The 277,016-nt window shown below is 39.2% G+C and overlaps 31 protein-coding genes and 4 long non-coding RNA genes across 77 annotated transcripts; 16 read left to right on the forward strand and 19 right to left on the reverse strand.

Moving 5' to 3' along the window:
• Window positions 1-80: 80 nt before the first annotated feature.
• On the forward strand, window positions 81-4,370 carry LOC135586992 (lipase-like PAD4). The gene is made up of 5 exons (XM_065140369.1): window positions 81-270; window positions 1,212-1,268; window positions 1,365-1,713; window positions 2,491-3,222; window positions 3,300-4,370. The coding sequence occupies exons 2-5, from the start codon at window positions 1,231-1,233 to the stop codon at window positions 4,134-4,136; spliced, it is 1,956 nt and encodes a 651-aa protein (XP_064996441.1). The 5' UTR covers window positions 81-270; window positions 1,212-1,230; the 3' UTR covers window positions 4,137-4,370.
• A 2,234-nt stretch (window positions 4,371-6,604) lies between these two features.
• LOC135584614 (amino acid permease 4-like) lies at window positions 6,605-9,009 on the forward strand. Its single transcript, XM_065138756.1, has 7 exons — window positions 6,605-6,740; window positions 6,959-7,097; window positions 7,194-7,427; window positions 7,499-7,592; window positions 7,676-7,890; window positions 7,963-8,102; window positions 8,184-9,009. The coding sequence occupies exons 1-7, from the start codon at window positions 6,732-6,734 to the stop codon at window positions 8,838-8,840; spliced, it is 1,488 nt and encodes a 495-aa protein (XP_064994828.1). The 5' UTR covers window positions 6,605-6,731; the 3' UTR covers window positions 8,841-9,009.
• Window positions 9,010-10,024: 1,015 nt separating this feature from the next.
• LOC103976556 (WEB family protein At1g75720-like) lies at window positions 10,025-10,883 on the reverse strand. Its single transcript, XM_009391801.3, has one exon. The coding sequence runs from the start codon at window positions 10,837-10,839 to the stop codon at window positions 10,186-10,188; it is 654 nt and encodes a 217-aa protein (XP_009390076.2). The 5' UTR covers window positions 10,840-10,883; the 3' UTR covers window positions 10,025-10,185.
• A 4,929-nt stretch (window positions 10,884-15,812) lies between these two features.
• LOC135584617 (U-box domain-containing protein 25-like) lies at window positions 15,813-17,671 on the forward strand. Of its 2 annotated transcripts, none has more exons than XM_009391803.3 (2): window positions 15,813-16,035; window positions 16,241-17,671. In XM_009391803.3, exon 2 carries the CDS (start codon window positions 16,359-16,361, stop codon window positions 17,562-17,564), a length of 1,206 nt encoding a protein of 401 aa, XP_009390078.2. In that variant the 5' UTR covers window positions 15,813-16,035; window positions 16,241-16,358; the 3' UTR covers window positions 17,565-17,671. The 2 variants fall into 2 exon arrangements, with proteins under 2 accessions (XP_009390078.2, XP_064995307.1); XM_065139235.1 differs by having other exon boundaries at window positions 15,814-16,191; window positions 16,260-17,671.
• A 1,577-nt stretch (window positions 17,672-19,248) lies between these two features.
• Window positions 19,249-27,706, reverse strand: LOC135630864 (transcriptional corepressor SEUSS-like). Of its 4 annotated transcripts, none has more exons than XM_065138119.1 (10): window positions 27,398-27,706; window positions 25,795-26,832; window positions 25,559-25,678; window positions 25,304-25,352; window positions 24,923-25,137; window positions 24,748-24,816; window positions 24,526-24,623; window positions 22,651-22,744; window positions 21,719-21,788; window positions 19,249-20,504 (listed from the first exon to the last, which is right to left on the reverse strand). In XM_065138119.1, the coding sequence occupies exons 2-10, from the start codon at window positions 26,827-26,829 to the stop codon at window positions 19,603-19,605; spliced, it is 2,652 nt and encodes an 883-aa protein (XP_064994191.1). In that variant the 5' UTR covers window positions 26,830-26,832; window positions 27,398-27,706; the 3' UTR covers window positions 19,249-19,602. The 4 variants fall into 4 exon arrangements, with proteins under 4 accessions (XP_064994191.1, XP_064994194.1, XP_064994192.1 ...); XM_065138122.1 differs by having other exon boundaries at window positions 27,604-27,701; XM_065138120.1 differs by lacking the exon at window positions 27,398-27,706 and adding an exon at window positions 27,025-27,153 and having other exon boundaries at window positions 19,455-20,504; window positions 25,795-26,938.
• A 17,655-nt stretch (window positions 27,707-45,361) lies between these two features.
• On the forward strand, window positions 45,362-45,904 carry LOC135631640 (cell wall / vacuolar inhibitor of fructosidase 2-like). Its single transcript, XM_065139378.1, has one exon. The coding sequence runs from the start codon at window positions 45,362-45,364 to the stop codon at window positions 45,902-45,904; it is 543 nt and encodes a 180-aa protein (XP_064995450.1).
• Window positions 45,905-46,482: 578 nt separating this feature from the next.
• LOC103976560 (zinc finger protein GIS2) lies at window positions 46,483-49,978 on the forward strand. The gene is made up of 4 exons (XM_009391808.3): window positions 46,483-46,585; window positions 47,807-48,018; window positions 48,807-48,899; window positions 49,223-49,978. The coding sequence occupies exons 2-4, from the start codon at window positions 47,915-47,917 to the stop codon at window positions 49,755-49,757; spliced, it is 732 nt and encodes a 243-aa protein (XP_009390083.2). The 5' UTR covers window positions 46,483-46,585; window positions 47,807-47,914; the 3' UTR covers window positions 49,758-49,978.
• Window positions 49,979-52,555: 2,577 nt separating this feature from the next.
• On the reverse strand, window positions 52,556-58,791 carry LOC135630942 (uncharacterized). 3 transcript variants are annotated; one of them, XM_065138269.1, is made up of 12 exons: window positions 58,579-58,791; window positions 57,781-57,805; window positions 57,598-57,712; window positions 57,185-57,357; window positions 55,103-55,512; window positions 54,932-55,016; window positions 54,442-54,782; window positions 53,880-54,298; window positions 53,658-53,796; window positions 53,318-53,479; window positions 53,139-53,227; window positions 52,556-52,859 (listed from the first exon to the last, which is right to left on the reverse strand). In XM_065138269.1, exons 1-12 carry the CDS (start codon window positions 58,774-58,776, stop codon window positions 52,709-52,711), a joined length of 2,307 nt encoding a protein of 768 aa, XP_064994341.1. In that variant the 5' UTR covers window positions 58,777-58,791; the 3' UTR covers window positions 52,556-52,708. The 3 variants fall into 3 exon arrangements, with proteins under 3 accessions (XP_064994341.1, XP_064994343.1, XP_064994342.1); XM_065138271.1 differs by having other exon boundaries at window positions 58,458-58,704; XM_065138270.1 differs by having other exon boundaries at window positions 57,598-57,805; window positions 58,458-58,595.
• A 270-nt stretch (window positions 58,792-59,061) lies between these two features.
• LOC108952183 (uncharacterized) lies at window positions 59,062-62,377 on the reverse strand. Of its 4 annotated transcripts, none has more exons than XR_010494169.1 (6): window positions 61,997-62,377; window positions 60,966-61,113; window positions 60,621-60,779; window positions 60,441-60,514; window positions 59,477-59,595; window positions 59,062-59,353 (listed from the first exon to the last, which is right to left on the reverse strand). XR_010494169.1 is itself a non-coding variant. In XM_065138210.1 (6 exons), coding segments are annotated over exons 1-5 (363 nt in total). In that variant the 5' UTR covers window positions 62,370-62,376; the 3' UTR covers window positions 59,062-59,353; window positions 59,477-59,594. The 4 variants fall into 4 exon arrangements, 1 of the variants encoding a protein (XP_064994282.1); XR_010494171.1 differs by having other exon boundaries at window positions 60,721-60,779; window positions 62,294-62,362; XR_010494170.1 differs by having other exon boundaries at window positions 62,294-62,362.
• A 1,406-nt stretch (window positions 62,378-63,783) lies between these two features.
• On the reverse strand, window positions 63,784-64,446 carry LOC135631174 (ethylene-responsive transcription factor ERF021-like). The gene has a single exon (XM_065138635.1). The coding sequence runs from the start codon at window positions 64,412-64,414 to the stop codon at window positions 63,920-63,922; it is 495 nt and encodes a 164-aa protein (XP_064994707.1). The 5' UTR covers window positions 64,415-64,446; the 3' UTR covers window positions 63,784-63,919.
• A 2,510-nt stretch (window positions 64,447-66,956) lies between these two features.
• LOC103976562 (putative 12-oxophytodienoate reductase 5) lies at window positions 66,957-68,501 on the reverse strand. Of its 2 annotated transcripts, none has more exons than XM_009391812.3 (5): window positions 68,443-68,501; window positions 68,218-68,358; window positions 68,018-68,148; window positions 67,747-67,920; window positions 66,957-67,676 (listed from the first exon to the last, which is right to left on the reverse strand). In XM_009391812.3, the coding sequence occupies exons 1-5, from the start codon at window positions 68,499-68,501 to the stop codon at window positions 67,084-67,086; spliced, it is 1,098 nt and encodes a 365-aa protein (XP_009390087.2). In that variant the 3' UTR covers window positions 66,957-67,083. The 2 variants fall into 2 exon arrangements, with proteins under 2 accessions (XP_009390087.2, XP_064994578.1); XM_065138506.1 differs by having other exon boundaries at window positions 68,218-68,334; window positions 68,443-68,462.
• Window positions 68,502-76,178: 7,677 nt separating this feature from the next.
• LOC135631182 (putative 12-oxophytodienoate reductase 5) lies at window positions 76,179-77,899 on the forward strand. Its single transcript, XM_065138644.1, has 5 exons — window positions 76,179-76,380; window positions 76,566-76,706; window positions 76,785-76,915; window positions 76,993-77,166; window positions 77,237-77,899. Exons 1-5 carry the CDS (start codon window positions 76,322-76,324, stop codon window positions 77,827-77,829), a joined length of 1,098 nt encoding a protein of 365 aa, XP_064994716.1. The 5' UTR covers window positions 76,179-76,321; the 3' UTR covers window positions 77,830-77,899.
• Window positions 77,900-77,935: 36 nt separating this feature from the next.
• Window positions 77,936-80,398, reverse strand: LOC135631183 (uncharacterized). Its single transcript, XR_010494314.1, has 3 exons — window positions 80,085-80,398; window positions 79,191-79,466; window positions 77,936-78,513 (listed from the first exon to the last, which is right to left on the reverse strand). It is a non-coding gene; the product is annotated as an uncharacterized LOC135631183 (long non-coding RNA).
• Window positions 80,399-82,988: 2,590 nt separating this feature from the next.
• Window positions 82,989-84,365, reverse strand: LOC108952150 (uncharacterized). Its single transcript, XR_010494201.1, has 3 exons — window positions 83,775-84,365; window positions 83,512-83,647; window positions 82,989-83,299 (listed from the first exon to the last, which is right to left on the reverse strand). It is a non-coding gene; the product is annotated as an uncharacterized LOC108952150 (long non-coding RNA).
• Window positions 84,366-85,656: 1,291 nt separating this feature from the next.
• On the reverse strand, window positions 85,657-92,301 carry LOC103976566 (diacylglycerol kinase 2). Of its 2 annotated transcripts, none has more exons than XM_009391817.3 (8): window positions 92,177-92,301; window positions 90,289-91,446; window positions 88,344-88,719; window positions 88,167-88,243; window positions 87,251-87,370; window positions 87,000-87,164; window positions 86,639-86,776; window positions 85,657-86,105 (listed from the first exon to the last, which is right to left on the reverse strand). In XM_009391817.3, exons 2-8 carry the CDS (start codon window positions 91,411-91,413, stop codon window positions 85,953-85,955), a joined length of 2,154 nt encoding a protein of 717 aa, XP_009390092.2. In that variant the 5' UTR covers window positions 91,414-91,446; window positions 92,177-92,301; the 3' UTR covers window positions 85,657-85,952. The 2 variants fall into 2 exon arrangements, with proteins under 2 accessions (XP_009390092.2, XP_064994477.1); XM_065138405.1 differs by lacking the exon at window positions 85,657-86,105 and adding an exon at window positions 86,113-86,378.
• A 4,949-nt stretch (window positions 92,302-97,250) lies between these two features.
• LOC103976607 (uncharacterized) lies at window positions 97,251-99,391 on the reverse strand. The gene has a single exon (XM_018822108.2). The coding sequence runs from the start codon at window positions 99,340-99,342 to the stop codon at window positions 97,345-97,347; it is 1,998 nt and encodes a 665-aa protein (XP_018677653.2). The 5' UTR covers window positions 99,343-99,391; the 3' UTR covers window positions 97,251-97,344.
• An 852-nt stretch (window positions 99,392-100,243) lies between these two features.
• Window positions 100,244-104,399, reverse strand: LOC135631763 (protein FAR1-RELATED SEQUENCE 6-like). Of its 3 annotated transcripts, none has more exons than XM_065139636.1 (7): window positions 104,187-104,399; window positions 101,825-103,939; window positions 101,611-101,718; window positions 101,418-101,519; window positions 101,147-101,215; window positions 100,911-101,074; window positions 100,244-100,739 (listed from the first exon to the last, which is right to left on the reverse strand). In XM_065139636.1, the coding sequence occupies exons 1-6, from the start codon at window positions 104,247-104,249 to the stop codon at window positions 100,946-100,948; spliced, it is 2,586 nt and encodes an 861-aa protein (XP_064995708.1). In that variant the 5' UTR covers window positions 104,250-104,399; the 3' UTR covers window positions 100,244-100,739; window positions 100,911-100,945. The 3 variants fall into 3 exon arrangements, with proteins under 3 accessions (XP_064995708.1, XP_064995707.1, XP_064995706.1); XM_065139635.1 differs by having other exon boundaries at window positions 100,244-100,755; XM_065139634.1 differs by having other exon boundaries at window positions 100,244-100,761.
• Window positions 104,400-106,756: 2,357 nt separating this feature from the next.
• LOC135630680 (uncharacterized) lies at window positions 106,757-108,177 on the forward strand. The gene is made up of 2 exons (XM_065137808.1): window positions 106,757-107,359; window positions 107,519-108,177. The coding sequence occupies exons 1-2, from the start codon at window positions 106,808-106,810 to the stop codon at window positions 107,534-107,536; spliced, it is 570 nt and encodes a 189-aa protein (XP_064993880.1). The 5' UTR covers window positions 106,757-106,807; the 3' UTR covers window positions 107,537-108,177.
• Window positions 108,178-112,283: 4,106 nt separating this feature from the next.
• Window positions 112,284-127,568, forward strand: LOC135584662 (CMP-sialic acid transporter 5-like). Of its 3 annotated transcripts, none has more exons than XM_065140618.1 (16): window positions 112,284-112,546; window positions 113,622-113,893; window positions 114,482-114,598; window positions 116,035-116,091; window positions 118,092-118,169; window positions 118,339-118,383; window positions 119,002-119,061; window positions 119,325-119,447; window positions 121,680-121,757; window positions 121,859-121,928; window positions 124,796-124,903; window positions 125,030-125,163; window positions 125,239-125,315; window positions 125,674-125,722; window positions 125,802-125,909; window positions 127,151-127,485. In XM_065140618.1, exons 2-15 carry the CDS (start codon window positions 113,723-113,725, stop codon window positions 125,850-125,852), a joined length of 1,218 nt encoding a protein of 405 aa, XP_064996690.1. In that variant the 5' UTR covers window positions 112,284-112,546; window positions 113,622-113,722; the 3' UTR covers window positions 125,853-125,909; window positions 127,151-127,485. The 3 variants fall into 3 exon arrangements, with proteins under 3 accessions (XP_064996690.1, XP_064996689.1, XP_018678212.2); XM_065140617.1 differs by lacking the exon at window positions 127,151-127,485 and adding an exon at window positions 127,546-127,568 and having other exon boundaries at window positions 112,292-112,546; XM_018822667.2 differs by having other exon boundaries at window positions 112,292-112,546; window positions 127,135-127,156.
• A 1,263-nt stretch (window positions 127,569-128,831) lies between these two features.
• Window positions 128,832-132,087, reverse strand: LOC103976609 (PTI1-like tyrosine-protein kinase 2). Its single transcript, XM_009391875.3, has 6 exons — window positions 131,834-132,087; window positions 131,575-131,701; window positions 131,195-131,468; window positions 129,932-130,064; window positions 129,434-129,523; window positions 128,832-129,033 (listed from the first exon to the last, which is right to left on the reverse strand). Exons 1-6 carry the CDS (start codon window positions 131,984-131,986, stop codon window positions 128,923-128,925), a joined length of 888 nt encoding a protein of 295 aa, XP_009390150.3. The 5' UTR covers window positions 131,987-132,087; the 3' UTR covers window positions 128,832-128,922.
• A 2,415-nt stretch (window positions 132,088-134,502) lies between these two features.
• LOC108952203 (uncharacterized) lies at window positions 134,503-143,342 on the reverse strand. 3 transcript variants are annotated; one of them, XR_010494356.1, is made up of 7 exons: window positions 142,088-143,342; window positions 141,391-141,562; window positions 141,082-141,277; window positions 137,828-137,914; window positions 137,669-137,749; window positions 135,069-135,441; window positions 134,503-134,949 (listed from the first exon to the last, which is right to left on the reverse strand). It is a non-coding gene; the product is annotated as an uncharacterized LOC108952203 (long non-coding RNA). The 3 variants fall into 3 exon arrangements; XR_001976873.2 differs by having other exon boundaries at window positions 134,503-134,946; window positions 141,391-143,342; XR_001976872.2 differs by having other exon boundaries at window positions 141,391-143,342.
• On the forward strand, window positions 139,284-141,378 carry LOC135631346 (protein VERNALIZATION 3-like). Its single transcript, XM_065138942.1, has 4 exons — window positions 139,284-139,544; window positions 140,183-140,244; window positions 140,336-140,376; window positions 141,094-141,378. The coding sequence occupies exons 1-4, from the start codon at window positions 139,353-139,355 to the stop codon at window positions 141,321-141,323; spliced, it is 525 nt and encodes a 174-aa protein (XP_064995014.1). The 5' UTR covers window positions 139,284-139,352; the 3' UTR covers window positions 141,324-141,378.
• A 599-nt stretch (window positions 143,343-143,941) lies between the features above and the next one.
• On the reverse strand, window positions 143,942-152,839 carry LOC135631899 (3-isopropylmalate dehydratase large subunit, chloroplastic-like). 2 transcript variants are annotated; one of them, XM_065139989.1, is made up of 16 exons: window positions 152,747-152,839; window positions 152,582-152,648; window positions 152,376-152,507; window positions 152,109-152,279; window positions 149,717-149,869; window positions 149,556-149,624; window positions 149,357-149,473; window positions 148,937-149,011; window positions 148,732-148,809; window positions 148,565-148,660; window positions 148,313-148,362; window positions 147,559-147,613; window positions 147,279-147,410; window positions 144,640-144,687; window positions 144,403-144,561; window positions 143,942-144,284 (listed from the first exon to the last, which is right to left on the reverse strand). In XM_065139989.1, exons 2-16 carry the CDS (start codon window positions 152,627-152,629, stop codon window positions 144,144-144,146), a joined length of 1,524 nt encoding a protein of 507 aa, XP_064996061.1. In that variant the 5' UTR covers window positions 152,630-152,648; window positions 152,747-152,839; the 3' UTR covers window positions 143,942-144,143. The 2 variants fall into 2 exon arrangements, with proteins under 2 accessions (XP_064996061.1, XP_064996062.1); XM_065139990.1 differs by having other exon boundaries at window positions 152,582-152,654; window positions 152,747-152,816.
• Window positions 152,840-154,627: 1,788 nt separating this feature from the next.
• Window positions 154,628-162,272, forward strand: LOC103976610 (argininosuccinate synthase, chloroplastic). Of its 3 annotated transcripts, XM_018822461.2 has the most exons (10): window positions 154,628-154,830; window positions 155,178-155,236; window positions 155,340-155,421; window positions 156,302-156,464; window positions 156,920-156,968; window positions 157,849-158,031; window positions 159,410-159,484; window positions 159,566-159,751; window positions 160,465-160,553; window positions 161,471-162,272. In XM_018822461.2, exons 1-10 carry the CDS (start codon window positions 154,776-154,778, stop codon window positions 162,021-162,023), a joined length of 1,494 nt encoding a protein of 497 aa, XP_018678006.2. In that variant the 5' UTR covers window positions 154,628-154,775; the 3' UTR covers window positions 162,024-162,272. The 3 variants fall into 3 exon arrangements, with proteins under 3 accessions (XP_018678006.2, XP_064995917.1, XP_018678007.2); XM_065139845.1 differs by lacking the exons at window positions 155,178-155,236; window positions 155,340-155,421; XM_018822462.2 differs by lacking the exons at window positions 154,628-154,830; window positions 155,340-155,421.
• LOC103976573 (uncharacterized) lies at window positions 162,065-172,641 on the forward strand. Of its 2 annotated transcripts, XM_065139843.1 has the most exons (5): window positions 162,065-162,193; window positions 162,503-162,708; window positions 170,311-170,586; window positions 170,673-170,810; window positions 170,889-172,641. In XM_065139843.1, exons 2-5 carry the CDS (start codon window positions 162,598-162,600, stop codon window positions 172,434-172,436), a joined length of 2,073 nt encoding a protein of 690 aa, XP_064995915.1. In that variant the 5' UTR covers window positions 162,065-162,193; window positions 162,503-162,597; the 3' UTR covers window positions 172,437-172,641. The 2 variants fall into 2 exon arrangements, with proteins under 2 accessions (XP_064995915.1, XP_009390103.2); XM_009391828.3 differs by lacking the exons at window positions 162,065-162,193; window positions 162,503-162,708 and adding an exon at window positions 168,090-168,792.
• Window positions 172,642-175,367: 2,726 nt separating this feature from the next.
• LOC135631848 (probable pre-mRNA-splicing factor ATP-dependent RNA helicase DEAH4) lies at window positions 175,368-196,090 on the forward strand. The gene is made up of 17 exons (XM_065139844.1): window positions 175,368-175,655; window positions 178,290-178,382; window positions 178,525-178,629; window positions 179,804-180,021; window positions 182,181-182,233; window positions 182,430-182,546; window positions 185,431-185,522; window positions 186,603-186,689; window positions 187,042-187,256; window positions 187,463-187,555; window positions 189,053-189,176; window positions 189,801-189,948; window positions 191,456-191,525; window positions 193,334-193,494; window positions 194,641-194,816; window positions 194,970-195,179; window positions 195,486-196,090. The coding sequence occupies exons 1-16, from the start codon at window positions 175,456-175,458 to the stop codon at window positions 195,124-195,126; spliced, it is 2,109 nt and encodes a 702-aa protein (XP_064995916.1). The 5' UTR covers window positions 175,368-175,455; the 3' UTR covers window positions 195,127-195,179; window positions 195,486-196,090.
• A 625-nt stretch (window positions 196,091-196,715) lies between these two features.
• On the reverse strand, window positions 196,716-203,497 carry LOC135584677 (uncharacterized). 4 transcript variants are annotated; one of them, XM_065139839.1, is made up of 8 exons: window positions 203,397-203,474; window positions 203,094-203,297; window positions 202,380-202,718; window positions 202,161-202,266; window positions 201,737-201,857; window positions 200,892-201,629; window positions 197,562-199,407; window positions 196,716-197,438 (listed from the first exon to the last, which is right to left on the reverse strand). In XM_065139839.1, exons 3-8 carry the CDS (start codon window positions 202,576-202,578, stop codon window positions 197,017-197,019), a joined length of 3,432 nt encoding a protein of 1,143 aa, XP_064995911.1. In that variant the 5' UTR covers window positions 202,579-202,718; window positions 203,094-203,297; window positions 203,397-203,474; the 3' UTR covers window positions 196,716-197,016. The 4 variants fall into 4 exon arrangements, with proteins under 4 accessions (XP_064995911.1, XP_064995912.1, XP_064995913.1 ...); XM_065139840.1 differs by lacking the exon at window positions 203,094-203,297 and having other exon boundaries at window positions 203,397-203,497; XM_065139841.1 differs by having other exon boundaries at window positions 196,716-197,435; window positions 203,094-203,466.
• Window positions 203,498-204,997: 1,500 nt separating this feature from the next.
• Window positions 204,998-210,024, forward strand: LOC135631775 (transcription factor GTE9-like). 2 transcript variants are annotated; one of them, XM_065139654.1, is made up of 10 exons: window positions 204,998-205,170; window positions 205,920-207,204; window positions 207,297-207,449; window positions 207,990-208,051; window positions 208,213-208,282; window positions 208,388-208,468; window positions 208,563-208,678; window positions 208,784-208,850; window positions 208,936-209,066; window positions 209,155-210,024. In XM_065139654.1, the coding sequence occupies exons 2-10, from the start codon at window positions 205,938-205,940 to the stop codon at window positions 209,401-209,403; spliced, it is 2,196 nt and encodes a 731-aa protein (XP_064995726.1). In that variant the 5' UTR covers window positions 204,998-205,170; window positions 205,920-205,937; the 3' UTR covers window positions 209,404-210,024. The 2 variants fall into 2 exon arrangements, with proteins under 2 accessions (XP_064995726.1, XP_064995727.1); XM_065139655.1 differs by having other exon boundaries at window positions 204,998-207,204; window positions 207,297-207,437.
• Window positions 210,025-211,470: 1,446 nt separating this feature from the next.
• On the forward strand, window positions 211,471-216,243 carry LOC135632023 (F-box protein SKIP14-like). 2 transcript variants are annotated; one of them, XR_010494577.1, is made up of 3 exons: window positions 211,471-213,076; window positions 214,997-215,795; window positions 215,881-216,243. XR_010494577.1 is itself a non-coding variant. In XM_065140296.1 (2 exons), exons 1-2 carry the CDS (start codon window positions 212,309-212,311, stop codon window positions 215,483-215,485), a joined length of 1,257 nt encoding a protein of 418 aa, XP_064996368.1. In that variant the 5' UTR covers window positions 211,471-212,308; the 3' UTR covers window positions 215,486-216,243. The 2 variants fall into 2 exon arrangements, 1 of the variants encoding a protein (XP_064996368.1); XM_065140296.1 differs by having other exon boundaries at window positions 214,997-216,243.
• Window positions 216,244-216,965: 722 nt separating this feature from the next.
• On the reverse strand, window positions 216,966-229,654 carry LOC103976579 (zinc finger CCCH domain-containing protein 65). 10 transcript variants are annotated; one of them, XM_009391845.3, is made up of 19 exons: window positions 229,161-229,639; window positions 229,013-229,045; window positions 226,018-226,077; window positions 225,790-225,849; window positions 225,500-225,559; window positions 225,240-225,287; window positions 224,941-225,000; window positions 224,784-224,834; window positions 224,318-224,350; window positions 223,060-223,104; window positions 222,750-222,803; window positions 222,466-222,525; window positions 222,177-222,299; window positions 220,916-220,975; window positions 220,567-220,626; window positions 220,102-220,161; window positions 219,842-219,958; window positions 219,386-219,688; window positions 216,966-217,532 (listed from the first exon to the last, which is right to left on the reverse strand). In XM_009391845.3, exons 1-19 carry the CDS (start codon window positions 229,527-229,529, stop codon window positions 217,365-217,367), a joined length of 1,824 nt encoding a protein of 607 aa, XP_009390120.2. In that variant the 5' UTR covers window positions 229,530-229,639; the 3' UTR covers window positions 216,966-217,364. The 10 variants fall into 10 exon arrangements, with proteins under 10 accessions (XP_009390120.2, XP_009390118.2, XP_009390115.2 ...); XM_009391843.3 differs by having other exon boundaries at window positions 216,966-217,529; window positions 223,042-223,104; window positions 229,161-229,638; XM_009391840.3 differs by having other exon boundaries at window positions 223,042-223,104; window positions 229,161-229,638.
• A 7,143-nt stretch (window positions 229,655-236,797) lies between these two features.
• On the reverse strand, window positions 236,798-238,715 carry LOC135631851 (uncharacterized). The gene is made up of 4 exons (XR_010494531.1): window positions 238,694-238,715; window positions 237,495-237,543; window positions 237,275-237,376; window positions 236,798-237,170 (listed from the first exon to the last, which is right to left on the reverse strand). It is a non-coding gene; the product is annotated as an uncharacterized LOC135631851 (long non-coding RNA).
• A 2,833-nt stretch (window positions 238,716-241,548) lies between these two features.
• LOC103976613 (uncharacterized) lies at window positions 241,549-243,833 on the reverse strand. Its single transcript, XM_065139856.1, has 2 exons — window positions 243,710-243,833; window positions 241,549-243,545 (listed from the first exon to the last, which is right to left on the reverse strand). The coding sequence occupies exons 1-2, from the start codon at window positions 243,779-243,781 to the stop codon at window positions 241,743-241,745; spliced, it is 1,875 nt and encodes a 624-aa protein (XP_064995928.1). The 5' UTR covers window positions 243,782-243,833; the 3' UTR covers window positions 241,549-241,742.
• A 428-nt stretch (window positions 243,834-244,261) lies between these two features.
• Window positions 244,262-248,531, forward strand: LOC103976578 (mitochondrial inner membrane protease ATP23). The gene is made up of 5 exons (XM_009391839.3): window positions 244,262-244,468; window positions 244,558-244,682; window positions 246,229-246,366; window positions 246,492-246,575; window positions 248,080-248,531. The coding sequence occupies exons 1-5, from the start codon at window positions 244,339-244,341 to the stop codon at window positions 248,212-248,214; spliced, it is 612 nt and encodes a 203-aa protein (XP_009390114.2). The 5' UTR covers window positions 244,262-244,338; the 3' UTR covers window positions 248,215-248,531.
• A 5,379-nt stretch (window positions 248,532-253,910) lies between these two features.
• On the reverse strand, window positions 253,911-268,427 carry LOC135631850 (uncharacterized). Of its 8 annotated transcripts, none has more exons than XM_065139848.1 (24): window positions 268,270-268,427; window positions 268,122-268,154; window positions 265,078-265,137; window positions 264,850-264,909; window positions 264,560-264,619; window positions 264,300-264,347; window positions 264,002-264,061; window positions 263,845-263,895; window positions 263,379-263,411; window positions 262,121-262,165; window positions 261,811-261,864; window positions 261,527-261,586; window positions 261,238-261,360; window positions 259,977-260,036; window positions 259,625-259,684; window positions 259,158-259,217; window positions 258,898-259,014; window positions 258,442-258,744; window positions 256,736-257,136; window positions 256,574-256,671; window positions 255,969-256,259; window positions 254,623-254,671; window positions 254,403-254,504; window positions 253,911-254,298 (listed from the first exon to the last, which is right to left on the reverse strand). In XM_065139848.1, exons 1-23 carry the CDS (start codon window positions 268,336-268,338, stop codon window positions 254,411-254,413), a joined length of 2,289 nt encoding a protein of 762 aa, XP_064995920.1. In that variant the 5' UTR covers window positions 268,339-268,427; the 3' UTR covers window positions 253,911-254,298; window positions 254,403-254,410. The 8 variants fall into 8 exon arrangements, with proteins under 8 accessions (XP_064995920.1, XP_064995919.1, XP_064995923.1 ...); XM_065139847.1 differs by having other exon boundaries at window positions 262,103-262,165; XM_065139851.1 differs by lacking the exon at window positions 264,850-264,909 and having other exon boundaries at window positions 262,103-262,165.
• Window positions 268,428-268,713: 286 nt separating this feature from the next.
• LOC135631699 (transcription factor TEOSINTE BRANCHED 1-like) lies at window positions 268,714-271,894 on the forward strand. The gene is made up of 2 exons (XM_065139475.1): window positions 268,714-269,240; window positions 270,825-271,894. Exons 1-2 carry the CDS (start codon window positions 269,128-269,130, stop codon window positions 271,864-271,866), a joined length of 1,155 nt encoding a protein of 384 aa, XP_064995547.1. The 5' UTR covers window positions 268,714-269,127; the 3' UTR covers window positions 271,867-271,894.
• Window positions 271,895-277,016: the final 5,122 nt, after the last annotated feature.

The raw sequence follows: 277,016 nt of genomic DNA on the forward strand, positions 1-277,016 counted from the left end.
CTACATAAATGTAACCCATACAACATAAATATAACCCAACAGCTTGTCTTTTTGTGCAGTATGTATCATCTTCCTTTGTGTTTCCTTAGAGCAGTGTCTCGTGTTCTCGGTTTTGAAGAAGGAACACGACTGCAGACTCAGTCTTATTCATCAGAAGGTGAAGATAGAATGAGATCAGCAGTGTATACAGAGATCGGGTCCCCGGAGCCATATAGGTGGTGCATTCTCCATCCTCAATGGTTCTCACTGCCTCAAACCTCACCATGGCAGGTACTTATTCCTTAATATGAACACGATTTTTTCTATGTCATTATTGTGTATGAATTTATAATTCCTTTTATCCATGAGAAGAAAAGAAGTGGAATGTTTTCATTCTATTGTAGCCAATTGAGTTAAAGAATTCTGCAGATCCCGTAAATTTATGAGAATGTTTTCATTCTATCAGTATGTAGGATACATAAATGATTTTGTTCACAGCATGTTCATCAACTATGTATGGCCTTAGATATGGTTCTTTAAATTATACCCCAACTTGGCACACTTATCAGATCACCATAAATTTTTTAGATTAAAATCTACCTTCATCATTTACTGTTTATCAATACAAAAAAAAGAAACATGAGGTGTTGATGAGCCACAAAGCATGCATAGAACTTGCTTTTCTGATATATTTTTTTGTAGATCTTATTTATTTGGCACACATTGTTCTTTCCTCTTCCTCCCTAATAAAGTTTCAGGTCCTGTTATGGCAAAAAGATAAGAAATTTTGAGTGGGAATTAATCCATAATCCCCATAGAAAACTCTCAACCTAAATCACTATTCCACCTATATTGAGGTTTTCAAATCCCATTCCATAAATTTTTGAAGGATTTCTGTAAAAGAAAGAAAACATGCAAGATAATTAATCTTTGGTGGTTAACACTTGTTGTGATCAAGTAATTAAATGGAAAACTCATACTTTGGTCAACTCCTCTTACCCTAATTCAGATTTAATTTAAGCACCACTACTTTATATGAAGAAGAAAATAGGGAAAGAATTTACCACTAATTTATATGAACAAAGAAAATAGGGAAAGAATTGTTGACTGGTGTAACAAAGCGGTCAAATCTTGAATTCCAATTGTCAATCCCATCTTTGACCACAAGTAGTATGCATCTTAAAAAGAAGAGTAAGACTGAGAACCAAACCCACTTCTTGTTCTTCTCGCAGTAATCTCCAGTGTCCTGGGATGGGCACGGATGCCAGTAGGGAAGAGGAGCACTGCATGTAAGTAAACTAAACTATCCTCTCTCTCTCTCTCTCTCTCTCGGCAATAGAAGGATCTGATGTAGAATTCTCGGGACTTGCTCTCATGGCCAAAAGCTTCGAGACAAGCCATGTCTTGGGGGCACTCCTGGCGTCCTCCCCGCTGCTGGTACGGTCCTGGAGTCACTGCACGCACGCCAATGCCAGCAACTCGAGCTTCGTCGTCGAACACCACGACGACACGGTCTACGTCGCCTTCTCCGGGACGCAGACCAGCGCTCTGTCATCGTCGGTGGCCGGAGGCCTCGGTGGCGAATTCTTCGGCCCGGTTCCTATCTCCACCGGCGGCGGGCAGGAGCTATTTGCGCCACTGGTAGGAGGCAAGGGGGACGACGCGCAGCCGGTGCTCGTCCAGGCCGCCGCTCTCCGCCTGTTTCTCTCCTTGTACAACAGCTCTGAGTTCCAGGTGAGCTCGTCACTATCCTAGTACGATTAATTCACTATTTCTGAGTTGAGAATTCTTCTGTTAGGTTCTCAATTCATAATTGGGATCCAGAGAACCATTAATGAGATATGCAAGGACTCCCTTTTCTTGAGTCAACAATCACAGCATGCGTAATTGGGATCCAATTATGAGTTGAGAATTCTTCTGTTAGGTTCTCGATGCATAATTGGTATCCAGAGAACCATTAATGAGATACAAGGAATCCCTTTTCTTGAGTCAACAATCACAGCATGCATGTTCTATAACCTTATGAGGTGATTCTGAATTCCAAGTCTAACATCATGAATTCTTCTGATATGGAAGATGGCTTTAGCCATGCCATCCTCATCGTTCTTTTGCAAAGCCAAATTACATGGTGAAGAAGATAGACAGGTGAGGCATCCTGTGGTGAAAAGCTCAGTCAACAAGACTGGCAAGACCCAAAAGTTCTGGTCAAAAATGGCTTCTCCACCAAAACAAATGCTCCCAGTGGATGTTGTTCTTGGTGTGAAAGGTGTTTATGATGACACTCGATCCAAATTTGACCCTCCTTTCCCAACAAAATAAGTTTGTCATGATTTCAGTTTGTCTGCATGAAGACATTGACTGTGATCTCAGGGTCAACGCCAGTGGCCATGGTGGTTGATTCCCTTCAACACCAGCACATGATCTTGTTGTGTTCTTTGGATTTTGTTTGGTGCTAAGCACCAATCGTAGTTGACGTGGCTTCTGATCTTTTCTTTCTTCTGCGATGGCCAGCTGCTGGTGTCGGAGACCAGAAGCAAGTCGGTGGTGCTCACCGGCCACTCCATGGGAGGTTGCGTCGCCTCCCTCGTCGCCCTTCATTTCCTCTGCGCCTCCTCTGGTTCCAGTTCCCCGTCACCTGCTTCCCTCCTCTGCATCACATTTGGGAGCCCGCTGCTTGGAGACGACGCCCTGTCGCGGGCGGTTCTGCGGGAGCGATGGAGCGGGAGGTTCTGCCATGTCGTCGCGCAGCACGACATCATGCCGAGGCTGCTCCTCTGCCCTGTGAACTCCATGCCGCCTCGTCTGGTGACCTCGGTCTACGATCTGATGCAGTCATGGCACTTCGCCGTGCGGTATCCTGGATTCTCGAGGCCTTCGTTTCGGTTGTCCGATGACCAGAGAACGGAGTTGCATCGGTTCATCGGAATGCACGTCGCAGCGGCGGAGCAGCAGCAGATAAGCCCTTATCGCCCGTTTGGGAACCACGCGTTGTGCTCAGCAGAGGGCGCAGCGTGCATCGATGACCCGTTCATGGTGGTGAAGCTGCTTCACCTCACGTTCATGGTGGATCCTGGGAGTAGCAGCATCGAGGAGCAGCATATCTCGTATGGGGATCTCGTAGCGGAGATCTCACAGAATGTCCTCTCGAAGAAGCGCATCCACGTCGAAGAAGAGCCAACAAGATCATCTGGCTATAGCGCCGGGGTGTCGATGGCTTTGGAGGCATCAGGGATCCGAATCCAGGTAGACGACTGCTCTGTGCTCTTCATCGTCTTCCTCGTATTTCCTCTGTCCGTGTTGAGCTTCTGAGACGACGACAGGACATGGGTGCGGCGGAGGCTCGAGAGTGCCTGGAGACGAGGATGTGGCGGCGGCCGAACATGAACTGCGCCAGTCTCGCCATCAAGCTGGCCAAGGTGACGCCATGCCGCGCCCAGATCGAGTGGTACAAGACGCTGTGCGACGACGACATGGGCTACTACGACTGCTTCAAGCACCGGAAGGCCGCCAAGAGGGACGCCAAGGTGAACATGAACCGCATCAAGCTCGGCCATTTCTGGGACGGCCTCCTCGCCAAGCTCCAGGACAACGAGCTCCCCCACGACTTCCACAAGCGGAGCAAGTGGGTGAACGCGGCGCAGTTCTACAAGCTCCTCGTGGAGCCCCTCGACATCGCGGAGTACTACCGGTGCAAGCTGCACGAGACCAGAGGCCATTACCTGCCCCATGGACGGGAGAGGAGGTACGAGGTGTTCGACAGGTGGTGGAACGAGGGGAAGGAGGAGGTCCGGGAGGCGGCGACTTGGAAGAAGAGGAGGAGCAAGTTTGCGGGGCTGACGCAGGACTCCTGCTTCTGGGCGAAGGTGGAGGAGGCGAGGGAATGCGTGAAGAGAGCTCGGGCGGAGAAGAACCCCGCGAAGCTGGTGAAGCTCTGGGAGAGCATCAATGGCTTCGAGAGCTTCGCGAATCGGCTGATGGAGAGGAAAGAGGTGTCGGTGGACGTAATGGCGCCGCGATCGAGCTACAGCTTGTGGGTGGAGGAAGTGAAGGAACTGAAGCTGAAGCAGGCGTGCTCTGTTTCTTCCTCCTCTGGTTTGGTTGGAGTAAGCGGAGGAGGGCACGTAGAGAGCGATGAGCTTAAAGAGCTCCATTACTGATCTCAAGCTTACAGTCCATCAGTTCTGCTGCAACAACAACAACAACATCAACAACAAGAAGAGCTGCAACAACAACAACATCAACAACAAGAAGAGCTTCTGATGTTATTGATGTATGTGTTTTGTTAATGAAAACTGAGTCTGAAAGAGGATGTAGTATTTGACTGCTAAAAGAAACAATAAATATTTGACATCATATCAGAAAAAGACCAAAAAAAAGGAAAGTATTTCTTATGTCTTTGTTAGATCTTCTCATATCATATGATCTACCTTTCATCTCACAGAGGGGCAGATATTGATCCCAAGGCAGTGTAATTACACTTGGGAAAGTATCCACAAATCACACACTATTTGTCTTCTTTTGCAGAACCACTTGGACCTTCTTCTTGGCTGAAGCTGATGCATGATCATGATATTGGACAATTCAAAGACAGAATCAATAAAGATGATGATTCCCTTGTAATATAATTTGAGATTGAGATGCTTGATGCTCATCACCTTGCCTTTTGAAGGACAACTGAAAGCTTCTCTTTTTTTCTTATGCTCTTATTCTTGTTGGCCAGGTTTGCACAAGTTTTGTTTGATGACTCCACTGACTTCTTTTCCTCCCCCTCCCCCCCCCAAAAAAACACAACCAAGGAGAAGGAGATAGATATGAGCTAAACAAAGCAGAAAGGCTCAGATGTGCAACAAAGAACAGTGGAGATTTACATCTGAGAGATTACTCCTCACTCATTATCTCTGTAAACTAAAAAAAAATTCTCATTCAGGTTAAATCACATACCAAATGGGCCATTTAGGCATTCCCATGTAGTCCCCCATATTCCATCATGCATCACATGAAAAGGCAGCAAATTCTGAAGGACCACACTAAATGTCCAATGTTATCAAACATCAAAGTATAATCTCATGTAATTGATGAGACACATCACATGTTCCTACCTAATTTTAGGTGTGGTGGTCAACACCTAGTAAAGAAAACTAGGTTCCCTACACATCAGGGCACCAATTCCTTGCCTATATATATGCAAATTAAATAATTAGATGTTTTCTTCTTTTTTTTTCATTCATGTTGAAGGAGCTATCAATAGGAGATTAACCTTCACCAACAGTAGTGACCATTATTTATGATGCACACCTCAAAAAAATTATTGTGGAATAAATTGACACCATTGTGAGTGTAGGCATTCATTCATCTCCACTTGTTGATTTCCTGCATGAACATGAACATGAACATGAACCTGAACCTTCTTCACCTTCACCTTCCCAATAAAGTCATTCTTTTCAGCCAAAAAAGTTGTTCAAACCTCTGTGTGCTCCCCACCTCCAAAGTGGCATGAGGAATGGTGAAGTGAAATGTATGAGAACATATCATATATTTTATCATATCTTTTTGGGTCCTTCATCCATCATCATTGTCTACTTTAGCTTCTGCTCCTCCAAAGTGCCATAAGAAATGGTGAAATGCTTGAGGACATATCCACAACTACTCTGATTCACTTGCAGCTTGTCCACTCAATTCTAATCATGAATCTGTTTGCTTTTGATAATATAGAAATATACTTCCAACCTTTTGCCAAATGTATCAAAACCAAGGAAGAAGAATCAGACAAAGTGTTACAACAAATTAATTGGTTCATTCTTGATTGTTATCATGTCCTTGTGCTCTCTATGAGCTTGACTCATGAATTAGGTTGGTTGAAATAGTAAACAACATCTCATTACACTAAAGGAGAAAAAAAAATGACACACACACATATATATATATATGGTCACATTATTAGAAAATTTGAGTCTCATATAATGTCATATGTTAAAATAGATAATTATATATTAGGGATTATAGTTTTGAGATATAGTGATATCTAATTTTTATTCTGATGTCTATATAGGATATTATACCTAATTTATTATTTTAAAGTTAAAATATTAGTCTAATAGTAGTGTACAAGATCTATTTATTTGAGACTTTATCTGATTTAATGGTGTATTTACAAATTCATTTAATATTTTTTTTGTGAATGTAAACTAACTTAGCTAATAAGACTTTTACCATTGATAGACAATCAGATAATGGGATTGAATCTAATCTTCACCTCAAACATATGCAAAAAAAAGAAAAAGATTATTCAGCATTTGTATGATTATAAGTAGATTATATTCAACAAATTGAGATTAGAAATCATGTCTTATTTATATAGTCAATCATAAAATTCTTGTATTGTTGGATTATTGTGGTAGTTTTTTGTGTTTGGGTATGACAGAAGAAGAACATCAGCCAACACAACACAAGCAATTAATAGCATTAAATAATTATTGGGGGGAATCCGATTCCCCTCCTTCAGGGATGGACCAAAACACTACCACGTGGGAAGGGAAGCTCTGCAGAGATCAATGCTCCGTGTGGGCATTGGACACTGATGCCCGCTCCTCTCCCTCCCTCCCTCTATATATACCGTGGCACATCGCTGCTTGCCTTCCATCCATAGCAACCAGTAACATCTCGATCAACTCTCCTCCCTGTGTTCTTCCTGCTGCTGCTGCTTTCATTGCATTCCCTGATACCTGCAAAGAAGTTGCAGCTGAAGGAAGAGAATGCAACAGGTAAGAAGAGAAAAGCTCCCTCCTTTTTGGTGCTTTCATGCACATACTCCATCCGCCACCTCCTCTCTGTCTACCCTCTCTGCTTCATCACCCTCTCTTTCTGTGCTTTGGCATCCATTCCGAGCCTAAAGTTGTCTCTTTTACTCTCTCTCTCTCTCTCTCTGTCTCTCTCGAAGATCTCATCTTTTGCCTCTGTTCTCTCTGTTTCTGGACACAAGATGGGGGAGACCGGCAACGCCAAGCACTACCAGCAACCGGCGGTGGTGCCCATGAACGTCGCGATAGAGCTCGGCCACGCGCATCGGCTCGAGAAAGCCTTCGAATGCTACGACGACGACGGCCGGCTCAAACGAACCGGTAAAGATCACTACTTTGCGTCTTCTTCCTGTCGGCTCCGGGTTGGTGCTTTCTGCGTCTCATGGAGGAAGGGTTGGGTCTTCGTTCACGTTGCAGGGACGGTGTGGACGGCGAGCGCGCACATCGTCACGGCGGTGATCGGCTCCGGCGTGCTGTCGCTGGCCTGGGCCATCGCGCAGCTCGGCTGGGTTGCCGGCCCCGTGGTCATGCTCCTATTCTCCTTCGTCACGTACTACACCTCCACTCTCCTTGCTGACTGCTACCGCTCCGGCGACCCGATCTCCGGGAAGCGCAACTACAAGTACACGGATGCCGTCCATTCCTACCTCGGTGAGCTCGCCAACCCCTCCCAGAGAGCTTTACCGCAGCGGTAGACTAACCCTCTACCTTCTCTTCCGCAGGTGGGCTAAAGGTCAAGCTCTGTGGATTCATCCAGTATGCCAACCTCTTCGGCGTCGCCGTTGGCTACACCATTGCTGCCTCCATTAGCATGATGTGAGTGGAGTCCAAATGAAGAAGAAAGACGAGTCTTCCTCCTTGTGGGCGTTCTAAATGCGTGGTTTCGTGCTGTGGAACAGGGCGATCCGGAGGTCCAATTGCTTCCATGAGAGAGGCCACGATAACCCCTGCCACACCTCGAGCAATCCTTACATGATCATGTTCGGCGTCGCGGAGATCTTCCTGTCGCAGATTCCCGACTTCGATCAGATATGGTGGCTCTCGATCGTCGCCGCCGTCATGTCGTTCACGTACTCCTCCATCGGCCTCGCCCTCGGCATCGTCCAAGTGATCGGTATGGCCTCCAACTCCATCCCTTTTTGGCCATGGTGCACGGTGTTTCCTCATCTTCTTCGTTTCCAAGCAGGCAACAAAGGCTTCAAAGGCAGCCTCACCGGAATCAGCATCGGCGTCGTCTCCCCGACCCAGAAGGTATGGCGCAGCCTGCAGGCCTTCGGCGACATCGCCTTCGCCTACTCCTTCTCCCTCATCCTCATCGAAATCCAGGTAACTTTTGGCTGCCTGATGAGCTCGACCGATCGATGTTCCCTCCACATGCACACTGCAATGGCGCTCCTGTTCATGCAGGACACCATCAAAGCTCCGCCGCCATCCGAGGCGAAGGTGATGAAGAAGGCGTCGCTGACGAGCATCGCCGTCACCACCATCTTTTACATGCTTTGCGGCTGCATGGGCTACGCCGCGTTCGGCGACGAGGCGCCCGGCAACCTCCTCACCGGCTTCGGCTTCTACAACCCCTACTGGCTGCTCGACGTCGCCAACGCCGCCATCGTCGTCCACCTCGTCGGCGCCTACCAGGTCTTCTGCCAGCCCCTGTTCGCCTTCATCGAGAAGTGGGCGCTCACGACGTGGCCCGACTCCGCCTTCATCACCAAGGAGGTCGCCGTGCCCCTCCCCTCGACCAAGCGCTACCGTCTCAGCCTCTTCCGCCTGGTGTGGCGTTCCGCCTTCGTGGTGCTGACGACCGTCATCTCCATGCTGCTTCCCTTCTTCAACGACGTGGTCGGCCTGCTCGGGGCGCTCGGCTTCTGGCCGCTGACGGTGTACTTTCCGGTGGAGATGTACATCGCGCAGAAGAGGATCCCCAGGTGGAGCACGAGGTGGGTGTGCCTGCAAATTCTAAGCTTAGCCTGTCTCGTGATCACCGTCGCAGCCGCCATCGGGTCTGTCGCCGGAGTTGTCACCGATCTCGAGGCCTACAGGCCCTTCAAGAGCAGTTACTGAGACGACCTCCAAAAACTGATGAAGAAATAGTTCATATAAACGCATCAGAAGTTGCCTCGTAGTACTTATTATTAGTATAATTATACTTGCGTTTCTACCTTTTTGTTGTCATTTATGTCACTCCGCTTAATGATTATTAATGATGAAAATACCTATTTCATTTGTGACATTGTTAATTTTTCATATCATTTTAGTTCTCATTTTCATAAAATATTAACTTATTTCAAGGATGATAACTCGTCTTGATGAGGATAGTAATTATGATAAGACTCGACTAACGTCAGATGACGCCTCACGCAATAGCACCTGGTCAATGCAGACCGGAACGTCGATCGAGGCGCATTAACATCCTGTCGAAGCTCAATTCTTCACGCCACGCCAACACAAAGTCAAACGCTACCAGCCTGCCCCTTGCAAGCGGGCAGCTCAGGAAGCAGTATGCTTCCCTATAACTACCCTCTCGTTCATTAGAAAGAGGGGGGGGACCAGACACACAAAAACCCTTCTTCATCTGAAACCTCCTCCACATCTGCTAACTTGATCATCCGAGGGGTCGGACCGAGAGCCTCGGCTCGACCTTTGTGCAGGTGCGAAGCCGAAGGTCCCCTCTGGACGCGTAAGCAAGGAGTTCCTACCTGGAGGAGACGGCTACACCGTCCCGATCGGACATCGCACCCGATCGTCTCAGCGAGCTCAAGGAGCGCCCCAAGGAGATCCCCGTCGTCCGGACTCGAACCGAGCCGCGTCGACCCCGAGGCCACGGCTCAAAATTGTTTCCCACAACACGTCCATATGAAAAAATAAGAACTATATATATATATATATATATATATATATATAGAGAGAGAGAGAGAGAGAGAGAGAGAGAGAGAGAGAGAGAGAGAGATGATCCCTAACTCAAGCATGAATTGATGTGCTTTAGATGGGACATTAGACCTGTAAGTTTGGTAAGATTGTCTCTTCTATGGCTGTTGCTATCAATGGTTTGCTTTGGCATAAAAGGGGGAGGTGGTGAGAGGTTTGGGGGTGGGGGGGAAGGCCACCTTTCGAGGTTGATGTTGGGAGGTAGATGTCGAACCAATGTTCTAAGTTACTTAATTCAAGTCGATTTCGGTTCAGTATAAAATTTTAATTTTTTTACATATAAAATAAAAAAAATAATTAACATCATCTAATTCGATGGAATAATTGATCATATTAATATGATAGATATATTGTACACCACATATCACTCTTCTCATGATCATATATATTGAGCACACAAGCAGAAGAACAAGGCAAATGCATGCAAAGAAGTACGTGGAGATGATGAGCTTAGAACTGTTGAGAGAAGTCCGTGGATCGATCATCCTTTCTTCTTGGAGAAGATGTCAGGTATCAGAGGAATGATGGGCTTCTTCTTTGGCACCTCTCTCTTCCTTCGTCCACCGAAGCCTTCTTCCAGCCCTGCAAGGCCGAAAGCTTGAGCCAGAGTTGGCAGGTACTCCAAGCTGGCTTTGAAGTCCTCCATCCTCTCCTCCTGCCACCGCTCGCTGCGCACCCTGCACGGCTGCGCCTCGTCTTCCATGACCGCCTCCATCTCTGCCAGCTTGGACATGCTCTCGCTGAGCTGCGCGCTCAGCGACGCGACCGCGATCTCCGTCTCCGACTCCCTCCCTTTCAGCAGCACCAGCTCTCGCTTGGCTTCCTTCAGTTCCGCCTCCAGCTTCCGCAGCGAGCTTAGGATGACGAGCTCCTCCTCCTTCTCCTGGATAAAGTGAGAAGCTGAAGAGGAGTACGAGGGAGGCGAGGAAGACGCCGAACTGGGTTGCTTCGGGGGTGGCACGGAGATCACTGGCCTCGACCAAGTGTTCTTCTGCGAACGACCGTTGCCGGCGAGGAAGCGGTCGCCGAAGACGGCGACGGCCTCCTTGACGGAGCGGAAGGGGCGACTGGTGTCCACCTCTGCGCGGTCCGAGACGATGACAGAGGGAGGAGGAGAGGAGAGTTGGCCTTCCATTGATATGCCAATGCAAGCAATGGAGAGAGAGAGAGAGAATGCATATATGTGTGGGTGGTGGTGAGCTTGATATCTTTGCTTCCACTGCAAAGGCGTGCAGGTAGAGAATACTGCCATGGATTCAAGGAAAAGGAAGTATCATATATGGATGGATGGAGACTTTTGACCTAAGGCTTCCTGGTGGTGTTGCCATTAACGAAGAGTAGAAAGGAGGGGAAGGGAAGATCATATTAAGCTTCATTGATAACAAGGTAGACTTTTATATCATGAGAACGTGTCCATCCAAACTCTTTGGTTTTGATATCTCAATGATAATGATCAATATGAAGGTATCATGTAAATTTTCTGTCCTTGAAAACTAATAGAACATGACACAATTGACATACCATGCTATGTCTCTACTCTCATAGTCCTTTTGTATCTTAAAATTATAAACATAAAAATAATAAAATACTACTATTATGTAAAAAATATTAATATCAAAATCTGAAATTAAATAATAATATATTTAAATTTATAATGTATACTTTTTGATAATTTTCAGAAAACCTTTAATCTCATATATAAGTACAGCATCGTTGAATCCGAATACTATGATATCGATATACAAGGAGAATTAGATTCACTTTCTTTTCTCTTTTTATCTTTTACAAGACCTCTATGAGCGATCGATTTAATGACAAAGGAGAAATGAGATAAGATCTATAATCTCACATGTCTTTACTTATTCACATATTCGTATATCCAATTATACAATCCATGTATCCAATTATACGAACTGAGTGAGGTCAGGTCTAAGAAAAGTAATTAGGAGAGTCTTTTTTATCAATATAATCTCCTAAGGAATCCTATTATAGTTAGATTTTTTTCATTAACCGATAATCGTAATCGGATACAATCATATCCATAATATATCTTACCTAATTAAATAGAACAATATAATCTAACATAAATATTCTGATATCACTTGTTACAATCCAATTTGATAGAATATATAACACATTAGATTGAGTTTCACATTTGATGTGGAAGAACTAAGTTTACTTGGCTTATGATCATCACTATGACAAGAATTGAGTTTGACTTGTAATTTTTTGTCAACTCACAATACAAAAAGGTCACCGATGCATTACGTGAATCCTTAATCTGCCTCGTGTTCTTCAGTTGTGTTTATATCATGTACTCGGGTTCCATTCATGTAAAATTTAGATCATGAAGTAAGATCTTAAAGCTCATAAATATGTTGTGTCTTTTCCTAAACACAGCCAAAGATTTTGGAGAGAGAACTTACAAATACGAACAAAATTGACCTGAACATATCAGTACAATTTCATCCGATGATAGGTTGTGAAGCAAAGCAAACTATAATATTATGAAACCTCGAGCTCCCATCACGAGATGAAGTTGAAATAGACATTACTTTGATGGATTGATGGCTCGGTTGTTTAGGTATAAGGTTTGGGAGTTGGCTGCTTCCATCACATCACATCACATCACAGAGGCCGTAATATTCATGTGATCCAAGTGGGTGATGCAATGTGTCCCTCTCGAAGAGATGTTGGATGACCAAACCTTTGTCTTAAGAGTCAAAACACGTGCATGCATCCTCGGACTGATGTGATGAATCCAACGCATTCCTCTTCGATCTTTGATTTTAAGTGAAAGAAAAATGGAACTCGATGAGCTCAATTCCCAACCATACTTTGAATTGATCCACTTTCGCCGTTGACTCTCTCTATCTCTCGATCGATCGATCGATCGATTTGGAAGAAATGAGTCACTTGCTTTGACTGACGATCACAAAAAAGAACCTGTTTGAATTTGACCATAAAAAGCTATGGATCTCCACGAATTTTACCTTGTCTCATTTCTAATATGTATAGTTAATTGTTCCAATCTATCCTAAACCTAATTATAAACCAAATTGAGTGGATCCTAACTTAGATGGAGAATATATTTGACAAGACTCTTCCTACAATCTGATTTATAGACATAAAAGTTTATTTTGAGAGTTCAGTTGTGAAAGAGTTTTTAAGTGGACATAGCTAAGGACCTTTTAATGGATAGTTATTTCGTAGTGGATAATTTTATCGATATTATTTGAATATGAATAATCATCTAAATCATCGAATAATATTATTGATATTGTGTGTTGACCAAACATCCAACGAGGGGATGATTATGATGATTGATAGGGGTGCTACGATAAAAGGGACTAGGGTGCTACGATAAAAGAATAACTATGAAACGGATGGAGGGAGAAGAGGATGAGGAGAAAGAGATAAGAATAATCATCGTGATTTACTGTTCATCGTTTGTAGTCATTGATTGTTGAAAGAATCACCGTTTGCCAATAGAGAGAGAAGAACTAACGAAGATAAAGTCAAACAATCATCATGACGCCACCTGTGATTATGGATTAAATGCATGCAGTGTATGAGGCCACAGGGAGGAGTTATTATTATTGAATAAGGAAATATTTTATTTGATTCAAATGATTCTTAATTGAATCATAATCGATTTAATCAATGTTTTGTTAATCTAATTTTATCAACAAAAGTTTAACTTGTCTCGCATCTTAGCCCACGTATTATTAATGGGCTATGCATGGGTGAATGAAGAGTGCTTTACCCATCTTTGTCCCGTATTTATACGAATAACATCAAATATTTTTTATCCTCATTTATTTATTTTTATTTTTGCTCCAAAAGAGATGGGTCTATCCAAACCCACGTATATAATTAATATCCCTAACTAAAAAAACCCATAAAAGTGCTTTGACCGACACCACCGACTGATATGAGAGGGTGAATGCAGTCAAAGGATGAGGGCAAACGCAAAAACAATGAAAGAGTAGACGGTGGGGGCATTCACACCACCTCTTGTGGAGCCCATTTGAACACTATATTGTCTGTCATTGGCAATCAAAGCCTAGAAAAGTTCATGAAGATGGTCAGTTTATGTCCAAATGAGATCAGCAGTTTGGAACCTATTGATTGGGTCCTTTTGATCCCACATATATAATAATGCTTGATGGTCTAATCTTTTGACAAACCTGCCATTAATATTGTCATTGATCTTGTTCTAGAAGAGTAGTAATGATTCTCACAATTAGATTCATTTTTTCCAATAGAAACCAAATAAAGGTTCTTAATTGGAGAATTGAAGAATTAGGTGTAGACTGTACCAAATTGAAATGGAGGAATGGGTGTGGAAGTTGGCATCAAGCCAGTTGGGCAAATGCTTTTGTAAATAAAATTTGTGTTTTGGCAAGTGATTTAAGAATTTTATTTTTCATCTTAGATGATAAAACCATCTGAAATGTATATCAAAATCTATTTGAATTGATAATTTTACGAACTAGATTTTTTTTTTATAAATTATGATCATCCATCTTGAATATACACAATGTAAGTGTAGATAATGACTGATTTGACTATTTTACTATCGTTAATTTTGATCGTAAACATGATGAAATAGAAATTGATCTGATCTTTCCGAGTGTTATCACATTTGGAAGAGGATAGAAAATTCTTCTCGAGGGAATATGGTCTAAAATCATAACTCGATCGAGATGCACCCGAAATAAAATCTCTCCAAAGATCAAGTCAGAATTTATTTATTGTGGATGAGAAAAGTTTACAAGGAGTTTGAGTGTTTATTATTAATTCTTAGCTCATAATAATAGTATATTTTATAATCATTATCAATTATAATGGATTGAGTGCTTCGACAAAGAAATATTCTTCCTAGATGTCATGTTGATGTAACATACTTAATCGGTGTACTATCATATTAGGACGAAGTAGGTTATATACGTAGGTCGGATTATGAGTGACAGAAAATAGTAGCCATACCATTTCTAAACTTCAAAGGATAATTGAAAAAAAAAGAAAAAAAAGCTATCAAGTGAAGTCATCTGCTTTCTTTCTCTTCAAGTGTGGTCATTAAATAACTCATAACATCATAAGTAGGCCACAGAGTTTGTATTAATCATTTTGAAACTTTGATAATAAAAAAATAAAATCCAGGTCCAATCATGAATAATTGTCAATTCAGGCTGCTAGTTTAGACTCAAAATGTCTTTTATTGCAGAAAGATATTAATAGATCTTGAATGAAGACTAGATCTTATGTTTGCATGGACAGGAGCTTTGATTTCACACAAAACTCCAAAGGCAACTGTCTAATGATTCAAGCCAAAAGAGTCTAACTAAGGAATAATTAAACACAAATTAAATTTCTTTAGTCTGGTAAACAAAAAAAAGAAAAAAGAAATTAAGATTCTTTTAGGAAAGGTTCACAATTTCATGTGTCTATGGATTTTACCTGTTGTGTGTGCTTCTTGTCTCATGCAACCTCTGCAGCAGAGGAGAGATGTGAGAATTCAAGACCTCCTACAATGCATCCAAACATCTAAATTTCTTTGCAGTAGAGAAGGACAACCTAAAGTTAGATTAGCTGCCTGAGCCTAGCTGAAGTAACTTGGAAAAGTTCCTGATGAAGCCACAAAGATGATGCTGGGAAGAACTCTAATTTAGGGTCAGCTGCTGGCCTCACTGGGTGCAGAACCATGACACCCAACTCAAAAACTTTGTTATCCTCATCCCTATTTTAACCATGATCACATTAATCTATTCAAGTTAGTGGCTCAATGCAGGCCACAAAGATTAATCTGTTGAATTATGAATCAATGTTACCCCTAATATTTCACACTACTACTCCACAATGGTTGTCTCTGTCATGATCCTACAGTCATGTGACCGCAATCACACCTCTCTTCCTCCTCCTCTTGCTTGTACTGAAAGGGAAGAAGAGGTGAAGGTCCCTTTTATATATCTGGTTTTGACTGCCATGTTGTGTGCATATTTAGTGATCTGAAAGCTAAATTTCCATTGCTTTCAGTCTATTGTGGTCCTGTAATATATATATATATATATATATATATATGGATTTGGGAGGATGCCTATGATGTGAGTCAGCCTTTTTTCCTCTTCTGCCAGCTATCATTTGATCCTCACATGGCTGTCATGGCTTTCCATCATCTTTAGAACTCTGACCAAACAACCTCACCTGCAATTTTTCTTCATTGCCAGTGACATTTCACCTCCTCCGATCTCTTGTTACCTTCTTGTTTCTAGTGCTAGTCCTCTCTGTGACTGTTTCATCAGCCAGATCACTGTCGAGGAAGAGTAGGGTAAGCATCAGACTCCTGTGTTTGATCTCCTTTTATGAGCTTCAAGGCTCTGCTATCCAAATGTTCTTAGAAGATTGGGCTCTGTGAGAGTGGAGGAGGAGGACCTCCACATCCCACCTTTTGTACTCCAACAACCCTCAATGTCCTCGCATGAGTGTGAGTACCACTAACGGATCCTTCTCCTTCTTCCCCATACCTCTCATAGGTTTCAGTGTCTGTACCAGCTTTTCACCATTGAAGCTTTGGAGCTCCTGTTATGGACCTCAAAGCCAAAGCTACCATGCTTGCTTAGGCTTTCCTTGGATGAGCGAGAAGAGACGCAGATGAGCATCCCTCATCTGTTCAGGTGTCCGATAAGCCTTGATCTGTTCACCGATCCAGTCACTCTGAGCACTGGCCTAACCTACGACCGGCCGTGCATCGAGCGGTGGCTCGCCGACGGCAACCTCACTTGCCCGGTCACGATGCAGAGGCTCAGCGATGCGTCCTTGGTCCCCAACCACACCCTGCGCCACCTTATCGACCAGTGGCTCATCGCCGGCGCCGCCGATTTCCACTGCCGGACTATGCCCACCAGGTCGGTCAACGACAACGAGCTGTCACTGGCTGTGGTCAAGCAGAAGCTCCAGTCTCCGGACATAGCTTCTGCCGCAAAGCTCCAAGCTCTCGACAAGGTCAGAGCGGTCGCGGTCGAGTCCGACATAGGACAGGCCTGCTTGATCCAGCTGGGCTTCTTCCCCCTGCTGCTGCAGCTGCTCTTGCGAGCTCCATGGCCAGCTGATTCGGAGCTCATCGAGGTCGCTCTCGACTGCGTTCTCAGCTTCTCGCCTGCCTCCCCATTGGATTCTCTCAACATGCTCACGGACAGCTCGAATCTGGACTCTTTGATGCTGCTGTTAGATCAAGGCAGCGCCAGGATCAAGATCAGTCTCTGCCATCTCCTCGAAGTAATCGCTACATCGGGGGCGACGCAGGAGCTGTCCCTAATCGTCGGACAGTCACCCAGGGTCCTGCAAGCACTCGTCTTCCTCGCGCAGAACAAGCCCGATGGCGCGGCATCGGAGGCAGCAGTGCGAGCAATAGCTGGTCTCTGCTCCTCCGAAGCCAACCGAGGCAATGCGATCAGAGAAGGCGCAGTGGACGGCATCGTCTCCTACCTATCGAGCTCTGCTGGGAAGACCGACGCACGGGCATTGGCGGCGCTGGAGCTGCTTCTGGGACATGAGGAGGGCAAGAGGGCGGCAGTGAGGAACCCGAACGCTATCCCAGTGTTGGTGAAGATGGTCTTCAAGGTGCCGTCCGACCACAAGGGCGGAGAGCACGCCGTGGGGTCGTTGCTGACGGTGTGCTGCGACTCGACGCCGGCGACGACGCAGGCGGTGGATGCCGGGGTGGTGATGCAGCTGCTGCTGCTGCTGCAGAGCCAGTGCAGCTCCAAGGCGAAGGCGAAGGCCCGGGCGCTGCTGAAGCTGGTGAAGTCCATGTGGGCAGCACATGCAGGAGGTGGTCAGTGTAACAACGACAAGTGATCTGAAGCTATATTTTGCTCAGCATAAACCATTTTAGATTCTTGGAAACCACTCGATCCTACCTTAAAAGATCTCTCATTGGATGCAAATACATACTTTTTGTCTTCTGATTCTGATGGTCTAAATTTTACATGAATTTTTTTCTTTTCTAACAAATGGTGATCGAGAATTTTGATCGATATGATTAATATCTTTTTATCAGCCAAGCTAATTAGAACCTTAGATTTCGGATCTTAGACCAGTTCATTGCACTATAATTGGAACTGGTCTAAGTAGATCAGTTATCATATTAGATCAAATTGACAGCCAGTATCTAACAAAGATCTAAAAGTTGTCACTTAGTGATGGGTTAGTAATCGGATCTATGCATCTAACAGTCAAAAGTTTCATTTGTTCCTTTCGGTCATTGGTCAATTGGAAGAATATATTAGACTCATGATCTGTTTCAGGTCAAATGCTTGGTTTAGAAGCTTACATCAAATTTAGCTTTAGATCTGACTTGTGGTGTAAGGATTCCAAACAATGCATCAACCATAAGCATTCACCATATGTTTATTGCCACAAATTACAAGCTTCAAAAGTTGGCTCTCTCTACTTTTCAAATGTCGTGGTTAGATTCCCCAATTTATTGGCAGATTTTGCAACAAGATATGAGTATTTTGAGCATTAATGTACTGTGATATGCATAGGAAGAAAAAGCAGTTCTTCCTATAATAAGTTTGATCTTAATCAGGCTCAGTGATAATCCCTACATGCATTTGTATTATGACATCTAAATTAGCATTGGAAACTCCAATACAGCAATTAATTGCCAGATAACTCACTTGCTTCAAATCATTCATTCACAAAAGTAGTATAAACTTCAGCACCATGTTCAACATTTCATTTAGACCAAATCTCTGGTAAGTGTTATTAGCATGCAACAGCATTAATGTGAGTAATATTACTATTTGCATCAATATAATCTCCACAAATTTCTTTGAAGATACAAATACAACATCAAAGAACTCATAATACTCCCAGCCAACAAACATTCAAAACTTCTTACACCTCTTGCACATCTCACTTGGTTGTTCACATATATGAAGCTACAGATCACAAGAAGCTGCACAGATAACTGATGGTTGATGTGTATAATGGAAATCAGAAGCATATATATATATATATATATATATATATATATATATATATATATATATGCAGAGCACCGGCCATGAACTTCCACAGATTTAATCATCTCATGTCTACAGCACGAAGGAAAAAATGACCAGAATCAAACACCCCAATCCCAACATTAATTTAGTGCGCAAGTAGTTATTCCAATACCCAAGAATTCACCAATGTGACTGATGCCACTGAAATGAGCACAACCATTTTCCACATACAGTAAATCAAATCCCAATGTTCCACTAAAGAACAAAGGTCACACGCCAGGAAGAGAGACCTGACATGGGTCTCAGACAAACTCTTACCTGAGGGGTGGCTCACATGCAACATTTATCTAACACCACATTATTCATGAATAACATTGACAATAACATAGCTAATTATTTGCAGATGACATCGATGAACCTTGAGAACTCCAACTTTCATCTTTGCCAATATAAAAAAATCGATGAGGAAAAAGCAATTCTTTACAAATTTTTGAGAAGAGGGTAAAAGATAAAAAAGAGGCATCCCTCCATATCCAAGCCATCTCGTATCTCATCTTTATAATTGAGAAATGGCTACAAGCAATACCAGGATCTTTCGCTCCACAAATGCACAGGTTTCCCATTGATATAGTAGATGTTCCTTGGAAGCATAATACACAATATGCAGCATTACAAGTGGCAGTTAGAAGACATGAAATTGGAACAAGAACTAGGAAGAAGCTATCATGTGTTATCTTTCGGAGGAATTAGTTGAGAGGCTTCCAAAAAAGTGGGAGAGGAACTGAAATATTTGATCATGTGCAGTTTGACGATTTATCATTTGCTCAAACCACTTTTGTCCACTTGAGTAAAAATATCAATTCGCCAACACCTATGCTTCACTTCTATGGGGAGGACTTCCAATCAAATTGAAGATTGTTGAAGTTGGTTACTGCTCCTAACCTGTCCAGCAATCGATTTCCGATATCTTGCTGCTGACGGTTTATAGCTGTTGGGTCTTGGGAAAAGTGATTCATTCCAATCCTCCCATTCATAGCCATAGCATTATTTGTCATTGCTGCTCGCATTCCACTAGCAGCACCAGATAGACCAATCCCACCAAGACCTGTAAACCCTGTGCCACTTATAGCCGAGTCATTGGATATCCCATTTCCAACTAAACAGTTTCCCCCACTCAAAGCTGGTGTGACACCACTAATCATCTTTGTCTCGTTCCCCAAGGAGCTGACACCATTTAGCTGTGATGACATCAACTCCTGTAAAATTTTCTGGACAGAGCTCTGTGAATCACTTGGATCAGTTTCATGCAACTGTGCAACCGGCTGTTGCATTGTAGACAAACTTGCACTCGAATTTGTGGAGCTCAGGTAAGTAGCATTATGAGAGGTTGCTGTTGGGTTGTCACCGGAAGCAGGTTTCAAAGGAGGATTGGACTGGGTTGGAGCTAATGAATTTGATGAGCTGGAAGACGGAATTTGAACATTATTCCCACCAAAAGGGCTGTTCACTATATTCATCTGGTTTTCTTGCCTGGTATTCGTAGAATTCTGATGGAGGATACCAATGATGGTGGACGCAGAGGTAGATGAAGCAGCATTAAGTGAGTTATCTACACCAACAACATTATTGCTGCCAGCGGAAAGTGGTACATTGGGGGCATGAACAGAGCCCTGATCATTATGGTTTGAATTCTGGGTGATGGGTTGCTGTTGATCAGGTTGTTGGGCTTGCTCAGCTTGAAGCCCTGACGAAGTGGAAGTCCTCCGAGGGAAGTTAATCAGGCAATCTGAACCACAGAAATAAAAAATAAGTTAGAACCTTGGAAAAAGAATTTGCACCAAAAGTATGAGCATCAATCTCCACTATCTCGAAACCATCCAAAGACAATGTTGAAAATCAAGGATCATGGGATCATAGTTAAAATAAAGATCAGCTTGGGTATAAGGTTGACCAAATTAAATAGGAGAGATTGGAACAGGCCAGCGAGAAATATAGAACAAAATAAATTTAAAATTATGTATGCTAAAAAATATTACTCACATGTTGCAAAAACAACCTTTCAAATCTTAAAAATTTTATTTTCTTGAAGTCACTAATTGTGTGTCGACTATCTATTGAACTTTACCAAAGGGATGGAGAGATGAATGACCTTATTATGCTTGCAAAAATGGACATCCAAAATTATTTATGTTTACTTTAGATTTGAAATCATCCTTTACGGACATCATCTTCTAACCATTTGCCCTTTTGCAACCAATAGCCAGCAATCCAACATACTGTCACCTCTCTTCTTTCCCCATTTCTCATGCTGCAGCAGCTGTGGTAAGATTAATTTAATCTTCCCATGTTTTGGCCTATTCTATAACTACAAACCACTGCAGGTCAGTACGCGGGTTAACTGGACAGTTAGGTTAAACGAACCCAATCTTTAAAAGGTTCATATCTGATGTATTAGAACTCACAGGGGTAAATATGAACTTCACAAAATGTACAGGAACAAATATGTGAAAAAAAAACTTTTTTATTTAAATATTTACTAGTGGATACTTGAGATCATTTAAATAGGTTGGGACCAATTGTGATCAATTCTGATGACTTCACAAGTAATTGAGCAATCAAACCAAGAAATTGGCATAAACACGATGAAGTTGGCTGATCAGGATCCAAATTAGTTAAATATGAACAGAATCAGTGAATCCTGTAAACCTTGTCATAGTAGCAATAATTAGTCTACCCGTCTGCGATGCTAAGATGGACATATTTTCATATCAACAAGGAATAATTGGAGAATTGGGGGTACAAGAGTATCCAAGCAACAAATAGCATTTAGTTTCCAAATGATGTAGTTGCACTAACACTAATCTCTGCATTAATAGCAAATATCATACCACAGAGAGATACTGCAAACAATCAAGCAATATTGCAGTAGCTGAACATTATGCAGCTTAATGTTATATGAGGCAGGCCATGAAGATGCAACCAAACCAAGAAGACGCTTACCAATAGGTCCAGCCTCAGTTTGTTTGCTATAATCAATCAAATCCTTCATACTGTTAACCACTTCAGATATCTATCACCGACCAAAGGAAAAGAATCAGTAACAGAATAAGGAAGAACAAAGGTGTCTGCTCTTTAGGGTGCTGTATAGTTTCTCTCATGTCAGCAATACAATAAGAATCACAAAAATCAAGAAAAACATAGAGGACAAGAAAAGGAAAAAATATAATTAAGGTATGCACAAAAGCAATGACAAATAATGCAGTGTATCTCTGTTATTTCAGAGTTAACCATGCAGATCTTTTAAGACAATTGTTTTAAGCAAGCTATATATCATAGTATATTGCATTGTCCCAGAGCTCAGTAGAAGCAAAAGATCCATGCAGCCATCCCCAAATAGTTGGGACGCTTGTTGTTGTTGTATACATTATAGCGTACATCAGTTTATCGTGAAAGACCACCTTTTATCATGAATAAACAAACCAAATCTACATGCAAAATATTCACCATCTCGTCAGGCTAATGTTGCTTTAGCAGTAACACTCAGCGTGTTGATTGCAAGCATTCATCTATAAATTTGCCAGAGAACTGGATATCATAAGATCCCCTGGTAGATAAGAAGAAAATAGTTTGAAATTCCCCTTTTTTTATTTTCTTGCTGACAAGTATTATTCTTAAGCAGTTATTTTGTGGTTGCATAATAAAGTAGACAACAAACGGACATTAATATCAGACATAACAATTTATATAGAAGGTAAATTTCTTGAGCAAAATTTAGACAATTTGAGATCACAATCATGAAGTCAAATAGGGTCAAACATAATCAAACAGCCACCACATAAAAATGTCATGAAAAAACATTTCTGAAAGCAAATTGTTGCCAATGATAACCATCAAACAAACTCCAATAATAAAAAAAATGCAAAGAAGTCTACCTGAAGGCAACGGACATATCTTTTTGTGTACCCTAAATCATTTACCAATGGCACTTCCAAAGCTTTAGCCAACTGACGAGCAGATGCTACAAACCTATCACAAATTTCACATACAACAATATTTTAGGTTGTAAAAGAGAAACATGATAATAGCAGTCTACTCAAATGATTGTCATTGTAGATAAATGAATGCTCAGACACAATTACACAAATATAAAGATACAAGGACAAATGGATCCACAGACACACATTGCCAGGCATATACATGATTGTATTATTGTATATACATGCATGTGTACACATATAAATCTTGAAGCACCAGATTTGACAAGAAAAGGTTTTAAGAAGACAATCATATTTACTTTAAAGATGACACTAGAATGTACAAACTGAGAAACGATGAGGATGCTATATGCTAAGCATAAAGCATCCCAGAAACTTTCTCTTTAACAAAAAATTTGCAAAAATATACTAATACTAGTGTCTCATTGCGTTTATGACAATAAAGTGTCAAACATTAGTGCAATTTCTCAACATCTACTAGCTTACATGCCCCAAAATTGCTTAGTCTCCTTTACACACCTTAGTCTCCTTTCAGATCAATGGTTTATTGCTTCATAAGGTACACCAGAAATGCCAGAAAAATGTGTATTCTACTATCATAAATGATATATTAGCACAACCATTAGCTTTTGCCTGGACTACAGAAAGTTCATGGTCCATCAATTTCTTCATAGCTCATACATCAGAATGAGAAAATATGTAAATTACATGTTCCTAAATTTCTTATATAAGGTTATACAGAAAATATCATATTCTTCAATATTAAACTCCACAATCATACTTATCTGAAGCTTCTCATACAAAAGTTACTATTGATAATGAAGATAGACTGGTTTTTGAGAATAGTTTCCATAAGTTCTTCAATACATAAACCTGAAAAGTTCAATAGCATATGATTTGAGCAAATTTCCGATATACATATACACCCACTGAAACTTTTTTTTTTTATTGCTCCTCTATTTCTGCCATTGTGTTCCACAAATTTCGTGAAGAAAAAAAAATGGATGGGATAAAATAACCAAATTTGTGATATTACGGTTCACACCTTCCACTCAACCGATGTTGTGACAAGCAAAAAATTGTGATTAAGAATTTTCCTCATAGGCAAATTATGATATCTCCAGTAGGCAGTCTAACATGAAGGATAGCACAAAAAGAAGTTTAACAGGGAACACATGCAAATTGTAATCAGCCAAGGGCATATATTTATATAGACAACATTTTGCAAAAGCCAACATGACAAAATCACAATAAAAAGACAACATTTTGCAGAAGACAATATGACTTGAAAGAAAATATATCTTTTATTATGCAAAATATTAAGCCCTAAAAGAAATGAGGATGATAAAAGTAGTAATAATGGAGACTTCACTAGCTTCCAAGTGAAAATAATCCTAATGTTGGGAAAAGTAAATATCTGATTCAGTAATCAAACAAATTTAGAAAGGCTTACATGATAGATGATGGAAAAGAGGCCAAAACATCAAGTGCCAAGATATGAAGAACAGACAAATCAAAAAGCACATAGCATCTATGTTGGCAACTAACAAATGTCAAATACTTTTATTAATGTAAATGCATCTTTTCTAGCACAGATTCTTTTATGGCATATGAAAGCACATGCTTTTATTAATGTGAATAGTAGTAATAAATCAAATAGCAGCCAGATAAAATATAAATTTCCAAAGAGTTATAATGTACCAAACAGATAAATTCACTTGACTGATAGATGGCAAAACAGAAGCTAATTAAGTAACAAAAAAGTTGACTTATGAAACAAGTGTCAGTATTAAACAAACAAAATGGACTTACGAGTTACATGTGTTCTGTAAATCCTGTGTGGATAAGCCTGATGATGCATTTTGAGCTGCAGCCTGATATCTCTGCACCACAACACCAAGTTGACTAACCTGTCCAGCAAAATTATTGAATCAGACATCGAAAAGGAGTCAACAGCAGCATGCCAGCAAGTGAAAATAGATGACAGAACATCATTTATGCAAGCTTAAACTAAGACAAATTGTGACCCTGTACCTGAGGAGTGATAGCTCTTCGAGGAATAAGCTCCTCATGGCGCCTAGCGCAGAACTCCCAAGAAGAAATCTAATGAGAGAATACAAAAGAAAATGTCTGATCATCCAAAGTATTCAACAGGAAGGCTTTTTAGCAAAATGTCCAGTGTAAGTAACCACTTGCAAGCACTAATCACCTTCAGATCAGGATTAAAAACAATCCGTAGTTGGCCATCACGCACCACACGCAATTGCTCGAAGACACTCTCCTGAATTGCCTTGGCATAATCCAATACAATTTGACCTGAAGCATTCTGATACTCACGGGGCATGTCAACATACAGAAGTTCCTCTAAGGTTCCACTAGCATATTTTATTTGGAAAAGCCTGGGTAAAACCTCAACTGTGGTTTCTGTAAACAAAGAAAAAGGAGAACAAGTTAGCGAGCCCTCAAAGTGGAGCTTCAAGAAGCCAATAACCTAATGGTCCATTAGAGTTACATGTACTAATACACTAGATCATTCGGATGACTGCAGACACTAAAATCCAAATCAGATGATTAAAGATCAATTACATACCAAAACCACGTCCAGGCTTATGGTTGCATATCTCGCAGTGCCACACATCCTACAGGATTCATGCAAAATCTACCTCGGTTAAAGAACATGAACAAAATAATAAAATAAAACGAAGATTCTTCAAACTACCCCAATTCAAAATAACCATAATCACTCCCAGTAACAGACTTTATAAATTTCCATTGAACAATTAGAAAACAAAAAACATGTAGACAAAAGATTGCACCACATATCCTAATTGGCAGTAAAGGATACCTGTGGGAAAACACCAGTAGTTTGACGGCCACTTCCATAAAGAGAAACACACCACCTCTTCTTGGCATTAGGAGCAAAGTACTCGGCTATAAATTTCCTCCAAAATTCTATGTTGTTATCCTGTATTTTAGTTTTATATAAAATGAGCTAACCAAAAAAAACACCTAAGGATCAAAGAAATTTTGCAACTTCCTCCACTTATGAATTAAAAAGGAAATTTCCATTAGAGTTTTTACCTGTGGTCGGTGCTGCTGGTGGCACATATACTGGGTTAACCTCCGAGCACACATCCCCGGCTCATATGTCGTAGATCTCATTGGAGGCCTAACTGGAACATTGTGCTGGAGAAGCTGCTGCTGCAACTGGCTTCTTTGCTGAGGGAAGGCCTTGCCAATCTGTTGCTGTTGCTGTTGTTGCTGCTGCTGTTGCTGTTGTTGCTGCTGCAACTGCAGCATCCTTTGCTGTTGCAAGATATTCATTTGTGCAGCTGCAACCTGAGAGTTCTGCCTTGATAACTGCAAAATCTGCTGCTGTTGTTGCTGCTGCTGTTGCTGCTGCAGAAACAATGAAGGATCTGAATGTTGAGTTTCCATTTTGACAGGACCCATGCTTCTAAAGGATTGCAACTGCTGTGGCTCCATTTTTACTGCATTAGTTCCGCGTAACATCTGTAACTGTTGTGATGGACCAATCTGATTGCTAGGACCAATTTGCGGCTCCAACTTGACAGGCCCCATGTGTCCCACATTACTAAATCCTCCTCGAAGTAGCAGCAGCTGCTGCTGCTGCTGCTGTTGCTGTTGACTTTGAGGAACAGAGAATTGTTGCTGGAAATTCTGCACTGCATCAATTTGAGACTGTGCTTGGTCTGGACCAAGCTGGCTGCCTGAAGGGTTCTGGAAGCATTGTTGTTGCTGCCCTTGGTTTTGGCCTGACGAAGACGTGAACGATGACAGAGGATTAGGCTCGGAGCTGACCGTATCAACTGCACCACCAAGACCACCTCGCTGTTGGAGATTCATTGGCATGGAAAGTCCACTAACAGTCCCTCCATTTCCAAATGAATTGTTGAGGGCTGAAACATTGGATATGTTTCCAAGAAAGCTGTTACCGTTGAACTGGGTGCGAGGAGAGACCAGAGAAGAGAAAGGGGTCTGTGATGGGATTGAACCAGGCTGGGATCCTCCAAGCAACCCTGAATTCGACCGCAGAAGGGAAGGATTCACTGACTGAGATCCGCCGATGGGATTCGAAGAACCTGACGGCACCATGTTCTGGAAAGCAAAAAAAGAGTAACTGATACGGAAACACTGCTTAGATCAACACGGTTTTATGGTCTCAACATTACATATCAGCACTGACAGGGGAAGAAACCCTTTCCTTTCAAACACAGAGCAAGACGAGGGAGTCAGAGAGGTGGGATCAAAACAAGAACGGTCCATCAAATTCTCCACAAAATGAAATACCTTATCGCTTCCTCTCGCTGTCCGGAGCAACCAAAATGCCCACAAAAATCAAGCAGACATAGCGAAACAAGATTAGATCTTTTCCTCGGGAACGGAAAGCAAGGACTCCAAATGAGTTCAAAATCCGATCTTTTGTCCACTTCCCCTCTCCTCACACCGATCTTCTCCACTTGGCCCGTTGGAACCCGAAGTAAAACCTCAACACCCACTCCGACACCTAGGGCATTCCACACCAGTACCGAAAACTCCGGCCCAAATCGAACCCCACGCTGTTTCTCCCACCTCGGATCACGGCGTGTAGACCCAAAGGAGCCAAATTTCTCAAGGATCCAAAGGAAAAACTAGCAAGAAAGAACAATCGAGACGGACTTACAGCGTTCGAATCCCCCCCCGGCAAGATCGACGGAGAAACCCCAGAACTGAAGCCAAATCTCCACCATTCCCCCACCTCCTCTTGAGCTTCCACAGCTCCCACCCGGTTATGGACTTAGGGTTTGCCTTAAATATGATTAAAGACTGTTCGACTTCGATTTCGGTTGCTTCTTCAGCGGGAGAGAGAGAGAGAGAGGAGAGATCTACCCGTGCCCTGGCGGACGTCAAACGTTTCGTGGATTTGATTAATGCCTTAACATCTTCTCGCTTGGTTTCTCCTCTCTTCTCCTCCTCCTCTTCCTCTCCATGTGAATTGTGAAGTCAACAGCTGCTGCCGCTTGTCCTCATGTATATGTATGTATGATGGGCATCACGGCGTCCGTCATCATCTGAGGGACAGCCACATCCATGATGCATGCATCCATGTGACGCTACCGCACATAAATATTATATGCGGTCGGGGTGCGGATGAACGGGCATGATGGGCTCGCTTAGTCGACGTCGACGGTAGATAAAGTGCCAGCACAAACATTGATATACGTGCGCGTTCACAGCGAGTAAGGGGACAAAAAGTGGGTGGGGCAAGTACTATAATATCTTCTGAGTTACCAAATAACCCCTAGCATGACTTTGAATAACGAAAGAGGGCCCAAGCGTGAATCACGAGGCATCTTCGTGTCGCTTTACCCTGTGATCGTTTCAGATTCTTTCGGTGACGGGAAGGCAAACGTCACCGACCGGTCCATAACCAATATCAATTAATACTATTTTGTTTCGTCTGAATTTTATAATGAAATTATATAATTAACATTCAATTAAATTGATGTTTTTTCTGCTTATCCCTCTAAGATTATAATTTATAATATATATATATATATATATATCCACATTAAAAAATGAAACAATTTCATGTTTGCTTGTTAGTTAGTTTTCATTAGACTATCATTTGCTATAAGAAGCAAAAGATTTAAACTATCATTGATATTAGATATATCTTATTTTTAAATTTACAATTGATGTTGTACGTGGAGAATTTTGATATACGGAGAGAAAATTTGAAATTCTTTATCATATTAGAATAATCAAAATATAAAAATAATGATTTAACCTAAATTGAGATCCTTTATATACCTTCTCACATAAATCCTCAATATTTTTTTTCTCATGTCTCTAAATTTTATTAATATTATATTAGTAACACATTTTTCAAACACTAACATAATGATAATATTATGCTCTGAATATCGTTGATTGTGGGTCGGTACAACCTAATATTGTCCCAAGGGTACAAGATCATCTGAGGAACCCTTGTGGCAGTCCCAAGCAATAGTTGACGTAGCATCAAGATGTTTAAGAAGGCTTCCGAGATGGTCTTCACGGTGGCTTCTAAGGATCCAAAATGGTCCTAAAGTCGAGCTGAGGTGGATTTCGATCACCTCGATAGGTTCATGCACAAAGGTCAACATCGGGAGGGAGCTTCCCAATCCGACCACTCTGATGCTAAGTTAGCTCATTTGGGAGTTGTATAGAATGTGAAGGGTTTTTAGGGAAAAGGTTCGACCCTTGGGTAGGTGCTGGGGGTTAGATTTTATACGTGGACAATCGAGGGGATCGCTTGTAACCATCGTAATAGCCTCCCTTTAGTGTTTTGCCTACAAGAGCGATAGGCCTGAATGACCTCCTGTGAACTATCATCCACGAAGGCCAACTGAGGGGGGACAAGCTTGAACGGTCATTTGGGGACCACTATCCACAGCAATCGATAAAATCAACCTGAACTGCCTCCCGTGGACTATCGTCTATGGAGGCCAATAGGACATTATTGCCCCCATGTCACTGTCGAGTGGGGAATGACTTGGCCCTCGTTCTCCACATCGATGTCTTGGTGGTAACCAACTGTCAAGCTGGTCTAGTTTACCAAAATATTTTATATCATTTGTCACCCCTCGAGGGTATGCTTAAGAATTCTTGAAAATGGATTCGAGGCATGCCTTTCAGTTTATTCAACATAAGAGCATTTTGGGTCTTATCTTACGAGTCGGGTTTTTTAAATTTGGACTATCTTAGGGTGTATTAGGTCTGCACTTCCGTCATGGAAAATTCCTCTTGATACGGGTCGAATTTTTCAACTCATATATCTCGAGTACATTTAGCCCAAAGGATCCATCGTAGCAGTTATCTTGGCACAGGTCAAAATTTTCAACTCATACATCTCGAGTATATTTAGCTTGGAGGCTTCGTCGTAGCAGATGCCTTGACGCAAGTCGGATTTCCCGAATCACATAACTCGGGCATATTTGGCCTAGAAGCTCCACTGTAGTGAATGTCTTAGCATAGGTTAGATTTCTCGACTCACATACTTCGAGTATATTTGGCCTGAATTCTTCATCGTAGCGGATGTTTTAGTGCAGGTCAAATTTTTTGATTCACACACCTCAGACATCTTTGTCCCGAATGATCTGTTATAATTGATATCTTAGCATGGGTCAGATTTCTCGACTCATATGTCTCGAGCACTTTTGTCTTAGAAGGTCCATCATAGTGGATGTCTTAGCATATGTCCAATTTTTTGACTCACACATCTCGGACACATTTGTCTTGGATGGTCTATCGTAGCTAGTCTTGGGCTCTGTTGTAGAGGGTCTTCTTCCCTTCTCTATCATAGCGAATAAGGGCTTCCATCATGGTGGGCCTTCCCTTCTCCATTATAGCGGATCTTGAGCTTCCATCGCAGTAGATCATTTTCCCTTCTCCATTATAGTGGATCTCAAAATTCCACCATAGCAAGCCTTCTTCCCTTCTCAATCGTAGCAGATCTCAGGCTTCCACTATAGTAGATCTTTTTCACTTCTCTATCATAGCATATCTCGAGCTTCCATAGTAGCAGGTTTTCTTCTCTTTTTCACCGTAGAGGATCTTGGGCTTCCGTCATGATGGGCCTTCTTCCCTTCTCTGTCGTAGCAGATCTTGGGCTTCTGTCATGACAAGCCTTCTTTTCTTTTTCGTTATAGCGGATCTCAAACTTTCGTTGTGGAGGGCCTTCTTCCCTTCTTCACCATAATAGATATCGAGCTTTCATCATAGTGGGTCTTTTATCTTTCTCTATTGTAGTAGATCTCAGACTTCCAGCGTTGTGGACTAGAACTCTCACTCAACATGATAGATTTATCTACTCATTCTATTATAGTGGGTTTTGAGGCTTGCACCATCATTGCAATTTTCAAGGCATCTCGTATTATTGTATGCTTCACGGTTTCCCACCATTGGGAGTTTTTTGGGTTTATTCTAAAGAGGACACTCATCTCTATTGGTTACAAGTGCCTTGTAGGCCAATTACGTGAGTAATGACATGTTACACAAAATTTTTTATTATAATAATAATAATAATATTATTATTATTATTATTATTTATCACTTTATATTGGATGATGTATATATATTGTGATATCTTTATATTTGTATAATGAAAATTAAATCATGATAGTGAGACCAATTCCCCTATAAACACAAGACCCTAAATATTCCTGATTATAGGTTACTTGAGAGTGACATTGAGATAACTGGATAAATCGGTATTCTATATACCCATCCTTAGATGGAGGCAGCTAGTCTCATAGCTGTCTATGTGGAGACACTAGGGATATAGTGCATATGCTCATTAGAGAATGAGTTCACATAATAATCCACTTACAAAATGTTGGTTGGTTAATAATACCTCCCAATTAGACAATAATTTTATAATTTTAGTTGTGTGTCTAGTCATTAGACTTGAGATATCAAAGATGTCCTATATGAGTACTCCACTCTTTGATACTGGATTTATAGGTTTGGAAGTTCCAAATCTAACACAGTCGATAATCGGGAGTAATAGCCAATCTTACGAGGGTAATTGAGATTCAACAGATGATCATCCACTCTCGGTATTATAAGAGAAATATCTCATACATTCTTACTCAAGCAAATCCCTAGTTAGAGTCGATCGAATTATAATAAATCTGATAACATAAAATTCAGATCGAGATCGGAGTTCTTTGAGAGAATCCGATTAAAGTGAGACTCGAATAGATTTTATATAAGTCTAAAAGCTCTATGCTCGATATATGATCTTTGGGATATTAGATGGATGAGAGACTATAAATATATGGTAATTAAGGATAGATAAGTCCAATGGATTAAATCCCCTATACCATCTTGGGACTATGATGTATTAGCTTAGTATATTTGTAGTCGATGAGTTGAGTGAATTATTATGAGGATAATAATTCTCTGAGTCGGAAGGAGTTATGACATGTGCAACTTACGACCAACTCGGTATTGGGTCTAAAGAGTCATACACATATGATGGATGACACGACGAATAAAGAATTGGATATGTGATATCCAATAAGCCTATGTTTTATTAGATCCGTTGGGTGAAACTCAATAGAAGCTTAGAGTTAATATTTAGATAGAGATCTAATTTTTATTAAGCTACGGATGATTGGATGGAGATATAGTGTCCAATATGTTAGGGTAATTGGATGAAGATCCAATACCCGATAGGGTAATATTTATTATGGTTAAGTTGAAAGTGTTATATATAAATAAGAGAGGGACTAAATGGTCATAGGCTAGACTCCTTTAGCCGCTTACCTCCTACCTCCTATCTTTTCATCTTCTTTTTTTCCTTTGCCACCAATCCCTACTTGGGCATGAGGATAGTAAGAAGGGTCAACCCCTTCTTGTTTTATTAATGTATAATGGTGCGCGAAGACGAGAAAATAATATGTTACGAGAGGAAGTGCATCGTCGCTTCATCCATCATGTGGATCACTGTTAGAGAAGAGTTTGTGAGAGTGTCTCACATATTTTAAGTAATTTTTTTATTTTTATGAGTTTTACACTCCCAAACTTTGCATGATAATTCGATAAACCTATTTTGAAAAATTGGTTTTTGCTTTTATTTTTCGCTATGCATATGATTCTCCTCAAGATTACCTAAAAGTCTTAATTGTGAGAGGAGAGAGATCAGTCACTCCTCCTTAAATCCCTCGTCCACTAAGGAGTAGGCTTATTTTATGGCAAGGCCTGTAACCTCCAAATTCTCTTGGATTTCAAGAGCTCTCATCTGTTCTCCTAGAAAGGATCATTTTTTACATTACCTTGGAAGGGCTAGTCGGTCTTCATTATTCTCTTCTCGTCGTTGACCCTACTCTCTCATTTTCAAGTCAAGATGTCCTTCCTTTCTCACACTAGCTCCTTTGAGTTTTATAGTCACTAGTCTACTAAAGACCATGCTTCATCCTCAAGCAGTTCGAGGGCAGAGCAAGTCGATTCGTCCTCAATAAGACCATAAAGTCTTATCATAAAAGAAAGAAGAGAATGAGATGATCACTTTGAGAGGATCGATCTCCTCGATCACTTTGAGGGGATCGGCCTCCTAGGGTTTGTCTACAGACTGAAATTTGATTGATAGATTGATTAAAAGAAAGGGTTACATCACTATTTATAGAGTTTCACCTAGAGTCTACTAGGACTTCGACTTTTAATAATAATTAAATATTAAATAAACCTCTACCCAACTCTAACTGAACTAAACAAACTCAATAAAAAACTAAACTTAATAGACTCAATAAATATTATTTAAGAGCTCAGAAAAAAGGTCATAACAATCCTCTTCGGGGGATGCATCTCCTGAGAACTCGAGAGCTCTTCAGGACCTAGAGTTCATGATGAGCTCTCAAGACTATGATTGGGTGGTAAGTACACCCTTTTTGGATCACCTACAATTATGTTATTACTTCTCGATCGACTTCAAGTTACATATTTCCCGACCTGGGCAATGCCCCTTTCACTTGATTCTAAGGGGCTTTTACTTGTCCCGTGTTGCCCTCGAGGTGGGACTCAACCTCTCGCTCTATTTGGTCATTGTATCATACCTCTAGTGGTGGAGGATTTTGCCTTCATAGATGTCACCTAACTCATGATGCTATCTTGTTGCATTCATCGAGGAGTGTCGAGGTACCTGTATTATCCCGACCCGCACCCTTTTCTCATTTCGCTTTCGATCGCGCAAGGGACAAAGTGGCTATTACTTGGCTGCTTGAGGAGGTTTTAGGTTAGGTGTGTTGGAAAACTTGGGAGAGCATCATATACGTAGCGGAAACACAAAACAGAAATCAATTTTTTCATAAATAGATTTATATCAAATCATGTGCGACGATTGAGAGCCAAAAAAATTATAAAATTAAAAATTGCTTAAGACACGAGACAATCTCACTTAAGGGAACTTATATATCCCTAATATGTAGATCTCAGTCTATGGATAAAGGAGATCTCACATTCTCTTCTTCAATGGTGATCCACACGGCGGATGAAGTAACAACGCAATAGTGGTAGTCATTCTTGCTACCCTCTCGCACTAGAGAGAGGGCAGTCGGTTGAGAAAGAAGCAGGCATAAAAGGATAAGGGGCGGTAGGTAAGGGTTCTTGTCTTATAACCCTTTTATAGAGAGCTCATATAGCTAACTCTAATAAATCCTACCCTATTGGTTATTGGATCTCTATCAAATTATCTCTAGTTTAATGAAAATTAGATCTCTATCCAATTATCTACTATAAGCTCTTATTAGGTCTCACCCAATAGATCCAATAAAATAGGGGTTTATTAGATATTACATATTAAATCCTCTATTCGTCGTGTCATCTATCATATGTGTGTGATCCTCTAGGCTCAATGTCAAGTTGCCCATGAGTTGCATCTGTTAGAACTCATTCTGACTCAGAACTTCTTTTGATTCAGTGAATTATTATCCCATAATAATTCATTCAGCTCATTGACTATAGACGTACTATGTCATTACACCATAATTTCTCAAACGATACATAAGGATCTAGTCCATTGGACCTATCTACCCTCAATTACTATGTTTTTATAGTCTCTCATCCATCTAATATCTTAGAGACTGAATACTGGGTTTGGTGCTATCAGGCCCTTACTCGAGTCTCGCTCTAATCAAATTATCTCGAAGAACTCCTTTCTTAATCCAAATGACCATAGCCATAGATTTACTTAAGTGAGAACACATGAGACATTTCTCTCATGACACCAAGAGCGGATGATTCTTTATTAACACTCAATTATCCTCGTAAGGTTAGCTACTACTTCTGATAACCGATTGTGTTAAATCTGAAACTTCTAGATCTATAAGTATAGTATCAAAGAGTAGAGCACTCATATAGGGCATTATTGGTATATCAAGTCTAAAAACTAGACACACAATTAGGACCACAGAATCATTTCTGATAATGAATATCATCAACAATCTAGCATTCCATGAGTAGATCATTCAGTGAACTCATTCTTCAATGAGCACCTACACTATACCCCTAGTATCCCCATACAAATAGTTATAAGACTAGTTGTCTCCATCATGAATTAGTATATAGTACACCAGTCTAATTGGTTATCTCGAGATCTCTCTTGAGTAAGTTATGATCAGGAATATTTAAAGTTTATGTTAATAGACGAATTGGTCTTATTATTATGATCTCATTATGATCCAATTCCCATTGTACAGATCCAAGGGTATCATAATATATTTATCATCCAATATAAAGTAAAAAAATATCATCATAATAATAACCAAAAAACTGTATAATGTATCACACGTATCATCACTAACATGATTGGCTTACAAAGCATATGTAACTAATAAAATGGTGCCCCTTCAAACAATAAAGGTTCGAAGGAGCACTACTTTTTCATAAGCATCAGTCGAGAATGGGGATTCACCCTCACTTTGTCAACATGGAACACTGATAACACTCTTTTTATATTGGATGAGGAGGCGATTCATGTATATCACTTGAGAGAGATTCTTTCTTCTTTCGAGATGATAAGGAAGATGAATGAGGATTGGTTAGTCAAGGCAACCTCAACTCAGTCCCATGGGGTACGACCCAAACCTTTTTTTTTCTCTATTTGACTTTTGTTTTTAATCTTATATTGCAGCATGAATTGTCTCTAGATATGCACTTACAACACTTAAAGAAGGGGTCGGGCTCCACGTCAAGCATTGCATGGCCTCGATCAACCTAGGCGACCACCTGAGAGCCATTTGTGGAGCCAATTGATCCACCTCGGTTGGGTCGCGATAGTGTTGAGTGACCCAGAAAGACGCTCAAGGTCTTATTGTAGAAGGCCCCACATACTAAGAAGAGGAACATTGTAGAAGGTTCGGTTCAAAGAATCAGCTCATTCCTCTAAGGCACCTATAGGAGGCTGAGGTTCTATGCCCAAGGGTTCAACTTGGGGAATCGAACACCTCCAACTACTCCTGTAGGAGGTCGAAATCCCATGACGGGTTTGGGAAAGAAGATGGTGAGGCTACGATCAATGTGGGACTTGTATAGAGGTAAATCCCTACCCTTCATGACCTTGTAGATGGTCGACCTCACTGAATCCCCTCCGAACGCCGTGTTGGAACCCCGCTAGGAGGGCCTTAAGCGGGCTCAAAGGGTGTGGAGTGAGGGCACAGTCACAGAGTAGTGTTGTCGAGAATTGCTACGCTCAGGTTTAACAAAACAAATGTATTATCCCCCCTTAGAGATCTCGATTGATACTCGCTCTTGATTGGTAACATCATCACTACATGACCACTTTGATAAATAGGGTTCAAGACACTAGTGCTATGATCAGCCAACAATCTTCGGTGATCGATAACCTCCATGTCAAGGTCAAAACTCTGAAGAAGGGGTCTACCTAGGTCGTTATTGTCGATGGTAACTTTTTATCCAAGGTCTTTAGGGCTTTTATGAGTAAAATTTATTTACGGGTGACTTGTGTGTGGTGTGGGATGCCTGTAGGATACTCGGGGGTTTATGCTAGTTTAAGGTGCTCTACAAGCTAGTCACATGAGTGATGACACTTATAATTATGCACAATCTCTTTTGGTTAATAATAATAATGGTATTTTCTCATTCTATATGATAAATATATTTTGTGATAGCCTTAAATCTATGTAATAGAAAATTGGATCATGATGAAATCATGATAATAAAACCAATTCTCTTCAAACACATATTCTAAATATTCATAGTCATAAATTATTCGAGAAGGACATTAAGATACTAGAAGAAACTAGTGTAACATATATCTGTCTATATGACGGAGGCAGTTGGTCTAATATCTATTTGTGTTGAGACACTAGAGTTATAGTGTAGGTGCTCATTTGAGAATGAGTCTACTAAATGATCCGCTTATAGAATATTAGATGGTTAATGATACCTCATCGTCAAATAATAATTCTACAGTCCCGGCTATATATCTGGTCCTTGGACTTGAGACACCAAAGATGCCTTGTTTGAGTACTTTATTCTTTAATATCAGACTTATAGATCTTGAAGTTATAGATCTAGTACAACCGATTATTGAGAATGATAGTCAATATTACGAAGGTAATTATATGTCAATTAAGGATCAGCCACTCTTGCTATTATGAGAAAAATATCTCATGTGTTTTTACTCAAACAAATCTCTAGCCAAGGTCAATCGAATTAAGAGAGGATGAGTTCTCTAGGAGAATCTGATAAGAGTGAGATTCAAATGGATTGTATTTGAGCCTGATATTACCATGCTCAATATTTAGTCTCTAAGATATTAAATGAATTAAGGACTATAGATACATGGTAATTGAGGATAGATAGGTCCAATGAATTAGATCCCCTGTATCGTTTGGGGACTATGACATAGTGACCTAATACAATCATAGTTGATGAGTTGAGTGAATTATTTATTGAGTCAGAAAGAGGTCTAAGTCAGAAGAGATTCTGATATATACAACTCACATCCAGCTCAGTATTAGGGCTAGAGGGTCATACACATAACGCAAACGACATGATAAATAAAAGATTGGATATGAGATATCCAATAAGTCTCTTTCGGCCTTTTAATGGATCCAATGGATGAGACCCAATGGAGCATGGAGCTTGAAATGGTTATTGGATAGGGATCCAATACCCATTAAGCCTTTACATCAGAATTAATTAGGGTTATCTAGAGGGATTCTTTGTAAATGAAAGTGGTTCTCCAAGGGTCATAAGTTAGACCCTTTTAGAGAAGCTAATCTTCCATCTCCTTCTTTCCATCTCTCTCTCGTAACCTCCCTTATATGAGTGGAGAGCAAAAGGGCCACTCCCTTCCTTGCTCAGTGTTGTTGCCGCTTTACTACTGGGTGGAGTGGCATCTTAAAGAGAAAGTCTGCTACGAGGAGGAGTGTCGCCAATGTTGTCTATCATGTGGAATTTCGCTAGAGAGGAGCTCATGAGAGCTTCTTCACTCGGCAAGCCAAGATCTATGCTTGTAGATATACGAGTTCTCCAAGGTGAGAACATCTCATCCCTTATATGAGATTTTGAGTTTTTCTTCTAGTCATCTCCCGATCATCCAACGCTATTCTGTTTGGGAAACTTTTTTTTATTTCCACTACACATGTGATGCCCATGGTGTTTCCTAACAGTTTGTCCACCTAAGTACCATTTGCTTTGACAACTCTCTTCTTCAATCCCTCAAGGATAGTTCGATTGGTGACCTCGGCCAGACCATTGGTTTTAGGGTGAGCCACTAAGCCGAACCTTAGCTGGATTCCGTTAGACCAACATAACCCTTTGAACTTTATGTTGTTGAATTGAGTTCTATTATCAGTGTTGAGAGCCCTTAGGTTCCTATGTGGGTGATTATATTATTTCAGACAAATCTTCAACCTATTTCTCAATGATTGACGCTAGTGGTTCAGCCTTTACATAATAAGGAATATCCTCTATCTCGATGCTAGTGAGAAGGGCCTTAAGAGGTCCATTCCCGTTGGGTGAAGGGTCACACACTATCGATTGAGCCCAAAGGGATTTAGGCAAGTGTTGCATCCAAGTGAACCTTTGGCATCGCTAGCACCTTCGAGCATAGACAATTGCATCCTTACGCACGGATAGCCAATAAAATCCTTGTTGAAGAACCTTAAAAGCGATGACTCTCCATAAATCCCTCGTGCACTTCGGCTAATGCCCTCTTGACCTCTTATGATGATAGCAAAAAAGGAAGGGTTGGCTAAAGGATATATGGTATAGATGATTATTAATTATACAATACTATGCTTGGTAGCATTTGACCATTTGAGTCATGAGGTACAAGCTCAACACTTCGCCCAGGATAGAAGACAAGAGCTATGACAACCAGGCGAGGTAACGCTTTAGTCCTTCGAATACCTCCTAACATGCCTTGATCTATAGGAAACTCTTTGGATTCTATGGTGCTTGGAAAAAAGATAAACACTTATCTCGATAGAAACCAATTGAACACTGCTAGTCATCCTGTTAATTATTGTGCCTCCTTCACGGACCAAGGTGGGTGCATCTCGGTTATGGTATAGATCTTTATGAGGTTTGCATCTATTCCCTTTTGTTAGGGAGGATGTTCAAATTGTGTTGGGCGACATCTAGATCAATGCCCAGCATGTCCTTTGGCAACCAAGTGAATACCTCAGAATTTTTTCCGAGGAAGTTGATTAGTTATATATGCTCCTCCTCGAGGAGAGCTGCTCTGACCTTAATGACTTGATCAGGTTAGGTCTTGTTCAGTGGTGCCTCGATCAGTTGTTTCTTCGACTCTGGGTGCAGGAGTGACTTGTCAAAATCTCAAGGATCCATCGGCAATGACTCGGACTTGGCTTTCCTCGATAGTGAGTTTGCCATCATGTAGCATTGTCGGGATCCCCTTGGGTTGTTCATTAGTTCTTCGACACTAGCCCTCATTGGGAACTTTATCATCATGTGATATGTGGATAGCATCGCTTTTAATCGGTTGAGAGTGGGTCGACTGATAATTACATTGTAGGTCGAGGGAATGTCCACTACAATGAATTTGGTCGTCAACGTCTTGAAGTAGGGTTCCTCTCCGAAAGTGATATGTGGGTTCACAGTCCCAAGCAGGCAAATAGAATTGCCCATAAATCCCATCAGCGAAGATGATATTGGGGAGAGGTCGTAAGTTGATAATCTGAGCTTTTGAAATGCATCGAAATAAAATATGTCAACGAAGCTATCTGTGTCGATCATGACCCTTTTCACCCAAGCGTTGATCATCCTTAGAGACCACTAATATGTCATCATGGTTTGGGTTGAGGTACTTCATCTCCTTTTTTAAAAAAGTAATTTCAACACCGCTTTCTTTTCTCGAGTGTTTTTCGATGGTAGCTTGGGCATAAGCTTTGTTTCCCGAGGAACTGCCCCCCCACCCCTCCTTCGGTGGATCCACAAACGATGATATCATTTTATCTTTCCACCGGGCCTTATGAGTGAGGCAAGGGTTCTTAGGGTTTATAAAGGAACCTACCGAGATGCACTAGTAAATGAGCTCCTTAATCTAGTTCTTTAAATTGCGACACCTTTAGTGTCATGATCTTAGTCTTGGTGGAAGCAACAATACTTCGATTTGTCTCTTTTTTTTCAAGGGGCCCTCATCGATTGTAGTTTTTTTATAAATCCTTTCTCCCTTATCTGCAAGAATAGAGCGATATTTAAGCTAGGAAAGTTGTGGTGTGCTCCATTAGGTTAGAGCGACCGTCAAAAGCTTCTAGTGATGGAGGCAAAAGTTCGTCATGATTGACTTCTCCTGAATGCTTTGGATGAATGAGAAATGACTCGAGGTGGGGTTGTTTGCGCCTTCCCCCTTTTGATTGTTAGAACTCTTGTCGTATTTTTTTCTAAATGCTAATCCATTTGTCGTAGTTGGGCTTTTAGGGAGTCATTCATCGAGTTTGTCAATTAGGTCTCCAACTCGAGTAAGGTTGGCCCGTGATGCAGTGGTGCACTGAATTCTATCGTCGGGAAGCGTGGTGCTTCGGCATTTTGGGTGATCGGGGGTAGTCCTAGGCTATCGACATTGGGTCGATTGGGAAAACCCTAGAGGGCATGGGTGCAAGTGGTGGTTGAAGCATTGGTCACGGTTGTGAAGGTGGTGTTGCATGTTGAGCCAACTGGGGCAAAAGCGGGGCAATGGCTTACATCATTCTTGTAAGGGTCTGCACTTAGTACATGAGATTTAGAAAGGCTTTGACAACCATGTGTCCCATGCTCGCCCTGGGAGGCGAGAGTTCAAGGTTATTGAACATGTGTTAGTAATGCCTCGATGTTTGAGTTGAGATGATGCATCCACATAAGGTAAGGAGGGCAGCTGGCCTTGTTACATGAAGGTACTGTGGGTGGGTGGTGGCACTTTCTCACTAGAGCGCTTGTTGAGAGGGTTCACGGGTGAATGCTCTTGCGACATTTAGGGTCCTCTTTCTAGCGCCAAAATGTTATGGTCTAAATACCATCGATCGTGAGTCGACATGGCTTGGTCTTATCCCGAGGGCACGAGGTCATCCGAGGAACCCTCGGGGCAGCCCTAAGCAACAGTTGACGCAGAACTGTGGTGGTTAAGATGGCTTCTGGGGTGATCTTCATGGTGGCTTCTAAGGATTTTAAGTGGTCTCAAGGTCGAATCGAGGAGGATTTTGGTCTCATCGGTGGATTCTTATACAAAGGTTAGTGTCGATGGGAGCTTCTTGACTTAATCCCTCCGATGCTCAAGTTAGCTCTTTGGGAGGTTGTATAGAACATGAAGGATTTTCGAGAAAAAGGTTCGACCCCTACGCAAGCACCGAGGGTTGGCATTTATACATTGGTGACCAAGGGGGTTACTTGTAACCAACATAACAATCTCCCTTTAGCATTTTGTCCAAAGGAGCGATAAGCTCGAACAACCTCGGTTGTCATCTATAATAGCCGGTTGAGGGGGAACATGCTTGAACGATTGTCCGAGGACCACTATCCACGGTGGTCAATAAAATCAGCCCAAACGGCCTCCCATGGACTATTGTCCATGGGCCCCGACAAGTTATTATTACTCCCACATCGTTACCGAGTGGGGAATGACTTGGCTCTCATCCTTTAGGTTGGCGTTTCGATGGTGGCTAATTGTCGAACTGATTTGGTTTGCTAAAATATTTTTCTATCAAATACTAATATATTTATTAAAAAAATAATTATGTTTGACAGAGTTTGAACGTTCATTTGTTTTTGTTTTTGACATTGATTCCATATGGTTTTAATAGTTATTAACATATTAATATATGGTACACCAGTATATATTATGAAATTATTTTCAAGACTTATGTATACATATAGCAAAAATCGATTATCAAATCGATATGTATTGATTTGAATAAAATAATAAATATAATATAATTTCTCATGATAATGATTTAAACGTTCGGTGATGCATCCCCCACCGCACAAAACCTACGTACGATTTTTCAATCACAATAAATGATTTCTAGAGGGAGAGTTTGGGGGTTGGGAGTGCCAATTATATGAATAGCAATTTAAGAAAAGGAAAGCATGGATCAAGCAATAATACAAAAGCATTGGTTGGTGGCCTCTTATTCTAAGATGGTAGTTGCACACCAATCGCGAGTTTTGATCGACAACATTCCATCTAATATTTCATAAGGAGAGAGAGAGAGAGAGGAGAGAGAGAGAGAGATTTTGCATACAACGAATACTTTGTGTTATAATGATTTTAAAATATTTTAACATTATGTTATATTATACCATTCTCTTATTCCATGCAAATGTCCTTTTGGTAAAATTTATGTTTAATATTTCAACTAAATATATGTTATTATTCGAATTGGACAAAAGTTTTCTTTACCTATTAAAAATTATACGAAGAAAATTATCACATTGATGACTCTATGTGATCCAAAATAATTAAAAGATTATGATTTTATTATAATTATCATATGTTTCGATGGTTTTAATACTGAATTATTATTCAAAATAATATTTTTTTGACTATTAATGTCGATATAATGATTACCCAATTCTAACATGTGAATTCATTGAATTTTTACCAAAATATAGTGATGAGATAGATGTTTGGTCGATAAGGAATTGTTATTTTATTTTATTTTTCATCAAAATTAGAAACCGCGATTTACGATAGTATATTTTTCTTTAAAATAAAATCGAAAAATATATTAAACCTAAATTTTGATGTAGATAAAATACCATTAACAGCCCATTGAATGTGTCACTATCTCTCATTGCCTTCAAAAAAACTTCACCAACAACCTTTCATTATTTTCTTCTTTGCTTCCCCTCTCTAAACTTCATCAACAAGAAGGTCCCCATGGAATCATATGCATGGAATCAATTATCTGGCAATGGTGAGGGTAAAAGATGGAATCATAAAGCATAAAGCCACCATCCACTATTGCACTCTAAGTTGAAGTGCCATCTAAATTGCACCATTAGAGAACATTTCTTGCATGGTTCACATGTTATTGGTTTTATCCAAATGGTGCAATTGGGATAGAGAGAGAGATCCTTTCTTTCTTCTTCTTTTATTCTTTTTAGGGTCAACATTGTTATGATCATGAGTGGGGTATAACTTAACCTAATTAATTGGTTAAATCAATAACTGGAAAAAAAACAATCAAAATTTTCCATTAATGAGAAAAAAAACTATATTTATTATTTATGTAAGAAATTATTATTAGGTTATATGCAGAGGGCTTAAAAAGGAAAGAAAGAAAGAGCAAATAGTCAAATATATTGTACCTGTTTATCAGATACCCATATTTTACCCTCCGGGGTTGGACGGGTAAGGCGGGACCCAAATTTAGGGCCTCGGGAATTCCATGGAATGTCCCCATCGCTAAATACCTCATCATCGTACAGTTTTGCTCAACCCGTTTTGCGTATACCCCTTACCGTACCTTCCTATTAGTGGATAGACAAAAAAGCAAGGCCCACGTGGCGAAGCCACAGATCCTCTCAGGTACGCGTGGGAGTGAATCGATACTTGGACAATACGCGAGAAATAAAGATCATTCCCAAAATGGCCCTCACCACAATCCTCTTGCGCTGCGCGTGTCTATCCACCGCACCTCACGTGTTATATGGAATGACAAAACTACCCTCATCTTCCTATCCCGTTCTCTCTTCCCCCTCACCATCATGGTCATCAGGACGGCATGGATGCATGCATGATGATGACGGACGGCAGGACATGATGGCATCCATCATCCGCCCATCGAGCCCACTGTGTGCCGCGATGGAGATGGGAACGAGGAGCGAGCGGCCGCCGTTTCGTGGCACCTTTTGTTGGGCCGTGCTTTGTTGACGCTGTCATCGTTTTCCCCACTCCGTGACCGTCAAAGATAACGACCGCAGGAAGTTTCCGCGTAATATTTTTTTGGCCCTTTTTATCCATTATATATTTTATATCCTTAATTTCAATTTTCTTCTAATGAAATATCTCTGATTTTAGAAAGAAAATTAAGCATTTATTAGTATCATATCCTAAATATTTGATCGACAATGGATGAATTATAGCAGAATATTTGAGATGTTGCATGAATCCAATGATAAATAATCTTAGGATTCTCCATAATTAATTTTGCAAATCTTTTATGGTCACGTTATTGGTAGAGAGTAGAAAAGTCGAATCACAAGATTTTATTCCATTGTGTCTTTTTGTTTTTAATGGCCAATAAACGCATTGACTAATATTGAGATTAATTGACTGCATTGAGAATTCCTAAGTCTTAGGATTGATTGGTGTGCTCAACAATCTAAACATTAGAGTCAAACCAAACCCACTGGGATCTCAAAGTCAAATTGTGGTGCTGCTGCCTTATTTGGGATGGGTTTGACTGCCTACTATGTGATTCTTAGAGAAATAGAACACCATGACCATCTTAAAATTATTTCTTTTCTCTATAAACACATGCAATTGGGCTCCAAAAGGGGGCCCATGGGCCAAACTTATTGCTGATGATGTCACATATATATTTTTTTAATCTTATAAATCTCTTTATTCTTCTTTTCTTCTTTCTCATCGTATTGTCGTTCGTTTTCGTTACGAGATCTTATTACCTTTGCTTCCAATGTCGATTTCTCTTTCTTACTAATCAACTTTGTCCGTACCGTTTTTGCTCCTAACATAGCTTGCCCTTCCTCACTTACTCCTAACGTTGTCGTTGTCGCTTGCTTTGAACACCACCCTATGTCCAACTTTATTTCTTGCATCTCGAGGGTGGATGGTGTCACACAAAAGCGATGAGACCTCGTGACAGAGAAGAGGTGACGAGATGAAGAGAAAAGGCAAAAGCATTTATGAGATTATATATAAAAAATATACCATATAAGAAAACTAAAATCATGGATACTTTTTGTTCGATGAATATCCATTGTCACTCTAAATAAGACATACTAAGGTCATTTATTTCACCCAAAGTAGATCATTGGGATCTCCATGAACAGAATTGAACTCACCAATCCTTTAGGTTGATTAATTCTTCCGAATTATTAGACAATCTCCTATTTTCATCCCAATCACCTTTTTAGATTCAAAGAGGTTGTACAGCCACAGTTGACTATCAAAGAGGAGAGTGCAGATCTCACATAAATTAGTACCAGAATGTAGCATTTTCTTTGCTTGATCGAAGCTTGAGATCATAAACCAAAACCAGTAGTGGAGGTGTACCAATGATCCAGAAATATGAACACACACACCCCAGCTATGAAGACCATCGCTTCCTTTTCTACCTATCACCTTTTGAATTCGAAAAGGTGGTTGTGCGGCCACAGTTGACTGTCATAGATTGCGCATCTCACATAAATTAGTACCACAAGGTAGGCCAGATGCATCATCTTCTTCTTTGCTTGATTGAAGCTTGAGATCCTAAACCAGCATCGATCAGTGGAAGTGTACCAACACTTGCAGGAATACATGTGAGCACTTCCTCCGACCTTCTTGCTGAGGAATTCCGTGTGGGCTCTGTGGACACGCTTTTGGTGTACCAAATCTCTCCTCCACAAGTCAAATCTTGGAGACTATAAAGCCATCGCCTTGGCCTGCTCACTCATTGCTATCATAGACATGGCTTCCTTTCTCTACTTGCTCTTCTTCTTCTCTCCCTTCTTGTCGTGCTCACTGGCCTCTTCCCCATCTCCATCTCCGTCGAGCTTGATCCAAAGCACCTGCAGCTTGACATCCAACTACGACTTCTGCGTGGCGACGCTGCAATCCGACCCGCACAGCCTGAAAGCCAACGACGTCAGGTCTCTATCCACCATCGCCGTCACGATGGCTTCCGCCACGGCGAAGAGCACTTCGAGGTACGCCACCGCCCAGGCCAAGAACGCGACGGAGGCTGCGGCCGCCCGGTCGGGGTTCCGGACCTGCGCCGAGAAGTACAGGTACGCCGGGGAGGCGCTGCGGTCGGCGCTGGACTCGCTGGCCGGGGAGAACTACGACTACGCGTACGTGCACGTGAGCGCGGCGCAGGAGTACGCGAGCGCGTGCGGCAGGCTGTACCAGAGGAGCTCCGGCGTGGCGTACCCGGACGCCATGGCCGAGAGGGAGGAGGACCTCAAGCGCTTGTGCGGCACTGCCATGGACATCATCTCTCAGCTCGGTTGATATGATGATGGCACAGCGACCCATGGTCCGTGACGAGGTCGCGATAGCAATTCTGTTGATTCAATCTTCTTTTGTGTCAGTGGTGAAAGCTGTTCTCTTGTGCCCTTCAATGGTGACAGTGTGGCTGTGTTTGACTTTGTGCACCATGCACGAATTGTAATGGCCATTATATTAATAAGACTAAACGGACGGCGCCTTTTGACTTCACATCTCTGCTCTTCGAGGAGCCAACATATGGGGAGGATGATGATGACGGTGATGAAGACTGATGAGTCTTAGTCTTCCTCCTAAGCCCCCGTGCGTTCGTCTTGTACTTTGAGCTCGACGGTGCTTCATCAGCTTGGCTCCCTTCCCTGTTTAACCCATACATGACGAAGGACAGAGATTGGATTTAGCAGGAAAGCTATCTCGTGGAGAGATGAGGAGCTTGCAGATGGTTCGGTGGCCGTCGTCGCCGGACGCATGTCTTGATGTATGTGGGTGTAGATTTTGGGTACCGGTGTGGCGGGTATCGGTTAATATTAATCACGTCCGGTGGGGCCGCCGAAGATGCCCAAAATAGACACGTAAGGCGCATAAGAATGTATGAGTCGGATAGAAAGAGAGGGTTCGCACGACGGAGGGAGTGCGGAGGAGAGAAGGGGCGGTGGGAACCCTAAATCTGCGTCGCGGCGATAAGAGGTCGGTATCTTTCGTAATCTGTTCCTTCTCGTCGGAGGGGCAGAAGGGAGGTTCGCGCAATCTGAAGGAGATCTCCTTTTCTCCTGAATCTTAGCTGTTGTGGAAATCTGGGAAACCTAAAGGGTCGTTCTTCTTCTCCTGAATCTTAGTTATTGTGGAGATCTCTTGGTTCCTCTATCAGGTTTGTTAAGGAGTAATGCAAAGGGAGGGAAAGAATTAGTCTTTGGGTGGTTGGTTGAACAATCGACGTGCAAGACACGGAGGGAAAGAGGGAGGGAACATAATCTGAAGTGATAAATCGTCTTCTTTCTCGATTGCGGTAGGAACGGAGTACTATTATATTAGTTACTGTGGTGGATCTCTGTTTTCATTGATTAAATCAATAAAGGAGTAATTTGCATGGGAGGGAAAAAGATTATCTTTGTGTGATTCTTCGAGCAATTGGCAACGCAGGATATCTTGAAAATTTAGGTTGGTCTTATTTGATCAATAGGATGATATTATCCATTTTAGATTCAAGACATATTGGGAGATATAGGTCTCTCTCTCTCTCTCTCTCTCTCTCTCTCTCTCTCTCTCTGTGTGTGTGCTTTTCTTAAGTTGTGTGGATAATTTTAATTGATTAATTTTATAACTTTATGGATGCGCTGACTGATTAGTTTTGTTGGATCTGGAAATTTCTTTTCAACTTGATTTGATTTTCTGAGGGAGCAGATCATCAATCTTTTGGTATTCGATGCCATAAAAAGAAGACCTAAATACTTTTACAGATAGGTTTTATTTAATATGGTCGTGTTAGATTTCCCATTTGCTTTAGTCTCCTTTTATGGACTTTTAGGTGTATGTTTGTTCATCTTTTTGGCTCTTTCAAGAACATACTGGTACAATATATGGTTTTATGCTGATTCTTCTAAGTACGAAGTAAAAGAATTTGTTGAACGTGGTCAATTGGAATTATGGATTGTGTTCCTTTGTCGTGGGTCATGGTTGTTAATGATTGGAAATAAGAGAAAGAAAGCTGAAATGGTGACTAAAATTTGGTGGGATCATGGACAGTGATGTACAAGTAAGTTGGCATGGAAAATGTGCTCTGCATGTTTGGGGAGACCTCTCTTATGACATCCAAATTTGGTTTCTTTTCTCTTTTCTGGAAGGAGAGTGTTGGTGGTTCTTTTCGGACTTACGGAGATGTCTATCAATGCATGGTTTTGTGGTGCACAGGGAGGAAGGTGTTGTTGTCGTTGGTGGCAGTGGTGGTAGTGGTGGTGGTTTGTGTTGTGCTGGTGTAGATCGACTGCAACCATTGGCATAGAGGAAACACATCTGAAGATGAGCGAAAGCAGCCGTAGTCCTCCGAGGGATCGCAAGATGCGAACAGAGCGAGTCTCATATCGTGATGCACCATATAGGAGGGACTTCCGCCGTGGCTCAAGGTTTCTGATTGCTCAATCTTTCAGTTTTATGCTACATGCTTACTATAGTGGTACATACTGTTCCATAGTGACAGATAAGCTGATCATTATCATGGACAAGGAGCTTTTTGTTCTCTGCAAAAGGACTGCATCTTTTCAATTTAGAACTTAGTATGCTGAATGTGTGTATGTTATTGTTGCATATAATAAATGGGCCAGGGACATCCCTTAGATTTTTTTGACCAAAGATGCCTAATTCCACAATTTGCTTCATCCTTTTGTGATCACCAGTAATGAGTAATTCCTTGTATTGGTGGACTGTATAGATTATTAAAGTGCATGCGTTTTACTTGTATGATCGTCGTGATGGTTTACATGTGTATGTAAAATACCAGTGTGATCTTTTTCTTGTTGGTTACTTTTTTCATTGTATTTCTCTGGTGCACATTTTGACATCTCACTGATATATACTACTACAAAACGTATAATGCCTTATTAGATGGTCTAAACCAAAATTGGTTTATTATTTGGTGTATTAGTTGGTAAATATCAGCTTTGTTGCCCAGAAATTTGTTACTAATCATATGCTTGCCTTAATATTCTCATTGTTCATACAAATTATGTATGTATAGGTGCTGCATTAACACTTTTTTCTTTAATTATTAGTTGATTTTCTTATTGTTGTATCAATTACAATTCTGGTAGAAAAAAAAAGTATGTGAGTATTGTGAGTAGTCGAAGGTCTTTCGGATTCATATTTCTTCAAATGATTTTTCGCAAAAAAATATAACTATTCTTCTTGATTACAGGAATCTTGATTTGTGCAAGAACTGCAAACGGCCTGGACACTATGCGAGAGAATGCCCAAATGTGGCTGTCTGCAATAACTGTGGCCTTCCAGGGTAATAATCAAAATCTCTCATGCCCATGATTTTTATTATATATAATTCACACCAGTCACCATGTAACTTCTAGACTTGTACATCTGACCTTGCTGGTTCTTGATGCTTCCGTTTACTCGAGTGAAGTGCATGATAATGAAGAAAATGCACAGTATGTTGGGCAGTCACCTTCTGCGCTAATAAAAGAAGGAATCTTGTGATATTAAATCTGGATATGTGCTGCTATAAGATGCATTCTGATGTGTAAGATATAGTACAATCTGAATGATTTTGTCATTGTTATCTGCATTAACCGACACCAAATGGTTTTTGCCTCTGTTCAGTCATATTGCAGCTGAGTGCACCACAAAGGCATTATGCTGGAACTGCAAAGAACCTGGCCATGTGGCAAGCAATTGCCCCAACGAGGGCATCTGTCACACCTGTGGGAAGACTGGCCACCTCGCAAGGGACTGCTCAGCTCCTCATCTTCCTCCTGGTGACCTAAGAATCTGTAACAATTGCTACAAGCAGGGGCATATTGCAGCAGACTGCACGAATGAGAAAGCATGCAACAATTGCAGGCAGACCGGTCATTTAGCTCGCGACTGTCAAAACGAGCCCGTCTGTAATCTTTGCAACATAGCAGGGCATGTGGCCAGGCAGTGTCCGAAGGCAGGAATGCTCGGCGAAAGTGCCGGCGGTGCGTTTCATAGCAGATTGCGAGATGTCGTCTGCCGAAGCTGCAACCAGGTTGGCCATATGAGCAGGGATTGCATGGGTCCCCTGATGATCTGCCACAACTGTGGTGGGAGGGGTCACATGGCTTTTGAGTGCCCATCAGGGAGGTTCCTGGACCGAGGGTTTCGTAGGTTTTGAGTAACGGATGGCGAAGACTGCCAAGGCACCCGTTTTGCATGAGCTTTTGAACCTGTTTGATTTGATGGATATTAGTTTGATTAGAGAATGTTATTTATGCAGTAGATTATTCGGCTTGGAAACCTTTGGGGTGATCGTCTGTATTTGAAACCGAGTAACTTTGTTTAGTCATGTCGTTGTCGTATTGCCAAAGGAAAATAGTCGTCGTTTCTGGATCTCAATTCAAATCCTATGAACTTATGCATCCAGATGATGATGATGATGATATATAACATAAGATTCATGCATGTGACAGGGTGGGAATAATTCACTGATGTCGTAGGTTACAGTTTTCTATGGTCAGCCTGTGCTTGATAAGGAAATGAAGAGGCATTAAGCTTGATTTAGCTCCCTATTTATATGGCTACAGCTAGCTAGCCATTCAATTGACAACAAGATAAATGGCTTCGAAGAGAAGGGTCATGCTGGTTCGTGGCAATTACGACTTGAGTTCGATGAACATCGAGCTATTTTGAATCGACTCATTATTACCTCTAATATCATTATTACCATTATTTGATTTAATACAATAATCGACTCATTAATGATCTGAATGACTAACCCAAAATGTTTAATCCATGGTAATAATATTTGACTAATCTGACATTAATTTGATGGACCTGAACCAGGATGCTTCAAATTCAAACTAATATTAGCATCCTCATCTGGTATCCATAAACCAATGCGAGTCTTAGGCTTCTTTTATGCAGAACTATACTAGTATAGTTATTACGATGGACAGGGAGAGATGTTGAAGGGTCGAATTACATGTAGTTAGTTCTCTTTAATATTTTAAAGGGTCGATCATTATATTTTTAAATTTTATATTGAAATCCTTATAAAACTAAACATCTAAACTTCATTTATGCTCACACCGTTCGTTTTACCGATAAAAAGTATACAAATAATAGATAAAAAAATAATTTCAACTTATTTTCGATAATAGAGTAACGTCACTCTGCATCGACACCGATGCAAATGTAGAGCGGCAGTCTACTACGAGCTGAAAGCAACCTTCCTTTGTTGGGCATGCGACGTATCCATCCACGACATTAACTTCCTCATGACTTATAATATTTACCACTCAATGCTAGCTGCGATGTTTCCAACGCAGGTCCGTGATGGGTCCACCCCCTCTACACTTCCTATGATCTCGTTCTTGCTACCTCCCCTTCGCACTATGTGCCCTCCTTGTCCTCTAGCTCTTGCCTCTCTACCTCCGAGTCCACGACGATGCCACAGGCGAAGAAGCCCGTAGATCTTCGACGGACAACCACGAAGCAACGACGTGGAGTGGTTGAGGAGAGGGTGGAGACTGTCTTACTAGGCTTGGAGGATGGGGCTGCGAAGTGGACGATGATGCATAGAAACGATAGCCCACATTAGGAAACGATCGCGAACTTGCCACTACAAGTGGCGCTCGCAACTGCATTGTGGTTCGCCATCAAACTTCGAGACCAGGATGTGATAGTGGAAAGGGGTAGTTGGGTGACACTCTAGTGATCGAAGGAGTGCTCCAGAGTGCTTACAAGGCTAATCATTGTTGTCGCATCGCGAATCGTCGAGGTTGCCAAGCGCGAAACCCAAGTCACCGACGCAATTACCAAGCGACACCAACGCAGATATAGAGCATCGCATCGTCCTCTTCCTCTTTTTATTTATTTTAACTCTCGTCGTCACTCTCCCTCCTCATCCACAACAACCACCCACGACCCCCAATAATATCATCGTCCATCACCATCAAAAACATAATTAAAATGTTGAAATTATATTTTTACCTATCATTATCGATAAAATCGATAATATTATGATAAATATAATTGAATATTTCACTTTCATAATTATAGATATTTCGATGTAAATCTTTTAGGTATAAAGACCGGGATAGTAAAGAAACTAAAAAAGATAATCTATAATTAGCTCGATATTAAGGGTGGAAACTTAAAACCAAAAGTAAATCTCATCCATGTTTTATCAGATACATTAACAAAATAGAAGTTCTAATAAAAACGACAACCTCCGTCAACATTTTGTAGAACAGATCAACACCACCACAGTCCACAGACATTACCAATAAGCCAATGTGGACTTCAAAATGCCCATTTCCAAGGTTGTGTTTTCGGCTTAGAAAGTGCATATATAACTGTACATGGCAGGGAGACTACTACTGCATCATAAAAGTTTCATCTAGATGCTTTGGCTCGAGGACAGTGTTTAGGAAGGAAGTCAAACACAACAATTACACATCAAAAGAAGAAACTACACATGGCCAAATTTCAGAGTTGACAATATTTTCATTATTTATGTAGATTCACTGATCTTTCTTGTATGCTTCATTATTTATCTGGAGATGACATTAATATGTGCCTTCAAAAGACAGACAAGAGCACCAACCTATTACTAAAATTTGTATCTGTTGTCTGTAGGTAATCAAATCCACTAAATAAACTATACACATTTATCACCGGTTTATAAAAAAAATATATGGGCCTTCTAAACTGATCAAATTGAAGCAACATAGACATTATTATTGCAGGCCTATAGCAAACCTTAACCTTTCAGCATAAGGTGAAAGTTAACGAATAAATCATTTGTCCATCAAAGCTTTACAAAATTTTGAGTGTGAATCAGAAAAGCTTTTACCGAGAGTAGCGGTGATAACATTGGTTAGATTATATCATCCGTGGGATGTCCTTACATCCTTACATATCAGGGATGAGATGGACAGGCACCCTAGTCATGAGTCTATATTTCTCATGTCCCGAAAATGAAATGTCCTTGGATAGAGTTATACATTAAAATGAGAACTGATGTGTCCAAAAAAATGAGGTCACCCATATACAAATTCACGAATGGCATACCATGAAAAACTGCTACATTTTTAAAATAGTGCTACCTGAAAATGCGGTAGATCAGTTCTCCTTCCACTTGTTCTTGTATCTAAGAAATGCTGTAGCTGAACTGTCCCTAGGTTGCGCACGCACACGTGTAGACCTCCGAAGTACGTTTTCCTCGAGTAGGACCTTCTGAGCAATATCTTTTGATCTCTTCTGTAATGCCAAGCTAAATAATACAAAGCACAAGAGGCATTCAAAAGTCAGCCAATAATTTAGAACAAGGTCAGTATGTAAACTTGCTTAAAGAGAGATTCTGTAGATGGTTATGTTTTTCATAAGTTCCATGTAATGGTTATGGATTATTTAAATTATAAAAAGAACACAATCACAATATACAAGCAAACAAAGGTAATTAGACATTCAAAAGTCAAATCAATAATTTAGAACAAGGTCAGTATGTAACAAGCATGATAGAGGATACACAATCAGAAAATAACAAGCATACCTTATTCTATTGTAGTATTTTTCAAGCTGCCTTTTAAGGCCTCTTTCCCTCTCACCTTTTGGATTGAGCGAGCCCAAAAGTGCATCAAGCTTATACATAGATGGCAAGTAAAGTCAGCATCTTAATTGGAGACCAAAAAATGGATGTAACATAATTACACAAGTCCACAGAATGATCACCTCTTCCTTAGTGGAATAGTAGCCCCACTGCATAGAGTCTGAGCTCTCAACAAATAGTCTTCTTTCACGCCGGAAGAACCAATACCTATTGTGGTTTCTATCTTTCCCTAAAGAATTAGTCCGCACCGATAACTTCTCAATTTCTCTTTCAAGGTGCTCTTTCTGTAGCATTGGACAAAGTAAAATAAACATAAGCAAGCATGTAATATTCGTTCTTCCAAACACCTATGCACATTGAGTCACAAGAACAACCACCCACGTGCACACACCAACGAAACACAATCATGCCTGTACATAAACACATTCATATGCACATGCAAAAAGACACAGTTGAACAGACCGTGGCTTCAGGCTTCGGAGTCTCTTTGTCTTTATCCTTTCCTCTTCTTTGGGCCTTCATACCTTCTGAATTACACCCATCTCCCATTCTCAGCTTCTTTGCTGCTTCTGCTGAGATGTAGGAATAATGCTTTTTTTCTCTGTCACATGAAAAAGTAAAAAGCGTGCTCTTTCAGCATCTATAATACAATGAAGATATTAGTTATATCTTCTTAGAGCATACCGATTTTCTGCAATATGATTTTTATCAGATATATGGACCTCATCAACATAATCTACATATGATTCACTTAGAGTCATACTGTGATCGTTCCTGCTGCCATTTTCTAGTATGTTTCCTGCAGCTGTTCCTTTATTGTCAGAATTTTCCATTTTCAGCAATTCTTCTTTCTGCCTTCTGGCTTCATCCCTTTTTACAGCTGCAAGTGCTTGCTGCTGTTCAACCCGTTCCTCTAAATTAACTCTGATAGCATCAGTTCCAAGAGCCTCCGCAACCAGTTCCCTCAATATACGCAGCTTTATATGAGCTTCTAGAAGACCATAATGCCCACGTTTGATAGTTCCCACATAACCTGATAGCTCTTCACGATCTCTCATCTCCACAAAATCACATAAGAACTCAGCCCAGTTGATTAGTCTGATCTGAAATTTATAAAATGTCAGAAAGCACTCTGTTATTTCTGCTAGAAAACTGAAATAGAAACTTGGTGCAGTTGATCCACGAAAGAAAATATTTTGTCAAAAATCTTGCTGCAGAAATCTAGTAACTAGCAAAACTAATTCACCTTTGATTTCCTTTTTTTGTCCCTAGTGACCAAGAAATAGTCACCCTCATCCTTGATGAGCAATTGCAGTATCGATGAGTGCAGTTCTACTATCAAAGTAAGATTGCTATCCTTGTGACAAATTGCATTCTCCAAATCATCAAGACTGAATGGCCATAAATGCAACAATTTGCCAAAGGTGCAACAGAAGTCCCACACCATAAGAAGGTCTCCCACACAGTTCATTGGCACATTAAACTCCAATGACAAAGGAGGTCGTTCAGTAAAAATAGGATCATCAGGAGCAGGGCACACTAAAAGGTCATCAATAGGATATCTGACTGGCTCAGCATTTGGATTGTCTTCATCCGTGAATATGTAGACCATGTAAGAAAAATTAAACAGAAAATTCTTAAATTACTTAATAATCCAAAAGACAAAAAAGACTAAACAGATTATGCAGTTCCATACTGACATACATTACAAGAATGTCCAAGTTTCTTGAAGATACCTTTCTTTATTTTTTTGTCTGGTCCTGCTAAATTTCCATTTTCAGCTTCTTTTCTTTTCTTGTTGATTTTGGAATTTTGAAAATCCTGAGGATAATGTGAACCTTTGGAGCATAAAAATAACAGAGAAAGCAGGTATAAAGATGGGGTTAGAATATTATAGAAATACTTACCCACTTCTTCTTAGTACTCCAAATCCTTCCATTTTGAAGAGTAAGTATGTCTCTCAATTCTTCTGGAGGTTCAGTCATGATCCCGTGCTTCTTAGCAACATTTTCATGAACCACCCATGGAGAAGTCTGATAAGTTGATTCTTTAATGAACTCCTTCAGTACTCTCCTACTAAATGGCCTCTTCTTGTGTATCAGGTCTTCAGCTTTTACTATGGAAGAGTCGATTATCTTCTTATCTTTGTCAAACCAACCTACTTGGTATTGGACAGTATTTTCATCATCTAAAATTTTTAGAATTTTACATGAATAAACAGAGTCATCTTTCCTTCCCTGCAATTCTAATCCTTCAAAAAGGCTTTCCTGTAACTTGTAATACATTTCATTCACAAGATCATTTAAGGTAGATGTGCCTGCAAAGAACACAGTTCATAAATTAAAATGAAGTAGAAAAAAGAGCATGGAATAAATATTCAACAACAGAATAATTCCATAAAATAAGTTTCCCAAAGAAGATTCCAGAGCATGTAGAACACTTACATTCCACTTCAATAATTTGCCTAAAATGGATATAATACTAATGCAGGCTGAGTAACAGGGATGAGAAAAGGCCTTCGGAGAATGTTATTCAATCACCATCGGACACATAATCCATTAAATTAACCAAAGTACCATTTTTTATTTCCCGACTTACACCACACTGTCAAATCTAACTAACAGGTGGAATAGCACCCAGAAAATAAAAAATAAATAAATAAATATAAATCTCACATGTATACATCAAAGAGTGAACACACGCATAAACATCTATACTCCCACAAGAACTAGTGAACACAGCATGAGAAAGAAGTACACTTTCTAGTATAACTAATAGGTGGAACAGTACCCAGACAAACAAAAATAAATAACAATAACACTCACATGTATATCTCAAATAGTGAACACATACATCCAAGTATGTGCTCACTATTTGGAGGTTGTGTTTGTAAGAATTTGCTAGCTAAGACAATGAGTCAGAAGTCTTTAGCAACCAGCTGCAATTTTTCTACACTACTCCATCCAAGTATCTATATTTCTTCTGATAACTATTTGTCCATCACCTGATTGAATACTACCTGTTTATAACCACTCACACTTTGGCAATGGCAACCCATATCAGATGTCCCTAACAACATGTTGCCTACTAAAAAGTTCATAAAGTCTTTGTTTTTGTTTCCACTGACCATATCAAGTTGTCGACATAAAACCACAAGTGTTAATTAAAATGTAGGGTCATTTGCTATTTATAGCTCACAAGGTATTGTAGTTCATTCAAGATTAATGTCAGCAGATGATACCAAATCCCATAAAAATGATTACCAAGAAATGCAAGTGGAACATTACAACCAAAATGAGGAAATATAAATTTTTAACTATCACTAGAACACCACCTCAAAACACCAGGAACTTGAGTAGCCTTTGCCTCTAATTGGATTGCCAGACTTCAGTTCATCTCTACTTCAACTAGCTATCTAAGTTCCCGAGATTAATGAATATAAATGCATTTATCAACTATAAGCATATTCTGAATTCTCAACAGTTAATTAACCAGCTAAAATGTTTTTTGTTAAAAAGTTTTGCATCAGTCTTTAAGTTCGCATATGATACTGTCGTATTTATAGGTACCACTATCTGTCCGACCATAATACTTCCTAGACAATCAGTCTCTTGGATTTTCTCTCTTTTCTCCCACCTATATACTACACTACTATTTCAAGTCACAATGATTATAGCACCAGATGCACATTACAATATCTTTGTTAATTTATCTTGAATTTTGATGATCACCTTAATAAATTAGATAACAGTGCATAATACAAAAAGGAAAATATAAAACAAACCATAAAGTGGTAACACAACGTTAGTCATCAATGGATAAGCACTCAAAACCAGCATACAGGACGAAAAAAATGCTAATAGAAAAAATCAGAAGAAAACAACCATCTTAAAATGCATAATAGAACATTATCATCAAAGAACAAGAAACTGGAGTTAGAAAAGTTATCAATTGGAAGAAATAACTGCAAGCATTGTTTCTGTTCTTACTGAATTGGATCATGTGAAGCACCCGAGGCATTAAATCCTTAGGGAACTGTTGAACATTTTCAGTGGCACGATGCTCAGACACCAAAGCTTCCTCGTAAGTCAAATTTGACTTCCCAGTAACTTTACATCTCCACACTCGTTGGCGATAAAGATTCACTCTCTTTAAATAATCTCTAGAATATGTTAAAGAAAGAGCAACTATTGGCATGTCATCATGAAATACAACAAAGTTGCCATTTTAATAAACAAACATCAAGAAATCTGAAGTGTCATTACTTGAGGTTTATTTCAAGTTGCCAAAGAAAGCTAGACAGATATTTTTCTTTACTTTGTTTGTTCTAGACAGATTTTTCTTTTTTTACTTCAAATTCAGGTAGATAGACTGCAAAAGAAAGAATCAGAGAAAAGGATACTCATAATCCCTGAAAAGTTCCTTCGTGAACCGAACTTGGAAGACCGGCTCATGTGGGTCCAAATCCTTTGGTGCCTCCGACATGGATAACGGTTTTTTTTTATAGAGAGGCATGTCTGTTGTTGAATAACTTTCTTTGAACTATATAAAGATCCTGAATCGAAAAAAATATAAATCTCCTAACCTTCAAACGGCAAAAACTTCAGCTCCTGCAAAAAAAAATGACGAATATGCTCTTCAAGTTTGTACAGGCACGCAGAGACAGAAGGAAAAAAAAAAGAGAGAAAGGAAAAGACATAATAAACAATCACCAGTCTCAAATTAGTATCTTTTCTTATTGACTAAATGCTAACTATGCATTGGAAGAAATGCTAAATACCGAACGACCGTATCATGATAGAACACACAAAGTAACAAAACCCTAACACCAATTTTCTAAATTGTCAAGCAAAGGCAGCCACTTGAGGAATAGATACTGATCGCAACGAAGACTTGCCTTCGGCAAGAAGATACACATAAGCAGCACATCGAACAAATAACATCGTACACGATTCAATCCTCGAATATTAGACTTGGCTCAAAAAGGAAACATCCGAATACAGGATTTCAGTCGATCAAGGAAAGCACACAAGATCAGAAAGATCCAATAAGATAACCAAAGAAATAGACAAAATTAAACCCTAAATCATCCGACACTTCTCTGCTAAGCATGTTATCGGAGACGCAATACGAAGCTGTTCGTGACGAATCCACTACGAAACGGCAAAATCGAACAAGATTCCAAAGAAAATCCGAAAAGGGGAAAGAACATTGAGAGTGTAACCAACTCCTGATGACCGAACGACGCGGAAAGATTTTGACCTAGAATTCGCGAAAGCTGCCAGGTTCCGGCCGCGAAGAGGATCGAAAGACAGCTCTAGGAGCGGCGATGCGAACGATGCAGAGTGGGAAGGAATAGGGAAGGGGGAGGGAGAATCCGAACCTCCGGGGATTCGGTGGAGAAAGGAGAGGGGAGGGAGAGGAGGCAGCGGCGGCGGCAAGGGGTGGGGGGAGCGAAACCCACGACGCGCTCGTTTTCGATCCCCCTCTCTCTTTCTTGGTCTGGGGAGAAGCGCTCTTGTTTTCGACTTATATGCCCTCGCTCGCTTCGTTTTGAAACGATCGCTACTTTTCCTTCCATGGTTTTTTGGCCCCCACGCCGAACAAGAGACACCGAAATGGCCCGTCGTGAGTTGAGCTTCCGTCACGTGTCCCGGAGGACGGCTTGAGCTGGACCACGAGCTTCCTTTCGCGTGTTTGGGCCGCCATAATTCCAAGTTGGTGCGAGATGCGAGCCCGGCCCACTACCAGCCGCCAACTACGACATATTAATTCGATCCAATCAAGATCAAAGCTTTTTGACAAATGATCTCTCGTAAAACACCGATGCGGTTCAATCGGACCGAATTATATGAGTCAATCATGCTGACCGAGACCATGGGTTGGACCTTAAATAGTGTATACATGACATCGACATATTACTTAAGAACACGATTTATGGCACGAAACATAGTGGGCAACAAGACCTCATTATTGGTCAACGTCTGAAGGGATTAATAGCTGCTACAGCGACACGAGAACAGAAACAAAGGATTAAAATCACACCGCTCACATGATGAAATATGTATATATATTTATAGCAGTGCTTAAATGACAACCTATAAAAGGAGGTCTTTCATCACACCGACAAGCGGTTACTCTTTAATACGTCGAAGAACCTGAAAACAACACCAAATGCAAATGAGCAGCATGTACCACATACAATCTCGACACAGCATACAAATGCAAGAACTCATCTTGTTCACGCAAGAATTGTAATCTGTCTTAACATTAATAAGCACCTGTGATTAGCAAAGAAGCTTTTTCTGACACCTTTCGAAGATTTTGTAGAGCTTCTCTGGAGAAGCAACCAGAGGAAATCTCGAGTATGAGATGGCAATGAAGCCAAGGTCTGTTCTATCTGGAACAATATAATCAACAAAATATCTTAAACAAGTGCATCCACAATAGTAGCATGTAAATATGAACACCATTTTCAAGCCAGAGAAACTCAAAACTGATTTGGAACTTATTGCATGCTTACAAGCTGCATGATGCAATATTTTCTGTAAACAGGAGGTGGTGGCAAGTCTGATAACTAAATGATTCTTATTTCACTTATCTGTTTCATGAAGTTTGAGATAACATCACAGTTTGGTGAACCATTTAGAGTTTGTAACTAAACCAAGTAATTTGGAAGAAGTCAATGAGTGAAAAAAAAAAAAAAAAAATGGGGAGAGAACCTATCTCCAGCACACTTAATTGACAAAGGAAACTATACTAATATATTGAACTGATGAAGCAAAAAGGTCAGCGATAAGGCACATATTGATCACAATGTATATTGCTTTTAGTCTCAAATACCAGACATTTATGTAGGAAAGACTATGAATGATGGTATAGCCTAGCAAGGTTTGGAGAACACCAATATATACTCTCTAGGCTGACTGGTCTTGAAATAACAGTGATATAATCTTATAGTACATAAGCTATGTCATCTAGGAAAATATATTCAGCAAGTAGTGACAAAGGAAGAATCGAACAGAAGTTTGGTCATGGGTAACAACAATATATGCTGGATGGTTTATTTCCTGTTTCTTCATCAACTACATCATATTCTCCGGCACCCTTATGCACAATTAAAAAAACTTCAATTTCAAGATGAACATCAAATGTTATTCTGTATATTAATTGCACAGACTAGGCAAATATTCAACGTGAACTAAGCGAAAGCTCAATCCATAACAGTATAGTGGCATGACTGACCAGATGACATGGTGGCCTGCAATAATTATCTTGTTACTAGAGAAAGAATGTGATCCAGTATCCACAAATCCCACCTACATAAGAAAACCATTAAGCCAAATATAAATCTGACTGAATATCCAATCAATTTTTCAAAAAACAAGGAAATGAGGGAATTAAAGATAGGTAACTCTGAACAACCTATAACTGCTAGGTAACTCAACACTTGCATCACGGACTGTCATGCGGCCCCATGTTGAACATATCATAATATTCTATGCATAAGGGACTAACACTTTACCAAAAACACACACATGTATGTTGGGCAACACTGAGATGTCCGTTGGCGTAGACCCCATGCTGCAACACATAACATAGCAGTGACGTTAAAGAGCATCAATTCAATGTCATGCAGAACAAACGCTCTAGGATCCATCAATTTGATGTCCTCATATAGAGATATCACAGATGCGATAAGGCTACTCTATCTGCACTTGAATATGATGGCTTAATGCATGAGGCCATTGCTAATACACGCAGTCTCACCCTTATAAGCAGAAACACTGTTTCTATGACTCGAATCTTGGTAATCCATCTTGTCAAGGAGGAAAGTAACCGCAATACCAAGGCTCATCCTCTCCATGTGTACTCGGATCAATGGTATAGTCCGATGATATAATCTTTTGGCGTGCACCTTTACTAGAGGGAAATTGCACATTGTAAATTCCAAGATTTAATCTATCTGAACGTTAAAATACTAGCAAAACTTTCAACATGTAACTAAGAAAGCAGATGAGAAAACCAACACATGGATATAAACCAAGAGTTCACAGATGAGAAAACCAGCATATGGCCATACACCAAGGGTTCCAACAAAAGATAAATTTCCAAATCAAAACAAAACATGCATCACACATTTGCTCAAGTGAAGATTTATTTTATCGTTCTCGAAATTGTCCAGGTATCTCAAAATGGGACAAAACAAAAACAAGAGGAATGGAATGGGTTTACAAGCTTTCCACTTGACAATTCTATCAAATACAAAACTGGAGCCATAGAGCCAAAATATGCAGATGGAAAATAAGCTAAATGAACAAAGGCATTTCTTATGGTGCTATTATTCTCTCAACATTTTTCTGTCCATGGAAGTACCAAAAGCTTGGCACAACATTTTCTATCATGATGATCCATCATGACAGTTTATTATGAAGAATAGTTTCTTCGGATCTTTGATTACAACTATTTATTGATTAAAAAAATCAAATTGACCTACAAAGAGAATAAAGAATTGATATGCAAAATCGTTTACTGTAACAAGTTTGGACTTGGGGAAAGAAAATGAAATTTCAAGAAGAAAGAAGCTCGTCTTAATTAATTCTAGAAAGCAGCTTAGCTTAATTCATTCGGCTCAGAATGCTGGCATTTATCCTCCTGTTAACAGACTAGGACCTGATCAGGAATGATACGAGACAAGTGCCTTTCATTCAGAATACTTAATAAAAGAGACGGAAAGGCAAGAGGGCAAAGAAGAAGAAGAAAGAGGGAGTAAATATGAGGAATAACAATATGCTTCCTACCGTCATCAACAGAAACGCCAAATAAATCCATTCGAGAAGAGTATCGTCATTAATGTGGTCAGTTCAAGAAACCCTACGGTGCACAAGTCTCAGAACTGAAATCCATCCAGACGATCAACTCCGACAAAGCCTCGGCTGCTCCGGAAATCAAAAGGGGACGGTAACGAAACCCCATCCAAGAAACCCACAACTCAAAGAGTCCACACCGAGACTGTTGGAGCCCGCTTCTTAGAACGATCAAACGCAACGCCGAAAGAATCTCGATGAGACTCCCTCAAGGGTTTGTCGATTGCTTACGCAGCGGAAGCGACAGATCATAAACGGAGCTTGAGACCGCCGTCCGGCTCCGCCGTCGCCAAATTGGCCCACCCATGTGTGAACAGTCGCGACGCATGAAATAAATAAATAAATAAACATGTATATTGATTTATCGGACGTATCGCGTGCGATGCACGTGACCAGATTGGCCCACCCATTATTATTTTTATTTGTTTTTTTTACTTTTATAGGGAGAAATTTTTTTAACACATTATTTATTTTTCCAAGTCTAAAAATTTTCGACTATTGAAAAATTCATATATATATATATATGTTTTGAATAATAATGTGTAAATATATGGATTTCATTCAGAATTCTCAAAGTGCGACAATTTAGCCTGCAATTAATTGTTAGAGAGTCAGTCTTAAAAAAGACTATCAAATTGGAGACCACATCATACACAGCCTATGATTTCATGGACATGTAATGAATGGTCCATTGTTGCAGTTTACCAGATTAATTATTTGAATTTGAGTTCTGAATATTGGCCAATTGAACATTAATCAAATAGACATTGTAATGGATAAAGACATTTACTACACCTATATAACCTAAATTGACATCAAGTTGAAATGCATCAGCTGAAAAGTGCTTCATGTAATGTCACATAATTGGGAAATTGTAGTCCCTATCTCTTCAAATTGCTCACCATATATCGATTTCATGAGGTCGCTTCCTCGTATATGTGCTTTATTTTCTTTCTTCATGGCCGCATCCACACACGATGTCTCGATACAATTCGTAGTCCCATCGACCCCTCCAGACATCCTGCTACTCCAGCCAAACCAGGATCCAGCACCCATGACCACACGAGACTGTTGGCCCCACAGGCCAAGAGCACCCCCGACGCTGCGAAAACCCACCCAGGAGGTTCTGTTCCGCCCGACGCAGCGGATCCTCTCCCGACACTGCACGTCGTTCGGATCTCATGTCACCATCACAGGACTGAGATGGCATCGAAGCCTAATCCTACGATGCAGTCGCAGTCTTTGCAGCACCTGCAAGTGGCTTCCATGCATCCACCTGTTTGCTTTCCCTGCACTTTTAGCTGTCAGAAAAGCGAGATGCGTGGCCTCCTGCTACCATGTCTCTTTGATCTTCCCACACAGCAGTCAAAGTTGGAACAGCGTTCTCCGAGAAGACGAGGCTCGCTCATACACATTCACGGTGGAGGTGTTATGACTCGATCAAAGTGAAGCAAAGAACCCCCAACTCTATACTTGGATGTATCAGATGAAATCTTTCTTGGGTCGTCTCACCTTGACTTCGTTCTTCTGCAAGTAGACTTTGGCATCTGGAAACCCAACTCGTTGATGGAGATCACAAGAAACTGTCGGTGTTTCTGCTATCTTATCAGAATGCTATTTAGGAGCTTTATGAATGCTGTTTCTATGTATTATTTAAGTGTTTCTGCTGTCTTCCTCTCGTGTCTGTTTTCACCGCAACCAGATGGTGCTGAAGTCTAGTGTTGGAGGAAAGGGTAAGCATTCATGCATTAGCAATCACGTACATTTACAGAACTTTTTGGAGTGAAAACACTCGGTCATTCTCGTCGAAATCAAGGACGAGAGTTGATGCAGAGTCTGTGAGGGAGATGGAATAGTTCACAGAAAGGGATCCCACAACGATCCGTGCTGTTCCCACTCCTCCAGCTCGGTCACCTCAGTGGTCCAGGCGGGTGGGCTCAGGAGCAGAGCCTCCGCCAGCTCCGCCCACAACCTGGGCGAGTCGAGGCCGAGCTCGTCGTTCCCCAGCCGCTCCAGCCCCGCCGATATCCCCGCCCTGGCGGTGGTCCTGCACCGGAGCCTCGCGGCCGCCTCGAGCGCCGCCGACCGGATGTCCTTGGGTTCCGAGCTCCTGGGCCGCGGCAGCTGCTCTGCCGACTCCGGAAAGTTGAGCTGCGCGTCGCGCCCCTTGAGCCGCAGCGCCGCCACGTCGTGCGCCACCGCCGCCATCTCCGCCGACTCGAAGCTCCCCAGCCAAATCCTGGTCTTCTTCCCCGGCTCCCGGATCTCCGACACCCACTTTCCCCACTTCCTCTTCCTCACCCCTCGGTACTGCACCGCCAAGTCCGCTCTCATCTCCGCCAGCTGCTCCATTGCTGATCTCCGCACCGAACTGCTCAGCTTGCTAACCGGATGATGATGATATGAGATGCTAAGAGTGTTCATGGAAGTATAAATAGGCAACGGGGATGAGCTTAATGTACAGATGGAGCTCGCTTAGAGGGGGAAGTGAGCTTCCTAGTAAGTGCACGAGATGGGTACAGATTTGGTGGACTCCTCCAATCGCGATCCTCATTCGATCCATACTCCTATTCGATATTTTACGCACCAAAGCGAAATCTGAGCACTGAAACATATAGCACAGAAGGCAGATGTGGATTGGAGGAATTCAGAGGACTGCGCATCGCTGGTTTTACTGCACCTGCGCCCCACGCACGTAAGGAGGAGAGATCTGAATCAATGATTACGTGGTCTGTCCAGATCTTTGGATTTATTGCATGCATTGCATCAGGAGAGGAGGAGGGATAAGGTCTGCTGTCCCTGTTGAAGTAATTGGCGTGACAGCTGGATCGTTCTCCTGCTCCACTGGCGTCCATTGACGAAGGATGGAGAGCTTGTCGGATGGCTTGGGGATGTTCCGAGGCGAGTGGCGAGGGGGAGTGAACCGGCGGAACGGCGGGTGGGGCCCCAAACCTTGACCGTGGCACGGAGGGTGTACTGTGCCTCCGTACGACCCCGGCCGTCGTCTTCTTCGGGAGGGAGATGCCACCAAATGGGTTAGCGACTTGGGGTCCGACGGAGCCACATTGCGGAAACATAGGGTCAATGTGCTTGGGTGAGTGCAGGTCCAGCTCAATAATGCAAACTGAACACATTGATGATGAACAGGACATAGTTTCGGCTACGGGTGGCATTAACATGGATTCGTTTAGATCCGCTGCATGATAAATCTGCATCCTATAAATGCTACGTGAACTCCACCTGCATGCCATTTGGAGGCATGCGGAGGACACTGAGGGCCTTTAAGTGAATCCATTGTCAAAAGAAAGGTTCCGCAAACATGTAGCAATCAGAGTCAGAAGTGACGTGAACGGTGTGTGATGGAGACATCGACTGTGATTGCTGGAGAGAGGAAGAAAGAAGCTTCCTTGCTCTTCATGCATCGATGGAAACAGCTGCCCTTTTGTTGACTGAAACGGGCAAATTGCACTAAAGGGAACTCCCATCTCCTCTCTACAAAAGTGAAACGGAGCTTTCGAAGCGGTTGGTGGAACTGTGAGGCGTCAGTGTTCACTTGTTGGTAACAGTAGCAGTGCTATTTGTCATGGTGATGATGAAGGAACAGCCATATCAGCGAGGGAGGAGATAAAGACGTAGGGAAATGGAGCACTGGGGAAGCCAATCAATGGCTCTTTCCTATTTGTGATGCATGCAGAGATCTCGAGTATGAAGTGTACTGGATTCAGGACTTGTCCTTTCAAGCATGTCATTGCTAGTTTCATGGCTCCAGGTTTCATCCTGTAAAGTTGCAGTGCAAATGCTGGCGATCATCCAAGTTTGCAGCCAGCGCTGGGCCCATGAGAGAGAGAGAGAGAGAGAGAGAGAGAGAGAGAAAGAGAGAACTTGTTTTGATTTTTTGAATTGTTCAAAAAGCTTTTCCCCCACAAAAGGAATCGATTGTTGCAAAGAAATTGCCTCTTCACTTGCATTTTCTACAGCAACCATATAAATACTCTCTCAATTCTTCTTTCCTTTGCCACAGAAATTATGTTCAGATTTAATGAAGCAAAGCAGTAGAACACCGTCACCTCGGAAAGCCTTCTTTCGGACATCTTTTCAGCCACTAATACTCCACATCTCACTACCTGTTCATACAACCATCGACATCCACCGGTTACCAACCTTCTGCAACAACGTGGAGTTCTTGCTATCACGGAGCTTGTTGTGTCACCAACTATCACGTTCTGTGAACACTATTTGCAGGAAGGAACACCACAGATTCATGGGGAGGAGAAGGATAATTGTTCCAAATAGTCAAACACTATTCAAGGTCACACATCACAACTCCCACTAATGATGGATCTACATAATATTATGACTAGCTGCTCATCTCCAAACAGACATGCATTCATGATACAGAGTCGAGAGAAGAATTTTGTACGTGCTATCATCTATCAGAACACATAGATAAACCTAGGTTCTATAATTGCCTCTCTGATTGCATGAATTAAGACCAAATCATTCTGTTTTGTGTCTGCATGCCATGTCATGCACAAAAATGTAGGCGAGGATTATAGGACATATCATCCAAGCAGAAACGAGAAAAAGCTCAAAGTCTCATCTAACATTTGCAGTAGGATATGCACCAGCAATTTGTGGACACTGACAAGTGGTTGATGTGAGGTTCAGTGTGAGTGCAGCATGTGAAACTGTGATCAACGATTACGTTCAATATTTGCTTAATCTCAGTGCACAATAACAAATAAAATGGTATCAGGCAAATCTGAAAGACTATCTATCCACCAAGTGTGAAGCTCAAAATTACGTAGAACATGAACTATTTGCTTCGATAACAAGCACTACACCCAACTATAAGCCATTGTAACAGCTCTTGTATGAAAACATAGAAAGTAGGAAAGTGATGATGATTTTGCTTTGAATTATTGTGTTGGATCATTTATTGTATCCAATTAACACACGGTAATGGCGTTATATTGAGTATGGAAAAAAAAGTGGAGTGGAACAAATCCGTCCTCTACTGTTCATGCAGAGTTCTCCAGGAATGGGTAGTCTGTGTACCCAACAACTGGATCAGAGGTGTAGAAGGTGTTCCTGTCATACTCGTTCAATGCAGCATTCAGCTCAAATCTCTTGGGCAAGTCAGGATTCGCCAAGAACAGTCTGCCAAAAGCCACCAGATCTGTGTATCCCTCATCCACAACCTCGTTACCTTCGTCGCGATCGTAGCCTCCTGCGGCGATGAAGGTTCCCTTGAACGCCTTCCTCATGGGAAGAAGCCGGTGAGGGATGTGATACCTGCCACTGACCATGGCCATCCTGGGCTCTATCATGTGGCAGTAGAGGATGCCGTGCTTGTTCAGTTCTCGCACCATGTAGAGAGCAAGTGCCTCGGGGTCTGAATCCCAGCAGTCCAAGCAGTCCATGAACGGCGACAGTCGCATCCCAACTCTATCCGCTCCGATCTCATCGGCGACCGCTTCGACTACCTCCAACGCAAAGCGACATCGGTTCTCCAAGCTCCCGCCGTACTTATCGGTTCGGTCGTTCACGCTATCTTTCATGAACTGATCGATCAGGTAGCCATTTGCGCCGTGGATCTCCACTCCATCGAAGCCTGTGTGATTCTCGGCTGTCAAGTGAATGCATGAGAAAAAGAGGAGCTTGTAGTAGCAAAAGCATCTCACCAGCTTCGATGGCGTTCCGGGCCGCCAGTCTAAAATCCTCGACGATTCGAGGGATCTCTTCGGTCAGTAGTCTTCGAGGACGAGAGTGCTCTTCGACGGAGGCATCGTCAGGCATTTGTGATAGAACCTGCTTGTCAGTGCTAGAGATTGGATGCTGTCCATTAGGCTGGTAACCTGCACGCAGATTTGTACAAAGGATCATAAAAGGAAGCATGATGATGTAAATGTCAGGGTTCTACTTTAGAACAGGAAGGATAGGACAAAGCAATACTAGTGTCGGAGACTCTGCCAACATGCCAAAGCTGGCAGAAGAAGACTCCACCCTCGGCATGAACAGCGTCTACGATGGGCTTCCATGCCTCCACTTGCTCTCTTGTCCAAACTCCAGGAGTATCAGGATATCTATACATGAAGAACCACCAAATTGTAACCAAATAATAACATTTTTACTTTGTCTGCAACAAATCGTACCCCTGAGCAGTGTCCGAGACTCCTGTTGCTTCTGCGATGAGCAGGCCTCCATCGGTGGCTCTTTGAGAGTAGTAGACAGCAGCATGAGGCTGAGGAACACTGCCATATGATCTGCATCTTGTCAACGGTGCCATAACAACCCTGTTAATTCGCAAGCTTTATTAGATTCAGGTTTCATTCAAGGATCGACATAACTCTGCAATGGAGAAGAGTCTAATGACTGACCTGTGGGAGAGATCAAACTTGCCCATCTTGTAGGAACCGAGAAGAGGGATGGCTGCCATGCTCAGAAATTTGGAGGAGATATAAACCAAGTGGATCCTGACTGTGCGTGCAGAGGATGGGGATGAGTGCTTGGTCTTTGTAGGAATGCAAGGGTGGAGCTTGAGACTGAGGAGTAGCCCAGTCCGATTTCCTTCATTTCTACTTCACGTGCATTGATTACTACAGGACTACCGGCGTCACTCTACCGTCACTGCGTGAGTTCGATGGTCAACCTCATTCCTGGCGTTATGGTAATTGATGATGTGATGATTCATCTCAACCCTCCATCACTGATATGATGATGGAGAAAACGAGCGACGTCGCTAAACTTCAACAAACGTGCCAAAGGAAAAGGAAGAGTCTGCCATGGAGGCCTCCACATTCTAGTTTGAGCACCTTTGGTCAAGACCAAGACAGGCGGCTGGCCATAGCCGTCACTGAGAAAGCATCGCCTCCTTTTCGTTGCTCAGTCTGCGACATCCATGTAGAAGATTCGGATCCTCTCCAACCCCTACCAATTCGATTCCCCTACAATTCTCTCATCTCCACCCTCCGTCTCTCTTCCTTTGAGATTGATCCAACTTAGGTGTGCTAACCGATACCAGATATTATTACTATAATAATAATAAGTGGCATGCATTTAATCGAAACTATATCATATGACGCTAATCTAAATCGAACTAACCCACCTAAGTCTTCGACAAGTCACAAGCACTGCACATGCCTATTCCAAGTAAATTGAGTTAAGTAGAATAGGATAGATAAAGGAGCGACGATGTGTCTAATGTCAATCGCATAGTTCGCATAGTTGGGCAAGCTTAACTTTATAGACTAGACTAAGTATCACTTATAAGTTAGGCAGAGTTTTACTAGTGAATTAGGCCATGCTTTGTTCACGAGTTGGTCGTACCTAGACACATGAATTGGGGTCGAATCTGATCACATTGACTGAGTCATACCTCTGGCCCATGCCTGACCACATGGTTATATCGTACCTTACCACATGAGCTGAGTCATATATGATCACATAGACTGGATCATACCTACCCACATGGGTGGGTCATACTATCACGGACAAACTTTGAAACAGGATGTTTGATGTAATGCTTATATCTGTCCGTGTCTGTTGGCATGTTCATGCCTTGTACAGCGTGTAGAGGGGCAGCCGAAGGCTTATAAGTCTCATTTTAGTTGGGTTGGTGACCTCTTTAGGCTTGTAAATAAAGGTAGTGTCATGTGGACACGTGAGAGAGCTTTTCGGTCTGTAATGGACCATTTTACCCTTTGTTGTGCCACTGTTCAGAGCTTGTAAAGTCTGTTTGTATTTTGCATTGTCTATAAAGTGTTTTTCGGACATGTTTGCTTGTGGATCCCGATTGAGGCGTTTTCTTTAACCCGTTCTCTCTTTTGTTGGTCCTAAGGGACAATGGGAGGCTTCGGGGAGGCTGACCTTTGCGGACGGACGCGCGAGGGTGCCGCACGACTTAGGCAAAACCAGCTAAGTCCGTGTCATATGGTATCAGAGCGGGACAAGCACTCATAGAAACACTTGACATGCAAACGTGGGGGACCTAGCGGGGCTGCGTTGAGGGCAGTCAGCACACGCGCGACCGTTTGAGGGAAAACGGGCATGGAGATGTAGGGAAAAGAGTCGCTCAGAGGAGCGGGTATCTGAGATTGGCATTCAGAGGAATGGCCAACCCTTTGCGCAAGAGGCACCACGAGAACAGGCAAGCTTGGAAGAATTTGGAGCGCACAAAGGTTGGGATGGCTGAGTTTGAGCTACGGCTCAACATTGACAACTATACTTGATGGTGCTCTAGGCAAGCGAGGCTCTTGGCAAGAATGAGACCATCCAAGGTGGAATGAGTTGCTCAACGACCAAAAGAGTTATGCAAAAGCTCACAGAGGTGAGGGGAATTGCTAACTCGAAGAATTTGGTACTCATGCATGGGCTTGTATGCGGACGATGGAATGTTCGTGGCCATCCCAAGGCGACCGAGACTCGGCGCCATGGAGCATTGAAACTTTCTCTTCGGCATGCGAAGGATACGTCCGTAGGAGGCTGAAGTGTGCAATGAGTTCAGCATGTTGCTAGGCCTTGAGGGGTGCAGTGGGGGCTGTATTGACGTGGAGTCGCAATCTAGCAAGTGCGTTTGCAGGAGGCAGAACAATGCACAGTTTGTTCAGCAGATTGGAGTAGTCCAAGGGGATGGTGGTCTCCGAAACGAAGAGAGATGTTGCTCCAACGGGATAGTTATCCAGGAGGGATAAGTCCTGGCTCTCCAGAGGGAGAGTCATGTGAGACAGATCTCACATGTTGAGGAGGAGTACCTCAACAAACAACAACTCCACGAAGCTCGATAGACTGAGCAAGCGGCGAGGAGTTGTCGCATGATCTCGCTCGAGAGAATGCATTGGTGGATGCATTGCGAGATCAAGTGGGGGAGCGACCTAAAGCAACTTAAATGAAGGCACACTTGGAGTCGATGTGGAGATCGGACTCAAGGGAGGGCTGACCCGTGGAATGGTGGGCACGAGGGCCACCATCGACTCAATGCAAAAACGAGGAGCAGAGCAACTTGGGTGTAACTTGGCGAAGTACCCAAGCCGCATGAAGGGAGCCAGCATAGAAGTTGGAACATGGAGCAGAGGCACAGTGCTTCCCTAGACAGAGGTCAAGGACATGAACTCTTGCAGAGGCAGGAGTAGGATCATGTTGTTCCATGGGTCCTTCATTCTGACGGAGCGGACTCATCTTGCATGGTGCCAAAGACGAAGGGAGCTTCGAGGCACATGCACCTTATCTCGGAGAAGCATTTGAAGGAGGAACTAAGGCGACTCAATTTGCGGAGGCGAAGTTGGGTACAGAAGGCCTTAGCACGGGGCAAGAGGACGCAGAGGCGGGTACTCTTGAAGAATATGCCACAGTGTCGCCATTCGAGTTGCTATGAAGGAAGCGGTGCGCAGCGGAGATTGTGCTGGTAGGGGCAGAGGCCCAAGATCCAGACAATGGTGCACAAATTATAGTGAAGTCGGTGGACTTCGGGAGCTACTAGGCGACGGACTGTCCTAGAGCAGTGCTTCATCTAGGTGTGACCCAAGAGTGGGTGGATGAAGGTCGATTGCCAAAGGAACGAACAAAATCGAAGGTGGAGGAGACCCTGCGATGTATTGGCAGAGGCCACACATGGAGGGTTCACAATTCGAGTTTATTCCACAAGGATCAGAATGCAATGGAGATGTCACCAGGAGGCGACATGGTGCAGCGGATCGTGGTGGAACAGTTCGTGACAATGCGATATACACAACAGAGTCCCGTGAGGGATGAGATCATATGGAGGTATGATCGGGAGCTACTGGGAGCTCCGCTTTGGTGAACAACACGACGGCAAGAAGGGCTATGGATTCAAGGAGTGAAGGCCATGGTACCGCAGAGGCGGGTCTTCCGGGCGTGCACCGAATTTTGCATCGGATGAAAACCTTGGTCATCAGCATATGGGGGCTAGGTTCCACCAAGGGAAAAGTTCGAATGCAAGTACCAGTGAGTCCCATGGGAGGGACTTGATCATGCAGAGGTATGATCGAAGCAGCTGGAGGTGAATCACAGTAGCTAACTCAACGCAAGGAGTGCAAACACTTCAAGTGCTTCAGAAGTGTGAGCAAAGAGCAGGCGAAGGCCAGTAACCAGCTCGATGCATGAAGTATAACCTCGAGGAGGCGGGCGAAGTCACGTAACCTTTGCCTTCTCAACTCTTAAGAGAATGGGCGAAACCGAGTACCCCAGTTCTCTTATCTATCCAGCAGAGGAGCTCTGCACAAGTTCAAAGACCCTTCGAAGATAATGGAAGACAATAGTTGTCAAATCCTCACCAACGGTGATCAGTGCTACTGAGAGTAGATTGTCCGCTTCATTTCCCAACGAAATGCCAATCGAAAGCGGAAGTGATGCGAACCTACTTGGATGTGACAACTAACTGAAAGAAGAGTCAATGAGCAGATTTTGTGGAGGAAGGACCCAAAACTTCAGAAGTTTGCGAGGCGATGCTCGTTAAAGCTCCAACAAGCATCCACCCAGTTCAAGCAGCATGTGGAAATTTTGAGAAACTGGCGCAGTAAGAATGGTCTTTTCCTTCATTTGGTGGATCCGCAGGAATCAACGAGGATCAACACAACTCAGCCAACCCCACACTAGAGTCAGAGTCATTGGCGAGTTGAAGCAGCATGGCGGATCAAAGGTTCGACTACTCAAAAACAGCAGCGGAGAGCAGCTGGGAGCTAGGAGGCGCATTGCAGCTGGAGCGGAAGATTGAAGACTCAGCAAAGGCGAAGAGTTACAGTGTTCACAAAGGCTTCGACGAGGACGTCGAAGGGATAAGTGGGGGAGAATGTCACGGACAAACTTTGAAACAGGATGTTTGATGTAATGCTTATATCTGTCCGTGTCTGTTGGCATGTTCATGCCTTGTACAGCGTGTAGAGGGGCAGCCGAAGGCTTATAAGTCCCATTTTAGTTGGGTTGGTGGCCTCTTTAGGCTTGTAAATAAAGGTAGTGTCATGTGGACACGTGAGAGAGCTTTTCGGTCTGTAATGGACCATTTTACCCTTTGTTGTGCCACTGTTCAAAGCTTGTAAAGTCTGTTTGTATTTTGCATTGTCTATGAAGTGTTTTTCGGACATGTTTGCTTGTGGATCCCGATTGAGGCGTTTTCTTTAACCCGTTCTCTCTTTTGTTAGTCCTAAGGGACAATGGGAGGCTTCGGGGAGGTTGACCTTTGCGGACGGACGCGCGAGGGTGCCGCACGACTTAGGCAAAACCAGCTAAGTCCGTGTCAATACGTTGCCACATTGGTTGGCTTGTACTATGTCACATAGGTTGAGTCATCCCTAGTAGGTTGTACTTGGCCACATGAACTATGTTATACATGACCACATGAGCTAAGTCAATTCAGTCTGACAGATCAACTTGACTAAAGTTAGATCCTAATTAGACTCATCTCATCAAATTAGATTTCAATATTTAAAATTATTAAAGAATGACTCAAATATATTAATAAGAAATTTTAAATTCATGATCTTAAATTTAAAACTAATTATATTATAGAAATTCACATATAATTCTTGAAATATATATATATATATATATATATATATATATAATTAAATAAATTAGAACTATTATGCTAATCCAAAAATAGAAAATTTAATAATTAAATTAATATTAAAATTCACTTTAATTTAAGATATCAACATAAAATAAAGAGTCATTCTAACATCATAAAATAATTATCATTATTTATTAATCATGAAATTTTAAAACTAAAACATCATTATGCATCATAAAATTTTAACAATCTCAACATCAATATTTCAAAATATAAATCAAAGTTAGTTAAAAAAGATATGATCCTACCTTTACTCGACTATCCTTTCCTCAATATCATCCTCCTCATGAAGTCCTCTTCACAATTCTCCCATTATTAGGTTTGATGGGGAATGAGGGAGGAGTAGCCCCTTTTATATAGGAGAAGATGAGATCTCCCCCAAAAGATAAGTAATAATTTAATTTTTATTTTTAATTTATTTTTCTTTTACTTTTCCACACAAAGAGAGTAATATAATATTTATTTCCTATAGTTCACATATAAAAATTGGAATATAAACTATTTACCTCATAAATATCAAATCACTTATTAAGTAATAAATAAATTAATAATTTAATTGATTAGTAGAATTTATAACTTATTCACGTGATTAAGAAAACTAAATTTAATTAATTTCTTAACTATAGTATATAAATATATAAGTTAATAATAAGGTAATATATTATTTATAAGTAATTAATTTATGTTAAGGGAGAAATTATTGATGATTACAAAAGGCCTCTAGATGATGAAGCCGGTTGCACCAAGCATTGCCCACCTTTGCATTGATGAGCTCATAGACTTTGTATATGTACATAGTTTGAAATCGTAAGGCACAAAAAAAAAAAAAAAAAAAAGGAATCGAACACTAAAGATTTTATAGAAATATAAGCGGAGGAATCAAACACAATTATGTTTGTTTATTTAGTATACATACCTAACGAAATTTTACGGGATTTTGATCATACACCTCTTTGAGTCTTTATGATTTGTTCGTCAAAACATCTCATAGGGAGTAATTAAGGATCAGACTCTCCCACAAGTGGAGAAGGCTAGGCACTAGCTTAAAGAGGTCAGGGGGTGGTGTTGCTAAGGGTGTAATAGGAGCGTAAAGCCACTTATACCTAGCCCCCCAATGTCAAAGCTTGAGGGGTGCTTTTGATGAGGTAAGTATGAGGCTAGCCTTTGTCCCTTGGGAAAGGGAGAAGGGGTTCTCCTTGTCTTAGGTGTTCATTGGGAAGAGTAATAGAAGGGTGTGCTCGTGAAATTTGACCCTCCTTCTAATACTAAAATGATGGTTCATTGATATCGTTGATTGATGAGTCAGTACGGTTGGTTCACTTCCAAATGCATAAGTTTATCCGAATGCCTCTTTCTAGCTGACATGGAAGACTTAATGAGGTGAAATCGCATGAGCGACCTAGTCGGAAGTGCTCTTGTCGATGAGAACCTAGTTCGGGATGACCGGATGAATAGTTCGGGATCTTCTTAGTTGCAAGGTTACTTCTCTGGGTCGGGTCATCTGAGTGTCCTCGAGAGATGATTTATCTTGTGGTTGCGTGTCTATGTCTTGACAACGAAGTTACTCGCTCTTTATCGATGATCTAGCATGACATGTCAACGTTGGGGTTGCTCGACACAAACCCTTCTATGCTTAAGTCAATGCAGGAGAGCGAGTAGTCATGTAAATTGTATGATTATATTAGTGTGTAGAGAGTTCCCCTCGAGCATAACCTGATAGTATTTTTTTATACCTAATTCCGAGACCTTTCTTGTTGACCAGTTCTAATTGATCTCGATAAGGTGATGATTATTGAAATGCACTTTCTGCTATTTTGGGTTACTGACATGAAGTCTTACTTAGATGAGCTGACATCCGACAAAATGACCCCTATCAAGCATCTTTGGTCAAGCTAGTCATAGCCGTCGCAGATAAAGCATCGCGTCCTTCTCGACGACAACCATGTAGAAGATTCGGATCCTCTCTGACCCTACCAAATTGATTCCCATCCGATTCTCTCATCTCTACCCTCCATCTCTTCGATCCTCAATCTCAACCATCGATTGAGATTGATCAGACTCGCGGTGTGCTAACTGATACCGGATATTATTACTATAATAATAATAATAAACCAATACCTGATATTATTACTATAATAATAATAAGTGGCGTGTCTTCAATCAAAGACCGTGTGGTGGTTGACGATGACATTTGCAATGACGTCAGAAGGAATATGATTACGTGGGGCGGCTATTCCAATTGCGCGTACGTGAAAGCCTCTGCAAGAAGAGAATACGTAGGCAAATACGATACGCACACGAACGTTTCAGGGAGATGCAATCTGCACATCACCACCGACAATTATTTGATTCTGTAGCCAAGCTTTGTAGCCTCCACGCTTGAAGCAACGGCAAGGGAATCATCCAGGAGAGGAGAGGGGGTTGAACTTTGACCACTTGAAAGCATGGAACCTGCTTTGTTAGACCAGAAACATTGCACTGTAGAGACGGAGAGCGCAACAAGTGCACGTTCTTGTTTTCTCGGTCAACCTCAGGCCTCCTTCCCTGCATCTACAAATACGCAGCACCCACCGCATCCTCTGAGCACTAAGGCGGATAGTTAGAGCAAAAGCAAGGGAAAAGGAAGAAGAAGAGGAAAGAGAAAGAGCATCCACTTCTTGTGTGCGCTAGTAAGAATGGCAGCCATCCCTCTGCTTGGTTCCTACAAGATGGGCAAGTTTGATCTCTCTCACAGGTCAGAACTGCTGCTTCTTCTTCTTCTTCTTTGCTTGGGTTGTTGACACGTGTGTGGGTGTTGAGCTTAATTCTTTGATCGAATTGTTTGACTACGGCAATTTGTCAATGCTCGTTGAGATTATAATTCCCCTGTTCTTCTTGTTGTATTCACCAAAGAAGTATTTTGGTCTTCTGCTGCAACAGGATTGTTTTGGCACCGTTGACAAGAAGCAGATCATACGGTAACGTTCCTCAGCCACATGCTGTGGTGTACTACTCTCAGAGAGCCACCGATGGAGGCCTTCTCATCACGGAAGCGACAGGAGTCTCAGACACTGCTCAGGGGTATGATTCGTAGCAGCCAAAGTAAAAATGCTATCATTTGATTACGGTTTGGTGGTAAAACTTGTTCTTCATGCATAGATATCCCGATACTCCTGGAGTGTGGACAAGAGAGCAAGTGGAGGCGTGGAAGCCCATCGTAGACGCCGTTCATGCCAAGGGCGGAGTCTTCTTCTGCCAGCTTTGGCATGTTGGCAGAGTCTCCAACACCGGTATTGCTTGGTCCCGTCCTTCCTGTCCTCAAGTAGAAGCTTGGCATTTATGATTCCTTGTACGAATGTGTGTGCAGGTTACCAGCCTAATGGACAAGATCCAATCTCGAGCACCGACAAACAGGTGCCGACACAAGTGCTTCACGATGGCTCGATCGAAGAGTACTCTCGTCCTCGAAGACTAAGAACAGAAGAGATCCCTCGAATCGTCGAGGATTTTAGACTGGCGGCCAGGAACGCCATCGAAGCTGGTGAGATGCTTTCGCTACTTCAAGTTCCTCTTTTTCTCATGCATTCTCTTAACGGGTCCGAATCGTGCAGGCTTCGATGGAGTGGAGATCCACGGCGCAAATGGCTACCTGATCGAGCAGTTCATGAAAGATAGCGCGAACGATCGAACCGATGTGTATGGCGGGAGCTTGGAGAACCGATGTCGCTTTGCGTTGGAGGTGGTCGAAGCGGTCGTCGGTGAGATCGGAGCTGACAGAGTTGGGATGCGGCTGTCACCGTTCTTGGACTACATGGACTGCTGGGATTCAGACCCCGAGGCACTTGCCCTCTACATGGTGCAAGCACTGAACAAGCACGGCATCCTCTACTGCCACATGATAGAGCCCAGGATGGCCGTCGTCAATGGCAGGTATCACATCCCTCACCGGCTTCTTCCCATGAGGAAGGCGTTCAAGGGAACCTTCATCGTCGCAGGAGGCTACGATCGCGACGAAGGTAACAAGGTTGTGGACGAGGGATACACAGATCTGGTGGCTTTTGGCCGACTGTTCTTGGCGAATCCTGACTTGCCCAAGAGATTTGAGCTGAATGCTGCAGTGAACAAGTATGACAGGAACACCTTCTACACCTCTGATCCAGTTGTTGGGTACACAGACTACCCATTCCTGGAGAACTCTGTATGAATGATCAAATGATACATCTGTTCCACTCTACTTTTTTTGTATGCCCAATAAAATTTCATTAGTGTGTTAATCGGATACAGAAAATGATCAAACACAAGAATTCAAAGAAAAATCATCATCACTACACTTGTTTCTAAAGAACTGTACACGAGGTTTCGTACAGAAGCTTACAGTGACATTTTGCATTGCCTCGAGTGATTTCATCGTTTTACATGGCATAGAAATCATGGAAGAAAAAGCAGCTGGGAAATTACAGTGAGCAAATTGTTTCTGAATGGTTCACTCGGATGTGTCATCAGGTTCTCCACTGGCACTTTCCCAGTGGAATAGGCCTGCAGGAAGAGACCAAGCATTGCGAGCATCGCTAGCCGCCTGCTCTTAATCTCCTTCACCTTGAGCAGTGCAGCTTCGTTTGCCAGCCCCAGAGGATCAAATGGACCTCCAGGGTTGAGCTTGTCCTCCAAATCCTTCTAATATGAGCAGTCTGGTATCATCTAATTTAACAGAACACAAAGTAAATGACTGATTTCGATGTTGAGGTCTTCCTTACCAGTCCATTGATAATTCTATAGTATTCAGCACCTCCAACCAGCACGATCTCAGCAATGACAGCAACCACAAGATTGATTGGAATGTTACTTCCAAAATAATTCGATGTAATTCCATCTAGGAGAAGAGCACCATCTGCAAAACACATCAATAGGCCACCAAATTAGTCAGCGGCACGAACAGACAGCCATTTAGATTTGAAGTATGCTTTGGATTAAGAGGATCATATAGTCAAGAGACACATGAGCAAATTATTTCATGCATTTTAGCACAAATATCTATTGCCTAGAAAGGTGATCTTGTAATTTTACTGTGCATAAATTCCAACAAACAAAGTATATCCACCCAGCAATGCAGGATAAGGATGATCGATGTACATAGTCATACCTCTAATATAGAGAGTTATTTCCCTAGCTTGAAATCTCCTGGATCATAACGAAGCAACCTAACTATATATATATATATATATGTAGATATATATATATATATGTATATATATGTAGATATATATATATATATGTATATATATATATATATGTATATATATGTATATATAAATATATATGTATATATATATATGTATATATAAATATATATGTATATATACATATACATATATATATTCTAATACTTGAGGAAATCCATAGATAACTCTAAGGAGGAATTGGTCCATAGTCTTTAGAAAAAATGGCCTGAGCAGACACTATAGATGAACATATCACATAGTAGATGACAGAAGGTGCAGTTCAAAAGTGAAGTTGCTTGAGCTATGAAGATTGTCAGGTACAAAATAAGCATAATACTAATAATACCTTGAACCAGACAGCCTCAGGACCACAATTTGCACCATAATACTAATTGTGGTGCAAATTTGCACCGAAATAAGCATTGCCCACCTTTGCATGGATGAGCTCATAGACTTTGTATCTGTACCGTTGTTTGAAATTGGAAGGCACAGCAGCGAAAAGGAATCAACACCAAAGATTTTGTAGGAATGCGAGTGGAGGAAGATGACTTGGTTAATCTGGCACACATACTTGGCGAAATCTTCTGGCTTCTTGCTCATCCCGAAAGGATCATAGCCAAAGCTGCAAGGAGGTCAGAGCATGAATGATCCTTCAGGTATTAGAAATTTGAATACAACACCCACTCCGGTCAATATTCAAGTTACCCAAAAGCATACGTTATGACACTACTTTGGGGTACCACCGAGACAAAATAATAGCTCAATGTGGAGCTGACTGAGCTTGTTTCTGGTGACATAATAGCTCTTTGTAAGAAAGAGGCAGCATCAAATCCTTAATTCTACTTAAAGGAGTATGTATGATCGCCACAAAGAACAACTGAAAACAGGAATTGTCAGAAGCATCTTCTATTGTCAAAATTGTATCCGATAATTTAGATAGGTATAAATCTAAATGAGTTCGACAAATTTTATCATCCTCGAGATCCCTACAATGAATGTGATTATATACCGACGAACGGGGATGAGTAGAACATAACAGGCAACAAGTTCAAGTCCATTGAGATATTTTAGAATCTCGTACCGTTCCAAGAGGCCTACCAGCAAGAAAATATTTTTATGCGATCGATCGCGATTTTTCGCATTAGTTGACAGTCCCAAGTGCGTAATTCTATCAAATAGGTTATGAACACCATTAATTAAGCAAAAGTATAAGCCCGAGATGTCGAACAGTCAGTCTCACCAGACTACTTCATGAGCTCCTCATGGGGGAGAAACAGCAGCTTGCTTTATCTGGGCGGATCTTAGAGAAAAATGACGAACTAAAATCGCAAAGGCCGAGCGACCGGTGGTGATAGGCGTGCACGGAGGATCTCGGACGCTCCGAAGGAGACCAGTGCGGCCGCCGCGATGAGGCCACGGTGAGAGGCGTGCACCGAAGATCTCGGACGCTTCGAAGGGGGCCAAGCGGCCGCCGCGATGGTGGAGGCCACGGCAGCTGTAGAGGAAGGTTACAGATGGCAGTGGCGATGGAGTAACAAAGCTAAGCTGTACTTCGCTCTTTATAAATAAGTGACAATCCACTCTATTTTTATAAAAATAAAATAAATAAAATGCTTTTTTAGCCCATTTAAAAACTTTCTTTTATAGTACATAAAATATTTTTTTTATTGTATTCCTTTTAATACAAAAAGAATCATGAATCTAATCATAACTTTTATTTATTTATATATCAAAATATATGACTATTAAAAATTTATAGTCAAATTTATTTATAGTTTTCATGGTGTTCATAATAATGTTAAATAATCTCAATCAAAGTTATAAAAGCCAAGTGTTATTTCCATCCTTGAAATTTCTTTTGAAAGACTTTGAAATTATTTGATGAACTCTCCGAATCATAATTCCTTGTGTCTTCGTGCTCATAAATTATGACTCATCCAATAACATTCGATTGAAGAGACCTCAATCCCATGCTTCTTAAATTGTATTCTTCATATTATAAGTTTATTCGACTCAAAATTTTTTTTTTTCCAATTCAATAACTCATTTTTGTCTAAAGTATAATTTACAAATTTTTTTATAGTTATTTGAGAAAAAAAAGGATAAGCTATATATCCTTTACCCTTTTTCTTAATTAAAAAAATATTATTTTTATTTGTCGTCCTTAATAATTCCATCATTCTATGACTCTCGAAAGGGATAATCAAAATTCATAAACTATATATCATGTTCTAAGCTACATTATATAAACATAATGTATCAGAATTTTTTCTAATTTTCTGGTTTGGTCTAATCTGTAAAATAAAAATAGATTTTTGTCCAACTTTTGAGAACTTATTCACATTCCTCTCTCCACTGCTCAAGTTTGTGCCAACTCCTTTTTGCCACTGAGTTGGGCAGGATTCCAAGAGTGTCAAAGAGAATATTAATGCATAACAAAGATGTTAATGCATAACAAAGATGTGATTCACAAACCAAGAAAATTATTGCTGATTGATGTCATGTGAAAGATGCAAAAACATTTTTCAGGGTACTCAACATGATCAAGGAGAGTATGCTAGAATTTATAAGGAACTGATAAGTATATTATCATTAATTTTGACTTAGATATTTTGAGCTTAGTATTAGTAGTAGGCAAAGGATTACTACAATCTTGTGTTGACTAACAATAATAAAATAAATAGATATCCATAAACATGAGATATATCCAAGTAGGCATATGCATTTAAATTTCCACTGATTTATAGAAATGCTGGCATCATATAATTCAAGTATTCCAGGAAGAACCATTCTTGCATGAACATTATTATCATTGTGAAAAATCAACAAAGATGATCCCCAAAAATCCAGAACAAAGATGGCCTGTTACCAACAAAAGCTTGACAACAATTTGGAAATGTTCTCCCCAATCTTCATGCTAGTGGAACAAAGTGAATCCTGAAATCATGGGGAGAGGGATATGATTCATGTAAGAGGATGTCTCCAGAAAGCATAAAAGAATAGGATATCTGTTGAAGAACAACTTGAAGCCACTGCCTTCCTTGCACCAAAGTTGGTGAGAAAGACAAGCTGTGTCAACAACAATTTTGGATCAAGCACAGAAAGTTATGGATCCATCAGTACATGTTGAAGCTCAAAAAAACTCAATCACTGCACAGCAGAGGATTCCAGCACAGGATAGGAACTCAAGGAATTGGTTTGATGATAGTAATCACCACCAAGAACCATGATTTCTTCCATGTGTGTGTCATAAACCCTAGTCTTTGATTTAGTCACATTGAAGCTATGATCAAGTCAAACCTTCACAATGGGGTTCATCTAATCAAATGACTAGTTGTTAGCTTGCTGAAAGTAGTAGGAGGGGGGATGTATGTGAAACATATGATTCTATGTCCTATTTCTAACCATGATGTGTTCTCTGCCTTCAATTCCAGATAAGGATTATGATTCTTCCATACTTTACCTGTTTCAATAGCACTTTACACTGGCAAATCAAATTATTCTGTTTTACTCCTATGCAGTTGTTGTTCTTTGCATAAGAGAAAAGAACAAAGGAAAGTTTCAAGCACACATTTATTTCCTCTGGCTATCAAATGTTTGTGGTTTCTTAGGTACAAAGTAGCTGTTACATTCTAAATGAGAAGTTTGAACCTAATATTCTACATCTACACAATATTTTCATGCTCAAGTAGTCTGATCTTGTTGTCAACCTATCATCAAAACTTTTGGTGAAGCATATACAGAATGATTAGAAATATGTTACATAACCATTTTATGCATTTACATCAGGAATGAACAGGAAAAAGACTCATTCAAGCAAGACATGAACACAAGATGACAATCCACAACTCATTCACAGGGGCATGCAATCTTGCTTACATCCGAGGGCATAAATGCCAAGATCATGAGCAAAACGAGTATGCCGATTGGGAGTAGGAGTAGCGCAAGAGGTGGCGGCGGCAGTGGAGGCAGTATCACCGGAAGTATCAGCAATGAGGCAGTGAGGCAAAGAAGTAGCAGCAATGATTCTGCACTAAAATATTTAGAGGGGGAAGATGTATGGCTTTGTTCTCGTGGTGTGGTGGTGGATCCTCCATAGACGGTTCTTGAATCGGCTGCGAGATGATCCTTCCGAGTTCTTCCTTCCATCGAAGCACCTCGGTCAAGCTGTCTGCCAATCTGAACTTTTGGCGTTCATGGATGTTACCTCGTCCCAAAGTTTCTCTCAGGAAGGACAAATCATCGTCTTCAACTCCCACCAATGACGACGATTCTCAATGTGGAATCTTACCAAGTCAAATGAGTTCTTTCCAGATTAGGATCGGAAGCTGAATCCCTGAAACCGAGAGGACGAACTGCTAACTCGGTGGCTGAATCCCTGAACGAGGAACCGAGAGTCCAAGATGAGCTCAATCTAAGCAATAGTGTCCGAGCTCCCGTTGCAGAAATCGTTTCCTGATCACGTTGGCCATAGGAGAATAGTCAGTTCCGTGAGACAGAAACTAATGAAGAAATTTAATCTCGAAGGAACACATATTGGATCGAGCAAATGTCCATCAAGCAGTGCATTCATACTGCTTCATAAACTCCAAGATCGAAACCTCCATCAATTCTTTGAAGATAGATTGATTTCCTCCCCCTCAAATAAAGAGAGCAGAGAGTCTTACCAGAAGGAAACATGAAGGAGAAAGTCTGAATGGAGACCATGCTTGAACCTCAAAGCCAACATGACAACAAGGTTTGATCTCCTCAGGCAAAAGAAGAACTCGAGTGCATGTGTTTGTCCGTGCTCCTCATGCTTTGCTGCTCACATGCATGTATGAAGGGGAAAAGGATGAGAAGAGAGAGAGAGAGAGAGAGAGAGAGAGAGAGAGAGAGGAAAAGGCAACACCAGATGTGCTTATGGTGCTTTGCTTTCAAAGAGAGAAACCTGTGTAGGGTTCTGTGGGTGGATGCATTGCATCCCATTTTATGGTCGACCCCTCCCTCCACAGCTCCAACATCCAGGAAAGTTGGAGTGGAACATTCCACACCCGTCCTCGTGTCACGACATAGCCGACGAGAGTGTGAGGATCTCCATCTGTAGCAGCCAAAGGAAGGAAGCCTGTGACACAAAAATGGTGTGCCATGCACGGGAAGCAACATTAGATGATGCCAAAGATAAACTAATAATTCATGATATAGTTTGTGTTGTAGTCGAAGCCCTTAGAACATCCTTTCTTCCTTTAATATGAGGTTGGTGTTGTGGCTACTTATGCACTGCTACAGTCTCCACCATGCCATCATAATATGTAATCATGACATGATCCTATTTTATTTTGCATGCCAAATTTAGGGGACATGAGTGGTGTTGGATTTCTTTTCCTGTTGGGATCGTAAACAAAAACTATATCAGGATTTGTGAATCCCAAACACATAATTTTCTGATGATATTTATTTAGATTTGTTGAGGATGGAAAGTCGTAGAAACGAATGTAATAATATCTTTACAAACTCTCAACACCCATGAACAAGAAAGTAGAGAGAGAGAGAGAGAGAGAGAGAGAGGGTGCAGAGGTAGGAGATGGCTTCTGGGAAGGGCCAAAGGGGGGGTGTGATAGATGTTGAAGGTTCCCTTCATCTGGCCACCCTCTATCTCTTTCTATTCTGCTCCCACCACCTCTTTCCCCTTCAATGCTTCTTTGTCATACAAAGCTTGCTTGCTTGCTCCCAACACAACAAACTCTTCCCTCAGCTCCAATCATATACACATTGCATGACATATATAGTTTTTTAAAGATAAACTAATAGCATTTTCTGTTTCAATAAAAAAAAATATAAATTAGTATATTAAAGCTCTTATTAATGTGAGATATCATCATTATCTACAAAGTCTACAAGGCAGACAAACGTGTTTATCATACCAAAGTGTGACACATTTTATCTTAAAAAAAATCTTGTTAGTAAGTTTGGATTCGTGAAAGAGATATTATATCTATCCATCTTATGATGTTGAACATTATTATCTTATTTTTTAAATTTTTTTAATAATAACTAACTAAAAATTTCTAGAATTATATTGAAACTATGTATCTTCTTATATATATATATATATATATATATATATATATATATATAAACATGAGTTAATATAAAATGCTCATTTTTTTTTTTTGCTCTAAACTCTCTTGTTATTATTTTTTGTTTGTTTCATCATGTACAACAATAAGCACTCATCCTCCTACCTATGTTCTTTTACTTATTGATGGTATGGTTAGTATATTATTGGATCGGTGACTCTTCTCTCCTCCATAAACAGTTGTCAATCTCAATTATAAATAAGAAATGACTGCATCGATCGATCTCTCATTTATGACCTCATCACATCATGTGACTCATTTCTCATGTTATTATGTACCAATTTTCAAGTGACAAATAGCATTGGTTATCCAACAAGGGGAGGGGAAGAGCAAATCATGGACATCTTTGCGCCACATATTCCACAAGGTGGCAAACAACACTAGTGCGTGCTGGATGTGGCCACTGAGAAGGACAAGATGAATCTGGTCCGGAACATGAACGCAGCTCTCACTCTCATTGGAACTATTTTAATTCGTAAAGATGTGCACAAAAAGTCACATTTTGTCATCCATCCATCCAACCATCCATCCACTAAAAAGAACCCTCTCGATTCGACAACCATCACGTTTCGTTGCATTGTTTCTTTAGAGATTAACATTCCATTTCTCCTCAAACAAATAAATGTTATGCTTGCAGATGAATGAATGCAAGGAGATCAAGTTTATCCCTGGAACGGATTACTTTCTTCCATCTCAAAGTCAAGCCTCAAAATTGTTTTTCTTATCTATTTCTTTCCTTTCCATGTATCCATCCAGCTCATGATCGTTGGTGTCGATCTAATTACAAAATTTGGCATGTTTCAACTTGCACTCCCACCTGGGAAAACCTAACCAAGTGAGGATTAAAAAATAAAAAAACTACTCATTCTTTTCTAAACTATCTGAGTTGACAACCCATATGAAAGGGGTTTAAAGAAGTATATTGGTGATGCTGAAGGATGACTTATTCTTGAGCTCTCCATCGCAACAAGCTGATATGAGAGTCGATTTTAGGAGGATAGACGAAGTGCCATTTGCTGGAGGAGCACTCTCTTCTGGGCAGTATTGATGAGGCCACTGCACTCGGCATTTACAAGGACCTCTGTCATGATCGCGGCAGCATGTCCGGTAGGCTCCTCAGATGCCCTCCTCAACATGAACGCCTGTAATGGTGATTTATTGCTCCCTTAGGAAAATTAATCAGTGCATACGATAGATCGACTATAACTAAATGCCCCTTCCCCAGAATTGTCTACAAGTGTTATAACAGTAATCATTTATAAAGATAAAAGAAATATTGACTTCATAAAGATGAAAAACACCTTTGTATGAACAAGCATAATAGTTCTGCATATAGCAGAATCACTGCATTATCTAATATTTGCTGCTTCAAAATACCAGCTTGGTAAATACAAGTACTTCAACAGCTGCACCTTCTGGTCAGAATATAACAAGTTTGGTAAATGGTAATGCCTGAGGGTTGTGTAAGATAGAAAATTTCTCCTATTCACCACAGAATGGCATATTAACAGTAGAATGCACATACTATGGAAATCCAAAGGAGTTACTAACATTGTGTATCCACATATTTAAAGATTTGTTCATGCAATCCATAATAGAGATAATTCTTCTATGTTTACCGTAGAAAGCATTAGCAGCAAGCAGCCGGTGCACATATAAGGAAAAAGACAAATACCTGTCCATGATGCATTATTTCAAGGCAACCAGGTTGCTGGATCCACGGTTCCCCATCAATCTGAACAGGAAAGGGACTGTCCATGTGTAACCTTATTACTTTTCCTTGGGCCAGTCTTCGGGCTTTTGAAAGTCCTACCTGTTTTACCATTGAACAGATCAAAATTCTTTCTGATGACCTATGAAAAATATGTCCGAATCTTTCAAGATTCTACAACACTTCTCTTTTTCCTATTTAATAAAAAGAGTATTTGCTTTTTTGCTTTATCATTTCCTTATTTTGTTTCCTCCAAATTTACTAAGAAGTCATAGCCGAAAAAGAACAATATTATAATGAAAATCAGAAGAGAAGAAAGTAAAACCTGAAGTTTCCCAAGGTGCCATGCCCCAGATATGCATACAACTTCAAGTGTTTTATCATGCATCGACTGCATGCCAAAATCATCATCATGCTCATAGTCATTTTGCCATAGATCCACCCCTCCCATGTAGCTACTGATATTTAACACAAGCACACCTTCTGCATCCTGGGAGAAGTGCCAAAGATAGTGAAATAAGATAGACCCTAAAGAAGATAATATGGAATAGCTAGAAAACAAGAGTGTAATTTCACCTCTGGGATTTCAATTTCGTGACCATCGACTTCAAGCTTTACTTCCCATGGTAAATTAGCACATGTTCTGTCCATGATATCCTTGGCACCCTCTTTAGCATATCGCAACTTGTTTAGAAACTGTAAAATAGTTATCAGTCAGACATAAAATTTTAGGCCCATAATTACATTATGACCACAGCTTCGATGAAAATAAAAAGATCATTTTAGTAATGGCATCATAAAGCATGCAGCTAACTATGAGAAACCTTTCTTCCACTTCTGTAGTTATGCTCTTTCAAATTTGGAAAAGCTAACAGAAGTTCTCACAAAGTTTAGGTTTATACTGCCAGTGCTCAAATATCATGACGACTTTCATGGCATAATGCCTCTCTCTTTGAACAAAGGGTAGGGGGTCATCCTAAAAAAGCAGGACACATTCATGTTTCATGGTGCAATACGACGCACATGCTTATCTAATACGAAGCATGTGCATATTCTTTAAAAGCAAAGGTACAATAATGTATTGCAGAGAGCATTATAACTACATTGATAGTGTTGACTGTTTAAGATAAATGAACATATTAGACCTTTTGACCAGACAGAACAAGTACAATTGCTCATTGTTCAAAAACAAAAGCCAAACTTCATTACTGGGTCTTAAGGACCAAAATAGTTGTGTCAATTATATGACACCGCCAATTCAACTTATAAAAGGAATTTTATCTATCAAATTGCTTAAGTGCAACTAAAGCAGACTTCCATCTTATATTTTTTTGCTTCTAGACAAGTATAATGCTGAAGCAAAGTCAACCAGTGAAATGATAACCCCAAAGAAATATAAATAGAAAAGTTAATAAAATAGAATACCCTGATGTCTAGCTGAAATCACCTATAAAGAAAATACTCAAGGGATAAAAAGGGCTGAAGAAATTACCTGGCTATAGAACTTGTCAGGTCTTTCTTCCCGAGTCATGTGGAAGTCATATGCTACCTTTGCATCACATCCAATGCCTAGTTGAGAATGGTGGAAGAGAGAAACAGAAAAGAATTCAAAATGTTCTAGACTAAACTCATTGCTGATCGAAGTGGCCAACAGTTTAAGCAAGCATACCAAGATAGTTTGTCATGAACTTCAACTGCTTTACATTTTTGCCTTTCTCCATATTGTGTTCCTTAATTGTGACACTCCAACGATCTAACATAGTAAGTGCTGCTTGGTCGATATCATGAAGAAGGGCTTCTAAGCCACCTTGCCCTTCAATTGAAGACAAGCCTCCTCCCCATTGTAAAACTCGAGACAAGTCATTCCCTGTGCCAAGTGGAAGTATTGCAACAGGAGGAGGAGATTCAAAGTTTTCCTTCTCAATGGCATCAAGAACCCAGGCTACGGTACCATCCCCACCACAGACAAGAACTCTGAAGTATCGGATATCATGGAACATTTTCAATGCAACTTCAGGTCCCCGCATAGCGCTTAATCCAAAGATCTGAAATTATATACTTTATAATTAACAGAACTACTAATTCATTGGATACTATTAATTTAAAACCATAGAACTGTGTTGGTCAATAATTCCAATCAAACTTTAATAAACAGTAAGTGTTCCATGTTAAAGTCACTGATAAAACAGATCTATCATAAAGGCTATCAAATACTCCTTCGAATATGTATTCGTTCAGGTCAGGAAGTGCTATAACAGTATCCAAAAATATAATTATCCAGTTTTGAAATATGATTGTCCATGAACAATCAAGACAAAACTTTTTCCTATTATTTCAATTACAAGGATATTGTTCTAAAAAGCAACCATAGCAGTCACTATAATGGTCACTATGGTAGCTTATAGTGCTATGCGCCAAGGTCTGCCATACCGGATCGTACCGCCCGGTACGGGCGGTACATACCAGTCCGACAGACCAGCGGTACGTGGACCGCACCGTACCGACACTGTAGTAGCACTGTAGCTGGGTGTACCGCTCGGTACACCATACCGTACCGATACCGAACCCGGGTCGAAACGCCGGTATGGTACGATACGGCGGACCTTGCTATGCGCCATCATTTGCAATAGTGTAATATTGCGATTTAACTTACAGCTACTTTAGTAGGCTATAACAGACTAGTGGCCATTGAGTTCCGGGCTCTAGCAGGTGCTCCAAGCCCAATAACCCTTTTAACTAGCAGGTTGATATAAATCTGTTAAGAAAAGGCTAAGTTAACACAAGGTAAATGTGTTTCTAGGTTTTCAAGTAACAATGTCACAATGAAAAGATTTTGACTTTATCTTCAACCCAGCAACAACTTTTTAACTAGCAAAGGCGATTGTTCACCTATCCCACCTTGCTACTCCAGGGCAATCTCTCTCCTCTGCATGCTCTCCCTTCCCTGCACTTTGAATCCTTGCTCTCTTTCTCTCTCTCTCTCTCTCTCTCTCTCTCTCACTCTCTCACATACAGACTATAAGTGGACATCACAGTGCATTTTAATATTCTGATATTACATAGCATTTCTATTTATGTGAAACTTGTGGTTGACTCAATATGAACATTTATTTGAACCTTTGTTATAGTAATCATTGACATATTTACATTATAAATTAATTATTTCTGCCGGTGAAGAGAGTGAGATGTAACATCCGACGAGGTTGCTTCTTTATGATCTAGGTGATCGAGTTTTGAGTCACATAATGTCTCTATGCTTCAAAGGATAATACTGCAAAAATTGACCATCTGTATATCCTGCATTGGCAAGAGCCTTGTTCAATTGGACTTCCCATCGTTTTTTATTATTGGTGAACCGTTTTGTGCTCGGAGTGCCTAACATATGCTACCTTCCTTGAAGATCATCTACCACTATGGTTTGGCACACACAATTTACAATATAAAGGTAAAAGAATTTTAAAAATAAAAAACAGAAAAATAGAAAATAAAAATAAGATTATATTCAGAACATATATGCTTTCACCAAAACATCACTACCAAAAAACATGATATGGTGTATAAAGAGAGAGAAAATACTAATTAAATAGCCAAGAAACAACATAAAGTACACTGACCTGTACAGGGTTCAGTAACATGTTCAATCTCCTTCTTAGAGAAGTTCCATTCTGACCACCACTTTTGGCATTAATAAAAACAAGAAGTGGTCTGGCATCCTGCGGCAAATCAACCACCTTATACTTGTCTATTCCATCAACATCAACAGTGTACTTGTTTTTCTTGTAGAGAACCTTGCTAGTGCTTCTAAGATTTGCTGATCCATCGTCCTGATTGTTCTTTTTGTTGGACTTGTTCCATCCAGCAAGCCTTCTAAGCATTGATTCAAATAGCGAGTTTTCCTCCATATCATTCTGCAATTTACTATTAGGAATTCCAGAAGGCACTGGATGGTTGTTGCCATATTTACTTCGGTTTTGCCGCCTTCTCAAGCCACCCCTCATTGATGAAGCAATTATCTCTTCCTTGATAGAATTCAACATACCACTAGTTGTTTGTCTCCCATTTGGGTTTTGCACAGAAAGAGGAGAAAGGATAAGTCTTCTTAGAGGGCCTAAATCACAAACATTACCAGTCTCTTTCAGTAATTTGGCATGACAATCAACATGTACAAGGCGCTGACACCACAAGCAGCACCAAATGGGAGAAGCACCAAGAAAAGGTATGCCACATAGTTCATCACAGTAACAGCAAAAACAAGACATCTCGGGGTTCTCATCCGAGTTCACCCATCTCTCCGACCAATGATGCAGCAGGTGAGATGCACCAGCTTGTGCTACAAGTTTGCAGTCTTTTGTGGCATACTGAGAACAGTGAAAATGAGCTGCAACACCACAAACAGTGCAACGGTGAATGAGACCATTCCCTGTCCCATTGGCACCACAAGTTTGTGGGGAGGCTAATGAATACAAACAAACAAAACATGTGGATGGTTGACCACTATGAGAGCAGTCTTCGGTCCATGCATGAGGCGCAGTTGGACATTTTAGATGTGCCCATGCTTTCTTTTTTTCTCTAGCTGCGGCTTTAACCCAGTTCACAGATGCCTGCCTCTGCAACTTTAGGAACACATAAACAACAGCCAGAAGTCCAAATGATCCAGCAGTGACGAGCCAACTAAAAATCCCAAATCTGAAAACCACAGATTCAGTAGCCATTCTTAAAAGTGTGGCACCAAAATCCATAATTATTAGCCTCAGTTGGATCCAAAAAAAAATCTGAAAAGAAAACATGATGACCACTAAGCAATTCAGTTTAAGTACACATAATGTCATTCCTCTCTCCAAGATGAACAAGTTAAGTTGATTGAAGCACCATTCAAACATCATATAACAGCATTCATTTATGATCAAGACATGCAAAAAAGACTTTGTCATTGCTGTTCAATGGTGTCAGAAAAAATATCCGGAATTATTTATGACATGCACCAACGAGGAGAAGACATTAAGCAGAAATCATATGGGTTCTAAACTTATATAGAAAATTATTCTGAAGTTGTCTAACTAGTGATTCAACAAACAATTCAAACATCCCAATAAGTCCAACCTTCCAAGATATGTATGTAGGTAATTGCTGTTGAAAGACTGGAGTTCATAGACCAAATATAAGATGAAGAACTTTTGTCATTATTACGACAGGCGAATCAATTTTAAGCTATGGAAACTTCATGTCAAAACGGAAGTCCCATCACGAGAGCACCTCAGAAACGACAAGCAGAAGAAGATGCAGAAGTCCACAATCAAGAAGGAAACGCCAGTCAAAAGCCCAAATCAATCTACCGAAGCTACATCCGACGAAAGACAGCAAAAACCCTAACAGCGATTCAAGAATCATCAAGCCAACACATAAACCGACACAGCGGCAGCGAATGCCCATAACATCGGGGCCAGATCTGATCCTACATTACCAGAACAAAAAAACTGCAAACACAGACAACCAATTACGTACCTCCAAAATCCAAACCCCTCAATTCCTCTCCCGCACTCTATCGCTCTCTTCTCTTTCTCGATCGCCTCTTCCTTATAGGCGAAGGAAAGAAGAAGAAGAAGCGAAAGGAAAGGAGAAATGGCGACGGAACCAAGGCGGGTTTGGCCGTCGACGGCTTTATATCGTTGCATCACATGGGATACGATGCGCGCACTCACGATGTCCATATACACGTATATAAACGCATGCGTAGCGGACGTGCGACTTCGTAAAACAAAGCAGGGGAAAAGTGTTTTCTGATTTTTTTTTTGTTTTTTGCTTTTTTGTTTTGGAGAGAAAACAAATCTGATCTGGTCAAACATTTATACGAATATATATAATTAATAATAATAATACTAATAAACAATAATAATAAAAGAAAAAAATACAAAATAAAAAGGTCAATATAAGCCAATAATGTCTTACAGAATGAGAGATAATAATGATGAATTATCATATTCTTAATTCCATAATTACTCAACAAAAAACTAATTATATCTTTTAGTGTTTCATCTTTATGATAATTGGTACATTGGTTATAACATATTATAACAATCAGATACATAATAATATCATAAAAGTAATTGAATGAGAGGGAGGGTTAATAATTAATTACTTATGATAACCTTTATAGAATATTGTAATGAGAGGCAGAACCTGCAATAAAGTGTAGAGATTCTTCCTGATTAAATGCAGAGAATCTTTAGCAAAACTTTGGGAGATTAAAAACAGAAAAGAATGCCTAGAGATATATTAATAACACATCTTTAATGTAGAGAATCAAGTCCATGCATGCTTCTTGATGCCTTGGAAGAATCATATTATGTTGCATATAAAGTGGCCAAAAAAATTCATCATTTTCTACTATCAATCTTTATTTTATTCCATTAAAATGCTGAGAATATTAAAACAGGAAGAGAACATTCAGGTGGGGGAGGAAACAGAACCTTCATTGTTCTTGCTGTAGTGGCCCAGACCAAGTGTTCCATGTTCTTATTGTTGTCGTATACTCCTGCATACAATCAATTCAAAACTGGTTGGAGCTAATTAGTTGTCCCAATATCTAACAGATGATCTCATTTATGAACTCAGAAAATGATAGATTCGAATATGAACTCACAGGCCAATCTTGTCACTGTTACAACAATATCATGCAACAGGAATGATATAAAAATTACAGTTGAGATCCAACACTCCTGTTCAAGCCAAGCTCATGCGACCTTATGCTGCCGTCCTCACCATAAAGAAAGAAAAAAGGTCATGATGTATGGGCATCACATGAATATGACATTTTCTTCACGTTGCAGCAAAGTAAGCAAGCTTATTCAAGGCATTGGCTTACCAGATCATGGAGTTGGAATGGGAAATGGCAGTCAAATGGCAATGATGATGGATATATAAGCCCAGATTTGTGAGCTAAATTAATCTCACCAGTCCTGAAAGAGACAAGCATGCAAGAAGGATCCAAGTATTAATCATGATAAAGAGTGCAGTTGACTGTAGTTTTCAGGCTAATCTAAAATCCTTAAGAGACGAAGAAAGGGAAGTGGCAGATGAGCAACCTAACAACCAATTAACATACCTGTCTCGACGATGACCAGTTCCAGTTCCAATCACTGCTTTAAATGGTGTCACAATGAGGACAACTTATATGAAACAGTTTACAGATGAAGCAGGAAAAGTGAAGGGAATCCGATAAGTTCTACTTGCACATGAACAAGTTTAGCAGTCAGAAGAATGATTTTCCATCCAAATTGTAAACGGCACAGGCAAGATGTGGACTGCGACCATAGACTATCTTGTGTTTTGCGTCATCGTTTGATCCAAATATTTGACCTGGTAAAAGAATGCATGCTTGGTGATGCTTCTGGTTCTGGAAGTCAGAGGAAGAAGACTTCTGGTTCTGGAAGTGGCAGATGAGCAACCTTACAACCAATTAACATACCTGTCTCAATGATGACCAGTTCCAGTTCCAGTCACTGCTTTAAATGGTGTCACAATGAGGACAATTTATATGAAACAGTTTACAGATGAAGCAGGAAAGTGAAGGGAATCAGATAAGTTCTACTTGTACATGAACAAGTTTAGCAGTCAGAAGATGATTTTCCATCCAAATTGTAAATGGCACAGTCAAGATGTGGGCTGCAACCATAGACTATCTTGTGTTTTGTGTCATTGGTTGATCCAAATATTTGGCCTGGTAAAAGAATGCATGCCTGGTGATGCTTCTGGTTCTGGAAGTCAGAGGAAAAAGACTTAGAAGTAGGAACACATTAAATTGCATACAACAACAATGACAACAACAATACTATTTGGGGTTGGCTACATGGATTTTGTTCATCATCAAGCTTGTCTATGACAATGTCATTGGCCACACATGATATTGGTATCGCATGAGACCAATGATTTCAAAATTGAGATTTTTTTTCTAGTTGTTTTGGTATTAGAAGTAAGCAAATTTCCAATATATTTCATTTTCGTGAAATTTCTTAGAAGCATTTTAGTTTACTTCTTATATATGAGAAGAGATCACCGAGGAAGAGGTTGCATAGGAGCTTCACCAACTCCCAGCTAATATCAAGATCATATATACAAATATACAAATATGGTTAGATGTACTGGTACATTGAAATGATCTAGAGTATGAAGGAAGCAAAGGCAGCACATTGAGAAAATACAGCCGGCCCAACTTCTAAGCAATACCTAATGCACATGCCAGATGCTTGTACAATACTAAAGCAACACGAGTATTAACCATCAAGGAGAAGCAACAAATCCATAAATATTGTGCTCGAGAAAAAACCTCTTATGGTAATTCTCATAACTCTGTACATAATTAAATCCGGTGTTCTCCGAATAGAACAATTTATTTGGAAATGAAAGACCAACAAAATGAAATTAACATGAATAACACACTCCAACTACACCCTTTTCTTTAGAGAAAAATGCAACATAGACCAAAAGAACTAATAGAAAGTCATTCTAGAATTAGCTTAAAAACATGGCCTCATGGTAACTGGCATTATTGTCATTACTGACACCAATATTTCAAGTCTTCTAAACACTTCAAGATAGAAAGTTTAAGGGTTACGTCAAAAAAATGCTACATGCTTTGCATGTTGAAACTCCCCAATAAAATCCCAAGGAGAATGAGGTCTGGAATTTGGAACAAAAAATCCATGCAAATTTGCAGAAGATACAACAACAACAACAACAAAACTGTGAATTTGCAAAAGATAATAATGAAATTATTATCCTTTTTCTATTTCTATTTTTTTTTTAGTGCAAACATGTAGACTATTACATGGTAAACAATTCTGTAGATAAGCATCAGATTTGTGAATCAGGAAATAGTTACTTGATACACTATTCTAATCTCTTTAAATATCTATAGAAAAATGAACCAAGGGAAGGATGCAGTCAAGTATAAAAAAAAGCACTTAATTTTGTCATCATCGAAAGAATGCTCCTGAGTTTCAAATTATGATGTCTGATTTTAGGATGTTTTTTTCTACTAAATTCTTAAATAGGCCTGATCAAATCCAAATTCCAAAGCATTCTAATGAAGTAGAAGTATCCAAATGATCTCAATTTCAATATGTACAGATATACCGAGCCTGCTCGTTATGGTACGTACTGACCAGTACACCTCAGTAACGATCAAAATCCAATGTGTACCGATCGGTACCAAGGCATATTGGTCAGTACGCACCAAATTTCGACTATTATCGCCCGGTATGGACCTCGTAGCGCCCAACACGAGGTCAAAACACCTGTACTGCCCGGTAGAGGGTGATCTGCATACCGGTATCCTCTCGGACTGGTACATACAGCCCGTACCGGGCGGTACACGTCGAAATTGAAAAACCTAGAAGTATCCACTCAAGAAGTCCTCAAATGGAAACCTTTCCATGACTAAATTCAATCTCATAGGAGTTGAAGTGACAAGAAAATAAGCGCAAAGAAACATGGGTAACAATGATGAGGATAGTAATTGGTCTTTAAAGCAAGAGAGCATCTGACCCTAGTCATGTTTCAAATCTTGGCATATACAGCCAACTTAGAATTGCGGTCCTCATAAAGAGATGAGAACTTGTTTAGAATTGTCTTGTTAAATGTTTGCATTTAGAAATCATAAGAGATCTTAGCTTGGTGACCAATGGTAAGGATCATTCACGTTTAGAAATGGGAAGCATGAAACACCTGTTTTCCACATACCTCAGATAAGGCATTTGTATCATAATTCACAACCTAGGAAAAAATAGAGCCATTCAAGATTTTTATGAAGGCATATAGTACAACTTGTACATGCTACAATTTCCAAACTGCTCTTTATTAACTTTAAACCCCATACTAGGCAAAGCATAAATTTGATTAGTGTACAACAGTACAGTCACTAGCAAGACAAGATGTAAAACACTTGAGCAAGAAGCTTCAAGATTTGGTTTAATTAAAGCCCATGAGCACCATATGTTATCTGCAAAGACTGTAACAGTAACACCCTTTTTAGTATATGAGAGTGGCAGTTATCAGATAGAATCCATATTAAGTTGCAAGTGGTAGATCGATAACTAAAATCCAAGTCTCCAATCACATAACTTCAGAATTGCATAAAGGCCCTAAATTTGAAGAGGTAGAATGAAAGCTCTGCAAACATTAAAAGCAGGCTTATGAGGGAGACAATTTTCTTGTCAATTACTGTATCTAATATTAATCATGAAACTCAAAGGAAAATTGGATGAACACTAAATTGAAGGAAAAATTTCTTGTCCATTAGCAGTAGATTGACTAGCATAGCATGACTAAAGATAACACTTCATTTTTTTCCTTTCTACAACCAGGTGATCTGAGTAACTGAAAATTTCTAATGCGGTAATAATGGATTAAGCCTCTACAAATATCAAGAAACACATAATTTGTAAACTTTATGTTTTTGTTTTCTATAGCCAACAACACCTGCGAGGGAAGTTATGTAAGTAGCTCAAATCATTTAAGTTAATAATGTACTACTATACATGGATAGAATTTGAGAACTAAACTCATAGATCATTGCAGGTAAAAATTTAAGATAGTTCTGGACATTTAAAAGCTTGATCTAATATTCTATCAATACATGGTGTTGGAGACATGAGCGAGAAAAGCAAAGCATCTCACACTTCAAATAAGTGGTTTTTATAGAAAAATTTCCAATCAGAATCACCAGAAGAATCCAACACAAGTCCCTCTATGCTAATGGATTCGGCACATGAGGTCGGTCCTTCTGGAGGAACTTTTGCTTCAACCTTTTCCGCATCAAACACGAACTCAATAGACCCAAAACCAGCTGTTGCAATCTGTTCATTTTGATTCTTTAGAATGGAGCTGCTACTTCTGGGTTCAAACTTAAGATTGGCAATTGGTCCTGCTCTGTCTTCTTCATGGTGATTGAAGTTATCCTCATCATCTGATAGCCACTGACTGCCATCCAGTTCACCCATCTCAAAGATCCTACTCACCAGTCCTTCTCTCCATGATATCCTTGTCTGAGAACTTGGAAATACCTGTTCTTTAGCACAAATATTTTTCACTGCAGAGTTTCTGTCACATGATGGATTTTGAAAACGATTTAGATCAACAGAGTTTGATGGGGTTGCCAGGCATCCAAACTGGAAATTGAGCTTGGTTGATGGCACTTGACAACTTGTCTCGTTGCTTACTGGCTTTGGTGACCAGCTGATGTTCTCGATAGCTTCTGCCATTTTGTCAATCTTCAAGTCAGACAAATTTAATTTCTTTGTTGAGCTCGAGGAAGATGATGGGGTGCAGATAGCATGGCCTTCAATCCAAGAGTTGCCAGAAAATGTTGAGCTCTCCAATGCAGAACCATAACGGTGTGCTCCCCTCTCTTGTTGAGGCCTAAGAAGTTTGCTTTTAGATGTCTTTGCAATCCTTTCTAAGATCATAGAGAAAGGACTAATACTACCACCAGTAGTAGGGGTTTTCTGAATTCCAATACCAGATGATGGTGTTGCTTCTAGACCTGGAGGCTTGAAATCCAACAACCCCCTGAGGTCAGGTGAGTTCACCATGTTTGAATTATTAGGAGAGAACCCCCAAAATCCATGATCAAGTGAAGTTCTAGTCTGCAATGAGAACTCATCTCTGGGCATGCTGTCTCCACCTTCACAAGTGGGAAGAAGCCAATCCACGGAAGCTTCAGCAGGGCGATGCACCATATGAACTTTCGAGCTAGAACTAACACTGCTACCAAGATCGGAGTTAACCTTCTCTGAGGGTGAAGACAGCCAACGTATAGATGCCACCGCAAGAGGAGGAGGTATTGCAGAGACCCGAGTTGGATCGGTACCCCCAACATTAACATCTTCGATGTCCAATCCACATCCGCCGATAGTCAGTATGCCTCTCGGCCGGCATTTCCTCCGGTCGTGCACTCTGGCGATCACATGGCCTGCGGCAAAACAAGCAGGTGTGGCAGCCACCGCAGAAGCATCCACGGGGACCTCGGGCGAAATGGACGCTTGAACGGGAGGTGTGGTGGCCGAAGTCGGTGTGAGAGTTATCATTTGTTCCACTTCCTTCGCTGCCTCCAAGACGACATGAGCATCAAAACCCTGAAGTGTTTTCTCAGGAGTCGAAGCCAAACGAGAACCTACCTTTCCCTCCGAACCCTCTTCAAGATCGAATTTTGAGTCGGGGTTTTGTTCGTTGGAGGCAGGTCTTCTCTTGTTCCAGAGCTGGAGGAGGTCTGGGGTTCTCGGTTTCGAGGGTTTACTCGATCCGAGCTGCTTGGGGACACCAGGACTGGATTTTGATTCATTCTTTTGGGTCCGGTACCTGGAAGGGTTTGTGAGGTTCCTGGGATTGGTGGCGTCGTTTCTGGGATTGGAAGGCGCCGATCGGGGAGTTCTTGGACGCGGCTTGGATCGGGCAAGCGGCTCCTTAGCAGAGGAGTTGGGGAGCAAGAACCTGAAGCAACCCCCTTTGGGAGCCTCGGCGGAGCCAAAAGGAGGAGGAACGGAGCCACTGTTGAGCTCCTTCAGTGGATTTCTGGGGCTCAGCTTCTTCTTGGCCTCAAATTTCTTCGCCAGAGACTCCTTCGAGCTCCTCCTCTCCAGCTTCGGAGGCCCGTTCGTGACATCTCGCCCCATTCCGTCGACAGATCCGTTGGCAACGTGGAATCTTTTTCAAATGAGACGACGAGGGTTCCTCCGCCTTCGGCTCGATCCTCGACGTCTGCTCGATTCAAATCGTTCTACATGCGACGTGAGGCAGAGGTAGGCAACGATCTGAACCGTCCATGATGCGGACACGATTCATATTGGGCGGTAGGATCTCTGACGGCAGCTTGAGATTGACGGCGGTGATCGGCTCGGTCAGTCCTCTCGACCTTACAGATAATGCAATTTTATTGATATTAAATGATTTGATGAAAATTGTCAACTTGACCTTTATTTTGGCAGCTAGTGGTCGGTGCTATTGACTTGAGTCGAATGTTGACCAAATAATTTATTTTTTTTATTTATCAGTTAAAATCGATTAATCGAATCGAAATCGAAACTGAACACTTCGGCAGAACCGTTTTGGATTGTTAAAATTAACACTTTAAAGAATAAAAAAAATATATATATATTTTAATTTATCAATAAAAATCGATGAATCGAATCGAAATCGAAACAGAACACTGCTGCATGAATCATTCAGGATTGATATGATGCATAACAATTACCAATCGGATTAAGAAAAAGTAACAAATATCAAGTCATAAAATCCAATACCAACACATATGTATTGTATCAGTGAGAATAAGCAAGAAATTGTTTGGTAAAATAAGCAACAAACTGTAAAAACAGTAGTGAAATGCCAGTGAGAATCCAATCAATTTGTATGGCATGCCAGCAGCATAACTAGTTACAACACCACATGTACTCACTCATCAATTCCTGATGTGCATCAATCCAACAATCATAAATATTAATTATCAAACAAGTTCATCACACTTGCAAGAATTCAGCAGAGAAAGAATAAGAAGGAAAAAAGTATACACCGAGCTATTCATAAGACAAGCAGATTAAAATTCTTGGAAAGCTAGTCACAAACAATCATTATAAGTAATTAAACCACACCTATTTGGAAATGCTAATGTCCATGACATCAAAGGCTTCCTTGGCACAATCAACAAACTCCCACAATTTTACAGCTGCAAGGCTATGCAGATAATTTGCCTCCTACCCACGGTAAAGGTAGAATTACATTCAGGTAATTAACATAGACTTTAGGGAAACAGGCAACTGATACAAGCTTCCAACATGAATTATATATTTCCAGCAAGCTCATTCTTCAATAGATATAGAAATATCCCATAAACGAGACTTCTGAAGAGCCGACATATCCCAAAGTAGTGAGACTTGGGAGCTCCTCCAAGTTGCAGGTTGTACCATGAGTGATCCCATATAAATTGTGCCTTGATGCTGAAATCTTGATTTTCCCTCAAGACTTCAATCTTCCTCCAAATGCACATTTGGATCTCAACTGCTTTTTTACAGACCTAACATACAAATGTGCTAAAACTGCAAAAGTAAGGCTTGCATGTGATGCTTGGATATCACATAATATCATAACATGAAAAGCAAGGACGAAATGAAAGAATAAGATGCAAGACATAGCAAAAATTTGAAATTCATAACCAAACATGTTCTGGTAGGATGCGTGGACACACCTAGGGCTATATTCTACAACTTCATGCACTTTCCATTAACCAGTTGCACCAGAAGTTTCTTTTGGTTCTTGAGTTGCTTGCAAAGACTTGTGGCCACGATACATCTTTCGTCTCTTTGGTGGGACAACTGTCGGAGCAGGCGAATCCTTTGGGTTCTGAGTAGCCTACATGTTCTCAGATTATCTCATTAGAAAGAAATACAGTAAGAAATATTCCATGCAAGCAACTAAATTAACCTGGAGCATTGGCTGATAGATCCATGGCATCATAGGCCCGTTTCCAAAAGTCTGAGGGTCAAACCCACCCTGTAATGCATATACCTCCCGAATTAGAGCTGGATAAGGCACTTCAAATAATCTTTCAATAAGAGAAACAAAGAAGCCATGCCTACATCCTCTTTCAGGGCACTTGTTAATGTATAGATGAACTTTACATAGCATTAAATTAACATTACAAGAAAGATAAAGCTCAGGGAGGCAAGAAGAAGGGGTGAAAGGAGAAACAAACCGGGAACATGTATACTATGCCTGGTCTCATTGTTGTTTGGTTCCCATTCAGTGGTATACCAAAATGACCACGAGGAGGCAAGACAGCTGTGTTTCCTCCTTCCTGCCATAAACATCATTGCCAATGAAAATGAACAATTCTATATAGTCTAAGAAAACAAAGATAAGATGCAAGACACTAAAATTATGAGAACCGTTGGTCTCGTGTTTGGTTGAAGCCTGATTTGGGTGGCAAGATACGGAGTCGGAAGACCTTGGAACTCATAGCTACCATCAGCAGCCTTTGTGATTCCATGAGGAGGCTGTTCATACAACAAGGTTAAAGAAAAAGTTAGCAATATAAATCAAGTAATGAAACTGATATAAATGCATCTAATTAATCAACCACTGCATTCATATAAACGTAACCTCTACATGGGCCTCATTCATTTGTGGCTGCCCACCAAGAAGTTGCACTGCATTTCCATTTTCAGAAGCCACACTCTTTCCAGCATTTTGATTGTGATTCCGGTTCAATCTGTTTGCTTTGGGAACACGAAGCTTAATCCTAGGTTGTGTATCATCATGTGTTTTGTCACTAAGAAGAAACTTCTCCACCTCTTTTATCAACTTTAGAGCAAGTTGGTATTTATCTGAAAGTACTCCAACTTCAACCAGCTGAAGGCATCGCATTGATAAATAATCATAACGGTCAACTCTATTATTAGCGATCACATCATCTGAAGATCGAGCCAGAACATGCAATCGCTTGAAGTCCTTTTTCCACCGATCCAGAACATATTGAGATGGAATTTCATGCACTTGTTGCCACTTTAATACAGACAAAGCGTGCCTGCATAGAATCCCTCTAAACTGAAAAGAACCACATATGCATTGAATCTCCTTCTCTTCTGTGTTGTATAAAACTCCGTGATTCTTATTCATTGTCCTCTTGCCATCATCAAGAAAGATACATTCCTTGACATCAAAAGTAGATACCGGCCCATCTACATTGACCAGTGATGCATGACAGTACATTATGGCCTCAATCTCATCCTGGAATTTTTTAAACATATTAAGTGTGTATACTCTGGACAGTTGCTCTTCCATGTGAAATTTTGAGACAGACGGTCGTCTCTTATGAAATGTCTCAAAATCTGCTTGAGCTTCCTTTTCGTATTTATCCAGCAATGCCATCTCATATTTACTAAGAAATTGCTTCAGGGAAGTCTTTGCTTCCACATGCCCATCAAAAAATGCAACCATAGTTTCGTTACGTTGGGTGGTCGACATACCTGCCCAAAATGTGTCTTTTAGATAAACAGGGACCCAAGAATGTCGGCATTCATATAATGACCTGAACCATTCATTACCATGAAGTCCATACATCTCAACCATCCTTCTCCAGTCGTCCTCAAACTCCTCAGCTGTTAAAGAATCATAAACAGCCTTTTGCATTGCCTTATTAATAGCTCTATACTCCGCTAATCCACCTAATTTCTCAGGAACTTTTTTCATTATCTGCGACAAGCATATGCGATGACGAACTTCAGGGAGCACTTGAGCAACTGCACTCTGAATGCTCTTAGATTGATCGGTGATCAGGGCCTTAGGAAACTCCCCATACATACATGCTATCCATGCCTTGAACAACCATACATAGGTCTCCATGGTCTCATCCGAGAGCAAACAGCAACCCAAGAGCACCAACTGACCATGATGGTTCACCCCAACAAAGGTGGCCAAAGGCAAATCATATTTATTTATCACATAGGTCGTATCAAGCACAACGACATCATTATAGTACTGATAAGCAGCTCTTGACCGTGCATCTGCCCAGAATACATTCCTAACACAGCCTTCCTCATCCAAATCAATGACATTGAAGAAATTTGTATTCTTCGCCTGCATTCTAGTAAAGAAGAGACGAAGTGCCTCGGCATCACCTTCTCCGAGCTTCAATCGACCCCTTTCCACAAAACTCCTATGTTCACTCTCACTAAAAAGTAGTTCTTCAAGCGCGCTTAATCGCTCAATGGGCATCCTTGGAGGCAATCTTGGCTGTACTGTCTCTCCATCCTTGTTACGCTCAGCGCGCTTCTTGGCAGCACCTGATAGCTGCCTATAACAGCTCAAGAACCGTGCCATCGAGGGGCTGACCGGATGGTTATGATCAATATTAGCCACGACCAAGTGCAGCATCCCATCTCCCCACAGCTTCACCTTGATTCTAGCTGGACAATTCGTCTTTGCTGAGTTCCTTTTCCGGTACTTGGCCTCAGGTCGATTCCGACCTCCCTTGCAGCACATCAGCTCTAGGTACAGGCAGTGGCCGTCTTCAGTGAAGGCAGATCTTCTTATCGCAATGCCAAACCCCACCCGGCGAGCATACCTCTTGTAGAATCTGGAAACCTCTTGATGATTCTTAAACACCATGCCCACCTCAGGCACTCTGTCATCGACTTCAGCCCCGGCATTACCATCATCCAACTCATCATCCTCCATTCCGTCCAGCCCTTCCAAACCCACGTCTCCCATCACATCCTAAATTGGCATCAAAAGAAAGCCAAGAAACACTATAAAAGAACGCTTTTTTCGGGGACAAAATTGCACCTTTCAAGCTATAGATTTATTCTGTATCTCAAGTTACAATAGCCACGCAAAACAAAAGGCAAAACCGGAAATCTGAAGCAAGTAACGGAGAAACTCTTGAAAGGTACAAAGGATCGAAGTAGAGGGCAAGAAACAGGAGCAGCCAGAGGAGATCAATTGTAGGGGAGAGAGATCCGACCTGGGAGTTGAGAGAGAAGGGCTGCCTTCTAGGTTTCTTCGACCGGGAGCCGTGTCCTTCCATCACCTCCTCCTTCGCTTGCTTGCGGATCGGAGACTGGCCCTGCCGCGGATCTCCGGCGAGGCGGGGTCGATCCTTAGGGTTTCTTTTCGGGAGAGGGGGCAAATTAGGGGGCGATACAGGGCGGACGGTTTCCGGACCGCGCGTGGTTGTTTTCTGCTTTCATAGGTGAAGGGACCCACCCGAGATGTATGGAGGGTAAAGCTTTGGGTAGTCGAATTAAAAGAAATTGCATAAACATCCTTTTAAAGCTTTTAAATCACACAAATATTCCTCCAATGTTTAGAATTTAGACACCTAACTAAACACCAATGATTAATTTCATTGTATTAAAATTAAACAAAATTGTTTAGAGGGTTAAGTCCATTATATTAAAATTTAAAATTCTAATTAATATTTTATCAATTTATCTAACTTTGTTATAGGATAGAGAATATAAGAAGAAGATATTTTAGTAGGTCTCTTCTATTGGCAATGGATTTTGATCAAGCTATTTGATTGAATCCATTAAGATTATGAGGTGGCAATTTGGTTCACTTGTGAGTCAATTGGTGCATAATAACATCATGAACAAACATCTTAAATTGGAACTAATATTATAAATTTAACTTTAAAAGGTCAATGTTCTGTTCATCAATTGAATATGAAAAAAAGGGCAACACCTACACATGTTTAGTGCTTGTGATTGGAGTTCAAGGACCCACATATGGAACATTCATGTAAGTGGGTAAGATTTTTTTTTTAAAAAAACAAAGGTTGTGTACTTTTTCTTTTTTTTTTTAAGGTGTGTGTGTGAGTGGGTGAATGACATGGCATCATTCATGATTCTAAATCCATGATCATAACCTAGGTTTTTTATATGAGTTTAGGTTTAAGATACAGTAAATTCCAAGTTAAAAGATAATATTTCATTTTTGTTTTATTTTCAAAAGCAACCCATATTTTCTAATAGATAATAAGATTACCTTTATATTTACTCCATGATAGTTGTCTCTAACTTTCGTCATTGTTTACCGTTTTCACCCCGTTACAAGACCCTATCACTATTTGATGGTGTTGAGGTCGGGGATGAGATTGAGGGCAAGAAGGTAGCCATGGTGTTGCCTCATTGTTGGGCCCTTCTCATGTATCATGATGGTAAACTTCAATGAAAAGAAAAGAGATGATTACGATGAGACTTCATTTCTCTCCTCTCCCAAATGATCCATCGCACAAGGTGCCATTGGTGCTCCTTCTCAAGTTACTATGCTTTCTTGATCGAATAACAACGAAGAATGAAAATGAGTAAGAGTATACTCATTTAACATGATGGCTCAAAATTTAGGAGGTGAAGGAGATGGTTGAGAATGTCCTCCTTAAAAGATGGTATAATATGAGGCATTTGACATGGAAATGAGAGGAAAATGACTGCAATGACATGAACTATGATAAAAATAGGAGGATGAGGGCAAGAGCCTCGTGATAGGACTTTAGCAACACATCGATAATAACAGACAAAGGCACAAGGACAATGATAACAATAAGATATAAGCGTGAAGGTGAAGGTAGTAGACGAGACCGTGATAACAATGGTAGATGCGAGATAGAGACAATAACGATTGGACGGAGGCTAGGGGTAATACTATCTTTTAAATAATAAGGGATATTATATAAGAATAAAGAAAAAATAATACTTTACGGAAGAAAAAAATAAAAACATGAAATTTTTTAAAAAGTTTACTCATAATTTTTTATATTTTATTATTTTGACTCCATGAAAAATTAGATTTTTTCTAGTTATACATGTATAGAACAACAAAAATCTCATCATCTTCTATCTATAAAAGTCGAAGAGAAAAAAAATATCTTAATATATATCTATGTGAGGGATTATGAGTACTTTCTTGAATTTTATTATTCTCACAAAGGATGATGAATCACCTAAATCTTGTAATTACTATTTTTCGTTTTATTTTATTTTTACATTTTCTTGATTGTCTATTTGGTATCACAGCATTCTTCCCGGACACCAAACATTCTTCCTGACTCATGAATTTTCTCAAGTTGACTTAATGTCAACTATCATGTCTCTTTTTATTGCAAAGGCAAGAGAACAAATAAACTCGAGTAGATGTGATGGTTAATTGGCACACTAACCCATAGTTCCTCCCCACTCATTTTGTCAAACATATATTAATCATTCATATAGAAAAGATCATAACATTATATCTGATTTAGAAGAGTAAACTGAGATCATATATATATATATATATATATATATATATATATATATATATATATATATATATCGAAGAAAGAGTATAAAGTGACCAACGGTCGAATTCTCGAATCCCGCCTTTTGAGTATAACAGCCGTTGTGCTACTTCACCAGGTGTCATCCTCTTCCAACGGTCGAATTCCCAGCGCTCCTCCGCCCACCCGCCCCCCCCACCCCCCTTCTCTCTCTCTGGCTTACAATATAAACCCATTTGCTCTGCTTCTCTCGCAGTCATCTCTCTCTCTCTCTCTCTCTCTCTCTCTCTCTCTCTCTCTCTCTCGCTCGCTCGCTCACTACAGAAGCCATGGGGATGATGTCCATCGCCTCGTCGCCACCGGAGGCGGCCTCGCCGGCGCATTGCCGCGCTCACAAGGCCTTCCTGCTCTGCAACTACGTCCTCCTAGGGGCCGCCTCCAGCTGCATCTTCCTCACCCTTTCCCTCCGCCTCATCCCCTCGGCCTGCGGCCTCCTCCTCATCCTCCTCCACGCCCTCACCATCGCCTCTGCTATCGCCGGGTGCGCCGCCGCCTCCGGCTCCTCCAGCCGCTGGTACGGCGCCCACATGGTCGCCACCGTCCTGACCGCCATCCTCCAGGGCTCCGTCGCCGTGCTTGTCTTCACCAGGACGTCGGACTTCCTGGCGGATGGCCTCCGGTCCTACGTCCGGGAGGAGGACGGGGCGGTGATACTGAAGATGGTGGGGGCGCTCTGCCTGGTCATCTTCTGCATGGAGTGGGTGGTGATGGCTTTGGCCTTCGTGTTGAGGTACCACACCTATGTGGATGGGAGCGGCGTGAGGAGGAGCGCCAAGGTGCAGCAGGAGGGGGATGTGAGCAATTGGCCATGGCCTTTACAGGTCTAAGCAATGCTCGCTTTGGCTATTGATTGGGTCCTCAGCTAGTTTATTTGCAGATTGCTTTATGTCACTGTGATTCTTATTTATTGTTTGTTTAAGCTCATGATTTGTTGATTTATATGTATGTATACACAAGTTTGAGTCCTATTATTCTTTCAGAAAATTTATGGAGCTTGATACAGCCAACCAGCTCAGAGTTGGTGGAAGATGATGTTTTAGCCCATATCAGTATCTCTTTCCCAAGTGCTGAAACAAATTACCAGAAAAATGAAACAAATCTAAGCACATTCAGTAAAAAAAGGAATGCAGCAGTCATGTAGTTGGCAATCATAATTGACACAGCAGATCAAATAAATATGGATGGTTCACCAGCAGGGGGGGTTACTTCAAGGAAACATGAAGATGACAGCACCACCATGTTCATCTTGCAACATAAGTCAACAGCTTACAGTAGTATCGCAAGCACAAGGATGAAATATGGGAATATCATTTCAAGAAATGCTGAATGATTTCTCAGTGTTACTTGATCTAAACCGAAACTGGAAAACTTGTGTACAAGAGTTTTATGCCCTGAATACATGAAGACACCAAACTAGGATCCATACTTCTGTCATCAGCAGCATTTTGAAAAGTATCAATGACATGGCAACTTTCTTGAACCTTTGAAAATAGCATCATCCTTTGCAGATATTGGTTCAAAATCGTGGTGTTGAAGATCAAATTGGATGGTTCCATCTTTCTCGGTGTGAAACAGCACCAGGCACAGCAGCCAATCATGTTTTAGGTATGATCATGGATGAACTGATGTACCCAGAATCTATCAGGCGTTGTAGCATAACTTGGCTTCTGGTTCATCCTAGTAGATCTTGATTTCCAGAACAACTGATGAGTTTAAAGCCATCATGGTACAATTGATAGAAACTTGACGGACAGTCTATCAACAAGCAGAGCATTCATATTCAAGTCATGCAGCATATGGTCATAAAGACCCTTGAATTTTAGCTGAAGTGAACCATCAAACCGTCTTGAACATCTAAGATAATATAACCTGGAATTTTAGATTTGTTCAGAATGATGTCTGCTAACGTGCAGCTCTAGATGAAGAGTCCAACACCTGCTTGGTCCAAAAACAGTTTCGCCAACTGCAAATAGGTGCATACAAGTTGATCAGAGCCAATAACTTCACATTATAATGTAACAGTAGTAAATAATCTAAATTAATTGATAGCTACCTGATTAATAAGAGGTATAAACTTATCATCCCCCAGTATGAACACAAGATTAAGCAGAAATAAGAGATCATAGGAATTCTGAAATTACAGTTTGGAAAAACAAATGACATATAGTACCTTCTTTCACAGGGAAAAGACCGTAAATGAGCATGCAGAACATGAATATAGATATTGTGTTCTAAATTTGCAGAAGTACACAACACCATGAAACTCAGACTCAACCAAAAACCAGGAGAAAAGTGTGTTTGTAGGTAAATGAATGTAGGGAGAAGACTGACAAAACAGTTCCCTCTGTAAACACATGCAAGGTACTTACATAGAGGTGACAATATTTGAAAATGGAGGTCACAGGAAGTTTGTTAACAGGAGTTCCAATCAACATAAAATTGATATCTATATCTGCTGAATGTAAGGATGACAACATTGGCCTCTAACTTCAAGAAATAATGCTTCGATTGCCATCACAACAATTCTTTAATAACTCAAAGATTAGCAGGTGAGGTTTCAACATTATGTCTCTCTGCTTTTCATGGATTTAGGCAATTACTACTTGCTGAGCTGCCGACATGATATGACATAGCGTATGCTTGAAGCTTCACTCTGTTTGATCTGGTATAATCCAATACCTTCATGCGCTCCTGCAGATCCGCATCGGTCACTAACATCACCTGCTCTTCCTTGTCATCCCTATACTTTAGCTATAATTTCCCAATTGGCAATTGGCATCCCTTTCCTATTTGCTCAAACAAGTCGTTGAAGCCTGTCATCTTTGTAACTAGCCTTTACTATTAGTGCAGTAACAAAAATGTGTTCTTTTGATATTTTGACAATATGCCAACCTGAGATGCTGGCACTAGAAGAATCTGTAATGCTGGAATAAGGGTGACTGTATTCTATAATTCCATCATCAGCCTCTACTTCTAGATTCATTTTGACTTGTCGTCATGGCTGCATTCTGTGACATGAGCATTTTTTCATCTCTTTCATGTTTAAGCAAGACGGGGGATTAACTGACTTGTTGCCACCATCTGGTGCCTGCCAAGGGAAGAAAAATGTGGTTCCACAGTTCCACTTTCCATGCAGATTGTCAAGGTTCAATGTCAGTGGAAGAAGACAATGGCACAAGATTCTTGTGTATTGGCTCTGAGGTCATAAATGCCTGCTTCCTGGGTGAGGATACTGCCACAATAAGACAATAGCAGGATCTTACTTCACTCCTTCCTAACCTTGCATATCTTCTGTAATGAATGATTGACCTTAAATATCTTGCGAGAAAGCCATCTTGAAATCCCATGCTGTCTGGATCTCCTTTTCAGTGTTGTGGGACAAACTGGTGCAATTATAATAAGAGAAGAAAACAATCTTTTACTTGAGCATCAAAACTAAAATTTTCTAGTTGTGCCTGGAAGAAAACCAACTCTGCGTATAGACCCTCTTAATATGAGATTAGCATATATAACCAACCAAAACTTGAAACCTGGCATACATGTCATTGTAGTTAGTCTCTATTGGTTATTGTAATTTATATAAACACCTTTTAAAAACTTTCATACATGTCAGTGTTGATGCACAAAACTAGTTTGAAAAGAACATCTGATTTGGGTAGGTGTGACCTGCATGGAGGAAGAAACACTCAAGACAGTCACAAAACCAGGGTCTCAGAAGCGTCATCCACATTGTTGCTGGAAGGGGCAAATCTCTACCAAAGCTGTGGCATAGGGTGATATCAAAACTGCTGTTTCCTGAAGATCTAAAACATTGTCTTCTTTTGTGGCCATTGATTAAACATAAACCAATCATAAATGGATATCTTTAACCTTCTTCATTGTGCCCTCATTTTCTTCAAAAAAATTGTACATCAGAGACTGTAAAGCTTCATGTATCTAGGTGCAAGCTCTGAAGCCCACAACCGACAGATGCAGCCATGGTAATGACTCAGCAGCACACTCAACCTCATTTCCATAAGCCAGCAACACAGTGCAAGCAACCATGCCGCAAGACAATGGTGAAAACTTTGTTGATTGGACACTCTTCTTTCTCATAATATCAACAAATGATGCCCTCATGGCCAACAAGCTTGATCTCTCAGTTAATGCTGTCAGAGGGTGGGTAATGGCGAAAGTTTTCTTAGCTGATGCTGTGAACTTTGAGGTGGACGCCTTGGCTCCAGTGTCTGCGAGCCCATGTGTGAGTAAATTTGTTGAGCCAAGGAGCTTACCAAGTCCGATAGTAGCTGCCTTTTGCAGCTGAGCTAAGCCAAACTTTAAAGTAGCAGGAATCTTATATGTTGCAAGCTTGATAAATGTAGATGCACAAACAACATTTGATGATGATGATGCACCAAGAACTGCTGTGACTCCTGGACCAACAGCTATGGTAGACATATCTGCTAAAAGACTTTCTTTCATGTTCACCAACACCTCTTCATCATTTGCATCATCATCATAATATAACTCTACGAAACATGGATTGATTGACTCTGCAATCTCGAGAGGCCCAGATGCGTTCCAATGCCTCCCGAGACCAGCCAAAATTTGCTTCAACTACAGCCACCACAGATCCGAACTTTTTAGTTCGGCTCCTTAGAGCTTGCACAAAAGCTCCGAATTTGTCGAGTTCCTTTTCTCGGTTCTTTCCATAGGACAGCATGCAGCATTGTTTACACTGGCTCTCCGTCATTGATATCAGCAAGCACTTCCTGTACAGAAACCATAGTTTCTCTAAAAGACGGAAGGCCAATGAATAGGTCATGGAGATCTGCCAATAAAGAGTAGAAAAGATTTTGCAAAATGGGGCACTTTGTAATTAAAATCTGTGATCTTTTCCAGATTCCCGTCAAATCACAGTCAGATTGACCTTCTTATAAGACCATTAGCTCAAGAAGTGGAATCACTGACTCAGTCTCAATCATCTATGACTGAAGTGCATCATCAAGGCAGTAATTTAGAACTTGAGTAGATGGCTGAAGTAACTCAATCATCTATGACTAGATCACTGCCTCACAACAAGAAATTACGCCACGAAACAGGAAATCGAAAGAAGATAAGGGCATCACCAAGAATAAAAAAGAATTGATCCGACTCCAAACAACAGAAATCATACCGATTAAGCATCAGAAATCGATCGCTGGTCGGGGAACTCCGCTTGAGAGGTCGAATCGATCGGCAAAGAGGATCTTGATCGCACGCAATCGACGCCGTAGGAGCTACAGCGAAGGCTTTTCGATGCTTCGCGATGGCACCTTTCGACGAGTAAGACCAGATATGAATGGGTCGGGTCGGCAACCCATCATGCCCGATCCGGGAAATGTAGCATCGGAGCCAACCCGATTTTACTCCTACCCTGCTTTTACCCGTAATCTAATTGGAAAAGAACAGGTGGGGTTTAAAAGTAGAGCCAGCTTCCCTGGAGGAGATTCAGGGTAAGTTTCATGACAGTGAGTTAATTTTTTGTTTGGTTTCATAGAACAGAGAAGAACCGGTAACCCGATCCGGGATGTAAAGCGTCCGATCCGACCCGATTATTCTGTTACCGAACACCGGTACTCTGATTGGCTCCGAAAAGGTGGGCTCCGTCGGTGGAGCCCGCTTACCTGTGGGTAAGGCTGGGGGACACTGGCACAAGGGTGAGTCAATTTTTTTATGTGGCCTTATATAAATAGGAAGAAGCTCCTAGTTCTTCCCCACATCGTCGCCTTCGCCTCTCCCGCTTTCCGGTTATTCTCCTCTCCTGTCTCTTCGTGGCGTCCTTGGAATCTGGATCTTAAGAACCCTACTGTTCTCTGGATCCCATCAAGAAGTACTCCATTCTCGTGATCGCGGCCGGATCTGAGGGCTGTGCGGGTTAGATCCCTCTTCCGATTGGGCTCGATCGGATCAGATCTGGTCTCGGGCCCTTTGGTTCTGGGAGGAATGCAATTGAAGCTGCGCTAGGTGGATCTGGATCTGGAATCTCGGTCAGTTCTCGGTTCCTTGTCTCAATTCTGCAGTGGCTTTAATTTTATGTCGTCGAGCAATGTTCATAATTGGGGTGGATTCACGGTGGCGGCGATGCGGTTTCTTGTTTGTGTTGATTATCTTTCGTCTTGATGTAATCGGTTCGGCAGGAAATTCGAGCTGTTGTGATGTTGGTTCTTTCTGGCAAGTTGAGAGAAAAGCACCTTTCCAATCACTGCTTCGTTACTGAAACGGATAGTCTAGTGTAATAGGATCCATCATGAGCTTCGGGGAGAATTTTATGCTTCATTTCAGTTTGTACGATAATAATTGTAGTACATATGAAGGTCATTTGCAATTTGATTTGGAGATTGAGGAAGATGGAAATCGTATGAGAAAGGGTGGGCTTTGGTAGAACAGTAAGGTTGCTCCCTTGTGATCTAGGAAACGAGGGTAGTATCGGCCTCTCTAAATATAAAGGTAAAGCTGCATACATTGACCCTCCTCAGACATGCAATCGCGGAAGTCCCATACACTGGGTTTGCCCTTTAGAAATCATGAGCAAGCTGGTTTTTATTTTATATACTGTAGTTACTTCTCAGGATTGCTGACTTTGATATGACAACAACAGCTTTGATTTCTGGATCTTGGCGTGTTATTGTGGATATGCAATTTTCTTTCGTTGGTTCTTTTCCTTTGTCTATCTTTCATTTTTTGGGATGAAATTCATGTCGTTGTGATATTTGACCTTGATGGGAAGGTGGAAAAGTTTTTTTTTGCATTATTTTCATTGCTGCTACAGGGAATATGGATTAATTGGATTGTTCATGAGATTGGGAAGTAATCTGTTTGGTTTTCCATGTCCCTATACGAATTTCAATTTGCAGTGTTATTGTTCTATTTTATATAAAGGTCACTTGCTGTTTGATTTGGAAGTTAGGGAAAACAGAAACTATATAAGCAAATGACTTACTCGTTGGGTTCAATAGTAGATTCCTTTGTTTGTTGATTTTATGAGAGGTTCTACTTCCCTTGTTGGCTGATTTTTTACTTTCTAAATTGTGATGATTTTATCATATTCTCTTATGTTGTCAGGTTTGCTACAGTTTTGACTTGATATCACGAGAACAGTTTGATTTCTAGATCTATTGGCCAGGTGGTGGCCAAGTAATACTTGCAAAAGGTGTACTTTTGAGATGCTAAAGAACGGGATGGTAGAATGCAGTGTTTGTCATTCCAAAATAGTCTCGCCAAGCCCAAGATCTGTATCAAGGGCATATGATAAGCATAGGAGCAAAGTATCATCCAGATATCGTGCTCTTAAATTTCTTCTTGTTGTGGGTGATTGTATCTTGGTTGGTCTTCAGGTACTTTATTTTGAAAGATCTTCAATTTTTTTTTCAGATTTATTTTTCCTTTTGAAATATGAGTGGCATTTATCTTTTGGCCAAAGGTTTAACATCTGTGCTCAGTGACTGTCTCAGTCGGACTTTTGGTTGTAGTATTTGCCTTAGCACATGGGTTAAAACATTGGCAACTTGTTACATGTTTTGTTTATTGAATGATGTGTGAATAGCCAATGAAACTTATGCATGCTTCAGATGTGATTACAGTTGATTTCATATGCTGGATTTTTTTAATTACTTGCATTGTGCTTTTACTTCTGATTTGAGAGACTGAACATGGTATGCTTGGCAGTGCATAAATATCTTTCACCAGTGAAAGTTGTGGCATGACACTTATCTTTCACCAGTGAAAGTTGTGGCATAACACTTGCTGCACAAATGACAACATGGTACAACAAAGATGTTCCTTGTTATAAGCTGGCACCTGTGTAGTCCTTAAGTATTCAAAGTATCTGAGGCAAACTCTATGTTGTAGGCTTTTTTTGTTTATGCAGAACTTTGCGGAATTTTGTTGGATTGTGCTTAAGCAGATTTTGTAATTTGTTGCAGCCTATACTAGTCTATATGTCCAAGGTGGATGGGAAGTTCAAGTTTAGTCCCATCAGTGTAAATTTTTTGACAGAAGTTGCAAAAGTTCTCTTTGCCATCATTATGTTATTATTCCAGGTTTGTCTTATAACCTTATTTTTATAGTAATATTATTTTGTGGGATACTATGAACAGATGGCGCTTGCAATTTTCCATTTTAGAGTATTTCCAATTCTAAGTTATTGTAGGAGAGTTACTCGCTGGGTGCATCATGTCAAACAGCAACTAATAAGGCCTTATATTGTCCAACTAGGCTTTTTGTCAAAATAGAAGTCCTTTTTCTTGTCTAGACTTGCCTTCATTTAGGAATTTGCACATTTATGATCTGAAACCCAATCATCTACTCTATCATTGATGATTGGTCGAACCAGTAAATACTGGTCTGTTCATACGAATCTATCTGTACTTTATATCATGTGGTGACCATATGATTGTTTTCATATTTTATATAAATCAATCTGTATGTTAAGAAAATTTGTGTTCATATTTTGAGCTAAATTGTTTATAATAACGCAACTTTCAAGTTTGCTACAAATTTGAGAGCTTTTCTAGTTATAATCTGATATTCGTGGGTGGGAGAAGATAGTATATCACATGTGCATAGATGAAATAGAATGAAAAAGCCAAGTGGTGTATTCTTTGAATTATGTTTCCGAAAAAACTGTCGCCAATTAATAGGTTTAGTTGCCATGTGCTTTGATTTACACAGGTTCTTATTAAAAAAATCAGAAAGGGCAAATATCAATTTGAAATCTTGAAATGTTCCAATTAAGACACTTACAAATGAAAAGAGCCTTCTTCACATCAGCTTACATAATTTAAAAACACTTGCTGCTCCTGTTATGACTTATGTGGTAGTAGAATTAGCCAACTACTACCATTCAACCTGTTGAAAACCCTTGTTGCTTCAGAATTTGAATTTAAGGACTCTTAATATTGATTACCAGTCATTTATTAGATAAATCAACTCATTAACTTTTTAGTGTCCAATACGTCTAAAGGTACTCTTAATAATTTCTCATTAGAGTAAAAAATAAAAAGAAATCCTAACTGCACATAATTCCAAGATAAATAAAAGTTTCCTGACAGAGCTGGTTTTCTATAGTATTGGGCTACTTGGATTCAAGATGTCAAATGTTAGAACTATTAGGGATGTGCATCTCTTGGATAGATATCTTTCTTTCTAGGGAATCTATATTAAATAAACAGACATGAAGTTGCCAGATTTATCTAGAACTTAAGAAAATCATGTCGGATATGTAGTCAACTTCATTGGAAAAGCAAAGAACACAAGTATCATATAATAAGTCACTTATTAGTTATTGTAACTACTGATGGTTCTACATTTCAATTTTTTCCTTTTATTTTGTGCTGTTTGATTTTCAGCTTTTTGCTAGTAGTATTAATGAAGTATGAATCCCATTCTTCTAGTCTTATATTTTAATGCTACCACAATGTTCTGTTTCAATGATAATATTTTGCTACAACCAGAGCTGATATTTGTAACTAAACAGGGTAGACGCCAAAAGGTTGGAGAGAAACCCCTTCTATCAATTTCTACATTTGTACAGGTAGAGTATCTCTGCACACCAATATTCATGTCATGATCATTAAACTCTTTTATCTTTCCATATTTTCTTGTGATCATTCTTTTTAATTTTCTTTATTTTGTAACATCCAATATTTAGCAGTTAATTATGTCAGTGGATAGTGCTTCTTGCTATATTGATTTTATATATGGTACTTTTTAACAATAAGTATTATGATCCTTAGGTTATATTAGGATCTTCGCTGTATTGAACTTCTAACTGCTGTAGAATTCAACAACAGAAAGAATATGAGAAGTAATGTGACTAAATTTTGAAAATCTCCTGGCTGACTGAGTCTATATGCTTGCCAAAACTATTTCCAAGACATCTTTTGGCAAGGTATTCCTCAATCTGTATTGGTGGACTGGAGTGCTTTACTAAACTTTTACTTGTGAGTTGATACGACACCATGGACCGCATCTAACCTTGAAAAAACTGCATTTGTGGAATGTGATTATTATTTAATTCCACAACAGGCATTCCACAGTTCTGTTCATGACTCCAAACTTCTAACACAGGACCGTTTATTTGTCAGTAAGTAGAAGAAATTCATCAGTCTTTAACAGGAAGAAGATTTTAGATTAAATGTCCCCTCTATCTTGGCCTTAACGGAGAGCAATTCTGTCCAACTGCGAAATTAATTTCTATTCAATATAAGCCACTAAAGAGAAGTATGTGTTGCTCAAAACCATTTTTTTGCATTATTGTTAAACCTTTCAAAGTAGACTTCTTCAAAGGCAGAACATGTTGTTCTGGGTTGTATATGGCCCCAGGTAAATACAACTCCTAAAATGCATTTGCAAATGGAATATAATCACCTCGTATAGTGAGTATGGATCGGGATTATTTTTTGAACTTAAAGTTGTGTATGGAGTGGTGAAGAGTTAAAGTTGTAGACGTGTAAAAGTAAGAATTTTTTTTTGTATGTTCCAAATTCTTAGATGAAATTTCAATTGTGGCTAGTAAAATTGATTCGAACTTTTAAGATGCATTGATCTTTCCACAAGGTTATAACAAAACAAAGTTTTGGATACTAGTTTGACTGATATGTTTGCTAACCGGTATTGCTCGGTCCAACTAAACACTACTATTGGAATATATAGCTTGATAGTAGTACATGCACCATATATTCTTTTTATTTTATTCAATGATACAATAAATAGCTCAATAATGATGCATATACCATTTAGTTTTTATTTTATTCAATAATACCAAGTGATATAGGTCAATATATCGGCTGACATATAATATTATACCAGGGCAATAGGTTACCCAATCTGATATTGGTCTGGTATTCAAAACCTTGATACACGATGTACCTATATCATTTTCATAATTATGGATATATAGCTCTTTTTTAAATTTTTGGTTGGTTTATCAAAGGTTAGAAATGGAGGGGCTTAGAGGATGTTTTAAGAATGAAAGTTTTGCAAATTAATCAAATGTATGTGCTTTTAAAATTGTTGTGGAAATAAAAATTTAAACAATGATTGTAGATCCTTCATTCTTTGTTCATTGGTTTCAGTTGCAAAGTAAGAAAGAAATCGGGAAGGTTAATGTGACTTTTTCCTGTTGTACTTTCCTGCAAATTAATTAAAATTGTCTTGTCATTAAGATGGTTTTGGTAGTAATACCGATATGATAATTTGGATTCAACTTTGATTATCCTGCTGTCATCGAGTCCAGGGTTCTTCATAACCTAGAGAGTTATCAAGTAATGTAATTCAGTTTCTGCCTGTTCAATTCAGACTTCACTTACAGAAAGAATCTGAAAATAATGTGACTTTCCTTAGGTGCAAACTCAATTAATTTTTATCCATTTTTGCTGCCGTAAAAGAGTGTTCTGACTTCTGAGTGCAAAAGAAAACAAAATAAAAATAAAAACAACAGACAAATGCAGCAAAAACGGATAAATATCTGTCTTTTTTACATCATGTATTCATGGTATGATCTGATTCGAAGTTTATGCCTATATTTTGCAGGCAGCTCGGAACAATGTCCTTCTTGCTGTTCCTGCTCTTCTATATGCAATCAATAATTATCTAAAGTTTACCATGCAGGTGTGTTTTAGCTTCATATCATATGAAAACATTTTTCTAGCTTCATATATTCTGACAAAAAATTACCCAACAATTTTCTTTGTGTGTTTTTTTAGCTATTTGTGGTTTGGACTTTGGAGTACTTGATATGCTTATGATTGTCCTTTTGTTATTTTCTCTCTCTTTGCAGCTATACTTCAATCCTGCTACTGTGAAAATGTTGAGCAACCTGAAGGTAGCACTCTATAAATCCTCGGCTTTATGTTTAATCTTTTAAACCATTCATTTCAATGTAGGTTTTCTAACATAAGAATTGTTTGCTGTAAGCCTGTAATAATAATTACATTGCAATATCTGTGCTGAGGTTAATGTAGATGAATAGATTAGTATTCATGGAACTTTCTCTTAAAGTTTTTTTTACTCATAGATATTAAACCATAACATTATAAGTTGATATACTGATTTTGCTTGGTTAATACAACATATCATATCAGTGCCATAATTTGCCTTCTCTAGGCAAATGGAGTTGATGGACATGAACATGTTTTGTAGCATGGCTCCTTAGATAATTTTTTTCTTTTTTTACTAGCTTGATGTATGTACAAAACAGAATATATCTATATATCTGGCTTTCCATGCGGAAGAACATTGTGTATTTCTGAAGCATGTTTTTTAGCTGTTTCCATTATTGTCAGTCAAGAAATTTCAAGGATATGTTCTTTAATTCTATTTTGAATGTATATTGTGCTCTTCCATCGTTTGCTTGTCTTGTTCATACAAGATGCTGAAAACTGAATTTTTTCTTGAAGCCAAATCATTGATATTGTGCTACCTTTATGCAAATTACTTGTAGGTTTTGGTGATCGCGGTCCTTTTAAAGATAATAATGCGGAGGCGTTTTTCCATAATTCAGGTACGTTTGGACTCTAGAATCAGTTGCATTCATGTTGCATGATGTACTTTAGTGGATAAGACTTAGAAAAGTCCACTGTCAAATTTTAGATGTGAAATATGTTATACTAGACATATAAGTGCTTGTATGAGATGATCATTTGTGGCAACCTAATTATGTTCATATAACTTCTCAGCAACGTCTATGATTTCTTATGTCGAATGATAATGTTTTATTATTGGTCATTAAGTTTTTTCCTTTGTTTCTTTTTTACTGATGGGCAGTGGGAGGCTCTTGCGCTTTTGCTGATTGGGATAAGCGTAAATCAACTCCGATCACTGCCTGAGGGTTCCACAGCACTGGGTCTTCCAGTTACGATGGTTGCTTATGTGTATACATTAGTTTTTGTAAGTTTTATCACTCACATCATTTATATGTTTAACCATCGTTGTTTCTCTTTTTTTCATTGATTTATTTTTTTCTTGTTTCTCTTTATTAGAGTCTGATAATCCTTTTGGAAACTTTTTTACAACTTGTTAATAATTGATCTACCATAAATTTGATAATTGGAGCACCTTATATATATTATATTTATTGTCCCAAGAATTGATGTTTTGTAGTATGGGACCTATGGGTGCTTGGTGACAACTTTCTTGTGTGGTATTAAGTTCTGTCATGCAAATGGTATGTCCTTGTATATTGGCACCTTCACCATGTATTAGTATAGTACTTGACGATACTTTTCTATCATAATATGGGCTGATCCATTCTGACTGATGCAGTACCTGACGATACTTTTCTACATAATTGTCAACTTGAGTATAAAATTCTAAATAGCTGGATTTTACTTAAAATTGTTTATCATCACAATAATACTTCTCTTAGGTTAACATCCCTAATTTACAAACAGTAATTTTTTTATCATATGGTTTTAAGATGTAAATAAGTTGTTATCTCCTTTATCTGGAATTTGAGAGTTTTGATGTGAACATCTAAATATGGAAAAGTTCAGATTTGGTTAAATTTTGGTGTCATACAATTCTTCTTATATAATAGACTACTTCAAGTGTTATATGGCTGACTAATTCATGAAGTTGTGTTACAACACAACTGAAAGGATACTAGACTTATTACCGGTCAAAAATACTTAATTTTAAGTTAATTGTAATACCTTACTAGCTAGTTAAGTGTAGTGATTTAAAAAGCGTTAGGCGTCAAAAGACGTCAAGGTGCAAAACTGCCCGAGGCACTGGACGCTCGCCCGAGCGAAACGAGACGCTAAAATATAAAAATATATAAAATTAATTAATAAATATAATTATTTAAATAAAAATATGATATTAAATAAAAAATCTTACAGAATCACAATATCACATTAACAAAAAATCTCAAAATTCAAAACAATAACAATAATTTTAAATAAATAAAAATTAGCAGTATTAAAATCAAAATAATATATTATTAATCTAATAAATAAAAAATTATTGTTACTAGTATACAGTTAATATACTGTTAACAGTATACTATCAAGTCGATGTGAGTAGAGGGAGTAAGAGTAATAGTAGTGGCAATGGCAACGGGAGCGGGAGTGATGATAGTGGCAAACAACGACAACGAAGACAGGCAACGATAGCGGAGAGAGGCAGCGGTAGTAGAGAGGAAATGTCAGCGGCAGAATCGCGAGCAGGGTTAGGGTTGGGGAAGTCGCGAGAGGGATGTTGGGAGGCTGATATCAAAGCTTTATTTGGTTTAATCGAACCAACTGAAGCACCGGAGACCGAACCAAACGTAAAACACTGGTTCGGTCGCCTGGTTGAACCCGGGCGCTTGCTCGAAGCACCCGGCGTCTGGGCTCGAGCAAGTGCCTCTTTGAAGCGAGGCGCTCGGGCCTCGCTTTGCCTCGCACGAGTGCCTATTGAAATCGCTGGTTAAGTGTTTGTCCATTTTCGATGTGGGACTAAACTAGGGTTACAATAAAAGTTTTATTAAAGGATTAAACATGAATGGAACTAAAGGGTTTATCACATCGTGGAGATATTACTAGGATAGGCCTCACATGGATCATGCTATATTGGACATGATGAGGGGCCCAAGTAGAAAAGGATTAACCATGGATGATATCGAAGGATACAGTATAACGTGGAGTCATCATTAGACTATATCTCATGTGGACATTTGACGAGAACGTCAAACCCTTAAATATGGGAGAGATCCTGAAACCTTAATTTAGTCTCAGAATGGAAGTGGACATTTACTTAAATTGACTCATGAGGGTCTAGTTTGATAAGTGCACTATTATTAATTTAGGCTCATGTCTTTCGGACTAGTAGTTTAGGCTCAACAAAGTTAATTAGTTAGTTATCTCATCATGTCGAGTAATGATAAGTAAATTATCAATATTTTTGCCTTGCCTTTGCTTTATAGTCCAACTGGTAAATGTGACCTCTTGGAGTGTCACCATCCTTCCTAATAGCTTTGTTTTTTGAAGTTTTCTATTTTTAACAAGTTAGAGAATGAACAATTTATGTGTTTTGAACAAGCTGCTTTTAAGTGAAACCTCAGATGTACAGAGATTCTTGATGGTATTGGTTATATAATTAGTTCTGCTTTCATGTTCACTTTGTATTATGATGTTGCAGGTTACTGTTCCATCAATGGCCTCCGTCTACAATGAATATGCTCTGAAAAGCCAATTTGAAACAAGTATTTACCTTCAGGTGACTGGCTTTTTTATAACTGAACGTATCCTTGCCAATTACTTTTTCAGCAGGTGAATAGCTGGAGGAAGAGAGTCATAATATTTTATTACATCTTTCAGAACTTATTTTTGTATGGATATGGTGCAATATTCAACTTTTTGGGCATTGTAGGGACTGCCCTTTTCAAAGGTACATGATCTTGCCTCTAGTTGATTAAAAAGTATTATAAATATTGGCTAGACATAGTTGATATGCATTTGAGGATCGATCATTTACACGAGTTGAGTGGATCTAACTCTGACTACATTATTCTTGTGCTTGCTATACTAATGTGTTCTTAGGATATATAATAGAATGATAAAGTTTCTATACAAGGTTGCATTAACATTGTCAATATATACTGTTGGCTCCATATCCATGATCAAGGACGATCTCAATAGCCCTCAACTGAATTGGCCAAGCTCTATTGATGGAACTCATGAAATCTCAAAGCCTTATTTGGCCAAGCAAAGCCCATATCATAGCAGCCTACTAATCTCAATCCCAATCTTAGTTGGACTAGGATTAGGGCAGCCCTCACCTAAATAAGGACAACCACATGAAGATGGTGGGGCCAACTCCTAATAGTAGTAGAACTTCCATGCGCCAACGCTAAACAAATCCTAACAATATTAGGACTTTCCAAGTCTTAAATATATTAGGACTCAAAAGCATTATGACTCTCTAAGTCTTAACCTAGTTAGGACTCTCTAAGTCCTAACTGCATTAAAACTCTCTTAAGTCCTAACCTAGTTAGGACTCCACCCCTTCCATAACGATAAAAGGAGGAGAGCCCCATCCAAAGCATCCCCCAAAGCAACCAAGAAGCCATCGGTAAAGAGCCCAGTCGGCCCTAGTTTTTCCTGCCTTAGAGCAGTGAAGAACAGCGAGAAGAGAAGGGAAGAATTCTATGCAGTGCAGCCAGTTCCTCTCAGTCGTAGCCTTCTTCTGCAAGTTCCAGCAGCCCAAAGCTCCACCCCAAAGCTTCGTCCAGCTGCTGTGAGAAGTCCTCAATGCCTACTGTCTACTGTTTAAACCTCAGGAGGAGGTTCCTGCAGTGAAGAGATGAGACCAAAAACGACAGTGACCGCAACGTACCGGGGGTGCTGTCTAAAGACAACCTGCATTCTCACGCACCCATAAACTTACTATCACGTTTTTTATTCCATTGTTTCAAGCCTCGTAGTTAGTACTTTGACTTTACAAACAATAGAAGCTGTTTTCTTTCAGTTTTTACGCTTGGTCTTTTTACCATAGTTCTCTCCCTCGCCTCCATTTGAAAGTATCGAATCGACAGATTGTCGAATCCAAACCCCATACGGATCGATCCATAGCTTGCTCTACTAAAGGCAACTTGACATTTCCCTGAATTCCTCAGCCCTTTTTCCTATGCTTCTAATGTTGGGGCCAACCCAAAGTAATTTTTGACCTGGCATGCTCATAAAGAAGTGTCAGCAAACATGATTTTTGAAGGGAAGAGAGATGTAGCCTGAAAAGAAGTGATAGATCGTCAAGGTTGAGAATCAATGATGTCTGTTATTTATGACTAGAAACTCGGCAAATACACCAACTGAACTACATTTCTATTTAGTGTAAGCTTTGATAAATCTATTTAGTTTTGGTTATAGATCATAGTTATAGATCAAAAAGGCTCTGTCATGGTTTGTTAAATTTGTTGGTTAGATGTCAATGTGTGACATCAAAACTCTTAAAGATTGTGCCAAATTTGTGCTTATCCAAATTCTAGGCAGAAAGGTGACTCATGTGAATATGTATGACCACAAATACAAACAAAAGAAGAAAAACCCCGAAGGAGAACAAATTGTTAATGTGTAATTCAATCTGGATATTAGACTCATTTAAGTTCCTTTTACCTTCTTTTAATGATCCTAAAGCAAGAAAATAATTTACTTGAATTGATGGATTTTTCAAAGATAGAAAGAGGTATTAGGTGGTCCTTCATTTTTAGTAGTAGGAAAATTCATAACTAATTACCATTATAAATTCTGCTTCACATCCTTCATGATTCAATACATAGTAATCCATATTCTGATGCATATTCTTCAGTCACTAATATAAAAATCTCAATGGTTTGATTGACAGTTGGTGGTTTCATTACTTAAACCACAAAATTTCAAACTATATGTTTTCCTGTAAAGGCTGCAGCTTTTTGCTGTTCATATATCTGACTCATGAATAAAGTAATTGCATGTGCACAATGAAGCCTTAGGGGAAGGCTTACTTGGTTTTATGATCTCTTTTCTTGTAAAAGTTGTACAGTCAAAGGCTTAGTTAATTGGAAGTTTACTTAGTTTTATGATATCTTGAGTTCTTGGTCCAGTTGCATTATCTTAGATCCAACTCCCTGCAGTTTCATTGTTTTTGGCATTAAACCTCTTATAATACCCTTCAGCCGATGCATTTCATTCTTGTTTATATGTTATGCTCACAGCTAAGAGGTCCTAAAAGTTGGGAATATTAAATTAAATTAGTTTAACTCTTAATATACCAACAAGTTCATATTCTTCTGATTGGGAACCTTTTTAACAATCACCAATATTCATTAATATGACTTTTGCACCTCTTGTGTGGATTTATACCAAGAATCTTGCCATGCTCTTTTAAATGGCCTTTGGTGTAGGTAACCATAAGATGCTTATCTTCTCCTTCATATTTATATGTTGATTTGTTGATTGTTGGTTAGTTTTCCTTCTAATTCAGAGTTTCAGACATAGAGGTTTCTGTCCATTATATATATGTACTTACTGGGTGGAAGGCACACAATTGGATATACATACATCAGTAGTTTAATATTCTTGTTTTCTTGTCATTTCATTCCATCAGAGATTTGGTTTGGTTGGATTGCTAAGAATTCAATGGATACATGTTCAGTTAATTGTTTGTAATAATTTGTGTTTTAATATCTTTGCACGCTGTTTGCAAGTTGCCGATACCTTTTACTAGAGATCAGAGATATTTGTTTTTTTTTTTTGTTTCACTTTTTTAAACATTTACAGGACCTAATAGCTTTAATATCCTCGAAGGCCACTCAAAGGCGACGATGTTTTTGATATTTAACAATGCAGCACAGGGCATACTTTCATCATTCTTCTTCAAATATGCCGGTATATTGCTATGTGCTTTTTGTCGTTCACTTACTGCTAAGTACTTTTTTTTCTTTTGCAAATATTTGGCGTGTTTTTTCCCCTTTTTTTTCAGACTTAACCTTTCTGTGCTAATGGTGCTTGCAGACACAATCTTGAAGAAGTATTCATCTACTGTTGCCACAACTTTTACTGGCATCGCATCTGCTGCATTATTTGGTCATACATTGACCATGAACTTCATCTTGGGGTTATCCATAGTTTTTATATCTATGCACCAGGTATTTACCAGGCTTAGGTTTTAAATTTATTCCATGTGTTTGTATCTTTGAAAATCTTGACACATTTTCTGTCAGTTCTTCTCTCCGATTGCGAAAGTAAAAGATGAGACACCACTTAGAAAATTAGAGATGATGGAAGATCAACATCCAAGGTACATCCTTTCAATTTTTTAATTCTTTGACCTTTTCTGTCTCAGAAGTGATCTTGACAACAACAGTACCACTCGAGAGATCCTAATCACCTATTTATTTGATTTTATCATTTTTTTTATATGTTTCTCATTGGAAATGGTCTTAATATATTTTATTAACAAGTTGGTCCAACCACAAAGTAATTATTGGAAATAACTTCACTTTGCAGTTTAAAGATTTGGTCTCAGACTTTGAATTGCTTTTTAATAAAGAAATTTCAGATTTTGAACATACTAATTTACATTTGTTTACTGATAAAGTACCTTTTCAAAATTCAAACTACTATAAATTACTAATTTTCTTGTGTCTGTTTTTAAGGTCAAAGGAAGCTTCTTTCATAGACATGACTGCTGGTGCTGCTGAAGATGTAAGACAATTGTACATGTAGCACAATTGGTTAATTATGAATTGGCAAATCCTTATGCATGATATCTGCTTTCTTTCAGGCCAGCCACCACATTGGACATGATGAGAGACAGCCTCTCTTGCCCATTTGATGTCATGTTTGAGGCATCACTCCGATCCTTATAAAACTTAACCATATGATAATTAAGGTGTGTTTATTAAAACTAAGATGCATATTAATGTGATAATAATAGCGAAGCGTTTTGATAAGGATTAATATTAATTGAACACCATTGGTGCAGTTCATTCATCTTATCTTATTAAATTGCTTTTAGCTATGTAGATTGTGAATATGGATGTGTAGAGCTAAGTACTTATAAGTACAGCATAATTTTTAAGTGAACTTTGTTTTGTGCAAAAACACTGTTTGTATGGGAGCCATATCCTGGGCTAGTAACTTGGTAGTAAAAGGGTCAAAGTTATATTTAATATGGTACATATTCATTCTTATGAATTTCTTATATTCGTCTATGAACATGTTATGAATTTAAGCAGCACATATACTGTGTCGCTTATGTATTTTGTGCATGTGAGACAGGTTAATTTACAATGTCTTTATAAAGTGCTTTTATAAATTCATCTTTCTGCCATAGGAGTCAGGGTATGTTATATAATATTTTCTAAGTATACTAATTATAACATCTCCCATCAAATGTGTTAGTTGACACCAAAAAAAAGAAAGGATGAGATGACGTTCTGCTGAGTTTGTTGTCCCTGCTGCCAAGGCACCTAAACTACTGCCTAGGCTTTAAGCTGAATCCATTGTTTTGGGGTTTCCTAGGTTAGTTTTTAATTTAGTAGGCAAAATTTGAAGGACGAACAAATCAGGGGTCTTAACAGATATACTTTGGTTGTCCATGGATGAGGTGGGTGGTTCTAGTGTTGAAAAACAGGAAACAACCTTTGGAAATGAATAGTGCAAATGGATTGAAAGTTTTGCATAACGAGAGCTTAGTGTATTTTGTTCAGATAAGTTAATTCTTCTTTTTTTTTTATATCTTGTGCTTTCTATCTGACACCCAGCTCAGGTATAACTTGGCAATTCATTTGCACAGGTATTCTCTTATATGGATAGAGTTGAAAATGTTGCTAGCATATAATAGTTTAGGCACATTTAGCATGAGATGACATTTCACCAGAATTAATGCTTAATTCTAGTCAAAAACAGTAGAATCAAGCACAACTTGGCAAAAGAAAAACTTATTTTAAAGTTGAATGATCATGTGAATCGAAAAATTAAGTATTGTTTGCTTTGTTAAATTTCAGCAGAATCAAGCTGAACACTTACTGCACTCATTGTGGCTTGCATCTATACTAAAAACTCAGTTGATACTTGGATTAAATTTGGAGATGCTCAGCATATTCACTTTGCAGTGGCTTTTTGTAACAGGTATACTCGGAGAGTTCTTTTTTATTGACCTATAGAACATAGACGAGCTACCGAGTGGATAAAAAAAATACAAATGAGCTACCAAGAATAGTTTTTTTTTGGCTTCTGTTGGAAAATTTTATTGTGATCTGATGAACAAAGTCAGCAGTCATAGCTTATAATTGTGGAGGATACAAAATGAAGAAACTCGAGCAGGTTGATCAAACATCAGTCATGATATTCAAAAAATAGACCTCTCCTAGCAACATATTGTTATTTCAGCTATGTTTACGTGAAAATATGGAAGCACATTTCTATATTCTTTTAATGGATTAATTACTGCAGTTACATTGATATATGTCTTGTGTTCTGCTCATGGTCTTCACATCTTTCTTGCTGGTTCGTGGATCTACAAGGTTTTCAATGGAAATCAGAAGTTGGAACCACTACATCGCCTTAAAATTACTTGAGAAAATATTGGTTTTCTTGCTCCAGTGTGTAACAGAAGCAATGGTCCTGACTCTCTTTCTGCCATGCATTTATTGCCTTCTTTGGAAGTCAGCATGCTGTGAAATGAACTTTTCTGCACTCGGTAGTGATTTCTAAAAGCCTACCTCAAATGTACATTACATTTTAGCTCAATCATTTCTATCTTCTCCCATTTGCTAAACCTTATTCTTTAGTCTATCTTTTTTATTTCTTAACATGAGATGGGAATCTGAGCAGTGACTGATATTGGATGTCCTAATTACAACCTTGTGTGTTGGATGAATCTTCGTATTGATGTTTCACAGTAACAACTCTAATTGAATACTTGAAGCGCTCCTTCTTTGATGCAAGTACAATTATGTTAAGAGCGGGTTCTCAATTTCTGTGTATATCGATCGGTACCGAGGTATACCGATCAGTACACCTTGACATGATAGACGAAAGTATTTTTAAGGTTTTAGGGTGTACATGGGGCGTATCGACGATATATATATATATATATATATATATATATATATATATATATATATATATATATATATATATATTCACACACACAAAACCTATGTAATTTCGTCAAATTATAGTATGTGAGTTCTCTCTACTGAACCTTATATCTAATGAGTTTTTATTTGGATACATCACCGAAATAAATTATTGCAAAATTTTACTAGTGTTTTCTATAAATCTTTTTTACAAAAGTAGTTTCATATGTAAACAAACTATTTCATTTTAATTCAGTACAAGTGATCCTTTATAGAACTTGTTTTCCTTCAACTGCTCATCAGCAGAATCATCTAAGGCCTCGCTATATTATTTCCGTTTGAAGTATTGCCACAATATCATCCTCATTCCTAAATATCAATATCAACATCATATAAAAGCCTTATCTAAGCAATACATTTAGCAGTGAAATAAATGGCAGCTCATAAATTGTTTGGATCACACAACTCAGATGCTACAATAAGCATTACTAATTGCACACTAAGACTTGTTAAAAAGGTAATTTCTATCTTGTTAAAACATGCTAAGAGAGGAAATAATTCCTCAAGCCAATACTTGTTTTTTTTCATTTGTGTGAAACACAATTTTATTTCTGGACAGCTATAGTTGTTCTATGAAGCAGCAGAAGAGGATTTAGTTAAGATGAAAGATTAAGTGATTGGCAACCATGAAAGAGAAGAGAAAAAAATAAAATAAAATAAAATAAAATAGTATAGAACAATCATGTAGCAAATTCAAAAATAAAGTTCATCTTCAATTCAGCTTGGCGGGTGCAGGTACAAAAGCTCAACGATGACAAATCATGGCAGCGAGAGTTGGACAGCAATCTTCCTAAGTTTCTTGACCACAGAGGTCATGTCTGGCCTGTGATCAGCTTCATACTCCACACACTCAGCTGCCACTTGTGCAAACTGCAGAGAATGAAACCAGTCAAACTGATAGCTCCTGTAGGAAGTTCATAATCTAGTTCAACTTTTCTTGAGAAAGAACTAAATCTCATTGATGACCCCTACAAAGCAGTAGATCGATTGAAACAACCAAGAGAAAAAGAAAATGCAGCTTAAGGTATCGGTCAGTGATGTTTGCATACTATCAGATGGGATAATCTATTGACTTTGTTGAGACTAAATCACTGATCTAAAATATATAACCAATTTTCTTGTGATATACTTCAAATTATTATATACTAACTTAAGTCTTTTTTCACTTTTGACTAAAAGAGAGAAGCTAATTTATAGTGCAATTCAATGTTGTTTAATGAATCTAACCAATATAAAAGCATGACAGGACACACATGGATATATATTATACCTGTGCAGCTGCTGCAGGTGGATAGAGTCCCTTCAACCTTGGATCAACACATTGTTTGACCTTATTCTTGTCACCCAACCTTGGAGTTGCCTACATTGAAGGGAAAAAAATTAGCACTTATCAAATAAGCTAAACAAACTTTTGAAGCCTTCAACAGAAGAAGGACAAAGTTCAATGTGCATCTATTTTTCTGAATGGCAAACTGAGGTTTTAGGTTGCAACTTGTAAAGAAAGACTACTGTGAGGCTAAAATAAGCAAGATTAGTGACCATCTGAGGAGGAAGAGAATGGCATGCTAATTGTCTCTCCAAGTTATGTATGTAGTAAAGAAGTTGCTCATTTATGGTTTTGGAGAAAAGAATGATGACACACCATTGGTTTTCTTTCTTTGTTGTGTGACATATTGGCAATGCTATTATATGGATGCAGGAAGCAAGAAGAACATGTCAAATGAGAAGAAGAAGGGGAGGGGGGAGGGATGCAAGACAAAGAAATCACCCATGTTACAAGGCTCTGCTGACCGCGAGGCATGGAATGATCCACCGGCTTCCTCCCTGTTAGAAGCTCTAAAAGCACAACTCCAAAACTGTAAACATCACTCTTCTGGGTCAGTTCACCAGTCATTGCATACCTGCATCAACATCGAACATTACCATCTCATATGGTTTTTACCAGCAGGACAAACAAGCTCCTAAAGAGTTATCAGCTTCTTCAGAAATGATGGATGGAGAAATCAGCATTTGTTAGTCTTCAAAAACTCTTATGATGAATCAAATTATGTATCAGAATCATTAAGATCATATCTTCCCTTTTGGTTTGATGGTCATTAAGCACTAATCCATCACAAGCCAAATTCAATACATGTCATCCAACCTAAGTTTTGATGCAGTAATTGCTCTGAACAATTCACTTGTCATCACCCCAACCTAAAGAGAAGGATTAGAGTTTCTACCAGCACAAGATTAAGGAAAGGAAGAGACTCAAATTCCATGGAAGAACCAAATGAAAGATTTTGTGCTATAATAACTCAACATTCTCATGCCGAAAAGGATGCAAAAATCTCCTACAAACTTCTTCAGAAAGGAATTTGAATACTAACATCTATCCAGAATCATCAGCTCTTCATGGTGAGAGAGGCTGGTGGTTTCTCTAGTGATGAATTTTCTTAAGATTATCTATCAAAAATCATAAAGATCACCAATCTGGAGACAAATTATTTGACCACAAAGCTGTCTTCCATCTCCACTGTCAGCCAAAGTCAATACTTGTGATCCCACCTAAGGTCTGATGCATCGATTGTTCTAAATGTCTCACCTGTCATCATCTAATATCTAAAGAACAAGTGCATAGAATTTCTACATTCACAAGATTGAAGCAAGGAAGATAGCCAAATTCCAAGGAAGAACCAAATGAAAGAGCTTTTATGTTATTACTCCTATGCTTTTTACTAGGAGAACAAGTCCAATAAATTTCTGATACTAAAAATGATGCAAGAATGTCCTAAAAACTTCCTTCAGAAATAAATCTGAATCCTAATATCCATTCATTCATCGTGAGATTATGTGACTTTTATTGTCTATCAGAATCATTAAGATCACCATAAAGCCAAATTCAATACATATCATCCCACCTACGTTTTGATGCATTGATCACTCCAAAAAAATTCACCTTCCTTCATCTATATCACGATATCAAAGCAAGGAAGATGGTATAACTCCATGAGAGGAAGAACCAAAACGAAAGAGATTTTTGAGCTATTACTCAGGAGCATGATAGCCAAAGGTTCCCAAAACCCGCGAAGAGAGAAGGCGTGTAGCCATATCAGGAGCCTGGTTTAGCAGATCGAAGTCTGCAATCTTTGCTCTGCAGTCATCAAATATGAGGATGTTGCTGGATCTGATGTTCCTATGCACAACAGGTGGCTGAACCATCTCATGGAGATACTCCAATCCCTTTGCTGCATCAATCGCAATCCGCACTCTCTGTTCCCACCCAAGAAAAGGCCTCTGTTGTGTTCCCAGAGCACCCCTCCTTCCTGCAACATGGAATCATGCGAATGAGAGGAGGAGGAGGAAGAAGAAGGTGCAGCCAAAGCTTCCAACTCATGCAAATGAGAGGAGGAGGAAGAAGAAGATGCCGACCGTGCAAGATGTCTTGCAGAGATCCCATGGCGGCAAACTCATAAGCCAGCAGCCTCAGATTTCCCTCCACATAATACCCCAACAACTGTACAAAATTCCTGTGCTTCAATCTCGATGCAAATGAGAGCTGACATCGAGAGATGAAGTGCATGGTAAGAACACAACATAGACAAGTTTGAATCTTTCATACGACGATGAAGATTCAAACTCCGATAATATTGTATCTCAACTTATATTGTTAATCATTGCAGCAAATCACCTGTGACATGAAACCAGAATTGGTCTCATGTTTCTGTGGCATGTCAAGCTTTTTGATTGCAATTTCTTTGCCGTTTAGAACTGCATAGTAGACTCTCGCATGTGATCCTTCCCCAACCATTGATCTTAACCCAAAATTGTCAGTGTTCTCCATCAGTTCATGCAAAGATAGTTCAGGCACAGCAGCAATAGGAGTCGGAGGATGGTCTTCGAGTTCACTACTTCTCGGCGTAGAAGATGCCTCTACAGAGTCTTCTGTGCCTGAAGAAAATTAAGACAAGAGAAAAGGATCAGTAGTACGATGATTCCATGAAGAGAAGGAATACAAATGCATTTGGTATGCACCAATTGGTACTTATCAATCCGATCAAGAGCTGACATCAAACCATATAATTCATCTTATTTTTGGCTATTATTGGATTGTAGAATTCACAGTGATACCGTATCGGTCGGTATTAGTGTGCCAACACTTAATACATATCGATCCTTAGAAAAAAGACTAAAAATATTATAAAAATTAGAAAAGATTACCCGATATAGAGCTTGCATTATCCGATACTATACCAACCGTATCGGGATACGTATACCCGAGTCCATAAACAGGTATATATTGCTCGTACTGTGTCGTACGAGACGGTGTTGCAAACCTTGCATACCGTATACTGATCTGATACAATCCAAAAACATTGTATTATTTTTATACATCATATTCTTAATTCTGGGGCCAAATTAATCTCTAATTCAGCTATTATTGGTAGCTTAAACTCTTTAATATTGGATACTGGTCCTAAAAGCCTTTTATCTTTCCTATAAATTAATAATGTCATTAAAGTGATCTAAGAGATTTGAAGAGAGATCATATGGATAAGAAAGGAATCAAAGACAGCAAGAACGAGAAGAACCACAGCATCAAGCCGACACTAAATTATACTCAACATCAGATTCGAAGTCCACAGAAATCAACATACCATCATCATCATCCTTTTTCTTCTTCTGCTGCTTCGGTTCTTCCTGGAACTCGTTCTCGGTGCGAGGAAGAGAGTCCTTCTTCCTCGTGTTTCTGGCACACGAAAACCACCTGTAGATCCTTGTACTCCTCCTCTCTCTCCTGTATCTCTCCTTCAAGTTCCCAACAAGAGAACGCAAGGCACGAACGGGCACATGGATCTGCAACGAGTCCAACATCAGTCAAATCCATCACACAAAATTCTACCGACTCACCGAACAAATTACAGAAAAGGAAATCAAAAGCATCATAATGAGAAGGAAAGAGAAAATGGCACCACCTTCAAACCGTATTTTTTGAGGCCCTCCATTGGAGCACAGGAAAGCAGCAAAGAAGAGACACCGAGTTGATGATGAGATATGTAAAGATCGGCAAAACGAGAAGACATCAACAGGGAGCAGCTGTTTGATCCAACTTCCGGAACGATATCGACCGCGATTGAAGGAAAGATATGTAGAATCTTACCAGAATCCAAACATCCCCAACACCTGCTGACTGTTCACGTAGATATGGCCAACTCAGCTTCGGTTCTCTGATATTGTATTCTCCGAATCTCGATTAACCCAATCCTTTATACGGTTTCGACTATTTAGAATTATATTAAGCTTATGAACTTTATCTCATTTCATCCTTTTCTTCTTTGTCATACATTTCTTTAATGTTTTTTTGTTTCTTTCTTTCTTTGGTGCTCATTTTTGTTTAGTAACTGTGATTAATAGCAAGAACTCACTAATCAGAAGTTGATCCTAATGCCTCCTCTACGAGCATATGCTGTAGGAGTAACTCGAATTGTCATGACATGAGTTGTAGTAAGGTTCAAGGATCGAGTTCTAACCTCACCCCTTGTCATTTACCAAAAACCAACCAACCAACCAAAAAAGGGATTAGAGGATTCGAAGGCCATTACGATTATCGAGGCTTAACTCAAGACTCCATTCATCGTATTTGGTTTGGTATTACTGTCGGCATATGAGGCATGATGTTTATGTATATTGTCATTAAGGTTCGTCGTACCGTATCGTACTGTATATGTATGTTTATGTATTACTGTCGGCATATGAGGCATGATGTTTATGTATGTTTATGTATTACTCCATTCATTAAGGTTCGTCGTACCGACGTTTCGACTTGGGCTTGGTACGATACGGTATCAGTGTACCGAGCGGTACACCCTGGTGTACCGAACAATTTTTTTTTTTCATTACTGTAGTACTGTAGTGGTACCGAACGGTCCACGTACCGGTATGCCGTCGGATCGATACGTACCACCCATACCGGGTGGTATAATTCAGTATTGCATACCTTGGTCACTACGACATTAAGGCTTCCGAGGTTTAACCAAAGCGTTGGGTGTTAATTCCATGCATGACTCCAAGAATTGTAACATGTGAGGATGTCAATCTTGCTTACAGGCTAAGAAATGCATGGTGTTCTTAGCCACAGGAGAACCAACTCCAGTTAGGGTTTGTGTGGATGTATCCTGCATCAGTTCCTGGACTCGGTTGTTTGAATAGTTTTGGGCCCCATTGCCCATAAATAGATGTGAGTTGATGGAGTTCTGAAATGTGGCAATTGACAATGAAAATGACTTTGCACAACAGCTATCATAGCAACATCAACTCCAAGGAGAAAAAGAATTGGAAACCCATTTGTAATGTGGAAAACCATTATTCCTTCAACTCAAAAATGGATATAATCCCTGTCTGCAATCTTCTGATATATTAGTCTTACATTTAGCTCTGTGGCTGTTCTTCCACAATAGAACAACCAAAATATCTCTTCTACTAGTAGTTTGATCGAGAAGTTCATGAGAAATGCCCTGCTGATGAGTTGTGATACAAATCAATGGTAGAGCTTCCTCAAGCACAAAATTGTTATAGCATCCTCCAGCGATAGTAAAAGAAAGTTAGTGTCAAGGTGACTGCAACATAAACAAGGCATAAGGTTGCCTCTTGATTCCAATTATCATCTGCTACATACACTGACAAGCTTGTGATGGAATACTAAATTAGCTGTTGCAGCTCTGAAACTTTTATGTGGGAAGAATATATATTTGTTTCAGCCACATTGCAGTTGCCTCCAATATTTCAATCTTTTCAAACAAGGATCTGCTGAGAAAGAACATAGTTTATGTTAAAATGGTGGTGCAGCTCACATGTGAAGTATATACACAAGTAAATGGAATTCTTGTCAATTGTACTTTCACAGAGAAATTGTAGGGCAAACTCACAAGTAAGCAAGCAAGAGTTTGGTTTTAGTCTGGGCTTCCATTGCTTTAGTCTTGATATGCTCTGTTTGGAGAATCAACATCTGGCTGCTTTTGTATACTTTTTGGTGTAGTAATGTTCCTTGAGAATATATCATCTAGTCAACAATCCTAAGAGCACCTATGTATTTATTGCCTACTAAGATTGCATCTTGTCCTCTGATTACAGTGCAGATTCTACAATAAAATAGAAGCCAAAGGAATATAATCCTTCTGTGGATGCTGGTTTTGATAGTTATAACAGCAAGTCCAATAAAATGCTATCTCAGCATATCAGCTTGGGATATCCCAAGCATCTCATAGCTAGGGTTTGCACATCATGACTAGCTGTTGATTGCTGCAGGAAAAAATGAGAACATTACTCATTGTAGGAAGCTAAGAAAACTCGTAAACCAGCTTTTTGATAGCTAAATACCTGGAATAATCTGATATAACACTTCCTAGGCTAGTTAAAGGTTTCTATGACAGCCAAAAAAGGAATCACTGAGCATTACTGTTGTGGAAGAAACAGTAAAGCTAGTAGATCTGTAGATGATATAGACCTGTAGATCCAATCATATGCATGACACAGCAACTCATGAATAAACTACACATGCAAAGACCCACTAAACCTGATTAACTGCATCTAATCTAAGTTAAGAAAGCTAGGTAGAACAAGTCAGGAATATTATTCTCCGCAGCTCAAGGCTTTAGCGGATCATCTGTCTTTTTGATGATTGTGAGCTGATGCCCATGCAATCACCTCCTTTATTCTTGATCACTATATCTTTCTAAGATTTCCTAGAGAACAACTGATGGATTCTCTTTTGCTCCCATGTAACATCTTTTCATCCAGCTACAATATATGATTCTGCCGCCACGGAGTTTGGTGAAACCCACTGATATAAACTAAGCACACAACAAACCTTTTTTTTGCTTCACCTTCCTTGCACCTTTGATGCATGAATTCAACAAAAACCATCCCAGTTGCATCTGATGAAGTCTTGTCATTTGATGAAGCCAATCCAAACTGATTCTTGTCATATCTGAGTAGGATAAATGCCTCAAGTTTGATAATGAGCACATACCCAAGTAAGCATATCTTAACTTGGTTTAAGCTTTAGGTTTCTTCTAGCTGACTCTGATACAAGTCATTCCTGAGCCTAAATTGAGTTATTTAAGATTGAAGTGAAGTAATTTGAGAATATATTGGTGACAAGTAGTTCCAGAATGCATAAGTTGCTCATCCATCCTTATTTAGAATTGGAAGTGGGACAGGAATCGGAAGATTTAGAATAGAAAGTTCGTTGGTGACACTTTGGTGACTCATTCAACAAATGCTCATCCTTATTCCCATGTTTTCTTTCTAAAAGGTACACGAGACTCCCACCAATTTTAGCATAAATTGGTCTTAAAAGTAGAGAAGATTGATCTACTTCCTTGGTTTATATTTTAGCATAAATTAAATTCTCAATGCTCATCAATATGTGATTCAATTGTTCAGTTTTCTTCCCATTCCAAAGTTGCTTGGAAGAGTACGAAGAACTTCTCTATTAAGTGATCTAGAAAATCAAGAAAACCTTCTAAAATTAAAGAATAATTTTAAAAACTCACAAAAGCTTTTTTTTTATTTTTTTTAAATAATTATATAAATAATATCTAACACTTAATAGAAGTAAAGATATATAATATATTTTTATAAATCCCAGTTGTTTAACTTTCTAACTTTCTAAGATAGAAGCTTCTGCAGCTAACTTGTTTGGTCCTTCTATAAACAAGACTTCGGTAACACAGAGTCCTACAGAAATGACTCTAATTAATCATATTTATTTTCTTTTTTATGTAATTTTTAAAATTATGGTTTTATTAAATTTAATTGATTTGGAATTATAGAATCATTCTATAGACAGGATTTGGTAATATGGAGTTCTGCTATAGAAAGGACTTTAATTATTCATGACTAATTCTATTTTTATTTATTTTATTATTTTTGAAAACCATCATATTAGATGCCTAAATGTGATACCTGATAAAACTGATGTTCTATAATTTTCCATAAGTATCTGAACAGTTAGATTGCAAAGTGTTAGCTTGGATTTTTTAAAAAATATTAGCATGTGTTGATAATTATTAAAAAAATATGATAAACAGATAAATAATCATATATAAAAAAATTGCAACAAGAACACAAGTAATATTAGGTCAGGCCATGCTCAAGAATGCCTCTCCAACCACACTCTCAATATTAATTTTGAAGGTCATCATGCTATATCTTCACTTTCTTCCTTGTGTTTTCAAAATATATTTTACTTTTCATTAGTCTGTGATTGGCTTATATTGCTAAAGTATTGTGTTTTTTTTCCTTTTACTTTACCTTATAAAGAAATAATCTCTGTGTACACTAACCCTCCTCGGACTCCGCATTGATGGGATGCTCACTTCATACTCTATGCAGAAATAATCTATTTTCCATTTGTGAACTTAATATATATTGAGAGGGCAATCCAACACATTCAACAACTTGTTTTATGGTTCATAAATTACTTCTAGCTCTAGAGTTAATACATCTCAGTTAGGTGGATTACCAGAGAATATGTTTGATCGAAAGCTTGTTCAAGCCATTCTTTACTTCCACAGATCTCAGATGTCTTTGATGGTACATAAACCTGCAATCCATTTCTTTTTTGTTAAAATTTGAACTATATTGACCAAAAAAAACAAGTTGTTAATTGTATAGCAGTTACCTTGGAAGCTGACATATAATTCTCTTTCTATTAGATTGACAGTTGGTAATGTTTGGCCTTGAATGGAAAATGGGAAACATAGATCACCTGCCATTGCATGTTGAACAAGGATGAAGTGACAACAATCATAAATAACATGTGACTCAAGAATATATTCAAAGATTTTAAATGAGCTTGATATATCAAGTCCATTCCTTGAAAAATTTGTTGACCATCCAACATTTATTTGCTCGTAAGCAGTTAAACCACCTGAGAACAAACCAGATGATTATCCAGCTTAAGAAAATACAAGTTCAAAGGAGCTTCCATTGGCAGAGAGAATATAGAGAATGTATGGAAAAAGAGCATTTCGAACTGGTACTGGTGGCATGCCCGCAGTTTTCAAGCACCTCAGAATGGCCAAACCATGATCTTTTTCCTTTAATGGATTTCATCTCTCTCTCTTGTGTGTGGTTGATTTCAGATATACTTTTACGTCTGAGAATACTAACCTGTAGAAACTTTTGCATAATTCTTCTCCTAAGAGAAAGCGACAGTTTTACACGATTTATTTAGAAATGATGAATGCATTCCCCAAAACAAAATAAGACATCACATAATGTCCACCCCAAATCAGAAAAGATACAACCCACCTCTCATCCTAAGCTTTTTTACACTGTCCTACACCCACATGACACTTCTTAAAAGGATCTTTCCAAGAGTGTAAAATGAATAGGGATTTCTTTATACAATTTTTTCTCAACTTACACTGTTGTTCAGCAAGAATTGATCATTCTCCTTGTGTACTCATACAGTTTACAGTCACTAACCCAAGCCCAAAAAACATGTTCATGTTCTGAGAACCACAATCCTGCAAGAAAAGCATCTTCCCGCCCTGGTTCACTCATGATCTCTTTTTAGTCACAATTCAACATTGCTGCATAGATTCATCCTCTTTACTACACCATTAAATGGAATGTCATGCTTGACCTGAAGTCATTTGCCATGGTCTCAAACTATAAAACACTTGGTAGGTCGAAAGAATCCCCCCCAAAGCAAAAGCTATCAGATTCTTACTTGCCAAAGGAGCTCACTCCCCTTTATTTGAGACCGGGGACGACCGCCATGGCCGGGTGGATCCCCGAGGAGCCATTTAAAGGTATTTAAAGGCAGGCAGACAAAAGGCAATCCACCTCCTCTCCATTGGCATCATCTCTCACTCCCCTTCAAGAGTATCCAGATCTGGAGAATAACTCTGCCAGATGATTTTATTCACAATGGTGTCATGCCCCATCCCCACTCCCATTATCCCTTGTGGAGGCCCATGGGGTGGATCCTCTTAAAATAATTGCATCCACAGCTATCCATATAAATGGATAGATTATAATTTGATTATAACCAGATTCTTGGACCATTACTAGGCTCCTCCTATATAAATGGATCATCACCCTGCCACTGCCAAGGCCCAACTGAGCTCCCCAGCTAGTTCAACAACACTCGCTCTCTTGTTGCAACCGTGGTGGTAGTTAGTCCATTCTGGTTGACCATGTCGAGGGACCCACTTGTCGTCGGCAACGTCGTAGGTGACGTGCTGGACCCATTTGTCAGGTCGGCAACGATGAGGGTGTCCTATGGCAACAAGGAGCTGACCAATGGGTGTGAGCTCAAACCATCAATGGTTGCGGTTGAGCCAAGAGTCGAGATCAAAGGACGCAACTCGAGGATCCTTTACACTCTTGTAAGTACCAATTGAGTTTAATCTGTGGAGTCTATCAAGATCAACAGTGAAATGTGTTAGAGTTGCATGTGTCCAATTCCAACTAAATCTAATCCAATTGGAACAACAAGCTAGAGTTAGCCCAACCCTGGTAAAGATTTAATGTTTTCTTTCTGTGGCAAGGACAGCAGTCAAAGAATCTTCATTGGAGTTTGCAATCACTGTTCAGGCCTTTTCTTCTTTGGATTGATAAGTCTGTTTGACTTTATCAGTCCATGGGAATAAATCCTCACTTTTTCAACTTTGTTGGCTAAAAGACCAAGGACAAGACAACGGCCAGAGACACAGAAAGCATATCAACTTATAAGTAGAAAAGGGAAATCTTGGTTCTAGGAAACACCTATCAGCAACCCTAATTCTTTACCATGGTCAATCCATGTGGGTTGATAATGAACAGAATCCAATCTAACTAAGAATAGTTGGTAATGTCTGCTTCACTAGTAGTAGAAGGATGAGTTTTGCTACATGATCGCTTCTTCTTCATGTCAGTATCACATTACATTGAGTTAGCAGATCCTAAGATCAAGTACAACATTACTTTTCTGATGTATCTTGTCATAAACAGTCTTGCTATTTCCTAACGATCATGATATAATAAGGTGATGGTGGACCCTGATGCACCAAGCCCTAGCAATCCAACAAAAAGAGAGTACCTGCACTGGTAAGATATACATGTTACGATTGCAAGTAATTCTCTCATATAAATATGGTGAGAATTAGGATATAATAATCATTCTTTTGTTGTCTGCTAGGTTGGTGACAGATATCCCAGAAACATCAAATGCAAGCTATGGTGAGTGAGAAAACCACCATAAACTTTTTCATTAACAAATAAGCATTAACACAAACCTCATAACTCGGTCATATTTTTTTCTAGAGAAAACGCAATGCTCACTACTCACAATATGACATGTAATACGGGAGTTATTTGTAATTAAATGACTCATTAATAAAATGGCTAGTTTATTATTTGCAAATATAAGCATTAATTTGCAAAGTAAGATGCTCTACCTTGAAATGGAATAATGGCTGATCTTTTAAGATCAACCCACTCAAAAGCTACACTAATGATCTTATGCCATATTGAGTTCATTTACACCAGCATTGTGTTTAAAAAATAATCGCAAATCATGTTTCAATTTTCGAATAAATTTCATTATAAGGTTTAGAGGTTCTGTCAAAACTAATATAATAATGTTGAAGCTCCAAGTGACATTAATACCCTTCAAAATTATTTCATATATTCCAAAAATAAGTAGCTTCTTAAAGAAAGTATCAAAAATATTTAAGCTACTTCAAAATTCAATATTCTAAAAAAATATATCTTTCTTCAACTAGTGTTAACGGCAGTTGCATATATGATTTTTTAAATATTTTAAGTAATAAATAATATAATACATGCAATGTCCAAATATTTGGAAGGATATGTACACTATGTTAAGTATAAAGCTCTATGAGGGTATAACTTCTACAAGTAAAAACTGCAATGAATTCTGACCATGTGTTTTAGGCAATGAGATTGTCTCCTATGAGAGCCCACGGCCAACTGCTGGGATCCATCGCTTCGTGTTCATTCTGTTCCGGCAATCTGTCTGCCAAACCATGTATGCACCTGGATGGAGACAGAACTTCAACACGCGGGATTTTGCAGCAGCTTTTAACCTTGGGGATCCTGTAGCTGCAATGTTCTTCAACTGCCAGAGGGAGAATGGATGTGGTGGAAGAAGGTATATCAGATAAACAAATAAATATATATATAAATAAATACATATATATATATATATATATATATATATATATAAAACACCTGCCTAAACTTCCAAGGAATCATCATTTGGAACTGCACATTGTTTTTGGGGATCTGAAAGGATCTTGATGATACCAAATACCAATTGACATATCCCAGATCGCTTGATGGTAATTCAGTTATTAGCACCTCTTTACTGGCCTTAACAATTTCTAGGTCACTTCAGCCCTTCCTGTCATGAAGTCATGTAGAGAGACCAGCACAGTAGTTAGAAAATTGAATAAAGCCTAGTTCTGTTAGGATCAGTAATGGCACCGATTTATTGGTCAGTTCAACCCTTCAATCACAACCTTCATTTCTTCTGTCACAATCACAAATGCTCTCATAATACAATCTCCTAAAATACATCCTCAATGAGCTTTTACTTGCATTTGATTTTGTTCATACTTAAGTTCCTTAAATTTGAAAGCCACAAATGTTTCCTCTACAAATACTTCTGTAAAATAGAATTAGTTCTAAAATTAAGAGAAATTAGCTGAGCTCTGATCTGTAATTGTTCAACTTAATCTAGAAGGAAGAAAAAGAAAATTTAATCCAGAAGCACTGAGACATTGGCAAAACATACAAATTAATGTCAACTCCATTTATCAGAGTCCTATAAAGAAAAAGATATCAAAAAGCAAACTGACCTTTTGGAGTGTTTGTATTAAGAAATAACACAAAAAATCATTAAAAATCCATACAGGGGCTCATAAACCTTATCTTGCTTGAAAGGTACCAAGCCGTCAGCGGATGGATGTGATGGTCTTCTTTAAACTGCAACAGTTATGGAGTTACTCAATTCTGACTAAGAGAGACCTATGCTGCACCATGCAAAAAGTTGAAATTAGTGATGACATATTATCCTACGCATGATAAGATGTGTAATGTGAAGCTTTCCTACCTACTTCGTGTGTACATCATAAACTTTGTGTGTGCAAATTGATGGTGAAGTCCCATGATTATTTTAAGCACGATATTATTTCTAGTAGACAAAAATCATTCCATCTATTTTTTAAGTCCAATCATTTATCAAAAAAACATAGCATTAGCATCTGAAATTGCATGAGAACCAGAATTGTTGTTCTGAAAGTCATTTATCAATAGAGTTCCACTGCAACAGTCTCATCTTAACTATGCAAACTTTCTGTACATGTCTCTTCATGATCCAACGCTCATATGCATCAAGAATGGCTAGCCTAACAACTCCCTTATAAAAAATTTGCACCAAGTAATTACATAAAATTCTTGAGCTCCACTTTACTTTAGCCATTCATTGCTTCTTCTGGATGCTTGCATTGCACTATCCCACTTATAAAACTAGTCCATGGGACTATGCCTCTCAGAAAGCTCATAAAAACTCTTGCACCTCAAGCACATGCCCAGAATGCTAACCAATGTCCCACAGATGTCAAGGATGCTAACCAGAGTCACATCGTCCTGCTCCACGTCCTTCAAAGCTATCAATTCCAGTGGCATACCAAATAACCCACCTTTCATATACCCCGAGACCAACCGACCCAGGAGACCACGTCTCTGATGAGCATTTCATCAAACAGAAGCCCTGCTTCGATGTATTCCCCACGGACCGTACGCACAAGAACAAGCATTCTACATAAAGAGAACAAAACCGGGAAGGCGTATCTGTCAGGAAAAGCACCATCAAAATCAACCACCATAAACTTATGCACGACTAAGACCAAATTGGAACGCGTGCTCTGTGCATCGAAGAGGTGATGGTGTTGATCACTTTGGACGCGTTGGATCTGCTTAACGGCTTGAAAGGCGATGGGAGAAGCAACAGAGACAAGCAGAAGCACGGCGGCCTCGGCAGCAAGGAAGGAATAACTGGTGACGCCGGAGACGAGGAGAGTGGATGTGGTCCAAGGATCGGGTGCACTCGGGTCAGCGGTTAGCGGGCGGAGGAGGCCGAGGACGGTGATGTCAAGAGGGTGGGCAGAGGCAACGGTCGAATGAAGGCACCGTTTAAACGGTTAAATATACACAACCAAAATTGATCCTTAAATCTTTAATTTATATTACGCATTTATTATTATTATTATTGTTATCTAAACACTGTAACGATTAATATAAAATTTTATAAAAATATAAGATTTCATGAAGACAAATAAATCTTATCTCTTTTAATTATAAGATTAGATACAGTGTATGATTTCATGAACGAGCATTTTATTATAAGCGTTAGAACATATAAATTGAAAATTTACTAATATAATTAAATAGTAGATTAATAATAGTATATTTCATCATTGTCGATGAAATTGATAAAAAATAACATGATAGAATTATTTTTCTTAATTAAAATATTTGCTCATTTAAGGTAAAATGATAAGTAACATATGAATCAAAGATCTAACTTAATTGATAAACATCTTGATAGTTCATAGTATATTTCCAGAAGTATAGTATATTGACACTGAAGAAATCCAAAGGTAAGATAAGGTAGGAAGCCTATACCATATCAATTTCCAAAGAATAAACTGCAAGGACATGTTTTCAAGTTCCTGATTTTGAACATATATTCATAAAACTCCAAATTTGAAAGGATATATAAGAAAATGAAACATAAATTTGGAGGCATAAATAGCAAAATCATTGACTTCACATAAATGTAGAGGTGACTGTCATGACTTCCATGATTGCTCTGTTCAAAATACTTGTTTCTCTAATGTTACATACTGGATGAGACACCACATGATATATCATCAAACAGACTCTATGATGATGGAAACAAACAAACGATATCATTCCTTTTACAGGAGAAAGTCCCTGGGATCAGCAACATATCCTGTCAAAGCTGAAGCAGCTGCAGTATATGGTGAAGCCAAATATATTTGGCCTTCTCTGTGACCCATTCTGCCAGGAAAGTTCCTGTTTGTGGTGGAAACACACACCTGAAAGAGACAAAAGAGCAATTGGATCAAAGACCGAGATGCAATCAAGATCTGATCAAACAAACCCAATGATTTCTAAGAGGAGATCGATATGCAGCATGAAACCGCTGTAACTTGCCTGTGGCTCGTTCATCCGCGCATAAGTGTCGCGAGGGCCGCCCAAGCAAGCCCCACAACTAGGGCTAGCTGGAACATCACAACCAGCCTCCTCGAATATCTGAGAACAGGTCTTCCCACCTGATCCTGGTACCGGGAGGCTATATATATCCATCCATACCTACAGAAGTTGATGATGAACTCATTGATTTGTAGGTAGTTTACACAGATTCAATCGGACATCATGTTTTGCTACTACCTTTTGTGTGGCAGGAACAAGAAAAGTGGGAACTTTAACCTTTTTCCCCTGGTCATAAACAACAGAATCATCACTTTACTTGTGCAAATCAGCTATAAATGTTACAGATAAAATAATCATGACAAAATGCATGGACAATCTTCAAACTTCAGGAGACAGGTTCTAATATGCTCCCTCAGCTAATCTGATGTTTCAGATAAACAAAGAAAATTCGAACTACAAGAAAGGTGATCCAAAATGAACTCGAAATATGTATGGACAGACACAACATGCATAGGACATGACAGAATGCAACAGCAACTAGTAATTGCTTATTTTCAATTTTCTTTGATATTAGGCCATCTAAGATCATTCATTATATATAAAACTTATAACAACCAATCATATGAGTAGAATACAATCACAAATATTGATGTCCTCCAAACACAAATATTGATGCTAATTTTTTATGGTGATCATGGTTAGTGCTTCAGAAAGTAGTTTATACAAGGAATATATATCGCATGTTTGCTATGTTTTGGAATCATTGAAGTCAAATAGATCAGAGACAGGAATTGATTTTTCAAAGGTTTGTACATCTAGAGTCTAAAGAAATGCCATGAAGGTCCTGACTTTGTTGTTATTGAAACTGATAACAATTTGATATTCTATATATTGTGAAACAAAACTCTACTGTTGTTCCGAACCTATGGTTTATTATGTTTCAACATGTATCAATAATCCATAGCAAGTCCAGACTCCCACTCATGCTTCTTGTTAAGGACAAGATATCCATTCCCTGAAGATAAGATAAGATCTAGGTCAAAGCTTGCCCTTCAATTAGATACCTACAAGCCAATACAATCACATTTAAATTATCTTCCCTTGAATTTAATAGAATAGTTGTTTGTAGTAAGCTAAATTAAACACAAGTTTTACTAGATACTCTGGAACATTATACAACATCTCGGCTGTTAATAGTAAACTACCATCCCAGTCATCCCTTTTTAAGAATACTGTTTAAGTGCAGAATTCTCATACTGTGGGCTATCCAACACATTGATGACCTGATCATAACAAAAAGTTTTGCTTTCTTAATTTTTTAGTTTACCCCTTTGTTTACTTTTTGACAAGGTAATTGGAGAAGGCAGGATTTAATCCCAGACCTTGCTATCAGAACCAAGGCCTTTACCAACAAAACTAACTAGCAATCATACTCTCTCATTTTTTTGGTTAAACTGTTTGGTAGGGACTAATCAGTATTGGCGAGTCGAACAAAACTGGCAAATTTGTGACTCACTAGTCCTGGATCTATTATAAAGGAGTGGCATCCACAAAACTTCTCTTAGCAAACCAAACATACATGTTCAACTCTAAAATCTGGCCACTTCTTGGATACAGAAGATAAATGAGACTCATTTTATGCGTAAGCCACAAGGAAATCTGCTTTGAGGATTCAAGTATCTTCCCTACCGAAGACCAGTCCATTGTCACACAGCATAGTAACATCATGAGCTAATTACAGATACCCTCTTTAGTTAGCTATCTTTAACATACCGGTCCCTACACTTTAAAAGATTATATTGGCATCCCCATAGTTACAAAAGTGAAACATCTAAGTCCATTTATCCTAACGTCATCGGTTTTACCAACAAAAACAAGAAAACAAAGGGCAAAAAGATAATTTTAACATTCTAGTTGGTGATGGTGGACGATGATACTGTTAGGGGCCGCGGGTGGTTGTTGTGGATGAAGAAAACGACAACAAGAGGTGAGGGTCACTCTGCATCTGCGTCGGCATCGTCGCAGTTGCCAAGTGATGAAAGGGCCGCCGATGCAGATGTCGAGTGGCGCAGCTCAACAACTACGTCGACGCCAACGTAGATGCAAAGCGGTGTCGCTCTGCATCTGCATCGGTGGCCATTTCATTACTCGGTAACTGTGTCGGCACTGATGCAGATGCAGAGTGTCTCTCACCTCTCGTCATCACTCTTTTCATCCACAATAGCTACCTGCAACTCCCAGCAATGTCGCTGTCTACCACCACCAATTGGAACGTTAAAACTATTTTTTTACCCTTTGTTTTCATGTTTCTGTTAGTAAAACCAATATCGTTAGGATAATTGGATCTAAATGTTTCACTTTCATAACTATAAGGATGCCAATGTAACTTTTTAAAACGTAGGGGCCGAGATGCTAAAGATAGCTAACTACCGGGGTAATCTGTAATTAGCCCTAACATCATACAGTACAGTATACTAATACTTCAATATCATCAGCATACCATGTACCCATATGAGGTCGGATCAACAAGTACCAGTTTGTAAGGTCGATACCATTTGGTACTTGAATCCTTGATCTGCATAAGCTTGGGAGTTTCAAATCAAAATTACAAGACATCAAGAAAGAGCTTACTTGAAAGATATCAACGCAAAACATGAGCGAATTTCAGGTTACTATTGAGCACGTCTTAATATGCATTGTGATATAATCAGTCATGTAACTAAATTTATAAATCAACTGCTGGAAGCAGAATGCAGAATCAAATGTGCAAATCTGAATGAACTACAGCATTGTCTAATCATCCTTTTCAGCAGACAGAAGATATCCTTCAAGACAAACTAAAATCAATAAAATGAAAAAGAAACAAAGCCCCTTACCGAAGCTAGGAACACCTTTGCAGCAGCAAAAAAATCCTCCGTCTTTCCGCCAGTACAAGAGCCTATGTAGACCCTGTCAATTTTGACATCCTTGCACTCTCTTGCTAGAGCACGATTATCAGGAGAATGTGGCTGGATATTAGAACAGAGAGTCAAGGAAACTAGTTAGCATGACAGTACTCGAGGATAAAAATTATGCTTCATGTTGTTGAAGGTGGGACTCTAAATGTAAAATAACCACGAGAATCAAAAAGAATGATTCAGTAAAATGTTTACACACCTTTGCAACCAGTGGTTCCAACTTGGACACATCAATTCTATATTCTTGAATAAATCTGCAAGATAGATTATAATTTAATAAACAAATAAGATCTTGGAGATTGACCGAACGAAAGTTATTTGTCTTAATTAGCCTGACAGGATTAACATCAAAACATAATAATATACAAAAAGCAGTTGTTACTTCCAGAACCATGTAAGAATATCATGGTGGAAAAGTGAAGAATGGGCACAATTATGACAAGTGAATTTTTTAGGAACAAAAACTCAAATTCAAACAATAAAAGGATAAAACTGGCAACTGATGTAAGATTGTCTGCTTGGAAGGAAGATGCATGGTAGTCTTCTACAACAAAACAAAACATGCAGGGATCTACTCAAATTCATAACTCTCTCCAAGTCCCATGACTTCCAACACCTTAATTACTTGTAAATGACTAATGAGGTTGAGAAAAAAAAGTCTATGATAAAATTCTTGGGCACTATATTATTAATGCCTTATCCCATTAGATGCTTTAGGAAAAATGGTATCAGTAGATCAAAGTATACATCTCTAACTCTAATTATAAATTACAATCGTCATTAATAGTTCTTGGGGATAATTTTGTTTGGTTATCAGAATCATTTACCAATTGAAAGCAGCATCAGAATTAAGTTAAAAATAAGTCATAAACAGGATTCTTTCAAGATGAATGACACACCGATGGAACCTCTATGGAAGGAGGAAATTACCACAAAGTTAAATTCACAATTACCTGGCATTATCATCACTATACACTGGCTCAAAATTCTTGGAAGTTTTATCCTGAAACAGGTAAAGGTAATGCAATATTTATATCAGGCAAACAGCTCACATAATTGCACAAACTATGGAGGCCTGTTCAAATGTATATCTATCTTTAAAAACATAGAACTATAAGAACTGCAATCTAAACAAGTATGTCTAGCACATACTAACTAAACATTGACCGGACACATTCACATCATAGCAAGAATGACATTCATACCTCAAGGTACTTGAATGTAGTTTCATCAGCAGGAACAACCCCATTTTTTCCCCCAGCTTCAACAACCATGTTGCATAAGGTCATCCTCTCCTCCATCTTAAGCAAAATTATCATAAATCAATTGTTATCAAATAAATTCATAAAATGTAGTATGTTGTAGCACTTACATTTAGTCCTTCAATAGTAGAGCCAACGAATTCCATGGATTTATATGTTGCACCAGCAACAGTTATTTCACCAATAATCTGGATGACAAGAGCAAAGTGAGAAAAACAAATTCTTAAAGAAAAAGATAGATAAATTGCCCTTTGATCCAGAAGGCAACTAGCCACTATCAAGGACTCAACCAAAGGTAAGAGTAATTTAACTTACTTGCAAAATTAAATCTTTGGCAAGCAAATAGTTCGGCATTTCTCCATCTAGTATAAACCTTAGGGTAGGAGGAACCTGAAATTATAGCCATTAACAGTTAAAGGAATTATCATGTAATTGATACAACATGATCAAAGTACCAAGAGAAGGCTTAATGGAGAGTGAACTATGAATTTGAACAATAATAGTTCTAGTGAGAAAAGACAAATATATGCTTTTAACTGCATTTCCAAAACTCAAGTAATTCCAGCATAGTCTCCCAATACTTCACACTCATAATCATTCATTCTCGATTGACAAAGATGACAGTTACTAATGTTAACAACCAAAGTAAGCTATTCCAGATCTTCTGTAGAATCTTCCCAGATCATATGGTTTATTGAAAACATTCATGAACATCAAAATGGAGACTTTTCAGACCTTCAATAAAATCTTCCCTGTTCCCATTACAAAACCTGCATCAGTGTTGCCAATTCCAGTAGCAAATTGCCCAAAAGCACCAGCAGTACATGTGTGTGAGTCTGTGCCAAGTAAAACCTGTACAGTTGAAGCCTTTAGAACATAATACGATATAGATCATGAACCAAATTTGATATGACTATTTTAAAACACTATAAACCTCTCCAGGTCTGCAATGGCCTTCTTGTGCCAGCGCAATGTGGCATACACCCTTGTAATCTGGATTGGCCTGCATGTTTAAAGAAGGAACTTATACATAAAAGTAACAAGCATGCCGGGAAGAATTCGATATTCATCCAAAAAATCAAGAACATCCCATACCCTGAAATCACCAAGATCCTTGATATCATAAAAATACTTAATGTTCTGCTCCAAACAAAAGTCTCTCAAAATATCCACATTCCGGTTTGCACGTTCATCAGTAGTAAAAATGTAGTGATCTGGTATTATAACAATCTTCTCACGATCCCAAACCTGGGATTCACAATTCAACCAGTGCTAAGAAGAGAGAGCACATCCTTAAATGCCACAACAGAACAGTATACAGAAAGCATAGCAACTTTGAAATGCTGTCAAAGTTCAAACACACATTTTCATAGTACTGTAAAGTGCAAACTGCAATGCATGAGAAAGTCGGACAGCACAGAATAAAACCATAAGAACACCAACAGGCAATGGCCTGAGCATGTGCAACTAGACAGAAGCTCCAAAGCTTTCAATGTACCCTAAGAAAAACACTAAATGAATAAATTCAAAGATACCACACAAGAATCTCAAGAAGCTAGACTGTACAAGGATGCACATTTTGATCATGGAGGCTGACTTGCAAAGTGCCAGCATGGTATCAGCAAGGTAATCCTGAGCCATGACTACGTGTTTGGGCATACCCCTAACTGAGCACCTTGCTTGTGTCAATTGGCACAACTCCATACTCTATAGTGTCATTAGATATGTGACATGTTGGGATGTCATCGACATGCCTGCCCCATGATGGTGGAACTGAAATATCTACTACAATTACATATAGTTATTTCATTCCAAAGTATATTATTGATGGCAAATTTTCTGTAGATATTTTGCTAGACATCATTAAGTTGGCAACAGAATGTTGCAGTTCAGAACACAAACAGTTGCAGTCATCTTAATTTTCAAATAGAACAAGAGAATGACTGGATCCAATTGATCATTCGGAATTAAGGTAAGCAGGTTTATTGCCTAAATCTCTATTGACTCAACACTTGGCACAAGATCTAGTGGGCTAACCTAAAGTAACATTCAAACAAAAAATAACCAAAAAACTTCTCAGTTTTGAGCAATGCTGTAAAGCTAACATAGCCATGATGATTGAAGTTCCTATAAATTTCATATTGATATTCCAAAAGAGTGAGAAAATGGGGATGGTTATAGTAATTCTGTAGATTTTCAACTTCTAAATGATAATAAGTCATCTGCGACAGCATGCAAAACTGTTATTTTCTTATTTTAGATGAAGGAATTCTCAATGTAATCGTTACCAGCTGAAGTCCAGAAGAGGATGCTCTCAAGATCAACTTCATTTTTTTTAATATAGTCCTAAACTCGGCCTCAACTTCCTCCAAGATAAGCTTGGTTGCTTATGCAATTGTCATTTGAAGCTTACAATGAAACTGCAAATATGCTGAAAAAAATGGGTGCTTCAAGGGACTGCCTTTTTTTGTTATATACGTGTACATGGCCAATAGAATATGCCAAAAATCCTTTAGTAGGAGTAGTGAAGAACAATGTTCCTAGAAGTTTTTAAAGGAATGCCAGTATTTCAAAAGGCAAAACTATCTCTTCTGCATACTTAGCTCGTTTTCATTACTTGAATGTGGAATTTCCTGCCTTCATGTCAACATCAGGAAGCAAGAACCAGGGAAAAAAAATGCTACAACACAAGACATATTAACTTAATCAGACAATCACTTTCATGACGGAAATATCAAAAAGTAATGAGGGTACTGCTCTACAAGTACCAGTATACCTGCCAATTGAGCTGCAGAGGTCACCAACGACCAATCTCACAGCATTATTTGAATGTTCAAAACTTCAAATCATATTCTAATTGTTGTCATATAATTCGTACATGCACTTGGTAACAGTTATATTATCAGCAGATGTTCATAAGAGTGGAACACCAACATGTGAATATACACAGGAGTAAAGATACACAGCAATAGACTAGGATAAGTATCATGCCATTTTCATGTTCAATGAAGCATAAAATGATTCACTAAGATTTCTAAAGAAAAAGAAACAATGAGATGACGCAAGCATATGAAAAACAAGCTTTAGCGACAGAGGAGGTTCGTGTGCATCAGGATTTTGGCAGAAGAATCACCTGAAGTTCATCGTGGTCATAATCATACCAAATAAGTAATGGTGGAAATCAAAAAGAAAAAAAAATGTTATACCGTGAGCAATAACTACAAGATTTGACCATGACAGACCATCATTTTACATCCTACAGATACTACTGCAAGCCTGTGCATGGGTGATGAAGAATAACGATATGGTTTTCCATGTGGAGACATAACATCAGCAAGATAGTGTATCATAATTTTCCTAGCAATTCGTTTGCTTCAAAGGTAATTTCATGCAGAACCAGTTTCGCAACTAAATTGGGTATAAGAGAAGTCTAAGACTCCTGAACCATAACTTCAGCACAACCATAGGAATCAAAACTATTCATTACCTTTGCATTCTTGCCAAACTCTTTCTTAAAGATCCCAATAGTCCCGGGGCCACAGACATCATGAGTCATCAAGACATCAACATTCACCCAGATATTCTCTCCAGGCTCCGGATGAGACTTCTCTGATGCTCGTGCGAGAATCTTCTCCGTCATTGTCATCGCATGCTTCACCTGCACAAATGGAACGTATCCTAAGCACCATAAACCCAGCAAAAGGGAACGTCACAAGCATTCGAGACATCCGAATAAAAAGGAACGGTTCCCGACTGATCCAGTGGACGATGGAGAGCGGGGAGATCGCGCGGGCGCCATGACTGCGAGGACCTTGTTCAAAGCATGCTTTCGGAGGCTATGTGCTCTAATCGAAGGCGAAAAACACGAGGCGAAGCTCGATCCGCTCTGCAGACCAAGGAAGAGACCAATCAGACACTTTTTTCCAGGTATGAGATGGGCACCGTCGAGAAAGATCGCACCTTTGCGCCGAAGATCGATGAGCACGAAGCCATGAGCGGCGACGCCATCAGCAAAGACCAAATCTTTCTGATCCTTACGAAGAAGAAATATTAAACTCGACACCACGAGAACGGATTGGAGAGACGGAATCGATATTTCTGCGAGGGAGAAGAAATCGTTCTCACCTTGACGACTTGCGATCGAGGAAATGAATCCACCCTCTAGGGGAGATGAGATGGCTCGGGGAGGAGGAGTCGTCGAGCTCGTTGCTCCGCCGCACAAGATACTTAGGGTGGACATACGGGTTGCGGGCGTAGGAGACGAGGATCCGAATGGGGGATTTGGATCCACTCGGAAGCGTATCGGATCGGTGTGCGGCGGCGGCGCCTCCGAGATGCTGAATATTCCTAAATTATAATACATTTTTTTTATTTTGAAAAATTAGAGGAAAAAAAATGGTTTCGTTCTTCGTTTGTTGGATGATTCTTGAATGATGTGGGTTGATTAACTTGATCTAAAAGCACGTAAGAAATTTGCAATGTACGATGATTGTTCTTGAGCAGCGAGAAGCTTGATGGAGAAGATGATTATAAAGTATTTTCTTTTTTTAAAAGGTGATTTAATGAATTATTTTAGGGTGACGTGATATATATATATATATATATATATATATATATATATATATATTCCGTAGTATTTATAATGAGATATATAGTTATTTACCATTGGAAATATAATAGAATGAATACTTTTAATCAATCGAGATTTTACGTAGACATCGGTATAAGAGAAAGAAAATAAAATAAGTCACCGAGACTTATCACGATATTGTGTATATCGATAAAAAAATTATTATATAAAATAATATATATATATATATATATATATTCACTAATGTGATTTATTTTATCGTACGAGAGTCATATTCAACCGATCGATTTAAACTCTAATGGTTAAGGTTCATTTTAAACTCTAAGTGATTTTACTGATACATCACTTAGTTTTTATAATTTACTCATATCTCGGATAATTTTTATATTTTAAAAAAATATAATATTTAAACTCTTTTCATCAACTTTGAGTTAACAGATGTTAAAGTATACTTACATTACATGTTGACTCATAATAAATTATTAATATAATGATACATATAATTTAAGTTAAAAAAATCTATTTTAGCCCTTGTAATTTTCGTCATGAACCATTTAAACTCTTATGATTTTGTTTGTGTCTAAAATAACCCATATAATTTTAAAAATATAGTATATAAGTCCCTCCCGTCAAGTTTGAGTTGAAAAACGTTAGAGTTTGCTTATATGACAGGCTGACTCATAATAAATTATTAATATAATGATATATGTAATTTAAGTTTTAAAAAAAAATTATCTTGTCGATGAAGAGGAAACGACAGAGGCCATAGCGATGGATGAAGAAGAGAAACAAATATATGAGAGGTCAAAGGTAAAGGTAAGAGAGAGTTGAACCACTATATCATAGGCACGATAGGTGGACACGTTAGAAAATACAAAGTGAGAGGCAATGGAAACATAGCCACCCAGGAGGAGGTAGAAGGATTAGTAAATGATTGCATGCTTAACATTTGACCGGGCGACACATATCCATTTAAGATAGAACCGAAAGCTCTTAAGCTTATTGTCGAGCTGGGAGAAGTTGTGTGCGTATAATGCCCTGCTAACCAATAACAGCTCGGTACTATTGCTGGTGGTTGCTTTTATTATAACACCTCCTGTCATTGATGATGATATCAAAATTTCTATTTTAAATTATATATATTTATTATATTAATAAATTATTGATCATAAATAATAAATACAAGTGGCTCCATTAATTATATCCAATCAAATGTACACATCAATTATGTACAAATTTACTATGAACAAATAAGAAAAAGAAGTCTATATATAATTTACACCACGAATGGATCTACACCGTCCATCGTCGATCATACGGCTCCAATTTACGACAGCGACTCGGGATGCGACTTTGGAGACTCATTGACGTGGCAAAATTGACTCGGGAAGCGACTTTGGAGACTCGTGTCAGATGAGGCCTGTCGTAATCTCAATCGTTTCGTAAGTCGTTCCCTGAGGATTCAACGTTGGAGAAACCCTAATTCCGGCTGCGCTTGCCTTCGCGCCTCCTTACTCTTTTTTATCGCCGCCGACGTCCTTCGGGAGATGGTCCTTCGTGGGGATGTCTCAGTTGCTGGCGAACAGTGCTTGTTCATCCTCCAAGATCGGGTTCCAAGGTGACCCCAGATCTCATCCCCGTTTCTCCTCACCCTTCTCTCCGTCTCTGGGCTTCTAAAAGTGGGTTCTCGACGGTGATTTGGTGCATGTTGATGCCATATTGACGTCGAAGTTCGCATTTCTCTGCTCCATTGGAACGCTTCAATTCATTCTCGAAACATTTCTCAGTTCCTTTTTTGGGTTTCAACCGGAGAAAATTTTTGCCGAGACAAACGCAATATCATATATGCACCTTCTTAAATCTTCTCAAATATACTATAAACTGCGCTTTCTCTTTGTTAACCGGTGCGTATTAAGGATGTTTTGGTGCAATATAATTGAAATATATGCATCGAATGTGATGTAGGGACGCCAGTCCATCGGAATAACTTTGGCTGCCAGAGGAAATTGTGCTTCTTCCAGGGGGTACTGAAGCCATTTAATCTGCTACTTCAAATTCTGTTCATTTTTTTATTGTACTTTGTGCATTTAGAACAACTTATTAATAGTTAAGCTCACGTGTCACTAGATTGGTGCAAGTTCTAGTGGATTTTACGGTAAAGTGATGAATTATCAAGGTCTACAGAAAAAGAATGTACCTCGGAATCAAGGTATAACCACTCGGATGATCTTCTTTCTTTTTATTTTTCTACGTGAGATATCAGCATGCTGCATTTTGTTTGGCTATTCCCAAGTTCCAGCCAGTAATCTTCTCTGAATTTTGGGGAAACAAAAAATAGTGATAACCATGCAGAACGGCATATAGGTAAAACCGTCGTGTATCTCTTTAAACTGAAGTCAGTGATTGCACTAGTGTAAATAGAAGTGTCTGTAACTTGTTGTTTAAGTGCTTACACATTAGCAAAGTACCTTCACGTAGTTTGCTCATTGTCATATTTTTAAATACATACGCAGAGGGAGGCCAAAGAAGATATAAAGAATTTCCATAATTATAGTTCCTTCAGAAGGAGAACTTTATTTTGTTATCCTATCGAGTGGTGCACTCATGATTGGCGATGGTGACTTGAAGATATATCCGTGCTTTCGTAAAGGATTTTTTAATCATACGGATACAAATTCATGTATTGTAACTGCTCCACAAGTATGGACGCATCCGAGATCATTCCACGGCCTTTGGCTGAAAAGATTCAACAAATTCACCATAACATTAAATTTGATTGTTGCGACACGTGGGCAAGAAACAAACTATAATGTCATGGGCATATGATATGTCAACCATGATATAGGTGATGTCGTATTGACATGCTGGCTTATGTTTTCTGGCATGCACCGGCATAAACAAAACATATCATGCTCAAATGTATTGATAGACATGTGAGTTGATTGTATTGAACCATGTTAGAGGTACTGATATGTGACTAAGCCATTTTTGGCATGTGTCTGCCAATACAATATGGTATCATGTAATGCCAAAAAGGTATCATCCGTGTATTATGGATTTTTTAATTTGTTTGTTTTTGTAATATGCAGGTGTTCAAAATGTTATGGCTGGTGAAACAAATCAAGACGTGCTTTCCAAAAATACTGATGTTTTTGGTAGCAACAGTGGTGGTGGATTGCGTGGAAAGTTGAACAAAGTGGTTTTAGCTTATAGTGGTGGTTTGGACACCTCAGTGATAGTCCCTTGGTTAAGGTATAACTTGTCTTTTATAAGAATATTCTTTTCTACTAATGGATTCACTATTGTGGTTTAGAGGAGGAAGTGAATCCTTGGCTCACTTATTTTGAGGTAATTTAAAATAAGAAAAAAAAAAGGCCTGATGCACTGCCAAACATATTTTGGAATACATGAAAGACATGCCTTGAACTCAATGAAAAGAAAAGATGCTTGTAGCTCGACCCAAATTGGGACATCACGGCCTCTTGTTATATTTTTATACAACATATGCCTTAGTGTACCATGCTTTGGATTTTTGTTGTTTTGTCCCCTTGAATTGCTGTTGGTTTTTAATTCTGATATTCCAGAAAGCTTCTTCAATTTTATTGGGTGGATAAGCAGTTGTTCATGATATTTTGACTTGTACGTTTCAAGTCCATATGCCCATTTTAACATTTATTGAATCATTTTCTAACATTTATAAATTGCAGGGAGAACTATGGATGTGAAGTTGTGTGTTTCACTGCAGATGTTGGACAAGTGTGTAATTTATATTTCTATGTTGGTACATTATATGTTGTGTTTTACTAAAGAAAAATGCGCTTGTATTATTACTGATTCAGGATTTTAGGTTTTTAATGTGTTATAGCCTAAAGATTTCATTTTCTGATTGTGCTTTTGGTTCCCTATAAATCTTTCATGTCTTCAAATTTTAATTGCCTCCTTTATAGGAGGCTACCTAAATGTTTGACACAATTTTGTTTGCTCTTGTGTGCTTAACTAAAGTAATGGACTTGCAATTCATTAGTTAGGGAATCTTGGGTTGAAGAACAAGTGATGAATTAAAGGACTTATCCTTTAATAACTAATGAAACAACTGCCCTGTTTTAACTAGTTGATTGGATATAGTTAGTTATTTGGTCAAATGGTGTAATCAACAGATTATTCTCCCATAATGATAACACTAGCTATTCCCTTTTGTTTAAATGGATATATTTTGTTTGTGATTTTTTTAACCCAACAAAGGTACAAGTAATTAACTTATTTGGAATAATTTACTTATTCTCTTTAAGAATTCTTGAATTAAATGGAACCTTATTGTCGGATTGGTCCATTTGCTTCCATCTACATTGGATTATTCTTTTTCATGTTAGCTATTCCCTTTTGGTTAAATGGATATATTTTGTTGGTGATTTTTTTAACCCAACAAAGGTACAAGTAATTAACTTATTTGGAATAATTTACTTAATTCTCTTTAAGAATTCTTGAATTAAATGGAACCTTATTGTCGGATTGGTCCATTTGCTTCCATCTACATTGGATTATTCTTTTTCATGTTAGATTTAAATACATTAGTTTCCCACAGATGTTAAATACATATCATTTATTTTTTCCTTGTGTGTTGATTATTCCTCTACAGGGTGACCTGGAGATGGATGGCTTGGAACAAAAGGCCAAGGCTAGTGGTGCAAGCCAACTTGTTGTAAAGGATTTAAAGGAGGAATTTGTTCAGGATTACATATTTCCTTGTTTGCGAGCCGGTGCAGTGTATGAAAGAAAATATTTGCTTGGAACTTCAATGGCTCGGCCTGTTATAGCCAAGGTGATGCTTATGCTTGGGCATAAATGTTGTCAATTAAGAATTTTCGAGGAACGTATTGGTCTCAACCAGTTGTTTCAAAGAATGGTCAGTTGAAAACAATTGGTTCCTGCCTGCTTATATTAGGCCATCAATCCAATTCTTACAGCTTACACCAATTCTTGGCTCCACTTGTTCTAGCCGGTTCCTGGTTGATCTGGATATTCTCGACAATTGATATATCTTGCCCAGTTTCTTTTATTTCAGTTGTTCTCCACCTATTTCTGACATCTAGCTGATATTTTGTTGTCGAGGGACGAGGGCACCCAAAAAAACAAGCAATGATTTATGGCCAATCCAATTACTTATTGTATTCTTCTGATACGTCTTCAGGGATTATGTTATATTGTCAATGTAGTTGCACCTGACACCTAGACGTACTTACATGATACACTTGAGCTTTCTGAAGAAATAATCCAGAAACTAATACTTATTGATTTACATGTAGTTACTGGGAAGGATCTTTTGAACATCATATCATTTCCAATATTCATCATCCTCCTGACAAATATGTCTTCTGTTTTCTTATATTATTTGATTTTGTTGATCCAAAAATGTTCAGAAAAGTGCTAGACGCTGGCATAATTTGATGAAGGCACTACAGAGCGGTGAGCTTAAACTTTCTTGGTTGTACCTTCAACAGTGAGAAACCACCAAATGTTTTTTTTAGGATCTGAAATTGATAGAATGCAAATGTTTGAAAAAGTGCTAATATGTGAACATAACTTGATGAGGTTAGTTCAGAGAAGCTATTAGTTTAGACTTTGTTGGTCTTTGGGGTTGCAATTTGGAGAAACCACTAAGTTGTTAGAAAGATACTGAAAATGAAAAGTTGGCACAAAAATTGTGATCTACAAGATAGATTTAGGAGGTCATGATTGGTTGGTTTTGTACAATGAACCTTGAGAGTGATGTCTGAGGGTGAAGACTGAAGAGAATCTTACTAAGATTTGGTGAGTCAGTAGCTGTTACTGGTGCAACTAATAAATGACATTCTTTTAATTGCCCTCCTATGGTTTCCTTTTCTCTTTTGATGCTGCAGAACATAAAAACTAAGTCCTATGCGCTATGCATTAATGAACCCATTTCTTGGATGCATATAGTTATGTCACAATATGACATGGCTTGTGGCACATCCTGTTGAACTGATGATGACACGGTCAGCATGCCACTCAAACAAAGTGTGCACCCACATGCTATGTGATAAGGCATGGTGATATGAATGACCAAGTGATAAGTGATATATGTTGACTATGACTGTATTAACATATGAATGACCAAGTGATAATTACTCTTACTCCTGTGACTGATCACAAAAATGAGAACTTTATTTTATTGTCAGGCAATGGTTGATGTTGCTAAAGAAGTTGGTGCAGATGCTGTTTCACATGGGTGCACAGGAAAAGGAAATGATCAGGTATGTACTTGTAGTTCAGTAATTGTGGTCTTCTAAATGTATGCCTTGTTCATTTTTGTTCCATCACAACCTTGGCCACAGGTTCGTTTTGAGCTCACATTCTTTGCTTTAAACCCTGAACTTAAAGTTGTTGCACCTTGGAGGGAATGGGAGATAACAGGGAGAGAGGATGCTGTTGAATATGCAAAAAAACACAATATTCCTATACCTGTTACAAAGAAATCAATTTATAGCCGAGATCGGAATCTTTGGCACCTTAGCCATGAGGTATCTCTGCCACTTCATCTTTTTCTATGATGTTATCAAATTAAGATGGAATTGTTCACCATAGTATCAAAAATTTATTCGTCTTGGCTAATCTTCTTCACTTGCTTTGGATGACTAGCTTGGGTTGTTATACTGTCTATATCTATTTACATGGTTTAATTGAATCTTAGTGGTTTAATTGAATCTTGTAGACAACTGAGTAGCTTGCTTTCCTCATTTATTGAACTCTGTGCTTAGTTTTGTGACGCTGTTTGTATGAAGTGTCTCTAAGCTGTCCTTTCCTTTCAGTTTCTTTATCCAATCACTTGTTTCTTTGTCGGCATTTGTATTAAGTGACAAAACAATAAACAATTGAAAATGGAACAAGTTAAGACTAGTTTGGGGTGATGGGTGCATTCTTACATAGTATACTTAAAGTTGCTGACAATAGAATGAATAGTAGAAACTGTATACCTAAAGTTGCCGACACGAGTTTCTATTATTAACTTGTGGTTTAACTGAGTTTGTTTGCTCAAAAACCAGTTAATAGAGGTCAATACAATGTACCATCCCTTGATTCCAATTGAATACTTTTGGCTCCAAGAACTATGCTAGTAGATACAAGATATATTGATATCACTCGACATAGTCTTTATGTGCAAATACCAGAGTGTGTAACAAGATTAAAAAACATTTTTTATGTGGCCATTGTAAGTTCATTTTCTGATTTGAAGGGTGACATTCTTGAGGACCCAGCGAATGAGCCAAAGAAAGACATGTACATGATGAGTGTTGATCCAGAAGACGCACCTAATCAACCCGAGTAAGTGGGGCCTTTTCCTGTTGTGTTTGTTTCTCACATTGATGATACTTATGATATTGTGCATGTTGATTTGTAGATAATGTAGATTTGTGGTTGTATTTCATTGTGAAACCTTGTGGATATATATCTGAAGTTGAAGATTTGATAAAGCATGATTGTTTTATGGGAAACTAAATTTTAATCTACTGGTTTTTTTTTATAATATATTTGATTGATAGGCTTTCATCTTTCTATAATGATAGTATTTTCTTATAAAGGTGGAATCTTTAATCAAAAGATTTGTAATCTTCAATCAAACTAAAATTTGATTTCTTTCAAAAATTTCCTCATTGGCTTTGTTGTTCTTCTGCTTGAGCAATGTGGGAAACTGAAATAGACACAAAGTGTTCTGATTTCCATCAAAGGGGATACCTTGATAAAGAACTAGAATTGGTTACTTGGAGGACTTGGAGGACTTCTAGGTAGCCTTGTACAAGGGGTGCTTGGAGGACTCTTTTTCATAGATCCTTCAACCTTGAAATCGGCCTTCTAGGTTTTATTATAGGTAGTCCATCTAGAGCTTATGAATGTTAAAGCAGAGGACGCTGGATAGAATATCACAAACTTTCTTGGAATAGTCTCTTGATTAACTTTACCTTTAAATTATTAAGAGTGTTTTATTCTTCACATCAGTTGTGTCACCATAACCATTATGCCTAAACAGACCGACAAGTAACTAAGCCATGCTTAGTGTGTTCATAAGCGCTACTATAAGCTATTAACTATCCATAAGCCATGTTTCTAAAACATTCAAAATGTGTATATGTGACGTGTTAGAGGACTATTGATGGTATGATGTGTATGCTGGTTATTTGACTATTCAAGCATGCCATGCACCTTTCCCTTTTCTGTTAAATAATTAGTGAAACATCATGCAGATATTTGGAAATTGGGATTGAATCAGGCATACCTGTTTCCATCAATGAAAGAAAGCTGTCCCCTGCATCTCTTCTTTCAGAACTCAACGAGATTGGTGGAAGGCATGGTATTGGACGTATAGACATGGTTGAGAACCGTTTGGTTGGCATGAAGTCCCGTGGTGTCTACGAAACCCCAGGTGGCACCATCTTGTGGGCGGCTGCTCGCGAGCTGGAGTCCTTGACACTCGACCGGGAGACCATACAGATGAAAGACATGCTTGCACTTAAGTACGCCGAGCTGGTGTATGCCGGCCGATGGTTTGATCCCCTTCGACACTCCATGGATGCCTTCATGGAGAAGATCACAGAGACCACTACTGGGTCTGTGACCCTTAAGCTGTACAAGGGGTCAGTGACCGTCGCATCACGGAAAAGCCCGTACAGCCTGTACAGGGAGGACATCTCATCATTTGAGACTGGATCAATCTATAACCAGGCTGATGCTGCTGGATTCATCCGACTATACGGGCTTCCTATGAGAGTCCGCGCAATGCTCGAGAAGGATAAGTGAGGTTTATTCTCGTTTCTATGCAGTAGAAAAACAGTCAAAGAGACGGATTGTAGGATTTGTCTGATCTTTATCTGCTATAATTTGTATGCAAACCCAGGCACTTGGTTTGGACTTGCAGCTATTGGTTTGCCCATGTGGTACTTGTGGTAATCTACTAGGCACAAAATAAGGTACTTGTCATCTTTACCTTCTGTAATAGTTGTCTGCAAACAGTCGACTGTTTTAGTGTGTCATCTATCTTTGGTGTTATGCTTTTTGTTGAATCATTTCTTGATATATGTAGAATATAGGAAGTTTATGCAACAAAAACCTTCTCGTAAAGATAGCAAAATCTCGTAAAAGAACAATGTTATCATACTACCTGTATTTGGCATAGTACATAGTGAGAGACATAAAAAGCGCTCTTTCAGTATAATTGCTAGTATTATTATATATTATTATATATTGCTGATGTTGGTTCGTCTCGGATTGGGTTGTAGTATTGATTCGGAGCGCAACCCAAGCGACCAATTAGACTACATTGGAACCGTCTTTGAGCCGAATCCATCCCCCGTTGCAGCTCTAACCACGCAAAATGGATTGGCGCTGCTTGGCTCGCGTCCGCTACGGCTTTGAAAGGCCGTCGAGCTTTGGGGAATCCCTCCGCCCGCCATGGTCTCCGCCTGGGCAGAATTCTCCGAACCCGGTATTCCCCTCCTCTCCTCTGTCGGTTTCTCTTTTTTGTTTCGTTTAATCGCTCAAGAAAACGGGTCCAGAATCGCGAGAAACGTCTTCCGTCTTCTTTCCATTATTACTTCGTGCTCTGGACCGAAGTTCATGGAGTCTTTCTGCCCTAGATCACTTCTCTTGCTTTTTAGTGAACGGCGTGGTTAATCGAGATTCAAGCGCCGGTGGATAGGATAGGGCATGATTCTACATTGAGATTGCTCAAGCTTAAGGTTGTTAGTAAAATACGATGATGATGAGGACGACCAAGGAATCGTTCCACATCGCTAGAGAGCCGGACGATATATATTAGGTCTGTGGCTTAGACTTTCGTTGAGACATTCTCTCGAACACTTCCCTTTCTTCCACTTCCAAAGATTATTAGATACCGTTCTTTCTTAGAAGTTAATCATATCTTAGTGGTTATGAATAACTGATGCTATTTGTTTTCAGCTGCGGCTAACTGTTATCAGATTTAGATACCAGTCACGAAAAATCGACAAGAATTTCTGCAAGTATGGTGCTGTGACCGGAACATTAATTTTGTTATGACCATGTCACAACTTGAGCACATACTTTGGAAATATAAAGATAGTTAACTAAGGTCCTTACACTTTGTTGGATCCAAGATTTTTGGAGTCTACTCGATTCATTAAACACAGGCTTGGATAGAAAAATAGGCGCCTAATTCCCGGATAGCTTAGGTACTTAGCCGGGTTAGTATACTATAAAATTTATAGGCACCTATCCCTTTGTCATTTTATTGTTGAACAACAACAACAACAACAATAGGTTGTGTTCTTTTTCTCTACTAAACCATTTAAATCAGATTCAAGTGCTTTAAGTAGGATTTGGGATGAGTTCGGGCTTGAGTGAAATCTGAGTTCTGAACCATTAGCCAGGTTTAGCCATTTTGTCCAGATTTATTATGACTTCTTGGAAATAAAGTGCATTGTTGACATTTGACTCCTTGGTGGCAGTTCTTTACTTTTCTTGATCTTTTATGACTGTAGAGGTTGAAGTAGGAAAGATGCTGTCTATGAAGGGCAGGTCATGGCTCAAACTTCAAACATGTTTACCACAACAGTCTTGGAATAGAATAGCAAAAGAATCAAATGAAGTCTTCCTAACTGTCAAATTTTATATTGGCACTCTGAGCAGATTCTCTTTGGGAAAGAACCCACTGAAACCCGGTTTTATAGATGAAGATGGAGGCACAGCAAGTTAAGTTAGGTTACTCCTGCAATGCTCCACCTTCCCTTCAAGATCTTTCAGGAGGACTGTGCATGCAAGGGTGTAGCACTCCATGAGACCTGATGGCCTTCGAAAGAACTTCCACGTCTAGCATCATGAACTCATTCAATTCCATTGAATGAGGAATCATGATTGTTTGTGTATTTATTTTTCCATGGTCTGTTTCTACAGTCATCTCTGTTTCTGTTGAGTAATGTCTCACACATAGTTCCTGCATTAAAAGGGGAGAACAAGGAGGACCACATTGAATGGGAAGACTGAGTGGGAATGATATTTGCTTGGGCTTGGGAGCTTTGGTACACAAGCAAACATGAGTGGAGACCCTTTGGGTTTTTCTTTTTCACCTCAGTTGCACTTTATGCAATCATAGGTTTTTCATGAGCCTCCAATATTATATAGACCCAAAACACCATGGAAGGGACCTTTTTGATGGAACCAATGGATTAGCCATGATTTTGTCTCCATCTCAAAGTTGGAAGGACCATGATGACACCCTTCAAAACCATTTATTTATAAGAGGACAACTTGAGCCCGCACTACTGTAAGCACAACAAGTGTCACCATGATCTAGTGAAGTCTACCTGTAATTCACAGAGCACTTTCTTCTTGTTAAGAGCTACTAGAAAAGGAATTGGTGGGAGTGAAGTAGGCCTGAAGTTAGGTGATGCTTTGGCCAGTGGGACAAAGATGTCCTGCTGAAGGTCTCGAGATACATGCCTACAAGGCTAGATTAGGGTTTGGGCCTCCTTTAACAAGGGCATTTTATTCCATAGGGTGAGCTGAAGGCTAAGGGTTAAGACCTAGAGTAGTTGCCAAGATTTTGGAAGGCCACAAATGAGAGGCATGACACAGTTTTTGACAAGCTAGTTATTCTTATCTGTTTGGATAACAAGTGCTTTCAAGGTCCAAACAGGTAAGGCATATGGTCTAGACCATAGGCTTAGTCTAGATGGTACATCTAAAAGCATTAGGACACCAGAGATTTATACACAACAAGAGGAAGAAGTTGGCTCAGGCATTGCTGCTACAAACCCTAGAAGTGTCATACTTTGTAAGTTACTTTATGGTAGAGTAGAACATCATTTTTAACTTAGAGAAGACAATGGAATTGTGCTGTTAAACGTGTGCTGATGCAGAGAGATAATGAAATGGCAGCAGAACCTGCATTTATAATCTTAATGCTTGCGCATCTCTATGCATGATCATCTCTATCATATAATGGTAATGAAATGGCAGAGTCCATGTTAATCTTTGATAGAAAACCATGATAAGAGAGAGAGAGAGAGAGAGAGAGAGAGAGAGAGAGCTAGTGTTTGATAAGGAGCATAGTCCACCTTGAAAGGGTAAAAAGCCCTTGCAAGATTCTCCTTGAGTGCTTGTGTCGATGATACCTCGTGATGAATCTCATCAAATGGTGTCTCCTTTAGGACTAGAATGCACTTGGTGCTATGATAAGATCGCATTTAATTCCCCATTAATTAGAGCACAACCAATCGACCATCAAAATGGGGATAACCTTAAGGAGTTCATGCAAGCAGATTGACGAAGATAGCACTCGACACAAGTTTACGGGAGAAGCTTCAACGGAGACCATCGCCATGATGAAGACGACTCTTTTCCTGCCATGTCGATCTCCTCTCACCGTAAACCAATCCCAAGGCAATAAATGCGACAGAATTAAGTGCTAACCCAGTCGTAATGGTGCATGTGACGTTCTGCCCCCTCCAGATCTTAATGACCATAATCCAGCTTACAAACACATCAACCAAGGTATATATTCTAAGCCTTTATCTTCCATGATCTGGTACATATATGCATGGATAGGTTTGACTTATTATGAGTGCGTATCGACATTGAGGCATATGGACGTACGGTGGTTGTTGGAGGAGGGTGATGGCATGCAGACCCATGCAAATTATAAGGTGGCTGGGAATATTATCTCCTGAGATGTACTGACACGCTGCATGTGAGTGCACACGTCTCCTTTCTCGGGGATCCTATGCCTTGAGATACTCTCCTCCTCAGGTCGATCGGCTCCTGGGTCACGATTCCAGATCTCCTGTGGTTATAGGGTTCTGGTTTCCCATTTGTGTGGTATGAACTGGGGGAGTTGTGAGTTCAGTCAGATTGGCCGTTGGGTAGAACTGAAATCAATGACCCTTCTGATCATCACTTCTAAAATCATCCTCATATCTTGATTAATCGACAAACATGTATATATTTTTCCGATGTATGAGGAGTTTTTTTCCTCTTAATTTTTAATCGATGTCATTCCATCTAAGACTTCTTTTGATTTATGCTTTTCACACTCTCTCACGATGGTAGATGACTCAACCCATCACATAATATATATTTTTATTTATATATAAAGTCCAATTCTTTTTTTCTTCTTATTACTGTATGGATTCACCAATTATGGTAAATACAGTTAAAATTGACACCGTCATCCTTCTTCACATGTTTCATCGAAGACTAGTTGCAGACAGCGAGGTGCACTGCACTGCAGCTTCCTCCTATTTCTACGGTGAATAACTCCAATGGCCGCATTTGTCACACAGGCAGAATGACACACGAGATCCGGCCACAAAGCCTGTTCCGTTCTCTCCCTTCATACATATATTATTGGCCTGCAGTCTCCTTCTGCAGTCCTCTCCCTGACCTATTCTTTTAATGAGACAAAATCTTGGAGAGACCGAGAGAAAGAGGGGCGATGTTATCCGCTTCAATCCTTCATGTCTTCCTTCTTCATGTGCACCGCAGACCGGCGGCAGGCGAACCCGGCGCTTTTAGATTTCCGGGGACGACGACAGCCACGTGGCTGCATCCGCTTGCTTTACGGGCACTACAACGTGCTTTGGAACTCGGCTCGGCTCGGCTCGGCTCGGCTAAGCTGCAGCTCCATGAACCCTCAAACAGGTGTTTGTGGACCTATCATCTCCTGATTATAAAATCCAGTTAATTGGATCTTAAAAATCGAATAACACTTTCGATTGGTTTGGTTCACTAATTAGATCATCTAAATCTTAAATCGATTAAAATACCATCAACCTTTTTATTTATCATCAAAGATATTTGAATATTTTAAAGAATATTCATGTGTTCTTATTATATTTATTATTTTCTCAGTGTCTAGATGATATTCGACTGTGATGATTATTATGCTATAAACACTACTCCTTAACCAGTGTGATATTTTTCTTAGAAGAATTTGAATGTTACCCTATTGCATGCAAGTTTTTTCTTGATTGTTGTGCCTATAATTTGTGAAAAGAAATGTATTGGAAAGAGTAGGGTGGATGGTAAGCTTGAGTCCTGAACAGAGGGTTAGGGTTGAGGAGGGACTTCCCAAAGGCCATTGGGATTTTGTTCCTAGGGGAGTGAACCGGGTGCCATCAATGGCAAGAGAGCACAGTGTAGTAGGATCGGACAGGTACCCACCGAAACAAGAGGAAGAACAAGGTGGTACAGGGCAACAATAAATCATAGTCCCCAATCCCCATCCCCACCCTACGAGTAGCACAGCACTTCCTCACTCCAATGTCTATTGGTACTTCTCATCTGGACAAGCCTGCCTTTGTTTTCTTTTCTTTTCTTGAAACATTGGAAGTTTTATGCCGAGCAATGCCTCTTCCTGCCTTGGGATGTTGTGTTTGACCAGTTTAAGATTCATAGGTTGCGTTCTGGCTTTTTGTTTTTTAGGCCATACACTAAGTTGGTTTGTTATAATTCTTTCTACCGTTTGACATTTTTATTTGGTCATAGAAAAATATTTGACGGTTCCTGGAATTCTTTCTGTGATCACATACACGAGACTCGTCCACGTCCATAGTGAAGCTTAGAGACAACTGTTGACATGTTTGAGTAGGAACTCCGATGAAGCCATTACCAGCATGGGAACAAGTGTGTTGCAACACTCGAGCCTTAGGTGAAATATTTCTTCATAAAAATTTTACTTTCATACTAGAAAAAAATTTATTTACCAGTTAAAGACATTGGAACAATCAAATAATTTGTAATTAATTTATTTGATTACCAACCCAATACTTGGTTTCGGTCAACCGACTTACAAAATGTATTCGAAAAACCGGGTCAGATCTGGAGCCGCCTGAGCTGAAGCCGGCTCCTTCACCACCACCAACCTACTCCGTACCAAGAATCCCGCAGTGGGCCCCGCCGGTCGCGCCTGCTTGCGGGTAAAAGAAAAGGTAGAGAAAAAAAAGAAGAAAAGAAATAACTCTGTTGCCTCGTTCATTAACCGCGGTTAACTCTCCCACTATAAATTAACTCCCACCCCCCTCCTCTTTCCCCTGCCGCCCTCTCCTTTCAAGTTTCCCGAGAACCGTAACCCACCGAGGCGAAAGAGAGCACAGTAGCAGTAGAAGCAGTGGTAGTGACCCAAAGATCTACAAGGGAAGAGGCGGAAATCGATGTGCTAGGGGCGACTCCTGAGCACATGCCTCGTCGGTGGCCCCGATCGGTGGCGGAGATGGCGGTATTCTCCCACTCGACGGGCAGAGGATGCGGAGGAGGAGGAGGTTCGGGAGGTCGAGGAGCGGCAGCGGCATCGCAACGGCTGGTGGAGGCGGCGCAGCGCGGAGACGCGATGGCTGCGGCGGAGTGCCTCGCGGACCCGGCGGTGGATGTGAACCACGTCGGGGCGGTTTGCCTGCGGGGACGCTGGGTGGAGGTGGCTCTCCGTGAGGAGGCCGCCGACGAGGTCCGGGTGGAGTGGGAGGAGCTTCGCACCGACGCCTCCGCTCTCTTTCTCGCCGCCCAAGCAGGCGATCTCCCCTTCGTCCGCACTCTCCTGGTGCGATCTCCTCTCCCCTACTTCGAATTCCTTTTTCTCTTTCGAGATCAACGTTTTCTTCTCGTATATCAAACGGAGATATATTTTTTATTCATTTATTTTTACTCTTCTTCTCGATAATTATTGCGCTAATTTCTGCATTTATTCGCTCTCTTATTTACTTAGAAATAGGCTCGAACTCGGGTTGGGTTTCCAATTCCAGTTTGATCCGAAATTACACATCCCTCGTACATAATGGACGGGTTATCGGGTTCGGATCTGATCTTAGTTACACCCAATTAGTGTATTCTTCTTTCAATTTAGAGGATAAGCCTCATTTTCCCCATAAGAAATCCATCTCCTTCTGTTCCGTTATTCCCAATTTCCCGATGCGTCACCGTCGTCCACTTTGACGCCGATGCTATCTTCCGTGGCAGAATCTTGGCCGTGCATTCTCTGCCTCGTGATTCGCGTAGCCTCGCCTGCGACGGACAGGGGTGGAATGCTTCCACCTAGCTGGCAAACTGTGCCCCCGTCTCTCTCTCTCCTCTCTCTTCATTTACTAGCATGTATTCATTGCGGTCAATTTCGTACCATCCTTACGGATTGATTCCTCCTAAATTTCTAATTTGTTGAGGAAATTAATGAAATGGGGGGGTGCAATTAGGGGCTTCTTGAGTTCCGCAGTAGCTGCGACTGGGAGTGCCCCGGTCACGTGGCTTATCCACTACGTATTCGGGCTGAGGAAAGCGATGGGAGAGGGGACAGCGCACGCGGTGCCGTATCACGGGTTACCGACCTCTCATCTGGACCGTTCGATTGCCCTCCTCTTGTTGGACGGCGACATGTGGAGCCATCCCGAGATCTCCTCGAATCCTTCGCAGACATCATCCTGGTCTCCCTCTTCATCTTTAATGCGACTCCCATCCCTCTCCTTTGGGTACTTCCCGTCTTCCGCCCTGCTCAAAACTCCATCGTTGTGATTGCTCCACAGTTTTCCAATAAGATTATACCTCTTGATTGACGTAATGTGGTAGCCCAAACAACGATTAAAGAAGAGAGACAATATAGTGGTGAATAGACCATCGAACAAACTTGCACTGTACGATTTCGTACGTTTGTGGCTCTCTGGTGTCATGCTGCCTCCAGCTGTTCTCCTTCGGAACGCCTGCTTCGATGAAGAGATTGGTGTGTTCAGCGTCGGCGCATGCAGACACTGCGTCTTAAATGTACAGTCCGGTGAGGGATACAGAAATGTATCGATATCTTTAGTTGCTGGCTTCAGATCTCCGGTCCCATACCCCCTTGTTCCGACTCTTTGTCATAGTTGGTACTGCCCAGAATGATGAGCGACCAAGTAAAGAACAAAGAGACAAAGGGGGGGAAAAGATCATCGTGCTACAGTCTTGGAGCTCCTTTTTATCTTACCAACGACTTCTTTTTTATGCTTTTGCTGCTTCGATTAGCGGAGTTATGATGTAACTCGGGCTTAAAAATCTGCTCTTGGTGGCTTCGATTGCTGGGCGGTGGTGCGTAAAGGAGAAAGGCGCTGACGTGAACCAGAAGCTGTTCCGGGGCCACGCGATAACGGCGGCGGTGAGGGAAGGCCACGCGGAGGTGGTGGAGGTGTTGCTGAAAGCCGGAGCATCGCAGCCAGCATGCGAGGAAGGGGTGGTGGAGGCGAGCCTGCACGGGAGGGCGCGGCTCGCGGAGCTTCTCATGGGATCCGATCTCGTGCGCCCCCGCGTCGCCGTCCATGCGCTCGTCTCGGCTGCCTCTCGGGGATTCGTCGACGTTGTCGATGGCCTCATCAAGGTACATGTTTGCCACCGTTCCATCCGCGATTGCATTTAGTCCACCAGCGGAGCTTGGGTTGATTTGCATGGGGGATCTGTTTGCAGTGTGGAGTGGACGCGAACGCGACATCTCGTTTGCTGCTACGTTCACTGAAGCCAGCGCTGCACACCAATGTCGACTGCACCGCGCTCGTGGCCGCCATCGTCGGCCGTCAGGCTGCCGTCGTCCGCCGGTTGTTACAGGTACTTCCCACACTGCGACCACTCATGCAACGGTAGAGTACGTGAATGGATGGATTCATGATGAGTCCGTTGATCCAGGCCGGAGCGCGGATGGACGCGAAGGTGAGACTCGGTGCGTGGTCGTGGGACGCCGCCACCGGTGAGGAGTTCCGCGTCGGAGCCGGGCTCGCCGAGCCCTACACCCCCGCGTGGTGCGCCGTCGAGTACTTCGAGTCCACCGGCACCATACTCCGCATGCTCCTGCAGCACCACTCCCCTAATGCTCCACATCATGGCCGGACCCTCCTCCACCACGCCATCCTCTGCGGCAACCCTCGAGCGGTCGACACCCTCTTGTCCTGCGGCGCCGACTGGGACCTCCCGGTCAGGGCCGGCCGGAAGACCGAGTTCCGGCCGATCCACATGGCCGCGCGGCTCGGCATGGCTTCCGTTATGCAAGTCTTGGTCGATAAGAGGTGCGACTTGAGCTCGACAACCGACGCCGGTGAGACGGCGCTGATGCTATGCGCACGCTACAAGCGCGGTGACTGCCTCAGAATTCTTGCGTCGAGCGACGCCGATCTCGGTCGAAAGAGCTTGGCCGGTGCCTCTGCTGCCGTAATTGCTGCTTCCAGTAATTGGAGCGTCGGCTTCCAACATGCTGTCCTCGATGTGATTCGCTCGGGAACGGTTCCTAGATCGAGCGATCCATCGGTCTTCTCCCCGATCATGTTCGCAGCCCAGCACGGAGACGTTGCGTCCTTGCAAGTGCTACTGACACAACCGGACATCAACATCGACCAACGGCATGGGAATGGGTACTCCCCTGTCATGGTGGCGGCCAAAGAGGGTCACGTGGAAGCCTTCCGCGTCTTGGTCTTCGCCGGCGCTAACGTGAGGCTCCTCAGCGAGGCAGGAGAGACGGCCATTGATCTGTTCAGGCTGAACGAGAACCATGATATGTTCGAGCAGGCGATGCTCGAGCTCGCACTCGAGAAGGGGAGTGCCGGGGGGTTCCACGCTCTCCATTTCGCGGCTCGGCGGGGCGACATGGCCGCGCTGCGTCTCCTGACGAAGACGGGGTGGGGCGTGAACGCCCTCGATGGAGACGGCTACACACCGCTGATGCTCGCCGCACGCGAAGGCCACGCGGAGGCATGCCATCTCTTGATCCTCCAGGGCGCCAGGTGCGACATCGAGACGCGCCGCGGCGAGACGGCGCTCTCGCTGGCGAGGAGCAACGCGAAGCTCGGCAAGGAAGCTGAGAGCGTAATCCTGGACGAGCTGGCGCGGGCGCTGGTCGTGCGCGGCGGCCACGTGAAGAAGCACACGAGGCGCGGGAAAGGGCCGCCGCACGGGAAGGTGTTGAGGATGGTGGCGGCGGCAGGGGTTCTGCGGTGGGGCAGCTCGGGGCGGAGGAACGTGGTGTGCAGGGAGGCGGAGGTGGGGGCGAGCCCGGCGTTCGTGAGGAACAGCAAGGGGAGGGGCGACGCCCGCGAGCCAGGGCTGTTCAGGGTGGTGACCACCCGGAAGCGGGAGGTGCACTTCGTGTGCGAGGGAGGGGAGGCGGCGGCCGAGTTATGGGTGAGGGGGATTAGGCTCGTGACGAGGGCGGCATCGGGGAAGGGAGGGAGCGAGCTCAACTAGCGGTAGGAAGAAGAGTTGTGTGTTGCATTGACTTCATCTTGAAGTCAGAGCTCTGTTGATAGGTTTCTGCTTGTCCCATACCTTCAAGGTTAGATATTAGTTTTCTTGGGGTCTTAAGCATGTAGAAATGCATCGCTCGTCTCGAGTGAATCAAACTACTCTGTAGTAAATATATAGGGCATAATTTAAGTCAAAGAGTAAATAAGTGTGTATGGATTTCTATTAAGAAAACTAATAAGACATTAAAACAACAGATTAAAAGGATAAAGTTTAAAAAATCTATTGTAATAAAATTTTGAGTTTTAAAATATAATTTTAAATATTCATATCTTAATTATTTTATTTAATCAGGTAAAAAACGATGGAATAACATGACTAATTCATCCAATAAATAGATCATTTTTATAAGATTTAAATTATGTTTCTTTAACTGTAAGATCATTTTTATAAGAGAATTTATAAGATTTAAATTCGCTTTATTGGATTTCGAGGGAAACAATGAGATCGAAGGTCTATTTAACTAAGGTGGTATTTGGTATATTATAATTTGAAATTTATTAATTTTTAATCGGATTATAAATTTAAGGTGGTCACCCGGCTTCACCATGATTCTAATCCAATCCTATTTTTAAAATATGGCAATTTTATCTCTTACCTCGGCATTTTATTTTAAAAATCATCCTTAATGTTAGATTTTTATCAAATGATGCTCTTTAATTAATTTTTATCTGTAATATTTTTGTAATCAATTTGATAAAAATATTCTTGACACTTCACTAGTCTTCGTCACCCTCAATAGTTGTTATATCCATTATCGTCGTCACCATCGCCTCAACCCCCAACTCCCATCAAGAGCGATGTTACCCCCTTAGTCTTTGCCACAACCTCCCTTGCCCTTCCTTGCTAACTTCATCTTCTCTTTTTGTGACCTTCGACTCCCCTCTCCACCTTCTAGCACTGATGCCATCGCCCTGTCCCCTCTGCCTTCTAATGCCACCATAGTCTCGCTCTCTACTGCTCCTTCGTCCTTGCCCGTGTTGCCCTACGTCATACTCTCTTCCTCATAGTCAAAGAGATCCCTCCATGAGAATCGTGAGGAGGAGTGACGATGGTAGTATTGGAATCACGATTGATGAGCTATCATTTTCCTCGTGATCAAAGAGCTCCTAGTCGAGGGAGCACGACAACCTCCCCATTGCCTCCTTGAATCTTTCCCATGATCTCATCATCGTTGTCGACCTCTCCAAGCTCTCTATCATCGACCTTTGGGGAGACCACATTGTGTTGTTAGCTCTTTGCCCTCCCCACCCTCTATTGCTCCTTCTTCCTCATCTTTTACCTAATCCCTCTCAGATCATTTATTAAAGAATTATATCATAATTATTTTTTTACTAACAAATAATCATAATCAAAATATGATTAAATATATAATATATTTTATTTAATTAAATAGGGATATATAATTTAACATCCTCCCCCCTTCTCACTCTTTGATCAAAGGTGATAGAGGTGCCAACGAGGGACAAATGTGAGATGATGAGGCGAAAGTTCTTATTGATGAAGATGGTGTTTGCACTCGAAGAGGAATTAATTGACACTCGAAGAAGAGAACGGGAAGGGAAATGAGGAGATACTACTCTTAATGGGAGCAAAGACAATGACAACGAAGGTGATGACATTGACAATGGCGAGTAGTGAGTCAAAAATATTTTTATCAAATTGATAAAAAAATAAGCGTCATTAAATAAAATAAGCGTTACCCTTGATAATTGTTATCTCCAATATCATCGTCATCATCGCCTCAGCCCCCAACTGCCACCATGAGCAACGTTGCCCCCCTTAGTCTTTGTCACACCCTCTCTCGCCTCTTTCGCTAACTTCACCTCATCTTTTGTGACATTCGGCTCCCCTCTCCACCTTTTAGCATTGTTGCTATCGCCCCGTCCCCTCTCCCTTTTAATGCCACCATAGTCTCGCTCTCCACTACTTTATCTTTGTTTGTGTTGCCCTTCGTCACTCTCTCTTCCTCACAATCAAAGAGATCCCTCCATGAGGATTGTGTAGAGTAGCGATAGTGTTGGAATCACGATTGATGAGCTCCCCTTTTCCTCTTGATCAAAGAGCTCCTTATTGAGGGAGCATGACAACCTCCCCATCGCCTCCTTGAATCTTTCCCATGATCTCATTATCGTCGTCAATCTCTTCGAACTCTTCATCATCGACCTCTGGGGAGACCACATCACGTCGTTAGCTCTTCGCCCTCCCTACCCTCCATTGTTTCTTTTTCTTCATCTCTTGCCTAGCTCCTCGATCATTTAAGTCTATATTAATTAAAATTTTTTTTTACTGAACAATAATCATAATCAAAATATGATTAAATATATAATATATATTTAATTTAATTAATATAGAGATATATAATTTAACATCTTCCCCTTTCCTTTCCTTCTTTCTCATTTTTTTCTTCCCCCTCCTCCCTCTTCGATCAAGGGTGATGAAAATGTCGATAAAGGGCAAAGGTAAGATGATGAGGCAAAAGTCCTTAATGACGAAAATGGTATCGATCCCGTGGGTGCTTATGCTCGAAGAGGAATCGGTTGACGATCGAAGAGAAGGGGAAGGGAAACGAGGAGATACTACTCTCGATGGGAGCAGAGACGGTGATGACGAAGGCGATGACATCCACGGATCAAAATAAAAAAATAAACATCATTAAATAAAAATCAATTAAGGAGGAGTTATTTGCTAAAAAAATTAATAATAGGTTTTCCTAGATAAAACATCTTGTACGCTATCATTATTATTATAATATTAATAGGTATTGGATTATGTCATATACGTGGCGATGGATAGAGTCAATCACGTCGGTGTCGATGTTCGAAGAGTTCCATTTACATCTTTATAGATTAAAAGAAAAAAATGTGTTGGTTGTGTGGAGCCAAATCTATAAGACAAGCGCAAACCCCCCAACCCTAACTCTGCCCGCGTCCGACCCATCCTCAACCGTCTCTCCGCGTCCATGGCGGTCCTCCCCATCCTCCAATTCGAGGACAAGATAGCGGAGACCGTGGCGGAGAACCCGGTGGTTGTGATCATCGGCGAGACGGGCTCCGGGAAGAGCACGCAGCTCTCCCAGATCTTGCACCGTCGGGGGTACACCCGTTCCGGTGCGATCGCCGTCACCCAGCCTCGCCGGGTCGCCGCGGTCACCGTCGCGAGGTAAAACCCTCACGCCTTTCTTGCGGTCAAGAAACGCGCGCGTTCTGGCGCTTGTTTGTCCGATGGAACCATTGCTGAAGATGGAGTTTCTGAACTCTGAATCCGCTCTAGGATTCGAAAATTCTCTTTCTCTTCATTTTGTTTGTATGTTCTGTCGTAATGAATCAACTGCTCAACAGTGCGCTTGCCACCAGGATGTCTTAACAGTTGCCGCGTTAACGATGATAGTAGGGTAGGATTCATCTAAATTCGAGCTATGAACCAAATATGAAGTGCAGCTTTAACAACTTATAGAGAACATTTGAAGGTGTAGTTGCCTAGTTGATATACATTTATAAGAAACTTTGAAAATGTTTTTAATATCTTGGACGTCATAATCAACAAAAAGACTAAGATTGAGAAGATATTGTTTGCAGGACTGAATGCCGAGGGTTAAAAAGGGAGAGGGCAGAGGCATTAAGACTGTTTTGTAACTGGTGGTCTAGTATCCTGTAGATTATTAGCAAGAACTAGTGTTAGGCAGAAGATAGGCAAATTAAAGAAATCTATTGGAAAAGGAAATGACGGACAAAACACCAAAAAGTAGTTGCTTCCCAAATTATTTTTCTAGAACTAACTAGTAGCTTAGTTATTTCATTCAATTCATGAAGTAGTTTTATCAAACAAATTGATAAGCTTGTTTTTAAGAATCATTTTATAACTTACTTTTCAAATTCACTAAATGCAATCTTGACTAATAATAACTAACTGATTTATACGTAGTTTTTTTTAATGAGTTTTACGATTCTACATTCATTTAATAATGCTGAGCCTAAATCCTAATTGATGGTAAGCGAACCCTTAATCAACACTCAAAATTCAATATATTGTACTGTTATTTAAAACCAAATCCTTATTAGAACAAGAGTCCAAATCTCAATTTGGTTTTACTTTCAGTAACTTACTGGACCGTCATGGTATAGATATATCGAGTACTATACCAACTTGTTACCCAGTGTGATTGAAAAGAAAAAAAAAAAAGATTGTGCTGCAGCAGTATTTAGCTATATGTTTAATACTGATACTTGGTTGGACTGATAGAGAGTAGAGATTCCAAATTTTGATTAGGAGAACCCCTAATTGGTGCGTTAAAGTCAACTTTTACAAGTCTATTATATATTCTATAAAACGGTTAATAGGTTAGCTAATGTTGGGACTACAGATGTTGCCACTGAATGATGGGAGATGATCCATGTGGCAAACTTGAAATAGTTGGGACGTTGGTGGCTTGTTGTTGTTGTTGTTATTATAGCTACAAGGTCACCTATGTTTTGTCATTAAATTTTTTGAATTATTAGGACATGACATATTAAAAAAGTTGATGTTGCGGAGATGATGTGTGGTTTTACCATGAAAAAATGACATTTGAAATAGCACAAATCAGGGACAAAATTAGGGAAAATTGTTTAATGTAATTTAGAGTTGTGCATGAAAGATTTATGAGTGCATTGCTTAAGTAAGATGTTTGACATGAGCTATCAGTATTGGTGGTGCTAGAGAGGAGGGATACCAAAGAACGCTTTGTTTGAAACAATAAAAATAAGAGAAATTTTGATGTCTCAAACTTAAAGTATATTGGTAATAATGAATCATCATGACTGTCAAATCCTCGGTTTTGATCACATATGGCTGTTTTCATATGCAGTCTTATGCACGAAGTCCTTTACATTTTAGTGCGGATTCTTTATTTCTTTGATATTTGTTAAAACATGTTCAATATCATCATAATTATATATGAATTGGAGTAATTGGTCAATCTTTCCATATATTCAATAAACTGCTTTTTTCTCTTCAAGTATTGCATAATTATCCATCACGTGGCCTTCCAGACACTGAGTTTTCCTTGAGTGAAAAGGAAAATATTGAGTGATGGAAACAAATTTCTCTTTGTACAAACAAGAGATACTATGTTCCTTCTTCAAGTATCTGCAAAAACCTCTTAAGTTCTCTTTCTGACTTAACCAGTACTCACATCAAGCATTTTCCCTCTCCATCTTGAATTTACGATATGAGACCCTTTTTGCAACAATAAGATACAATCAGCATCCCCTCTCTTCTTCATGACAAAATTTTCTAGGTCTTCTTGAAGTGTATTAAGTCGAGTAATTATATCTTCTAAAGTGAGTGGTAGCAGTTTTCATCTACCAACATTAGATGTTTACTGGATATCTATTTTTTGTTGTTTTTCTTTTCAATTTGTATGATTATGTTAATATTTAGATGACTTATTAACATAATCTTGTCATTTTGCATATGGAATTTGGAAAGTGAGTCGTTTGATAGCCAAAAATTGATCAAAACAGGACCAAGCAGGCAGTCCAACTTTTTTTTAGGTTTAGGGTGATTGAATAAGGTAGAGCTTCTAGTTTTTGCTTTTTATCCTTTGCTTTTCATTCTTCATAAGTGGTTCTCTTCTCTATCATATTACTTGTCAAGTTTCTGTGAAATAAATTGCGCATTGGCTTGTTTTTCTAGAGGATTTCCCAACAATAATTTTGTAATGTAGATTTCACATTTGTATTGATATTACTGACATCCATGCTTTTTGCTGTAAACTTTAGTTTAGGATTAACAAGTTTGTTTTGTCCTCCACAGGAGGGTTGCATTTGAACTAGGTTCTCGACTTGGTGAAGAAGTGGGCTATGCAATTCGTTTCGAAGATCGGACTTCTGATAAAACCTGCATTAAGTAAGAAATTATTTGTACAATCTGGTGAAGAAGTGGGCTAAGCAAAAGATTGGACTTCTGCTGAAAGCATTTATATCTGGATAAACCTGTTCTGGTCTATAATTTGGATATTGCAATAACTTCCATTTTACACAATGCTCAGGTATCTAACTGATGGTTGTCTTCTTCGAGAAAGCCTATCTAATCCAGAACTTAACCAGTACTCAGTTATTATCTTGGATGAAGCTCATGAACGCAGTTTGAACACGTATGACACTTGTTTTGTTCAGTCTTATAAGTGACTTTTTCTTAACTAGCACTACACAAAGTTCAAGGTATTAGAATTTAGAATTTTGGGCATGTTTTTTTCTTTTTCATCTGATGAAAGGAGTGGTTATGGTTTCTGTGTTTGTTGGAAGTAGTTTTATATTCGTACATTGTACTCCATTTAATGAAATTAAATTGCTTAATACGTAGCATATGTTTAAATAGTTTTCTCTAATTTTATGCAAAACCCCAAAAGTAGTGAGCAATATATGCTCCACAGTTTGTGTGTAAACTTACTGTTCTTCAGGGTCATCAGTGTCTATCCTAGATGTTTGAGGAAACAGGAAAATGTAAGAAAACTAGACTATAGACCTCATGATCTAGGGGCACACATGTGCATCTAAAGATGATGCTTTGAAAGCCTCTATTCTCGCAATAAATTGTATGTGTTAATGTTAAGTAACAAACTTATGTTGGAGGTTTACTTAGCACTCTAAATTTGTTTAGTTATAGAAAAAGGGTCTTGATTAGGAACATGGACAAGATCTGTATATAAATATTTTCAAGAATCTTTGATCTGTCTTAAATTTGAAGTAATTAAGCAATAAGAGATCCAGTCTATCTCATATGAAATTGAGCTGCTGTATGAATACAAAATGTTTTGGTGTCTTTCAGTTCTAGTTATTCCAACAGTTCAATATGTTGACTAATAGAACACCCCCACCTCATCAAGGCCTATGCTGCTTGAAGAGTTAATAGTCATTTATTTATATTCGTAAGCTTTGCATTTTGTTTGAACACTTGCACATTGATGAATAATGGAAAGAAAACTGCTCTTGTGTTCTAATGTTAGCAATTGAGTTACCGTATCATGACATCAACCTGGTATTACTCTATACATTTTCATGCGATGCTTCCTCTATGCTGGCTAGGTTTTCTGATTACTGCATTTGTTGGCTTGGTGCTGGCATGTGTAGTGATAGTTTCAATGGCATGTTATGACACTGGGCAAATTTTCTTTATTAAGTGCAAGCAGGGTCTCATTTATGCATTAAATATGTGAATTCCACTGTTCATTGTTAGTTATTTTCTGCTTAGTAATTTATTACTCTTTCGTTATTGTTGTTTATGCATTCTATAATTCTAGTTTTTTATTATGGTGTTCAATTTGGCAGTGACATATTGCTGGGCTTAATGAAACGCTTAATAAATAGACGCTCCTCAAATTTGAAAGTTCTCATCACTTCTGCAACCCTTGATGGTGTCAAAGTATCTAGATTTTTCTCCGGATGCCCTGTATTAAATGTCCCAGGGATATTATTCCCTGTGGAAAAATTATACAGCACTGAACGACCCACAAATTATGTCGAATGCTGTCTGAAGACTGCTCTAGGTAGGAATAAAATGCCCACCATATTCTTTGATTACCTTTTCAAATATATGAAATTCATAGTTTTACATGGTGGTGTTGATTTCTGAAAAAAGCTTGGTTCTTATGTTCTTGTTGCTAGTATGTTTTTGTTTTATATCATATGTCATTATACTTCCAAGTTCCAATAGCAAAGTAAATAGCAAGTGATACAATTCTTATCGTAGAAAAAAAAAAAGAAACCAAAAAGACCATGTCACCGATATCGTTTTAACAAAACTTGGTCAAGGACATGGGAAATGGTTGATATTTTTTATGAAGCACTATAGATGCAACAACAACAACAACAAAGCCCTAAATCTCAACTATTTGAGGTCGGCTACATGAATCATTTGACACCATTGAGATATATAAAAAAGCTATATGTTTAATTATGTTTAGAGTACTTAAATATTTATTTATAGTTTCAATTAAAGTCTTTTTAAGCCTTCCTTTACCTCTTCTCATACCACTAATGTTAATTATTTCACCTTTTCTGATTATTGCATTTGGAGGTCTCATAACGACATGCTTATAAAATCTTAAATGATTTTTTCTTATCTTATCTTCTATCGAAGCGATACTTATCTTTCCTAGTTGTTCACTATAGATGCAACATATGAGATTTTATGAGAAAACCATAGTGACTACTGACTACTTGCTCAAGAAAGTAACTATATTAAAAAATCAGATATTGGTTGCAAGTGTTGTCATAGAGTGAGATGAATGTTGACAATGACAGTAACCAAGCATAGTTAGAGAATTTGCTTGATTTGCTGTTATGGCTTTTGCCCTATCATCAAATTTATATGTAATGCACATGGAGAATTCAATACTAATGTAATTTTTTCCTTAGAACTTGTGGTTGCAATGAAGATTGGGATGGAGAGAGGCAGAAAGAAGGAAAGTGATTATTACGGAATGGGCTAAATACTAGTTAGTATACAGCTTCTTGAAATTAGCATGAGCAGTACTTAGTGATACAAAAATGTTCAATGAAATCAAACTTCCATCCTGTAGCTTTATTATCCATGGTTTACAATACCATACGTCACAGTTAAGTATAACTGTCCAATAGCTTATCAGTATGCAGACATCAGGTAAACCAGGCGGTAAACCTGGTGTAGGGCCTGTACCGTTCGGTACACCCAGTACGACCTGTGAACCTTGTTATTATACGCAGAGGTATCATCTTTGAATTGCTGATTCTGCTTCTTTAATGTCCCCTTTCAACATGGGAATTGTCAGTTCGAATACTGGTCCAATAGCTTATCAGTATGCTGACATAATCCAGGTGGTAAACCTGGTGTAGGGCCTATACCACTCACTACACCCAGTATATCCTGTGAACCTTATTATATGCAGAGGTATCATCTTTGAAGTTTGAATAGCTGATTCTACTTCTTTAATTGTCAGTTTCAATGTAATAGACTGTCTACAAGTTGGTAGGATTTCATAATTTTACTCCAGAACATACACAGAATTGGAAATGATTTCACAGAAAGAAGGAAACAACAAAGAGAGAGAATTGGAAATATACACATTTTGTTATATATATATATGTATATACATATATATACATGTATATATATATGCCACTGTTTATGTAAGATTTTCTCAAAAGAACCAGCAACAATTTTGGTATAAAGTATAAACTATAGAATTTTTTTTTAAATCTAATATTTTTTGGATATATGTATATCACTTAGTTTTTAAAAGGGTGGGAAACAACTCATGGCACAGTAATCTAGCCTAATCTTAATTTTTGTTCAGTTTTCTGTTTCATTAAGTGTACAAATATGTGTAAATTTTGTGAATGATGCTACTTTTCATGTAAGGTTGGCTCAAAAAGCCAATGATTTTTTATAAATGTAGGAAAGTTTAAAACTGAAAAACTAGTTCTTTGTGGTATATAGTGTATATATTGCCATTACTTATTTGATAAATTATGCAATTATAGTACTCAATAATTACAAATATTTTACTTCTAAGAATATGATGACAACTAATTTTGCCTCTGGAACCTGTTTGATAATTCCATGTAAGAGGCTTGTATGTTGACATGTTTTGCCTATTAGATTTTTTGTTATCTTGTAGGTTGTGCTGTTATATCTTATATCAACCATCGATATTGCTCTTGACAGATGTACATGTCCGTGAACCGCCTGGAGATGTCTTGATTTTTATGACAGGACAGGTGAGCTTTTGCCTATGAGTTTTTCTACATATTTTGATGGTTTTGTTGGCATAGCACCTCTCTGCTAATTTTATCTTCAGATAACCGAGTTATCGCCATGCAATATTATACTTTTACCTCGTGAAATTGACAGGAATTATTGCTTTCTTTTCTTGTTATTATATTTATAAACTAAACAAATTTCTAACTAATATAGGATGACATTGATAAAATGGTGTTTAAGCTGGAGGAGAAGATTCAAAACCTCGAGGAAGGTTCTTGCATGGATGCTATAGTCTTTCCACTTCATGGTTCTTTACCACCTGAATTACAGGCAATATCATCTAACTCGATCATAGTTTTGGTTGATCTAGCTATTTTTTATAATGGATTTTTAATTGAATGTCTTGCAGCAAAGTACCATTACTGTTGCTTTAGTATCAGTTACCTACATTTTCACTGGTTACTCTGCTGGGTGTGTTTACACCAACATGTTGGTTGTTGATTACCTTTGAGCAATTATAGCATATTCAGTTGATTTTATTATGGGCCTGAATCTCACTATCCAATAAAATGCAGTTGTCTGCATTTAGCAACTCTATTTACTATAAAAAGTTAAAAACATTGCATGAAGGAATCTTTTAATTTTTTAGTTTTGATAGTTGAGGTGTTTATAATAGATGTGTAAACTTGTGAGATCAATGGATCCTTTGATGGCCTGTTGTTAGGATTAAATGAATATTATTATCTATATTTGCAATTATATAAAACTGAGCCTAAGAGATAATTTAGTTTGAATATTGCTTTCTAGTTTGTACTTTCATGAAGATGAATAAGGCTGATGCTCGAGAGCTTGATATATTTACCTGAAGCTTAGACGAGTACTTGAATGCTTCTGGGGAGGAAAGCGATAACTGATTGACCCACACAAACAGCTCTGAAAGCCAAAACATTATAGTTTCTATGGTTCCTTTATTCGTGCTACATTCAGACTTATGCATGCGAAAACTTTATGATAGTTCAGAATTATTCAGTCTTTGAATTTTAGATATGTGGGAGTGTCTGGTGCTTTATTTTGGTTAGCCTGGAAGTGGTTTTTTCTTCAATTTTCTATAAGATTAAATAATGACTCACATTGATAAAACTGATTTTTAGATTTGTGTACTTCATGGACACATCACTTTATTGATATAAGTTATAAGTTATAACCATATGCAGTTAAAATAAATTAAACTGTAAGAGTTATAGTTTCATTTCTTTTTAGTTTCTGAAAAAATATAAGGTAGATATTAGGAAGTCACTTTAAGTTTCTGACATGAACATTAATTTAATTGAAAAAAAAAACGGTCAGCTGCATAACTGTTTGTGGTGTTGGTGTCATGAGTTAAAATGCATGTACATGTTTCATTTGAGCATGCATATCCTCAGTTGAAATTTTACTGTGATACACATTTATGCCTAAATCTGTTTTGTATGTGCTCAACCTGATGTAGCACATAAATTTCCTTTTTCTTCATGTATTATAACCTTGTTCAGGGATTTGATCAATTTCATCAAAAGGCATGGTTGTTTATTCCACTGACATAAGACAGTGGGTCTGGCTTCCTTTTAGTTTTCAAACTATAAAGAATAATAGCGTTTTTACCGTGGCAAGGATGCTATTGTTTCACAACTCCTCAAGTTAGATTGTATAAATCCTTCTCTGCTGTATTTAGGTTTATGTTCTTTTTCACAAACTCTAAACAGTCTTGTTCTTTCTCTCATCTGTTGTGGCAACTTTATTTTTACCTATTCACTTAATTGTCCTTTGTGACATGTTCAAACCTTTTCAATTGTTTTTCCTCACTTTTAACTGATTCTCTTTCTAATTTACCATATAAACCTTCTCAAATTTTTTTCCTCACCTTCAACTGATTCTAACACTAATTTACCATGAAAACAATTATATTATGTTTCACCTTTCCCATTAAAGCCACTCCACTTTAAGATCTACAATTCATTATGGATTTGCCATGTCATAACCAGCAGTTGCTTCTTTTTTGTACGTTTCATGTTTGCCACAGCCTTACACTGGGTTTGTATTCATGTTCTGAATCTAACATATTGCGAACATTGACACACCAATTTTCATGTACAACCATGTCAAACTATGAAGGCTAGCATGTGCCTAGCACATAAGAGGCTGAGCACAACAGAGTACATGGAGCATATGTACCAGTCAGCATTTGGTAGATGCATGGCTAGCAGCCCAACCTCTTATATATATTGTTTCTCATTGGCTGTTCTGTAACCATACAGCGTAGTTGGTGTCAAGGCTATCTTTTGTAGCTTTTATGACATCCAAGTACATGAGTCAAAACACCAATATTCTCTTTAAAAATGGTGTTTCACATTTATTCATAATGTCCCATTTATTTCTTGTTGTTAATAGTTGACCCTATAGAATGCACTGACATCTAAAGGCAACAAGTTCCATTACAATGTGATAGCTAAAGGCAACAAGTTCCAGCTGTACAAATGATAAATACTACTCTTATGGACCCACTAGAGAGCATTACTTTGATTTAGTTAGTACTGTATTGTTAGAACTGATTGCATAACCACTATCACTATGGAGTAATTGATGGATTTTATTTCTTACAAGTTACAACTGATCTTTAAACACCAAAAAATCTTGCACCATTATATTATAAAATCTGCATTGTGAAAGTAAAATTTGTAGTAATGCTTAAAATTAAACAACTCGGTACAATTACAATTACACTTACATTTTTTTTTTCTTTTTCTTCTTTTCAACATAATTAAATAACTTGCTACCACTAGATTTTGCCTTGCAGTTCTTCAGTGATGAAAAAGAAACAGATGTTGTGCTCACGTAAGTGAATATGTTACGCCATATAAATTCTATGGACAGGATGACATGCATTTTGCATGTAGAATATTTGCGTTATGTATACATGTGCTGATATTTGTGATGCTTCAGCTGCATTGCATTTCTTTTTTTTTTTTGATTGCTTTTTATATGAAAACCATAATAACTTCTGAATGTTGCATTGTGTAACATGACCTGTTAAAGTGGCATGTAAGAAAAAAGAAGATGCTTTTCTGACTCTGTTGCTTGTCTGTGAGATATTAAACTTGGTAGATATATCTTAAGATCATTGAACCTTAAAATCAATATTATGGCTGATATCTCACATTTGCTTTTCATAATGTAGATTCGTGTATTCAGTCCAGCACCACCAAACTGCAGACGGTTTATTGTTGCTACCAACATAGCTGAAACTTCTCTCACTGTTGATGGTATCGTGTAAGGATCTATTCCATGTAGTTATTTGTGGTTAGATTTCATTTGCATTTGGTTTCTTTTTTGAATTAATTGCTCTTTCATGTATGATTAGTCATATTGTGCATGACATTTGTTGTTACTGATAACAGAAGATATCACTGGCACAACAGAAATGTATATCCAGAAATGTTATTTGAAATTTGTTATTGAGAATAATGTGTTTGAGTTGAAAGAACCACTATTGTTGTTGACGATTGATGTATAAACTATAAAAAACCATTATTGACAAAAATATTTTTCCTTGTAATTGTGGAAAAGCAGTTTTAAATGGAGGTTACTTTTTTTTTTTTTCGGACAAAAGATGGACCTTAGTTTAATATAATCTTCATTGGTGGGTTGTGTTATGTAACTTATGTGTGTTTCTGCTAGGATACTCTTTTGAAGTCTTGTAATCAATTTTCTTATCTGAAAATATTTTACATCTATGCTCTAACGTAATTTGTAGTCTTAATTTGTTGCTTGTCTCAGAAATTTATACAAAGAATTGTTGAAACTAATTGGATTTCTCACGACAGCTTGTTTGACTGGATTATTGTCAATGTATCAGATTGTACAATTTTTCTTGGTTGAACTCTCTTGTGTTTCTCTAGTGTCTCAATAATCTTTGTGTGTGGCATGATGTTCATGGGTAAATCTTTTGTGAAAATCAGAGTTTTGTCTAAGTTGTATTTGCATAATTATGACATGTTTGACATTCTTAATAAATTTGGTAACTTAATGAGCAATCAGTATCAAAGCAAACAACATCCTCATCACTGCCTGCTGTATTAGATAATCAATAATTTGTATATATATCAGCTGTAGCAGATTTCATGTTATGATTTTTAACCAATTAGTGGCCATACTAGATATGTTGCGCTCATTCCCACCGGAAAAGTCCAATGGTAGAAACATCTCCTTGAAAACAAATTTAGATATTACTCCAATTTCTTTTAAATGAATAATGTGTTCCTTTATGCATATACTATATTTCCTCTTGAATTAATGGCTTTGGATTTAAGTTAAGATCTGCATAATATTTTGATTATTTTCTTATGCTAGGTATGTCATTGATTCTGGTTTTGTGAAGCAGCGCCAATATAACCCCTCGACCGGAATGTATTCTCTTGATATCGTGCAGATAAGTAGGTTGGTTGTGTCCAGATATTTTGTCTTGGTACTCTATTCACGTTCTTGTCCATTCGTTCTATAAGTGATGCTATATTGTGCATGTAGGTTGTTGTAGATGGTTGATATTTGTTGTTATTTTTGTGCATATAGGAAAATAAAAAACAATAAATTTCTTTCCATGGTAACAGAAATGGCTTGAAATAAAAAGAAAATGCTACTCATGTTGGTTGGAGAGTGGGAATGATGTTACTCACTATTCTTGTGTTTGGACATGATGTTTTGAAATTGAACCATTAAGCATTTTAGGTATAATCAGATTGGCTGTCAGACAAGACTCATTGATTTGAATTGTTGGTGTGAATTGTTGTAGAGTTCAAGCTGATCAACGAGCTGGGCGAGCCGGAAGGACTCGTCCTGGCAAGTGTTACCGGTTATATCCTAGAACTGTTTATGATGAGGAGTTTCTTGATGCAACAATACCGGAAATTCAGCGATCATCTCTTGCTGGAAGTGTTCTTTACCTGAAGTCATTAAGTCTTTCTGATATTGATATCTTGAAGTTTGATTTTCTGGATCCACCATCACGTAAGAACTTCATTCTTTGTTGTTGATCTTGTATGAGATTGTTTATTCGTTTAGGTGCTTATATTGTTGATATATTGATGGTTTGTTCACCAAAATTAATAAGTTGATGTTGGAGGACAATAAAATTCTCTACAAAAGTTTCTCTTTGAAATGGACTTCTTTCAATAACCTAATTTTAGAAATTAAGCTGCCTATTGTTTCCGCAGGTGAATCACTGGAAGATGCTTTAAGGCAATTATACCTCATTGATGCAATTGATGAAAATGGACAGATAACTGAGATTGGAAAAGCTATGGCTGGTAAGAGTTTAATACAAAATATTCATGCCTGAATGCACTGATGATTTCCCTGTTTTCGGCCTTCATTTGTTTAGGATGAAAAAAGGTGCTCGCTTGATGATTCTAGATAAAACAGTTTATTTCAAAACATAAGATGATTGCATACAAATTTTCTACGAATCCATTGAACTGGGAACTGCATTTCCACAAAAAAAAGACACGCTTATCTTATTCTTTAAAGAAAAATAGATGATATAGATATTGATAGTTTTGGTATCCATTTGTCACTTAACTGTCTCACTTTACCTGTGATTATAGTAAGCAATGACCTGAAATGTAGGTCGCACATTGGCTTTGCCTCCAATCATAAGGCAGGTAGGTAGATGGGTAAGGTATAAATGATTTGGAAAGCATTGCTCTAAAAATAAACAACAAGAAGATGTACTAGAAAACTTATGCTACAAAGTCACCATGTTCTCAAGTGCACTAAATTAAAAATAAAAGGTTTATGCCTTTCAAATATTCCAGAGCATATATATGCAGCATAGAAATATTCCCAGAAAGACTGATATAACCAAATATATGATCAGGAACTCATGGAGACTGCTTGAAGTGCCTCCAAACCAAGACACAGCTTGTAATAGTTGTCGCAAAACCTTACACATTAGAAAGTTGAATTCCTGTGACAAGTTGTTTGAACATAAATAAAACTTATAAAAGGATCATGCAGCTTAACATTTTAAGCTTTCAGCAAAGGATTTGGAGATCCATGTAAAATTTTATAATTTTGTAGAACTTTGAAACATTCAAAATTTTATTAAAATCTGAAAAATGTCAAAATATCACAGTCTTTGGTTTGTTGATATGTAATTTTAACAGAATAAAAGTATAAAAATCAGGCTTTACATTTCTCATAAAGTTGAATAGTTTACATAATTACAACTATTTACCAAGCACCAGTAAATATCTGAAGAAATGTATACTGGCCTGCAGTAAATATCCATGCATGTATAATATTTAATGTTAGGACATAAACTATCTGAATCATGACAACTGAAAAGGCATTATGTTGATGTTAGGTTACATTGTACATATCAAAGAAAAGAAAAAACTGTAGGGGTCAGCTACAGATTAATTTAGGATATTGTCATTGGGGCTTAAGCTTCCTGCAATATTTCAAGTTGCACTTTCCATGGGCAGATAGTAATCATTTTCTCTATAATAGTCAATCTTTCTGATTGACAATTGTAATCATTTTCTGGAGATCACTTTTTGAGTTTCTTTTAATCAAGGAACGGTCCGAACACTCTTATATGTAAACCTAGTAAATGTTGTTAATTGAATGATTTGCTATAGTAAACTGGGGTTGTTTTAATTTGCTAGGAATTCATGTATGTACTCTTAATCTTCTATTGCATGAAACATTTCATGAGTGTGGTTATATGGGTATAACTATCTGGATCATGCACATCTGACACTTTCCCTAGACTAAGTGCCATCCTTTTGGTTATGTTGTAGAGCTTCCTTTGGAACCCTCGCTTGCAAGGACTTTAATCGAGGCAAATGAGTTGGGATGTTTGTCTCAGGCTTTGACAGTCACATCTATGCTATCAGCAGAAGTTGCAATTCGTCCTACTCACAGGTGAACCCTACTCATGTTGTGATTCATCCAAGATATACAATTTCATACGGGATTGACATGTACTGGCCAGTATTTACCAGTCCAAGCATGAATTGGCATGCAGACCATCCAATTTTGGATGGCCCACATACCGTACAGGGCCTATCGTCCGGTTCTATTTTTATCATTTTTAATCCTAAAATGTCATAGTCCATTCTCTTGTGTTGTCTGTCACCCCCAGCCTGTCCTTAGTACTTGTCTCCTCCTCTTCCATTGTTCCCATTGCTTCCTCCATTGTTATTTTGTATAATTCATAAGTTGAATTTTCTGGAATGTGTTGTGTGTCATTAACTCATGCACTTCATGACGAATGACATTAAAAAGAAAAAAAAGCATATAGTTAGCAGAATATGAATCCAAAGATGCTTGTCAATCATCAGTTATTTTCTTTGAACATCCACAAAAGTTTCTCCTGTACAGTTATTCATTTTTTTTCTGTGACAAAACAATGAAATTATATATTACTTTGGTGATATTGTTTTGGATTTGAAATATATGGATATTCTATAACTTTTCATGCCTAAATAAACTTTGTGTAAGAGCTGAATGACTTGTTGCATCTTGCACCGTACAATACATGCACAGTAAAAACAAAGAGAAGAAGAGAAAACAATCATTTTCCAAACTACCAGATGGTTCTGGGTGGGGTGACCATATACAACTGCTTCAAGTATATGAAAGTTGGGACCGAGCCGACTATGATCCAAATTGGTGCACTGACAATGACTTGCAGGTATATTACAATTTTTGTTACTTCAAAAATTCATGGTACTTGATGGTTATGCATAGATCGAAGATTTTGGAGAGTTATCTTACCTGAACTAGTCTTCTACTAGGTCCACATGTAATATCAATGTGAAACCAACATCCATGATGATGGCATGTTTTCATGTTAGCTTCGGTGCCAGTTCTGTGATGCCATTTGATGGACTAGGAATGCTTTCATGATGCTGTTGAATCACCAGTTTAGTCACATTCTGATCATTGGTATCTGCTTGAGAAGTAATTTCTACGTAATAAATTCAAGGTTTCACGTACCTGGTTGATTCTTAATGAACGATCAACAGGATTTCTCTAATGGAAGAGGCCATCTATTTTGTTCCACATTCTGGAGTAGCTCAATTGTGGCTTTGGTGTTGTAGTTATGATCCCAGATTGTAAGTCAAGTGACTCAAGATAGTTCATCGATTTCTTCTTGATACAGTATCTATTGGGTTCATTGTGTCCAATATGGATTAAAGGTTATAAATTGGTTTTGGTTCTTCGTTTGGATGAACAGTGACTAATTCTAACCAACAAGTATGCAGTTGTTTGGCCATGTAAGGTCTTGATGCGAACAGAGTTATGGAACGGCTTCTGTCTTGTTGATCTTCAATCCATATGTCTGAGTTTTGTTCTTTTACTGCGATCAAGTCTATCATGTGACATATATTTTTTTGTCCGTAAACAATATCTAAGCTCAGTACTGCTGAAAAGCTGATGATCAACTCTTAGGCTATGGAGTAAGATTAGGATATCAGATTTTTTTCTTTGTTTCTTCTCCAATTATTATTTATATTAGAATTCCTTCTCCACATTTTTGAAATTTAATTTTTGTCTACTCTGTTTAGTTATCAGAGTGCGCATATTAGGCTGGTATAATGGTGGTAAGTAGCCAGACACGGTTATCTAAGACCTATTACTTGTGCCCTTGGGCCTTTACCTTGCTTCCATGTCTGCTTCTGTGATAGCTCTGTCAAACCTTCAGATTGCTTAAATGTGCGAGTATTTGTATAGTATTTGACTTCTTTTTATTCATTTTCATATGTTGTTATATCTGCTTGTAATATTCATTTCTTTCCAACTAATAATAAAGCTCACCTCTACAACATAATTGGTTATACTTTCTCTCGTGACTCATCTAGTTATGGGTGGAAAAAGTCCAGTGTCATCAAGTGTATCATTTATTTCTTCCCTTAGGTTCTATCTTTTCTCAACTTTCCAGCTTCATAGTTCATGTGGTTTTGTGGAAGTTGATCTGTAAGTTCCCTGTTAGAAAATAATACCTCATCAGTTATCTAAAATTGCAAATGGTTTATGAACGTAGCTGATCAATATTTAATTTTTTAGGTTCAATTTTTTTAGTGAGCTCTGCCCTTGATCTCTTTCTAATGTTGTTTATGTTAATAATGTACTGTCACATTTTCATCCTGGCTTCATGCTGTGAATATGTCATTTAGTAATACTTGGACCTTTTGCAGGTCCGCAGCATGATGTTTAGCAAGGATGTGAGGAAGCAATTATCTCAGATAGTACAGAAGATGGGAAAAGGTCAATTTATTACATTGGTGTTTATTTGATTTTTTCATACTTAGCAGTGATTTAAAAAGCGCTAGGCATTAAGTTCCAAAAACGCTTGAGGCGCTAGGTGCTCGCTCGAGTGAAGCGAGGCACTAAAAATATAAAAAGATATAATATAATTAATAAATATAATTATTTAAATAAAAATATGATATTAAATTAAGAAAATCTTGTAAAATTATAATATCACATTAACAAAAAGTCTTAAAATTCAAAACAATAACAATAAATTAAAATAAAAAAAATTAATAGTATTCAAATCAAAATAATATATTATTAATCTAATAAATAAAAATACTGTTACTAGTATACAGTTAGTAGTATACTGTTAATAGTATACGAAGTGAGAAGAGTGTAAGTAAGAGGAAGATCGAGGCTGTTGACTAAGAGCAGTGGGAGCAGCGAGCGACGACAATGGCAGCGGCAGCAGTAGTAGTGAGTAACGGGAGCGGGAGTGGCGAGCGACGATAGTGGCAATGGCAGCGGGAGCGGCGAGCGACGATAGTGGCAGCGATAGAAGCGAGCAGTGGGAGCAGCGAGCGGCGACAGTGGTAGCAGTAGCAGTGGGAGCGGCGAGCAGCGACAGTGGCAGTGGTAGCAGCGGCAGCGAGAGCCGGAGCGGCGAGCAGGGTTAAGGGTGGGAAGTTGCAAGAGGAAGGCTGATATCGGTGCTTTAGTTGGATTGATTGAACCAACTAAAGCACCGGAGATCGGACTAGACCTAAAACGTTGGTTCGATCGCCTGGTTTAACCCGGGCGCTCGCCCGAAGCGCCCGGCGCCTGGGCTCGAGCGAGCGCCTCTTTGAAGCGCGCCGCTTGGAAATGAAGCGAAGCGCTCAGGCCTCGCCTCACCTCGCCTCGCTCGAGCGCCTAGGTGAGCGCCTGAGTGCCTAATGAAACCACTGATATTTAGTACATTTAGTTTTTTCTATTGTATTGTCAATTTACTATCTCGGTGTAAACTGTACAGTATATGCATTACTCCTATCTTGTCATGGTCTAAAATTAGCCATTAGATTATACATACCGGTATTTCGACCTGGGCTCGGTACCGTTACGGTACGGTATACCGAGCAGTACACCTAGGTGTGCCGAGTACTATAGCACTGCTACAGTGCTATGGTGCACTCGGACCGGTAACAGGCGGTCCGCGTACCGACAACCTGTCGGACCGGTACGTACCGCCCGTACCGGGCGGTATGGTTCGGTACGGCAGACCCTGCATACAAGTATATTTCTCATAAAGATGGATCCTGACCTTTAGAAATCTGTGTTAAGAGCACAATCGTTTTCTTTGCCCTCGATATCTTACAGCCAAATTGACTCAAATTGGTATCATGACTGTGGCCTTATTAATTAATCCAAAGAGAGCACAAAACCTAGTCCACCCCACTATTTTCCAGATCTGCTGGTGAATTTTTTTCAAGACTGGAGACATTCAGATTAGAACTTCGGTCACCCTAGACCCTCAATGAATTGACAGTGTGTGGATATGAAACCTTTTGGTTGGTACTTTGGTAAGAAAATATAGATCTTTCAATATCTTTTTATTGCTTTTAGCAGTCTTCTTAGGCCTTACACTCTCTCTCTTTACATGAATAATGTTAACCGACTGGCATTATCCAATCATATCTATAAGTCTCCTTTGAATATGTCCATACCTACCGTCTTGGATGATCTCCTGTCATTTTATTTTCTATCAGAGCAGCAAACTTTTTCATAAATTGTTCTCTGCTTGTTAATATTTCGTTACAAGGCTACTGGTTTCTCAAATACAGGGTCATTGGACGTAGAATCAGGCATGCGGCAAAAAAAAAGTGATAAAGACTACAAAAAGCTCAGGAGAGCTTTATGCAGAGGCTATGGAAATCAGTTGGCCGAACGAATGCTGCTTCACAATGGCTATCATACACTTGGTTACAGGTCGCAACTTGTGCAGGTATTTGTGACTTATCCTACACTAAAATCAAGATTTTCCTAATTTACACCAGTCATATGGTAACATACCATGTGGATTTTTTTTTTGCACAAAATGCGGAACTTAATATATACTTCTGCTATAGCTTTTAGTTCTCTGATGATGATCAAATAATAACTCTATGGTTTGTCTACTTTGCATGGTTCGAATATCCTCATTTCCAAAACTTATCATGTAATGTAGACCCTGAAAACAGATTACTCTTAATGTAGATTAAACTTAATAGCAAATTCTCCGACTATGTTCTCATATAATTGCATTTAAATTTGTTCTATGTTTGTGATTTATATAGGTCTGGACTTTCTTGTGCTACCTTCCATTCATATTTTGTCTAACCCTTATTTTATTCACAATCAAGTATTACCATATGACATGCATCATAAGTGACTATTATACCATTGCATCTGTAATCAATGTAAGAAGATTTCATACAACATGCCACTTGGCAAGATTAATTTTCAGTGGAAAATTCAAGTATCTAAACATAATTTATAATCATTTCTAAGTACATCGATGAGTTTTATATCTGAAACATTTTTTCAACTTGTGATTGAGTGACAGACCTTTCTGGTCTGTAGATTAAATTCTAGTTAAATGTTAAATCTTTTATTATGATAAAAACAATTCACTATGACTTTAGTTGAAAGATGATAAAAACAATTAACCTGAGCAAAAGAATTTTCTTTTCGTTATAGTTGTGCTGTACTAAATAACTAAATATATGAACAAATAGCACACTGAAAAGGAAACTGAGATGTGGAAGCTTAATGTTCAGTGACAGAAGATAGAAGGATTTGCAGCTTAGATGTTTAACTGCATATTTGCTTTCTCTATTCTTGGGAAAGTTCCATGTAGTTTCTAGGTCAATAGTTTGTGGACAATATAGTCAGAGAAAATGGCAATACAAATTAGGTTGTTCATGTCATCAGCAAAATCCTCTTTTGATTTTATGGAATTATGCTTAAAATTTGTATACATCAGGGGCACTGTTTAGGTCAGAATTATCTTGTGCCCACTTCTTGCCTTTTGGCCTTGCCAAATCACTAATAATTAATTTTGTCCTATAAAATCTTTGTGGTGATGATTTGCTGAAGCCATTCATTTCAGGTTCATCCATCCTCGGTGCTAGAAGCTGATGAAGATGGACAGTTGCCAGATTATGTTGTTTACCATGAACTCATAAATACCTCTCGGCCTTTTATGAGAAACGTATGTGCAGTTGAAATTTCATGGGTCCAACCAATCTCAAAGAAACTGGAGAAGATGAACATTGACAAGCTGAGGTAATCCACTTGACCAGGAGAAATTTTCAGAAGTCCTTACCATATAATTCCTCTTCATGTGCAGTGGAACTGTTTGCTGTTTGCTTTCAAATTTTTATTTAAAAATTACCGAAATTAATATTTCAAGATTTTAATAAATTTCTAACTTTACAGTGGTGGCTCTGGTGCTTCAGAAAATAATGAGACCATCGAGAACAAAACGATAAATTCACCTATGCAAGCGGCAGATGCCAGTGGTACACCTGGTTCCATGGATAGTAAAATTCAGGCAGCCCGTGAACGATATCTTGCTAGGAAGGCAAATAGATAGATGTTCCAGGGCGATCTTCACTAAAAGATATCTGTATAACTCTATCGGCAAAGGTGATCATAAAGGTTTCTCTTGTTTGTTCCATTCTCCTATGCCTGTTATGTAGAATTCTCTGCTGCTAAGTTGGGATGTGATTCAAAAGGGTCGAGAGGAACCTTCCAAATACTAATAATTAATGACATATTGCAGCAAGCCTTAGTCTGCTTTGATGTTTGCCAATGGTCATCTCTGAATCATGTCCTTTGTTGCTTCTTTTTACATGAATAAAAACATTCAGTTTTTTTTTCCCTTGATTCTTATTTCAATCTTTATAATCATATATTGAATAATGATTTATGTGTTCTTGTCTTCTATGATAGGTTATGGCATTATGCTGGGAAACCCTCAAGAGAAGTTGCCTCCCAGGCTCTTTCATGAACATTACTATGATGACCCAAAGAATCAATCAGATAATTTTCCTTTATATATATATATATATATATATCCATCCAGAAGGGGAGCTTCAAACTAACCTATCATTCTCATATTGACTGGAAACATTGACATCAATTATTTCTCAGTGCAGTGCTCCTTACAAAGTTTTCCCCAGCAAATGGAACTGTTTTTTCTTTTTGTACCATTATTTTCTATGATTCCGAAAAGTTGCTGCAATCTTTGGAGGATTGCCTGTTGAAGATGATCGGTATGAACCCCTTCCACTGCTATCCTAATTGAATTCAAGTTGGTGTTCGGTTTAAACAGTAGAGTATTGTCCCTTAGGATTCTTGTGAGTGCATTAATGTGGTGATAGTTCTTCCTGTAGTGAAAAGTGTTTCTGTTCGAGGTTTCAGTTTGTTGTATAGAAAAAAAAAAAAAAAGTCTTCGTATCTATTCTTCCAAAGATTGTAAATGGTATTTTTGCCCCTCCAAATTTTTATAAAGAACATCTATATAACCCCTCCAAATAGTTTGATCTTTAAGTATATATATGGATCCCTTTCTTGTATTAGAATCCTCCCTCTAATGTACATCCATCTCACTCATGAAATAAAATTAATCATTCTTAATCATTGTTGCTGATGAGTTCTTAAAACTTATTAATGTGCGATTTCACATGAAAAGAGAAAACCCGCCGGATTAATCTGATTTAGTTTAGCATCGGCATTCCTCGTGTTCTGGTTCAACTGTTCTGGTATTCATCGTATTAATCCTAAATCAGTCATAAATGGTGCAGTAATCAGTTACTCTTCCGTCGTTTGTCGAATCCCACCACAATTGTTCGTCCTCCGTGAAGATTGATGCGTAATTTGAAAATTAGTCTGTAAAAAATGACTCACCAATTCATCCGATTTGTGTCATCGAAAATTCGAAATAGTTATTTCTCGAATAATCGTGACATCATTTGTTCTTCAAAATGTGATTGCCAAACAAAAGTATTCCATAATCGCTCAAAAAATTCAGAAAGTTGTAACCGTGAGGATTTAAAAATAAATAAAAAATAAAAAAATTGTTTGGCACTCTTATTAAATAAATAATCCCTCTCATCAAAAGGAAGGGAAAAAGGAAAAAAAAAAAGCATTAAAATACAAAAGCATTCACCACCGACCATCGAAGCCACAAAGAAGCACAAAATTTACAAAAGAATATCATAGGTTACATTATTCCTGAAGAAAACAGGAAAACAACAACATCATCAAACACCACCCTACCAAGAAAAAAGGTAGCATCTTGCCACAAACCCTCTGATTCCTGATGCCAAGGAGACGCTTATCTTTTACAAGAATCTGTGGGGTGTTCTTAACACTCCTAAAGAAAAAATATAAACACCTCATTCTCCAAAAAAAGAATATAGAAACTTATGCTAGGGCTATAATGCCAGGAATCCGATGAATAATGCAGCTTTAACATGGACTACATCACTGTGCAGTTGCACTTGGACTCCAACTTTGGGGGCTTCACACTCTCACCTGTGTGTAAAGCCTCAGCGTTGCAAGATGCCAACTCCGAGTTCTTGACATTGTCTCTCACCTCCACACTTGGCATCTCGTTGGCGGCTGCCAATTTTTTTCGATTAATCTTTCGTGACCTGTGATTGTTTTTGGTGGCCATCTTTTGCAGATCCTTCTTACTGGAAACGGAATTTCCCATAAATGTAATTGCCCGATAAGAAGACTCGTATAGAGCCGACTCCTTTTCCATCGCAATTGTTGCAGCTTTGTGAGCCACATCATGGACGATAGAACTGCAGAACAGTATGGTATCTGTTGCTTCTTCCAGAGTAAAACTTCTTTGCACAATTTTCCTTGGAGCTTCGACCGTTATGATTGGTTCTTCTGTGAGAGTCGATGGTCAGTAACAAATAAAGTTTTTACTTATAAATACAAAAAGTAAAGACTAATTTATTTGTCTATAAAAGTTTATTATAAACGGACAAATAATAACTTAAAATGACATACCACTAGAAGGGTCCTCAGCAATTTTAGGTTCCACTTCAGAAATCAACACATCCTTGTCTGATGTGGAAATGGAATCTTCTTGGAAATCCTCCACAGAGTATGGCATTTGAGATGTACAATCATCATGTAAATCCTGGAAACCGACCATATCATTTTGCTCGTCTAATGTCGCAACAGATGAGCAATGTGTTGCGACGTGAGCAACATCATCTTGACAGCCAGTAGCGCTCGGCGTATGATTGCCTTCAATGGAAGATGAATCTGGGGTGGCAATTGGTGCCTCTACTTCTGGACTCTTGTTGTTACCGGAAAGTACTTCTTTAGCATGTTCACAAGAGTCACTGCTCTCAACTATATCATCACACATTTGAAGACTAATATGCTGACTTGATTGTGATGGCAAGACACGTGTTGCCAAAGATGTATCATCATCGCCGGACACATTTATGCCTACAACAGCTTGCTCGGTGGATGTATGCTTCATCACATTCAAATCTTTATCTCCGAAAGATCTCTCTGGATTTTGAGCATCCGATAGTATCTTTTCTATGGCATCACTCTCAACAGCTCCAATAATACTACATGAAACTTCTTCAGCTCCGATTTGGGAATGGACCAGTGTTTCTATGGCAATACTTGAAGTTTTCGAATGTGGACCACAGCCCTGGGTGCCAGTATGACTTTCACCTCTCGCATCCTGTGTCTCACACTTTGTGCTGCTTAATTGGCATAGAATGTGGCCATCTGTTTGTCCACGTGATCCCATATCAAGAGAGGAAGAAGCAGAAGAACTATCCCTTCCAAGGCTATGCTTCATGACATTGATATTATCTCTTCCATGAGAAGACTCAGCGAGAAATATATTTGCAGCAGAAAAGGCCTTCCCTTGCACGACAGGCCACTTTCTGCTGCTTGACTTGTTCATCAAAACTACTGCTATGCCTGTGCTTTCAGAATTGTCAACCTGGTCAATTTGACTGGGAGTTGGCTGTGATTGTTGAGATTCATAGTTGCTACTAGATTCTGGAGCATACAACTCAGCTGGTATAAGGACTTCCTGTTCAGAAAGGTTTTCATCCCTCTTATCATTCGCCAACAGAAATAATCCACTGTCCACAGAGAGATGACTTACTTCTTCACTGCTTTGCTCATGTTGGCAAGGCTCAATGCCAGTTCTAATCTCAGTCAGTTCAGGTATTTCTATTTGGGGTTGCACCTTGCGGTCCATTGTGTCATTTCTATCACTCTGGTTTCCAACTCGTATAGTCCGAGGTTCTTCTGAATCAATCGATCCATATGTTCCAGAACATTCTTCACAAACATCCACATCTATATCTGTAACCACGAAGTGTCTATCACATTTCAAGCAAATACTCATTGTTTCATTAGAATCAATCTTGGAACATTCAGCACCATGTGAACCTCGACAAGCAACTGCCGTATTTAGTGAATCACTATCATTGCCTGAAGAATGGTCCAACTTGGTGTTAATTTTATTGCGCACACTTGAATCAGAAATCTCATTACCACTTTGAAGTTTTGCAGAACAAGTGTCATTGCCAATGTGTTCACTTATCTCATCCAAGATAAACACTTCCTCCTGGAATGAAGGATCTTGTGTCTTCTCCAATTCACCAGTAAGAACGCTCCGGTCATGGTCATTGTCCTCCAAATCAGGGACAACGCTGGCACCATGTTCAGAGCTTGTATTGCTGCTAGTTGTAAGTGAAGAATACCGAGAGAACATAGGTCTATGCACATTGGTTGTTTTCCCAACATAAAACGTGCTGGCAGGAACACTCGATAACAATGGCCTGAACATGTCTTGAGGAGCTTTATGATGATCCTACAGATTATCAGAATAAATAGAAACTTCAGTAAGTGCAAAGAGTATGGTTGACAGAAGAATCAACACCAAGTGAATATAACGAAGTAGTTGTAATTCTCATCAAGTTAAGACAAACAAGCAAACATCGAGAAGATATTAAGTAATGTACCAAGCTTTCAAAAGTTCATAAGCAATCAAAACATATGATAATTTCCATTTCTTGAAATAGATAAACGTGCATTAGCAGACACCTCTTTAGCTTCATGTTTAGATATCTTTAAAAAACAAGAATACAATTCATGCAATGTTGCTATCCATGCAATTGCTGGACAAGCTTTACACACAGGGAGATTGTGTAAGAATTTCAGTAGAGGAAAAGCATTAGAATAATCAGCTAAATGGAAAATATATTAATAAAATTCGGAATGCTAAATAAGAATGTTGAGACAGATTTCATCCTGACAAATTGGTTTTAGCTTATGTGGAATGTGACTAATTCTCATAAAACTACTCCAGATTACTTGGTAAGTGAAGACTGTTAATTTTAAGAAGCATAATAATATTTTAAATATCTCATTGATGAATGTTCAATATAATTCCTAGTAACTGCCATATGGGTTATTACGGAAATTATCTGATGGTGCGACAGCTCATATGTAAATCATTCACAGGCAAACTGTTCATATGATAGTAAGTAGAAAATGCAAATCAGCAATTGTATATTCTGTTTGTCATCAGAGCCATAAATTCTTGTAGCTTGCATCCTGAAGAGAATTTCAGTCCCTCGCATCATGAATTCTTCAGTTTTTGTCTGTTCTCTTTCAAGATCTGGAGATCCCTAAGGTTGGCAACATAAACACAGAGGACATTCTAGAAATTATGATTATGGTTAATAACCTGTTAAGTAAGAATAATAAGGTACAAAACCACAAGGGTAAAAATTTAGCTATTGTTTTGCAACTATAGCAGCAACTTATGATTAAAAAGATAATCGCCCGATACAGAGCAATTGACGAACAAATTTGGTACACCAGCATTCAAATTGATGCAGGTTAATGGGGATGACAAGAGGGATATGTTTGGCACTTTCTTTTTATTTTTGCAGGGATGTGTATGTTACCCTGACATAAGGAGGAATAGTTTTGATGTTTTGATGTTACATAGGGATATTTATGATACTTTTCCCTAGAGATAGAAGCCTCCTTAAGTTCTTCACTATTTTTCCTGTCTTTCTTCTCCCATCATCTCCACATGGAGATGATTGGCAAGCAAGCAGGTTTGTGAAGAATACAAGTGACCCAAGGACCAATGCAGCTACTACAGAAGCCAAAGTTGATAAAACTGGGGTTAGTGATGAGATGTATGGTACCTTTTGGCTCATCACTAACCTTATACTGTACTGCTACAGAATTCATGTACCTAATGCAGCACGCCAATGCCACTTTGTGAAAAATGTAACAAAAAAATTGAAAGAAAGATAAAAGCAACAATTGATACCTTACCATCTGTCTAAGTGCAGAATCAAAGGATCTTTTTGGTACAGAACTCGCAGATGAAGATCTGGAAGGTTTTTTTGAGACCATTACAGCTCTGCTGTTTGCAAAAGCACCATATTTTCTTGTAGTAGCAATAGGAGAAACTCCCACAGAAGCATGTGAATCAGTATCATCATCGCAAGAAGTTGACACAGATGGCTTACTAATAGAACTAAAGGGGTTCCGTTCACTATTTTGTGATGAGCTGGCACTTCTTGAAGCAGATGGTGATATTGACTGCCTTCTAAATTTTGATGAACCTGTTCCATTTGTAGATGCAGGAGACAAACCCCGTACATGTGATGTTGACCGATCTGTTAGAGAAGTTCGAAGGTTTGGTGGTGCATCTGTGGAGAATCCAGGAAGATTTGATTGCCAACCTCGCAATTTCGGTGAGGAAGAATTGCCACGATTTGTCCTTACAGGGGATGTTCCCCTTGTAGAAGAGTATGCCAGCCCAGTGGACCCAGTACTCATCCTCCGTACCGTGGGAGTCGAAGACCTTTGAGTCAGTGGTGAAGGCTTGGCTGGAGGAGTGGAAGGTCTTCGTGAGGGTGTTGCTGATCGCGGAACAGGAAGTGGGCTAGAGCGGGGAACTGAAGATGGTCTAGTTCGTGAATGAGTTACACTGCTAGTAGATGTTGGAGATGAACTTAATCGACATGGACTCGCGCTGCTCCTATTTGTCCTCGAAGTCTTCTCACTCTGTGACCACATAAAAAGATATCAAAGACATTGCTAGCAAAAGAGGGGAAATGTGAAGGAAAAACTGGTTACACATGCAAGATCAATGTCACAAAAGGGAGTTATACCGTGGATGTTCTTGAGATTGAAATGGGTTGACTTCTTATCCTGCCTCTGGACACATTAGTAGGTTGAGGCTCATCATCATCCAACGAAGGAAATAGGGGGGTCTCAGGAGGAGTCAACAACCTGCTTGGTAACAAGAAATTAATTAGTCATTACTTCACATGGCTAAACCACAAACAATGATTAAAAGTGTTTTGCATTGCTGAGTGAATACAACATAATCAAACTTAAAAAGGAAGAGAGTAGCATGAGAAGTTATAACAGGTTCAATATTTTTTGGCTGTTAAGGTACTGGCACTTGATAATACAATTAAAGTTTGCACAAACATAGAAATAGACCCAAGTGCCTCACAAGGACTTAAAATGAGGAGAAAATAATTTCTATGGAGTTATCAATATGCAGATTCTCTTATATGGGGAACTTACCAGTCATAGTCATGTTTCTCGCCATCTGCATTGAGCAGATCACTGCTCTCTCCTTGAGCTGGAATGGTGATCCCAAGCTTGAAATTTGGAAAATATTTTAATTTTGCTGATGACATTAAAAAAAGAGATCGGTTGAAAGCCAGTTTTAGAAAACTGAACAAGAATGCAAAATAAAGAAAACCTACAGAACAAAAAGCAACGGTGGAGTTGAGGCATTACATATAGAATCATCAAAATCATCAGAAGATTGCAGCAAGAAGTTGTCCCTCTCACGGTTCTGCATCTCGTTGAACAGGACAAGATCATCATCCTTGGCCCTCAGTGGAAATTTACTCTCTATACTGCGGCCCCTCGTGTGGAAACCCTCCGTCCGTATCTCCCTCACAGGAAAGCGCCTCGATGAGGGCGAAGGAGGCATCTTTCACACCTTCAGTATTCCTTACAGACAAGATTCCTTCCGGCTCCTTGCTCGACGATGCGGGTTGTCATATGCCAAAAAATCCAATAGCATAGAACCTTCCATACAGAAGGATTAGGTGCCGATGTCACTGCAACAGCCTATCACACAGAATTTGCAAATGCTAACATTAAAAATGAGCAGCAAAAACAAACAAAACCTTCTTTGATGCAGAAAACAACAAATTAGAAACAGTCAGCAGCTTCAGCCGTGTTCTTAACTATTCTCTACGTTCTAACACACAATGCCACATAAAAGTGGAAACTGGTCAGCAAGCAAAGTGGCAAACCATCAAAAGCGAAGCAAGAGCACATCAAACTTGCAGAATTCTGATAGAGGACTGCACGTTATCAAGCACCAGACAGACATTCTAGGTAAAAATCCAAGCTTTCCGCAACAATTCAGGACAAAGCTAGGAATCTCAAACAAACTACAGAGTCCCCTCACGAGAGATCCCACATGTCATGATTTCGTACCTCCCAAAGCTCCTACTACCTCCGATCTGTCCCCCCTCCACCTAGGGTTTCTCCACCAACCGCGAGGCTACGCGCAAAAGCTGGCGCCTTTGCGCGTCACCGCTCCCGTTCAGCTCGAATTCGTGGCACGGACAAGCAGCATTCAGAGATTGACGCCGGAATCGAGCGGGAAACCCGATCGCAGAAGGAAGGGCCCCAGTTCTCCTGGATTCGCAGGTCGGGGTGAGTCGCGCGTAGGGGAATTTGCACGGATTTTGGCAAGGATCGAAGGAAGAGGAGGAGCGGAGGAAGAAGAGCGCTCACCGATCTCGTTAGGGCTTCTCTTCCTTCGATCTCTTTAACTGTTTCCACGGTTTCGTTGCCACACTCTTCTCACAGCTGCTGTTGCTGCAACAACTACTTCTACTCGTTTAGATAATTGGGACAAAATTACTGGAATGCCACTACAGGACCGGAATTAGAATGGATTAACGAGTTAATCTATGGGATTAATGATGGAACTCAATTAGCACTTAATTAACTCATGAAACCAATCTATCCATAATAATAATAATTATTATTTTAATATATTTTGGCATTTATAATTCGTGCAATCACACTGTTTTGTGCTTGAATTTGGGTTATATTAGAATTCCACATGCATACATGGAAGTAGAAAGATCATTCTGTCTTGATTTGGAACTCGATTAGTACCTAATTAACACAGACAAACCAATTAATCTATGGCACGTGGCAAAAAAAAAATTCTTCTCAATAATTTGTGAAATAACAACTTTTCCAATTGTTAATTTGGTATCGATTAGAATTCCAACACACATACATAGTAAGTAGTCCTTAATCAACACATGCAACCTCACTTTGGTTGATTAGGCATTTAATTAACCATATTTATATTGTTAATGGACTCTACTTTGGCGGGTAGTCTTAACCATAGAACTATAATTAACCTCTCATCCAGGCGGCAATTTGGGGGTTTATTGCAATGACAGGGGTAATTTTATGAACGGCCTATGATTTGATTAAGCCGCACTCGACTACGACGCCGCACCTCCGAGAAACCAAACCCGGGCAACCATTGGATGACTTCCCGGGGGCCCACCCAATTCATGACTCGATGTGCGTTCGCATTCTGAACGTTGCTTAGAAGAGAATAAGCGTAGGAAAGCTGCGGCCGAGACAGCATCTAAGAAGCATTGGTGGGGGCCAAGCTTGCATTTGAAGGACTAATGCTGGGTGGGGTTTGTTGGCATGCACATAATATATCCATTATGGAAGCCTTCTCACATCTTTAGTATAGTGAGGCCGAAAATAATTACATATGTGATTCGGTTGATAATTACATATTTGATACGCTAATTATTCAAGATTTTATTTTAGAATTATTTTTTGATTTACAATAATTCTAAAGGCATCTCCGGAGCTGAGATCGAGTCTGATCGGGTCCAACCCAATTCGGATTGGGTCCGTTCGGGCCGACCCACCGAAATTGCAGCTCGGGATTGGGTCGATGCGCCACATCTAGTACATTTTAAACAACTCGATAGGATGCGTACACCTCACAGATCGCACCCACGTGTCGCTTCAGAGCAAGGAGTGTAGCAAATAATTTACAGAGTCTTTTGCTTGGAATCCGAAGGCCGAGAGAAGTCCAAGTCAAAAGAAACGTGCTGGTTTTAGTGACCTTTGTAGCCAAATCATCGACGTCGATTCCGCAGGTTGAACGGCGAAGCCGACGCTGAATCGGATCACGGCCGTCCATCGGAAATAGATGGACGTACACCAGGAGACCGTATTCTTACCGTCGGATCGGATTAAATAACGGTCAAGATGTCTCCTAGCACCGACCAGGACGACCCCGCGGGTCCTATAAATATGTCAGGCGATGGCTTTCGGATCCGGTCGCTGTTCGCTCTATCCGTCGCTGGGCTTCGGGAGATCCCGTGTGGGCGCGTGTTGTCGAGGAGAAAGAGAGGCGAGAGGCGAAGGGGCGGGCGCGAAGCGAGGAAAGAGAGGGGCTGTTCGATTTCTAGGGTTTTTCTTGAGAGGGCCCCCCTGGTGGCTCCGTCCTTCGATTCAGGTTTTGGAATTTGCTATTGCTTTGGGTCTTTAATGATTTAGGTTTTGCTTCCTGCTGTTTCGTGGATGAATATGGCTGGGGTTTCGTACCTTCTCATGTTTGGATTTGGATAGACGAAATTGGATTCGGATGTCGAGATACCGGGTTTTTTGGATCCCGGTACCTAATTATGTTTTAGGGTTTCTTTTGATTGATGTGCTTTTGAGGTTTGGGTCCATTTTGTAGGGGGGATTTTGCCCACAATTTAGAAGTATATTTGGGGTTTTGCTTCTGGTTTTGGGAGAAGCTTCGATTAGCTTTTGCTGGTAAAGTTCCATTGCTGAAGGGTAGAATTTTGTGTAAGTTAGGATTTTGATCTTTGATACCTCGTGGTGCGATTCTGAGGTATTTAGGGATTTATAGATTGACTTTTGCTTGTGAGAGTGGATTGGTAAAGCATAATTTTTTTTAAATCAGGATTTTGACATTTTCTTGGGCAGCAAGCTTGGATTTGAGGGTTAGTTGTGATAGTTACTTGATTCATTTGTGCATATTTGAATGTAAACATCGGATGATTAAGAGCAATCTGATACCGTGAATATTTCTCCCAGCTGACGACTGAGAACAAAGATGCACTCATCCTGTTGATTTTTTTTTTTTTTAGTGAACTGCAAAAAGAAAAGATGACCAAATTATTTTCAGCAAATAGATTGCATTCATTGCAAAATGGATAATCTTTTGTGATCTTTTTGAATGACTGATGTGAACAGTTGTCTTGGATTTACCGTATGGCACCTACAGTTCTTTTAGAGTACACCAAAGAGAAACAGATGAAGAGAAGTTCACATGATCTTTCTTTTGCTACGAAGGGGAGAAAACAGAAATTATCTCAAGGATATCGTTCTGGTTCCATCAATGACTACCAGTATAACTCTGAGAAGATTAATGAATCAGAAGGTTTTGGCATTGCAATACGTGCTGACTCCTCGGATAATTCTAGTGCTCCAAAGAGGAAGAAGTGCGTTAATGCAAATGTGGCCAGATGCAATGATTTTGGTGTCCCAGTGCAGGTGATTTCTCTGTCAAAGATGTCTAGTTCTCAGAGAGAAGAAGTGAAAATGAGACTAAGATCAGAGCTAGGACAGATTCAGTTGTTTCAGAAGCAACTGTTTTCTAGGAGTGTGACATCCCTTGGCATTAGCACATCATCTTCGTTTGATGTCAGTGAGAAAAAACATGATCAGCGGAGTGGTTCCCAAATGAGGCGTGGGATATCAGGAAGGTTTGAGTCTTCAAAAACGAATGCGCCTCCGCCTCCTGTGACCGATTCAAATTTAGTGTTGATGAAAGAATGTGAGGTGCTCCTCAGTCGATTGATGACACACCACTATGCTTGGGTCTTCAATGAACCAGTAGATGTAGAGAAGCTGAACATTCCAGATTACTACACTGTCATTAAGCATCCAATGGACTTTGGCACCATCAGCACTAAATTATCCTCAGATGCCTATCCCAGCCCACAGGGTTTTGCTGCAGATGTGAGGCTCACTTTCACAAATGCAATGACCTATAACCCACCTAGTAATAGCGTTCATATCATGGCAAATAAGCTCAGCAAGTTCTTTGAAACTCGGTGGAAAACCATAGAGAAAAAGTTAGCTGCAGCGGATGCTGTTATTAAGAAAGAATTTCAGGTTGTTAAGCCTGAGTTTTCCTCCAGCAAGAGGAAAATGCCTCCTACTGACGACAATAATCCTGTGCCTAAGAGGACAAAACCCAAGATGACGGACGACGAGAAACAAAGTCTGACCAGACTGTTGGAGTCGCTTTTGGCAGATCTACCAGATCACATTATTGATTTTCTGAGACGACGGAGTGGCAATGTAAACCAAAGCAGTGATGAAATAGAGATAGATATTGAATCTTTTGCCGATGACACACTCTTTGAGTTGCAGAACCTTCTGGATAGCCATATGCAAGAGAGAGAAATGAGACACCAGGCCGAGCAAGTGAATGAAAATGGTGTTAGCACGTCACAGTTGCATCCTTGCAAAGGTTTGCCCTCGTTGTGTATATGGTATTTTGAAGAACAAGTGTAGTTATAATAAGTCAGAAAATTAGTCTTGTGCCTTCCTGTTCATTTGCAGGCAATGATCTTGCTGACGAGGAAGTAGATATATGTGGTGACGATCCTCCCATGTCTAGCTACCCTACTCTGGAGATTCAAACGGACACTAAGGCAACAAATGTCAATTGTAGCAGTTCAAGCAATTCAAGTAGTGATTCAGGTTCTTCCAGTGGTGTGTATTTCTTTGCATGCATTATAGTTTATGCATACATTTTATATCCATTTGCTCTTGTTTTTATTTTAAGCAGTCATGCCAGTATGTCGGTCTGGCTGTTAGGAGAGAAGAGGAGCGGAATGGGTGTTTTTCTTTTTTTTTTGGGAGGGGGGAGGGGTTGTTGGTGGTGGATTTATATAGGTGTAGATCTTCATGTAACGTGGAAGTGTTTATGATGGTTTGTGGCTTCTGAATACATTAGACAATTTTTGGGTCATTTTTTTTAGGGCCATGGCTTGTGGATTTAGAGTTATGCGTAAGCTAAGTACGCTATTTCCTTCCACATTTTATTTTTTCCCATCCTCAACCCTTTTTGTGTGATGCATTTCTGGCTTCAGTTGTGGATTAGATGTGGGTTGGATGTTATGTAAACAAAGATATAAACTACGGGGTTAGTTCTCATCATTTCTTTTCCTGCCTTACATATGCGTTTAGTAGTTCCTTTTTTTTTTTTGTCAATTATAGTTGATCCTAAACTTTATTTTTTCATGTATTTAGACTCCGATAGTTCTAGCGAGAGCGAATCGGAGGATGAAGTTACTATTCCGAAGAATGCTAAGGTATGTTCCAAACTTTGCTTTCTGGACCATGAATATAGTGTCTCTAGAACTAATTTCCCCTCTTCGTTGAGTGCTCTCTTTTTTTTTTGCACTGTTTAGAAATGTGTTCTTCTGAGAAAAAGAGTTAAGGACTGAAATTTTTTATTCCTGTCCTCTATCAGAAAAATTCTGGAAATAAGGCAGGTTCTGATCAAGAGAAAAGTGATGTAATGAACCCATTTGATGCGAACCGTGAGTTTCTGATATTAGAAACTGTTGGTTTGAAAGGAAAGAAAATCAAGGTATTTTTAGTTGCATTGAACAGTCCTATAACTTAAAACTATTGGCAACTTGCAGGACCTTCGAATGGGTTGAATTTCTCAGAGAAGGATGCTGATCCTAAACCCTTATTGGTTGGATCTGATGAATGTCAAGAGGGTAAGCATGAATTTCTAAGAAGAAATATACTGCCTAGGGTCCCAAGCTTTTTATTTGCATGGATTGGCTTATCTTCCCCCCCTATAAATTTTAGGGGATCATACACCATCTGAGAGAAAAGTCTCCCCGGAAAAGCTATATAGAGCTGCTTTACTGAGGAGTCGTTTTGCTGATACTATTGTGAAAGCTCGGGAGAAAACTCTCGGTCAGGTTGGTTGAACAGAGGCTAATCTGCTGCAATTTTAGTACTTCTGCTCTTATGCATGTAGCAGGTGACCATCATAATCCTGACTGGTCATATATATTGCTGCTCAGTGTGATAAGGGGGATCCTGAAAAACTGCAGCGTGAGAGGGAGGAAATTGAGCGTCAGCAAAGGGAAGGTAATAATGATTATCACCGATGATATCTTTGCACCAGTTACTGAAGTTCATTTTGTTAAGGAACTTTTGTTCTCTACTGGAATAGAGAAAGCGCGGCTTCAAGCAGAAGCTAAGGCTGCTGAGGATGCTCGTAAACGAGCTGAAGCAGCAGCTGCGGCTGAAGCTAAGCGCAAAATAGAGCTTGAGAGAGAAGCAGCACGTCAGGCATTGTTGAAGGCAAGTACTTGTGTATGTTTGGTGAGATTCTTCGAGTGTCCTTTATCGTATGTTTTTATTAACCATAGTTTTTCTAATGTCATTGCAGATTGAGAAGACAGTGGACATCAATGAAGACTGTCGGATTCTTAAAGATCTGGAAATGCTCGGGACAGTTCCAGCTGAAAATGAGAAGCACACAGGTTATTCTCTGGATGGCATAGGAGGCTTCAGACTTGGGGGGAGTAACCCTTTAGAGCGACTCGGGCTATTCATGAAAGTGGATGATGAAGAAGAGGAAGAGGTTGAACATAAAAGTGCTCCTGTAAATGATGTCGAGGAGGGAGAGATCGATTGAGAGTATTCTCCTCCATACACTGGTTTTGCTCTTGGATCTTGTCAGAACTAAGAATTCTGACATCTGCAGAAGATGATGCATCCCAAGTGATTTGGCTGTCACCTTCTTGGACGCAGAGTTTGCTACCTTTTGGGGTAATTAATTGACGGCTAAATGGGCGGTCAAGGTGGTCTATTTTCCGTGGCGTACATTCAAGTTTGGAAATTGAGTTTTTCCACCCAGAAGAAGGATATGGTGTTGCGTGTAGATCTGCTTGATTGGTGACAAGGTGGCTGTCTAATTATGATTTGTACATAGAGGATTGACCGATTTGGTCCTTGTAATCCGAACAGCTGGCATCCTATGCTGGGGATCATTACTCTGCATCCCTTGGTGAAATGGTGCGTGCATGAAGTCGTGATTCTTCTAGCTTTGTTTTCACAAGATAGGTTTCTTTACATATTCCCTCCCAACTGTACAGGGAAGCTAACGGTGTGGAAACAATTTCCCCGAGTCTCATTTTTTAGATGGTTAGCATTTTACCGATATCTCATTCTTCTGTTCTCTGCATTATGCCTTATGAATTAGCTTTTTTTGTGGAATTTTGTGCATCCAAGAGCAAAATGCATACCTTCTTTTCTAGTGCTCTTTTTTGGTGTACCTGCAAGATTGAAAACTAGTGCTCTCTTATTTGTCAGCTTGATTCTCTGTTCTTGTGATCATGTGACTGAACTATGTTATTTGCACTAACCTTTTTAAGTCTGAGATCATAGCCACAGTTATTGTGGTCCTGTCTTCATGATATTATATCGTCTGCTACTTTATTATGCCCCCCCTGGTGATTACCATGGGCTTGTGATGTTTGGTTAAATCCTGTGTCACATTGTTTCCCAATAATTGTAAAAGTTACTGCTGTTCATATAATTGCTATAGTGTTTATCCTTTCCGTGATCCGTAAGAAACAGCCTCGAGTTTTGAGGACATGTCTTTGGCTCTCTTTAAAATATGTAATCCACATGCTACCAAACGCATTTATCATAGCTTTCTTTCGTTATCTTCAAACTCGCAATCAAATCTACCATGTTGTAAACGTGAAAACCGCGTGTTCTCTCTCGAGTTTTGCATTTTTTAAATGATGGCAGTGTGACAGCTGAGGAAGAAGGCCTTGGCGTGAAGGAAATGTATCACAGCATGCTGTAAGTAGTAAACCTTCAAGCAAAAGCTTCTCGATCACACTGCCTTTTCCTTGGATGCATCCATATGTATTATCATTATTACTCTTTGTCGATAGCATTACATCTAAAATCTGAAATCTATAAACGAAAAACGATCTCCATTATCATATTCTTAACATCAAGGATTTAACGAGGAGCGAAGACTCTATTATTCGTCGAGACTGCAAGCAATCTTTACCAACCATTTGCGGAGCGGTCCTCGCAGTCACCATCCTATTAGGCTCATCCATTCCCCGAAACGAATGACTTCGACAAGAAGCAAGACGATAAAGATACCGTCACTCGATTAATTGGTTTGCTAACGAGTCGTATTTGCTCGACGCAATGGAGCTGCAAATTTCTTTCTCTTGACGTTGACTTCATCCGGTCCGATCAAACTACATCATCCGCAATGTACGTTTCTCCCTTTCACCACCAACGAATACATAGAGAGGCAGGCAGATCGGTCCATGCGAGTTTGGAACGCTCGTCCGATGAGTTGAAATATTTCTCTCCAAGGATGAAACGCATGAATCGAGAAACTACTCATCTCGAAGAGACAGACATTTAAGAGTCCATCGACGCAAGTAACACGTCCTCGCGTTCATCCCTCGATAAACACACCGGCAGACCGAAGACGGAACCATCTTATCATCCGAACGATCCGACGGTCGAAAACCGTCCGTATCTACCACCATGTCGTCATCCGATCCAAACCGATGGGACGGCCCAGATCAACCCGGAGCTACCGGCTCGTGTCGGTAGAAGATCGAAAGCAGGCGCTGCCCCGCGGGTCGGCACGTGTCGGTGGCTCTCCAACCATCGACGCTACCCTTCTTCTCCCCGTCGAACAGCGAACGAACGAACGACGACGGAAGGCCACATTGCGAAAACACCCCTCGAGTTGGTACTTTTCTTCGATCGCTCCGACTCCGTCGCACGGCCCGTGTTGTGCACGAACTTTAAAGCCGAAGTGGTGTCACGCATATGCCCCTGTAGAATTTTGGATTTAGAGGGGGTGTTGGAAACGAAATTTAGGCTTCGGGGAGGGAGATCTATGTAAAATCAACGCGGCTAAATTGGGAGGAGAGGGGCAGATTCGCCTTCGGTTCCTTCTCTTTCTCCGACGCTTTCGACCCTCTTCTCGTGGCCGCAGAGAGGGGAGAAATAGAGGTTTTGGTGTATTCGGCTCCGTTCTCTCCGAAACCCTAGGATTTCCTCTCTCTCCGCCATCAGTTCGTCTCCCTGCGTGCGATTTTCTTGCTGGATCTGTGGTGGACTCGTTACCCTCCTTTTATCTGCTCCGGTAAAAGGAACTGTCTTTTAGATTTTTGTGTACCGTTTAGGTGAATCGATTTGAGGGAAAGGTTGATTCTTGAAGACGTGTTAGGGTCGGGTTGGGTGCTAGATTAGATTGTTAATCCTTTTTTTTGTGTTGCCGTTGGTAGACGATCCTTTCCTCCGATCTCCTTTCGTGTAGGGTCCGGCTCAAGAGGGCTCAATGAAATTTTTGGGGCTGGTTTTTTTGTTTGCTATCAAAAATTGAGGGTTTTCTTGGGGTTCTGAAGATTAGGTCAGCTTAGGCTTACCAGATACAGATTAAAAGTACCGTCTTGGAATAATTGGAGTACAGATCAAAATTCTTTCTTTTGATTTTGATACACAAGTTGGGTTTGAACGAGAAAGAATTTGGGTGCTTAGGGTTCGTTAGCATGGCCTTAAATTTTTCATCTTGTTCTGTCTTTTCTACCCCGTTTGTTCATACCGATGATGAGTCCTCTCGATCGAGATGCGAGAGGAGCCCTCTTGTCTCGTATTGGGACACTGGAAGTGATTATGGTTACGTTGAAGGGGATAGTGGGTCGACCGATGTGGAAGGTGCGTTTGATCCGGTCGACCTGCTTCCCGATGATCCATTCGGGATGGGGCTTGACGACAGCATGGGAGTTGCGATAGCCAGCCTTCTCGAGGTCAGTGGCAGTGACTTTTTTGGGTGGACGCTCTTGTATTCACCTGAAACTCAGTTTTACCATGATGGTTGGATGGAGGAATGTGATGGCTGGGACGATGGGGACTTCACAGGATTGTCTGTTCGGGAAGCCGGAGATGAAATTTTGGAATCTGGCTTGGATATGGGACATTCTTTAAATTGCAATCGTGCAGAAGAAGCTCGCCCCATCATAGATGATGGTACCCCACACGAGGGACTGCTCTTCTCGCTCGGGTATTTGGGTGTTCGGGATCTCCTCTCCGTAGAAGGGGTCTGCAGGTCCTTGCGTTTTGCTGTTCAGAGTGATACTCTCTTGTGGAGATGTATCCATATCGACTCTCCTCTAAGTGAGAAGATAACTGATGATGTGTTGCTGCGGCTAACACAGAGAGCTCAAGGGAATCTGCAGTGCTTGAGCCTGACGGGTTGTTCAAGGATCACTGATGATGGCCTGAAGCGAGTGCTGGACAATAATCCAAGGCTGAGGAAGGTTAGTATCGATGAGTACAAATCTTGCATCAGTTTGTTTACTGTTTCCATCACCCTGAACTTATTTTGGATATGTTCCTCCTACGTTGTAATTCAATTTGCAGAAATTATGTGGATTGTCTCTGTATATGATGGTGCTGCTTCTTCTGATCGTTTTCTTTTCTCATAAATTTATGGCAGATATGAATTTTTTACCATTACGGCTCATTGTTATAGGTGACCTGATACTACTGGTTGGTGACAACATCTGACATGAAAATTTTCATGCCAATACCATGCGTGGGTTCTATCTACTGTTTTGTCTAGCATAACAACAGAGCATAACTTGTTCTTTGGTTGAAGCTATTTTTGGTGGGTCAGGACTTATCAACTCTGTTGGGAATTTATAAGATTATCTTGAAATTAAAGAAAGTGATTCAAAGTTGCTGAAAGATATAATCTCGTCGTGGATCTTTTGTTTTTTATTTCTGAATGGTATCTTTTGTTATTTGTTTATAATCATTGTAATGCATGCTATTAGTTAGTTTTTTTATCAATGTTCATGCGTAGCCATTTATAGTAATGAGCTTCTTCAAGGAGTTTGGCAACTCTTTCTGCTGTTGCTTCCTCTTTGTTGCTGTAAATTGATTATTAACCGGAAAAAGCATACATTTTAGCAAGACTTAGTTAAGATTTTTTTTAATGAGAGATTCATTAGACTCTTCGTTATATACTTTTGTTACGAGGGAGACTTACATGTACAGGCGCTTTCATGTTTTAGATTTAGATACTCTGCGAACATACTTCTTTGGCATTTGAACTTTTTGGATTATTTGTGTATACTTGGAGCGAAATGAGTTATTCCTGGAGTGAAATATGAATGGTCAACGTGCATGCACATTTGACCAATTATTTCCATTCAAATTCAGAATTTTAAACATCGATCTAGAAATTTTATTCTTATTGTTGTCTTCATATGGAGTGTCTTGCAATTTTTTGGAGGATTTATGCATTTCTTGACTACATGTTGTACTATGTATAGGTTTCTTCTAGTCCATTGATGATGACTCCATTTAATCTAAATGTTTATTGATCGTCCTTCTATTCAAATAAAATGAAGGATGGCTTAGTGCATTAGGCTCATCAATATATGCCTTATTTTCGCAAGCACTGAGGCTATTTTATTATTGGTCATCCAGGTTGCAGAGGAGCAGGCTTAGTGTCATGCCAAGGCTTGCCCTTGGTTTATTTAAACCTATAAATTAGCTGTTGATATTGTTTAAATTTATGACAAAAGAGACCGTGGTGTTAAGCTGTTAGAGGCTTAACACCATGGTTTGTCTCTCAGAGACCTGTCCTGATGCGTGAGGCAAGCTACACACATTGATTAAGTGCGAATAAAAATGAAACAAACCAAAAGTTGGGTTGCCTTTATCATCCCTAATACCTGGTTTGGAGGGAGCCTTGTGCATTAGATATATTTTGTAAAGTATTGGGGTGTGTTTTTAGGTCTTTTCCTTTTTAATCTTACACATGGTCTGTATATCAAGCTGGTAAAGTTTTGTTGAATTTTTATTATTATGACCTAAGTGGATACTTAAATCGATATAAATATCCTTCAATAATTTCTTACATTTACCATGACTTAATGTTGAAGCTTTATTATTCATTTATATGCTAGTTTATTTGTAAGGATGTTCTAATATGAACCACATATGTGTCTGCATGGGCCATAGTATATCGTGTATGCCTTGTAGCATCAAGATCATGTGTTTGTTGCGACCACTTTTTGGAGAGTTAAAAAGTATAATTCTCCATTTTTGAGTTAACATTCCCTTGTAGCGTCATGAACATAGTAGGATATGCTTTTCTACATACTTTTGGCCTTACGTTGTTTATATTCAGTGACGATAGATTAACAATTCGTTTTTGGCCCATGCAGTTAAGTGTTCCTGGATGTGTGAGACTAAGTCTTGATGGCATTATAAACAGCCTGAAAGTATTGCAATCCCAAGGTATGCCAGGAATAGAACACCTCAAGCTTGGTAGGCTTTTCATTGTATCCGAAGAACAATATGGGGAGTTGAAGTTGTTGCTAGGTGCAGAGCAACTTCAGCAAGCCAAACATCGGAAACCAAGGTTCTACCACACCGATCGCTCATCTCCTACTTGTGATGATGACTGCATTATCGATATCGAGTTGTGTCCGTTGTGTCAGAAATACAAGCTTGTTTACGACTGTCCTTCTGAGAGTTGTAAAGGAAAGGGTTCTAAGCAGTGCAGGGCTTGCGATGTTTGCATTGCGAGGTGTATTCAGTGTGGGAAATGCATTAAAGACTGTAGGTATGTTGAGACATTTTGTCTCGAATATCTATGTTCAGGTTGTTGGAAGCTACCACTGGTTGTTCATGAGAGCAACGAAGAGAAGTGAATATGCACCAGTATGGCGTACCTTTCATTCAAGAAATTGGTGATGTGAGATATTGTTGCTTAATATGACCCAAGAAATTTACACAAGTGTCATTTCACTCCTTGTTGGTCTATTCTGAGTGAGGGAGGTTTACGTCCTTGAGGTTATCACTGTTTGATCTTAGTCAAGTTGAGCAAGTATTCGGGTTAATTATATACATACAGGGAATAAAGAAGAAATGAAATTAAAGAAAAAAAGGAAAATTACAGTGTTGATATCAGTGTGTTTCTGAGCATATGAGCAGCTTAAGAACAGCTCAAGAGATTACCAGGTGACTTCGACTTGCTGTCTATTTGATACCTTTATGATGGACACTGTTTGAGGCTAACTGTTGACTTCTCTGTTGCCTCGTGCAGAGATCCAATCTCCATGTGTGCCGACACTCTGGAGATGGAAAATGATCAGAGTTTGCAAGAAAAGCATTATTATTGCTGTTCACATTGATTTCTTTGGGAAATGATTTGTTATGACCTGAAGATAATTTCCGCTGGTGATGTTTGTGAAATTAATCTCATGCTGGCTGTGATATAACATTATATTGCTTAGGAGATGTGTGTTTTATATAACTTGTGGATATTGTGGTGTTGTCTTTGTAGAAAGTTTACATTGTATGACTTGCCCATTTAATCTCCTCGTCAGACTGTATTTATTACCCTTTCAACTGCGATTGGAGTATGGCTATGTTTCATTATCGATTGAAAAATAAGCTACTTATTTAATTTTTTTGTGGATTGAAACCTAATATTCTTAAATGGGTGTCGGCGTGTGATTACTGTTTTTCTTGTTATTAGTGGGAGCCATATGAGTATGATTGACTCTGTCGATCGAGGCCCTCTTGTCTCATGTTGAATAAACTAAAGTTGGTGATTTTTTTTTTCGAAAAAAGAATTTCTTTTCTTTTTTTTATTATATAATATCTCATGTTTTTCTTTTTCTCAAATAGCGTTCTCGATTTTTATAATTTCGATGGGATATATATATATATATATATATATATATATATATATATATATATAAAACCTTTTCCTTACCTTAGAGTAGTAGATTTGGGAGACTCAACTCTGTTATCCATGTGGCAAATGTGCAACTTTAATATCCTCGATGTTTTCATCGTCAGAACTGTTGGATACTTAAAGAGTGTTAAAGGCTAATAATAATACTAATAAAATCTTAATTGTGTTGTGCAAATAGTAGAACAATGCCACAGATATAACCCAAAGCAGTTTCAGATCTTCGAAATGGAGCAACATGTAGTATGTTCTACCTACTCCTTTCAGAGTATTTGACAGCATGAGATTCCCCCACTGACTGAATGTTCTACCTGCTTTAATTTTCCCAAGAACCTAAAAGAAATAAGTTTAAAATCTTACTCCGCTATTAACAATTTTTATATCAGTGATAATTCACTTTATGTTCAGATTAGGATAAATGAAATATAATCTTTACATCATAATTCACCTGATATACTGATATATCAGCTATCGATACGATACATAAGAGCTATACCAAATCGTACCAAACATACCAACACATGATACATGAAAGTGTACTCATATACTATCGTACCGATCTCCTGTCGGATCGATATATACCGCTCATACTGAGTGGTATGTTGTGCTACGACGAATTTTATCATACACGAACATTAAAGTTCCGTTTAATGAAGATATTTAACTTTCACTCCGTAGCAACAATCGACCCTCCTCAGGTTTTCAATCAAATAGAGAAGAAACATCACTTTCATTGCTTTGCTAATGTCCGAGATTGCATCTCACGTCTCAGCACTGATCAACCTTGTCATAACATTTGGATCCGCAATATGTCACCATAGCCGCTACTCCTATTGTGGAGGGCAAATGGGGATGGAAACACCATTGGATTTTGTGGGAAGATGAGACTTGGGATGATCAAACTTGCACACTGATTTAAATGGGCAAAACCCATTTTTCATGTAGTAGTGGCACTCTGGCTGACCTGGTCTCTCGGGATATTCATCGATGTGCACCTGCTAATGAACAATGAAATCACATTTATTTTCATCATTATTCATGATGGATGAAGCTAAATTTGTACATGTAACTTTGGTTGAAAAAGAAAAACAGGTCATGGAGACCTGAACAAAACCATTCCAGACAAGTTTGATAAGATTACTATGTTGACTACGATTTTGAATTTTACAAGACATCCTTTGTCGTCATCGGAAAAATTGTTTCTTTGTAAGTTGTGTTTCAATCTACTGTAATGCCTGCGATAGTGAAATGCATCTGCTAGCAACCATGTTGACTCTTTCATAGAAGTAGTGAATCTCTCCCTACTTAAAGTAGGAGAGACAGTCGGTTGCTTCCCATAAGCAAGAACTGATGTTTCAGCCCCTATTTCATGTAAGAAATATGGTATCTTGCTTCCCAGAAGCAAGAAGAGACCTTATGAGCATTATTTTTATATGCTGCAGCAGCATGATGGGAATATTGACCCATTAATATCGTTGAGCCTGGACCATTACCTTAAGATGCTTAAATGCTTAAGCCTCTCCCACTTAAAAAGACTTGACATCTTCGTCAAGACTTGAATATAGCACAAAATCTAATTTAACATGATGCATGTGAGGCATAACTCAATGATGGTTCTATGCTATGACATGTCTTTTCTACTCGAGTCTCATGCCCCAATGCTAGCCTGCTTTGAGATCATTTATTATGATCCAGCTTGATGAGATAACTAAGCCATTAACTAACCAATGGCCCAAGATGCTAAGTTCAATTTACGAGTACATCCATCAAACCATTATAAATGAATCATAGATCTATAAATTAATCATATGCTTTGCTCACTTTCAATGTGGACTAAACTGGGGCAGGAGTGCTAGCTGACAAGCCTTAAAACCACATAGTCAGTTCTGTGTGTTTGAAGTTGGACCAAAATTTTCAGGTTTGCTGACAGATTGGGTTTCAGAAAAATGGACAAGAACAAACTGAATCAAACAGTATATGAATGAATACAAGATATACGTCTATAACAGGTTTGTTATATTTTATACTTGCAAATGTATCACATTACACATTACATGTTTAGCAAAGATTTGAGTGAACATCTTTCGTTATCACTGCTTCCAATTATTGATGTACTCTTATGTAGAGAAAGATCGCTCCATCAAGAAGCCCCCTGCACTTTAGTTTTGCTATTCTCCTATTACCACAACCCTTTAATGCAATAGCAATCAACAATATGGGCAGCTCAAACTCTCACACAACATGTTTATCAAAATATCTACTCATTCCCTTTGAAACTATTAGTTTCCTCCACCCACCATCATGCATCACTTTCATAACATTTTGACATAACATCAAAATACATGTTTTCCATTTACTTGTTCATTTGCGGCTATATGTCTAGAATGATCAATATTTTCATCTTTCTTCCATAACCTGACTTTGTTTTTAGGTAAACCACACCAAATTCTAAATAGTTTACTGGAATATTCTGCACTAAAATGTAGCAGACTACAAAAGGTTCTTTATCTAAGAGAGGTGATTGAGTGAGTGAAATATTCTTCTTTTTTTGGTGTCCAGTGATGCTACAGTATAGTGAAACTAATCTACATCTGGAAACAACCAACTATGAATGCCTAAACAACTTCAAGATAACAGTGTTTATACTTAAAATTCAGGTCATTGAAATAAGTAGACATGCCTCTGAATATCAGTATGAAAACTGAAGCTTCAACAGGATTTCTATATTACATTTTCATGTTATGTTGGATTTTCATGAACCTGAGGTACCATGGTAACTTTCCAAACAAAAAGATTTAAAGCCAAGTGGGGAGACTTTTATAAACTTGAGCACGTGGACTGTAAAAATTACCTGATACCCATTGCATTCTGAATTTGAATGGAACCCTTGTGAAAGCAAATTTGAAGCTGGGGAACAGGCTGGTGATGCAACTACAAAAGAAGTTGGTCCATTAAGTGTTCCTTGACTACGACTGGGTGTCACGGGCATTGTTGATGCTCCAAAGGCACTTTGTTGCATAGATCCACTACTTTGACATCCTGAATGAGGATCATGTCCAACCATTGCGACAGTAGGATCAGGATGATGATATCTACAATTGGTAGAAAATTTGCAATTCCCTGTACGCATGTAATATGGGCATTCCTTTGCTCCCTGCAATCATCAACACATGATATGAAACCGTAGGTGCCTGACACTGGCAAAAACTAAGAAAATTGACCACGATCATATTCAGTATGGTTACATAGAAGTCTGATACAAAGCAAAGAAAGCATCATAATGTATGAAAGTAAATAGCACGCTTACCAGTCTAATTGGAAGGCCTAAGAAGTTCAATTTTGATGAATTGCCTTCCATTTTCTTTTGAGAATGAACATATTTGCAGGATTTCCCATACTTACAACCTCCTGGCATTGTGTAAAACTGCAGAATTTATCATATATAACTTACATTGCATTCAAAAATGACTTCACAAAATCATGTTTGTGACATGTGCATATTTCTTACAGTTGTGTGTGAAATGATCAAAAATAGCTACGTAAAATACATGGAAATCTATAAATTACCTTGCATTCTATCTGTCCACCCTTTTCCAAAGTGGTTTCTTTACTCTTTTCCACAGCAGCCTTTCATATGAAGATTCAGAAACAAAATAACAAAAAAATTTACAAGATATCAGAGGCCTGTAGCATTAAGTAAAACGAATAGTAATGTAAAAGTTCCTCTAGGTGGCACAAATCACCAATAACATCCTGTACTTATTGAAATAATGATTTACAGGATTGTTTCTTCTTTCACAATCTTGAGTGTTTTTCTCTTCTCTCATGCACTCTAATTGCGATGTAATTTCTAAACATAACTAAATGAAATGAGGATGATGCTATGAATGTGAAAGATCTAAAAAAAAAAAGGTCACAAGTAGGCAGGTCAATGTGGAAGAGAAAAGCTAGTATCTAAAAGTCATTCCGCAAAACCAAACTTAATTTGTTACATAAATAAAAAAAATCTGAATTATAGCTTCCTGGACTTACCTTGTGTTCTATCAGGCCACCCTTTCCCAAAGTAGTTTCTTTACCCTCCTCTGTGCCAGCCTTTCATATGAAGATTTAGGAACAAAATAACAAGCAAATTTACACCATATAAGGTCCATGGCAGTAAGATAACATGATATTAATGCAAAAGTTCCTCTAGGCGGCTCAAATCACTGACAAGATGAGAATGATAATATGAACGTGGAAAATCCAAAAGAAAAAAAGACAAGTGGTTATGTCAATAATGAGGAGAAAAACAAATATCTAAAGGTTGGTCTACAATACAGAACTTTATCCAATGTATAAAGTATAAACAACACAACATCACAAACATAGGCTTTAAAATCACCTTGAATTCTGTCTGTTCACCCTTTTCTGAAGTGGTTTCTTTACCCTTTTCCCTAGCAGCCTTTCATATGAAGATTAAGAAACAGATAACAATCAAATTTACACCATATCAGAGGCTTATAGCATTATATAAAATGACAAAGTTGCAAACGTTCCTCTGGGTAGCCCAAACCACCAACATCCTTTTTGATATAATGATTCATGTGATTGTTTCTTCTGTAACAGACTTTTAAGTTTTTTCTCTTCTCTCATGAAATCTATTTGTGCTGTAATTTTAAATGAAAACTAAATCAGATGAGAATGATAATATGAATATGGAAAATCCAAAAGAACAAGCAAAAAGTAGGCACGTTAATAGGGAAGAGGAAAGCTAATATCTACAAAACCGAGCTACATTCATTGCATAACTTAAAGATAACATCCCAAGCTTAATCATTTGGGATTTTGGACATAAAGCTGTTATTTATAGTAGTAATAAAAAATTACAACTTAATAATCCACAAAAAGGATCCCAAAAGAGACACTTAGAAGTCTCCAAATACAAGTTATAGCAACTAACAACTATAACATATTAGGACTCTCTGGACATGTTTGGTTTAGCTATCCAAAAGGTCTTCTGTAGCTTAAAAAGCAAAAAGCCAAAAATAAAAATAAAACCTTTATAAAATTCCAGGTGTTTGGCAACATCATTCAAGTATATCTTTGGAGAAGTCAGAATTTCCTTTTAGAAGAAGAGGTTAAGATCTTTCAATTTCCTATAAAAGATTTATTGATAGAATCTCTCTTTATCCTGAGATTCACCACTTGTAATTATGCAAATTGCCACCTACCACCTTCTATTTACCACCATCACCTCTGACCCTGCCACAGCTAATGCTAACACCACTGCAAGTCACTGCCACAACTGACCACCACTGCTACTGCCACCAGCCACTACAACAGTCATCATCGTTGCTGCTACAATTACCAAACTGTTACTATCACCACTACTGGAACCACCAGTACCCACTACCACTGCCATTGTCATCACCACCATAACTGCCATTGCAGCAACTTTACCACTACCACCACCACCATTACCACTTCTGTCCTGCTACTACGCTGCAACCATTGCTACCACAAATATTATCATCATTATCATGACCACCACCAGAATAATTGGCCAACTCCACCCTTAGAGCCCGACCTCTAGTATTTCCATCACCTTGGCTAGCATCATTGGTGACCATAACAGTGGACTTATGGTATGGAAAAATGCTGACCTTGTAATCTTGCTGCTCTGATCTTCCAGAAAGAGTTTGTTTCTCCTCTGGTAATGATAGGATGTCGACCTTCTTGTCTTCATGCTCTATCCTTTCTGGAAAAGATTGCTTGTCCTCAGCAGCCTATGAGGTCCACAAAAGAATTAAACAAATTATCAGTTCAAGTCACAAAATTAGAAGGCATTAAAAGAATATAGCCTTGTATGATTTGGGCCATTTGGCTCAATTGTTTCATTTTAAACAAATACAAAATAAAATGAAAGAGCAATTTAAGAATGAAATTATTGACCTTTATCTCTGTCTGCTCCACTGTTCTTAAGAGGATTGCCTTTTGTTTTTCCTCTGTTTTCTTTAAAGTTTAAACAAGAAGAATAAGAGGGAAAAACCACCACATCAGTACTAGCTAATTAACTTATTTAAGTCAATTCATAATTAGAAATGGAAAATATGCTCAATTCATACATCCTTATGTTCACATGACAAAAAGTAATAAAAAATGTAGCCCTTTAAACAAAACTAGACCTCTGAATTAATAAACCAATGATAAATTAGAAGATTTTATGAAAATGTTACCTCACATTTTAATTGCATGAAGCTATGGGCAATCTCCTTTTCTTTCTCATCAACCTTTCCAAGAATTTCAAATATTCCACATCAAAGCAAATAAAGGTACTATTCCAATAAGAACCTTACAACATATACTCCAGGACTAATAGATCACTACAATTATCTGAAAGGCCATAAAAAACCTACACTAGCATCATACATTTATGGGTCCAGGAAAACCAAACAAACCTAACTAACATGAAAGAATACTTGTACAATCTTTATATAAAAGAACAAAGTCAATAGTGAAATTGCTTACTCTGCATGATGTTTGTACCTCCATTATCAATGAAGATTCTTCATGCTCTTCTCTAGCGGCTTTCTAAATAGTTAGGACAAGAAAGGAGAGAACATGATCAACGATAACATCAATCCAAAGTAGAAACCTGTGTTGATATTAGGAGATTGCCAAGATGATAATGATTTTTTCTAGAAAATAAAGTAATTAACTTTTCTTGCATATGCAAATGCAACGGTACATTGGAAGATAATCAGCCGATCATGTTGGACCTGACTGAAGAAGAGCTTTAAGTATCTTGTTTAATGTTCACATGACACCATTACATAACTCTGTTTCATATCTATAGGAGTATAAAACTAACACTTCGAAGGTGTTAGCTAGCTTAGCTGGTGGTAAAGGCTTTGATAGTATATCACAAGGTCTTGAGCTTGAATCCTGCCTCCGTCACTTATCCTTTGCCAAAAAAAAAACTAATAGTCTAATACTTCGCATGTCTTGCATCCCCTCAAGCCATGCCTTAAGAATCAGCTCAACAAACATATCAGTTCTCTTAATTCACCAAAAAATACTTACATAAATACTATATTTAATATTTGATTTTCACTCAACAGTCCTCTAAAGCTTGATAAAGGAACTCTTATAACATTTCCTAGTCTGGAATCACTTAAATGTTAAATCATTTGTATCAAGTAAATAACAGGGGAACCACACATAATATAATATCTACAAATTTTTTATACAAGAAAAAAACTTTTGATCTGTGTTCTGCTTCAGTTTAATCTGGCAATTAAATATTTCATTTTTCTGATTTAGCATGTACAAGGTCTTCTATATTAAATTGCTTGTTACATTCTGATGGCAGCATTTAAGCATAAGAATCAAGTACGAGAAAATGATAACTGAGTGTGCTAATTGCTAAAAGGAAAGATATAGCCACATATGCCATTGTCTGGATAGTAACAAGAAGGCAATCAGTACCAATGCTTTAAACTTTTACAAATTGCAACCAATAATGAGAAGAAAGTAAAGGTTCAAGGAAAAACAACTGACAGGGATAACAAAGTTGGAGCGTAATGAACTTGAAATATATATGGGTTTACACATACCAATTCAGAAATGGAGCAACAAAAAAAAAGGACCTCACCTAAGTAAGATAGAAGCCTATCGTTTGGAAATAGAATGTTTCAGCATAAATCAATTTTAATGACTTGCCAAATACAAAAGAATGCATGTGCACAAATAACATCAACTATCTATATGAAAGAAATTCTAAAGGACACCAACAAAGTATTACCTGAACAACCTTCCATTGTTTCTTCAATGTGACCTGAAAATCAAGATCAACAACATCATCTATTGCAGCACAAACCAGACTTAGATACCAAATAATATGAAAATACAAATTCTATAAAAAGGCACAAATTGATATTTTTTTAATTTTTGGAAACTCATAAATCAACCCAAATTTACATTCTTAATAAAGAATGTTAGAAATCTTATCTCTCCTTTCTAGCATGAGATATATGATATGCTTTTACAAGGCTTTTAAGATTAACATGATTTTAAAGTATTACATTAATTACATTGGTTCATAAAGACTTTGATGGACCAATGCATCTCAGTGTGGTACATTAATCCATAAATTCCAAGCCCTAAACCCAGAGTCATAAAAAAAATGCTACTGTATTATTATGAAAATGTAAACTTATTTAAAACAGATGAATACTTAAATAAATATAGCAGTAAAAAGATATGTTGACCTTCTCCTGATCCACCTTTTTGGAAGGAGTCTGTTCCTCTTTCTCAACAGCCTGTCAATAAGAGGTTGACGAGAAAATAAAAACAAAAATAGTACTTCATTTTAGATATTGGTAGACATAATAAGAAACAAATCCACTTACAAACAAAAATAATGACCTTTTTCTCAGTTTGCTCCACCTTTTTCAGTATAGTACCCTTTTGCTTTTTTTCAGCATCCTTTGGAGAAGAAACATTAAGAAGATAAGCAAAAGCTTTGTCACAGTAACACATAAATTGGAAAATATAAACTGCAGTCATACTTCATACTTAGAAAAAAAAAAAGCTAACGCAATTCTTATGATCACATGCTTGAAGAAATAAATAAAATGAATCAAATCATGATAGCAGCAGTTAAATATTACTGGATATGAAAATTAAAGGCCGATTGAACTAATATTGGTTGTAGATAAACTGACCTCAGGCTTGAAATTCTTTTGGGCAACTTTCTTTTCCTTCTCACCAACCTTTCCAAGTTCCAGGCAATTAAATTATTCAATTTTAAAGGAAATATAAAGTGCAACATGGATAAGAATTTCACAGATTCTACTTCAGTAATGATAAAGTCATTATATTTACCTAAAACGATAAGAAAAATAAGTCTATGATAAGAAAACCAAAATGAATATAAGTAACTCAAAAGAACGGTTGGAGAAGAAACAAAAAGAAGAATATTGACCTTTTTCTCAGTTTGCTCCACCTTTTTTAGTACAGTACCCTTTTGCTTTTTTTCAGCATTCTTTGGAGAAGAAAAAGAAGAAAAGCAAAAGCTTTATCACACCAACACATAAATTGGAAAATGTAAGCTGCAGTCATACTTCTACTTAGAAAAAATAGCAAACGTAATTATTATGATCGCATGCTTGAAGAAATAAATAAAATGAATCAATCATGATAGCAACACTTAAATATTGCTGGATATGAAAATTAAAGGCCAATTGAACTAATAATGGTTGTAGAAAAACTGACCTCAGGCCTGAAACTCTTTTGGGCAACTTTCTTTTCCTTCTCACCAACCTTTCCAAATTCCTGGCAATACAATTATTCACTTTTAAAGGAAATACAGAGTATAACATGAATAAGAATTTCACAGATTCTACTTCAATAGTGAGAAACTCATTATAGTTACCGAAAATGATAAGAAAACCAAAATGAATATAACTTGAAAGAACAGTTGGAGAAAAAAAAACTGCTCACCTTGCATGTTGTTTGACCCATCTTTTCTGAACCAGATCCCTTATGTGCCGCTTTAATAGTCTTAAACAATTAAGAAAAAATGAAAATAATCACTCATTCATAACAATATCACATTAGATTATGAAATTATGACATTCTTTACAAATTGGCAAGTCAATTTTGATTATTCATATGTTAAAAGTAACCACGTGTTCCTGCATATGTTCCGCCTACTTCTGTTTAAGAGTTAACAAATAAGCTGAATTCATCGCATGTTAAAACAATATTGATGAATACAATTTAAATCATAGTTATGCTTTATACCATTCATATCAGTAATTTAAAAAGCGCTAGGCGCCAAAAGACGTCAAGGTCCACAAACGCCTGAGGCGCTATGCGCTCGCCCGAGCGAAGCGAGGCGCTAAATTATAAAAATATATAATATAATTATTAAAAATTATCTAAATTATAAAAATATATAATATAATTATAACAATAATTTCAAATAAATAAAAATTAACAACATTAAAATCAAAATAATATATTATTAATCTATTAACAGAAAATTAATCATTTCAAAATTCAAATAAACTTAATATTAAGAGTATACTGAGCCTAATGGAGAAACGAGGAAGCAGCGGCGAGCGGTGGCGGCAGCAGCAGCAGCGAGTGGCGGCAGCGGCAACAGCAGCAGCAGCGGCGAGCGGCGACAGCGGCAGCGGGAAAGGGAGCGGAAGGCGCGAGCAGCGGGAGGCCTCGAGGGAGGCGCGAGCAGCGGGAAGGCTCGCGGGAGGGCTCGCAGGAGGCGAGAGGGCTCCCGGGAGGCGCGAGCAGCGGGAGGCGTGAGGGCTCGAGGGAGGCGCAAGCAGCGGGAAGGCTCGCGGGAGGGCTCGCAGGAGACGATAGCAGCGAGAGGGCTCGCGGGAGGCGCGAGCAGAGGGAGGGCTCGCGGGAGGGCTCGCAGGAGGAGCGAGCAGCGAGAGGGCTCGCGGGAGGCGCGAGCAACGACAACGGCGAGCAGCGGCAGCGAGCGACGAGATCGCGATCGGGATCGGGATCGAGAGCGGTAGCAGGTTAGTGTTAGGTTAGGGTTAGGGTTAGGGTTGGGGTTATATCGGTTTAGTTGGTTCGATTGAACCAACTAACAACTGAACCAGGACCGAACCAGACCTAAAATTCTGGTTCGGTCGCCTTGGTTTACCCAGGCGCTCGCCCGAAGCGCCCAGTGCCTGGGCTCAGGCGAGCGCCCAGGCGACGCCTGTTTGAAGCGCGCCGCCTGGGACATTAGCGAGGCGCTCGGGCCTCGCCTCGCCTCGCCCGAGCGCCTAGGCGAGCGCCCGAGCGCCTTTTGCAATCACTGATTCATATTGACACATAACTAAATCATCAATGAGTATAATGCCAACACTTCACATCTCCAACAGGAACTCTAGCCATAATTGGAGACTAGCCAGACACCAATATGCATTATGAACAAAACATATAATCATATATAGGAAAAGGTGAGGAAGACGAGACAGGCTTGGTGATAAAAAGGGAATATAAAGGTACATAAGAACGATACAAAAGGATAGTTTACCATGTGCTAATGCCCTTGCTATACAACAAGGCAGTATACAGTCTGGCCTCATGAACTGCTATGTGTAATTAGATGTTGCATTATGCAGATGTCATAGAAGCATAAGAAACATTGGTAAGAAAATAAGGATCAATGCTGAAAATCGAAGAAAATACATAGGAAGACAATCCAGAAGGAATATTAGGAATACCATTCCCAGAAAATAAGGTGATAAATAGCCTATCCTCGTAAAATTTACAACCCTGTCCAGAAGTAGGCTAAGGTTTGAGCGAAAGACAAAATAAGGGTTACAAGAAAACCCAACAGGGATACAAAGGAATTTATTGGACTAGATTATCATTGTCGAAGGAGAATGGCTTCTACACAAACAAATGCAAAGTTGGACATACATTCATTTGAGATAAGACCTTATACATTAGAAACCAAAGGCTCACAACACCTTAGTGCTACAGTCATACTCTCCAAACAGATAGTTTGATGTACTTCATTATTGTGACCATGGTTTTACAGAGTATTAGTTCTTACGAAAGTTTCAGAAAAGAACGTCCAAAAAGACCCACTTAATAATTTTTGTAGAGAGTTCTCTAAAACAGACAGGATCTGTCAACTAGAAACTGCTGTAACTAAAAATAGAGATCCTATGATTTTAATCTATGAAGGATCATTTATTTTTTGTAGTTCCAAAAATTGAAGATAAAGCAAGAAAATGCTGATAAAGAAGTTTCCATCACTAGCCAGACATACTTAAATAAAGAAACCCCAAGAAAATTTTCTTCAACCTTTGCTCTCAGAGAATTCTATACCGAGAATTATATGGACAAGCTTAACCACTGTATATTCATCAATATTCTCACTAGTACAGGCCTAAAAACTTGAATTTGATTGTGAATCAAGAACAGAAGAAGGCAACAAAATTTGTTATCCAGGAGAATTTCATAGAAGCGACCACTATATGGGCCAACAATGCAATTTCATAAAACAGAAAGGTTCTTCTTCTTACTCTAACATTAATGAAAATACTGGGATTTGGTATTTTACAGCTTCTTGTCGCTAGGTGTCTATTGTTTCGGCAGGTTTCAGATACATGATTGTAGTCCATTATTGTGTCATCAGTTAATTCAAACAAATGTCAACAAGTCTGGAGATCAAGAGTGACAAAACCAACTGATCATAGCAGGAAACAAAACCTATGCAAAATCCAACGTGTAAAAAAGGCACAAGCTTACTTTTCCTTTTAAGCCAACAAAGGAATTAAATAAAGATATCAAAATGGATTTTCTTAAAAAAAACCTGTTGTCATCTGAAAATTATACACTACAAAGTTGCATTTTAATTATTGGTTGGACAAAGCTAACTACCGTTTTGTTCGCTTTTCTTTTGATGTGTAGACACACCACAAAGGACTAAGATCATTAATTATTGATGAGAGTTGTTTACCTGAACATATTCCGATTGTTTCTCCGGCTTGGCCTGGCAATCAAGATCAAGAAAGTAAATCGATCACTAACGCACAAGCAAGACCTAAAAATCTGATCAAGATGCGAAATAGGAAACTCTTAAAGAACATGATGAAGAGAGGCACAACCCTATGTCTCCTTTTTGGGGGATGATTGAACCTGCAATTCAACCCAAATTTACAGGTCCCTGTCTTCATATAAAACGCGCAATTGGGCGCATCCGGTCTCTGGGAAAATCCAGGCCATACCCCTTTTTCGGCCGCCGCCGCCACCCCCTCCTCCCCACCTTTCTTAGGCGACTCCGGATCTTGATCGAAACCAACATCGTCAGCCAGTTCTGGGATCTCGGGATCGCCAACAACGTCCAAGGGCTTCTCCTCCGGCATCATGCTCGCGAGTCCTCTGTGCGCGCCATCCATGGAGAAGTTCGGAGGAGGAGCAGACGAAGATGACTTCGCGTCATCCTTCACGGAGAGTTTCGCCTCGACGACTCCCATTCGCCCGTCGGCATACAAAAGGGGAAGGTAAGGGAGGAGTGGAGCAACAGCGGCAAGCGAGAGAGAGATGGCCGAGGAACGGGACCTTTTTCTCCTCCTTTTAGCGCATGCGATCGCATGCGATGATTTAGCGATTAAGATTCAACTGTATGGGCCGTCTCTTGTCCCAGCGACCAAACACGAGAGCCCGGTCGATCTCAAGCCTCCACGCGAGAACCGGCCAGCAGAACGCAGTACCATGAACCGTGTTCGATCCCAAGCTGCCGCATTGATCCCTCGAGTGCAACACCATATTTGACTGCCCGTCACCGGTTTAGCTCAACGCCTGCCACCGAGTCGTGACCCGAGCGGCGACGCGGTCCCGCCGACCAGCGCCAACCACCGTCAAGGTACGCCACCTTGTAGCCCTGATGGCGGAGAAACGAAGACTCAGTGACGGCGGGCGGGTCCCACCTAAGCGTTCACTCCTGAAGCACCCCCCCCATCCCATGCACGCGTTTGGTCGCTCGGCCAAGACGCCGAAGCTGCAACCGGGTCCCGGCGGACGACCAACCAATATCAGGGTACGAAACCGAGTAGACAAAAAAATTAGTATTTTCCGCAGAGAATGAAGACTCGGCCAACCCGCAGCGGCGGGTCCCACTTACTGAATTAAAATACCAACGCAAAGCAATCAATAGAAAATAATTGCGTCGCACTAAAAGACACAACATAACACACTATTCGATACACAACAATAACAACAACAAATCAATTAACGTAGATACAGGTCAACTAATAAGTCAAAGATCATACGAGTTTTGGAAACCTTCAGATGAGTCACGCGAACTCAAAAAAGTGTTTCCATCTCCGAGCTGTCAATTAATCAAATCAAATGACTTCCAAAAAGAGCATGTTAATTCAGATTAAATGGACCACAAACAAATTTTCCTGAGAAGAAGGGGGGAAAAAATGACATCAAAAGACTGCAGACTATGAGGAACAAGGAACAAAATGTACAAGGCACTTGTTTTGACATATTTACAGGCAGAAATCTACAGACTAACATATCATGAACTGCACAACAATCAAAATATTTCACAAATTTAGAGGACAATATAAGACATGGATAACTGATAGAAGGAAGAGAAATGATTGATCGACAATAAAAAAAATTCACAAACTTAAACACACAATACAATACATGTATAATTCATATCTGCTCCCCAAGGAAGAGAACAGAGAAAAGCAATTGATTGGTTGTCTAGCTACAGTTCTTTGTATGCTCGGGCCTTGACCGATACATGATATACAAGTGCAGAACATTTTACAGAACAAAACATGGAAACAAATTCTCAAGTTTCTCGGCTGCAACAACACTAATATGGCAAATCTGACAAACCACAAACAGGTCTAACACTATGAGCTCTATAACAAGTTCTTTAAGACCTGAGTAATCCTACATGCTGATGCAAGTCTTTGATGACATAAACAATACAGTGATGCTGATGTAAGTCTTTGATGACATAAACAACAAGAAACTATACATCATAACAACAAGGTGATGCCACAGATCATGCAGTCTTGCAGATTGTGCTCCAGGTAGCAACAGCAAAATTAGAAACCTTCCAGACCATGTAGCAACCAATGGCACCAATGACATGCACTTGATCTCGTAAAGTCTGATTCAGTTACCATCACAACAAATTATTTATTTGCCTAGATCAATGATCTCTTCCTTGACTGATATAAGAAGAGAAGACCACATTAAAATTCAAATTTGAATCGACTTTCAAATAAGATAAAAACATACAGGCACACACATAATAGTCGGAGTAAATTATAACCTTTTGAAGTAGCTATAAGCTTTGTCAAACTAAGATTTTGAAGCCATCATTTGATGTGGTAAATTTTATATTTGGTGAATAAAGTTCAATAAATGAATTATATATGTCCAAGAGTTTAGGTCAATGCAGATTCTACAAAATAACCAATTTCAGGATCTAACTGATGCACCCTTCACAAACAGCTAATAGCAACAATTACTTTCTTAAGATTCTGCTTGATATGGAAAAGAAGGTTCAAATAGCTGATTACATGATTAATCAAAAGCTTTTAGCAATGTTACATGAGTAATTTTTAAAATATTTTATCCATTTTGTCCCTTGACTCTCTGACTCATACAACCTAAGCAGCCTCTTACAACAAACAAGTTAGTGCTATACAACTGAATTTGATGCATTGATAAAGCCAACCTGTCATCCACCTCTTTTCTTTATTTCAAGGTCAGACAAAATAGAGGATTTAGGACATTTAGCAAATTTGAAGGATCATGCAGAATTGCAGAAGTACAATGCACTGGTGAAACATAATTAAGGCAGACACTTTGAGATTGTATCATCTATACAATCACATCTTGAAAACAGGAGCTTCATGTTTGTCAAGAGATAATTATTTTGAAAGAGAAATGACTTGAACAGGAAGAATTTGTCGGAACATACTTGTATGCATGTATATTGTCCCCATTTGTGTCATTTAAGAGAATAGAAAATAAAACTTAGTGTATGCCCCAGCATCAAAGAAGATAAGCATAAGACATCCACCATAAGCAAATAAACAATACTAAACTGGAGCAGACACCAGAAGACAAACTAGAACAAAAAAGTAAATAAAGGCATATGATATGTTATACTATGTGGTAAGATTAACCTAATATCTTCCAATGGGAAACATCCAGAATGTAATATACAGAGATATATCTGTGCAGATGAATGTACCTATTCATGAATCACATATTTTGTATGCATAACCTAGACAAACTGGTAGTTTGATGATATAACTTCCATGGGACTGGTCATCATAGTTTCTACAGACTTCCTGCAAGAATAGGATTTCGTGGAAGTTTGGAATATGTGATCCAAAGAAACGTAGCCAGCTGAGCACAAAACATCTGGACAGCCAAGTAGAAAAAACCTAGCTGAAATATCTGGCCAAAAAAATATTTTTATGCAGTAATAGATGCCCTAGAAACATCTGATCAAAACACATGACATAACAGGGAACTGGTCCTTAAAAAGGAAAGAAAAAACTAGTTACAAGGAAAAGCAAAAGATACAAGAAAGTACAAACAATTCCCACTTATAAGCCAAGTGGTTTAAAAGATGATGCAGAACACATCAGCATTATTTCAATAGCAGTAATTAGACAGAAGTCACATGAAAGTAATATATAGAAGCAAATCCAACTGACTTCATAAAGCTTATATATGAGACTTTGACATACATGAGATTGGGGATCAACCAATCTCAACTGGAGGTCAGGCCTTATAAAAGACATATGCAACTGGTAGTTAATAAGATCCATCAACACTCATCAGTCTATCACTTTGAACTTGAAAATGTAAAACGTATGTCCTTAAGAAGCACATGTGCACAGGAGAGAGAACATCCCCCGGTTTTTGTTGCCGCCTGCAATAGAAATGGCACTATCCCCATCACCCCCTTCCCTCCGCGCGCCACACCCCCCCCCCCACCCAAATAAGAGTAAGTCTGAGTTTGCCTTCAGCAAACCATCTCTTCCAACAAGAGATGGTTTGCTGAAGGCAAACTCAGACTTACTCTTATTGGAAGAGATGGTTTGCTGAAGGCAAACTCAGACTTACTCTTATTGTGGGTTGGGGGGGGGGAGGGGGCGCGGGGTTGTAGCTTGAGAAGAAAGTGCTGGGGTGATGGATAGTGCCAATCTGTTGCAACCGGGTCCCTCCGTGCGCCACACCCCCCACCCGGTCGGTTTTTGTTACTTTTAGTACTTTTAAGGATTATGATCACACTGTTAAAAATCATTTTGAGAAAAAAAAATAGCACTGAGATTGTACTTAAAAAATCATGTTTAGTACATCAATATTGTTTGAAGCAAAGAGGCATTTAATGAAGAGCGCATGTAGTTGTTGGGATTGTTATTGCTAATTTAGATATTTTGTTTCTTTTGTTTGCCATAGTGCTACTGGTTGTACTTGGTTATTCAGAGCTTGTATGATATGCCTCATACAACCAATGATTCCTGGTACTGTTTGCACTTATGTTTGTTCAGGTAGTAAGGATTTGGATTATGTAAATCACTACTTGTGTATCTGGTATTGGCTATAATTTACAAGAACTTAGTAAGAGGAGGAAGGGTTAAGAATTTACTCCGCGTGAGATACCATATTGTTTGTGGAACCCCAGATGTTCTCCGAGTGAAGGATGATCAACAAGGGTGTTCTAATGCGTTGTAGATTCTTATCCCAGACTTTTTTTTATTTGATGATGAAATGCAAATCGCTAGAAAAATACCGCTGCAGCCATGCATACCACTTATTATAGGATTTGGGCAACAAAGAGCACTGAACGGCTGACCTTTCTTTTTACGGTTGACAAGATTAATCCGAGCCTCCCATTTGTAATCGTTTAATTGTTCTTTCTTTTATCTTTACCCATTTCATGCCTGATTGATATCTACTATTCTTCTTCTCTATTTACCTGTGCTTTTTCCTGTGTTTTTTCTTCTTTAGGAATGTTGTGATGACAACTTTTTGAAAAGTTTGGTGCGAGTATTATTATTTACTTGTCGGTTTAAAACTTTTTTGTTTTGTGGATTTTGCTGAAAAAATCCTTGGTAACTATTATTTACCTTATGTTCACCATCAACATGTTTTGTGTAGGAGTTTTTTCATGCTGAAATTGTGATAAAAAACATGTTACAATGTTAGTTTAAAGATCATAGGGATTGCGTGGCCGAACGAAAAAAATACTTTTGACCGAATCAATTTACTTATTAAATCATCATCATTTATAAACATATCAAATTCATAATTATAAAATTTAGGCCAAATTGGTTGGTTGGTTCTATAAGAATCAAGAATTGGACTCTTGATCAGCTTGATCTATAAATCTTTAATTTTTTTATGTTTTTACCAAAGTTTCTTTAATTGTTTATTGTAAGAATAAAAAAAATGCTATTATATATATATATATATATATATATATATATATATATATATATATATATATATATATATTTCTTTGTTTCCTTCAACATGTCTAATTTCTTGTTGTTGCCTATTTGACCAATGTTCTTATATTTATTTTATTATAAAATAATTTTATAATATTATTTGTATAATTTGTATATTTGTATGTATATATTTATGTGTATGTGCAGTGCATGTATATATTGTTTTCTAACCAATTGGATCAACTTGGCTTTGTAATCTTTTCAAAATGATAGAAGTAACCGCTATCTCATTGATCGTATAAGTAATCATGTAATGAGTCCCATTTAGACTAACTTATTGTTCTTATCTGAATTTTAAATAAATATTATTATTATTAGTTTTGAAACAATAATATACAAAAATAATAATAATTCCCACATCGACTACACTATTTTTAAATAAGATTATAAACAAGATTTTCTATAAGTGATATGCTATTTTATTCACTATAACATTCATTTTCGATTGACGATTCTTATTATGAATGCTAACAAAAAGCATGTCATTCACCATTCAACATACATTATCCGCATGGACCAACAAAAGATCTTAATTTTTTCATGTATGAATATATTAGCTTAAAATAAACAAGACTATATGGGTTATACCCTTCTTGCTTATTTTCCAACCGTTAAAAACTATCAAAAATCTTAATCCATATGCGAAATCTCGATGACAATTATTGCACAAAGTGATCAAAACCTCATCAGATTATCAGAGGAAAGCTTAGAAGAATCATGACTGAAATTTACTAAAAATTGATTGCAGAGACCTCCACGGCGCCCAGGGGTTATAAACGAGAGAAAAAGAGAGAGAGAGAGAAAACATCCCCCTTTGTATCACTTGTCGTCACCTGCAATGCACCGCTCCACGCGTCTTTCACCTTTCCCTCCCCCCGAGAGCTCCGACAAAAGCACCTAGCCATTTTCAAATACGTAAAACATCCTCCTATGCATCTTTTGTCGTTGCCTGCAATAAATCGAATGGCATCGCTCCACGCATCCATCACCCCTTCCCTCAAAAAGAGATGCAATGTACTTTTCACTTTAATAGATAAAAGATACAAAAACCAATTTTCTTTTGGGACCACATCATCCCTTAAGGCTAAGGCTTAGATCCAAACCCTAACCCTAACCGTAACCCAGAATTCAAACTATCCACAAAAATTGGTACCGTCAATCAAAATGAAAATAAAGCAACCAACTTCCACTCGGACGACACATGATTCATTTTTCGTTATCCAACCCCTAACCCCCCCTTCGATTTTTGTTAGCTTTTTGTTAGCATTCATAGCATCTCCCTATTAACACAATTTATCTCACACGTGATTTCTGTTTCATAAATTTTTACACATCAATCTTCGCACAATAACAAATATATTCTGTTCTTTCGTTGCACATGAGATATCGCCCCTAAGATTTTTCAATAGTATCCACATCCGCCACTTCATGTTGAGATCGGAAATAACCTCGTCAAGAGATTGGAAATAGTCTCGTCAACTCTCTGGTGAAGTTTGATGCTGTAAACCCCTGTATCAATGAATCAGTTAAAACCTCATAATTGGTAATGCTTAGATTGGTAAAAGGAAAACCAAAGCAAATGCAAGACTACTCTGTGACTTTCAATGAATCCAAGCAATTTGTACCAGGTACAGGAAGATTCATGTCATTATATAGAACTGCTGTTGTTTTGATGAATTTGAAGACGCAAGAAAGCTTGGCATGACTTCAACAAGATCGCAAAGCAAAAGATAAAAATAATGGCATTGTGATAAAGATAGTATGCAAAGCATGTAGAGACGGATAATATTCATATCAAAGCAAAACAATAGAAAGAGACAACAAAGAAAAACAATAAACATCATTGCTGCATGGACTAATTTAGTAATGAGACTCTATTTCAAGAGTTTGTAATCAGAAACTTTGGCAAAGAAGCTGCAAAGGTGCAAAATATTTCTCAGTACTTGAAACCTTTGAAGAGCTTCGGATACTTATCATATACTCTCTCCATTATTGAACAACTCATAAATCCTCCAGTCTGCTTCATGCTTGGTTGCAAATGCCTAAAACTCTAACCAGGAGCTTCCACAACAACAAACCCTCATCGCTTCAAGTCTTGGATAATACAACTTTTCAGGATTTTCTAATCAGCACAGAAATCACATTCATCAAGGCAACTAAAATTTTTCATTGTTACATCAGAACAGAAACTGATACAGGTGATAACAGAGACGAGAAGGCCATCATGATAACCATGAAATGCATTAGGATTTCAAATGTAAGCAGGTTTGGTATAAGAACGAGTCAAATAAATCATAAGCATTTAGAGGAACATAAGGACTAGAGGATCTCGATAGAGGATCTAATATATGTAAATGAACATGCTCAAGAGGGAGCACATTTTGCAGTCACTAACTCATCACTGCAAATTCACTATTAATTATGCTGGAAACCATATGCCAGTGTGAAACGGATAGTAACTGGCGCTTCACAATAACTTTTACTTAAGATGGATCATTTGATAGCGCGGTTGGAAAGAGATGGTGCATGCAGATGTTCCTCAGCAACTTCTTGGCGTGATGTTGTTCACATAAATGACACAACCAGTGATGAGTTTTGTAGGTCAAAATGCTGCAAGATATAGATTATCCACTTTCAGTGGAATCCATAATGGTAGACAATCTTATAATTCTGAAATGTAGCTAATCAGACAAAGGATGGATTAAGTGAACAACCTCTTATTTCAACTACCATTTGGAAGGGTTGCAGCCTTCTTAATCTTCTTCTTCCTTGAAGCAAAGCTGCTGGGGCCAACAACTATTGACATTCGCTTAGTCCTGTCAACGGTTTGTGTTCCAGAAACAAAAAAAAGATCACAACCAAAGAAAAAGATAAATTCAAACCTTAAAGTGAAGAGCAGCACCTGTTGAAGTAGGTTAAGGAGAACTAACTTACCGATTGGAAAGCTCAATTGTTTCTGGGTCATCTTTTTCAGATATTCCATCTGATGAAAAACATGGAAAGATTATAATCAGCCAAATATAAAGAGACACGTGCCACAAAAAAATCAAACAATGCAAACTGCAAGCATCAATTGTTTTATATTACTAAAAACGTGTCACAAAGATTCCACTTATCATGTTAATTCATCTCAGAATTATGTGGATAAATGGCCCAATATGTGTGCCTTGCAAGAACAAATTTGGATAAATTCTAAGAGATATACTCAAATACAACATGCAGAATCAAGGAAGCAATGGTTATCAGTGTGCCCAGATTGATTTCAGATAAGTTCGGATAGATTTCACATGACAATAAGAATGATATCAAGAACAAATTTGGATAAATTCTAAGAGACATACTCAAATACAACATGCAGAATCAAGGAAGCCATGGTCGGCAGTACCGAACTGTACCGCCCGGTACGGGCGGTACATACCGGTCCGACAGGTTGCCGGTACGCGGACCGCCTGTTACCGATCCGAGTACACTGTAACAATGTAGCACTGTAGCAATGCTACAGTACATGACACACCTGAGTATACCGCTCGATATATCGTACCGTACCGGTATCGAGCCCAGGTCGAAACACCGGTACAGTACGTTATTGCGAACCTTGAAGAAAGCAATGGTTATCAGCAAGGTCTTCGGTATCGAAGTGTATCGCCCGTATCGGGCGGTACGTACCGATCCGACAGGTTACCGGTACACGGACCCACAACCGATGGGTCCCACCTAAGCGTTCACTCCAGAAGCACCCACCATGCGCGTGTTTGGTCGCTCGGCCAAGACGCCGAAGCTGCGCGTTGATCGCTGAAGCGCAACACCTTCCTTCTCTTAGTACCCGTTATTGCCGCGTGCAATAATTCAAGTTGCAACCGGGTCCCAGCGGACGACCAACAAATATCAGGGTATGAAACCGAGTAGGCATAAATAGTATTTTTCCGCAGAGAATGAAGACTCGGCCAACCCGCAGCGGCGGGTCCCACTTACTGAATAAAAATACCAACGCAAAGCAATCAATAGAAAATAATTGTGTTGCACTAAAAGACACAACATGACACACTATTGAATACACAACAACAACAAATCAATTAACGTAGATACAAGTCAACTAATAAGTCAAAGAAACTTTAACGGAAGAAAGATCATACGAGTTTTGGAAACCTTCAGATGAGTCACACGAACTCCAAAATGTGTTTCCATCTCCGAGCTGTCAATTAATCAAATCAAATGACTTCCCAAAAAGAGCATGTTAATTCAGATTAAATGACCACAAAGAAATTTTCCTGAGAAGAAGGGGGGAAAAAATGACATCAAAAGACTGCAGACTATGAGGAACAAGGAACAAAACGTACAAGGCACTTGTTTTGACATATTTACAGGCAGAAATCTATAGACTAACATATCATGAACTGCACAACAATCAAAATATTTCACAAATTTAGAGGACAATATAAGACATGCATAACTGATAGAAGGAAGAGAAATGATTGATCGACAATAAAAAAAATTCACAAACTTAAACACACAATACAATACATGTATAATTCATATCTGCTCCCCAAGGAAGAGAACAGAGAAAAGCAATTGATTGGTTGTCTAGCTACAGTTCTTTGTATGCTCGGGCCTTGACCGATACATGATATACAAGTGCAGAACATTTTACAGAACAAAACATGGAAACAAATTCTCAAGTTTCTCGGCTGCAACAACACTAATATGGCAAATCTGACAAACCACAAACAGGTCTAACACTATGAGCTCTATAACAAGTTCTTTAAGACCTGAGTAATCCTACATGCTGATGCAAGTCTTTGATGACATAAACAATACAGTGATGCTGATGTAAGTCTTTGATGACATAAACAACAAGAAACTATACATCATAACAACAAGGTGATGCCACAGATCATGCAGTCTTGCAGATTGTGCTCCAGGTAGCAACAGCAAAATTAGAAACCTTCCAGACCATGTAGCAACCAATGGCACCAATGACATGCACTTGATCTCGTAAAGTCTGATTCAGTTACCATCACAACAAATTATTTATTTGCCTAGATCAATGATCTCTTCCTTGACTGATATAAGAAGAGAAGACCACATTAAAATTCAAATTTGAATCGACTTTCAAATAAGATAAAAACATACAGGCACACACATAATAGTCGGAGTAAATTATAACCTTTTGAAGTAGCTATAAGCTTTGTCAAACTAAGCTTTTGAAGCCATCATTTGATGTGGTAGATTTATATTTGGTGAATAAATTTCAATAAATGAATTATATGTGTCCAAGAGTTTAGGTCAGTGCAGATTCTACAAAATAACCAATTTCAGGATCAAACTGGTGCACCCTTCACAAACGACTAATAGCGACAATTACTTTCTTAAGATTCTGCTTGATATGGAAAAGAAGGTTCAAATAGCTGATTACATGATTAATCAAAAGCTTTTAGCAATGTTACATGAGTAATTTTTAAAATATTTTATCCATTTTGTCCCTTGACTCTCTGACTCATACAACCTAAGCAGTCTCTTATAACAAACAAGTTAGTGCTATACAACTGAATTTGATGCATTGATAAAGCCAACCTGTCATCCACCTCTTTTCTTTATTTCAAGGTCAGACAAAATAGAGGATTCAGGACATTTAGCAAATTTGAAGGATCATGCAGAATTGCAGAAGTACAATGCACTGGTGAAACATAATTAAGGCAGACACTTTGAGATTGTATCATCTATAAAATCACATCTTGAAAACAGGAGCTTCATATGGTTGTCAAGAGATAATTATTTTGAAAGAGAAATGACTGAAACAGGAAGAATTTGTCGGAACATACTTGTATGCATGTATATTGTCCCCAGTTGTGTCATTTAAAAGAATAGAAAACAAAACTTAGTGTATGCCCCAGCATCAAAGAAGATAAGCATAAGACATCCACCATAAGCAAATAAACAATACTAAACTGGAGCAGACACCAGAAGACAAACTAGAACAAAAAAGAAAATAAAGGCATATGATATGTTATACTATGTGGTAAGATTAACCTAATATCTTCCAATGGGAAACATCCAGAATGTAATATACAGAGATGTATCTGTGCAAATGAATGTACCTATTCATGAATCACATATTTTGTATGCATAACCTAGACAAACTGGTAGTTTGATGATATAACTTCCATGGGACTGGTCATCATAGTTTCTACAGACTTACTGCAAGAATAGGATTTCGTGGAAGTTCGGAATATGTGATCCAAAGAAACGTAGCCAGCTGAGCACAAAACATCTGGACAGCCAAGTAGAAAAAACCTAGCTGAAATATCTGGCCAAAAAAATATTTTTATGCAGTAATAGATGCCCTAGAAACATCTGATCAAAACACATGACATAACAGGGAACTGGTCCTTAAAAAGGAAAGAAAAAACTAGTTACAAGGAAAAGCAAAAGATACAAGAAAGTACAAACAATTCCCACTTATAAGCCAAGTGGTTTAAAAGATGATGCAGAACACATCAGCATTATTTCAATAGCAGTAATTAGACAGAAGTCACATGAAAGTAATATATAGAAGCAAATCCAACTGACTTCATAAAGCTTATATATGAGACTTTGACATACATGAGATTGGGGATCAACCAATCTCAACTGGAAGTCAGGCCTTATAAAAGACATATGCAACTGGTAGTTAATAAGATCCATCAACACTCATCAGTCTATCACTTTGAACTTGAAAATGTAAAACGTATGTCTTTAAGAAGCACATGTCCACAGGATATGTCTTTAGATAGCTATACTGTTTGGCTAAAAGTAAAGAAGAATCCAAAAAAATAAATAGACTATACCAACTGCACATTCATAATTGCATTGAGTAAAGGAAATTGTGTCTTTAGGTTGTATGTTTTATGTAGTATGTCAATTTTTAAGATGAATTTGGCCAAAGCTGCAACCAGTAAATGGCCAAGCTCCAGAAGTTTCTACAAGCTATGGAAAACTAACAAGCTTCTCAGGCACACAAATATTGGTTTCTTGAAGCAAGGAATGTCCTTAAGCAACAACAGAAGTTGACAGTATCAAATGTATAGCACTATCTTTAACTTAATTTTTTCCTCAGATCTGGCTTGCATGTCAAAAGCCACCAGCAAAACCAGTGAGAAGTAGCAGTAGCCAACCATCAGGATGCCTGCACCCACAAGGTGATCTTTACTCCAAAGGTATGCGACGTCTCTTCCCATACTCTGCTTCCCTCAAACCAAACCCATGGTCAACCTCTTGTGCCATCCTAAAATTGCTTTGGGACCTTGAAGAGGAACTACTCCTGTCCAAGGTATCCTCATTGTTGTAATCCTGATCTCTCTGCTCGTGGTCTCTATGTCCATTTTTCTCCTCCCTTGAGTGCTCCTTATCAGACCTGTCCCAGTATTTTTCCATCTTGTAAAGTTGCCCTCTTTCAAAATTTCCTGACCAGTCATGCTCTGGATCCTCTTCTTTATCTTGTGGAATATTTGATCTGCCAGTTCTCTTATGGGACACTTCCTTGTGTCCAAAGTCAGAAACACAATTATCCCCACCATACCTTGATTCCTTCATCCTTCTTCCATTATCTGTAACTTTCCACCCACCCATGCTTGTATCCGTCCACATCCCTGTGGAGTGGCCTTCCATCCCACTGCTTCTGATCATCCCCATCCCAGCTCCAGCTACCCCACAGCCAAAGAATGATTGGTTTACATGTGGTGTCACTGCATGGAATGGAGGCACCATTGACCGGAAAGCAGGACCGGAAAAGCCACCAGAAGGACCTCCCCTACCGAAGTATGCTGGTTCAAAAACTGCACCCATCAGACCCTGTGAATGTATCAAGTCCCCAGCAAGATTGCCAAATCCAGGCCTGGCGAGTCCTTGCTGAAATATCGCCTGAAGGCCACCGGTCACCCAGCCCACGCCCTTTGAGCTGACACCACCTCTTCCCCTCATTGATCCAGTGCCACCTTGGCCTCTATTTTGATATCTCTGTCTGCCTCGACCCCCCAAGCCATCCCTACCAAGGTTCGTTCCCCCATCACCATTCTGATGATTAATTCTGCAGCCTCGACTGATTCCCTCATTCATTAGTCTCCTCCCCTGAGTTTGAGCATGATTTTGAGCTTGGTTCTTGTTCATGTGAGCCACACCCATCTTCTTCTTCAGAGTCTGAGGAGAAGCATACACCACCACACAAGGCCGACCATTAAACACATGCCCGTTCATTCCCTCTTTACAGGCAGCTGCTACGGTAGAATCGTAGAACTCAACCTGGCAGTAACCTTTAGATTTCCCACAAGCCTTTTCATCAAAGAACTTGACTTCTTTTACTCTCCCATACCGCAACAACACACTCTCAAGCTCAACATCGGTAGTCCACCAATGCAGCTCCCCAACAAAGAGCAACGTCGAGCCATTGTCATCCATTCGGCCGCCGTCTGTTCTCAAACTATTATCGGTCATCGGACGATCCCCAGTAGCAATAGCCGGTGGGTTTGGAGGCATCAGTGGCTGGCTTTTGGCACCGTCATTGCCCGGATCTGATGGTAGCGACGGAGATGCATTGCCGAACTTAGGATCTACGCTGATCTTGGAGCGTAATGGCGCCAAAGCGGAATTGCCTCGGAAGCCTATTCTCCCCCCATTACTCTCTCGAACCGCATCCGACGCACTGTTATTTCTACGAGGAAAACCATCGGGACCGTCACCAGGCAAAAGACTACCAGACTTCAGTTCAGGTTGTAAAGCTCCACTGCCAGATTCGGATCTATTTCCGTCCGGCCCAACTACGGGAACGCCCAGGCCGGTCGGCCCATCCGCCACCCGATCTGGTAACCCACCATTCCCGGAAGGAATGGCACGCCCGGCGACACCCTGGCCGACATTAACATCATCGTAAGGATGGTCGTAGCCATCCTCCTCCTCATCCTCCTCGTCGCCGTAATCCAACTGCTCTTCCGAATCCATCAATGCATTTAAATCCTGCACAGGTAACAAAAATTCAAATACATATTTTCTTCCTACCCGTCGAAACTTTCATCTTATGATAAAATAGGACGTCAAGCAGCTAAAAACAAGACCAAATTCGACCAAGGGGAAAGGACTTGCGGATGAAAGAGGAGCAGTGAGCAGTTTGGGGCACCAACCACACGCCATCTGTTTGAAATAATGTCTGAGAGAGAAGCAGCCCACCCTTCATTTATGTCCTGCTGAAACATAACATAAATGTTGGGAGTTCATGGAATGGTTATGAAGCACATTAATGTTGGCTGAATAGTAGAGGTTGGGAAAGGGCACACACACACACACACACACATATATATATATATATATATATATATATATATATATATATATATATATATATATATATATATATATATATATATATATATATATATATATATATATATATATATATATATGATTCTCTAAAAATAAGACATATACTTAAAATTAATTTTGATTATATATGAAAATAAGCTAATTAACCATATTATGGAATAAATAGAGACAAGACATGAAGGCCACATTTTAGAAGATCCTATGCAAACTGAACCAAAATACATACCTTTTACTCAAACGTTGTGTCTGGGACCCGCTGCTCTGTTCCAATCGTGACACGGGTAGATTGGTCGAGACGAAACAAACAGGAGTAGAAAGGTGGTAATGACTGATGCGTGCTCTTAAGCCCCAAAGCTAAACCCTTCGACTTGTGCGATCGCGGCGCTCCAACAAATAGGAGCGATTCCACCGTCGTCTCTTCTCACCTTCGATGGAGGAGACGGCAGCGGCGGCAGAGGGCGTGCCCGTCCCGGACGCGAGAACGGGCGTGGAGGCGAGCACCCGCTACGGCGGGATGTCGATCAGGCAGTGCGTCGACAAGATCAACAAGAGCCTCGACCGTGCGAACCATGCGTAGAACGAATTTGAATCGATGCGTTGAGTTCTTGGATTACAACTGACTTCTGGTGATGTTTTGGGTTGTGGTCAGATCCCAAGGTGAGGTTTCTGAGGGAGCACATGATAGACGCCGGATGCCCGGTCTGGGTGCGTCTCCTTATGCCGCTCAACTGCAAGGATCAGGGCTTCGCCGGCGGTTATACCAGCGGCAAAGGGGTTTTCTTCTTCTTCTTCTTCTTCTATTTTATACTTCTCACAAAGTAGCAGACTAGTTTTTATATCCTTAATTCTTTGATGTCTTTCACTTCTCAGTTGAGATTTACTGACCGGTATTGGAGCATTCTGCCTCATTTGCTTTTAGTTCTTGCTATAGTATTAGCCGCTGGCATATCTCAGTCTTTTGGCTCTTTTGTTAATTTTGATGTAGAGGAAACTTTTGGACCAATTCTTGACGTGATTTATGTCTAGTATTTCTTTTCAGGTGCAAAAGAAGCTCAAACTAAGTAAAGCTCTCCAATTAAAGGTTTTAACTAATAATGGTTTGATTGACAACCAAGGACAAATCATCAACCCATAGAACAAAAAGGGGAACAAACCAAAAGGGGAACAAACCTCAATGAACTTACATAATGCGAACTCGACTGTATAGTGAAACCAAAGAAATTAATTAGATGATTCAAAATAGTGGGCATTTTATAGGATGAGGATGGTACTGAAAGTGGAATGAAAATATTTATATTGGCGACGGTTTAGACATAATGCCAATACAGTATGGATTGAAGGGAGGTGGCTTGGACATGTCCAAAGGAGATTTTGAATGCTATGGCATGATGATGAGCTACTACATATCAGTGGCATCAGGAGTGGTAGACAAATGGCCATAGAACTTCTGTTAGAAGCTAATGTTGCTTCCTCTAAGACCGCTCGATGGCATGAAGTGGTCTGAATAGAGCTTTTTTGGTTGTCAATCTGACTATAAATTGAAAATAACTAGACTTGGATTTATTTTAGTAGCCTTCTGGTCCATAGTGGACATAATCATCTTCTTCATGCTTACTAAATTTGTTACTGTTGTTGATGATGATGATGATTCATAAAATAGATTCGATGTGTGACAAAATGAGTTACATCAGTCGCTTAATTTTCTTCCTTGTGCAAAATTGACTTGGGGATAAACAAGAACTTTTAGAAACATAATGAAATCAGAGTCAACATCTTTCACAAGCTCCTAGGACTTTCTGAAGTTCAGACTTGAAAAAGCTCATCCTAAATGTAGGACCTTAATGAAGACTTAAAAATAAGATGAAATAATTTAAAAACATCTAACAATCCAACTCAAACTGAATTTGTTAACTAATTTAAATCAAACTATCAAAGCAAAACTTCTAATACATTAATTTCCTTTGTGGAATCGGCCCACAAGATCACAGTTCATATTTTGAGATGTTAAGTAGTTCTGCAGTCCATGGTTTGCAATATCGTACCGTACCATATCGTTCGGTACGGGCAATATGAATCGGTCTAATAGAGGACCGATACGAGTGGTACATCGGTTTACCTTAGTGTATCGTGTGTCGGTACAGCTTGGTACGTACCGTACCGATGGCTGATCGGTACACTGGTACAATATGGTATTCAGAACCTTGCCGCAGTCCTATTATAGTTTATAATTTAAGTTATACAATTGCTAACTATCCTTGTTGTGATAATTAGGTAAGAATTACTTTCTATTTTTGACAAGTTTTTTTCCCAATCATTTCAGATAGCAATTTGTTGCAATCATATGACTTTCCAAGATGAAATAAATCAAGTCCTTATTCATGAGTTGATCCATGCTTATGATGATTGCCGTGCAAAGAACATCAACTGGAAAAATTGTTATCATCATGCTTGCTCTGAGGTAAAGTAAAGCTTCAGAAAGGCAGAAGTTTTGTATTTCATAATCATTTTTTTAGCAGGAAAGTATGCAATTGTTTTTTCTTGTGAGACAGTATAAATAGGCAAGTGTCCTTCGTGTTCATTCAGATTCGTGCTAATCACCTGAGTGGTGATTGCCACTACAAACGCGAACTGCTACGCGGATTCATGAAAATACGAGGTCATGAACAAGTGAGTTTTTTTTGCTCTGGATCTTAGATGATCAGTTTCTTTTATTCTCAGAGCATGAGAATTGCAATATGCTTGATTCCATTATATTACAAACATATTCTGCAAATTTTGAATATCTATGTTGATAATATTGATTGCAACTTATTGTTATAATGAGCACATATGTATAAGTAATTTAACTAGTCATGTTGCTACTTGTTAATTGGTAATAGTTTACCGGATGTTAGTGATGTTCTGAAAAGCTTCTATGGATATGCGGGCAGTCAATCTACTAAGTTTATGTGCTTTAAGTGCAGTCTACTGCTTCCGGAAGTGATAAGTTAGATATACATGTCCCATCGCATGGAGATGCATTAACCTCATTATGGTTTGGTTCAAGGATAACTGTACTGAATGGCACCAGTCTCCTGTGTATCGTTCCACAGACCTAATTATTGTGAAATATGCAGTGCTGATGGCAGCTACTTGGTTCTTAGGCATATTGCCTAAATGGGACATTCAGTCCTTGCTAACTCAGCCAACACTCCATATTAACCATTTTTTTCCTTCTCTTATCATGATGTCAACCTGTGTTGCCCCATCCTCACAACGAACATTTCCCTTGTGCTAGTGTCTGTGTGCGGAGTAACTGATGCCTGAATCACTCCATTGAGGTTGACAAAAGCTGGATCAGTAGCACTGTCATCATCATCTGTGATTCATCTGATGTGTGGTGGTTTTTACTCCCTTAATTCCTTCATTGGCCATCTTGATCTTCTATGCTGTCTTGTTAAAGAGGTGTTTTTCTCTGTTATCTTGTATAATGGAAATGCGTCTGTCATGGCTACGAATCATGCAGCCATTGATGATGCCAGGAATGCTGGTGATATTTAAATCCTCAGATTCAATCATAACTACCCGGCTTGGATCTTTATTTTGGACCCAGATAGAAATGGTAATGGATATTGCCATACCCACCCTGCAGCTTTCTCTAATACATGGGGAATGAGGTCATCCAATAAATGTTTCATTTGCAACAACTTAGAAAATCCATAGATTCTCATGTTTATTCCCTTGCAAACATTAACAAATTGAAATTTGTGGAGTTTGTCATAAAGAACACCAAAGACTTTGATTTGCTGATGGATAGCTGATGCTGGTTTTTATGGTTTTTATGTTTTACTCTCATCGAATTCGCCAAAATATCGAGCAGTGTAAATAAGATAAAACAACACTCATCTTTTTATTGATTTAATTTTTCTAGAAACCTGAATGTAGACAATCTAGCGAGCTAAATAAAGCTGGCTCCTCCAGTTGGTGTTACTATGCTTATCTGTTTATTCTGGTGGCACAAACCTTCTTTGCTGATCGATGCAATATATTTGTCCAGTTCATTTTCTGTTTTCTTGATTTCTCAGCATACCAAGTTTTGTTGTTATATGATAATGGTTATGATTTCTGACCTAGAGTTGCTTAAATCACTATTTATTCTTACTTTGCTTGCCTCTACTTGGAATGCTTAAAGGAATGTGTCAAAAGGCGGGCTTTAAAGTCGGTCCAAATTAATCCACACTGCTCAGATGCAGCTGCAAGGGATGCCGTCGAAGCTGTCTGGGATATCTGCTACAATGACACTTACCCCTTCGAGAGAGCTCCGTAGATTCAATTCTAAACTGCATCACTTGAACCATCCCACTATTGCTCTTTCATGTGGGAATTCGTTTGTTCCATCCATTGGTTGGTAATTCTATGAAGTCTTGGACATCTGCCTTTTCTCTGTTCACCCGGTGCCTACGTCATCGACTTGAACAGAAATGCTGATTTTTATATGTTGGAAGCTCATTTATTGATATTGTGATCCTGTACACCAATTCATGGGGATAAAGCAAAGACGTTCATTGCTTCAAACAGATGGATATGTCCAGGGATCATTGTTAGCTAGATAGCTTGCTGCATACAATATATGGAACTTGTTAACACGACAGACAGACAGACGAGATACAATGGTTAACTGCCGCCGTTGCTGCGGAGTAGATGTTAACTGGTGTATGATATTAATTTCCTCACAGTAAAACATTTAGGTCATTAGTTTTACTGGCAAAAATACAAAAAATGATAGATAAAAGAGTAATTTTAATTATACAATTATATTTTTCATGATGGTGAACGATGATATCGTTGGAGTGGCTATTGTGAATGAGGATGGAGAGCAATCAAGAGAGGTGAAATAAAAGGAGAAAATGAAGAGAAAGACGTAGATGTCGTTGGTGTCGCTTGGTAATTGTGTCAGCATCGACGTAGATGTAGGGCAGTGAAAGGATTGCTTAGCATATGCATCAACACCAATGTCGATGCAGAGCAACTGTGTCAGCGTCGACGTAGATGCAAAGCAGTGAAAGGATTGCTCAGCATTTGCATCGACGCCAATGCCGATGTAGAAAAACATTGACATAATTGTCGAGCAATGCGTGCAAATGCCAAGCGACCCTTTTGTCGCTCTGCATCTACGTTGGCATTGTTCGGCAATTACGTCGGTGTCAACGTAAATGCAAAGCGACAAAAGAGTTGTTCGGCATTTGCATCTGCATCGACGTAATTATCGAGCAACGCTGACGACATCTGCATCGTCCTCTTCCTCCTCTCTCTTTGTCTCACATCTCGTAGTCGCTCTCCCTCCTCATCCACAACAATCACTCAGTAACCCTAAAGATGTCGTTCTCCACCACCATCGAAAACGTAATCGGAACATTGAAATTATTTTTTTGCTTATTGTTTTGATACTTTCTTCTATAAATATAAAATCAATGAGATTGAGATAAATAGAGTTAGATATATTACTTTCACAATTATAAGGATTCTAATATAATTTTTTTTTAAATTTAAAAACTAGTATTCACTAAAAGATCTAACTACAACAGTTAGTTTAATATGTAATTAGGCCTCACATATGTCTTGTGTTGTGATGTCTCGTTATCATTCACTTGTGACTGAATAAAAAAGTAACCTTCCTTTTGCATTGACTGTGTTACTTTTTTAAACGTCTCTCCTTTAAAACATATAATCATAATCAGTGAAACATACAGATTTATGGCCACCCAATTAAACCAAAACGGTATCAGGAGAAGAGTATATTGAAACATTACAGGACCCTTTCCTAACTTGCTCATGAGAGTCTATTAAAGCATATACTAAGTCCTTTAAATTCTTGAGCTTTGTGATCATTTAAATAAATCTTAAGAGTTGATGATGATGATGATGATCAAGATTTTGATTTTGTGAACCCCTCTGCAACAAACAAACAAATCTCATGTTGATGCCACCCAAAGCATGGCTGGTTGACCATACTATGAAGGGTCATCCGGTGATGTGACCTTAATGATCATGCAAATAGCATCATTAATGCGATCTTGACCCCATATTGACTAAAAGCTACAAAGACAGACTAAATTGTGGAAGAGCCAACTTACTATTCTCTGAAGAAGCCCGGTGTTTTACGCCCATGAACGATGTAGAACAAATCCCAGATCCTCCCACGTAGTTGAATCCCTAAGAGTTCTTTTACTCGATGCTACTTATCCTAATATTACTTCCTTTTTACATTCGTTTGTTGTTCTAAATCAAATTATAATATTCAAGATAATATTCCTTCCAGTTAATTTGGTACTTATCAGAAAAATATTATATATATATATATATATATATATATATATATATATATATATATATATATATATATATATGTATGTATGTATGTATGTATGTATGTATAAAAAGAATTATGCATCATTCCAAATGACACTATCCCCATCACTGCGAGAGAGAGAGAGAGAACATCCCCCGGTTTTTGTTGCCGCCTGCAACAGAAATGACACTATCCCCATCACCCCCTTCCCTCCGCGCGCCACCCCCCACCCTCCCCCGGGCGGTTTTTGTTGCCGCCTGCAATAGATTAGCACTATCCATCACCCCAGCACTTTCTTCTTTCTCAAGCTACAACCCCGCGCGCCACCCACCCCCCCCCCCCACCCCCAACCCACAACCCAATAAGAGTAAGTCTGAGTTCAGCAAACCATCTCTTCTTCAGCAAACCATCTCTTCCAATAAGAGTAAGTTATTTGTTAACCAAAATGTTATGTTAATTTGATTTTTGTTTCAGTATTCATATGACATTCTTAAATGTTTACATGTTTTGTGTGCTTTCATAATTTTGTTTCCAGTTTTTTTTGTTATATGAGATTTGCATCACTTTAAGCTTGTATGAGAAGTTTACATGTTATCTTCAACTTTATGTTAATTTTAGTACTTTTAAGAATTATGATCACACTGTTAAAAATCATTTTGAGAAAAAAAAATACACTGAGGTTGTACTTAAAAATCATGTTTAGTACATCAATATTGTTTGAAACAAAGAGGCATTTAATGGAGAGCGCATGTAGTTGTTGGGATTGTTATTGCTATTTTAGATATTTTGTTTCTTTTGTTTGCCATTGTGCTACTGGTTGTACTTGGTTATTCAGAGCTTGTATGATATGCCCCATACAACAAATGATTCCTTGTACTGTTTGCACTTATGTTTGTTCAGATAGTAGGGATTTGGATTATGTAAAACGATAATTGTCTGCTGCAAACAACACATTTCATTCTGTAGTTTTTTCCTTCCCTTTTAGGATTCTTATTTAGTTGATCTGAAAACGTGGATGGTTGCATCAAAAGGTAGAGATATATTGGTTTTAGCAACATTTTGGCATTTTATGGATGTTCTCTAGTAAGTGTTTTTCTTTGAATGATCGTATTCAATTATGCTACATTAGGGATTGTTTTGAACACATCCATGACTGAATGTGTAGTGATGAAAGTTAGGAAAATAATTCACCGAATTTATTGTTTGGGTTTACATACAGATGTTAAATTCCACTCCCTTATGATTGTGCAGGTGAGTTAAACAAGTTCGTGTTTTACATTTATTATTACTACAAAAGTAATCTCATATTAAACGCACCTCTTATCATCCATATCATGTGGTTGCTATATAATGGTTTGTGTCAAGATGTTTGATCGCCTTAGGATCTCAAGAAATATTATTTTGTGCATTTTGTTGAAATGACGTCTAGTCATATTGTGTGACAATAGAGGTCTTATTTTACAATTAGTTATGTTATATGCACATTAGGATTAAGATTAATTTGTACAAATTAGGATTTCCTCCTTTAAAATAAATATATAGTCATATGGCTTACCGACATATAAGATGTAAGAGGAAAGGCGGTGTGGGGAGTCTTAGATTTGTCATGGATAATTACATATTATCCCCTTTAGTTGATTAAGATTAGCATCTCGATCTTTATATTTTAAATAATAACATTGAGATTTTTACTTATGAAAGTAAAACATTTAAACCTTAATTCTCCTTATGTCATCAATTTTGTCATGAATGGAAAGGGTAAAAGGAAAATTTCATTTAAGCTTTCCTCCCTATGGACAGCTTAAAGCATGGACAGCTTAAACATTCATTCTCAATTGACGATTCTTGTTATGAATGCTAACAAAAAGCATGTTATTCATCATTCAACATGCATTATCCACATAGACCAACAAAAGATCTTAATTTTTTCATGTATGAGTATATTAGCTTAAAATAAACAAGACTATATGGATTATACCCTTCTTGCTTATTTTCCAACCGTTAAAAACTATCAAAAATCTTAATCCATATGTGAAATCTCGATGACAATTATTGCACAAAGTGATCAAAACCTCATCAGATTATCAGAGGAAAGCTTAGAAGAATCATGGCTGAAATTTATTGAAAATTGATTGTAGAGACCTCCACGGTGCCCAGGGGTTATAGACGAGAGAGAGAGAGAGAGAGAGAGAGAAAACATCCCCCTTTGTATCGCTTGTCGTCACCTGCAATGCACCGCTCCACGCGTCTTTCGCCTTTCCCTCCCCCCCCTCCCCCTCCTGAGAGCTCCGACAAAAGCACCCAACCGTTTTCAGATACGTAAAACATCTTTTATCGTTGCCTGCAATAAATCGAATGGCATCGCTCCACGCATCCATCACCCCTTCCCTCAAAAAGAGATGCAATGTACTTAACTGAATGTACTGTTCACTTTAATAGATAAAAGATACAAAAACCAATTTTCTTTTGGGACCACATCATCCCTTAAGGCTTAGATCCAAACCCTAACCCTAACCGTAACCTTGAATTCAGACTATCCACAAAAATTGATACCGTCAACCAAAATGAAAATGAAGCAACCAACTTCCACTTGGATAACACATGATTCGTTTTTCATTATCCAACTCCTAACCCCCCCCCCCCCCCCCCCTTCGATTTTTGTTAGCTTTTTGTTAGCATTCATAAATTTATCTCACACGTGATTTTTTGTTTCATAAATTTTTACACATCAATCTTCGCCAAATATATTTTTAGAAATTGATGATTTTATATTCTATTCTTTCGTTGCACATTTGATATCGCCCCCAAGATTTTTCAATAGTATCCACATCCGTCCCACATCCGTCACTTCATGTTGAGATCGGAAATAACCCCTGTATCAATGAATCAGTTAAAACCTCATAATTGGTAATGCTTAGATTGGTAAAAGGAAAACCGAAGCACATGCAAACCCCTGTAGCAATGAATCAGTTAAAACCTCATAATTGGTAATGCTTAGATTGGTAAAAGGAAAAGGAAAACCAAAGCACATGCAAGACTACAATGTGACTTCTAATGAATCCAACAATGTAATTTGTACCAGGTACAGGAAGATTCATGTTATTATATAGAACTGCTGTTGTTTTGATGAATTTGAAGACGCAAGAAAGCTTGGCATGACTTCAACAAGATCGCAAAGCAAAAGATAAAAATAATGGCATTGTGATAAAGATAGTATGCATAGCATGTAGAGACATAATATTCATATCAAAGCAAAACAATAGATAGAGACAACAAAGAAAAACAATAAACATCATTGCTGCATGGACTAATTTAGTAATGAGACTCTGTTACAAGAGTTTGTAATCAGAAACTATGGCAAAGAAGCTGCAAAGGTGCAAAATATTTCTCAGTACTTGAAACCTTCGAAGAGCTTCGGATACTTATCATATACTCTCTCCATTATTGAACAACTCATAAATCCTCCAGTCTGCTTCATGCTTGGTTGCAAATGCCTAAAACTCTAACCAGGAGCTTCCACAACAACAAACCCTCATCGCATCAAGTCTTGGATAATATAACTTTTCAGGATTTTCTAATCAGCACAGAAATCACATTCATCAAGGCAACTACAATTTTTCATCGTTACATCAGAACAGAAACTGATACAGGTGATAACAGAGACGAGAAGGCCATCATGATAACCATGAAATGCATTAGGATTTCACCTGTAAGCAGGTTTGGTATAAGAATGAGTCAAATAAATCATAAGCATTTAGAGGAACATAAGGACTAGAGGATCTCGATAGAGGATCTAATACATGTAAATGAACATGCTCAAGAGGGAACACATTTTGCAGTCACCAACTCATCACTGCAAATTCACTATTAATTATGCTGGAAACCATATGCCAGTGTGAAACGGATAGTAACTGGCGCTTCACAATAACTTTTACTTAAGATGGATCATTTGATAGCGCGGTTGGAAAGAGATGGTGCATGCAGATGTTCCTCAGCAACTTCTTGGCGTGATGTTGTTCACATAAATGACACAACCAGTGATGAGTTTTGTAGGTCAAAATGCTGCAAGATATAGATTATCCACTTTCAGTGGAATCCATAATGGTAGACAATCTTATAATTCTGAAATGTAGCTAATCAGACAAAGGATGGATTAAGTGAACAACCTCTTATTTCAACTACCATTTGGAAGGGTTGCAGCCTTCTTAATCTTCTTCTTCCTTGAAGCAAAGCTGCTGGGGCCAACAACTATTGACATTCGCTTAGTCCTGTCAACGGTTTGTGTTCCAGAAACAAAAAAAAGATCACAACCAAAGAAAAAGATAAATTCAAACCTTAAAGTGAAGAGCAGCACCTGTTGAAGTAGGTTAAGGAGAACTAACTTACCGATTGGAAAGCTCAATTGTTTCTGGGTCATCTTTTTCAGATATTCCATCTGATGAAAAACATGGAAAGATTATAATCAGCCAAATATAAAGAGACACATGCCACAAAAAAATCAAACAATGCAAACTGCAAGCATCAATTGTTTTATATTACTAAAAACGTGTCACAAAGATTCCACTTATCATGTTAATTCATCTCAGAATTATGTGGATAAAGGCCCAATATGTGTGCCTTGCAAGAACAAATTTGGATAAATTCTAAGAGACATACTCAAATACAACATGCAGAATCAAGGAAGCAATGGTTATCAGTGTGCCCAGATTGATTTCAGATAAGTTGTTCGGATAGATTTCACATGACAATAAGAATGATATAAAGAACAAATTTGGATAAATTCTAAGAGACATACTCAAATACAACATGCAGAATCAAGGAAGCCATGGTCTGCAGTACCGAACTGTACCGCCCGGTACGGACAGTACATACTGGTCCGACAGATTTCCGGTACGCAGACCGTCTGTTATCGGTCCGAGAGCACTGTAGCACTGTAGCAGAGCACTGTAACACTATAGCAGTGCTACAGTACTCGGCACACCTGAGTATACCGCTCGGTATACCGTACCGTACCGGTACCGAGCCCAAGTCGAAACACCGGTACAGTACGGTATTGCGAACCTTGAAGGAAGCAATGGTTATCAACAAGGTCTGTCGTATCGAAGTGTATCGCCCGTACCGGGCGGTACGTACCGGTCCGACAGGTTACTGGTACACTGACCGTCCGGTACCGCTACAGTGCTACAGTACTATACTGCATCACTGCTATAGTGCTACAATAGAAAAAAAAAACGTAAAATTATTCGGTACACCGGTACCGTACCGTACCGAGCCCGGGTCGAAACGCTGGTACGGTACGAAACGACGAACCTTGGTTATCAGTGTGCCCAGATTGATTTCAGATAAGTTGTTCGGATAGATTTCACATGACAATAAGAATGATATAAATAATCTTTATTAATGTTGATGGTCGTTCAAGCCTAGCAAGAATATATAGGCGAGTATACTTTTGCCAATCTCAAAAAGTATTATTCTTAGATAAATTCAACAAAAATATAATGTCAAATTATGTTCCACAAAGAAATGGTTAACAGCCAAGTCGTTCAGATAAAGTTTACATGACTAGAAGAATACATAAAATAATCTTTATCAGTGTTAATGATTGCCGAAGCCTAGCAAGAACATATCAGCGAGTAAACTTTTGCCAATCTCAGGAATATAATTCAAATATAAATTCACCAAAAACATATAATGTCAACTATATTCCTAACAGAATGGCATCGTCATATTACCTAGGCCACTACCATCATCTGCCTCATCAACCATGTTTGTTTGAGGATCCCAACGATCTTTTCCATCATCAAGGTCCCAGCGACTTCCAACAGGAGGAACCCAAAATTCAGGCTCCACCATATCATCATCATCATCTGCCTTTGTCTTCTTGGTATGTGAATCATTCATGTTGATGTCTTTCTTCCGAACTCTATTGCGAGAACCCAGAGTTGACTTCACTTGCTTCTTTGACTGTTTTGTGTCTTTCTCCACTGCTTCTGCAGAGGAATGCTTCTCCATTTCCTTTTGTTCTGCAACAAGGACATAGCACAAGGCACATCATTTTGGCCAATATCAACTTCAAAGATTACACTGATGATGATCATTCCCTAATATTTTAAATGGAATTCTTGTTTATGATTCAGTGTCATATAGAATCACTCACGACAGCAAGAACCAAAGTAACATGTGGAGATGGCATGCATTGCATATAGTGAATGAAAAGAAGTCAGAATTTTCATAGTTACAAATATGGCACAATGCCTCAAGGAAAGAAGCATATTTTGACTAAAAAGAATGGTGGATAAGCAGCAAAAATATTAATTCTGTAAACAAAAAAAAGTACCTAATTTATTGTGGAATTTCCTTCCATTGATGTGCTTCCAGATATGTTCCTCAGATTTATTCACCGAATCACCGGTCAGCTTGCACACCAGCTGCGACCTGCGATCAAACAGTAAAACAACCTCTCTTTCCACATACGAATCAAATCTTTACTGCTGCTCACTTGGAGGTGGGGTGGGGTTGGAACATGTTGAGGGGAGGCTTCTTCTGGGCAACGGCGGCGTCGATGAGCGCGAGGCGGCAGGCCTTGGTGCGGCCGTAGGCCTCCTCGTCCTTGGCGAGCAGCTCATGCCCCGTCTCCACGCACCGCAAACGCCCGCCACCCAGGTCCAAGAAGGTCGGCTCACCCAGGAGGAAGGCGCCCTCCTTCTCCTCCTCCATCACCACATCCTCTTTGCCACTAGCATCCCTCGTTCTCGTCGCCGTCTTCTTCCGGATGGGGGAACGGCGCCGCTCCGCCTCTCCTACAGGAGGGGTAGGGTTTTGGGGTGGCGTTCCACCTGCTGCAGACGTCATCTTCCCTCCCTCCGTACCTGACTGAGATAGGGTTTTTGGTCGCAGAGACTGCAGTTAAAGGTCACATCGTGAGTCGCGCGGATCGATGTAAGGAATGGGCCGGGCCGGTTCGCCCGGTCCGATTCATACTGACCCGCACACCGCCAACCAAACGGATTTCGATAAGCTTTTTGTACCTCTATTATTATTATATATAGAGAGAGAGAAATTCCTAAAAATTTCGGATTTTTCTGATTAATTATCTTCTTCTTTTTCTTTTTTTTCTCGTGCCTTCATTTTTCTTTCCACTCGATTATGTGCATCATAAGAGATGTGATCATCAATTTTCTTATATGCATTAGTAAGAGACGTGATATTTCATTTTCTAAGAGATGTGTTGTTCATTTTTCTTTTCGTACCTTCTTTAGGATTATATGTATTGTAAGAGAAAAAAAACATTTATCATTTGTATTGGACCACGATATCTTATGAATTAGTCCAACAAATCAACTATTATGTCATGTGCAATGTTTTTCTTATACATCCAAAAAAACATCTTAAGCATATATAAAAATATTATGATCGACTCAAAATCAAATTCAGACTAACTTATTATTCTTATTTGAATTTTAAATAATAATAATTATTATTATTTGTTTTGGAATAATAATATATCGAAAAAATAATTCTCATATTTTTGAATAAGATTATAATCAAGATTCTCTAATATGTTATTTTATTCACCATAAAAGCATCCAGTCATTTCAGATACGTAGAACATCCTCCTCTTCATCTTTTGTCATCCTCTACACTCGGACGGACGACACATGGTTGGTTTTTCGTTATCCAACTCCTAAACCCCAATCCATCAAAATACACGTTTTTCATTTACTTGTTCATTTGCGGCTATATGTCTAGAATGATCAATATTTTCATCTTTCTTCCATAACCTGACTTTGTTTTTAGGTAAACCACACCAAATTCTAAATAGTTTACTGGAATATTCTGCACTAAAATGTAGCAGACTACAAAAGGTTCTTTATCTAAGAGAGGTGATTGAGTGAGTGAAATATTCTTCTTTTTTTGGTGTCCAGTGATGCTACAGTATAGTGAAACTAATCTACATCTGGAAACAACCAACTATGAATGCCTAAACAACTTCAAGATAACAGTGTTTATACTTAAAATTCAGGTCATTGAAATAAGTAGACATGCCTCTGAAAACTGAAGCTTCAACAGGATTTCTATATTACATTTTCATGTTATGTTGGATTTTCATGAACCTGAGGTACCATGGTAACTTTCCAAACAAAAAGATTTAAAGCCAAGTGGGGAGACTTTTATAAACTTGAGCATGTGGACTGTAAAAATTACCTGATACCCATTGCATTCTGAATTTGAATGGAACCCTTGTGAAAGCAAATTTGAAGCTGGGGAACAGGCTGGTGATGCAACTACAAAAGAAGTTGGTCCATTAAGTGTTCCTTGACTACGACTGGGTGTCACGGGCATTGTTGATGCTCCAAAGGCACTTTGTTGCATAGATCCACTACTTTGACATCCTGAATGAGGATCATGTCCAACCATTGCGACAGTAGGATCAGGATGATGATATCTACAATTGGTAGAAAATTTGCAATTCCCTGTACGCATGTAATATGGGCATTCCTTTGCTCCCTGCAATCATCAACACATGATATGAAACCGTAGGTGCCTGACACTGGCAAAAACTAAGAAAATTGACCACGATCATATTCAGTATGGTTACATAGAAGTCTGATACAAAGCAAAGAAAGCATCATAATGTATGAAAGTAAATAGCACGCTTACCAGTCTAATTGGAAGGCCTAAGAAGTTCAATTTTGATGAATTGCCTTCCATTTTCTTTTGAGAATGAACATATTTGCAGGATTTCCCATACTTACAACCTCCTGGCATTGTGTAAAACTGCAGAATTTATCATATATAACTTACATTGCATTCAAAAATGACTTCACAAAATCATGTTTGTGACATGTGCATATTTCTTACAGTTGTGTGTGAAATGATCAAAAATAGCTACGTAAAATACATGGAAATCTATAAATTACCTTGCATTCTATCTGTCCACCCTTTTCCAAAGTGGTTTCTTTACTCTTTTCCACAGCAGCCTTTCATATGAAGATTCAGAAACAAAATAACAAAAAAATTTACAAGATATCAGAGGCCTGTAGCATTAAGTAAAACGAATAGTAATGTAAAAGTTCCTCTAGGTGGCACAAATCACCAATAACATCCTGTACTTATTGAAATAATGATTTACAGGATTGTTTCTTCTTTCACAATCTTGAGTGTTTTTCTCTTCTCTCATGCACTCTAATTGCGATGTAATTTCTAAACATAACTAAATGAAATGAGGATGATGCTATGAATGTGAAAGATGTAAAAAAAAAAAGGTCACAAGTAGGCAGGTCAATGTGGAAGAGAAAAGCTAGTATCTAAAAGTCATTCCGCAAAACCAAACTTAATTTGTTACATAAATAAAAAAAAAATCTGAATTATAGCTTCCTGGACTTACCTTGTGTTCTATCAGGCCACCCTTTCCCAAAGTAGTTTCTTTACCCTCCTCTGTGCCAGCCTTTCATATGAAGATTTAGGAACAAAATAACAAGCAAATTTACACCATATAAGGTCCATGGCAGTAAGATAACATGATATTAATGCAAAAGTTCCTCTAGGCGGCTCAAATCACTGACAAGATGAGAATGATAATAATATGAACGTGGAAAATCCAAAAGAAAAAAAGACAAGTGGTTATGTCAATAATGAGGAGAAAAACAAATATCTAAAGGTTGGTCTACAATACAGAACTTTATCCAATGTATAAAGTATAAACAACACAACATCACAAACATAGGCTTTAAAATCACCTTGAATTCTGTCTGTTCACCCTTTTCTGAAGTGGTTTCTTTACCCTTTTCCCTAGCAGCCTTTCATATGAAGATTAAGAAACAGATAACAATCAAATTTACACCATATCAGAGGCTTATAGCATTATATAAAATGACAAAGTTGCAAACGTTCCTCTGGGTAGCCCAAACCACCAACATCCTTTTTGATATAATGATTCATGTGATTGTTTCTTCTGTAACAGACTTTTAAGTTTTTTCTCTTCTCTCATGAAATCTATTTGTGCTGTAATTTTAAATGAAAACTAAATCAGATGAGAATGATAATATGAATATGGAAAATCCAAAAGAACAAGCAAAAAGTAGGCACGTTAATAGGGAAGAGGAAAGCTAATATCTACAAAACCGAGCTACATTCATTGCATAACTTAAAGATAACATCCCAAGCTTAATCATTTGGGATTTTGGACATAAAGCTGTTATTTATAGTAGTAATAAAAAATTACAACTTAATAATCCACAAAAAGGATCCCAAAAGAGACACTTAGAAGTCTCCAAATACAAGTTATAGCAACTAACAACTATAACATATTAGGACTCTCTGGACATGTTTGGTTTAGCTATCCAAAAGGTCTTCTGTAGCTTAAAAAGCAAAAAGCCAAAAATAAAAATAAAACCTTTATAAAATTCCAGGTGTTTGGCAACATCATTCAAGTATATCTTTGGAGAAGTCAGAATTTCCTTTTAGAAGAAGAGGTTAAGATCTTTCAATTTCCTATAAAAGATTTATTGATAGAATCTCTCTTTATCCTGAGATTCACCACTTGTAATTATGCAAATTGCCACCTACCACCTTCTATTTACCACCATCACCTCTGACCCTGCCACAGCTAATGCTAACACCACTGCAAGTCACTGCCACAACTGACCACCACTGCTACTGCCACCAGCCACTACAACAGTCATCATCGTTGCTGCTACAATTACCAAACTGTTACTATCACCACTACTGGAACCACCAGTACCCACTACCACTGCCATTGTCATCACCACCATAACTGCCATTGCAGCAACTTTACCACTACCACCACCACCATTACCACTTCTGTCCTGCTACTACGCTGCAACCATTGCTACCACAAATATTATCATCATTATCATGACCACCACCAGAATAATTGGCCAACTCCACCCTTAGAGCCCGACCTCTAGTATTTCCATCACCTTGGCTAGCATCATTGGTGACCATAACAGTGGACTTATGGTATGGAAAAATGCTGACCTTGTAATCTTGCTGCTCTGATCTTCCAGAAAGAGTTTGTTTCTCCTCTGGTAATGATAGGATGTCGACCTTCTTGTCTTCATGCTCTATCCTTTCTGGAAAAGATTGCTTGTCCTCAGCAGCCTATGAGGTCCACAAAAGAATTAAACAAATTATCAGTTCAAGTCACAAAATTAGAAGGCATTAAAAGAATATAGCCTTGTATGATTTGGGCCATTTGGCTCAATTGTTTCATTTTAAACAAATACAAAATAAAATGAAAGAGCAATTTAAGAATGAAATTATTGACCTTTATCTCTGTCTGCTCCACTGTTCTTAAGAGGATTGCCTTTTGTTTTTCCTCTGTTTTCTTTAAAGTTTAAACAAGAAGAATAAGAGGGAAAAACCACCACATCAGTACTAGCTAATTAACTTATTTAAGTCAATTCATAATTAGAAATGGAAAATATGCTCAATTCATACATCCTTATGTTCACATGACAAAAAGTAATAAAAAATGTAGCCCTTTAAACAAAACTAGACCTCTGAATTAATAAACCAATGATAAATTAGAAGATTTTATGAAAATGTTACCTCACATTTTAATTGCATGAAGCTATGGGCAATCTCCTTTTCTTTCTCATCAACCTTTCCAAGAATTTCAAATATTCCACATCAAAGCAAATAAAGGTACTATTCCAATAAGAACCTTACAACATATACTCCAGGACTAATAGATCACTACAATTATCTGAAAGGCCATAAAAAACCTACACTAGCATCATACATTTATGGGTCCAGGAAAACCAAACAAACCTAACTAACATGAAAGAATACTTGTACAATCTTTATATAAAAGAACAAAGTCAATAGTGAAATTGCTTACTCTGCATGATGTTTGTACCTCCATTATCAATGAAGATTCTTCATGCTCTTCTCTAGCGGCTTTCTAAATAGTTAGGACAAGAAAGGAGAGAACATGATCAACGATAACATCAATCCAAAGTAGAAACCTGTGTTGATATTAGGAGATTGCCAAGATGATAATGATTTTTTCTAGAAAATAAAGTAATTAACTTTTCTTGCATATGCAAATGCAACGGTACATTGGAAGATAATCAGCCGATCATGTTGGACCTGACTGAAGAAGAGCTTTAAGTATCTTGTTTAATGTTCACATGACACCATTACATAACTCTGTTTCATATCTATAGGAGTATAAAACTAACACTTCGAAGGTGTTAGCTAGCTTAGCTGGTGGTAAAGGCTTTGATAGTATATCACAAGGTCTTGAGCTTGAATCCTGCCTCCGTCACTTATCCTTTGCCAAAAAAAAAACTAATAGTCTAATACTTCGCATGTCTTGCATCCCCTCAAGCCATGCCTTAAGAATCAGCTCAACAAACATATCAGTTCTCTTAATTCACCAAAAAATACTTACATAAATACTATATTTAATATTTGATTTTCACTCAACAGTCCTCTAAAGCTTGATAAAGGAACTCTTATAACATTTCCTAGTCTGGAATCACTTAAATGTTAAATCATTTGTATCAAGTAAATAACAGGGGAACCACACATAATATAATATCTACAAATTTTTTATACAAGAAAAAAACTTTTGATCTGTGTTCTGCTTCAGTTTAATCTGGCAATTAAATATTTCATTTTTCTGATTTAGCATGTACAAGGTCTTCTATATTAAATTGCTTGTTACATTCTGATGGCAGCATTTAAGCATAAGAATCAAGTACGAGAAAATGATAACTGAGTGTGCTAATTGCTAAAAGGAAAGATATAGCCACATATGCCATTGTCTGGATAGTAACAAGAAGGCAATCAGTACCAATGCTTTAAACTTTTACAAATTGCAACCAATAATGAGAAGAAAGTAAAGGTTCAAGGAAAAACAACTGACAGGGATAACAAAGTTGGAGCGTAATGAACTTGAAATATATATGGGTTTACACATACCAATTCAGAAATGGAGCAACAAAAAAAAAGGACCTCACCTAAGTAAGATAGAAGCCTATCGTTTGGAAATAGAATGTTTCAGCATAAATCAATTTTAATGACTTGCCAAATACAAAAGAATGCATGTGCACAAATAACATCAACTATCTATATGAAAGAAATTCTAAAGGACACCAACAAAGTATTACCTGAACAACCTTCCATTGTTTCTTCAATGTGACCTGAAAATCAAGATCAACAACATCATCTATTGCAGCACAAACCAGACTTAGATACCAAATAATATGAAAATACAAATTCTATAAAAAGGCACAAATTGATATTTTTTTAATTTTTGGAAACTCATAAATCAACCCAAATTTACATTCTTAATAAAGAATGTTAGAAATCTTATCTCTCCTTTCTAGCATGAGATATATGATATGCTTTTACAAGGCTTTTAAGATTAACATGATTTTAAAGTATTACATTAATTACATTGGTTCATAAAGACTTTGATGGACCAATGCATCTCAGTGTGGTACATTAATCCATAAATTCCAAGCCCTAAACCCAGAGTCATAAAAAAAATGCTACTGTATTATTATGAAAATGTAAACTTATTTAAAACAGATGAATACTTAAATAAATATAGCAGTAAAAAGATATGTTGACCTTCTCCTGATCCATCTTTTTGGAAGGAGTCCGTTCCTCTTTCTCAACAGCCTGTCAATAAGAGGTTGACGAGAAAATAAAAACAAAAATAGTACTTCATTTTAGATATTGGTAGACATAATAAGAAACAAATCCACTTACAAACAAAAATAATGACCTTTTTCTCAGTTTGCTCCACCTTTTTCAGTACAGTACCCTTTTGCTTTTTTTCAGCATCCTTTGGAGAAGAAACATTAAGAAGATAAGCAAAAGCTTTGTCACAGTAACACATAAATTGGAAAATATAAACTGCAGTCATACTTCATACTTAGAAAAAAAAAAGCAAACGCAATTCTTATGATCACATGCTTGAAGAAATAAATAAAATGAATCAAATCATGATAGCAGCAGTTAAATATTACTGGATATGAAAATTAAAGGCCGATTGAACTAATATTGGTTGTAGATAAACTGACCTCAGGCTTGAAATTCTTTTGGGCAACTTTCTTTTCCTTCTCACCAACCTTTCCAAGTTCCAGGCAATTAAATTATTCAATTTTAAAGGAAATATAAAGTGCAACATGGATAAGAATTTCACAGATTCTACTTCAGTAATGATAAAGTCATTATATTTACCTAAAACGATAAGAAAAATAAGTCTATGATAAGAAAACCAAAATGAATATAAGTAACTCAAAAGAACGGTTGGAGAAGAAACAAAAAGAAGAATATTGACCTTTTTCTCAGTTTGCTCCACCTTTTTTAGTACAGTACCCTTTTGCTTTTTTTCAGCATTCTTTGGAGAAGAAAAAGAAGAAAAGCAAAAGCTTTATCACACCAACACATAAATTGGAAAATGTAAGCTGCAGTCATACTTCTACTTAGAAAAAATAGCAAACGTAATTATTATGATCGCATGCTTGAAGAAATAAATAAAATGAATCAATCATAATAGCAACACTTAAATATTGCTGGATATGAAAATTAAAGGCCAATTGAACTAATAATGGTTGTAGAAAAACTGACCTCAGGCCTGAAACTCTTTTGGGCAACTTTCTTTTCCTTCTCACCAACCTTTCCAAATTCCTGGCAATACAATTATTCACTTTTAAAGGAAATACAGAGTATAACATGAATAAGAATTTCACAGATTCTACTTCAATAGTGAGAAACTCATTATAGTTACCGAAAATGATAAGAAAACCAAAATGAATATAACTTGAAAGAACAGTTGGAGAAAAAAAAACTGCTCACCTTGCATGTTGTTTGACCCATCTTTTCTGAACCAGATCCCTTATGTGCCGCTTTAATAGTCTTAAACAATTAAGAAAAAATGAAAATAATCACTCATTCATAACAATATCACATTAGATTATGAAATTATGACATTCTTTACAAATTGGCAAGTCAATTTTGATTATTCATATGTTAAAAGTAACCACGTGTTCCTGCATATGTTCCGCCTACTTCTGTTTAAGAGTTAACAAATAAGCTGAATTCATCGCATGTTAAAACAATATTGATGAATACAATTTAAATCATAGTTATGCTTTATACCATTCATATCAGTAATTTAAAAAGCGCTAGGCGCCAAAAGACGCCAAGGTCCACAAACGCCTGAGGCGCTATGCGCTCGCCCGAGCGAAGCGAGGCGCTAAATTATAAAAATATATAATATAATTATAAAAATATATAATATAATTATTAAAAATTATCTAAATTATAAAAATATATAATATAATTATAACAATAATTTCAAATAAATAAAAATTAACAACATTAAAATCAAAATAATATATTATTAATCTATTAACAGAAAATTAATCATTTCAAAATTCAAATAAACTTAATATTAAGAGTATACTGAGCCTAATGGAGAAACGAGGAAGCAGCGGCGAGCGGTGGCGGCAGCAGCAGCAGCGAGTGGCGGTAGCGGCAACAGCAGCAGCAGCGGCGAGCGGCGACAGCGGCAGCGGGAAAGGGAGCGGAAGGCGCTAGCAGCGGGAGGCCTCGAGGGAGGGGCCAGCAGCGGGAAGGCTCGCGGGAGGGCTCGCAGGAGGCGAGAGGGCTCCCGGGAGGCGTGAGCAGCGGGAGGCGTGAGGGCTCGAGGGAGGCGCAAGCAGCGGGAAGGCTCGCGGGAGGGCTCGCAGGAGACGATAGCAGCGAGAGGGCTCGCGGGAGGCGCGAGCAGAGGGAGGGCTCGCGGGAGGCGCGAGCAGAGGGAGGGCTCGCGGGAGGGCTCGCAGGAGGAGCGAGCAGCGAGAGGGCTCGCGGGAGGCGCGAGCAACGACAACGGCGAGCAGCGGCAGCGAGCGACGAGATCGCGATCGGGATCGGGATCGAGAGCGGTAGCAGGTTAGTGTTAGGTTAGGGTTAGGGTTAGGGTTGGGGTTATATCGGTTTAGTTGGTTCGATTGAACCAACTAACAACTGAACCAGGACCGAACCAGACCTAAAATTCTGGTTCGGTCGCCTTGGTTTACCCAGGCGCTCGCCCGAAGCGCCCAGTGCCTGGGCTCAGGCGAGCGCCCAGGCGACGCCTGTTTGAAGCGCGCCGCCTGGGACATTAGCGAGGCGCTCGGGCCTCGCCTCGCCTCGCCCGAGCGCCTAGGCGAGCGCCCGAGCGCCTTTTGCAATCACTGATTCATATTGACACATAACTAAATCATCAATGAGTATAATGCCAACACTTCACATCTCCAACAGGAACTCTAGCCATAATTGGAGACTAGCCAGACACCAATATGCATTATGAACAAAACATATAATCATATATAGGAAAAGGTGAGGAAGACGAGACAGGCTTGGTGATAAAAAGGGAATATAAAGGTACATAAGAACGATACAAAAGGATAGTTTACCATGTGCTAATGCCCTTGCTATACAACAAGGCAGTATACAGTCTGGCCTCATGAACTGCTATGTGTAATTAGATGTTGCATTATGCAGATGTCATAGAAGCATAAGAAACATTGGTAAGAAAATAAGGATCAATGCTGAAAATCGAAGAAAATACATAGGAGGACAATCCAGAAGGAATATTAGGAATACCATTCCCAGAAAATAAGGTGATAAATAGCCTATCCTCGTAAAATTTACAACCCTGTCCAGAAGTAGGCTAAGGTTTGAGCGAAAGACAAAATAAGGGTTACAAGAAAACCCAACAGGGATACAAAGGAATTTATTGGACTAGATTATCATTGTCGAAGGAGAATGGCTTCTACACAAACAAATGCAAAGTTGGACATACATTCATTTGAGATAAGACCTTATACATTAGAAACCAAAGGCTCACAACACCTTAGTGCTACAGTCATACTCTCCAAACAGATAGTTTGATGTACTTCATTATTGTGACCATGGTTTTACAGAGTATTAGTTCTTACGAAAGTTTCAGAAAAGAACGTCCAAAAAGACCCACTTAATAATTTTTGTAGAGAGTTCTCTAAAACAGACAGGATCTGTCAACTAGAAACTGCTGTAACTAAAAATAGAGATCCTAAGATTTTAATCTATGAAGGATCATTTATTTTTTGTAGTTCCAAAAATTGAAGATAAAGCAAGAAAATGCTGATAAAGAAGTTTCCATCACTAGCCAGACATACTTAAATAAAGAAACCCCAAGAAAATTTTCTTCAACCTTTGCTCTCAGAGAATTCTATACCGAGAATTATATGGACAAGCTTAACCACTGTATATTCATCAATATTCTCACTAGTACAGGCCTAAAAACTTGAATTTGATTGTGAATCAAGAACAGAAGAAGGCAACAAAATTTGTTATCCAGGAGAATTTCATAGAAGCGACCACTATATGGGCCAACAATGCAATTTCATAAAACAGAAAGGTTCTTCTTCTTACTCTAACATTAATGAAAATACTGGGATTTGGTATTTTACAGCTTCTTGTCGCTAGGTGTCTATTGTTTCGGCAGGTTTCAGATACATGATTGTAGTCCATTATTGTGTCATCAGTTAATTCAAACAAATGTCAACAAGTCTGGAGATCAAGAGTGACAAAACCAACTGATCATAGCAGGAAACAAAACCTATGCAAAATCCAACGTGTAAAAAAGGCACAAGCTTACTTTTCCTTTTAAGCCAACAAAGGAATTAAATAAAGATATCAAAATGGATTTTCTTAAAAAAAACCTGTTGTCATCTGAAAATTATACACTACAAAGTTGCATTTTAATTATTGGTTGGACAAAGCTAACTACCGTTTTGTTCGCTTTTCTTTTGATGTGTAGACACACCACAAAGGACTAAGATCATTAATTATTGATGAGAGTTGTTTACCTGAACATATTCCGATTGTTTCTCCGGCTTGGCCTGGCAATCAAGATCAAGAAAGTAAATCGATCACTAACGCACAAGCAAGACCTAAAAATCTGATCAAGATGCGAAATAGGAAACTCTTAAAGAACATGATGAAGAGAGGCACAACCCTATGTCTCCTTTTTGGGGGATGATTGAACCTGCAATTCAACCCAAATTTACAGGTCCCTGTCTTCATATAAAACGCGCAATTGGGCGCATCCGGTCTCTGGGAAAATCCAGGCCATACCCCTTTTTCGGCCGCCCCGCCCCGCCCCCCCCCCCCCCCCTTTATCAACCCAAATTTACAGACCTAAAAATTGGGCGCATCCCTTTATCAACGCCCCGCACGCCCGCCCCGCCCCCCCCCCCCAACGGCACGCACGCCCGCCCCGCCCCCCCCCTCCCAACGGCACGCACGCCCGCCCCGCCACGCCCCCCCCCCCCACCCCCCAAATAAGAGTAAGTCTTGCCTTCCAGGCAAACCATCTCTTCTGCCCCCTCCCCACCCGCCGCCGCCCCCCCTCCACACCCCCCCCCCCCCCCCCCCCCCCCCGGGGTACAAAAAATAAGTTCGTATGAAAATAGCTGCTGATGATAAACAAATTTTACCTTTTGATTGTTATATTCCAGCTTCGTAGGCACAATGTTTTCGACTTTCTGTATCCTTAGGCTCTATGATGATTGTAGCTATCATGTTACATTTTGCAATGTACTAATGATTCCTACTCTATCAAGTCTAGACACAAGTGCAACATTTTTAGCATTGTTAAAGTCATTAAAGTAATGACTTATAACCATAATATGCTTACATTCATATTAGAAGAACATGCTCATTTCATTATTCTTTTTCATGTTTCATTACTTCTGACATCTAGTAGATCTCACTCACTAATATGAACCTTAAATTATGATTAGTTCACTGTGATAATTTATATTCCATGTTTAAGCATGGTATCACAACCCAAGGTTGCTCGACCATCTAGTGATGCCCCAAATTGTAGCCAGTAATCAGATGTTGCTTCTCCACCTAGCAAAATTGCCGTGGGTGGAAAGGCTCCACTCTTGCGAAAGTGCACACCTGTCTCAGATGAGATCGAGGTTAGTTTGCTATGTGGAAATTTCTGTACATGTCTTTTTTACTTCAAAAGATTTAACTATCATTCTATAAACTAGATTAATAAAGGTAACATCAACTTTCTTTTTTCCATGGTTGTGTGCGCTTTGTAAGAAGTGACTTTACTCTCATAACTTTGTCTGCGTGCAATAAGATTAATCATGGTACTGATGTAGTGGGTGGAGGCTCAGAAAGAGTAATCACATGGTGAACTCTTTATTCCTAATCTATTCCAGCCTATAATTCTATTTAAGGTGTACCATTTGCATTTCACAGCAGAATTAACCAGTCCATGTACCATTAGTTCAGAGTTCACACCTGCTGTCTTAGATTAGACTTTCCTTCCCTACCATTAACTCACTCATTAAAGAAGTGTTTCTTGGTTAGTTCCACTTGTATTAATCATCTTGATCTCCTGTGTTCTATATATGGTAGGCATATCTTTTTTCTTCTGGTTGATTAGGAGTCTTTCAAATCTTTCAATATTGTGCATTACGTGGGGATAGGAGCACGTAAGAAACACTAATATCGATCATTCTTTTTTTTTTCTTTTTGTTAAGGGTAAGTGGTGAAAATAGGATTTGAACTAATGAGTCAATTCATCAGTCTTTGTCGCTCTACGAAAGAAACCTGCCTTATGTTGGCCATTTTGAACTGCACATCATTGCTTTACAATTAATCAGTAAGGATTGATCGGATTAACTGGGCAAACCTTGAGGGAGAACACAAGAGACATGCGGTGTCTTTGGGCATATTTCATAATGGTAGAAATTGTGTACATTGGTTGTGTTGTCTGTGGACATATTTCAAATGCATGATCGGATGCAATAAAATCTCTTATTTGCCGTAATTTTTTTGTTGCTTGCAAGTTTGTTATGGCCCAAATGGCAACAGGCGACGCCCAGAATTGGTATCGGTTGACAGAGTGGTTTAGGCTCATGCACACTATCTATGTGGAGTTGTTAAAGTAGACCATATGAGCTAATTATACGAATACTAGCAAGGGTGGCATTTCTTGATCACCAAGCTGATGTAAATATAACATGTTGGCCAGATTGATTCGTATTATATTGATTTTGACTCAATTAATATGTCAATCGAGGTCGACTTTACATAAATCACATGTTTGATCCAAACTAATCCTAATTATATTTGTTTGGTAATCAGGGTGGAGCTTGGTACAATTTGTTTAATGTATATTTGTGAGGCCTAATTATAGATTACTATACGTACTTAGCTACTTTAGTATTCCGATCCTTATACTTTAAAGAGTTATATTAGTATCCCTATAATTACGAAGGTGAAACATTTAAGTTTATTTACCTTAACGTTGTCGGTTTTATCAACGTTAATGTATATTTTGTTGCCCCCTGAAATAGATTGGCACTTGGCCGCCCTTGTCGATACTCACACCAGATCTAAAAACTCTTGTACTGCTTTCTTGCTTCCTTGGTCTCGCTCGTTCTTTGATTACTAACTCAAAGTATGCTATACCTTGCTTCTAGCCTTGCTTTATTTACTTGCTTATGAGCCTGACACTACTTGCTATAACATTTTGCTTTGACCAGAAAAATGCTTCCGATCCGTGACCCCGAGTACATCTTCGACCAGTCTTCGAACGAGCAACTTGAGTTCAACCCTCATCTTCTTCTTCCCAACAGCTCCTGCTTCCCCTCCTCCACACCGACAATCTTTTGTCCCGATGGCTTTCGTGATCTCTTCTTAGCCTCCACCAATATCGGCATCGCGAATGCGGCTCCAACATCTACTCGGCCAAGCCTTCCTCTTGGTGATTCAGCCACATCGGTGGAGAGGCAGGAAGGCGACGACAGTCGTAGCCGCAAAAGGGCTCTGAGGAAATGCAGGCACAGCAAGATAGTTACCGCAAATGGGCCGAGGGGTCGAAGGATGAGGCTCTCCATCGATGTGGCACGGAGCTTTTTCCGACTACAGGACACGCTCGGCTTCGACAAGGCCAGCAAGACAGTGCAATGGCTGCTCACCGTGTCCAAAGCTGCCATCGAAGAGCTCGGCACCCTTTCCTCAGCCGAACATAGCGGTTGCAGCAATCGAAGCCCGAAAAGTGAATCATCCGCTTTGGTATGCCAGGATTCGTCCGCTATTTCTAGCTCCAAGAACAAGTCCTCCACCGTGACCGCTGCAGCCAGGGAAGTAAAGAAGAGCAAAGCCAGAAAAGGAGGTGTTAAGCCGTCGAGGAAGGTGGAGTACCACTCAGCGCTTGCGAGGGAGTCGAGGGCCAAGGCAAGGGCGAGAGCAAGAGAGAGGACGAGGGAGAAGCAAAGGATGACTTCCTTGGATATCATCAAGGAAGAAACAAGCTTGAACAATATGAACTCATTGATGGAGTTTGCTAATATAGAGGAAGACGAATCTTGCGCACCGAACTGGTGCTTGAACGTAGCCAGCGACACAGCCGCAGCCTATGAAGTCCCAGTGATAGGTGGACCAGTGCTGATTCCGGTCTTTGAGAATAGCCAGGATACCACGGCAATTAATGACGCAGGTGGCATCTTCGAAGAAGAGTGGGACGTGGACGCACTTTCCTTGTACTTGACATCGCTGGAATCTGTAATAACGCAAACCCCTTAATTATCATTGTAGTTCTGTTTCGTCTTCATCTCGTATTGAAATTAAATCGCATTTGTTCATCCAGAATAAATTTCCTGGTCTGACACACAAATAGGGTTAACAACAACAGGATCTCGGGACTCACTCTGCTCGGGCAATTTCCTCAGAGCTCCATCAACAGACAGATTGTCTGCGTCGAAGAAAGGTGAAATTGAGAGGGAAACGTGGAAGATGACGATGGTGTCGGGTGACTGGAAGAGTTCCTCCGGACGGGGCGCGATCGATAGACTCGGTTTGGTGAGAACAAGAGACCAGAATGGGGATCAACCAAGAAGTCTTTAGGGTTTGGACTAGCTATGAGACGAAGGCCTTAGGCGATAGGAGGAATTCGTCCAGAATGCGATCAATAGACTCGGTATGACTTGTATGGGTCCAGGAAAAGATGAGATCATGAAGGGAACCTCGAACCTGCACCAGATTGTGGATCAGCTAAGAACGAATTAGGGTTTGGTCCTGGCAGATGACAAAGACGTCGGGCGATTGGAGGAGGTCCTGCAGGGCAGGGCGCGTTTAACTTCTCTGCGTCCAAGAAAACATGACGTCAAGAAGGGAACATCGACACCCCACCAGATCGGGACCAGCCACCACGAATGAGTTAGCGTTTGGACCTAGCAGATGAGGAAGACGTCGGACAGAAGGAGGAAGCAGGCGAGGCGCCTGCCTGCGAGAGATCTCTTAGCAGAGGGTTCCGAGATCGACGGAGAGAGAGGAGGATGGCGACGATAGGTCAGGGAAGAGGGAGAGCTGGCGAATGAGGGCGGGAGGCGGTTTCGCACCACCATCTTTGTTGCGTAAAACGTCTCTCTCCTCGGTTTGGTATTTATACGCAGGGATTCTGCGAATGATGGCACGACGATTTGGGCTCTAATTCTGTTACGCTGGAAGCGGGAACGAAATCATGGATTCGGATCTTTTCGTTCCATGGATCTGACTAAATTGACTAAAATCTACAAAGACAGACTAAATTGTGGAGGAAGCCCAATGTTTTACGCCCATGAACGATGTAGAACAAATCCCAGATCCTCCCACGTAGTTGAATCCCTAAGAGTTCTTTTACTCAATGCTACTTATCCTAATATTATTTCCTTTCTACATAATACTCAATGCTACTTATCCTAATATTATTTCCTTTCTACATTCGTTTGTTGTTCTAAATCAATTTATAATATTCAAGATAATATTCCTTCCAGTTAATTTGGTACTTATCAGAAAAAGATTTTATATATACATATATATATATATATATATATATATATATATATATATGTATGTAAATATATGTATGTATTAAAAGAATTATGCAATATTCCAAATATAGAGAGGTTGTTTCTCTAACTCGATGATGTAACCTTACCTTACTATTGTACCAAGGACTCTCTTCTCCGCTTACTAGAATACGATAACCCTACCAAAGACTCTCGATAATATAAAATTCAAAAAGAATCCATATACACAATATTATCTACTTGTGCAAAACAGCCATGTGCATGATTTAGGTCATTGGAACAAACGCATCATGGCACCAAGATCAAACCTCTTACTAGCTTTACAAGGTTCATTGAAAATTGACATGCAATTGATTTAGTCGTAAGAATGATATAATTCGGATAGAATGGTAAACGAGAAGTGGACTATATACACATATAAATAAATCAAAATTGATATAAATTTTAAATCATAACTTGTCAGGTAAATCCTCGAAGTCTTGATAAAATAACATGGCCTCATTTCTTTCTCCTCTCATAAGATCATAAGATAGGTGGATTCAATGCGGAATCATAAATGGAAATATTTGATATGATGGATTGAGTAACATTTGAAATGAATCATCATGGCAAGTGGGTTCGACTTTGAAGCTGAAGTTGATGATGCCATGGTTGTTAATGGTCGGGAAAAGGGAACGTGATCCCACTTCATCATCCCGTTTTGGGAAGAGAAATGTAATCTCACTAAGACAGACAATTAACGGAATTAGAGTAGATAAGGGAAAGAAACAGTGAGGTAGGAAGGCAGAGAGAGAGAGAGAGAGAGAGAGAGAGAAAGCAAGAAAGAAAAAGAAAAGAAAAAGGGAGGAGAACGAGTTAATTTTGTGATGTGGTCAAAAAAGTATAAATAGTTATTTATCTCTAGTAGTGTCTGCTAGTTGCTAGTTGCTAGTTACATGTGTCTTGCAAGTCAATCAAACGAGTAATGACACGTGTGGCTTAATACATAATCTTTTTGCTTATTATATTTTGACATTTATCACTTTATATTGTTTATTATTATTATTATTATTATTATTATAATATATATATATATATATATATATATATATATATATATATCTTTGGATCCGTGTAATGAGAATCGGATCGTGATGAGATCACGATAATGAGACTAATTCGCCTTTAAACACAGATCCTGAATAATCCCCCGATCATAACTTACTCGAGAGAGACATCAAGATAACCGGACATACTAATGTGTTGTATACTCGTTCATATGATGAATGCATCTAGTCTCATAATTACTCGTGTGGAGACACTAGAGATATAATACTAGTGCTCATTGGGGAATGAGTTTATTAATTGATCTGCTTACGAAATGTTGAATGGTTGATGATGTCTTACTGTCAGACAACGATTTCATAGTCTCGGTGATGTATCTGGTCCTTAGACTTGAGATACCAAGGATGTACTATATAAGTGCTTCACTCTTTGATACCAAACTTATAAGTTTGGATGTCTTAGATATAGCACAGCTGATTATCGAGAGTGGTAGTCAACCTTACGAGAGTTATTGAGTGTCGATAGAGGATCATCCACTCTCGGTGTCATGAGAGGAATGTCTCATATGTTCTTACTCAGACAAATTCTTGGCTAAGGTCATTCGGATTGAGAGAGAAAGTTTTCTAGGACAATCCGATTACAGCGAGACTCGAGTAGAAACCGTATGGGTCTGACAGCATCATGTCCGGTATACGGTCTTTGAGATATTAAATAGATAATGGACTATATGTACATGGTAATTGAGGACAAACAAGTCTAATGGATTAGATTCCCTTGTATCGTCTGATGACTACGGGCGTAATGACATAGTACGTTCGCAATCGATGAGTTGAGTGAATTATTATAGAGATAATAATTCATTGAGCTATAAGGAGTTTTGACAGGTATGACTCACGGTCAACTCGATATTCGGCATAGATGGTCACACACATATGATAGACATTGTGATGAGTAAAAATTCGGATATGAGATATCCGCCGAGCCCTTGTCTTATTGGATATCCAATAAGTTCATGAATTATTGAATCTGTTAGAACCCTTGCAGATTCTAAACTTGGGGTTGATCTCTTTAGGGTATCGGCCTCCTTGGAACTCTATAGGGGTTCCTCCCTCCAAGTTGCTGCTCAAAGGCTGCAGAAAAGATTCATCTATTGCTTCTCAAAAGAGGATGAATACATAGCTATTTATAGGGTTTCTAAACCCTAACTCCTAATAGGACTCCTACTCAAGAGTCCTACTCAATTAAGACTCCTACTCAAGACTCATAATAGGACTCCTCAAGAGTCCTACTCAATTAAGACTCATACTCAAGACTCCCATTCCTTTACAACTCCTAATTCTTCTCTAAGAAATAAACTCCTAACAGAATGTCCCTTTTAATTAGGACTCTCCTAGTTAGAGTCCTAACAGAGTGTCCCTCTCAATTAGGACTCTCCTAGCTAGAGTCCTAACAGAATGTCCCTCTCAATTAGGACTCTCCTAGCTAGAGTCCTAACAGACCCGCCCTCTTCAAATCAGCCTTGTCCTCAAGGCTGAGATTCCATGAACTCAGGGAACCGGGTCTTCAGCTCCTCATATGGTTCCCATGTGGCGTCTTCAAGTGGTAGATTATTCCAATGCACTAGTACTTCAGTAGAGGGATGTCGGCGACGCATCACGATCTTGCGATCGAGGATGGCCTGTGGTTGGGCTTGAATAACTCTATCCTCAGTTGTGTTGGGCACTTGGATCTGGGGTGACTCGTGTTCTCCCAACTTGGGCTTTAGGCATGATACGTGGAAGACAGGGTGAATTTTGGCATCCTCATGTAATTTAAGTCTGTACGCCACGGCTCCAATACGCTCTGTGATCTGATAGGACCCATAAAAACGTGGGGATAGCTTCATGGAGGCTCGAGTGTTGATAAAGAGTTATTTGTATGGTTGTAGGCGAAGATAAACTCAATCTCCCACGGAAAATTCTCTTTCACTTCGTCGTGTGTCGGCTTGCTGCTTCATTCTGGCTTGAGCGGTAGAGAGATTATCTTTTAACAGTTGTAAGAGTTTGTCCCTATCAATCAATTCTTGGTCAACCTGATCTACCTTGGCCGAGCCAATTACATACTTTGGAATCACAGGTGCTGGTCGACCATACAATGCTTCATAAGGGGCACATTTTGTAGATGAATGATATGTAGTATTATACCACCATTCGGCCTAGGGAAGCCATTTCGGCCACTCTTTTGGTCGGTCGTTAGCGAAACACCGAAGGTACATCTCTAAGCACCTATTTACCACCTCTGTTTGGCCGTCAGTTTGTGGATGATACGCTGTGCTAATCTTGAGTTTGGTGCCTTGTAACTGAAATAACTCGGTCCAAAATTTACTAGTGAGATCTTGTCACGATCACTTACGATGGACCTTGGCATCCCATGCAGTTTAACAATATTTTCTATGAAAATCTGGGCAATACTAGCAGCAGTGTAGGGATTTCTCACAGCACAAAAATGAGCATATTTCGTAAGTCGATCAACCATCACGAGAATCGTGCTTTTACCTTTGGAAGATGGCAGCCCTTCAATGAAGTCCATGGAGATGTCAGTCCACACTGAGTCTGGTATGGGTAGTGGTTGTAGCTTCCTTGGATTTGCCATAGTTTCACCCTTGTGCTGTTGACATATATCACATTGTGCCACATATTTAGTAATAATTTTTTTCATCCCTCTCCAATAAAAATTTTGCTTCACTCTTTTGTAGGTTCTTAGGAATCCAGAGTGCCCTGCTGAAGGTATAGAGTGCATTTCATGCAAGATGATTGCGATGCAAGGGGAGTCAGGTATAAGCACAATGCGACCTTTGTAGCG

This window comes from Musa acuminata, chromosome BXJ3-2 (assembly GCF_036884655.1).
Source record: "Musa acuminata AAA Group cultivar baxijiao chromosome BXJ3-2, Cavendish_Baxijiao_AAA, whole genome shotgun sequence".
Lineage (NCBI taxonomy): Eukaryota > Viridiplantae > Streptophyta > Magnoliopsida > Zingiberales > Musaceae > Musa > Musa acuminata.

Excerpts from the sequence above, each read along its gene's own strand:
- LOC135631763 (XM_065139636.1), bottom strand. The coding sequence starts at position 104,249 with ATGGAAGGACACGGCTCCCGGTCGAAGAAACCTAGAAGGCAGCCCTTC. Across the intron at positions 101,520-101,610 it reads AACCAAACACGAGACCAACG|GAAGGAGGAAACACAGCTGT; the intron begins GTTCTCATAATT and ends TGTTTATGGCAG. Across the intron at positions 101,216-101,417 it reads GCATAGTATACATGTTCCCG|GGTGGGTTTGACCCTCAGAC; the intron begins GTTTGTTTCTCC and ends TATGCATTACAG.
- LOC103976573 (XM_009391828.3), top strand. The coding sequence starts at position 168,436 with ATGCCTCGTCGGTGGCCCCGATCGGTGGCGGAGATGGCGGTATTCTCC. Across the intron at positions 170,587-170,672 it reads TTGTCGATGGCCTCATCAAG|TGTGGAGTGGACGCGAACGC; the intron begins GTACATGTTTGC and ends ATCTGTTTGCAG. Across the intron at positions 170,811-170,888 it reads TCGTCCGCCGGTTGTTACAG|GCCGGAGCGCGGATGGACGC; the intron begins GTACTTCCCACA and ends CCGTTGATCCAG.
- LOC135630864 (XM_065138119.1), bottom strand. The coding sequence starts at position 26,829 with ATGGTGCCGTCAGGTTCTTCGAATCCCATCGGCGGATCTCAGTCAGTG. Across the intron at positions 22,745-24,525 it reads TTACAGAACACATGTAACTC|GTTTGTAGCATCTGCTCGTC; the intron begins GTAAGTCCATTT and ends AATTTGTGATAG. Across the intron at positions 21,789-22,650 it reads GATATGTCCGTTGCCTTCAG|ATATCTGAAGTGGTTAACAG; the intron begins GTAGACTTCTTT and ends GGTCGGTGATAG.
- LOC103976566 (XM_009391817.3), bottom strand. The coding sequence starts at position 91,413 with ATGGATTTTGGTGCCACACTTTTAAGAATGGCTACTGAATCTGTGGTT. Across the intron at positions 88,244-88,343 it reads GTTCATGACAAACTATCTTG|GCATTGGATGTGATGCAAAG; the intron begins GTATGCTTGCTT and ends ATTCTCAACTAG. Across the intron at positions 86,106-86,638 it reads AAATAATGCATCATGGACAG|GCGTTCATGTTGAGGAGGGC; the intron begins GTATTTGTCTTT and ends TCACCATTACAG.
- LOC103976610 (XM_018822461.2), top strand. The coding sequence starts at position 154,776 with ATGTCTCAGTTGCTGGCGAACAGTGCTTGTTCATCCTCCAAGATCGGG. Across the intron at positions 154,831-155,177 it reads CTCCAAGATCGGGTTCCAAG|GGACGCCAGTCCATCGGAAT; the intron begins GTGACCCCAGAT and ends AATGTGATGTAG. Across the intron at positions 156,465-156,919 it reads GTGATAGTCCCTTGGTTAAG|GGAGAACTATGGATGTGAAG; the intron begins GTATAACTTGTC and ends TATAAATTGCAG.
- LOC103976562 (XM_009391812.3), bottom strand. The coding sequence starts at position 68,501 with ATGGCAGCCATCCCTCTTCTCGGTTCCTACAAGATGGGCAAGTTTGAT. Across the intron at positions 67,921-68,017 it reads TGGCAGAGTCTCCGACACTA|GTTACCAGCCTAATGGACAG; the intron begins GTATTGCTTTGT and ends ATCTGCGTGCAG. Across the intron at positions 67,677-67,746 it reads CCGGAACGCCATCGAAGCTG|GCTTCGATGGAGTGGAGATC; the intron begins GTGAGATGCTTT and ends AGAATCACACAG.
- LOC135631899 (XM_065139989.1), bottom strand. The coding sequence starts at position 152,629 with ATGGCGTCGCCGCTCATGGCTTCGTGCTCATCGATCTTCGGCGCAAAG. Across the intron at positions 148,363-148,564 it reads CTACATTCAAGTACCTTGAG|GATAAAACTTCCAAGAATTT; the intron begins GTATGAATGTCA and ends TACCTGTTTCAG. Across the intron at positions 147,411-147,558 it reads TGGAACCACTGGTTGCAAAG|CCACATTCTCCTGATAATCG; the intron begins GTGTGTAAACAT and ends TCTAATATCCAG.
- LOC108952183 (XM_065138210.1), bottom strand. The coding sequence starts at position 62,369 with ATGGGTGGGCCAATTTGGCGACGGCGGAGCCGGACGGCGGTCTCAAGC. Across the intron at positions 61,119-62,293 it reads TGATCTGTCGCTTCCGCTGC|TAAAGGTGCACGCCAAAAGA; the intron begins GTAAGCAATCGA and ends ATTTCCCTCTAG. Across the intron at positions 60,515-60,720 it reads CATACATGTGTGTGTTTTTG|GTGGGATTTGTGGATACTGG; the intron begins GTAAAGTGTTAG and ends TTTCTTATGTAG.
- LOC103976556 (XM_009391801.3), bottom strand. The coding sequence starts at position 10,839 with ATGGAAGGCCAACTCTCCTCTCCTCCTCCCTCTGTCATCGTCTCGGAC.
- LOC135631848 (XM_065139844.1), top strand. The coding sequence starts at position 175,456 with ATGGCGGTCCTCCCCATCCTCCAATTCGAGGACAAGATAGCGGAGACC. Across the intron at positions 178,383-178,524 it reads TCTGATAAAACCTGCATTAA|GTATCTAACTGATGGTTGTC; the intron begins GTAAGAAATTAT and ends CACAATGCTCAG. Across the intron at positions 186,690-187,041 it reads GATATCGTGCAGATAAGTAG|AGTTCAAGCTGATCAACGAG; the intron begins GTTGGTTGTGTC and ends GAATTGTTGTAG.
- LOC135631182 (XM_065138644.1), top strand. The coding sequence starts at position 76,322 with ATGGCAGCCATCCCTCTGCTTGGTTCCTACAAGATGGGCAAGTTTGAT. Across the intron at positions 76,381-76,565 it reads AAGTTTGATCTCTCTCACAG|GATTGTTTTGGCACCGTTGA; the intron begins GTCAGAACTGCT and ends CTGCTGCAACAG. Across the intron at positions 76,916-76,992 it reads TGGCAGAGTCTCCAACACCG|GTTACCAGCCTAATGGACAA; the intron begins GTATTGCTTGGT and ends ATGTGTGTGCAG.
- LOC103976613 (XM_065139856.1), bottom strand. The coding sequence starts at position 243,781 with ATGTTTCAGCAGGACATAAATGAAGGGTGGGCTGCTTCTCTCTCAGAC. Across the intron at positions 243,546-243,709 it reads TTTCAAACAGATGGCGTGTG|GATTTAAATGCATTGATGGA; the intron begins GTTGGTGCCCCA and ends TTACCTGTGCAG.
- LOC135631775 (XM_065139654.1), top strand. The coding sequence starts at position 205,938 with ATGGCACCTACAGTTCTTTTAGAGTACACCAAAGAGAAACAGATGAAG. Across the intron at positions 208,469-208,562 it reads ATCTGATGAATGTCAAGAGG|GGGATCATACACCATCTGAG; the intron begins GTAAGCATGAAT and ends TATAAATTTTAG. Across the intron at positions 208,851-208,935 it reads TGAGCGTCAGCAAAGGGAAG|AGAAAGCGCGGCTTCAAGCA; the intron begins GTAATAATGATT and ends CTACTGGAATAG.
- LOC135584614 (XM_065138756.1), top strand. Across the intron at positions 7,593-7,675 it reads GCTGCCTCCATTAGCATGAT|GGCGATCCGGAGGTCCAATT; the intron begins GTGAGTGGAGTC and ends GCTGTGGAACAG. Across the intron at positions 7,891-7,962 it reads CGGCATCGTCCAAGTGATCG|GCAACAAAGGCTTCAAAGGC; the intron begins GTATGGCCTCCA and ends GTTTCCAAGCAG.
- LOC103976579 (XM_009391840.3), bottom strand. The coding sequence starts at position 229,529 with ATGGGAGTCGTCGAGGCGAAACTCTCCGTGAAGGATGACGCGAAGTCA. Across the intron at positions 222,804-223,041 it reads AGGTACAAACATCATGCAGA|GTTGATGAGAAAGAAAAGGA; the intron begins GTAAGCAATTTC and ends ATTCTTGGAAAG. Across the intron at positions 222,526-222,749 it reads TCATGCAATTAAAATGTGAG|AAAACAGAGGAAAAACAAAA; the intron begins GTAACATTTTCA and ends TAAACTTTAAAG.
- LOC103976609 (XM_009391875.3), bottom strand. The coding sequence starts at position 131,986 with ATGGAGAACACTGACAATTTTGGGTTAAGATCAATGGTTGGGGAAGGA. Across the intron at positions 131,702-131,833 it reads ATTCTGGTTTCATGTCACAG|CTCTCATTTGCATCGAGATT; the intron begins GTGATTTGCTGC and ends TCTCGATGTCAG. Across the intron at positions 129,034-129,433 it reads CACCTGCAGCAGCTGCACAG|TTTGCACAAGTGGCAGCTGA; the intron begins GTATAATATATA and ends CATTCTCTGCAG.
- LOC103976578 (XM_009391839.3), top strand. The coding sequence starts at position 244,339 with ATGGAGGAGACGGCAGCGGCGGCAGAGGGCGTGCCCGTCCCGGACGCG. Across the intron at positions 244,469-244,557 it reads GATCAACAAGAGCCTCGACC|ATCCCAAGGTGAGGTTTCTG; the intron begins GTGCGAACCATG and ends GGTTGTGGTCAG. Across the intron at positions 246,576-248,079 it reads AAATACGAGGTCATGAACAA|GAATGTGTCAAAAGGCGGGC; the intron begins GTGAGTTTTTTT and ends GAATGCTTAAAG.
- LOC103976560 (XM_009391808.3), top strand. The coding sequence starts at position 47,915 with ATGAGCGAAAGCAGCCGTAGTCCTCCGAGGGATCGCAAGATGCGAACA. Across the intron at positions 48,019-48,806 it reads GACTTCCGCCGTGGCTCAAG|GAATCTTGATTTGTGCAAGA; the intron begins GTTTCTGATTGC and ends TCTTGATTACAG. Across the intron at positions 48,900-49,222 it reads AATAACTGTGGCCTTCCAGG|TCATATTGCAGCTGAGTGCA; the intron begins GTAATAATCAAA and ends GCCTCTGTTCAG.
- LOC135631174 (XM_065138635.1), bottom strand. The coding sequence starts at position 64,414 with ATGGAGCAGCTGGCGGAGATGAGAGCGGACTTGGCGGTGCAGTACCGA.
- LOC135631640 (XM_065139378.1), top strand. The coding sequence starts at position 45,362 with ATGGCTTCCTTTCTCTACTTGCTCTTCTTCTTCTCTCCCTTCTTGTCG.
- LOC135631850 (XM_065139847.1), bottom strand. The coding sequence starts at position 268,338 with ATGAAGACAGGGACCTGTAAATTTGGGTTGAATTGCAGGTTCAATCAT. Across the intron at positions 268,155-268,269 it reads CCCCAAAAAGGAGACATAGG|GCCAAGCCGGAGAAACAATC; the intron begins GTTGTGCCTCTC and ends CTTGATTGCCAG. Across the intron at positions 264,620-264,849 it reads AAAAGAGTTTCAGGCCTGAG|AATGCTGAAAAAAAGCAAAA; the intron begins GTCAGTTTTTCT and ends TCTTCTCCAAAG.
- LOC135584677 (XM_065139840.1), bottom strand. The coding sequence starts at position 202,578 with ATGCCTCCTTCGCCCTCATCGAGGCGCTTTCCTGTGAGGGAGATACGG. Across the intron at positions 201,630-201,736 it reads CAATCTCAAGAACATCCACG|AGTGAGAAGACTTCGAGGAC; the intron begins GTATAACTCCCT and ends ATGTGGTCACAG. Across the intron at positions 197,439-197,561 it reads TGCTGAGGACCCTTCTAGTG|AAGAACCAATCATAACGGTC; the intron begins GTATGTCATTTT and ends CGACTCTCACAG.
- LOC135584662 (XM_065140618.1), top strand. The coding sequence starts at position 113,723 with ATGCTAAAGAACGGGATGGTAGAATGCAGTGTTTGTCATTCCAAAATA. Across the intron at positions 114,599-116,034 it reads TCATTATGTTATTATTCCAG|GGTAGACGCCAAAAGGTTGG; the intron begins GTTTGTCTTATA and ends GTAACTAAACAG. Across the intron at positions 119,448-121,679 it reads ATGTGTATACATTAGTTTTT|GTTACTGTTCCATCAATGGC; the intron begins GTAAGTTTTATC and ends ATGATGTTGCAG.
- LOC135630942 (XM_065138269.1), bottom strand. The coding sequence starts at position 58,776 with ATGGAAGGAAAAGTAGCGATCGTTTCAAAACGAAGCGAGCGAGGGCAT. Across the intron at positions 57,806-58,578 it reads TCTCCACCGAATCCCCGGAG|GAGCTGAAGTTTTTGCCGTT; the intron begins GTTCGGATTCTC and ends TTTTTTTTGCAG. Across the intron at positions 55,017-55,102 it reads GGAGTACTAAGAAGAAGTGG|GATTTTCAAAATTCCAAAAT; the intron begins GTAAGTATTTCT and ends CATTATCCTCAG.
- LOC135631699 (XM_065139475.1), top strand. The coding sequence starts at position 269,128 with ATGCCCCAAATTGTAGCCAGTAATCAGATGTTGCTTCTCCACCTAGCA. Across the intron at positions 269,241-270,824 it reads CTGTCTCAGATGAGATCGAG|AAAAATGCTTCCGATCCGTG; the intron begins GTTAGTTTGCTA and ends TGCTTTGACCAG.
- LOC135630680 (XM_065137808.1), top strand. The coding sequence starts at position 106,808 with ATGGGGATGATGTCCATCGCCTCGTCGCCACCGGAGGCGGCCTCGCCG.
- LOC135631346 (XM_065138942.1), top strand. The coding sequence starts at position 139,353 with ATGTCGAGGGACCCACTTGTCGTCGGCAACGTCGTAGGTGACGTGCTG. Across the intron at positions 139,545-140,182 it reads CGAGGATCCTTTACACTCTT|GTGATGGTGGACCCTGATGC; the intron begins GTAAGTACCAAT and ends TGATATAATAAG. Across the intron at positions 140,245-140,335 it reads AAAAGAGAGTACCTGCACTG|GTTGGTGACAGATATCCCAG; the intron begins GTAAGATATACA and ends GTTGTCTGCTAG.
- LOC103976607 (XM_018822108.2), bottom strand. The coding sequence starts at position 99,342 with ATGGGGCGAGATGTCACGAACGGGCCTCCGAAGCTGGAGAGGAGGAGC.
- LOC135632023 (XM_065140296.1), top strand. The coding sequence starts at position 212,309 with ATGGCCTTAAATTTTTCATCTTGTTCTGTCTTTTCTACCCCGTTTGTT. Across the intron at positions 213,077-214,996 it reads ATAATCCAAGGCTGAGGAAG|TTAAGTGTTCCTGGATGTGT; the intron begins GTTAGTATCGAT and ends TGGCCCATGCAG.
- LOC135586992 (XM_065140369.1), top strand. The coding sequence starts at position 1,231 with ATGGGCACGGATGCCAGTAGGGAAGAGGAGCACTGCAT. Across the intron at positions 1,269-1,364 it reads AGGGAAGAGGAGCACTGCAT|CTTCGAGACAAGCCATGTCT; the intron begins GTAAGTAAACTA and ends CATGGCCAAAAG. Across the intron at positions 3,223-3,299 it reads CATCAGGGATCCGAATCCAG|GACATGGGTGCGGCGGAGGC; the intron begins GTAGACGACTGC and ends AGACGACGACAG.